Source organism: Ranitomeya variabilis, chromosome 2, assembly GCF_051348905.1.
Source record: "Ranitomeya variabilis isolate aRanVar5 chromosome 2, aRanVar5.hap1, whole genome shotgun sequence".
Taxonomy (NCBI): domain Eukaryota; kingdom Metazoa; phylum Chordata; class Amphibia; order Anura; family Dendrobatidae; genus Ranitomeya; species Ranitomeya variabilis.
In genome coordinates, this window is record NC_135233.1 from 69,655,217 (window position 1) to 69,943,574 (window position 288,358).

Here is a 288,358-nt window from a genome sequence, read left to right on the forward strand (position 1 = left end):
ATAACTATAATAAAGAAAAAAGATTGTGTTTACTTTGTGTTATGACAATAGCATTGTGCTGCCACTAAATCTATATCTGCCATCTCCAGCCCTAATCTATGAATATTTTAACACATGTGTACTCAGTGGGGTGTATTATCATACTGATATAAATAGAATTAATGAGCAGTCAACCTGCCACATGTCCTGACATATGACGGGGCAGCTACAGCGAGGGAGAATTTTTTTTCTGTTTCACATTAAGGTTGGCTTCTAGATCTTGATCATTTTCAAGCTGTAACCCGGCTATTGTTTAAATGTGGAGAACAGTCCTTTTCTCAACCAATTATTTGCAATATTACCATACTAAAACATGGCAAAAATCAGAAAAAGGAAGAAAGAACAAAATCCTGGTGCACTCCTTAAGTCTAAAGGACATGAAGTGTTGGAATTGACAGTATGATGTGTTGCGGCTGTACAGAATGGCAGTGCGCTGTGAATAAAGGGCCGCAGTATGGTTTTCGTTACTCTATCACTAAGGGCCGGTGCATTCGAGGTTTCATTTCAAATTGATGTTTGAAAGACATTCTGAAGCTGCCAGAACATTGCCTGATCTTGCCAAAGAATATAATAGGAAAAATACACTAGGCGTTGCAGAAATGGACATTCAACAAAAAAAAAGTTTTAAAAAGCACCAGAGTGTAATTAAAAAAGTCATGTTTTAATTAATAAAAATGCTTTTTTTTTAGAAGATAGCACCATCTTTGTTGTACGGTTGTGTGTGGTAATGTACAACCCCTGGCAAAAATTATGGAACCACCGGCCTTGGAGAATGTTCATTCAGTTGTTTAATTTTGCAGAAAAAAGCAGATTACAGACATGGCATAAAACTAAAGTCATTTCAAATGGCACTTTTCTGGCTTTAACCCCTTAATGACCGCCGATACGTCTTTTAACGGCGGCCGCTAAGGGTACTTAAACCACAGCGCCGTTAATTAACGGCGCTGTGGAAAAAGTGAATAGCACCCCCCAGAGTCGGATTTTCTCTGGGGTCTCGGTTACCGGGGGTAGCCGAGACCCCAGAGAACATGATTCGGGTTTTTTTTACCGACCCCCGAGTTGCGATCGCCGGTAATTAACCATTTACCGGCAGTCGCAAAAAAAACAAAACGCAATTTCCCATTTAATTTCTCTGTCCTCCGATGTGATCGCACATCAGAGGACAGAGAAATGGGGTCCCCGATCACCCCCGATAGCCCCCCGATACTCACCTGTCTCCCCCGGTGCTCTCCGTGGCGCCCGATGGGCGCCGCCATCTTCTTCCGGCAAAAAAATGGCGGGAGCATGCGCAGTGCGCCCGCCGGCCGGCTCCCGGGAGATCTTTGGGATCTCGGCTGCCGGGGGTAGCCGAGACCCCAAAGAACATGATCAGGGTCGGTTTTTACCGACCCCTGTTTTGCGATCGCCGGTAATTAACTGTTTACCGGCGACCGCAAAAAAAGAAAAAAAAAAAGCGATGTGTAATTCTCTGTCCTCTGATGTGATCGCACATCAGAGGACAGAGAAATAGGGGGGATTCAGGGACTCTATCATACTTACCGGTGTCCCTGGGTCCTCCTGTGTCCTCTTCTGGCCGCCGGCTTCTTCCTTCCGTAAGAAAATGGCAGGCGCATGCGCAGTGCACCCGCCATGATCTGCCGGCCGGCAGCTAGAGGAGTTGGGGCTAAATTTAGGGTTAGGGCTAGGGTTAGGGCTAGGGTTAGGGATGGGGCTAAATTGAGGGTTAGGGTTGGGGCTAAATTTAGGGTTAGGGTTGGGGCTAAATTTAGGGTTAGGGCAGGGGCTAAATTTAGGGTTAGGGCTAGGGTTAGGTTGGGGCTAAAGATAGGGCTAGAGTTAGAGTTGGGGCTAAATTTAGGGTTAGGTGTTATGATCCTAGTGGTAGAGGATCTCAGGAGTTCCAGCTAAGTCCGCAAACACAAAAACCAGCTCATAGGGAAGTGGTAACTTGGCTGACCGCATATCTGATCCTGGCACAACAACTAGAAGTAGCCGGGGAACGTACCTACGTTGATTCTAGACGTCTCGCACCAGCCGGAGAACTAACTAACCCTTTCAGAGAAAATAAGACCTCACTTGCCTCCAGAGAAAAGACCCCAAAGTTATTATACAAGCCCCCAACAAATAATAACGGTGAGGTAAGAAGAAAGGACAAACGTAAGAATGAACTAGATTTAGCAAAGAGAGGCCCACTAATTAATAGCAGAAAATAGGAAGATGACTTATGCGGTCAGCAAAAAACCCTATAAAAATATCCATGCTGAAGATCCAAGAACCCCCGCACCGACTAACGGTGTGGGGGGAGAATATCAGCCCCCTAGAGCTTCCAGCAAAAACAGAAATCACATTTTGAACAAGCTGGAACAAAATAAGAGCAAATGCAAAAGTACAAAAATAAGAAAGCAGAACTTAGCTTATCTTGCAAAACTCAGGGACCAGGAGTCAGGAGGAAAACAGACATAGACTGATTACATCGATTCCAGGCACTAGACTGAGTTTTCAGGAAGTCTAAATAGGAACACCCAAGGCCTAACGAACCAGGTGGGTACCAACCTGGGGAAGGATAATCCAAGTGCCATACCGCTAGTGACCACAAGAGGGAGCCAACAAATATAGTTCACAACAGTACCCCCCCTTTAAGGAGGGGTCACCGAACCCTCACCAAGACCACCAGGGCGATCAGGATGAGCAGCGTGAAAGGCACGAACCAAATCGGCCGCATGAACATCAGAGGCGGCCACCCAGGAATTATCCTCCTGACCATAGCCCTTCCATTTGACCAGATACTGAAGCCTCCGTCTAGAGAGACGAGAATCTAAGATCTTCTCCACCACGTACTCCAACTCGCCCTCAACCAACACCGGAGCAGGAGGCTCAACAGCAGGAACCATAGGCACAACGTACCGCCGCAACAAAGACCTATGGAACACATTGTGAATGGCAAACGACACAGGAAGATCCAAACGAAAAGACACCGGATTAAGGACTTCCAAAATTTTATAAGGACCAATAAAGCGAGGCTTAAACTTAGGAGAGGAAACCTTCAGAGGGACAAACCGAGAAGACAACCAAACCAAATCCCCAACATGAAGTCGGGGACCCACCCCGCGGCAGTGGTTGGCAAAACGCTGAGCCTTCTCCTGTGACTACTTTAAGTTGTCCACCACATGATTCCAAATCCGCTGCAACCTATCCACCACGGAATCCACCCCAGGACAGTCAGAAGGTTCAACATGACCCGAGGAAAAACACGGATGAAAACCAGAGTTGCAGAAAAATGGCGAAACCAAAGTAGCGGAACTAGCCCGATTATTGAGGGCAAACTCAGCCAATGGCAAGAAGGTCACCCAATCATCCTGATCCGCAGAAACAAAACATCTCAAATAAGCCTCCAGCGTCTGATTAGTTCGCTCCGTTTGGCCATTAGTCTGAGGATGAAAGGCAGATGAAAATGACAAATCAATGCCCATCTTAGCACAAAAAGATCGCCAGAATCTGGACACAAACTGGGATCCTCTGTCAGACACGATATTCTCAGGAATGTCGTGCAAACGAACCACATTCTGAAAGAACAAAGGAACCAGATCGGAAGAGGAAGGCAACTTAGGCAAGGGCACCAAATGGACCATCTTGGAAAAACGATCACACACCACCCAGATGACAGACATTCCTTGAGACACCAGAAGATCTGAAATGAAATCCATGGAAATGTGCGTCCAAGGCCTCTTCGGGATGGGCAAGGGCAAAAGCAACCCGCTGGTACGAGAACAGCAAGGCTAAGCCCGAGCACAAATCCCACAGGACTGCACAAAAGAACGCACATCCCGCGACAGGGAAGGCCACCAAAAGGACCTAGCCACCAAATCTCTGGTACCAAAAATCCCAGGATGCCCTGCCAGCACCGAGGAATGAACCTCAGAGATAACTCTGCTGGTCCATTTATCAGGAACAAACAATCTATCAGGTGGGCAAGGGTCAGGTCTACCAGCCTGAAATCTCTGCAACACACGTCGCAAATCAGGAGAAATGGCCGACAAGATTACTCCCTCTTTAAGAATACCAGCTGGCTCTGAGACGCCGGGAGAGTCAGGCACAAAGCTCCTAGAAAGAGCATCAGCCTTCACATTCTTTGAACCAGGCAGGTACGAGACCACAAAGTCAAAATGGGAGAAAAACAACGACCAACGAGCCTGTCTAGGATTCAGGCGCTTAGCAGACTCGAGATACATCAGATTTTTGTGATCAGTCAAGACCACCACACGATGCTTAGCTCCCTCGAGCCAATGACGCCACTCCTCAAATGCCCACTTCATGGCCAATAACTCCCGATTACCAACATCATAGTTCCGCTCAGCAGGCGAAAATTTCCTAGAAAAAAAAGCACATGGTCTCATCACAGAGCAACCAGGGCCTTTCTGCGACAAAACAGCTCCGGCACCGATCTCAGAAGCATCCACTTCAACCTGAAAGGGAAGTGAGACATCAGGCTGGCACAAAACAGGCGCCGAAGTAAACCGGCGCTTCAGCTCCCGAAAAGCCTCCACGGCTGCAGGAGCCCAATTAGCAACATCAGAACCTTTCTTGGTCATATCCGTCAAAGGTTTAACAACGCTAGAAAAATTAGCAATAAAACGACGGTAGAAATTAGCAAAACCCAAGAACTTCTGAAGACTCTTAACAGACGTGGGTTGAGTCCAATCATGAATAGCTCGGACCTTGACTGGGTCCATCTCCACAGTAGAAGGGGAGAAAATAAAACCCAAGAAAGAAACCTTCTGCACTCCCAAGAGACACTTTGAGCCCTTCACAAACAAAGCATTATCACGCAAAACCTGAAACACCATCCTGACCTGCTTTACATGAGAATCCCAATCATCAGAAAAAAACAGAATATCATCCAGATAAACAATCATAAATTTATCTAGATACTTCCGGAAGATGTCATGCATAAAGGACTGAAACACTGAAGGAGCATTAGAGAGCCCAAAAGGCATCACCAAGTACTCAAAATGACCTTCGGGCGTATTGAACGCAGTTTTCCATTCATCTCCCTGCTTAATGCGCACAAGGTTGTACGCACCACGAAGATCTATCTTGGTGAACCAACTGGCACCCTTAATCCGAGCAAACAAGTCCGACAATAGTGGCAAAGGATACTGAAATTTGACAGTGATATTATTCAGAAGCCGATAGTCAATACAAGGTGTCATGGTTCCCAATGGCAAGGGAACGTAAAAAACACATAAGTAACGAACGAGCTCTCGGGTGATGGAAACTCGAGTTGACCGTGAGCTAAATCTACCACACAACTAACAGTAGCCAGGGAGCATACCTACGGCTTCCTATATGCCACGCGCCAGCCGGAGGACTAACTACGCCTGGTAGAGGAAGAAACAGACCTGGCTTACCTCTAGGGAAATCCCCCAAAAGATGATAGCAGCCCCCCACATGTAATAACGGTGAATTAAGAGGAAAAGACATACACAGTATGAAAGTAGATTTAGCAAAGAGAGGTCCACTTACTAGATAGCAGAAGGATACAAAAGAGGACTTCACGGTCAACTGAAAACCCTTTCAAAAACCATCCTGAAATTACTTTAAGACTCCTGTGTCAACTCATGACACAGGAGTGGCAATTTCAGCCCACAAGAGCTTCCAGCTACAGAGAATTACAAAAACTGCAAACTGGACAAAAGGTACAAAACAAAAGGACAAAGTCCACTTAGCTGATCAGCAGACTAGTAGCAGGAACATGCAACAGAAGGCTCTGGTTACAATGATAGGGAAATCAGGGACCACCTTACTTCACTCTCATAATTCATATACATGACTATCAGGAATATGTCTTTACATGTCTAGAGACTTCTACTAAGTCATACCTGCTGACAACGTTATTATTGATTTGACCTGCTGACTGCTAATTAATATTGTTGATTAGGTCTAATAAAGATGAGACTTAGACCTTTAGCTTGTGACATGGCTAAACTCGAGTTACCCCTTATGTAAGACTCACCTGACCAGCAAGATAACCCTATTAGGAATTAGACCTGATATCTTAAGAATGATTTCATATGTAATAAACAGCTGATTGGCGCTCGGACATAATGTATACGCCTACTCAAACGTGTATATAAGTTCATGTCTAATAAACCAGGTTTTATGGCCTGATCAGATACCACATCTGTCTGTGTCCATCACTTTCCGGAAAGGTTCCTCCAATTCGGCAGCCGTCCAATATCCCTGACTGGTCTGACTTGCAGACCACCCCAACATATTTGGCGTCCCTTTGGGTGGGCGGCCACAACAGGAGACCGTCATTATCTGGAAGCCGGCATCCCGCAGCCCTGAGACCAGGACACACAGACAACATCACCGGTGAAGGTAAGAACCATTAGCTTCTTACAAACTCTCTCTGTGTCTCCCATTGTCTCATAAGCTGCACGCCGGCCTCCAAGGTAAATTATAGTTTTGGTCTACCTTACAAGGCCGTCCTTATTGGCAAAGAACCGTAGAATATCCTAGTGATACTTAAAAAGGCATATTGGATTGGTTGATTTTATGTGCTGCTATACCTGTTGTCTGTCTTGTTACTTGTTCAGTATATGACTGAAGATTGCCTGACTGTGTGAATTTGCCCTTGAGGAGACGTCCTCTTGGGACAGGTGTGATAGAGGTACGGTGTAAAAACCGGGCTGAATCGGGTCAGGGTCTTTGCAGTTCCCAACAGCGACTCCAAGTGGGCACTTTGGGTCAGAGGCCAGTATCACGTCCGTCTGTCTGTCTTATGTGTGCATAGATGCTGCCCACCACCTAGATGGTGCTAGTAGATCGAGAAATAGTTTTCATCACATTACTCTGCCTAGCGTTAGTTAGTTATGTTCTCTGGTTAGTATTCAGGGTTTCTGTGTACGTCAGGTTAAGTCAGAGACAGGTGCCCTAAGCTAGAAGGCCTGCGGTGGATTAGTGTGTGACGCTGCGGCGGTCACATCGGCCAAAACACTAATCATTAAAAACCCCCACAAACCTAGTGGCTGAGTTTTCGGCATAGGTTACGAAAGGAGCGGTAAAGGGGGAATTGCGTTTCTACACACCTTACCTGTGAGAAACAGGATAGGTTAGAAAGTGTAGATAGGGTGCTAGCACCATAGAGTAAAGGAGAGGCCGTGAGGAGTGGGCACCTTAAGAGACTACACATGAGTAGAGTAGTTAGTTGTCAGTGTAACCAGAGAACGTAGAGTCTTCGGCAGATAACAGAGAGCAGAGGACAGGTGTAGGCAGATAACAGAGAAGCACTAGCACAGGCTGAAGTGATATCAGGCAGCAAGGAAGGGCAAGTCAGAGTACACCGATAAGGGAAAGATAGTGACAGCCGTTTAGCAGCTGAGTGAATAAATGTGTATGTCAGAGAATGATTGATATATGAGACTCCTTGCTTGTTCTCGCATGATGTGTGTATCCATAAGGATTTACAAATAAGAATCCTGCGTGTATAAGGGAGTCCAAACTAGGTGTGGTCTTTTGGTCAATTGGTACCGAGACAAAACATAGGAACGCTAGTAGTTAAAACACATAGTCACATGTGTATGATGAGCTGAAACCAAATATTTGTTACCTGGCTAACTGATATTTGGGGAGGCTGTAAGTGAACAATTGTGCTGAATGATCTGCAGAGTGTGTTAGAGAATATAGGGTCAAGTTTTTCAGACCAAGTATATATGTGTTAGAAATAGAGCTCATTTCTGAACACATAGGTCCGTATTTAGGTTTTTGATGCTTTTTGTTGTATGGACAATAGTACCCAAGATTGTGGACATCCTTTGAGATACGTTAATTTATATTGTCCTGAAGGTTTTGCTTTTGTTTTTCTGGGACTTTTTGTATTTGTATGGTGTATAGGAATTAGGATTACTTGTAATCTTGTAAAGAACCGACCCCCAGCGCAAATTTTGTGAATGTCTTGCCCTGATTGCAAAGTAGGGATGATGCTGGCTATCTCGCCAGAAGGATGGAGAATTGTAAAAATAGTGGAACCCGGTTATAACCAGGAGTACACTGGGTTCGGACCTCTGTCACATAATTTCCCTGAATTGAAGTGTTTCCGTCTTAACGGTCACGGGGCAATTCTGTTTAGTCCAGGAACCTTGCTGAGTCAAATAGAAGACAATAATCTCTGGTACCCCAATGACGTACCATTCAGGTGTCCCCTGAATAGAGGGCACCCTGAGGATTATGTCCAGGTTGCTAGACACTTTGCTTATCTATGTGGATTTGATGTGGACGAGCTGGTTGTTCCTGTCATGCAGCCAGATCAATAGAGGGTAAAGTCATGTTCATTTAGAAGGAAAAAGCATGTTGATAAGAAGGAACAATTGCAATGATAATCGCAAGTGTGTTTTAGATAAGACCGCCTAGCAAGGTACGAAAACTTGGCATTCTGCCAACTGTCCAAAAATTTGCATGTAGGTTCTATACCCCAAGTATATGCTACCCTATTACCAGATTTTTCTGTTTTTGCTTAGTTCATAAGTTGTTGAAGTTTCAAATTTTTGGCTCCCCGCCAGTTAAACTTTTTCTTTAGTTGAATCCAGCTACTCTCCTGCACTGAGGTAGTGGATTCAAAAGGGGGGGAAGAGTACTAGTAAATTACTGTATTTTCGCTGTTTTCTGTTGATTTTGTAAGATTGTACAGCCCTTATGGCTCAAGAAGTAAATGCAGATTTCTCACATGTCTCGCGTGTACCTCTCAGTAATCCAGATGTTAAGCTTTTTGTAGATGGTGGAAGGAGCATTGGAACGGATGGACGGCTCTACGCTGGGTATACGGTGGTCACACAGCATGAGGTAATAAAATCACAACCACTCCCTCCTCGCATGTCCACAAGAGAGGTGGAGCTGGTGGCACTCATTGAGGCGCTTAGAGGGGCAAAAGGGAAAAGATGCAATGTTTATGTAACGTCAGGATACCTTCTGAGAGTGACCCATGAGTTTGGCCCCACATGGAGGGCAAGAGGCTTTCTTACAGACACAATGACTCCTGTCAAACACTGGTACCTCATTAAGCAGGTGATGGACGCACTATTGCTCCTGAAAGAGGTTGCCATAGTTGAGTTAAGGACACACTGGAGGCTCTCTACCAACAAGGCACGAGGCACGAACAAGAAGAACAAGGCAGCCAAGGAAGCTGCAGGAATGCACAGGCGACACGAGACCTCTGCGGCCGCCCCACTTACTATGGTAAGCACGGAGTATAACCTGTTAACTGTAAGTATCTTGCAGGCTCTGACTTGGGCATTCACCGGGGAGGAGTCGAGGATCTGGTTGCAGAGTGATACCCGTCACCATGCAGGTTTGTGGAAGGTGGAACAGCAGGTGTGTCTGCCAAGGTCTTTGAACTCTGTGGTGGCCCAAGAGGCTCACAAACCGACGCACCGGTCCAAGGATATATGTGCCATGGTAGATGAGAGGGTCACTCACAACTTCATAATGCTCCCTTTTTGGGTTCTGCTCAGGCATGTACCCCATTGCACAACACAGGTAGTATAGGCAATGCACCACATACACATGCCCAAGCCTCTCTTCTCGTCCCAATGACTGCGAACTGACTGCATACAACTACCCTCAGGTAGGAATGTATGTGCCCGTGTGTGTTGATCTCTTCCCAGGGTATCCAGAAGCCTTCCAGATGCCAAAAAAGCTGCGGCAGCAGGGAGGTAATACAAAATGTTGTGTATCTAAGGCCGCATGGGAGAATGTCCACTCTCAGACAACCTTGTAGCCGCGTCTAGAGCCACAAGGAGAGACTGTTGCTTATGCATGAGTAAGTTTTGATTCTGTTCCAGGAGATTGTGTAGTGATCCAAAGACACGCAAGGAAACCACTGGAGCTGGAATCTCACGGTTCTCCCACCACAGCTACACCATTGGAGGGAAGACCCTGCGTGGAATCATGCAAGCCAGTGTATGGTCCGGGAGTGGAAGAGTGATATCCCTGCTCCTGATGATGATGTCAACAGTCTCATCTCAAGAAGGACGGATACCCATGCTAGATGATGATGCCGCCGGGATACCAACAATTTGGTTTGATGCCGTGGGAAAATCTGTGACTTTTAGATTTGACTTTTGTAGGATAGTAAAATGTCAATGGAATCTTAAATTTGGGAAAAAGAGCAGTAATCCCAGTTATAAATTCATAACAACAATTGAAGGGGCGGTGGTATATATCTGTGTGACCAGACCAGGGAATGAGAACTGTGCTTCATGGTCTGATGTAGCTTGGAATACTGGAGACACCTGGGGATATGAGCCAGAGGAGGCTAAGACTCGCCTCAGTGCATCAGGACAGCCCCTCCTTCACAGGGTGAAAATTGTAGCAACAGGGGGCAGATGGGACTGTAAAACAGAGGAGTATGCATGGGGAGCATCCTGCAACCCTATCCTTATGATAATGAATGAACCCTCTCGGGTAGATGAAGGTCTTTATGTGTTAGGACTATTTTCCCCGGGAAAAAGGGCTCAGTTGGGGAAGTTCTGGCTAAAAGCTTACCCACCAGAAGAGAGTGGGAATACAGAAACGGAGCCCCAAGAAACAACGGCAGGAGGAAAGCCAAGATTTAACGTGTTTAAGGAAGTGAGCTACGAAGAGAAAGTTGCCATAGAAACAGGCTATACTGAAAGAAATGAGTGGCTCATGTGGATGAGATTTACAGCAGGACAGCATAACAAGTCTAACTGTATTGCATGTGCTACTGCCAGGCCTCATCTAGGGACAATCCCTGTCAGGTCTTCAGAACCAGACCAAACAGACTTGCAATGCATTATAGCCTTGTATGATGCTACCTATGACCCCTCTGATAATACTTTGTGCCATGCTCTATCAGCTTTGTATCCACCTGTAAAGCTCGATCAGGTACCCCCTAGAGTCTTTGCGTATCCAGGGAACTACACCTGTTTCCAGAGACAAGGGACGGGAGTAGGTAAACCCGTATCAGTAGGAAACCTCACGTCAGAGTTCTGTGACACGGCCATCCCTGTAGACCAAGACACGGGGGGCTTTAAGGCTAAATGGTTCCAAGGACAGGCCACAGCAAGGAGTGATATATGGTGGATATGTGGAGATATGCTACTTAGAGCCAGGTTGCCAGCAGACTGGGTTGGCAGCTGTGCCCTAACACAGATACTTATGCCATTTCAGATAATCTCATCAGAAGAGTTACAAAGGGGTAAACTGAGTGTTGATGCTCTGCGTAGAAATAAGAGATCAGCACCTGCTGGATCCTTTGACCCAAGGATTTACATAGATAGCATAGGAGTTCCTAGAGGTGTACCGGATGAATACAAGGCTAGGAACCAGATTGCAGCAGGGTTTGAATCAGTTTTCTTTTGGTGGGTCACACTTAACAAAAATGTGGACTGGATAAATTATATATATTATAATCAGCAAAGGTTTATAAATTATACAAGAGATGCTATAAAAGGGATAGCAGACCAATTAGGGCCTACTTCATTGATGACGTGGCAGAATAGAATGGCTTTAGACATGTTGCTAGCAGAAAAGGGAGGTGTCTGTAAAATGTTTGGCACTTATTGTTGTACTTTCATTCCTAACAACACAGACCCAGATGGAAGCATCACTAAAGCTCTGGAGGGTCTTACATCACTGTCTGAGGAGCTGGCAGAGAACTCGGGTATCGACAATCCCTTCACAGACTGGCTCGAGTCATGGTTCGGAAAATGGAGCCACCTGGTGTCCAGCCTCCTCATCTCCCTCTCCGTCGTCACGGGAATCCTTGTGATCGCCGGATGCTGCTGCATACCCTGCATCAGAGGGCTCCTCCAGAGACTGATCGATGCGTCCCTTAACAAGACCATGTACATGCAGATGAAACCCCGCAATGATGAATATGAACAAGTGATATGATTGAGATGGGATATGATCTCCCCATCCTATGGGGGATTCGGCAGAAGAATTGACAAGAAAGTCCGACATTGGCACTAGGCCAGTGACAGCACCTATGGGTTAGGGGTAGAATCATATCTAATCTCAAAAGGGGGGACTGATAGGGAAATCAGGGACCACCTTACTTCACTCTCATAATTCATATACATGACTATCAGGAATATGTCTTTACATGTCTAGAGACTTCTACTAAGTCATACCTGCTGACAACGTTATTATTGATTTGACCTGCTGACTGCTAATTAATATTGTTGATTAGGTCTAATAAAGATGAGACTTAGACCTTTAGCTTGTGACATGGCTAAACTCGAGTTACCCCTTATGTAAGACTCACCTGACCAGCAAGATAACCCTATTAGGAATTAGACCTGATATCTTAAGAATGATTTCATATGTAATAAACAGCTGATTGGCGCTCGGACATAATGTATACGCCTACTCAAACGTGTATATAAGTTCATGTCTAATAAACCAGGTTTTATGGCCTGATCAGATACCACATCTGTCTGTGTCCATCACTTTCCGGAAAGGTTCCTCCAATTCGGCAGCCGTCCAATATCCCTGACTGGTCTGACTTGCAGACCACCCCAACAACAATGATGACCGGCAAGGAAGTGACTGGAGAGCGAGGCTAAATAGGAAACTCCCAAACACTGATGGAAGCAGGTGAACAGAAGCAGCAAAGTGCAAACAAGTCACCAGTACCTCCAGCAACCACCAGGGGAGCCCAAAAAGCGGATACACAACAGTACCCTCCCCTTAAGGAGGGGGCACCGAACCCTCACAAGAACCGCCAGGGCGATCTGGATGAGCCCTATGAAAGGCACGAACCAAATCCGAGGCATGAACATCAGAGGCAGTTACCCAAGAATTATCTTCCTGACCATAGCCTTTCCATTTAACCAGATATTGAAGTCTCCGTCTGGAAATACGGGAGTCCAAGATCTTCTCTACGACGTACTCCAATTCACCCTCCACCAGCACAGGAGCAGGAGGTTCAGTAGAAGGAACCACCGGTACCTCATATCTCCGCAACAACGACCGATGGAACACATTATGGATAGCGAAAGATGCCGGGAGGTCCAAACGAAAGGAAACAGGGTTAAGAATCTCCAAAATCCTATAAGGACCGATGAACCGAGGCTTAAATTTGGGAGAAGAAACCCTCATAGGGACAAAACGGGAAGACAACCACACCAAGTCCCCAACGCGAAGGTGGGGACCAACACGACGACGACGGTTAGCAAACTGCTGAGTCCTCTCCTGGGACAATTCCAAATTATCCACCACTTGTCCCCAAATCCGATGCAACCGATCCACCACCGCATCCACTCCAGGACAATCCGAAGATTCAACCTGACCAGATGAAAAACGCGGATGAAACCCTGAATTGCAAAAGAAAGGAGAAACCAAAGTGGCAGAACTAGCCCGATTATTAAGAGCAAACTCCGCCAACGGCAGAAAGGCAACCCAATCATCCTGATCCGCAGACACAAAACACCTCAAATAAGTCTCCAAAGTTTGATTAGTTCGCTCCGTCTGGCCATTGGTCTGAGGATGGAATGCAGACGAAAAGGACAAATCAATGCCCAACCTGGCACAGACTGCCCGCCAAAATCTAGACACGAACTGGGTACCCCTGTCAGAAACGATGTTTTCCGGAATACCATGCAAGCGAACCACATTTTGAAAAAACAGAGGGACCAACTGAGATGAGGAAGGCAACTTAGGCAATGGCACCAAATGAACCATTTTAGAAAAACGGTCACACACCACCCAGATGACAGACATCTTCTGAGAAACAGGGAGATCCGAGATAAAGTCCATAGAGATGTGCGTCCAAGGCCTCTTCGGAATAGGCAAGGGCAACAACAACCCACTAGCCCTAGAACAACAAGGCCAGGCCCGAGCACACACATCGCAAGACTGCACAAAAACACGCACATCTCGAGACAGGGAAGGCCACCAGAAGGATCTAGCCACCAAATCTCTGGTGCCAAAAATTCCCGGATGACCTGCCAGAGTAGAAGAATGAACTTCCGAGATGACTCTAGTGGTCCACTCGTCAGGAACAAACAGTCTACCAGACGGACAACGATCAGGTCTATCCGCCTGAAATTCTTGCAAAGCACGTCGCAAATCTGGAGAGACAGCAGACAAAACCACTCCATCCTTAAGGACACCAGCAGGTTCAGAATTCCCAGGAGAGTCAGGCTCAAAACTCCTAGAAAGAGCATCTGCTTTCACATTCCTAGAACCCGGTAAGTACGAGACCACAAAATTAAACCGGGAAAAGAACAACGACCAACGTGCCTGTCTAGGATTCAGGCGCCTGGCAGACTCCAAATAAATTAAATTCTTGTGATCAGTCAAAACTACCACCTGATGTCTGGCACCCTCAAGCCAATGACGCCACTCCTCAAATGCCCACTTCATGGCCAAAAGCTCCCGATTACCAACATCATAGTTTCGCTCGGCGGCCGAAAATTTTCGCGAAAAGAACGCACAAGATCTCATCACTGAGCAGTCAGAACTTTTCTGCGACAAAACCGCCCCCGCTCCGATCTCGGAAGCATCGACCTCAACCTGAAAAGGAAGAGAAACATCAGGCTGGCGCAACACAGGGGCAGACAAAAAGCGGCGCTTAAGCTCCCGAAAGGCCTCCACGGCAGCAGGGGACCAATTGGCAACATCAGCACCCTTTTTAGTCAAATCCGTCAGAGGTTTAGCAACGCCAGAAAAACCAGCTATAAATCGACGATAAAAATTAGCAAAGCCCAAGAATTTCTGGAGACTCTTCAGAGAAGTAGGCTGCGTCCAGTCGTAAATAGCCCGAACCTTGACAGGGTCCATCTCAATAGAAGAAGGGGAAAAAATATACCCCAAAAATGAAATTTTTTGAACCCCAAAAACACACTTTGAACCCTTTACACACAAAGAATTCTCCCGCAAAACCTGAAAAACCCTCCTGACCTGCTGAACATGAGACTCCCAGTCATCAGAAAAAATCAAAATATCATCCAAATACACAATCATAAATTTATCCAAATATTCAAGGAAAATATCATGCATTAAGGACTGAAAGACAGAAGGTGCATTAGAAAGGCCGAAAGGCATTACCAAATACTCAAAATGGCCCTCAGGCGTATTAAATGCGGTCTTCCACTCATCCCCCTGCTTAATTTGCACCAAATTATACGCCCCACGAAGATCAATCTTAGAGAACCACTTAGCCCCCCTTATGCGAGCAAACAAATCAGTCAGCAAAGGCAACGGATACTGATATTTGACTGTAATTTTATTCAGGAGACGATAATCAATACAAGGCCTCAGAGAGCCATCCTTTTTAGAGACAAAGAAAAAAACGGCTCCTAAAGGTGATGAAGAAGGACGAATGTGTCCCTTTTCCAGGGACTCCTTAATATACTCGCGCATAGCAGCATGTTCAGGTACAGATAGGTTAAACAAACGACCCTTTGGAAATTTACTGCCAGGAATCAGATCTATGGCGCAATCACAATCCCTGTGAGGAGGGAGTGAACCAATCTTAGGCTCTTCAAAAATATCACGATAATCAGACAAATATGCCGGGATCTCAGATGAAATAGATGACGAAATGGACACCATAGGAGTGTCCCCATGAGCCCCCCGACATCCCCAGCTTAACACAGACATAGCCTTCCAGTCAAGGACTGGGTTATGAGACTGTAACCATGGTAATCCAAGCACCAAAACATCATGTAAATTGTACAACACAAGGAAGCGAATCACCTCCTGATGGTCTGGAGTCATACGCATAGTCACTTGCGTCCAGAACTGTGGTTTATTACAAGCCAAAGGCGTAGAATCAATACCCTTCAGAGGTATAGGGACTTCCAGAGGCTCTAAATCAAACCCACAGCGCCTGGCAAAGGACCAGTCCATAAGACTCAGAGCGGCGCCAGAGTCCACATAGGCATCCACGGTAATAACTGATAATGAACAAATCAAGGTTACAGACAAAATAAATTTGGACTGTAAAGTGCCAATTGAAATGGACTTGTCAACCTTCCTAGTACACTTAGAGCATGCCGATATAACATGAGCAGAATCACCACAATAGAAGCATAACCCATTTTTACGCCTATAATTCTGCCGCTCGCTTCTGGACATAACTCTGTCACATTGCATTTTCTCTGGCGTCTCTTCAGAAGATACCGCCAAATGGTGCACGGGTTTGCGCTCCCGCAAACGCCGATCAATCTGAATTGCCATTGTCATGGACTCATTCAGACCTGTAGGCGCAGGGAACCCGACCATAACATCTTTAACGGTATCAGAAAGGCCCTCTCTGAAATTTGCCGCTAAGGCGCACTCATTCCACTGAGTAAGCACAGACCACCTACGAAATTTTTGGCAGTATATCTCCGCTTCATCTTGCCCTTGAGATAGGGCTATCAAAGCTTTTTCAGCTTGAATCTCCAAATTAGGTTCCTCATAAAGCAACCCTAAAGCCAGGAAAAACGCATCCACATTGAGCAACGCAGGATCCCCTGGTGCCAATGAAAATGCCCAATTTTGAGGGTCACCTCGCAGCAAAGAGATTACAATCTTAACCTGCTGGACAGGATCTCCTGAGGAGTGAGGTCTGAGAGAAAGGAATAATTTACAATTATATTTGAAATTCAAAAACCGAGATCTATCTCCGGAAAACACCTCTGGTGTAGGGATTTTAGGTTCAGAAATAGGAGCATGTATAACAAAATCTTGTAAATTTTGAACCTTCGTAGCAAGATTATTTAAACCTGCAGCCAAACTCTGGACATCCATGTTAAACAGCTAAGGTCAGAGCCATTCAAGGGTTAAGAGGAGGTAAGAAGCAGCTAGACAGCAATTAAGGGCTAGGCAGCAAAACTCTGAGGGAAAGAAAAAAAAAATTCCCTTCAACACTTCTTTTTCTCCTGCTTCAGCCCAAACAATTAACACTTTGTAGGCCGGTCATACTGTCATGGTTCCCAATGGCAAGGGAACGTAAAAAACACATAAGTAACGAACGAGCTCTCGGGTGATGGAAACTCCAGTTGACCGTGAGCTAAATCTACCACACAACTAACAGTAGCCAGGGAGCATACCTACGGCTTCCTATATGCCACGCGCCAGCCGGAGGACTAACTACGCCTGGTAGAGGAAGAAACAGACCTGGCTTACCTCTAGGGAAATCCCCCAAAAGATGATAGCAGCCCCCCACATGTAATAACGGTGAATTAAGAGGAAAAGACATACACAGTATGAAAGTAGATTTAGCAAAGAGAGGTCCACTTACTAGATAGCAGAAGGATACAAAAGAGGACTTCACGGTCAACTGAAAACCCTTTCAAAAACCATCCTGAAATTACTTTAAGACTCCTGTGTCAACTCATGACACAGGAGTGGCAATTTCAGCCCGCAAGAGCTTCCAGCTACAGAGAATTACAAAAACTGCAAACTGGACAAAAGGTACAAAACAAAAGGACAAAGTCCACTTAGCTGATCAGCAGACTAGTAGCAGGAACATGCAACCAAAGGCTCTGGTTACAATGATGACTGGCAAGGAAATGACTGGAGAGCGAGGCTAAATAGGAAACTCCCAAACACTGATGGAAGCAGGTGAACAGAAGCAGCAAAGTGCAAACAAGTCACCAGTACCACCAGCAACCACCAGGGGAGCCCAAAAAGCGGATACACAACAACAAGGTCTCAAAGACCCGTCTTTCTTGGCCACAAAAAAGAATCCCGCACCAAGAGGGGAAGAAGATGGACGAATATGTCCCTTCTCCAAAGACTCCTTTATATAAGAACGCATTGCGGCATGCTCAGGTACAGATAGATTAAATAATCGTCCCTTAGGAAATTTACTACCAGGAATCAAATCTATAGCGCAGTCACAGTCCCTATGAGGAGGAAGGGCACTGGACCTGGACTCACTGAATACATCCTGATAGTCCAATAAATACTACGGAACTTCAGAAGGAGTAGAGGAGGCAATAGAGACCGGCGGGGAATCACAATGAATTCCCTGACAACCCCAACTTGACACAGACATAGCCTTCCAATCCAAAACTGGATTATGGGTCTGTAACCATGGCAGACCCAAAACGACCAAATCATGCATTTTATGCAGAACAAGAAAACGAATCACCTCCCGATGTTCAGGAGTCATGCACATGGTCACTTGTGTCCAATACTGCGGTTTATTCTCCGCCAATGGTGTAGCATCAATTCCTCTAAGAGGAATAGGATTTTCCAAAGGCTCCAGGACAAAACCACAGCGCTTGGCAAACGACAAGTCCATAAGACTCAGGGCAGCACCAGAATCCACAAATGCCATAACAGGGTAGGAAGACAATGAGCAAATTAAAGTCACAGACAAAATAAACTTAGGCTGCAAATTACCAATGGCGACAGGACTAACAACCTTTGTTAGGCGTTTAGAGCATGCTGAGATAACATGTGTAGAGTCACCGCAGTAAAAACACAACCCATTCTGACGTCTATGATTTTGTCGTTCAGTTTTAGTCTGAATTCTATCACATTGCATTGAGTCAGGTGTCCGTTCAGACAATACTGCCAGAGAATTAGCAGATTTGCGCTCCCGCAAACGCCGATCAATCTGAATGGCAAGAGTCATAGAATCATTCAGACTTGTAGGGATGGGAAACCCCAACATCACATTCTTAATGGCCTCAGAAAGGCCATCTCTGAAATTTGCGGCCAGAACACACTCATTCCATTGAGTAAGCACGGACCATTTCCGAAATTTTTGGCAATACACTTCAGCTTCATCCTGGCCCTGAGAGATAGCCAGCAACGCTTTTTCTGCCTGAATTTCAAGATTAGGCTCCTCATAAAGCAATCCGAGCGCCAGAAAAAACGCATCAATATTTGCCAATGCAGGATCTCCTGGCGCCAATGAGAAGGCCCAATCCTGAGGGTCGCCACGCAAGAAGGAGATAACGATTTTAACTTGCTGAGCTGAGTCTCCAGATGAACGAGGTCTCAAAGATAGAAACAATTTACAATTATTCCTAAAATTCCTAAATTTAAATCGATCTCCAGAGAACAGCTCAGGAATAGGTATCTTAGGCTCTGACATAGGACTACAAGTAACAAAATCCTGAATGCCCTGCACTCGTGCAGCAAGCTGATCCACACTAGTAATCAGAGTCTGAACATTCATGTCTGCAGCAGGGCTTCAAGCCACTCAGAGAAAAAGGGGAAGGAGAAAAAAACAAAAAAACTCAGAACTTTTTTTTCTTTTAATCCCGCTTCAGCAATGCATTAAATATTCTCTTTTTGGCCTGGAATACTGTTATGATCCTAGTGGTAGAGGATCTCAGGAGTTCCAGCTAAGTCCGCAAACACAAAAACCAGCTCATAGGGAAGTGGTAACTTGGCTGACCGCATATCTGATCCTGGCACAACAACTAGAAGTAGCCGGGGAACGTACCTACGTTGATTCTAGACGTCTCGCACCAGCCGGAGAACTAACTAACCCTTTCAGAGAAAATAAGACCTCACTTGCCTCCAGAGAAAAGACCCTGAAGTTATTATACAAGCCCCCAACAAATAATAACGGTGAGGTAAGAAGAAAGAACAAACGTAAGAATGAACTAGATTTAGCAAAGAGAGGCCAACTAATTAATAGCAGAAAATAGGAAGAGGACTTATGCGGTCAGCAAAAAACCCTATAAAAATATCCATGCTGAAGATCCAAGAACCCCCGCACCGACTAACGGTGTGGGGGGAGAATATCAGCCCCCTAGAGCTTCCAGCAAAAACAGAAATCACATTTTGAACAAGCTGGAACAAAATAAGAGCAAATGCAAAAGGACAAAAATAAGAAAGCAGAACTTAGCTTATCTTGCAAAACTCAGGGACCAGGAGTCAGGAGGAAAACAGACATAGACTGATTACATCGATTCCAGGCACTAGACTGAGTTTCCAGGAAATCTAAATAGGAACACCCAAGGCCTAACGAACCAGGTGGGTACCAACCTGGGGAAGGATAATCCAAGTGCAATACCGCTAGTGACCACAAGAGGGAGCCAACAAATATAGTTCACAACAGTTAGGGTTGGGGCTAAATTTAGGGTTAGGGCTAGGGTTGGGGCTAAAGTTAGGGCTAGGGTTAGAGTTGGGGCTAAATTTAGGGTTAGGGTTGGGGCTAAAGTTAGGGTTAGGGTTGGGGCTAAAGTTAGGGCTAGGGTTGGGGCTAAAGTTAGGACTAGGTTTGCGGCTAAAGTTAGGGTTAGAGTTGGGATTAGGGTTTGGATTAGGGTTGGCATTAGGGTTATGTTTGGGATTAGGGTTAGATTTGGGATTAGGGTTAAGGTTAGGGTTGGGATTAGGGGTGTATTGGGATTAGGGTTAGGTTTGAGGTTAGGGTTGAGATTAGGATTAGGGGTGTGTTGGATTTAGGGTTCTGATTAGGGTTATGGTTGTTTTGGGGTTAGGGTTGCGATTATCCTTAGGGTTGTGATTAGGATTATGGATCGGGTTGGCATTAGGGTTAGGGGTGTGTTGGGGTTAGGGTTGGAGTTAGATTTGGGGGGTTTCCACTGTTTAGGTACATCAGGGGGTCTCTAAATGTCACAGCCAATTTTGCGCTCAAAAAGTCAAATGGTGCTCCCTCCCTTCCGAGCTCTGCCGTGCACCCAAACAGTGGTCCCCCCACACACATGGGGTATCAGTGTACTCAGGACAAATTGGACAACAACCTTTGGGGTCCAATTTCTCTTGTTACCCTTGTCAAAATAAAAATTTGGGGGCTTAAAAATCTTTTTTGTGGAAAAAAAATTGTATTTTTATTTTCACGACTCTGCATTATAAACTTCTGTGAAGCACTTGGGCATTCAAAGTTCTCAACACACATTTAGATAAGTTCCTTGAGGGGTCTAGTTTCCAAAATGGGGTCACTTGTGGGGGGTTTCTACTGTTTAGTTACATCGGGGCTCTGCAAACGCAACATAAAGCCCGCAGACCATTCTATCAAAGTCTGCATTCCAAAACGGCGCTCCTTCCCTTCCGAGCTCTGCCATGCACCCAAACAGTGGTCCCCCACACACATGGGGTATCAGTGTACTCAGGACAAATTGGACAACAACTTTTGGGGTCCAATTTCTCTTGTTACCCTTGTCAAAATAAAAATTTGGGGGCTTAAAAATCTTTTTTGTGGAAAAAGTTTTTTATTTTTATTTTCACGACTCTGCATTATAAACTTCTGTGAAGCACTTGGGCATTCAAAGTTCTCACCACACATCTAGATAAGTTCCTTGGGGGTCTAGTTTCCATAATGGGGTCACTTGTGGGGGGTTTCTACTGTTTAGGTACATTGGGGGCTCTGCAAACGCAACATAATGCCCGCAGACCATTCTATCAAAGTCTGCATTCCAAAACAGCGCTCCCTCCCTTACGAGCTCTGCCATGCGCCCAAACAGTGGTTTACCCCAACATATGGGGTATCAGCCTACTCAGCATAAATTGCACAATAAATTTTGGGGTCCAATTTCTCCTGTTACCCTTGTGGAAGCAAAAATTTTGGGGTGAAAAATCATTTTTGTGGAAAAAAATATGTTTTTTTTTATTTTCATGGCTCTACATTATAAACTTCTGTGAAGCAGTTGGGGGTTCATAGTGCTCATCACACATCTAGATAAGCTCTTTGGGGGGTCTAGTCTCCAAAATGTGGTCACTTGTGTGGGGATTCTACTGTTTAGGTACATCAGGAGCTCTGCAAATGCAACATGACGCCCGCAGACCATCCTATCAAAGTCTGCATTCCAAGCGGCGCTCCTTCCCTTCCGAGCCACGATGGGTGCCCAAACAGTGCCCCCACCCACATATTGGGTATTAGCATACTCAGGACAAACTGGTCAACAGATTTTGGGGTCCAATGTCATCTGTTACCCTTGAGAAAATAAAAAATTGTAGGCTAAAAAATCATTTTTGAGGGAAAAAAAAGGATTTTTTATTTTCACGGCTCTACTTTAAAAATTTCTGTGAAGCACTTGGGGGATTAAAGTGTTCACCACACATCTAGATAAGTTCCTTAAGTGGTCTAGTTTCCAAAATGGGGTCACTTGTGGGGGGTTTCTACTGTTTAGGCACATCAGGGGCTCTCCAAACGCGACATGGCGTCCGATCTCAATTCCAGCCAATTCTACATCGAAAAAGTAAAACGGCACTCCTTCTCTTCCAAGCTCTGCAGTGCGCCCAAACAGTGGTTTACCCTCACATATGGGGTATAGATGTACTCAGGAGAAATTGCACAACAACTTTTGTGGTCTAATTTCTCCTGTTACCCTTGTGAAAATAAAAATTTGTTGACAAAATATCATTTTTGTAGAAAAATTGTGATTTTTTATTTTCACGGCTCTACGTTATAAACTTCTGAGAAGCACCTGGGGGTCTAAAGTGCTCACCACACATCCAGTTAAGTTCCTTAAGGGGTCTAGTTTCCAAAATGGGGTCACTTGTGGGGGGTTTCCACTGTTTAGGCACATCAGGGGCTCTCTAAACATGTCATGGTATCCGATCTCAATTCCAGCCAATTCTGCATTGAAAAAGTCAAACGGGCTCCTTCTCTTCCAAGCTATGCGGTGCGCCCAAACAGTGGTTTACCCCCACATATGGGGTATCGGCGTATTCAGGAGAAATTGCACAACAACATTTATGGTTAGATTTCTGTTTTTACACTTGTGAAAATAAAAAAAATGGTTCTGAAGTAAAATGTTTGCAAAAAAAAGTTAAATGTTCATTTTTGCCTTCCACATTGTTTCAGTTCCTGTGAAGCACGTAAAGGGTTAATAAACTTCTTGAATGTGGTTTTGAGCACCTTGAGGGGTGCAGTTTTTAGAATGGTGTCATACTTGGTTATTTTCTATCATATAGACCCCTCAAAATTACTTCAAATGTGATGTGGTCCCTAAAAAAAAATGGTGTTGTAAAAATGAGAAATTGCTGGTCAACTTTTAACCCTTATAACTCCCTAAGAAAAAAAAATGTTGGTTCCAAAATTGTGCTGATGTAAAGTAGACATGTGGGAAATGTTATTTATTAACTATTTTTTGTGACATATCTCTTTGATTTAAGGGGATAAAAATACAAATTTTGAAAAATTAAATTTTTTTTGCCATATTTCTGTTTTTTTCATAAATAGTCACAAGTAATATCGAAGAAATGTTACCACTATCATGAAGTATAATATGTCACGAAAAAACAATCTCAGAATCAGCAGGATCCATTGAAGCGTTCCAGAGTTATAACCTCATAAAGTGACAGTGGTCAGAATTGTAAAAATTGGCCTGGTCATTAAGTACCAAATTGGCTCTGTCACTATGGGGTTAAGAAACACTAAAAGAAATCAAGAACAAAAAAGTGGTAGTCAGTAATGGTTACTTTTTTAACCAAGCATAGGGGAAAAATTATGGAATCGCTCAATTCTGAGGAAAAACTTAAGGAATCAACCTGTAATTTTTAATTCCCAAAACTAACACCTGCATCAAATTAGATCTGCTCCTTAGTCTGCATCTAAAAAGGAGTGATCACACCTTGGAGAGCTGTTGCACCAAATGGACTGACATGAATCATGGCTCCAACATGAGAGATATCAATTGAAACAAAGGAGAGGATTATCAAACTCTTAAAAGAGGGTAAATGATCACACAATGTTGCAAAATATGTTGGTTGTTCACAGTCAGCTGTTTCTAAAATCTGGACCAAATACAAACAACATGGGAAGGTTGTTGAAGGCAAACATACTGGTAGACCAAGGAAGACATCAAAGCACCAAGACCGGAAACTGAAAGCAATATGTCTTCAAAACAGGAAATGCACAACAAAACAAATGAGGAACAAATGGGTGGAAACTGGAGTCAACGTCTTTGACCGAATTGTAAGAAACCGCCTAAAGGAAATGGGTTTTACATACAGAAAAGCTAAATGAAAGCCATCATTAACACCTAAACAGAAAAAAAAACAAGGTTACAATGGGCTAAGGAAAAGCAATCGTGGACTGTGGATGACTGGATGAAAGTCATATTCAGTGATGAATCACAAATCTGCATTGGGCAAGGTGATGATGCTGGAACTTTTGTTTGGTGCTGTTCCAATGTGATTTATAAATATGACGGCCTGAAGAGAACATGCAAATTTCCACAGTCATTGATGATATGGGGCTGCATGTCAGGTAAAGGCACTGGGGAGATGGCTGTCATTACATCTTCAACAAATACATAAGTTTATGTTGATATTTTGGACACATTTCTTATCCCATCAATTGAAAGGATGTTTGGGGATGACGAAATCATTTTTCAAGATGATAATGCACCCTGCCATAGAGCAAAAACTGTGCAAACATTCCTTGAAAAAAGACATGTAAGGTCAATGTCATGGGCTGCAAATAGTCTGGATCTCAATCCAATTGAAAATCTTTGGTGGAAGTTGAAGAAAATGGTCCATGACAAGGCTCCAACCTGCAAAGCTGATCTGGCAACAGCAATCAGAGAAAGTTGGAGCCAGATTGATGATGCGTACTGTTTGACACTCATTAAGTCCATGCATCAGAGACTGCAAGCTGTAATAAAAGCCACAGGTGGTGCAACAAAATACTAGTGATGTTTTGGAGTGTTTTTTTGTTTTTCATGATTCCATAATTTTTTCCTCTGAATTGAGTGAGTCCAAAATTTTTCCCCTATGTTTGGTTAAAAAAAGTAACCATTACTGACTACCACATTTTTTGTGTCTGATTTTTTTCTACAAAATTAAACAACTGAATGAACATCCTCCAAGGCCGGTGATTCCATAATTTTTTCCAGGGGTTGTATATGTGGCGCCCCTAGGGGTATTTGCCACAAAAATAGTTATTGACACCAAATACAAATATTAAAATAGCAAGACTGCACTACCATCTCCGGCCAGAAGGGGGAGCTCCAGAGACTCCCCTTGATCTATTCTGGTCTGAGAAAAGGATTAGCAGTTGGGTTGAGGAGCTGAAAGTGAGAGGTCATATAACTGAACTCCTAACAGCCCTATGACGGATTATAGGCCTGTAATACCCATAGTAGGAAAAGAGGAATAGAGAAAAAGGACATTGTGAGAACCGGGTAGCAATAACCTCTACCCAGAATAGGCGCAGAGACGGATACCGGATCCGTGGCTATATTCATTAGATATAATACAGCAACCGGAAGGAAGTGAGGTGATATCAGCTTCACCAGGGTAAGACGCAGGAACAGACACAGAGTTCAGCGGTACTCCCAAAGGGGGTAAGCCGACAAAAAAGGACTCGGGTTGTCCGTCGAACCAGAGCACAGAAGAGACAGATTGGGTCGGCAGCCAGTTCACATACAGCAGCAGGGCCATACAGAAACTGCGCATAATAAGAGGTGGAAATCCTGACAGGATCAAAGTAATTCAGAGTTCTTATACAGACTCCGGTGACAGTATTGGTTGCAAATCCCTTTTTGTTAAAGTAAACTGGTTAAACGTTTCAGCGCCTCAGTCTTTCATTTGGACAATAGCCATCGATCCAGGATCGGAGTCATCACAGCTGGGAGGACCTGCTGCTGATCAAGTAAGTGTCTGTTCCTTCATGATATCCCTTGCACTGTGCATCGCCTGAGGCCACAGCACTGGGTCAAGCCACTAGTGACATCCCCCTCAAGAGACGGACCTCATTGATCTGGTGCTGAGTACCTCGGTCTCACAGGCATCACATATATCTGCCCTCTTTATTTTAATGGGGCTGTAATACTTTTTACATTTACATTTCCCCTGAAAATTTGTCATCCACACTTATGCTGGAAGTTTACCTTGCATTATTGCATTTGCACCATTCTTCCAGACTAGGGCCTGAACTGTAACCCACAAAACTACTTAAGAGGGTAGCTATTTGGACAATCCTTACTTGTTAGGGCTCAAGCACATCACTGTATTTTCGATCTCAGTGTGATCTGCTATAACATCGGAATGCACTCGGATCAATGTTATGCTATGGGCCCATGCATATGTCTGATTTTCTTCCTTGGACAGTATCTATCAGAGGAAAAAATCACTGCATGCCCAAGTGCAATATCATATTCATATTGCACTCGCTCATGTAAGTCAATGACTCTGTGGAAAACATTTGACTGCACTCGTTTGACATCTTAGTACAGTCTGATTTCCGCACACTCACAGAATGGAGAAGATGGATTTTTTTTCTCCATCTTCTTCTCATCAAAGAGAATTGAAGCACACTATGATCACACTCTGATCAGAGATTGATCAGGGTGTCATTTTAATAATTCAACTGATTTTCTCAAATGACAAAAAATACGCTCGTCTGCACCTAGCCTTAGAAGGGTCAATTGAAAATAGGCTGATTTTTGAATTGTCTCCCTGCTAGAATGCTCAGCAATCATTTGTAATCTGTGGGAAAATAAGCATTGCATAGTGCTTATTTAAATAATTAGGTATTCTGTATAATGTGGGACAGGACACGTATGTCAGAGAAAGAGGTGCTCCTTGTAACAGCTCTCCTCTTGACCATGAGATGATTAATAAAGGGCTATCAACTCCTTTATTCCTAAAACAGAGTCTACGGATCCTCCTTAAAAGGTTAATGCTGCTCCACTCACTTCTGCATTGAGAGATAAGTGGGGAAGGTGATGACATGTCTACCATACTGTATTTCTCAGTTTGTAGGAAGTGAGTGGGCCAGGACTAGCCCTTATTAGTGTCTGATCGAATGTGAGTCATGAGGTTCCTTTTTTAGCGGGGATGAGCATGTGACTGCTACAGTCCATCCCTGGCCACAGTGATGATGTGTTGGTCACCGTGACCAGTGATTGGCTCCAGCAGTGAAATGATCGTAACACTGAAACAGGATGTACAGAAAACGGCTCTATACATCCTATCCATATGGATATTGTGTTTTTCTTGCTGGGAGAGAAATCTTAGAGACTGGTGGTGAACTTCAGAGCGCTACAGAGAAGTGGTGGGGTATTAGTGAGTATACTTTACTTTTAGACATAGCCACGCTTTATTAAAAAAGTCACATTTCCATTGCAAGATGTGTGAAAATAGTATTTTTTAAAGGGAATCTATCCGTTCGATCAACCCTTCTAAGCAGGCAGGTCATGGAAAGTTTATTAAAATGATACATTTATGTTATAGTTACATAGGTTGAAAAAAGACCACGGTCCATCAAGTTCAACCTTTCTCCACCAATTGTACATTTCGTCACTAATTTAACTATAACCAGCAATGTTATGTGTATCAAGGAAATCGTCCCACTCTTTTTTAAAAGCTGTTACAGTGTCTGTCATTACTACCTCTTGTGGTCGGCATTCCACAGTCCGACTGCTCTAACTGTAAAGAACCCATTCCTATTTAGCTGCCGGAATCACCTTTCTTCCACCCGTGTCCTTCTGATCTCCATTTAATGTATATGTAGCAATAGGATTACTCCATCCTAGGTGCATTACTCTACATTTATCTACATTAACCCCTTCCTGACATCTGACGTACTATCCCGTCGAGGTGGGGTGGGCCCGTATGACCACCGACGGGATAGTACGTCATACGCGATCGGCCGCGCTCACGGGGGGAGCGCGGCCGATCGCGGCCGGGTGTCAGCTGCATATCGCAGCTGACATCCGGCACTATGTGCCAGGAGTGGTCACGGACCGCCCCCGGCACATTAACCCCCGGCACACCGCGATCAAACATGATCGCGCTGTACCGGCGGTATAGGGAAGCATCGCGCAGGGAGGGGGCTACCTGCGGGCTTCCCTGAGACCCCCGGAGCAACGCGATGTGATCGCGTTGCTCCGAGGGTCTCCTACCTCCCTCCTCGCCGCAGGTCCCGGATCCAAGATGGCCGCGGCATCTGGGTCCTGCAGGGAGGGAGGTGGCTTACCGAGTGCCTGCTCAGAGCAGACACTTGGTAAGCCTGCAGCCCTGCACAGCAGATCGCAGATCTGGCAGAGTGCTGTGCACTCTGCCAGATCAATGATCTGTGATGTCCCCCCCTGGGACAAAGTAAAAAAGTTAAAAAAAAATTCCCCACATGTGTAAAAAAATAAATAAATAAAATATCCTAAATAAAGAAAAAAATATATATATTATTCCCATAAATATATTTCTTTTGCTAAATAAAATAAAAATAACAATAAAAGTACACATATTTAGTATCGCCGCGTCCGTAACGGCCCAACCTATAAAACTGCCCCACTAGTTAACCCCTTCAGTAAACACCGTAAGGAAAAAAAAAAAAAACGAGGCAAAAAACAACGCTTTATTATCAAACCGCCGAACAAAAAGTGGAATAACACGCGATCAAAAAGACTGATATAAATAACCATGGTACCGCTGAAAACGTCATCTTGTTCCGCAAAAAACGAGCCGCAATACAGCATCATCAGCAAAAAAATTAAAAAGTTATAGTCCTGAGAATAAAGCGATACCAAAATAATTATTTTTTCTATAAAATAGTTTTTATTGCATAAAAGTGCCAAAACATAAAAAAAATGATATAAATGAGATATCGCTGTAATCGTATTGACCCGACGAATAAAACTGCTTTATCAATTTTACCAAACGCGGAACGGTATAAACGCCTCCCCCAAAAGAATTTCATGAATAGCTGGTTTTTGATCACTCTGCCTCACAAAAATCGGAATAAAAAGTGATCAAAAAATGTCACGTGTCCGAAAATGTTACCAATAAAAACGTCAACTCGTCCCACAAAAAACAAGATCTCACATGACTCTGTGGACTCAAATATGGAAAAATTACAGCTCTCAAAATGTGGTAACGCAAAAAATATTTTTTGCAATGAAAAGCGTCTTTCAGTGTGTGACGGCTGCCAATCATAAAAATCCGCTAAAAAACCCGCTATAAAAGTAAATCAAACCCCCCTTCATCACCCCCTTAGTTAGGGAAAAATTAAAAAATTAAAAAATGTATTTATTTCCATTTTCCCATTAGGGTTAGGGTTAGGGCTAGAGTTAGGACTAGAGTTAGGACTAGAGTTAGGACTAGAGTTAGGGCTAGAGTTAGGGCTAGAGTTAGGGCTAGGGTTAGGGCTAGGGTTAGGGCTAGGGTTAGGGCAAGGGTTAGGGCTAGGGTTAGGGTTGGGGCTAGAGTTGGGGCTAGGGTTAGGGCTAGGGTTGGGGCTAGGGTTAGGGCTAGTGTTAGGGCTAGGGTTATTGCTAGGGTTAGGGCTAGGGTTAGGGCTAGGGTTGGGGCTAGGGTTAGGGCTACAGTTAGGGTTGGGGCTAAAGATAGGGTTAGGGTTTGGATTACATTTACGGTTGGGAATAGGGTTGGGTGTGTCTGGGTTAGAGGAGTGGTTAGGGTTACTGTTGGGATTAGGGTAAGGGGTGTGTTTGGATTAGGGTTTCAGTTATAATTGGGGGTTTCCACTGTTTAGGCACATCAGGGGCTCTCCAAACGGGACATGGCATCCGATCTGAATTCCAGCCAATTCTGCGTTGAAAAAGGAAAACAGTGCTCCTTCCCTTCAGAGCTCTCCCGTGTGCCCAAACAGGGGTTTACCCCAACATATGGGGTATCAGCGTACTCAGAACAAATTGGACATCATCTTTTGGGGTCCAAGTTCTCCTGCTACCCTTGGGAAAATACAAAACTGGGGGCCAAAAAATAAGTTTTGTGGGAAAAAAAAGATTTTTTATTTTCACGGCTCTGCGTTGTAAACTGTAGTGAAACACTTGGGGGTTCAAAGTTCTCACAACACATCTAGATAAGTTCCTTGGGGGGTCTAGTTTCCGATATGGGGTCACTTGTGGGGGGTTTGTACTGTTTGGGTACATCAGGGGCTCTGCAAATGCAACGTGACGCCTGCAGACCAATCCATTTAAGTCTGCATTCCAAATGGCGCTCCTTCCCTTCCGAGCTCTGTCATGCGCCCAAACAGTGGTTCCCCCCACATATGGGGTATCAGCGTACTCAGGACAAATTGGACAACAACGTTTGGGGTCCAATTTATCCTGATACCCTTGTGAAAATACAAAACTGGGGGCTAAAAATCATTTTTGTGAAAAAAAAAAGAATTTTTATTTTCACGGCTCTGCGTTATAAACTGTAGTGAAACACTTGGGGGTTCAAAGCTATCAAAACACATCTAGATAAGTTCCTTAGGGGGTCTACTTTCCAAAATCGTGTCACTTGTGGGGGGTTTTAATGTTTAGGCACATCAGGGGCTCTCCAAACGCAACATGGCATCCCATCTTAATTCCAGTCAATTTTGCATTGAAAAGTAAAATAGCGCTCCTTCCCTTCCGAGCTCTGCTATGCGCCCAAACAGTGGTTTACCCCCACATATGGGGTATCGTCGTACTCAGGACAAATTGCACAACAACTTTTGGGGTCCAATTTCTTCTCTTACCCTTGGGAAAATAAAAAATTGGGGGCAAAAAGATCATTTTTGTGAAAAAATATGATTTTTTATTTTTACGACTCTGCATTATAAACTTCTGTGAAGCACTTGTTGGGTCAAAGTGCTCACCACACATCTAGATAAGATCCTTAGGGGGTCTACTTTCCAAAATGGTGTCACTTGTGGGGGGTTTCAATGTTTAGGCACATCAGGGGCTCTCCAAATGCAACATGGCGTCCCATCTCAATTCCAGTCAATTTTGCATTGAAAAGTCAAATGGCGCTCCTTTCCTTCCGAGCTCTGCCATGCGCCCAAACAGTGGTTTACCCCCACATATGGGGTATCAGCGTACTCAGGACAAATTGTACAACAAATTTTGGGGTCTATTTTCTCCTGTTACCCTTGGTAAAATAAAACAAATTGGAGCTGAAATAAATTTTGTGTGAAAAAAAGTTAAATGTTTATTTTTATTTAAACATTCCAAAAATTCCTGTGAAACACCTGAAGGGTTAATAAACTTTTTGAAAGTGGTTTTGAGTACCTTGAGGGGTGCAGTTTTTAGAATGGTGTCACACTTGGGTATTTTCTATCATATAGACCCCTCAAAATGACTTCAAATGAGATGTGGTCCCTAAAAAAAAATGGTGTTGTAAAAATAAGAAATTGCTGGTCAACTTTTAACCCTTATAACTCCGTCACAAAAAAAAATTTTGGTTCCAAAATTGTGCTGATGTAAAGTAGACATGTGGGAAATGTTACTTATTAAGTATTTTGCGTGACATATGTCTGTGATTTAAGGGCATAAAAATTCAAAGTTGGAAAATTGCGAAATTTTCAAAATTTTCGCCAAATATTCGTTTTTTTCACAAATAAACGCAAGTTATATCGAAGAAATTTTACCACTATCATGAAGTACAATATGTCACGAGAAAACAGTGTCTGAATCGCCAAGATCCGTTGAAGCGTTCCAGAGTTATAACCTCATAAAGGGACAGTGGTCAGAATTGTAAAAATTGGCCCGGTCATTAACGTGCAAACCACCCTTGGGGGTGAAGGGGTTAAATCTCATTTGTCAAGTGTTTGCCCATTCAGTCATCTTATCCCGATCATTTTGCAATATTGCAATGTCAAGGTCAGATTTTAGAGTCGTACATAGTTTGGTGTTGTCAGCAAAGACTGACACTTTACTCTCAATCCCATCCACATGGTCATTAATAAAGAGGTTAAAAATAATCAGTCCTAGCACAGATCCCTGCGGTACCCCACTGCTGACTATATCCCATTTAGAGAACGTACCATTTATGAAGACTCTGTTTCCCGACATTTAGCCAATTCCTTACCCATCTGCATTACATACAGTTTCCCCCAGTCTCTGCTTCTGTATCTTCAGTATAAGGCTGTTATGTGGACCTGTATCAAATGCCTTTGCAAAGTCCAAATAAATCACGTCAGCCGAATTACCAAACACCCAAATGTGAACTTACCTCCTCATAGAAACCTAACATGTTAGTTAGACACGACTTATACTTGATATCTGCTATTCAATATCTTACTGCAGATAAATAAATGTTTTCCTTAATATGTAACTGAGCTGCTAAGATCTATGGGCTGGACATATCTGCCTGAGAATCTGCTTCTAGAGCTTATTGCAAGTGAAAGAGGGAACTGTAACGGTTTCATCACTCTTTGTGGCCTAAGGACACTGTGAGTGACAGCACAGCTGCCCTATAGGATCTGGAGTGTGCTGGACTGTTAGTATTGTTGCATCCCAGTTATCCAATCTGAAGCTGGGGCGTACTGGGCTGTCATCATTTTGATTGACAGCCCTGATGCTCAATCTGGCCTAGCCTGTGGGCTTTCCTGCAGGTGTTTCCAGCCTTGTTAATTTGCTAGCTATTTAGCTGGCTAGCTATGAGGAATCATTGTCAGATGTAGCATTGCTCAGTGATATCTGTGCTTTGCTCTGTCTTATTTCCTGATCTTGTTGCAAAACCTTGGATATGTCTTGAGAATTTTGGTGTGTTATCCCTTTTGCTTTTGACCTCAGGTACCTGACTCTGGACTTGGCTGACTATCCGATTCTCTTATCCCCTTATCTTTTTTTTATTTACCTTTCTGGCATTTGTCTTGACCCTCTGTGATACAAGTGTGGCGCCCCAGGGTCCTGGTCGTCACAGTAGCATTGCTTTCCTCGCGGGGAGAGTGATGTTACATTTGGAAGCAATGAAGGATATCTTTTATCAGGTAATCACCATACACACAACATGTTCACACTCCATGCCACAGGGGGGGAGCTTTTGATCCTATTTCTAGGTGACTCCCCTGCATATGCATATATTTTGTGGTTTTGTAGGGAAAGAGAGAGGAGATTGTTAGAGAGACAGAAGAGAGCAGACCGACATAGAGTGTCAGAATGTCTGTAGGGGCCATGTAGTCTGAAGTACTACAGCTCCTAAAGAAAGAGATATACAGAAGGAAAGGACATTGTTCAGTGAGAGTGAAGGAGAGCGAGGCACAGGCGAGGACACCAGGGGGAGGACAGCAGCGAGCATACTGTCTCCCTGGCAAGGCGCCGATAACCGGTAGCCAGCACACAGCGAGGTTGTAAGGGACTCTAAGACTTACATCAAAAATGCGCAGGACAGCTGAGCTGCAAGTTACCTGTCTGCCACACACACCTGAAGACACAGTAACACATAGAGCCCGGGGCGTGATAGAGTCCCTGTAAAAAGGCTTGAGTTACCTGTCATACAGGTATTGTCCTATCCTATGTGGGGGACAGAGAGAAGAACTGTGAGGACCTTATCTGAAGCCAGAGGCAGTAAGGGACTACAACACCACCGCGCTAGAGGAAGGCTTTTAACTTCCCCTGGTAAAGGGGACTCTGGATTCGCTTTCAAGCTGGCTGGACCCTGCCTGCCCTGTGATTTGGTACCCTGATTTGGCTGCCTGAAGTCTTCAGTAAACCAGGTAAAGAGAGTGTAAACCTGTGTCCTTGTTTCTTACTGCACCGTTCACCATCATCATCCATCTACACACCGGGAGCCCTGGGGATACACTTCACCTGTGGGAAGTTACACCATCTAGAAGCCATAACATCACCCCAGAGGACCCCTTAAAGCAGCGTTGGTCCCCACAGACCGAATACCACAGGTGGCGTCACGAACATAAACTTTATTCAATTTCCATTTTACGTGGGCGACCAGGGCCATGGACCGGGTCACCACCGTGACATCCCCCTGTGAACACCAGACCTGGTGCCGGGTACCCAACGGCTCTGGCGGGAGACTCACAAGCCCTCCCTGACCTCTTACCTCCTGACTACCCTGTTTCATGGCTTGTCCAAGAGCAGTGACTCAGCCTCACAGGGACATTACCAGTGTGAGACATGTAGATATGGAGAACAGACTGTCAGTCATTACATGTATCACAATGTTAACATCCTCTTTCATTTAATAGGTGTGGCAGACATCGGGTCACAGCAAGGAGTTGTCAAAAGCTAACATATTGAAGAACTTTCCTTTAGATCAGTTGGGGTCTGACACACTGCACTCCTACTGGTCATCTGTCTCCTGCTTCAGCAGAGGCTGGATGTGAAAATAGCCAGAACAAAACAGCTTCATCACACTGTTTAGAGGACGCTGTCCAGGGCTGGCTCCAGGTTTTCGTGGGCCCCGAGTGAAAGAGTCTCAGTGGACCTCTTTAAAATATACACCAATCCGACGAACACGGCAACACAAACAATGGTAAAATGAAATACCAGGCATTTAAATATTCACTCAATACAAATATTCACTCACATATAACAGAGGTATGCACCGGGGAGTGGAGGATGGGGAAATAACCAAAGTAAAAGGAGGGAAGGGAATCACACTTACAAACCACGCAACAGTCACAGATAACTCCTCCAAAATTCCTTCTCATATAAACCTCTCCAACAAGCCAAGCAGCAAAAGCTAACTCTGACATGGGTTTGAATCAGGACCCAGATTATAAAGGTGATGGGAGTTGCTAACAGAGCTCAGCTGAGAGCTCAGACTTCTAGAGCTTCCAACATGGCCGATTAACCTCTGTTCTGCCAAAAGAAATAAACAACATTTAAAAAGGTGAAGTGCTTCTTTTTAGCGCAGGAGTAGGAGCAATGAGATGCTACAGCCTTCTGGCTCTTCTCTGAAAGAAAGTACTGAGGGCACTACAGGAGATCTCAAGTACACAGTTCATTCTAGACAGCCCAGGAATTTACAGGAACTGTAGGCTTTTTGCCAAGAAGAGTGGGCAGCTTTACCATCTGAGAAAATAAAGAACCTCATCCACAACTACCACAAAAAACTTCAATTTGTCATTGATGTTAGAGGGGGCAATACACAGTACTAGGAAATGGGGTATGTGAACATTTGATCAGGGTCATTTGGATGTTTTGGGTTGTCATTATGATTTAAAAAGAGAAAACACAGTAGTTTGACAATAAATGGCTTCACCAAATCACTAACCATGAGTGGAGAAACAGTTTTGGTGTTATCATTAATATTCTCTGAAAAAAGGCCAAGAAAGCAAAAATTCTGCCGGGGTATGTAAACTTTTGAGGACAACTGTATATGACTGGAATTTCATAATCCAAATTTGATCGAAAAATATTCTGAGTAACAGAATTTAGGGGCAAAAATGTGGGAAAATTTTCCGCTAACATTGTATTCTGTGATGCATCTCAATGTACATAATTATGACAAGGAAACATATAATAATCACAGTTGGACAAGTTTTTATTTCTTAGGGCAGAAGATCGGATCAAGAAAAGTTTCAATACCTACATTATCTTCAATTTGTATAACTGACAGTATTCTAACACTACAAAACCTATTTCAAACCTTGTGCGCATTTCAAGAGCAGACTCATCTAATTTTACTTTCAATGACAGAACTTTAGAGATAATATATGTCCTTACTTCCCATCAGGAATGTCATTTCATCCAGAAATCTGTGCCAGCTCCCTGGTAGTAATGGTGTCATCTCACATTTTCTAGACATTTAAAATTTACTTATAAAGGATCTTGGCCAAAGTCAAAAACTTTTGATTTTTAAATGACAATAAAGATTAGTTTTAACTGGTGATATAAATGATACAGATAACTGTAACTTGGTTCTGATTGAGTAAATACTGTATGCTTCATTATTCATTATATGCATTTCCTACATATGTGTATTCATAATTTTTCCATCCTTTTCCAGTAAAATTCAGTGAATTTAACAAATAGGGAAAATCCCCAAACTATGCAAACCCAATATGTATGTATGTACTGTGGAGACAAATTATGCAACATCCCTGAGGCCCATAGAGAAAAAATGCAATGGACCACAAGGTAAAGTGGATGTTCGAGTTCGCCTGAATTAGAGTTAAAAGTTTGTATCGGGTCCGAATTTGACCCTGGACCCAAACCCAATCGTAGTTAATGGGGACCCGAACTTTGGTGCTTTCAAATTGCTGTAAAATAGTCATAGTAAAGCAGGGACTTAGCTAGAGTTTTGGTTCAGAGGGTGTGAAGCTTCTGAATGGGCCCCTAACCAGGTAACCTTGAATACAACTCGGTGACACCATCTAACAGTGGAGGAGAACCTCAGCAGATGACCACGCTATTACTGAAGATAATCTCTATATAAAGACCAACATGGATATTACCGCCATATGGTCAGTGGTAGATACCAGCCCTATAGAACATATAAGAGGTCACAGCACAGCAGCCTGCTCGTGGCTGGTCTCCCACTGGTCTCCTCGCCTGTGCTCCTCTCTCCTACACGCTCACTGCAATGTATTCGACTTTCGTATAATCTCTTCCCAGGAGCTGCAGCACTGCAGCTACACAGCTCCGTGCACCTTCTTCTGCCTCAGACTGCTCCAGTCTGCTTCCTGGCACTAACTGTCTAACTTTCCCTACAAACTACTATATATATGTGGAGAGTCACCTAGTAAATAGGATCAAAAGCTCCCCCTGGTGGCCTTGAGTGTGAATATGTTGTGTTAGGGTTTGCGGAACGCACCGAATATATATATCTATTAGAAGAAGTTGGTGCATTCGCAACCCGGGATCCACCGTGCAGGAAAGCACCTGCAGCTAGATATGGCGGTACAATTTAGTAATATAAACAGACTCTGTTACTTCACAGAGTCTGTTAGCAAGGATAACGCTGTGCCCTGTTTGGCTCACAGAGGAAAACAGCTACTTAGTAGAGCAGATGGTGGTCATGCAGTCAAATGCAAACACGCAGCTCCTCGACGGAGGTGCCAGCATTCTAGGGGCTTATTTCAGCAGGGTCCCTGAATACACACACACCAAACTCCTCGCCGGAGGTGCCAGCATTCTAGGGGCTTATTTCAGCCGGGTCCCTGAATACACACACAAACATGACCACACTGGCACTGAGCTCGTACATAAATTGACACTAGCGCATGGCCGTGCGGCCATGTGCACCTCTTATAGCTGCAGCAAGTACAGAACCTTCCTAGAAGGACCAATGAGAGACTGCCACAGACGTTAAACACCTTCAGGACCTTCCTAGAGGACCAATAGGATTTGCTGCAGTACCTGAGCATGTGACCCTTGATCTCCAATGAGAGATCTTACCCTGGGCATGCTCAGAAGAGGAAAAGTAGGACTTAGTCCCAAAGATGTCTGCTCGCTGCTGACCAGTACTGGCCACAATGGCAGAAGCTGGAAGGACAGCAGTAACCCTTCACACAGTGTCAGACTGAGCATGACGCTGAGACCAACGCCTCCGCTGAGCAGGCTCCACTGCGGCAGGAGAAGAATGGGAGACCGCAGTGGAGATGGATTGAGATTCCCCCTGTGCAGAGGCAGGAACTCGACCCCTAACATTACCCCCCCTCCTAGGCCCCCCCCTTGGACCTCGCCACGCTCGAAGGCAACAATGAGCTGCGGAGCCCGAATATTCTCAGCAGGCTCCCAGGACCTGTCCTCAGGACCATAACCCTTCCAGTCCACCAAATAAAATTTTTTGCCACGTACCACCTTGCACCCCAAGAAAGCATTCACCTCATGATCGTCCGTAGATGAACCCGATGTCCCAGCAGATGACTTGTAAAGCCGGGACATGTATACGGGCTTCAATAGGGACACATGAAAGGTGTCGGTGATACCCAGACGTGGCGGAAGGGCCAGACGGTAGACCACTGGGTTAACCTGTTCGAGGACCTTGAAAAGGACCCAGGTAGTGAGGAGAAAACTTAGTGGACTCAACTCGCAGCCTTATGTTACGGGCAGAGAGTCACACTAAGTCGCCAGGAGCAAAGGTCGGAGCGGGCGCTGATGTGCATCGGCGGAGGACCTCATTCTCTCCTTGAAGGCCTGGATGGTATCCTGAGTGCGGTCCCAAATGTCCCACGCCTCCACAGCCCAGTCTGCCACCCTGGAGTCGGCGGAAGACACGGGCATAGGCACAGGTACCCGCGGATGCTGATCATAGTTTAGGAGGCATGGGGTCTGTCCAGTGGAGTCGGCTACGGCGTTATTCAGCGCAAACTCTGCCCACGGTAGCAAGGATGCCCAGTCATCCTGCCTGGCTGAGACAAAATGTCGAAGATATGTGACCAAGGTCTGGTTGGCCCTCTCTACCAACCCATTCGTCTCGGGATGATAAGCTGAAGAGAGATTCAACTCAATGCTGAGTAGACGACAAAGCTCTCTCCAGAAACGAGACGCAAACTGGGGACCCCAGTCACTGACAATTTTGTCCGGCATACCATGTAGGCGAAATATGTGTTTGATAAACAACACCGCCAGAGCCCGTGCAGAAGGTAGCCGTGGAAGAGGCACCAAGTGCACCATTTTGGAAAAATGGTCGGTGATAACCCAAATAATGCAGCTATGAGACTTAGGTAAGCCCACCACAAAATCCATCCCAACCATCTCCCAGGGTCTGTCTGCCACCGGCAGGGGATGAAGCAACCCAGCTGGCCATTGACGAGGAGACTTGTTCCTGGCGCAGGAGACACATGCCCGAACATAGTCTGCGACATCACGGACCATATGCGGCCACCAATATGTCCTCGCCAGGAGCTCAGATGTCCTTTTGGTCCCAAAATGTCCACCCACCCTAAACGAGTGAGCCCAAGAGAGAACTTCCGGATGCAAACTGGATGGTACAAAAATCTTGCCCGGAGGCACAGACTCTAGCGAAACCGGGGCCACAGTTCTCAGGCTCTCGGAAGGGACAATAAGCCGAGGCTCCTCTTCCTCCTCCTCAGATGATACAACGGAGCGAGAGAGAGCGTTGGCACAAATGTTCTTCTCCCCGGAAAGAAAATGGAGGGTGAAATGGAACTGAGAGAAGAACAAGGACCATCTGGCCTGGCGAGAATTTAGCCGCTGGGCGGTCTGTAAATATACCAAATTCTTGTGGTCTGTGAATACTTGGAAGGGAAAACGAGCCCCCTCCAGGAGGTCTCCACTCTGAGAAGGCTAACTTCATTGCTAGCAACTCCCTGTCCCCGATGGAATAATTCCTCTCCGCTGGTGTGAAGGTTTTGGAAAAGAAGCAAGGATGCTTCTGACCTTGAGCATCCTTTTGGAAGAGGACTGCTCCAGCACCAACGGAAGAGGCATCCACCTCCATTATTAACAGCTTATCTACATCGGGGCGATGTAGAATGGGAGCGCTAGCAAAATGAGATTTAATAGAAGTGAAAGCCTTGGAGAACTCCACAGACCACAATTTGGGATTTGCTTCCTTCTTGGTGAGGGCTACTAAGGGAGCTACCAAGGTTGAGAAATGAGGAATGAACTGGAGATAATAGTTAATGAACCCCATAAAGCGCTGCACCGCTTTAAGGGAATGGGGTTCTTGCCAGTCCATCACAGCCTGTAATTTGGCAGGATCCATAGCCAATCCTTGGGTGGAGATGACATAGCCCAGGAAAGGTAAGGACTCCTGCTCAAACACACATTTCTCCAACTTGGCGTAGAGGGAGTTAGTTCGTAAGAGGTCGAAGACTCTGCAAACATCTCTCTGGTGGGAGTCAATATCTGGAGAGTAGATGAGAATATCATCCAGATAGACTACGACCGAGGTGGAGAGCATATCCTGGAAGATATCGTTTACAAAGTCTTGGAAAACGGCTGGGGCATTACAGAGCCCGAAGGGCATCACCAGATATTCATAGTGCCCATCCCTGGTGTTAAAAGCCGTCTTCCATTCGTCCCCCTCACGGATGAGAATCAGGTTGTAAGCACCCCGCAGATCTAGTTTAGTAAACACCCTTGCTCCCTGAAGCCTATCAAAAAGCTCAGATATCAGGGGCAGAGGATATTTATTCTTAACGGTGATGGCGTTAAGACCCCTGTAGTCTATGCAAGGATGCAGTTCTCCACTCTTCTTCTGCACGAAGAAGAACCCAGCCCCTGCGGGTGACACTGACTTTCTAATGAATCCTCTTGCCAGATTTTCCTGGATGTACTGAGACATTGCCTCCATCTCCGGGAGAGATAACAGATAGACTCGACCCCAGGGAGGCTCAGCACCAGGCAAGAGGTCAATAGGACAGTCATAGGGGCGGTGAGGCGGAAGGGTCTCCGCAGCCCTTTTGGAGAACACGTCAGCATAGGACCAATACTGCTTGGGCATAGAGGAAAGATCTGTGGGTACCTCTGTTGTAGCAACCTGAACGCTCTCCCTCTGACATCTACCTCCACAAGATTCACCGCATCCCAAAATTCTGCCTGTGGACCACTCGATATGAGGAGAGTGGTACCGTAGCCAAGGCATCCCTAACAGGACCTCATCAATTCCTTCAGGAATGACGAGCAGAGAAATAATCTCCTGATGAGACGGCGACAAGGACAGAGTGAAAGGGATGGTCTGGTGTGTAATCTGTGAGGGCAGTGTCGACCCATTTACCACACGTACTGTTACTGGTTAAGCTAACATTACCAGGGGAATTGCGTGACGTTGGGCGAAGGCAGAAGACATAAAATTGCCCTCCGCCCCAGAATCCACGGAGAGCTCTACCAAGTGGGTAAATGAGCCTATAGTAATTGTCCCCTTAAAGGACAATTTGGAGGCAAACATCGCCGTGTCTAGTGTACCTCCACCTACTACCACTAGATGCTGATGTTCCCTCGACCGCTGAGGACATCTGGTGGCAAGATGTCCTGACTGCTGGCAAACATGACAAGCCTGGAGTGCACAAGCGGTCCGGGACTTAGATCCCACTCGTGACCCTACCATGGCCTCATGTGACTCAGGGACCAGGACCGGAGATTCCAGAGGTTTGGCAAAGGTGGGAGCCAGCCGAAACCTCTGCCTACACTGGGCTCGCTCTAACCTCCGCTCGTGAAAACGGAGGTCAATACGAGTGGATACAGTTATTAATTCCTCCAGTGTGGCAGGAATCTCCCTAGTGGCCAGAGCGTCCTTCACGTGGTCAGCCAGCCCCCTCCAAAATATCGGAATAAGGGCCTTATCCGCCCACTCCAGCTCTGATGCTTGGGTGTGAAAGTGGACTGCAAAATGGCTGACCAAGGACGAGCCTGAGTCAATGCCAACAGCTGGAGCGCAGTATCATGGGTGACACGAGGTCCTAAAAAGACCTGTTTCAGAGTGCTCAGGAACAACGGAGCACTCTACACCACATGATCGCCAAGCTCCCACAGCGGCGTAGCCCACTCCAACGCCCTGTCCGACAGGAGAGACACAATAAATCACACCTTAGCACTAGTGTTGAGCATTCCGATACTGCAAATATCGGGTATCGGCCGATATTCGCTGTATCGGAATTCCGATACCGAGTTCCGATATTTTTTGTGATATCGGAAATTGGAATCGGAAGTTCCTATAAGTTCCCTGGGGTGTGCGGTGCGTATGGTTCCCAGGGTCTGGAGGAGAGGAGACTCTCCTTCAGGCCCTGGGATCCATATTCATGTAAAAAATAAAGAATAAAAATAAAAAATATGGATATACTCACCCTCGGACGAGCCCTGGCTGTCACCGCTGCAAGCGTCTGCCTCCGTTCCTAAGAATGCAGTGAGTGTAGGACCTGCGATGACGTCACGGCTTGTGATTGGTCGCGTGAGCGGTCACATGAGCGGTCACGCGACCAATCACAAGCCGCGACATCACCGAAGGTCCTTCACTCTGCATTCTTAGGAACGGAGGCTGCCGGTTGCACCGCTAAGGTCCAGGGCCCGTCCGAGGGTGAGTATATCCATATTTTTTTTTTATTCTTTATTTTTTACATGAATATAGATCCCAGGGCCTGAAGGAGAGTTTCCCCTCCTTCAGACCCTGGGAACCATCCAGGATACCTTCCGATATTTGTGTCCCTTTGACTTGTATTGGTATCGGGTATCGGTATCGGCGAGATCCGATATTTTGCCGGTATCAGCCGATCCAATCCGATACCGATACTTTCGAATATTGGAAGGTATCGCTCAACACTAGATATCGGCTGATCCAATCCGATACCGATACTTTTAAATATCGGAAGGTATCGCTCAACACTACTTAGCACGCTTTGTGGGGAAACGTGCGGCCAGAAGCTTGAGATGTATAGAGCACTGGCTCACGAAACCCCTACAAGATTTACTATCACCAGAAAAATTTTCTGGTAGCGGGAGGCGAGATAGAGTCGGAACAGGGGTGGCAGTGGACATGGTTGCTGCAGCCACGCTAGCAGCCTGTACAGCAACTGCGGTTACGTCCACAGCTGAGGTTATGCGCTCGAGAGCCGCCAACCTACCCTGCAGCTGCTGGATGTACCGCATGGATTGCTGTGTGTCCGCCATAACTAGCCAGATCCTGGCTCTAGTGTACTGTTAGGGTTGGCGGAATGCACCGAATATATGTTTATTAGAAGAAGTTGGTGCGTTCGCAACCCGGGATCCACCGTGCAGGAAAGCACCTGCAGCTAGATATGGCGGTACAATTTAGTAATATAAACAGACTCTGTTACTTCACAGAGTCTGTTAGCAAGGATAACGCTGTGCCCTGTTTGGCTCACAGAGGAACACAGCTACTTAGTAGAGCAGATGGTGGTCATGCAGTCAAATGCAAACACGCAGCTCCTCGCCGGAGGTGCCAGCATTCTAGGGGCTTATTTCAGCCGGGTCCCTGAATACACACACAAACATGACCACACTGGCGCTGAGCTCGTACATAAATTGAAACTAGCGCATGGTTGTGCGGTCATGCGCACCTCTTATAGCTTCAGCAAGTACAGGACCTTCCTAGAAGGACCAATGAGAGACTGCCACAGACATTGAACACCTTCAGGACCTTCCTACAGGACCAATAGGTTTTGCTGCAGTACCTGAGCATGTGACCCTTGATCTCCAATGAGAGATCTTACCCTGGGCATGCTCAGAAGAGGACTTAGTCCCAAAGATGTCTGCTCGCTGCTGACCAGTACTGGCCACAATGGCAGAAGCTGGAAGGACAGCAGTAACCCTTCGCACAATGTCAGACTGAGCATGAAGCTGGGACCGGCGCCTCCGCTGAGCAGGCTCCACTGCGGCAGGAGAAGAATGGGAGACCACAGCGGAGATGGATCGAGATTCCCCCTGTGCAGAGGCAGGAACTCGACCCGTAACAATGTTGCATGCTTGTGTTTACCTGGTGACAGTTATACTTTCTTGCCTCCAAATGTAACATCACTCTCCCCGTGAGGAAAGCAATGCTACTGTGATGACCAGGTACCTGGGGAGCCACATGCCAGACGCTGACAGGGGGATGATGGGAGAGGGAGCATAACGCTCCTCCTCTCATCAATGTGGTGAGCTGTATCGGCTAGATCCCAATACAGCTGACCTTGTGATGACAGGCGGGGGGGCCACTGCTGGCACCGAGCCCCCCGCTTGCTCAGGGGCCCCATAGCGGCAGAGCAGGGAGATCGATTCTCCCTGCTCTGCCGCAGAATGTAACTGTATGCAGTTACAGTAGCGTAGCTCCGGGTGGGCCCCCTCAGAGCGCGGGGCCTTGGTTGACCACCTCCTCTGCCCCCCCGGTAGCTATGCTACTGTAGTAAAGGCTAGGGGGCTGCTAAAGGAAAATAAATGGGGGGGGGAAGGACCATTGCCCTGCAAACAAATGTGGATAGGGAAATGACTTCAAATAATATAGAATTAAAAAAATGAAGAATTATAATCTTTAACCAGGAGGCGGAGGTCCAAGTGGAGCAGGAGGCTGAGGGGGAGGTGGAGGTGGTGGTGGAGGTGGAAGGGCTATAGGAGGGGGAGGAATCCAGCACTGTTTGAGCTTTTTTTTTATAGATTTTTTGGAGGGTATTGTGAAAACAGGCAGTATAATAAACTGCTGGCCACACTCTCTCTGTTTGCAGACCATATAATACTTTGCAATTTTTGGGGTTGAAAACAATAAGAGCATCAAATAGGAGTTGTGGCCATGTTGCTGGTGATGGTGATGTACCTGCTGCAGGGAGAGAGGGCATAGCCTATCTGTGTCTGTTACACGTCCAAATGAAGCATCTTCCTCTGGTGCAAGCAGGACGACAGGACATTCTGTGTAATTTCGTAGGCCCGAGTACCGTTTGATGAATGGTGAGGCCAGAAAAGGTGGTTTTAGATTGGTTGACTGAGAGTGCCTTCAGTCCCTTTGCTTTGTCTTCCACTCGGTCCCCTGGTGAAAACTTTTTTTTTTTGCACCTGCAGCCCTTGGGCATCTGTTTTATACCTCACACCCTTGCAAATCAGGCATGCATTCTGAACCCCAAGTCATGTGACAGTCACTTATGCTTTTTGATGACTCTGCTGGCTGTGGTTCTGTGGGCCATCCACCTGACCCTTACCCAGAATTTGAAGAGATAGGGTACGTTCACACAGGACTTTTTTGCTGCTTTTTTTTGCTGCTTTTTTTTATGCTAATTTAGGTGCGTTTTTTTGGTGCGTTTTTGGTGCGTTTTTTGGGTATGTTCACACAGGACTTTTTTGCTGCAGATTTTTGCTGCAGATTTTTGCTGCTTTTTTTATGCCAATTTTCAGCTGCTAGGACACCTCATAATGGCTCTTTACACCTTACTACCAGGAACTCCCTCACAATAGATCACAATCAGGACACCTCACAATGGCTCTTCACACCTCACAATGGCTCACAATGGCTCTTCACACCTCACTACCAGGAACTCCCTCACAATAGATCACAATCAGGACACCTCACAATGGCTCTTCACACCTGACAATGGCTCACAATGGCTCTTCACACCTCACTACCAGGAACTCCCTCACAATAGATCACAATCAGGACACCTCACAATGGCTCTTCACACCTCACAATGGCTCACAATGGCTCTTCACACCTCACTAACCACACCCCTAAGCTCTTGGCTGTGAGATCCCTTCCTGCTGGCCATGATTTTCTGCACAAAAAAAGCAGCAAATAATGCTACATGCGTTTTTTCAGCGTTTTTGCAGCGTTTTTTTCATCACCCATTCAAGTCAATGGGTGAAAAAACGCTGCAAAAACGCTGCAAAAACGCTGAAAGAAGTGACATGCCCTATGTCCAAAAAAAGCAGCAAAGCAGAAAAAACTGATCAAACAAAAAACCAACGTGTGTGCATGAGATTTCTGAAATCTCATAGGCTTTACTGGTACTGTAAAAAGCAGCTGAAAATTAGCATAAAAAAAAGCAGCAAAAAAAAGCAGCAAAAAAGTCCTGTGTGAACGTACCCATAGAGTGCATTGATACCAAACCATTTGGTCTGTTAGAGGAAAATTACGTGGCAGGATAGTACAAATGGTCAGAGGACCAGCTCTGCACATCTCTGACAAAACACAGATGCCAACTGCTGCAGCTTTCTGCTGTGGCTACACCAGTAGGGAAGGCAGGGGTGATGACTGGGTGGAACATCACAAGGGGGATAATTCTTATTATTTATTTTTAGAGCATCATTGATTCCGTGATGCTGTACCTGAAGAGGGGTTACATATAAAACACAAATAGAAATTACTAAGAACAAACTAATAGTGACAGAAAGGTACAGAGAAGAGAGAAACAGACCCTTGCAACCTTATATTCTACAGGATAATGGGGAAGCAGACAGTAGGTTTGGGGGTTGCAACAGCTCTGATGTTTAGGAGGTTGCAACTGGGTCATTGCAGGCTGTAAGGTGTTCTGAATACATGGATTTTCAAGTTTCAATGTTAAGTGGGATTCCATGTAACCTTACAATATGAGAAATAAGCAATCTAGAGATTGTCTCCGCATTAGAAAATCTTGAGGAACAAAATGAACTTGTTTACTGAATCGACTACCATCCAGATATCAGTTTTCCCTACCAGACAGAGGCAAATCTGAAAAGAAATCCATGAACCAATGAGTCCATGGTTTTTCTGGAATCGGAAATGGAGCCAATTCCCCAGCCAGCCAGCTATAACTGACTTTAGCATGTGCGCAGACTTCACAGATGCAAAATCTTTAATATCATTATGCATGGACAGCCACCGAAAAAGTCTAGCAATGGCTTTCCATGTAGCAGTAACCCCAGGATTACCACTCAAGACAGAATCATGAAACACATGTAACAACTACAATATTTAGTAGACGAGCAGAAATAATTTGGACCTTGGGGTAGCGTAAGGAGCCAACGATTGGACTTTACAAATCTCTTCCAATTCTGAGGTTACCATAGAAACCACAATATCCTGATGAGGGTCCAGGTTCTGGAAGAGAAACTAAATGGAAATTATGAGATAATATGCCAGCTTTCATATTCTTAGACCCTGGCCTGCATGTAATTGAAAAATTAAACCTAGAGAAAAACAAGGACCATCTGGCCTGTCTAAGGGTCAGTCTTTTAGCTGATTCAATGCAAGATAGATTCTTGTGATTAGTGACCATCGTGACTGGATGAATTGCCCCCTCCAAAAAATGCCTCCATTCCTCAAAGGCTAATGTGGCAGCAAGTAACTCCTGAATCCCAACATCATAATTTCTTTCTGGTGGTGGAATTTTTTTACAAAGAAAAAGCATATGGATGCAACTTAATCAGAGTTTTGAGCCCCTGCGATTAAACAGCCCCCAATCCGACCTCCGAAGCATCCAGCTCCACAATGAACGGTTCTTGGAGATTAGGTAGGGACATGATGAGCTGTGGGTAAAAAATAACTTTCAGCTCTTCCTGAATACTCTAAACTGGTCTTTCTCTTCCAAAAGTATATCAGGGAGTGATATTACAGGTTTGGGAGAGACCAACTGTACATCAGAGGGTACTGACATCACAGCCACTGCCAGCAATGGAGGGCTATAGGGGTCTTCATCATATTAAATATCTGACCCTGAAACTGTTATTGCGTTGACTCCAAACTCTGACATTCCTTAGCCAGATCTAGAGTGATCTGCATCATACTCACCACCTGGTCACAGAGAGTGTGAATTGGCTCCATACCAGCGAGAAAGAGAAACGTATTGGCCAGACATAATGTGACATGGAGTCACTTCTCACAGCCAAGCCATCAGATAATATTACAAGGTCAGAATACCTGGAGGACAGCATATCAGAACAGAAGCAGTTAAATAGATGGATGGTCAGAATGAGGTCCAAGTCAGGCAACAAAAGATCTACAAACAGAACGAAAGGCACAGAGAGACAAACCACACAGTAGCTGATTGCAAGTCTAGTAGAGGTCTTAGAGAAACATCCCAGTTAAATATCCTGGCAAGCACCTGGGACAATGAACACCTGGAGACAGCCAGCATCATTCTGTCTCCAACTGGATGGCTGAGCTGTCAATCAACACAATGACAGCTCAGTGTGCTTCTTCACCAGATGGAATAGCTGAGCTGTCAATCAAAGTACTGAAAGCTTAAGCATGCCCCTATTCCTGATTAGACTTCTGAGCTGTCAGTAAGTACATCCCAGACATACAAGGGAGTAACTGTGGCAGTTGTACAGTGTAATGCAACAGATAGTGAGTAGGGTAAAAGAGCGTTAAGTCCAGAGTTTAGCCTAGAGAGGGACTATGCAGCAAGATCAGAAATGACTTCCTGGTAGTTAGTCAGAAAGAGTCCTGAGTGTGCAGAGTAAAGACCTTAAGTCTAGTATCGCCAGTGCTACATGCAGTGGGTGTACCTGTGGCAAGAGAGGAACTACCGAAACAGATAGCAAGAGCCTTGAAGAGAACACATAGCAGAGAAGAGAAGTAGCAGTCTGGAATTGAGACACAGAGAGTGAGAGAATATTGAGGCCTGGGACAAGAAGCCTAGCAGGCGCTACAAAGTCTTCATCAGAGAGGTAACAGAAGGCAAAAGTAAAGGGAAGCAAGAGAATACGTATATCATTGTAGCTACTAAGCGTCTACAGTAAAGAAAGTCAAGTGTCGCCATATTGGGACACATCTTTTCCTATGGAGAAATCACAGGACACGTTGCTGCAGGATGAAGTCTATGACTCTTGTGGACTGGAAACTGAGAGTAGCTGTGAGGGGCCATAGTGTGACACCTCGTCCCATGCGGTCCACACAGAGGAAAAGGGGCCGTAGCGTAACATCTCAACCCATACAGTTCCTAAAGAGATCTTCTGACCCCTGAAATAGAAGAGACCACTCGCAGCATGAACTTAATGACATGTTCACCTGCTGTAAGAAAATTAAAAAGCCTGAATTGCCCTTTTTCAGTCACCTCCCACCAATAAATAGAGTAAAAATAAAATGAAAATGTTTACTAAAACACAAATGTTACTGTGTATTGCCCCCTCTAACATCAATGACAGCTTGAAGTTTTTTGTGGTAGTTGTGGATGAGGTTCTTTATTTACTCAGATGGTAAAGCTGCCCACTCTTCTTGATAAAAAGCCTTCAGTTCCTGTAAATTCCTGTGCTTTCTAGCATGAACTGCACGCTTGAGGTCTCCCCAGAGTGACTCTATGATATCAAGGGCAATAGACAAAGATGGCCACTCCAGAACCTTCACTTTGTTTTGCTGTCGCCAATGACAGGTCGACTTGGCCTTGTGTTTTGGATCGTTGTCATGTTGGAACGTCCAAGTACGTCCCATGCGCAGCTTCCGGGCTGATGATTGCAAATTTGCTTCTAGTATTTGCTGATAACATGCTGCATTCATCTTTCCTTCAACTTTGACCAAGTTTCCTGTGCCTTTGTAGCTCAAATCTCCCCGAAACATCAGAAATCCACCTGCGTGCTTTATAGTAGGAATGGTGTTTTTTTCATCATAGGCCTTGTTGACCTCTCTCCAAATGTAACATTTATAGTTGTGGCCAAAAAGTTTAATTTTGGTCTCATAACTCCAAATTACCTTTTTCCAGAAGTTTTGAGGCTTGTCTCTGTGCTGTTTTGTGTATTGAAGGTGAGATACTTTGTGGCATTTGCACAGTAATGGCTTTCTTCTGGCGACTCGACCATGCAGACCATTTTTCTTCAAATGCCTCCTTGTTGTGCACCTTGAAACAGCCACACCGCTAGTTTTCAGAGTATTTCAGCTGATGTTATTTGTGGGTTTCTCTTTGCATCCCATACAGTTTTCCTCACAGTTGTGGGCAAAATTTTTGTTGATCTACCTGGCCTTGGTTTTGTTTTTACAGAGCTGGTTTTCCATTTGTTAATCACAGTTTGAATGCTGCTGACTAACTTTATCAAATCCTTGGATATCTTTTTGTATCCCTTTCCTGTTTTATACAGTTCATCTACCTTTTACCGTAGATCCGTTGACAAGTCTTTTGCTTTCCATATGACTCACAATCCAGAACTGTCAATGGCTGGATGAAAGATGCAAGAGTCTATCTGGATCCCAGAAACTCACTCAGCTTTTATGCATACACACTGATTACAAGCAAACAGGTCACAGTTGAGCATGTTACCTTTAGTAGCCATTCAAACCCATTTGTGTCAACTTCTGTGAATGTTATCAAGACAAAATCACCAGGGTATGTGAACTTGTTATCAGGGTCATTTGGATGTTTTGGGTTGTCATTATGATTTAAAAAGAGAAAACACAGTTTTAGTTTGACAATAAATGACTACCCAACCACTAACCATCAGTGGAGAAAAAGTTTAGGTGGGATCATTCATATTCTCTGAAAAAAGGCCAAGAAAGCAAAACTTCTACGGGGTATGTAAACTTTTGAGCACAAATGTATTAAATTTAGCTGAGACCCCTCTCCCACTTTATTCCATATAAGCCATTTCCAATTTTTTGCAAAAAAAAACCTTCTTACCAGTCTCGTATCATTGTTCCTTTCTACAAAATCTTCCATTTGAACTCTGCTTATTGTCCTTTATTTTTGAGGCAGGAATAAATCCAGGTTCATCCATAAAATCTGCCTCATGGTGAGTGGTCAGATGAAACAATATAATGAAAGTTTATCTCATCAGCTTAAGTTTTAAAACAGCAAAACTCAACTAAGTGAAAAACCTGCAGTGATCAGAAATAATGGAAAGGTGGATCGTCCATGGACATTTCTGATTTATAGACTTTGAATCAGATTTATAGGCACAAGTCTTACAGACAAAGGCTAAAACAGAGATATGTTTACAAGCCTTGGTTATACAGAAACCTACTATTATATTTTACATGGGCCAAACACTGCCACTGTAGAGAAATACAGCACTGCATAAATTACAATGATAAGAAAGAAATGCGAGACCTGGAGAACCCAAAGTAAGACTTTGGAAGAAGTATTTTGGTTATCAGCTTTCTGGAGGTCAAAGAAAAGCCACACACTTTTTATAAATTGTAGAGTTTAGGGATAATATGGAAAGTTTTGTAATATCAGCCTGAACCTGGAAACCACAAACTAACATAAACCTGTAGCACTGCAAGAAAGGTTTGATGGATGATCAGTGGGACCCACATAAGATGTAAAAAAGGAGTGCTGCAGAAAATGCTCACATACTTGGATGACATCCTCAGCACATTCATTTCCATTTCTTACTCAATGACACTTTTTGCTTTTCATTATTATTCTTTATACAGATTCAACCACGCTGATTTTGTGTTGAGCACTTAGGCCCTGATTCATCAATTGAGGGGGGGGGGGTTTAAAGTCATTTTTCTTTTTTTTGTCTTGTATTTATTGCCGCTTTCTGTGCCAATTTTTTTACCAAATGGCACACTTGTTTTTTTAAATTTAAATATGCTCTTTTTCTTGTCTTTAAGCCTTTTTGCAAATTTATAGCTCAAAAAGTTCCACATTTTATAAAGTTTACAATTTATTTTTTTTTTAGCAAAATAAGGGAAGAGTCAGACTTCTAGATAAGCTATATGGACAAGGATTGCAATGCAATGCTCATGCTGGCTATCGGGTCTCCTAACCCGAGATGGAATTTCTATGCAGATGTTGTGCTTGGATCAGAAGAGCCAATGGCCAGTACGAGCATTGCGTTGCGATCCTCATTCGAGTTATATGGCTGTCTGACTCTCTCCTAGCTGGCATATATAAAATCATTCCAGTAAGAAGAACCGGAGTGAATTTGTGAATATTTTTGTGACATTTTAAAAGTTGTAATTGATGAATAAGGTAAGAACCATTTTTTTATTTTATTATCTAGAGCAGTAATGCAATTCAAACTTCATATATTTTATGTTTACATGCTATAGCACTACAGAGTGCCACTTTATTTGTTAGTTATGTATACAGATGGCTACTCTTAGATTGCACCTGTACACATCAGTTTTTCTGTTTCGAAATGATAGTCTTTCGTTTTTTTTGTATATGGGCCTCATTCTACGTCACTCAGTTGCAAGGACATAGTAATAGCTAGAGGTGCCCATGATGCCAACATTCATTTGACTACCAAAGAAGTTCAGACTTTCCATTTGATTAACATGTCCTACTAAACATGGCATCTGGCAAATGTGACATTCATAAGAAAGGGTCCCCAATCTGGCACACTCAACTATAAGCCAAAATCAAGCTCTCCTTTAGATAGGAGTACAATGTAGCACAGTGCCTCAGTGGTTAGCATGTTGACAAAGGGCAGCATCTGCTTGGAGTTAGAATTCCACACATCCCCCATATTTTGATGGGTTTTCTCTGATTTTTCTGATAAACCTTTGATCCCCATTTTCATGCTCCCTTTCAGTAGGAAGGGCAGACAGTGAGGCAGGCAGTGGCGAAATCAGAGTTGGCCCTGCATTTGCACTCTCTACTTTCAAATCTTCTGAGTGCTGCCCAGCCATCAATGTTATAGGAGCTTTCTATATTTGGCAGCATTTTCTTCTACTTAAATACATATATTTTGTACAAATGGGGTTCATTAAGAAATTTGCTCCATTGGTTTTACAGGCTCTTTATGTTTCTACACAATCAATTTTAATGTGTTCTGTGGTCATAAATCAGTTGAGAGAAGCTAAAAATATCATAAATAGATGAAAAAAACCCAGTAGAACGTCTTCTGTCAGAACAAGTTTAGTGACAAATTCTTAGTTCACTCACTCTGCAGCCAGCAATAGACAGTGCAAAATAAAGGCAATACACCGCAAAAAGTGCATACTTTTTTTAAATAAATCACAAAATTAAAAAATGATTTTTAGCCTCAGATGAGTGCCTTTAAGAAAAAAAAAAATAACAGTTGGGGCCAGTCAGTGTGTAACCAATGGCAGGGCAAACTCAAAAGCAAATAGGAGTAAAGAAGCCACTTCTGTTTCTCATTTACCCTGCTGGTCTACTGATGGAGACTTTTGTAGATTTGACCCTTTTACTGTATGCTTACTCGTCTGTCTGACATCTGTACTTGACCAACTGGTTATGCCCCGACAATATCTGTCATTGCCAGGTTTAATTCAACCTATATCCTGAACCTGCGCTACCATCCACCAACTACTATGTGAACACTACCAGGAGGCCTCTGTAGTGAATGCCAGATCCTTGAATAGAGGTTAAAGAGTGTACACAAGAGTATCCTTGGAACCTGCAAAGTGGAGTGTCTTTCATCATGTATTTCTGTGGTAGTGTATGATACACACTTGTCCCGGGTATCTTGTTCTCCACTTCCTTCACCTGGGTCTGCTGCCCTTTGTTGTGCTCTACATCAGGTTTTGCAAGTTTCCCAGCATGGATTAGTGACATTATTTCTCTAAGCAAATTTGAGACCCATTAAGACACACACTTGTGTCTTGGGATTGAGACTCTAGTCCTATGTTTGATGTGCTCAACTATCTGCCTTCCTTCTCCTGAGATTGCTGTGTGTGCCAAGTCCTCGCGTCCTCCTTGCCTTCCTGTTTGAGGCATCATCGTCCAGGATTCGTGTGCCCATCTGGACCAGAAGATTAGAGAATCCATCTCAATAGGTGAGCCTAACTGTCTACTTGAGTTGACAGATTCATAACAGGTACTCTGATTCTTCGTTCTCCAACACTCCAAAAACACACTAAAAATGGTTATGAAACCTGTGCATGACTGGAATTACAATCTGGGTGGCACAGTGGCTCTGTGGTTAACACTATTGCTTTGCAGCGCTTAGGGCCTTAATTCATAACCTACCAAAGACAACAAGTGCAAGGAGTTTGTATGTTTTCCTGTGTTGGTGTGAGTTTCCTCCAGGTACTTGAGATTCCTCCAGGTACTTGAGTTTCCTCCAGTTACTCCGGTTTCCTCCAGGTACTCTACTTTCCTCCAGGTACTTCGGTTTCCTCCAGGTTCTCCGGTTTCTTCCCAGACTCCTAAGACATATTGATAGGAAATTTATATTGTGAGCCCCAATGGGGACAGTGCCGATAATGTCTGTAATGCACTCGGGAATTAATAGCACTATATAAGCGAGTAAAATAAATATTTGTACAGAGATGCGGAATATGTTGGAGCTACATAAGCAACAGGACAAAATTTTGTTTTTGTAAAACTGTGTTACAAAGTGTTGTAATATTTTGTCTAACAGTATTTATGAAAACTATTTACTGCAAGGCAAATCCACTCGATTTCCCTGATTTGTTGGAGCATATAACAGCATGATAGACTGCTAACTATAATTGGTTAGAAAATTGACTTACATTTAATGATAGGGTCTCGGGTTACACTTGACTGTCTCAGAAATGACAGATGAAATATGAAGAGTAATTACAGATAAGGAAACAAGAGGAGGATGCTGAAGGTAGAACGGCTGAGCTTGCAGCAACACAGCTAGGAGGAGGAAGAAATAAGATGGTGACATTGATTAAATATTTCATGACTACAGTCACAATGTATCATAGGGTGCCGAGAGTTCACAACTAAGCAAAGCATGGAAGGAAACTGAGATTCATAGTAGACAGGTTATTAGTGATACAACAGTGACACGGTATCAGCCGATTTAGAAACACACAAATATTAGCAGTATGTGCAGGTAATTGCAGGGGAACATGTTTTACTCTATTTAACTGTTACACTGACAAAAGTTATGTTGGCTTTGGTGATTTCTAGGAATTTTTGAGTTTAAAAATCCAATGTTCAAAAATTAGCAATTATTGTGGAACCAGTCGAGTGGACATACCATTGGTGCATCCTGTGAAGCTGCACAAGGGTCCAGGAGGTAAAGGGACTGATGTCCAAATCTAAAGCAGGTAGAATTGTGCACTATGATGAACTACTGGACTGCAAACAGCCTATATACTCTTGAAGTTCTTGCACAGGGTCACTCTTCTCTCTGTCTCTGCCCCTGGATCCACTTAGACCAGGAAGTTGTATAAATAACAATTCCGTAATATCATGTTATTTTTGTATATGCTCCCTTTAGGTCCATGAGCACAACAATAACAACATACATTTTAGGGGGTTTCTTCCACTGATATCAGGGTTTCAAAAATCCTACTTGTACTACGTCTTACACTCTCAGATGTCCACCATACTTTTCCTTTTATTAATTCCCTGGCTTTTTAACTGCCTCCTCGTTGTCAGAACAGAAGACAAGGCTGAAGTCTTTGTATGGGACAAGATAGGAAGTGGATTATATACATATGGCGGCATTCACTTGACCAACAGTAGATCGACGCCAGGTCATTGCTGCAAGGTAAATAGAAAACCACTTTTTTGATCAAATTAAATCATTACTGTGATTTCTTTAAAAGTACTAGATAACTTCTTCAAGTGGATCTGTAATCAGAATTCACACTTTAAATTGCATACTTGAATAAAGAGATCTCTTAGACTTGATGAAACTGGTGTACATATTTTTAAAATCTAAGCTACAAAGACAGCATAATCCTGATATTAAGATGAACATATTTTACTTCACCTGGAAAGTGAGAGAACTCATGAGTCCAAGTATGTTCAGCCTCCACCCACCCAGACTGACAGCTCATGAGTCCAAGTGTATTCAGTCTCTACCCACCCAGACTGACAGCTCATGAGTCCAAGTGTATTCAGTCTCCACCCACCCAGACTGAAAGCTTATGAGTCCAAATGTATTCAATCTCCACCCACCCAGACTGACAGCTCATGACTCCAAGTATATTCAGTCTCTACCCACCCAGACTGACAGCTCATGAGTCCAAGTGTATTCAGTCTCTACCCACCCAGACTGACAGCTCAGGAGTCCAAGTGTATTCAGTCTCCACCCACCCAGACTGAAAGCTTATGAGTCCAAATGTATTCAATCTCCACCCACCCAGACTGACAGCTCATGACTCCAAGTATATTCAGTCTCCACCCACTCAGACTGAAAGTTTGAATCTAAGTATATTCAGTCTTCACCCACTCAGACTGACAGCTCGATTCTAAGTGTATTCAGTCTACACTCACCCAGACTGACAGCTCATGAGCCCAAGTATATTCAGTCTCCACACACCCAGACTGACAGCTTATGAGTCCAAATGTTTTCAGTCTCCATCCACTCAGACAGACAGCTCGAGTGTGAGTGTATTCAGTCTCCACTCACCCAGACTGACAGCTTATCAGTCCAAGTGTGTTCAGTCTTCACCCACCCAGACTGACAGCTCATGACTCCAAGTATATTCAGTCTCTACCCACCCAGACTGACAGCTCATGAGTCCAAGTGTATTCAGTCTCTACCCACCCAGACTGACAGCTCATGAGTCCAAGTGTATTCAGTCTCCACCCACCCAGACTGAAAGCTTATGAGTCCAAATGTATTCAATCTCCACCCACCCAGACTGACAGCTCATGACTCCAAGTATATTCAGTCTCTACCCATCCAGACTGACGGCTCATGAGTCCAAGTGTATTCTGTCTTCACCCACTAAGACTGACAGCTCATGAGTTCAAGTGTATTCAGTCTCCACCCACTCAGACTGAAAGTTTGAATCTAAGTATATTCAGTCTCCACCCACCCAGACTGACAACTTATGAGTTCAAGTGTATTCAGTTTCCACCCACTAAGACTGACAACTTATGAGTTCAAGTGTATTCAGTTTCCACCCACTCAGACTGACAGCTCGATTCTAAGTGTATTCAGTCTACACTCACCCAGACTGACAGCTCATGAGCCCAAGTATATTCAGTCTCCACACACCCAGACTGACAGCTTATGAGTCCAAATGTTTTCAGTCTCCATCCACTCAGACAGACAGCTCAAGTGTGAGTGTATTCAGTCTCCACTCACCCAGACTGACAGCTTATGAGTCCAAGTGTGTTCAGTCTTCACCCACCCAGACTGACAGCTCATGAGTCCAGGTATATTCAGTCTCCACCTACCCAGACTGAGCTCATGAGTCCAAGTATATTCAGTTTCTGCCCATCCAGCTTGTACTTAGCAGGTTGAAGCTTGTATTGGGCAGTGTGAGATCTTTTTTTAAATGTATGCAGCTTGTATTGTGAAATCTGGTGTGACAGATCTGTTTTCAAAATATGGTGTAAAAAAAGCAGATGAACACTAGTGATGACCGAATATACTCGTTACTCGAGATTGCTCGAGCATGCTCGGGGTCCTCCGAGTATTTTTTAGTGCTCGGAGATTTAGTTTTTCTTGCCGCAGCTGAATGATTTACATCTGTTAGCCAGCATAAGTACATGTAGGGGTTGCCTGGTTGCTAGGGAATCCCCACATGTAATTATGCTGGCTAACAGATGTAAATCATTCAGCTGCGGCAAGAAAAACTAAATCTCCGAGCACTAAAAAATACTCGGGGGACCCCCGAGCATGCTCGAGAAATCTCGAGTAACGAGTATATTCGCTCATCACTAATGAACACCAATATAAACCTTAATGGAAAAATACATTTTCGCAATGCAAGCTGAAAGTTTAGGACATAGAGGGAACACTGTTTTTCTCCATTTTTTTCCAAAAACATTGTGATTATTTTGTTCACAACCTGACAAATAACCAGTGTAAACCATATACTGCTAAACTTTTGCAGTATATGGTTTACACTGGTTATTTGTCAGATGTAATTGGATGCAACAGGAAAATGTGTCCTTTGGTGGCCTTTATCTGACTTGATGCAACTTTCTGGCTGTAAAGAAACATTCAGCAGACATTATAGGGTAGGAGAGATAGATGCCGCTCTATGGATGCCCATCAATCACCAAAACAAGAATCCTGTATCCCTCATTCCATCATGCTGTGGTCAAGAAAGATTTAGGCAAAATGCTAACTAGAGGCGGCAACACCATCCAAAGTCCAAAAAAATCACCTTACTTTTCACATTTCCAACGCTTCGCCTCCACAAACAGATTAGTCTTGACACACAGATAAGTTGAGACGTTGTGGACTCCCTGTCTCTTTGATGTAAGAATAAGGGTATGTGCACACGTCAGGATTTCTTGCAGAAATTTCCTGAAGAAAACCGGAAATTTTCTGCAAGAAACCGGTTTTTACGTACCGGTAATAGGATTTTACAGAGTCCACGACAGCACCCACAACGAGAGAGGGGATCCGCCCACCTTCCGGACAGGAACCTACAGGTTAAAAAGGGGCGGTCCCCCTTGCCCTCCAGTTTGTGTTCCAGAGTACAAGGGATACCGCCAATGAATCAGTACATGACAATATTATCTTAAACACTACTAAATACCACCACCTCTATAGAGTGATCTCTAAGGCACCCCTTCCAACAGAGTGCAGGAATAAGTAACCAAATACGGGGGGGGGGAATGTATGGGTGCTGTCGTGGACTCTGTAAAATCCTATTACCGGTACGTAAAAACCGGTTTTCCTATCGCCACGACAGCACCCACAACGAGAGACTTTCAAAGACTATTTAACTGGGAGGGACCACAGCACTAAGTACTGAACGGCCAAACTGTAAGCTGGAATTTGCAGATAGATCAAGGCGATAGTGTTTATAAAAGGTGGAAGGTGATGACCAAGTTGCCGCCTTACATATCATTTCAATGGGGACATCTGCCTTCTCCGCCCAGGATGATGCCATGGCCCGAGTGGAGTGCGCCCTGTTGCCTTCTGGTGGTGTTATTCCCCTGGCAGAGTAGGCAAGACATATCGCTTCTCTAATTCATCTAGCGATAGAGTTCTTCGTGACACCAGAACCCTTTTTCTGATTCTGGAAAGAAATAAACAGAGCCCTACTCTGTCTCCAGCTTTGTGTCCTATCCAGGTACTCTAATATTGCCCTCCTAACATCTAGGGTATGATATTTCTTCTCCTCTTCTGAACCTGGATTTTCATAAAAAGATGGTAAATAAATCTCCTGACTTCTATGAAATTTAGTTGCTACTTTTGGCAAGTATGCAGGATCAGGTTTTAAGACAATCTTATCCTGGATAATTATTAGATAGGGAGGATCTACTGATAACGCATGTATAGCACTGACCCTCCTGGCAGACGTTAATGCTAAGAGTAGGGCTGTCTTTAAGGTTAAATTTTTTATCGAAATAGAACCTAATGGCTCAAAAGGAGGTTCGGTCAATGCCTCAAGCACCAAATTTAGGTCCCAAGGGGGTACTCTTGTAATATGGATTGGGTTAGAACGCTGACATGCCTTAATAAACCTAGCAACCCATCTATTACCAGCTATATCACTGTTATATAGAGCTCCCAAGGCTGAAACATGAACTCTCAGAGTGTTGACTGCTAAACCCAATTCCCAGCCTTTCTGAAGAAATTCTAAAATAGCTGAAATTGGAGCATTATCTCCTAACGGTTGCTGATAAAACATAAGGAATTTTTTCCAAATTTTTGTATAAATCTTTGTAGTAACCTCCTTCCTGCTTTTCAATAAGGTAGTTATTAAAGCACTAGAGAACCCCCTCTCCATCAGAAGCTCCCTCTCAAGTTCCAAGCCGTTAAGTGAAGAGTCTCCAAATTTGGATGACGAAATGGACCTTGAGAAAGGAGTTCCGGAACCACTGGCAATACCCAGGGATCGGTCACAGACATTGTCCTGAGGAGAGAAAACCAAGGCCTCCTGGGCCAGAAGGGGGCGATTAAAATCACTCTGGCTCTTTCCTCCCGGATCTTCCTGAGAACTATCGGAATTAGACACATAGGGGGAAAGGCGTATGCCAGCTGGAAGTCCCAACGGACACGAAGGGAATCCACTATGAATGGTTGGTCTGCTATGTGTAAGGACGCGAACCTCCTGACCTTCCTGTTCTCCCTGGTGGCAAACAGATCTATTATCGGTAATCCCCACAGATTGACTATTTGATCGAATATGTGTTGGTTTAGGGACCACTCTCCCTGACGAAGGGAATGGCGACTGAGGTAGTCCGCCTCTATATTGAGCTCCCCTTTTATATGAACCGCCGACAGGGATTGTAAGTGATTCTCGGCCAGAGACAATATCTGTGCTGTAGTGATCATTAGGGATCGTGATCTTGTCCCCCCCTGATGATTGATGTAGGCCACCACAGTCATATTGTCTGTTTGTATTTGTACATGTGAATTCCTCAGGGATGGTAGTAAGCAAAGAAGAGCCTGATTGACTGCAGCAAGCTCTCTTAGATTTGAGGAATTCTGGGACTCTTCAATCGACCAACGCCCCTGGGTTAGACTGTCTCCCATATGGGCTCCCCAACCGAACGGACTGGCATCTGTTGTAACTATGTTGTCCGGAGTGATGGTCCAGAGAACTCCTTTTGATAAATGTGCTAGATTGAGCCACCATCTCAGATCGTGAAGAGTGGCGGTTGATAGACTGAACCTTCTGCTCAGAGCACCATGAAGATCTTTTTCTGCCTGAAGAACTTCGTATTGAAGCATTCGGGTATGAGCCTGAGCCCATCTCACCGCCGATATACATGCAGTCAAAGATCCTAGCAGAGACATTGCGTCTCTTAAACTTAAGTTTGGAGCTTTCCTTACGGCCATGACTCTTTGAATGATTTTCTGCTTCTTCTCTTCTGGTAGGAAGGATGACTGATTTTCTGAGTCTAGAAGAACTCCTAGGAACATTTGACGTCTTGTGGGTTCCAGTTTTGACTTTTTCCAGTTGATTATCCATCCGAGTTCCTGTAAGGATGATATTATGGCATTTACCCTAGATGTACACTGAGCAATTGAATTTCCAACTATTAAAAAATCGTCTAGATAGGGCACTACAAGGGTTTCCTTTTCCCTGATATGGGCCATTACTTCCGAAACAACCTTTGTAAAAACTCTAGGAGCCATGGACAGGCCAAAGGGCATTGCTAAAAATTGGAAATGTTTAATCTGATGGTTTACCAATACTGCCATCCTGAGGAATTGCTGGTGATTTCTGTGAACTGGAAGATGGTAGTGCGCATCTTTTAGATCCAAAACCGACATGTAGCACCTAGGAAATAAAAGCTTAGTTGTTGATTTAATGGATTCCATCTTAAAAGCGTGGTACTGAAGATATTTATTCAATTTACGCAAATTTATGATAGTCCTAAAGGACCCATCAGGTTTAGAGATTAAGAATAGAGGAGAATAAAAACCCGTTTTCTCCTGATGTTTTGGTACCTCTTCAATAACTCGCTTTGTAAGCAATTGTTGAATCTCTAATTCTAAGGCCTGTTGTTGGGCCGGAGTGTCCAGCGATGTTACAACAAAATGATTTGGGGGAGTTCTCAAAAATTCTAATTTTAATCCTGACTCGACTACCCCCATTATCCAGGCACTAGAAGTTATCCTTTTCCATTCCGCTGAGAAGAACCTTAGTCTTCCCCCTACTGGTAGATCTGTTTTATTTGTAATTACGTCTACGTCTTGAGAAAGATGAAGGGTTCTTATAGTATCCACCTTTCTTCTTTTGATCCGATGTCTCCCAGTCACGATTATATCCCTGCTGGTCCGACTGGAATTTCCTGAAGGGCATGCGCCTCCGGAAGGCATTCCTAAAAGTGGGATTAAATATTTTAGGAAATCCCTTTTTTCTGTCTTCTGCTTTTGCAAGGATGTCATCCAGCACCGGGCCGAATAGGTACTCACCCCTACACGGAATGGAGCACAATTTGGCTTTTGCCTGAGCATCACCCTTCCAGGTCTTTAGCCAAAGTGCCCGTCGGGCTGCATTCGAGAGACCCGCCGATCTTGCAGCCAATTTCAGGGAATCAATCGAGGCATCCGCAAGACAAGCCGCTCCTTCTCTGACCTGAGACAGGGAGTTTAACAATTTATCCCTGGGTACTTTAGCTTTAAGCTGTTCTTCCAGCTGAGTTACCCAGACCATAACAGATCTCGCCGTACAGGTGCCTGCGATTGCAGGTTTAAAGGCTCCAGATGATGCTTCCCACAACTTTTTAAGAAGCATGTCAGCCTTTCTGTCTGAAGGATCTTTAAGGAGTCCTACATCCTCTAATGGTAGCGAGGCTGTTTTCGAGGTAGAGGCTACTGCCGCATCTACTTTTGGGATCTTCATCCACTGGGATAAGGTGTCATCCTCAAAGGGGTGCCTTCTTTTTGCGGCCGAAGGTAAGAACCCTTTATCCAGCTTGTCCCACTCCCGTTTGACCAGATCCTTAATGGTATCTACCACCGGGAACGTTTTCCGATTTCTCTGGCTGAGCCCTGCGAACATGATCTCTTGGGTTGTTTTCGGTTCTTTACTCTCTGCCATACCCATAGTTGCACGGACAGCCTTAATTAAAGTCTCCATATTGTCGGTGGAAAAGCAAGGCCTTCCCTCCTCATCTGAGGAAGATGGTGATGGGCTCTCCGAGCACTCGCCCTCTTGCAACGAAGGGCTGGAATCGGATACTATTTCCACACTACTCTTCTCATGCCGTCTAGATCTAAGGGACGATTTAATTTCTTCCCTAATTACTTCCCTCAAATCCGATACACGGAGGGGGGCCTCTTCTTCTAACGTATGGCATATACACGTCTGACATAATCTCTTTAAATAGGTGTCAGGTAGTGGTTCTGTGCATAACGCACACTGCTTATGTTTAGACTTTGAGACCTTCTTCCCCTATAACAAAGCATAGTATAGAAGACAGTTGCATCAGTCAATGGTTCAGATTTTAAACTCACCACTGCTGATGACCTTAGAGTACCGGTTTCTGAGGGGGTGAGGTGAGACGTGACGTGCCAGGGTCCTGCTGTCCACGTGCCACATCTCCACTACGAGATCTGCTGCTGCTCCTTTCTCCTAACTGTCGGTGTTCGGCGTCTCCTGTGGAAGACATGTTGCCGCACACCACTCACCAAGCGCTGCCTATTTTCAAAGGTCCTGCGCTCCTCCTCCCGGCCTCCTCCGGAAGTCGTTAGATCACTTCCGGGTCATAAGCGCCGACCTGCTCCCGCAGCGTCGCGCGCGTGGACGACCCGGGGCGGCGCACCTTCCCCGGGGAAAACCACCTCGACCGCTCGGTCCTGCCGCTCCTTGCCAGACGAGGGGGGAAGCTGGAAACAGGACTTCCCCCGACGCTGCTTCCGGGCCCCCGACTCTGCCGTTCTCACCTGGACACCGCACAGAGGCTTGGCGGACCCGGGTAAGTGAACGAAAAAACCTGTAGGCTCCCGCCGTCCGGACAGGAACCCAAACTGGAGGGCGAGGGGGACCGCCCCTTTTTAACCTGTAGGTTCCTGTCTGGAAGGTGGGCGGATCCCCTCTCTCGTTGTGGGTGCTGTCGTGGCGATAGGAAAATCCGCAATTTTTTTTTGCGTTTTTTTCCCGTTTTTTTTCACTTTTTTTTAGCATTTTGCAAGCGAAATTAGCTTGCAGAATGCAAAAGTTTTCCAAGCGATCTGTAGCATCGCTTGGAAAACTGACTGACAGGTTGGTCACACTTGTCAAACATAGTGTTTGACAAGTGTGACCAACTTTTTACTATAGATGCTTGCTTATGCAGCATCAATAGTAAAAGATAGAATGTTTAAAAATAATAAAAAAAGGGTTATACTCACCTGCAGACAGCCGATCTCCTCAGCGGCGTCTGTTCCTATAGATGGTGTGTGTGTGCAGGACCTTCGATGACTTCGCGGTCACGTGAGCGGTCACATGAGCGGTCACACGACCAATCACAAGACTGCGACGTCATCGCAGGTCCTTCACACACACCATCTATAGGAACGGAAGCGGCAGCATGCACCGATGAGAGGCGGGAAGACTCCGGGGCCATCGAAGGTGAGTATATGACTATTTTTTATTTTAATTCTTTTTTTTTACCAATTATATGGTGCCCAGTCCGTGGAGGAGAGTCTCCTCTCCTCCACCCTGGGTACCAACCGCACATGATCTGCTTACTTCCCGCATGGTGGGCACAGCCACATGCAGAAAGTAAGCAAATCAATGCATTCCTAGTTGTGCGGAATCCCCGCAATTCCGCAAATTTAATGGACATGTTGCTTTTTTTTCCGCGATGCGATTTTTTCGCGGAAAAAAATGCAACATTTGCACAAGAAATGCGTAATACACTGTAAATAATAGGAGGCACATGTAAGCGTTTTTTTCTCGTTTTTATCACGTTTTTATAGCGAAAAAAACGCGAAAAAAACGCAAAAAATACTGAACGTGTGCACATGGCCTAAAGGATTTTTTGTACTTTGGATGCTGTCGCTACTTCTATTTACTATTTAGATTACATTGAGGACCAGGGGTCATCCTACTTTTGGCAACTCTGCACACTTGGACATTATAAGTGGATCTGTGATTTGGTTTCCTCCTATTTTTGACTGAAGTGATCTGAGTAGCATGCTCCATGTGCCCTGATTCTCTATTCATTGTCTATCTAGGATCATGACTCTTCAGTCAGTTCTCAGCACAGGAAGCCAAGGACTGTACTCCAATATCTTTCTCAGTCCCACTGAGGGACAGTTCACACATGCAATCATATCGCTTTATTCAATCCTAACTGCAGCAAGAAGAAACAAGGGAGCACAGAACCCCTTGAGTAGTAATCAGTGAGGGATCAAACATTTCTCACCTTTCTCATGACTTTCTTGGCAGATTATTTTCATTACTTTACCTGTGGCTATCTGTGAGAATGCACAGTGAGTGCTGTCAGGATTTGCCCATGGTGGGCAGTCATGTGACCACGAGTATGCAATTTGCATACTTCCAGCCACATTCTGACTACACGTGTCCAGCCTTGCACAATTCACTTGTATTTAGTGAGGCCAAGCATGTTTAGTCGACACGTGACCGCATGTATGCAAATCACATATGTGCAGTCACACTTGCCTGCTCTCATCACGGGCACCAGAGAATCCTAACTGCATGCACACTGAGCGCTGTGAGGATTCACAAGTCTGCAGTCACATAGAGTTACTGTAAACTTGAGCCCCAAACCTGAACAACCCACTTTAATGCCTAATAAGCCTGCCCCAATTGGTTATGAGAAGAAGACAAAACATTTAACATTTTTTTATTTATCGAATTGTACTGTAACGATTTCTCCTCTCAGTATGGTGAGTGGCACCTCACTTGTCCAATCTGAGGCTTGGGCATGCAGAGCTGTCAGTGTGATGACAGTCCAGTCACCCGATTATGGCCTAGATGTGCTGAGCTTCCTACAGGTGTCTCCTTTTCAGAATGATTCCCAGGCTATTTAACTGTCTGTCTGCCTCTCATATCTGCCAGTTGTAGCTCTGCTCAAGTGGTGTGTGAGTTTGCTCTCTGCTTAGAGTTCTAGTATTTTTATTTTTGTTGACAGACCTTGGATTTACCTTTGACTATTTGCCTAGCCCCTACCTTCTTGGAATTCTGATCCTGGACTGTGACCTGACTATGCCTCACCCCTCTGTTTATGATGTACCCTCCTGATTTTTGACCTCCGACTCCTTGACTTCCCCACCTCACGGCGTGTCCATGAGTAGTGACGAGTGTCACATGTACATCCTGAACCAGTAGCAATGGCCTTATTACTCTGCAATAAACTTACAGACTTTGAGTCCTTGATCTTTTGGTTAATATTAAGTCAACGATACAACATACATAAAGAATGAATTTACCGTAACTTTATACTAAATATTATTTTTAATTGTTGTTTTTGAATAATTGCCACTTTATATTTTTAAAGTATTCCTTTGTGCTCCTTTCCCATTAATGCATAATTTATAACCAAACCTGGTAATGATCCGTCAACAAGTAATTAAAATTATTTAATCAGAAACCCATATAAATCATCCAACAGTTAAAACAACCCAAATATTATATATATATATATATATATATATATATATATATATATATATATATATATATATATATATCATACATATTTTAATTCTAAACCAAGCACTTACGGATAAGAAATAAAATGAATAGCCACAAAGTCTGTGTTTTTGTTCAAGACAGTATTAAAATGTTCCATAGACTTTCACAAAATAAATAACTTGCATCTAAAACGTGAAGCATTTATGGCTTTGAGAAGAATAATTTGAGTTCACAGAAAGGTTTTCTCTTCAAAAGGTCAAAAGTAGCATTTCCTTTAAGGTTTCATGTCATCACCTAATGAAATTAACCGTGGCAAACACTATTAAAATTCTATGTGATAATGCAGAGCACACTGACAAAGTGAGCTAGTAAATAAAACCTGTATATTAAAGTTTACCAGCGTTATGCAGTGGAGATGTGAACGATTTTATCTGGTATGATTGGTTTGGGTAAGTCTTACTGACATAGGTCAATAATATATATTAATATACAATATTGTTTGCAGCAATTAATGCAAAGTTTGTTTGTTTTTTAAATGTATATTTTTCTTAAATTAATATGATTGTTTTTTTATTTAAATTTCATGGCATTTTTTATCTAAAGTTGATTTTTGTTTTATTTTATGAAATATTTATGTTTTTATTCTTTGTTATCAATTTCTTTATTATTTTTATTTATTTATATATTCATTTTAGGTAAGATTTGTGGGGTTTTTTGTTTACGTCATGCTATATGATTGGTCAACTATAAGAAGGTTAATTGCATTAATGTATGGCTTTCACCCATATTTAGAAGTTACATTTCACTGACCATCATTATTGAAAGAAAGAAACTCAGTAATCAATGTCAAACACAGTCTGGCACCTTTTATGACCACCTCATAAATTATTTTTCAACATTTTCCAGCCCTTTAACAATACTCGTAAACCGCAACACTTTTTTTTTTATACATTCACATCCCAATAATGTGGTTATTTGGATGGCAAACATATCTGTCTTTTGATTACTGCGTAGATGGCGTGGTTACATAGCCCAACTTTGTACTGTACGCTGTGTACACGGAACGGAATAATTATGCAAGAAAAAAAAAAAAAGATTATAGCATTTCTATTGGGGCGGTTGGCGAACCACAAAAGCCAATATGATATATTTGTGTAAAAAAAATTCGAGAACTGGAGAACATAACATGTGGTATGAATAAGACATGGAGACTTTATAAAGTAAACACACAAAAAAATAAAAGTAAAAAAAGAGGTTAAAAAAGCAATTAAAGGGTTTTACATTAAAAGCCACCATCTTAACATTCGCTACAGTTGACAAATTTGTAAAGATTTGTCAAAGCACATTAGCATTATCAGGATGAGAATTTTTAATTTCACCTATGCAGTTTGTTGGTTTTGGCACATTTTCATATAGGTGTGTTATACTAGTGACAAGGTGCCAGTCATCCAAGCTGTGAGATACCAAACTAGTCTGTTCCTGGCACCAGCAATTTACACTTGGCTGAACACCTTTCATCGGGAAATCACTTGAATACCTGCAGACTTACTAGAAATGAAGTATTACTAGATCTGTTAGTTATGCTTTCAATACCCAGTGTTAAATGCTTATCTTACTTTAGTTCTCTGGTCTCCTCTCACACATCAAAAGCAGAATTTTAAGTTAAAAGGGTTGTACAATAAAAATAATAATAAAAAAAAATAATGTTTAGCCATGGATTGCTCACCTTCCAGCACCTGTGAGGACCCAGCACAGGCTGATCCAGAGGTCTCCATCAACTCTGAAAGTCAAGGTTGAACATTCCAGCAGCACTGCAGCCTGTAATTGTCTGTGGTGGTCTGGTGACTACAACAGCACGTCACCGTATTGACCATCCAGCACCCCAGCGAAGGCCACTTTGGAAGTCTCCATAGGGTCTGAAAACGTCTGACCCATTCGGAAGTCCTAGCATGACGGAAGCCTGTAATTGTTTGGTTGACTATAAGAGCTCTTCAATGGAAGAAGCATTCGGAGCATCCTGCGCTGGATCCACGGGGGTGCTGGAAGGTGAGTATATGTCCCATTTATTATTTTTAATCAATTAAAGGCTAATTTTTGCTTTTACTGTTGGATAACCCATTTTAATTGGACTCCAAAATATGGAATAATGTGTTCACATGACTGAGAAAGAAGCAAAAAAAAAAAGACAGTGCCACATGTCTCAACTTTTCTAGAGTACAGCGAAACCTCTCCAAAAGATCACCTACTTGGGAAGACCAACCCTTTATCCAGGCCAGATTTACGTTGAGAAGTTTTCAGTTCTACTATGCATTGTGCATACTAGTCTACTGGTCTGAGAGGACAATTTTCCTAGAAGACCACTTACTTGTACGTGGTTGGAACTTGTCATACAGTGACAAGCAGATGATTTTCTATAAAAAAAAAAATAAAGTCCTTTGATCTTGTGATTGGGGCTCTCGAACATGGAAACTGAGCTGTACAGCTCTGTCTTGAATGGAACGGAGGTGTGCAAGCTCAGCTCCATTTATGGTCTATGGGATGGCTGGAAATACCTGAGCACTTGGCTTGGCAATACCATAAGCAATAAATAGAGAATAAGTCGAGATTTTTACACTTTACACGTCAACTCCATTTAAGATTGGGCTTAGCAGGTTCTGGGATCATTGGGAGTCTGCACAGCCTAACCCCCACTAATCAAAGTTATTCCCTCTCTTATAGATAAACTCTTTAGGTTCTGAATAGAAAACTATTTAGAATTGAGAGTCCTCAGTGGTTGATACCTTTTAATGGCTAACAGTTAGGCCGGTTTCACACGTCAGTGGCTCCGGTACGTGAGGTGACAGTTTCCTCACGTACTGGAGACACTGACACACGTAGACCCATAAAAATCAATGCATCTGTTCAGATGTCATTGATTTTTTGCGGACCGTGTCTCCGTGTGCCAAACACGGAGACATGTCAGTGTTCGTGGGAGCGCACGTATTACACGGACCCATTAAAGTCAATGGGTCCGTGTAAAACACGGACCTCACAAGGACGTTCTCCGTCTAGGGTCCGTGTGCGTGCAGGAGACAGCACTACAGTAAGCGCTGTCCCCCCCACATGGTGCTGAAGCCGCGATTCAAATGTTCCCTGCAGCAGCGTTTGCTGCAGAGAAAATATGAATAATAGTGTTTAAAATAAAGATCTATGTGTCCCCCGCCCTCCCACCCCCTGTGCGCCCCCCCACCCCCTGTGCGCCCCCCCGCTGTTCAGAAAATACTCACCCACTCCCACGTTGGCTGTCACTCCTTCCTCTCTGCCCCGCGCCTCCTACTGTATGCGGTCACGTGGGGCCGCTCATTTGCAATCATGAATAGTCGGCTCCGCCCCTATGGGAGGTGGAGCCACATATTCATGACTGTAAATGATCGGCCCCACGTGACCGCATACAGGAGAAGATGGGGCCAGACCAGGAAGGAGCGACAGCCAACGAGGGAGCGGGTGAGTATTTTCTGAACAGCGGGGGGGGGCGCACAGGGGGTGGGGGGGCGCACAGGGGGTGGGGGGCGGGGGACACATAGATCTTTATTTTAAACACTATTATTCATATAATGAATGAATGCTGCAGGGAACATATGAATCGCGGCTTCAGCACGATGCAGGGTACCACACGCGTGGGTACCACACGCTCCGTGTGGTACCCACTCGCCATACGGGCGGCACACGTGTGCCGCACGTATGGCCTATGTGAGTTCCCAGGCACACGGACACGGATAACTCCAGTACCGATTTATTCCGGTACCGGAATTATCTGGACATGTGGGACAGCCCTCAGGTTGTAAGCTTGCGAGCAGGGCCCTCATTCCTACTGGTATCTGTTTTGAACTGTGATTTCTGTTATGCTGTAATGTCTATTGTCTGTACAAGTCCCCTCTATAAGTTGTAAAGCGCTGCGGAATATGTTGGCGCTATATAAATAAAAATTATTATTATTATTATTATTATCAACCACTGAGGACTCTCCGTTCTAAATATTTTTCTATCCACTGGCTTAGGCTACGTTCACATTTGCGGCCAGCGCCGCAGCGTCGGGCGCCGCAGCGGCGCCGCATGCGTCATGCGCCCCTATATTTAACATGGGGGCGCATGGACATGCGGCGCACTTGCGTTTTGCGCCGCATGCGTCGCTGCGGCGCCCGCGTCGGGGCGCAGAGGACGCAGCAAGTTGCATTTTTGCTGCGTCCAAATTCAATGAAAAAAACGACGCATGCGGCGCAAAACGCAGCGTTGTGCATGCGTTTTGCTGCGTTTTTGTTTGCGTTGTGCGCTGCGGCGCCGACGCTGCGGCGCACAACGCAAATGTGAACGTAGCCTAACACGGTACCAAGATATACAGTATATCTTTTCTAGGTTCTGAACAAAAACTATCTTTGTACAATGATACTACACAGTGTCCAAACGGAAAAAAAACTGACCAGCACATCCAAACTAGTGTGAACAAGGACAAGCAAGTCAATCAAAGAAAAAATAGCTGCACTCTGAAAAAATAGAAACAATGAATTTAGAAAATTGGGACTGCATTACTGCAATAGAAAATATGTGAATGCTATATTTTGTAAATATGAAATACTGAAAGATAGAACTGCAATATTGCTACAGAAAAAAAATACTACAGAGAAAATGAAGGTACTTAGTACATAAACTGGCCAATTCATGAGAGCCTAAAAGCCATCGACAAGGCGTAACTTATTGTTGGGAACCTATTCTGAATGACACCTCTCCTGGACTAGTTTCTTCTATGTGCTATATGCCCGTCTGATTGTGCCCTTAGGGTCCAACCACAGGCCTGTGAGAGAGGTGCATGGACCCATAGAATGTCATGTGAGCCCATACAGTTCTTTGCACTCAGCTCATACAGGAGCTGTGTAATGCTATGGCAGGCACCCGCGCATAGTGTACTCTTCTCTCTCCATGCAGGGACTCCAGCTTACTCACCTCCTTCTCTCTGCAGTACGCACCGCCGTTTCTGGTGGTGAACCTCTGTAGTACGCACTTGGCCTGATCTGATTTTCTTGGATGTGAAAAAAAAGAGAAAATCTCCATTTACTCTGTCTATAAAAATCCGAATCCGAATGTCATCAGAGTGTGGTCTAATTTTTTCCACAGACCTATATAAATAGATGAGTGTGATCCATTAATTGTGCATGCTGCAATTTTTGTTCAATCGGATATGTGCATGACCCCATTGGATAACATGGGTATGAGTGCTATCCATCAAAACAACAAATAGCACCCATTTGATTTTTATGATCATCTGCACAAGCCCTTAACCTCTTAATGACTGGGCCAAATGTTTGAAGTCTGACCATTGTCACTTTATGTAGTAATAACTCTGGAATGCTTCAGCATATCCCATTGCAGCCGCACTCTCCGCACTGACAGCTGAGTCTAATGCTGAGCTGATGTCAGTCAGTGAAGGGCTGGAGTTACAACCACCGCTCTCTATACAGAGAGTAGTGACTGAACCCGTGTCAGCGCTGCCCCCATGATTGATACCAGGACACTATGGGGAGGAATAAAGTTAATTTCCTTATGTGATCGGTGCTCTAAATGCGGGAGACAGGCAGGTTCTGACAAAAATGCAAAGGCGGTAAAACGCGCGTCGAGGTGTGAGCTAGCAGTCCACACATCCCTTGCATTATGGGTACAGTTAATGGATCAAACATTTTTACTGATGCATGACTTTATGTGCCTCTGAAGTGTTACTTTGATCATGGTATTACTACTACTAAAAGCTTTTTGGTCTTCTACAATCTCTAGATCCATTAATTACCTATGCTGTACCGCAAATAAAGTATACAGACATTGATTGTCTAGATATAGAAATACTTTTATGATATTCAATACTATATTTCTATATTATTCTACATGTGTTAGAATAAATTAGATCATGAAGTGTGTTTCTGCTTGCTAGTTCTTGTTTTCATGTCCCATTGAGATTATAAAAGTTTTAATTTCTGTGCCATTGAATTTATTAGTCATGTTTTATAATATATAAATACAATTTGGTGTATTTTATTATCCCTGATAAGTGGCTCCTTCATAATTGCTATTGGTTCTTAGGTTCAAAATGCTATAAACTGCCAGGGTAATCCCATATCTGCAGTTAAATAGCTTTTTCATTCAACAGGGAGAGAAAATGGATTGTACACAGGTCTCTACTGTTTGGAGAGAGGGAAGAAAACATGTACAGACTCATGGAGGGTTGAGAAAACAGGCTATAGATAAGGAGTAAAGCACATGAAGACAAAGTAGATCCAGGATAGAAGCTGTGGTGATAACGCAGCTAATAAAATTGTAGCTTTCCCTTGTACCATTTTAGGGTACATATGACTGAACACTTTTTATTCCACATTTTTGAGGGAGGGATGAACAAAAAACAGCAATTCTTTCTTTTTTTATAATTTTTTCCACAGTGTTCAACATGTGCAATAATGTTATAGTGTGACAGTATGGGTCAATACAATAATGGTGATGCACGGTTTTTACAATATTTTTATACTTTACTGCAAAAAAATTACTTTTTAAGCAAATATTTTCTTTATTTGGTCATCATATTCTGAAAGTCATCACTTTTTTATTTTTCTGCTTACAGAGCTGTTAGAGTTTGCTTTTTATGCATACAAAGCTGCAGTTTTCATTTGAACCATTGGTATATGTATGACTTTTTGATCCCTTTCATCAAATTTTGTTTTTTTTCATCAAAAGTAGCAATTTAGGCATTGTTTTTTGCATTTTTATTGTACTGGGTTCACATCGTGGGGTCATTAATTATATAATTTTATAATATGGGTCGTTGCCAACACAGAGATGAATGTGTGTCTTTTACAGTTTAATTGTTCAATTTTTCTCATTTTTAATTCGGAAAATTTTGAATGTTTTTAACAGGTGAGAGGGGTTAGTTCCAAACACTTTTAAACAATTTGCTTTTTATTTATTTTTTACAATATTTATTAGCCACCACACAAAGAGACTTAATTCAACCCTGTGAAATGCTAGGTAATATACTACTTATATAGTTCAGTGTGTTGCACATGCCTGTCAGAGCTATAATGACAGGCCACTGACCGAATCTCCTGCAGGATCTAAGAGGCTTAGGTATATGACAAATATGGAGTACAGTGACATTCTGTGATAGCATTGTGGGTTGGGGGCTTTAGTCTGAGAGAGGAAGCGTTCTCCCACTGTCAAATTCTGTAAATGCCACGGTAACTATTGACCGTAGCATCTACGGTGTTATACTGCTAGGATCTGAGCTACTATTAGCAGATGTATTGGGAGCTCTGCTATATATTAAAAGGGATGTGGGAACGTATGCAAAATTTTCAGCAAAAACAAGTTCAAATACACCTACAGTATAATTATAAAGTTATGGCTGCTGTTATGTCATTAGTAAGTTTAAAGGGAACCTGTCACCAGAAATAACACTGTTAACCTGAAGATATGCCGTTAATCTGCAGGTTAATGGTGTTATTATGCTGTCTGGCACCTGCAGTGGGGAGAAACTTAACTTTATTCTCCCTGCCAGAATTCAGTATTCAGCCATGGTGGAGCCGCCGGTGCTGGTTCAGTCACCGTTGTGAGTATACAGAGGGGCTGACAGCCGGCCGCAATGCAGAGCCAATGTCAGTCAGGGCGGGGGGCACGGTTACAGAACTGCTCTGTATGCTCACAACGGTGACTGAACCGGCGCCGCCCCCGCCCCTATGACTGAATACCGAATGTTGGAGGGGAGGATAAAGATCATTTTCTTCCCGCTGCATTCGGCTGCGTGCAGGCGCCATACAGCATTATTAACCCCATATCTGCAGGTTAACAGCGTTATTCCTGGTGACAGGTTTCCTTTAAAGAGAACCTATACCAATTTTTTTCCTCATAAACTGTACATTCATGCATGTAGTAGCAGGTATGTACATAAACATGTTAAATACGGAAGAATGTAACATGGACCAGTAAAAGAGCAACTTAAGTGCGAAATGATCTTTTGAAATCCTTGCTCCTTCAATCACGCTGCTAGCACTATTGCACTTTGTGCCGCTGTCCTAATGGAATGAAAATAAAAATGGACTGATGTACCTTCACAGAGGGCGAATGCTGATTTTCTTCTACTCTTTTGCAAATATACATAATTTTTTTTCTTTTTTTTCTGCACTCCATTGTGGAGATACAGGGCACTGATTGGGGCCTAATATATAATTTTTTCCATTATTCTACAGGGTATTTTTGTTTGTTTAGATCTATGAGCGTGTGCTTTCATCCCGGTAAGACGCTGTCCAATCACGAAAGAGTAAAGACGAAATGTAGGAAAAAAAAGTAGACGGGTTCTGACCTAAATGAAGCAGCCATTAAGGTCAGGATCTGTGCTAATGTGGTCTGCCCCACTGAGGGCATCTCCCTCCCTGGGGGCTCATCATGACTGATTAGATCAGATGAGTGCTATCCGTGGTTTTCATAGATATCACTCGTTCCCATGAGATTCTAAGGGGCTTTCTATCGGAGACACTTCCGATTCTGATCCCAGTGATGGATCAAAATCGGTAATGCAAGTTTATGTTTCCGTGAAAAACATCAGACTACCCTCAGATCGCAATTTTTCACAAACTGAAAGAATGGAGAGAGTGGAAAAACTTTATTTTTCTCTCTTCCTCTGAAAAAAACTGATTATATCCTGATCAGAATAATCTGATGGAGACAAAACCGGCATATGAACGAGCCCTAACATTAAGGCCGGGATCACACTTGCGAGAAACTCGCACGAGTCTTGCATCTCAATACCCGGCACTGCCGCCGGCACTCGGACCAGAGAGCTCAGCTGCATAGAAATACGAGCAGCCGCACACTCCGGTCCCAAGTGCTGGCGGCAATGCCGGGTATTGAGATGCAAGACTTGTGCGAGTTTCTCGCAAGTGTGATCCCGGCCTTATACTTATCCTCGGTCTTCAGCTGCTCCCACGACAATCCTCGCAGCAGCATCAGAGTGTGGGAGCAATCAATGGTATTACCCTTAGAGAGGGAGACGTAGTCAGCATGGTCATGTGAGATGGTGTCGGTACAGTTGCTGATCTCAATGGGGGCTTAATTAAGGTTGGAATTGTGGGTGTCTACTTTTTCCTATTGCCATTTTATGATTGGACAGTGCCATAGTGCTTTGTATTGCCACAACAGAGTGGAAAGAAAATGATAAAAAGCGTTTTTATGTACATTCTTGCTACTATGTTCAGTAATGTACAGTTCATATGGTAAAAATTGGTGAAATGTCTTCTTTAAGAGGGACTGGATGATGGCACTAAACTTCGCCATGATATTTTAGTCCAATAAGATTAGGACAACGTAACCCACCGGAATATAGGTAGATATTACTATAAAATATCCTTCAGATCTATAAATACATTTTCATAGCCTTCTAACGACTTGGTCAAGACTGAGGGAACATAACATCCTCAACGCTGTAATGTCCATGTAGCTTTTCAAGATGTTACTGAACTTAGGAGATGGAGAGCAGACAAGGAAAACTGATTAAAATTGATAAAACCATGCAGGAAACGTATATGACTGACCACAAGCCAGTTTTCATTCCAAGATGCTTTCAGACACCACTTACTGTTCCTCTCGTGTTATTTTTCCACCAATCACAACGGTCATTTTACAGATCTTACAAGTAAAGACATGATAATAGCTGTCTAATGACGGATTAAATATTTCACAAATATAAAAGTAAAAAATCTCAGGCAAATCCAGGCCTGGTTTCTATTCCATAAATTGATCTAAAAATCGTTCTACAAATAGACAACCTGAATAGAATAATATTTTGAGGCAAAAGTTTGTAAAACTGACAAAGAGAAAAGAAGAGAGAAAAAAAAAGAATACATGAAACATATGTTACTGAATGACTTAACTCCCCCATCCAATGGTTTCCTGTGCTTTACTATAAAAGTGGTTTGGAAGCATGCATGCAGCCAGCTGTGGGGTGGAATGCCCGACATATGTTCCTACAGGAAGACTTCGTTATTGTCCGTGTAAATATGAATCAATCCCAAAGAATTGTCTGTCCATCCTTTTGATGAGCTGTCCTTTGACTTTCTTTTTTTTTTCCTTTAGATAAAGCACAGCTGTTCTATGTAGAGGATGATAATGTTAGACCTTAGAAGCCGCGAGGGGTGAAATCCAAATATGAAGATAAAATAAAATACTAAATTTCATGCACATACTAAACAATGAAGTAAAAAAGTTTTTATCACAGGTGTCTGCAGATCCGCAGCGCTCAGCTCTTATTAGGGCTTCTTTCATTTTACCTCAGGACACTTGCATCCAAAGATGTGCCTGAAACAAAAGTCCAATATATGTCGCGTTTTCCTTACATAAAAGACAAGCCACGCAGAGCCCCAGGGTGTGGATTTACAGCCTATACATATTGCGGTTTAGTAACTGTTTTATCAGATTTTGGACCCCGCTACTGAGATTTGGAGCTCTCGTACTTTGGCAAGATATCCCGACTTTGTCAATGGAGAAATGTTCTCAGACTAAGCTATACAGTCAACAGCATTCACCTACTTCCGAGTCTTTTGGCATGAGATCCTGTCAATCTGCAGCTTGTGCCAATATTTTGTTTTTCGAAAACACACAAAGATGCTTGCTGGGAAACGAGTTTGCGGAATCGAAATTGCCAAAATGATGTTCTAAAAGTGGAGGAAAGACAAAAGTGAAATGGAAAAGTCAAAGAAGAAAAGGAGACTGTTTTCTAATAAGGTTACCAGATGGTTTAGGGCCATCAAAGACAGCTGAGCTTGTTCTGCTTCATTAACTTCTATCCTAGCGAATGCTGGAACTTGATGTCCTTCTTGTCTCAGGGAGATAAAGAATGAGGGTTTAAAAGCATGAAAGTTAAAAAGTCAGGGCTGACAAATTCTAAGCTACAGCATCTTATCAATGGAGCACAGGCTAGTTAGCTGGGAGTTTTACTGTTCCAGATGTATGAAAGTGGCATTACACTAATGGTACAGAAATGAGGGGAGTATGGCAAACACATGTGTATATGGGAACGAATACACGTCAGTCTCACTCTATACATTTATATAACACACAACAATGAAGCTTCACTATAGACCTGTATGTCAATAGTAAATGGACATGTTCTGGTGCTTCACACAGAAGGATGATAGGGATCATTGTGGATGGCAATGTATTCAGTGATCCTTGGCCCTGTTATCAGGGACATTTATGGCTAAAAGATCAGTAAGGTTATGTCCACACCTTCTAATGCAGCCACCCAGATTTCCCAGGCTTCAGCAAGAATGTAGGCGGTCGTTTTCCAGAAGTGGCTTTGCTGGCGGTTTTGCTATACTATATATGTGGGGCCATTATATTATGTGCAGGACTATATGTGGAGCCATTATATAATGTGCAGGACTATATGTGGGGCCATTATATTATGTGCAGGACTATATGTGAGGCCATTATATTATGTGCAGGACTATATGTGGGGCCATTATATTATGTGCAGGACTATATGTGGGGTCATTATATTATGTGTAGGACTATATGTAGGGCCATTATATTATGTGTAGGACTATATGTGGGGCCATTATATTATGTGCAGGACCTTATGTGGGGCCATTATATTATGTGCAGGGCTATATGTGGGGCCATTATATTATGTGCAGGACTATATGTGGAGCCATTATATAATGTGCAGGACTATATGTGGGGCCATTATATTATGTGCAGGACTATATGTGGGGCCATTATATTATGTGCAGGACTATATGTGGAGCCATTATATAATGTGCAGGACTATATGTGGGGCCATTATATTATGTGCAGGACTATATGTGGGGCCATTATATTATGTGCAGGACTATATATGGGGCCATTATATTATGTGCAGGACTATATGTGGAGCCATTATATTATGTGCAGGACTATATGTGGGGCCATTATATTATGTGCAGGACTATATGTGGAGCCATTATATAATGTGCAGGACTATATGTGGGGCCATTATATTATGTGCAGGACTATATGTGGGGCCATTATATTATGTGCAGGACTATATGTAGGGTCATTATATTATGTGTAGGACTATATGTAGGGCCATTATATTATGTGTAGGACTATATGTGGGGCCATTATATTATGTGCAGGACTATATGTGGGGTCATTATATTATGTGTAGGACTATATGTGGGGCAATTATATTATGTGCAGGACTATATGTGGGGCCATTATATTATGTGCAGGACTATATGTGGAGCCATTATATAATGTGCAGGACTATATGTGGGGCCATTATATTATGTGTAGGACTGTATGTGGGGCCATTATATTATGTGCAGGACTATATGTGGGGCTATTATATTATGTGCAGGACTATATGTGGGGCCATTATATTATGTGTAGGACTATATGTGGAGCCATTATATAATGTGCAGGACTATATGTGGGGCCATTATATTATGTGCAGGACTATATGTGGGGCCATTATATTATGTGCAGGACTATATGTGGGGCCATTATATTATGTGCAGGACTATATGTGGGGCTATTATATTATGTGCAGGACTATATGTGGGGTCATTATATTATGTGCAGGACTATATGTGGGGCCATTATATTATGTGTAGGACTATATGTGGGGCCATTATATTATGTGCAGGACTGTATATGGGACCATTATATTATGTGCATTACTATATGTGAGATCATTATATTATGTGCAGGACTATATATGGGGCCATTATATTATGTGCAGGACTGTATGTGGGGCCATTATATTATGTGCAGGACTATTTGTGGGGCCATTATATTATGTGCAGGACTATATGTGTGGCCATTATATTATATGCAGGACTATATGTGGAGCCATTATATAATGTGTAGGACTATATGTGGGGCCATTATATTATGTGCAGGACTGTATGTGGGACCATTATATTATGTGCAGGACTATATGTAGGGCCATTATATTATGTGCAGGACTATATGTGGGGCCATTATATTATGTGCAGGACTGTATGTGGGGCCATTATATTATGTGCAGGACTATATGTGGGGCCATTATACTATGTGCAGGACTATATGTGTGGCCATTATATTATGTGTAGGACTATATGTGGGGCCATTATATTATGTTCAGGACTATATGTGGGGCCATTATATTATGTGCAGGACTATATGTGGGGCCATTATATTATGTGCAGGACTATATGTGGGGCCATTATATTATGTGCAGGACTATATGTGGGACCATTATATTATGTGTAGGACTATATGTGTGGCCATTATATTATGTGTAGGACTATATGTGGGGCCATTATATTATGTGCAGGACTATATGTGGGACCATTATATTATGTGCAGGACTATATGTGGGACCATTATATTATGTGTAGGACTATATGTGGGGCCATTATATTATGTGCAGGACTATATGTGGGACCATTATATTATGTGTAGGACTATATGTGGGGCCATTATATTATGTGCAGGACTATATGTGGGGCCATTATATTATGTGCAGGACTGTATGTAGGGCCATTATATTATGTGCAGGACTATATGTGGGGCCATTATATTATGTGCAGGACTATATGTGGGGCCATTATATTATGTGCAGGACTATATGTGGGACCATTATATTATGTGTAGGACTATATGTGGGGCCATTATATTATGTGTAGGACTATATGTGGGGCCATTATATTATGTGCAGGACTATATGTGGGGCCATTATATTATGTGCAGGACTATATGTGGGACCATTATATTATGTGTAGGACTATATGTGGGGCCATTATATTATGTGCAGGACTATATGTGGGGCCATTATATTATGTGCAGGACTATATGTGGGACCATTATATTATGTGCAGGACTATATGTGGGGCCATTATATTATGTGCAGGACTTTATATGGGGCCATTATATTATGTGCAGGACTATATGTGGGGCCATTATATTATGTGCAGGACTATTTGTGGGGCCATTATATTATGTGCAGGACTATATGTGTGGCCATTATATTATATGCAGGACTATATGTAGGGCCATTATATTATGTGTAGGACTATATGTGGGGCCATTATATTATGTGTAGGACTATATGTGGGGCCATTATATTATGTGCAGGACTATATGTGGGGCCATTATATTATGTGCAGGACTATATGTGGGACCATTATATTATGTGTAGGACTATATGTGGGGCCATTATATTATGTGCAGGACTATATGTGGGGCCATTATATTATGTGCAGGACTATATGTGGGACCATTATATTATGTGCAGGACTATATGTGGGGCCATTATATTATGTGTAGGACTATATGTGGGGCCATTTTATTATGTGCAGGACTTTATATGGGGCCATTATATTATGTGCAGGACTGGCCAGGTACTGCTCATTTGGTATCTATTCAAATAAAGGGGCAGATGTGCCGAACCCGGTTGTGGCCAATATATAGTATTATGAACTGTGCTATGCAGTTCAGTAACTGATAAGTTCCCATCGGCACTGAGAACAACTGACCTGCGGTGGTGCCAGGCGTTTCACCAACACCAATCAGACATGATGACCTATCCTAAGGTTAGGTAATCAGTGCTGGACAATCAGTCCCTATATAAGTCAGATCTTCTTGGCCAAATAAGCTCCTGGTGTAAATCTGGCTGGAGGACTGGCCATTTAGGGGGACAACCCCTTTAATTTTTTCTTTATGTGGACTCGTTCACACGATTGATGATTCCCAGAGATCGATTATGGTAACGACTGATCACACTCTGATCCGAGTTTGATCAGTGTCAGTTTACGGTGATCTGATTCTCTCGCATGATATAATAGTATCAAAGGTACGGAGGAGACGGAGAACTTCATTTCTCCATCTTATGCACCCATAGACTTGCATGGATGCGCGTGATCGGAATATAGGAGCCACTCACAGCATGCTGTGATTTTTTCTCTTTTCAAAACCAAAAATGTCAGCAAGGTCATGGGGCATAGGCGCAGTCACACAACACCATATCTCCCAACATTTAAAGACAAGGAAGGACATACATTATCATTCTTCACCTATTTAACTCCATTAGTGTTCTCACCCACAAACTGTACAGAAAAGGCTGCATAGAAAAGATACACTCCTAGTTAATTGATTTGAATGTGGGCTGCTTTGGCTTGTGTGCCAGGGCTGATTTTCAGACCCAGTCTGGCCCCGGAAACACAGGTTAGCTTAGAGGGATTTTCTCCCAAAGTTAATATTAAAACTGATTTTAATCAATACATATTGGAATAATAATAATTTCCACAATTGGATGTGTTTAGATAAAATGTTCCTGTGTTGAGATAATCTTATAAATGTGCCCCTGCTGTGTACTGTGTAATGGCTGTGTCTGACCATACAGGAACATGGTCTGATCATACCACATCTCCTGGGCAGGGGGGAAGCAAAAGAGAATATACAGACAGTGTAGCTCGGGATCACATCTGATTCTTTTTATGAGATAAAGCATTTCCCTGATTTTAAAAAACATTTTACCTCAAAGAAAGAATTTGCTATCCTGTGCAGTAATGTCTGTTTCCTCTCTTTTGCTTCCTCCCCGCCCAGAGGATGATCAGACCATGTCCCTGTACTGTCGGACATAGCCATTACACAGTACACAGAAGGCACATTTATAAGATTGTCTCAGCACAGGAACATTATTTTAAAACACATCCAATTGTAGAAATTATTATTATAGATGTATGGATTAAATGGGGTCTAAGGGGTAACATTTCTCCTTATGGAGAGTGACATACCAGCTGGCTTGTCAAGGTAAGGAGGCTTTTTCGCCGTGCAATGCAATTTGCCTCTTCTGAGAAAAAGAGGACTTAACTCTATATCGCCACCTGTTGGAAGTAGCGATCCTCCAAGTCACAATCAACCCTTTAACGACTCGTGCAATATGACTTAGGATAAAAGCCAAATCAGTATCTCAATTCTCAATTTGATTAAAGTGAACATTTTTCATGGGAAAACCCCTTTAAGTAAAGTGCACAATTTTAGATATTGTCAGATTCAACAAGCAGTGAAGAGTATGAAGGAATCAAATAACTTTCACATCACCTCTCACAGAGGAATGGATTACTTATTGATTGCTTCACATTCCAAAAAATGACAACCTTCTACATAATATACAATATGCCATAATGTAATAAATATATTTATACACTAATGACTGTAGGTTACATGTATAATTTTATCTTTGAGAGTAAGATTAGTGTATGGGGTAAATGTTAGAGTTTATATATATATATATATATATATATATATATACACATATACATAAGTGGGACGTCAATCAGTAAATTCATACATTGACCCAGTTGATCCCATTATTTTCACCAAGCATTATACAGAATGAAGAAGAATGCGGACAATACTTGTAAACTGTGTAAGACACAAGGGCCGATTTGATACATTTATCAGAGGGTATGAAGATATAGGGGGAAACTGGGGACTTAGTTCTCCATTGAGATCAAGTCAACAATATTAAAACTTCTCTTTGGAGCGGAAGAGATGAAATGAGGAAGAAGAGTCATAAGTAGGCGGCTTTATATAGCAAGAGTGGATTTCGTTAGGAAATGGATAAGGAATAATGGAGCATTACAGAATAGAAGAAATTACATAAGAGACTTATAAAATATGACGGGGTGCGGTTTTGCCCCTCATAAAATTTTGAAAATTGGGAGAACAATTGGGAAAAAATGTAGTGGAGAGCATTAAACTCAGGGGAGAGCGATAATCAGCAGCTTAAACATTAGTGGGGGTTTCTTTATTTTTTAATGTTGGTTTATGTGGGGTTATTTATAATTATTTTTTCTGAACAACTGGGAAAAGGTCAGGAGTGAAGTAATTAGGAAGATTGTTGTTTTTATCTGATTTCCTCTTTTTGTATTTGTACAGTATGTTTTGTATAATTAAATAAAGTTGTAAAATACAAAAAACGAGCAACAACTGCAGCATTCTAATGACGTCACAAAGGGCTGGACGATATAGAATGCCCCGTCATCCAGGGTTCCGTTGAGGGTTTGTGGAGAGAGGAGTGTTGTGAGTGACTTGTGCAAATATGATGCCAAGAAAGCGATTTAAGCGTATTATAGTTCTCTCTGACATCGAGGACAACAGTGATGATGACGACTTCAGTCAGGTGAGTATCATTTTATATTCTTAACTAAAATATATTTGGGATAAAAGTTCAAAAGAAGATGGTGGGACAGAAAATATAGCTCCGAGTAGATGGGGTGATAATTGGGATCATGTTTGCAGAGTAAAGGCTGCCCTCACTTGTAATATTGGTGACAATATGTCCATATACAGGATGCATAATAATATTGTATGAGGACACATAAATGTCACCACCGCCCCTATCCATATCCTAACCATTGGTGTCCGGTACCCCCGTCATACTCTGTACAGGAAATAAGCACAGGACAATGGAAACCACATTCATATCGGTGTCTACCTGTAATCAGGGGAATATGGAGTAAGATTATAGATTGGAGATGTTCATGGTTATAGAATCTATCTGACATGTTTGTCATTTTTTCAGTCTCATCCAAGAAAGAGGCCAATTCCAAGGTCTCCAGGCCAAGAAAACATCAGTGGCTTCAATTCGGGCCCGACCCCGAGTTTACCAGGTACTGTACCCCTAATCCAGTAAAGGCTCTGATACATATCGATGGCACATTGTAGTCATTGGGTGCAGATCGCACGTTGTGGTCAGGGCTTGGATTTATGTATATTGTACGCCTACAGTAAATGAGCTCATATTAACCATTTCTTTTCAGCATTTGGTCAGGAATATTTATGCAGGATTTATAAAGTCAGATAGAAATGGGATTTGGGGATTTCTTCTGATGGTGGCCATGTACAGTGCGGGTCACTGTAGCTGAATGTGATTTTTTGCCCCATGTATAGGAAAACACTGGATACTTTATTAGGATTTATTTCTTTTTATATTGAGCCTCAGTCTTTCCTATTACAAATTTCTAATAAGAGATTTATGTTGTGTTTCCCCCACAGATCTGAGTTTACCACCTACAGACCATGGTCCGGACAGTACCAACTGGTAAGACACGTCTTCTCCATTACTAAGTACATGATGGGGAGTAATGATTAATGGTGGCTCATTACCTGTTACATTTATTCCACAGCTCCGATGCCATCATTCTTATTGATGATGATGATGATTTCAATAGGGCAGGAACTTCCACATATAACAGTAAGTTATCATTTCTAGATACCATCCGGGGTTATTGTAGAAAGAACACTGAATTTTCTGTACTGTCACAGATCAGTTTCCAAATGTAGCAATTAAAGGCAAATTATAGAAGGGTCTGTGCATTATTAAATTAAAATTACACTAAAGGGGTAATCCTATTTTAGACAAGCTTTATTGGTGCGGGTCCAATGTCTGGGACATTTCCATATTGGGAGAACAACATTTCTTTTTATCATTTGGTCTAGAACATTATTCATGCAGTTGCTCTGTTGGCGCTATATAAAGAGATTATTATTATTATATTATTATTATTGCTCTTAAGTCAGCCAGAAATGGGATTTGGGGATTGATGATGGCCGTGCACTGGGCAGGTCACTGTAGCTGAATGTGATTATTTGCCCCATATACATATAGGGGTACACTGGATACTTTATTAGAATTTATTTATTTGATATTGAGCCTCAGTCTTTGCTATTACAATAGTCTAATAAGAGATTTATGTTGTGTTGCCCCCACAGATCTGATTTTACCAACTTCAGATGATCCGGACAGTTCCACCTGGTAAGACTTACATCTCCTCCATTACTAGATACATGATGGGGATTAATGATTAATGGTGGCTCATATTCTGTTACATTTATTTCACAGCTCCTATTACAGCACTAATGAAGATGACGATTTCAATAGGGCAGGAACTTCCTCATATACTAGTAAGTTATCATTTCTAGACACAATCCAGGTTTATGTTATTGTAGAAATAACAATGAGTTTTCTGTACTGTCACAGGTCAGTTTCTAAATTGAACAATTACAAGGGCGCTGATCTGGAGTTGGAACAGTGAGCCACCTGGGAAATGTGCTGTAAATGCCACTGTCAGAGAATGACAGCAGCATTTAACAGGTTAACAGAAGCAGGTGGAGCTCCAATCCACTCTCGGCTGTTAGAGGTAGATGATGACTGAATGACACAACCATCATCTGCCATGAAAGAGGTGGGCTAAAATCCTGAGCCCTCTCCATTCATTCTCTACTGATGAGCACTGTACATGGCTGTTAATGGGTTAAATTATAGATACCTTACAGAGGTAATCCTATTTTACACATGCTTGATTGGTGTGGGTCCTATCTTTCGGACAATTCCATATTGGGAGAACAACTCACTGCCATGTTGACTTATGGCCATTGTTGTCCCTATAGAATTTATTACTGATGTGGAATACATTTTCTTGTCTCTTTTTGTTATTCCAATAGACATCAATAGAGAAAGCCCTGCACAAGGAATCCCACATCTCCATTAAAACCAATAGAGGCTACCATGCATCAGCAAATGAGGTGACAGGACCTCTAGTCTTATTTTACATGAAGGCCCCAGAGAATGGACCCCTACCATTTGATGGTCCACCCTCTGGCCATTGAGGACATGTTCACTTCTCATCTTGTACTGACCACATACATCATTAATAAGGATAGATTACCTGAGCAACAGGAGGGATAGACGTCCATGAAAATGTATGGGCCCTGTTGTTGTTGAACCTGATCCCAATGGATGATCCTGTGGATTTCTGGTGGTCTGGTCAGCTATGTGTTCTGCTCTGGTCTGATCCCATATTCATACTCTTATTAGTGCTCTACACTCTATATGTATAGATCTCTCTCTAGTATGGACCTGCATACTAACGTGTGATTTGAGCCGTATAAAAATTATTTTCACTTTTCCATATTTCTTTGTAGAAAAATTACCATCTGGTAGGGAGGAGAGCCCCGATAGAGAGGAGAGGTAAGTTATGGCATCTACCTCTATATAAAGCCATGAACTAGGTAAGATGTTTCCTGTGGGTTTATATATGATTCCTTATCTTTCCAAGGACACTACAATGCAACGACCCCGGCTGTTTCCTGGAAGACATTGTTTCTCCTACTTCCATCTATGTTACCAACTTCCAGGAAAAAAAGAAAGAGCTGGTAGAACGACTATACGATCTGTACAACAGGACAGTCTTCGATAATCAGGTATCACATCTTATCATGGGTTTCTGGGTGATACATAACTTCTCTATTATCTCCCCTTTAAACAATAGATTCCAAGAAAAATGGCTCCAACTTTCTTTAAGGCATCCTAACTAGTGTTGAGCGATACCGTCCGATACTTGAAAGTATCGGTATCGGATAGTATCGGCCGATACCCGAAAAGTATCGGATATCGCTGATACCGATACCCGATACTAATACAAGTCAATGGGACACCAAGTATCGGAAGGTATCCTGATGGTTCCCAGGGTCTGAAGGAGAGGAAACTCTCCTTCAGGCCCTGGGATCCATATTAATGTGTAAAATAAAGAATTAAAATAAAAAATATTGATATACTCACCTCTCCGGAGGCCCCTGCACCATACCGCTGTTAACCGGCAGCCTCCTTTGCTTAAAATGAGCGCATTTAGGGCCTTCCATGACGTCACGGCTTCTGATTGGTCGCGTGCCGCTCATGTGACCTCCACGCGACCAATCACAAGCCGCGACGTCATTCTCAGGTCCTAAATTCCTAGAATGAGGAGTTTAGGGCCTGAGAATGACGTCGTGGCTTGTGAATGGTCGCGTGGCGGTCACATGAGTGGCACGCGACCAATCAGAAGCCGTGACATCATGGAAGGCCCTAAACGCGCTCATTTTAAGCAAAGGAGGCTGCCGGTTAACAGCGGTAAGGTGCAGGGGCCTCCGGAGAGGTGAGTATATCAATATTTTTTATTTTAATTCTTTATTTTACACATTAATATGGATCCGATACCGATTCCCGATACCACAAAAGTATCAGAACTCGGTATCGGAATTCCGATACCGCAAGTATCGGCCGATACCCGATACTTGCGGTATCGGAATGCTCAACACTAATCCTAACCCCTTTGTTATGTGTCTGAAATAGTTATTGAATATTTCAAGTAAATGTCACTTAGTTTGGTAAATGTCATCACCCTCTTATCTGTGGGATGAGTGGAAACCTTAGATGGTCCACCATGCAGAGACAAAAAGATTAGCAACTTTTGGCTTGAAGTTCACAGGATTTTTACAGTATATAAAAACCATTTAGTTGATATTTTTACATTTTAGAATAAGTTTATTTTTATTCTCACATCTTGGACTTCTCGGTAGACCCTATACCCCATACTAGTAGACCGTGCGGTAAATCACAAATGAGAGTTGGGTACTTTGTAAGATTGGGGTAAAAAAAAGTTTACAGATGTAATGGAATTTGTTTCTTCTATTTTAGCTCCCTGTGAAAATGGACATTTTGTGGAGCAAGAGGCTGACATCAGCAGCCGGCCAATGCAACCAAAAGCTGATTGACGACCGCCGCTACTCAGTGATTGAGCTTTCTGAAAAAGTCTGTGATTCTGTCGGTAGGTTTCTCATCACATCCATCCTGCAGCTTTATAAGACAACCTGTATACAGGGCAAAAAACTGCTACTTGTGATGTAGTACATCGTATAACCTCCCTGTACATAATGTCATAAGAAAAACTAAGTACACCCTCTTTGAATTCTAATATTTTACATATCAGGAGAAACTTAAAAAAGCACCTGGTCCATAGAAGGTCCTAAAAGTAGGGAAATACAATCTCAGAAAACAACATGATAAAAATACTACAACACTATTTACTTAACAAGAAGTAGGCCAAAATGCAAGAGCAATGTGTGATAAGTTAAGGACACCATTGATGCAACTTCAAGTTATTGCTGCTAAAGATGATTCTAAAAACTATTGATTCATGGGGTGCACTTATTTTTCACTCTCTGCTTCTGCATTTTGAAGTAGTTTTCAGGAAAATAAATGGCACGGTTGACTTGTCACGTGTTGTTCATCTCAAGATATATTTTGTCCTGATATGTAAAACCAAACAGTTCAATCAGGGTGTACTCAGATTTCCTCATAACTGTGTAAACTCTTATTTTAGACCGAGTACGAGCCATACTTGCGCACGAGATGTGCCATGCCGCTGTTTGGATAATCTGCGGTGAACGCAATGACGACCATGGAACGATGTGGCAGGCTTTCACAAGACGGGTGAAACGTATCCATCCCGAGCTGCCAAAATTGACAAAATATCACAATTATACCATCCACTATTACTACAATTACAAATGCTCCCAGTGTGATAAACAGTAAGTAGATTTTATGATTTATCTCCTCATGAAACACAATCACTGCGGAGACGTCAGTGCGGTTCTGTTGGTATAATGCTTTTATACTTTACTTCTATCAGAGCGGACTGACGTCGGGGGCTGTAGGGTTAATGTTTTATTTCCTGTGCTGGGGCCAGTTCTTTATATATTGATTTCAATTTCTTCTTTCTAATAAAATCCTTGGTATTAATGAACGTTCATTCCAGTCCAGTAACCAATATTCCTCTTATCTTTGCAGAATTGGGCGTTTTAGAAAAATACGTGACAATAAACTTCACTGCCGCAAGTGCGGAGGCCGATTACGTCAACTATCCATCAGCTAAACATGTAACTATCCTTCAGAATATTTAGTCTCTAATTTTGTTTCTTTATAATTTAAAGTTCTCCTGAGTAGCGAGACAATATCTGTGCTCATCACCAGCACAAGTAATTAGCAGCAAAGATTCAGAATCCGTCCTCATAGGTTACCAGATAAACCTGGTTACATTTCCCATAACTTGCTGAATAAGGAATGATTGACAATTCTCAGCAATTATCTACAATGCTTTGGAAAACCTTCTATGATTTTAAGCTTTGTTGGATGTAATTATTTTTCTTTATATTTTCAGGTTCATTATTTGAACATTGAGATTTGTCTGAATATCGTCATCTCATCTACCTGTGATGAAGGTAAGAACGAATCCTCCACTATCGTCAGCAATCAGTAATAAGTGATTTTTACAATATTAAGATTTGGAGTCTCTAATTTAGTCTCTTACTGGAATTTTAGCAAAGTTTAAATACTTTTATATATTTTGCCTTTTTTCACCACGTAGGGACACAATCAGTTGACGTCTTCATCACAAGCAGCTAACAGCAAACATCCAGAATCCACCTATTCTGATTGACACAAAGCTTCCAGCCTGTATTTTCCAGGTAAATATTTCTGTGTTTTTCCTCTATTCATATATGTTCTTCATGTCAATAATAAATCATTGTAAGTAATAATCATTCTTGTTTTAAAGAAGTGCAACAGTGCGGACATGATAATGTAAGCAAGGTGTAATAATAGAAGAAATGCAATATGGTTTTTATTACTGGATTTATTTCTAATAATTATTATTTTTTCTTGCTGAACAATTTATTAATTCTGGTTGAGAAAAGAAGGAAATGATGAAAGTTATTAGCCTACTGCTGTGGAGGAATCGCGAACACACAATCTGAGGGGCGAGATAAGTCCCTCAAACATTACATGTCGTATAGATCTCTTGTGAGTGCTCTCACCAGTCGTATGATTCATGTTGCATTTTTCTATCATTACACTAATATTGGCAACTTCTTATGTTCAATTTGCAAATTGGCCTTTTTTGTAGACAATATACAGTACTCAAAAAATAAAGGGAACACTTACACAACAGAATATAACTCCAAGGAAATCAAACTTCTGTGAAATCAAACTCTCCACTTAGGAAGCAACACTGACAATAAATTTCACATGCTGTTGTGCAAATGGAATAGACAACAGATGGAAATTATTGGCAACTATCAAGACAACCCCTATAAAGGAGCGGTCCTGCTGGTGGGGACCACAGACCACATCTCAGTACCAATGCTTTCTGGCTGATGTTTTGGTCACTATTGAATGTTGGTTGTGCTCTCACACTCGTGACAGCATGAGACGGACTCTACAACCCACACAAGTGGCTCAGGTAGTGCAGCTCATCCAGGATGGCACATCAATTTGAGCTGTGGCAAGATGGTTTGCTGTTTCTGTAAGTGTAGTGTCCAGAGGCTGGAGGTGCTACCAGAAGACAGGCCAGTACACCAAGAGACATGGAGGGGGCAGTAGGAGGGCAACAACACAGCAGCAGGACCACAACCTCAGCCTTTGTGCAAGGAGGAACAGGAGGAACACTGCCAGAGTCCTGTAAAGTAACCTCCAGCAGGCTACAAATGTGCATGTGTCTGCACAAACGGTTAGAAACGACTCCATGACCATGGTCTGAGTGCCCGATGTCCACAGATGGTAGTTGTGCTCACAGCCCAAAACCGTGCAGGACGCTTAGCATTTGCCACAGAACACCAGGATTGGCAAATTCACCACTGGGGCACTATGCTCTTCACAGATGAAAGCAGGTTCACACTGAGCACATGTGACAGATGTGACAGAGTCTGGACATGCCGTGGAGAGCGACATGCTGCCTGCAAAATCCTTCAGCATGACCTGTTTGGCGCAGTGGGTCAGTAATGGTGTGGGGTGGCATTTCTTTGGGCCACACAGCCCTCCATGTGCTCGCCAGAGGTAGCCTGACTGCCATTAGGTACCGAGATGAGATCCTCAGACCCCTTGTGAGACCATATGCTGGTGCGGTTGGTCCTGGGTTCCTCCTAATGCAGGACAATGCCTGACCTCATGTGGCTGGAGTGTGTCAGGAGTTCCTGCAAGATGAAGGCATTGAAGCTATGGACTGACCCGACCTTTCCCCAGACCTGAATCCGACTGAACACATCTGGGACATCATCTAGCTCCATCCACCAATGTCACGTTGCACCAGACTGTGAAGGAGTTGGTGGATGCTTTAGTCCAGGTCTGGGAGGAGATCCCGCAGGAGACCATCCGCTGCCTCATCAGGAGCATGCCCAGGTGTTGTAGGGAGATCATACAGGCACGTGGAGGCCACACACTACTGAGTGTAATTTCCTTGTCTTGAGGCATTTTCACTGAAGTTGGATCAGCCTGTAACTTAACTTTCCAATTTGATTTTGAGCATCATTCCAACTCCAGACCTCTGTGGGATATTGGTTGTGATTTACGTTGATCATTTTTAGGTTTTATTGTTCTGAACACATTCCACTATGTAATGAATAAAGATTTACAACTGGAATATTTCATTCAATGATATCTAGGATGTGGGATTTTAGTGTTCCCTTTATTTTTTTTGAGCAGTGCATAATGCAATATTTCATGTCTATTTCTACTTCACCTGATGACCACAAATATAATGATGAAGTTTACTTTGCAGAGTTTGTTTAATTTGATAACCAGTACATATTGTCAAGTTTATTAAAAACATGTCTTAATTCTTTTCAGGTTAATGAGAAAGGCGACTTTTCGCTTCTATACAGGCATGACACATCTTGGAAGAAAAAGGTGAAAATCTGCACCGACCTGCGCTGAGAACATGATCAGATGCAGTTTCCAAGACCTGGAGAATCTCTACATGTGTTTTTTCAGAGCTGCCCAGCAATGGATATGGCTTTGGACATGTGTACATTAATAGTCATATTGTTTTGTTTCAAATTTTTCTGAGTTAGATATAAATATCAATAAAAATAAATCTATTAATTCTTTATAGTTTTGGATTTTGTTCTGAAGATCGATGGCTGTTGCTAAACATATTACAATCAATGTTGTCTACTTGTGCTATTCAGCCATCATCTGCCTCGAAGAGCGGAGCTCTGTCTGCGGCTGATAAACTGTTAAATGCCACTGTCAATCTGTGACAATATCATTTAATGTGCACCAGCAGGGGGGTCCACCGTTCAATGTGTCCATTGGTGCCCCAGTGAAGTGATCGTGGTCTGCTGATGACCACCCTGCCCGTCATGATGATTCTCCTGTGGATTCCAGCCCGTGCCTGGTGTTCATAGGAGATATAGGTAAATTTGAGTGCAGCCATTGATCTATTTGCTATGTAAGTCTTTTTTCGTTACGCACCAGTTCAGACTAGTTCTCTGTTCAGTCAGTTTACCTATATTTGCTATGTATTATTTTTCCTGACTTGATCTCCCGCTGGTGTGAGATCATGTAATCGTGGCACAACCCCACCGCCTCAGCTGGATCCTCTGCAGTCACGAGTGGTCCCACCACAGCCACCATCGGCGCATAGAAGACCCTACTTTACTGTCAGTTTTCCACAATTAGGCCGGAGTCACACTACAGCGAGATACGGCCGAGTCTCGCAGGTTAAAAACAAGCTCTGGCACCGGCACTGTGGAGCGGAGCGTGTAGCTCCATGTATTGCTATGTAACCGCACGCTCCGCTCTGGAGTGCCGGTGCCAGAGCTTAGTTTTAACCTGCAAGACTTGGCCGTATCTCGCTGTGTGTGATCCCGGCCTTATAATCAGAATATTCAGAGCAGCATTTTGCTTTTTTTTTCCTAAAGGAGTCTCCATTACAGATATGAAAGAAGTGGAAATATGAAAAAAACTAAAATTAACATTTCTGCTAAAAAAAAATAAATCATGCACCACAAAATCAAGAAAAAAAAAGAAACCAAAACCTTGACAAAAACATAAAGGTAAAACACATCCAAGAAAAATAAGCTGCGGTTAAGCTCCTATCCTGCAGAGGTCTGTGCAGACAAGTTACTGGCAAAATGAAAGCACCGCCCGTACTCTGGACCGAAACACACCCCAGTCCGGCACAGGCAGGGTAACCGTCCAGAAGTGGTTTTGCTGGCGGTTTTGCCGTCTTTCTCGCATTGACACCCCCATCGGTGTCTTTTGCTCCATGTCGTGTGGGGCCATTAAACTATGTGCAGGACTATATGTGGGGCCATAATATTATGTGCAGGACTATATGTGGGGCCATTATATTATGTGCAGGACTGTATATGGGGCCATTATATTATGTGCAGGACTGTATATGGGGCCATTATATTATGTGTAGGACTGTATGTGGGGCCATTATATTATGCGCAGGACTATATGTGGGGCCATTATATTATGTGCAGGACTGTATATGGGGCCAATATATTATGTGCAGGACTATATGTGAGGCCATTATATTATGAGCAGGACTATATGTGAGGCCATTATATTATGAGCAGGACTATATGTGGGACCATTATATTACAGTCATATGAACTGTTGGACACAGTAATGTTTCTGCCTTGAAATGAGGTTTATTGTACTAACAGAAAATGTGCAATCTGCATTCAAACAAAATTTGACAGGTGCATAAGTATGGGCACCCTTATCATTTTCTTGTTTTAAATACTCCTACCTACTTTTTACTGACTTACTAAAGCACTTTTTTTGGTTTTGTAACCGCATTGAGCTTTGAACTTCATAGCTAGGTGTATGCAATCATGAGAAAAGCTACTTAAAGTGGCCACTTGCAAGTTGTTCTCCTGTTTGAATCTCCTCCGAAGAGTGGCATCATGGGCTCCTCAAAAAAAACTGTCAAATGATCTGAAAACAAAGATTATTCAACATAGTTGTTCAGGGGAAGGATACAAAAAGCTGTCTCAGAGATTTAACCTGTCAATTTCCACTGTGAGGAACATAGTAAGGAAATGGAAGAACACAGGTACAGTTCTTGTTAAGGCCAGAAGTGGCAGGCCAAGAAAAACATCAGAAAGGCAGAGAAGAAGAATGGTGAGATCAGTCAAGGACAATCCTCAGGCCACCTCCAGAGAGCTGCAGCATCAACTTGCTGCAGATGGTGTCACTGTGCATCGGTCAACTATACAACGCACTTTGCACAAGGAGAAGCTGTATGGGAGAGTGATGCGAAAGAAGCCGTTTCTGCAAGCACGCCACAAACAGAGTCGGTTGAGGTATGCAAAAGCACATTTGGAGAAGCCAATTTCTTTTTGGAAGAAGGTCCTGTGGACTCATGAAACCAAGATTGAGTTGTTTGGTAATACAAAAAGGCTTTATGCATGGCGGCAAAAAAACACAGTGCGTTGTATAGTTGACCGATGCACATTGACACCATCTGCAGCAAGTTGATGCTGTAGCTCTCTGGAGATGGTCTGAGGATTGTCCTTGACTGATCTCACCATTCTTCTTCTCTGCCTTTCTGATGTTTTTCTTGGCCTGCCACTTCTGGCCTTAACAAGAACTGTACCTGTGTTCTTCCATTTCCTTACTATGTTCCTCACAGTGGAAATTGACAGGTTAAATCTCTGAGACAGCTTTTTGTATCCTTCCCCTGAACAACTATGTTGAATAATCTTTGTTTTCAGATCATTTGACAGTTGTTTTGAGGGGCCCATGATGCCACTCTTCGGAGGAGATTCAAACAGGAGAACAACTTGCAAGTGGCCACTTTAAGTAGCTTTTCTCATGATTGCATACAACTGGCTATGAAGTTCAAAACTCAATAAGGTTACAAAACCAAAAAAAAGTGCTTTAGTAAGTCAGTAAAAAGTAGGTAGGAGTATTTAAAACAAGAAAATGATAAGGGTGCCCATACTTATGCACATGTCAAATTTTGTTTGAATGCAGATTGCACATTTTCTGTTAGTACAATAAACCTCATTTCAAGGCAGAAACATTACTGTGTCCAACAGTTATTAGATATATGAAACTGAAATAGCTGTTGCAAAATAAACCATTTTTATAAAACATTAAGCTTAAGATTAATAGGGGTGCCCAAACTTTTTCATATGACTGTATGTGCAGGACTATATGTGGGGCCATTATATTATGTGCAGGACTGTATGTGGGGCCATTATATTATGTGCAGGACTATATGTGGGGCCACTATATTGTGTGCAGGACTGTATGTGGGACCATTATATTATGTGCATGACTATATATGGGGCCATTATATTATGTGCAGGACTATATGTAGGGCCATTATATTATGTGCAGGACTATATGTGGGGCCATTATATTATGTGCAGGACTATATGTGGGGCCAATATATTGTGTGCAGGACTGTATGTGGGACCATTATATTATGTGCATGACTATATATGGGGCCATTATATTATGTGTAGGACTATATGTGGGGCCATTATATTATGTGCAGGACTATATATGGGGCCATTATATTATATGCAGTACTATATGTGAGGCCACTACATTATTTGTAGGACTATATGTGGGGCCATTATATTACGTGTAGGACTATATGTGGGGCCATTATATGTGTAGGACTCTATGTGGGACCATTATATTATGTGCAGGACTATATATGGGGCCATTATATTATGTGTAGGACTATATGTGGGGCCATTATATTATGTGCAGGACTATATATGGGGCCATTATATTATGTGCAGTACTATATGTGGGGCCACTATATTATTTGTAGGACTATATGTAGGGCCATTATATTACGTGTAGGACTATATGTGGGGCCATTATACAGTGGGGAAAAAAAGTATTTAGTCATTCAGCAATAGTGCAAGTTCCACCACTTAAAAAGATGAGAGGCGTCTGTAATTTACATCATAGGTAGACCTCAACTATGGGAGACAAACTGAGAAAAAAAAATCCAGAAAATCACATTGTCTGTTTTTTTATCATTTTATTTGCATATTATGGTGGAAAATAAGTATTTGGTCAGAAACAAACAATCAAGATTTCTGGCTCTCACAGACCTGTAACTTCTTCTTTAAGAGTCTCCTCTTTCCTCCACTCATTACCTGTAGTAATGGCACCTGTTTAAACTTGTTATCAGTATAAAAAGACACCTGTGCACACCCTCAAACAGTCTGACTCCAAACTCCACTATGGTGAAGACCAAAGAGCTGTCAAAGGACACCAGAAACAAAATTGTAGCCCTGCACCAGGCTGGGAAGACTGAATCTGCAATAGCCAACCAGCTTGGAGTGAAGAAATCAACAGTGGGAGCAATAATTAGAAAATGGAAGACATTCAAGACCACTGATAATCTCCCTCGATCTGGGGCTCCACGCAAAATCCCACCCCGTGGGGTCAGAATGATCACAAGAACGGTGAGCAAAAATCCCAGAACCACGCGGGGGGACCTAGTGAATGAACTGCAGAGAGCTGGGACCAATGTAACAAGGCCTACCATAAGTAACACACTATGCCACCATGGACTCAGATCCTGCAGTGCCAGACGTGTCCCACTGCTTAAGCCAGTACATGTCCGGGCCCGTCTGAAGTTTGCTAGAGAGCATTTGGATGATCCAGAGGAGTTTTGGGAGAATGTCCTATGGTCTGATGAAACCAAACTGGAACTGTTTGGTAGAAACACAACTTGTCGTGTTTGGAGGAAAAAGAATACTGAGTTGCATCCATCAAACACCATACCTACTGTAAAGCATGGTGGTGGAAACATCATGCTTTGGGGCTGTTTCTCTGCAAAGGGGCCAGGACGACTGATCCGGGTACATGAAAGAATGAATGGGGCCATGTATCGTGAGATTTTGAGTGCAAACCTCCTTCCATCAGCAAGGGCATTGAAGATGAAACGTGGCTGGGTCTTTCAACATGACAATGATCCAAAGCACACCGCCAGGGCAACGAAGGAGTGGCTTCGTAAGAAGCATTTCAAGGTCCTGGAGTGGCCTAGCCAGTCTCCAGATCTCAACCCTATAGAAAACCTTTGGAGGGAGTTGAAAGTCCGTGTTGCCAAGCGAAAAGCCAAAAACATCACTGCTCTAGAGGAGATCTGCATGGAGGAATGGGCCAACATACCAACAACAGTGTGTGGCAACCTTGTGAAGACTTACAGAAAACGTTTGACCTCTGTCATTGTCAACAAAGGATATATTACAAAGTATTGAGATGAAATTTTGTTTCTGACCAAATACTTATTTTCCACCATAATATGCAAATAAAATGATAAAAAAACAGACAATGTGATTTTCTGGATTTTTTTTTCTCAGTTTGTCTCCCATAGTTGAGGTCTACCTATGATGTAAATTACAGACGCCTCTCATCTTTTTAAGTGGTGGAACTTGCACTATTGCTGACTGACTAAATACTTTTTTGCCCCACTGTATGTGTAGGACTCTATGTGGGACCATTATATTATGTGCAGGACTATATGTGAGGCCATTATATTAGGCTGGTTTCACACTTGCGTTTTGATCTGCAGCGTTTGTAAAAAAACGCAGGTGGTGAAAAAACGCATGTAAACGCGTGCAAACGCTGCATTTTTTAGACGCATGCGTTTTTGCATGCAGAAAAAAAACGCGGCGTTTTGACGCGTTTACATGCGTTTTTTCCTGCGTTTGCGTTTTTGAAACGCATGCTGAGAAGTGTGTGACAGCTGCCAATCATCAAAATCAACTAGAAAAACCACTATTAATAGAATTAGCTAGGGTTAGGGTTAGGGTTAGGGGTAGCTTTTTATTAGAAGAATGTCCTGGTCACCAGGTCAATGATAAGCCACCCCCCACCATCAAGGTGATAAAGGGATCCAAACCCTAACCCTAACCCTAACCCTAGGGATCCAAACCCTAACCCTAACCCTACCCCTAACCATAACCCTAGGGATCCAAACCCTAACCCTAACCCTAACCCTACCCCTAACCCTAACCAAAGGGATCCTAGGGATCCATAGGGACTGGCTATTATGTTGACCTGGAGACCAGGACATTCTTCTAATAAAAAGCTTTGTTCAATGTGGACACCCCAAGATATATGGTATTGCTATAGAGTACTAAAAATATAAACTCGGAGAGTATTCACTGTCATAGTGTTAGGGTTAGGGTTAGGGTTAGGGGTAGGGTTAAAGTTAGGGTTTGGATCCCTAGGGTTAGGGTTAGGGTTAGGATCCCTTTATCACCCTGATAGTGGGGGGTGGCTTATCAGGGTGTATTCTTGTTTTTTTCTATAAAAACGCATGCGTTTAAAATGCAAGCAAATGCATGTACGCAAAAACGCATGCGTTTCCATAGACATCAATGTATTTTTTGACGCAAATCAAACGCAAATGAACGCATGCGTTTTTTTGTGGCAAAAAAAGCCTCTGAATATTACTACATGTTGCATTTCTGCAAAAGAATGCATGCAGCAAAAAAACGCATGCGTCGTAAAACGCGGCCAAACGCGTACAAAAAAACCGCATGCGTTTTTAATGTTAAACATAGGAAAAAAACGCATGCGTTTTTTTCTGTAAAAACGCTGCAGATCAAAACGCAAGTGTGAAACCAGCCTTATGTGTAGGACTATATGTGGGGCCATTATATGTGTAGGACTATATGTGGGGCAATTATATGTGTAGGACTCTATGTGGGACCATTATATTATGTGCAGGACTATATGTGGGGCCATTATATTATGTGTAGGACTATATGTGGGGCCATTATATTATGTACAGGACTATATGTGGGACCATTATATTATGTGCAGGACTCTATGTGGGAACATTATATTATGTGTAGGACTATATGTGGGGCCATTATATTATGTGCAGGACTATATATGGGGCCATTATATTATGTGAAGGACTATATGTGGGACTATTATATTATTTGCAGGACTCTATGTGGGGCCATTATATTATGTGCAGGACTATATGTGGGGCAATTATATTATGTGTAGGACTATATGTGGGGCCATTATATTATGTGCAGGACTGTATGTGAGGCCATTATATTATGTGCAGGACTATATGTGGGACCATTATATTATGTGCAGGACTATATGTGGGGCCATTATATTATGTGCAGGACTATATGTGGGGCCATTATATTATGTGCAGGACTATATGTGGGGCCATTATATTATGTGTAGGACTATATGTGAGGCCATTATATTATGTGCAGGACTATATGTGGGACCATTATATTATGTGCAGGACTATATGTGGGGCCATTATATTATGTGCAGGACTGTATGTGAGGCCATTATATTATGTGCAGGACTATATGTGGGACCATTATATTATGTGCAGGACTATATGTGGGGCCATTATATTATGTGCAGGACTATATGTGGGGCCATTATATTATGTGCAGGACTATATGTGGGGCCATTATATTATGTGTAGGACTATATGTGAGGCCATTATATTATGTGCAGGACTATATGTGGGACCATTATATTATGTGCAGGACTATATGTGGGGCCATTATATTATGTGTAGGACTATATGTGGGGCCATTATATTATGTGCAGGACTATATGTGGGGCCATTATATTATGTGTAGGACTATATGTGGGGCCATTATATTATGTGCAGGACTGTATGTGGGGCTATTATATTATGTGCAGGACTATATGTGGGGTCATTATATTATGTGTAGGACTATATGTGGGGCCATTATATTATGTGCAGGACTATATATGGGGCCATTATATTATGTGCAGGACTATATGTGGGGCCATTATATTATGTGTAGGACTATATGTGAAGCCATTATATTATGTGCAGGACTATATGTGGGACCATTATATTATGTGCAGGACTATATGTGGGGCCATTATATTATGTGTAGGACTATATGTGAGGCCATTATATTATGTGCAGGACTATATGTGAGGCCATTATATTATGTGCAGGACTATATGTGGGGCCATTATATTATGTGCAGGACTATATGTGGGGCCATTATATTATGTGCAGGACTATATGTGGGGCCATTATATTATGTGTAGGACTATATGTGAGGCCATTATATTATGTGCAGGACTATATGTGGGACCATTATATTATGTGCAGGACTATATGTGGGGCCATTATTTTATGTGCAGGACTATATGTGGGGCCATTATATTATGTGTAGGACTATATGTGGGGCCATTATATTATGTGCAGGACTGTATGTGGGGCTATTATATTATGTGCAGGACTATATGTGGGACAATTATATTATGTGCAGGACTATATGTGGGGCCATTATATTATGTGTAGGACTATATGTGAGGCCATTATATTATGTGCAGGACTATATGTGGGGCAATTATATTATGTGTAGGACTATATGTGAGGCCATTATATTATGTGCAGGACTATATGTGGGACCATTATATTATGTGTAGGACTATATGTGAGGCCATTATATTATGTGCAGGACTATATGTGGGACCATTATATTATGTGCAGGACTATATGTGGGGCCATTATATTATGTGTAGGACTATATGTGGGGCCATTATATTATGTGCAGGACTGTATGTGGGGCCATTATATTATGTGTAGGACTATATGTGAGGCCATTATATTATGTGCAGGACTATATGTGGGACCATTATATTATGTGCAGGACTATATGTGGGGCCATTATATTATGTGCAGGACTATACGTGGGGCCATTATATTATGTGTAGGACTATATGTGGGGCCATTATATTATGTGCAGGACTATATGTGGGGCTATTATATTATGTGCAGGACTATATGTGTGTCCATTATATTATGTGCAGGACTATATGTGGGACCATTATATTATGTGTAGGACTATATGTGAGGCCATTATATTATGTGCAGGACTATATGTGAGGTCATTATATTATGTGCAGGACTATATGTGGGGCCATTATATTGAATGCAGGACTATATGTGGGGTTATTATATTATGCGCAGGACTATATGTGGGCCCATTATATTATTTGCAGGACTATATGTTGGGCCATTATATTATGTGCAGGACTATATTTTGGGCCATTATATTATGTGCAGGAGTATATGTGGGCCCATTATATTATTTGCAGGACTATATGTTGGGACATTATATTATGTGCAGGACTATATGTGAGGTCATTATATTATGTGCAGGACTATATGTGGGGCCATTATATTATTTGCAGGACTATATGTGGGGTCATTATATTATGTGCAGGACTATATGTGAGGTCATTATATTATGTGCAGGACTGTATGTGGGGCCATTATGTTATGTGCAGGACTATATGTGGGGCCATTATATTATTTGCAGGACTATATGTTGGGCCATTATATTATGTGCAGAACTATATGTTGGGCCATTATATTATGTGCAGGACTATATGTGGGGCCATTATATTATGTGCAGGACTATATGTGGGGCCATTATATTATGTGCAGGACTATATGTGGGGTCATTATATTATGTGCAGGACTATATGTGGGGCCATTATATTATGTGCAGGACTATATGTGGGGTCATTAATCTTCAGCAATCTGGGTCACTGGATAAGTTAGTGTCTATCTCAACCCAGGGACAAATTTAATACATTTAACCCCTTAGTTACAGAGCCAATTTGGTACTTAATGACCGAGCCAATTTTTACAATTCTGACCACTCTCACTTTTTGAGGTTATAACTCTGGAACGCTTTAACAGATTGTCACGATTCACACCGTGACTGTCACCAATTGTCACGATCCCTTAGCCGTGGCCCGCAGTTTGTCACGAAAATCCACAGGGATTCCTGACCACTTCCACCATTAGGTCACGGATTGGGGTGACTTTAGACCAGCAGACGGCTATCACATGTGCAGGGGGGCTTATCCTCGTTATCCCTCTACTGCCACAATGTGATAAAAAAAACACACACAATGCTATTGACCTCTTAGTTTACAGCAGGGGCTTATTTTAGGTATCCCACTGCTCTTCAATATACCATGAACTGCAGGGATTTGTGTATCCCGCTTACAGTTCCACTTAACACTTGCAGGTCTCTGGCCCCCCCCCCCCTTACTCTCAGGTCAGATTAGGTACTGCACCTAGGGTAATTAGTCGCCAGAAAGGCTGCCTGCTATGTACTGGCTATTGGGCGCGCTGCAGCGACGCGATAACTACTCCCACGCAGGCAGGAACAATAATTATCAAGCTGCAGTCGCTGAAACAACACCCCAAAAGTCTGCACACGGTAAGCTGCCACCAGCTCCGATCAAACGGGTCCGGAGCTAACCCGAAACAGTAGCGTAATTTCCCTTCAAGAGACAGGGTACGTTTTTAGAGCAGGGAGGAAGAACTAGCATTAAATATTATACTCCAGAAAGGTTAGGCAGTGCTTTATCAAAATTATACAAAGATGTTACAAATGAGACAATTGCAAATATGTACAAGGTAATTATGAAAATAAAAGGATTAAAGGAAGAAAAGATAACACATGTTCTTAGTTCATATCAGTTCAGGCAAACACCATGCTAGTGGGAGGGGCTCCCAAAAATCCCAATGCATGAGGTACAGCTCTTCAGGTCAGACCCACATGTTCTTCCAGCAACAGACTCACTGCTGGAGTCCGGCCAAAACAGTTATAGCTTAGCCTGGTGACATCACCAAAAAGGCTGGCTATCCCAGTCCCTCCTCTCTCTGCATTCTGACTAAGTATAAGCTAAATCTTTCTAAGACTTGTAATTCCGCTGCTGAACATATCATAGTCCTGACAAACCCAGCATTCATCTCAGATTACCGTGGGCTTTCTAAGGAGGATCAAATATGTCCTATTATTTACAGAGCAATCCCTACTTCTTTACCCGATGGAGTTAGACGCTGATGCTTAGAGTGATGGGTAGATCCTTCGAGTGTGATTATGACGATATATTTTTGTGTTCGTATTTTAAATCGTTTGCCTAATATCTTACAAAAATGGAACAAAGGACCGCATGGTTCTAGAGACTTAGAATCCAGTTCTTGCTGGAGGAAGCTTCTACCTGGTCGTAAACATTCCTTTAGGCAATAAAACGCTCTTCCCCCATGTACATTGGCAAGGCAAGCTCAACTCTGAAGTAAAAGAGAAGGGGGGTTTCTTAGCCCACATCCTGGGCTGACAAGAGAAACTAAACTTATATGATATTTCATACCATATCGTGACACAGATCCTGCTGATTCTCAGATCGTTTTTTCTCGTGAGATATTGTACTTCATGTTAGTGGTAACATTTCTTCGATATTACTAGCGACTATTTATGAAAAAAATGGAAATATGGCGAAAATTTTTAAAATTTTGCAATTTTCAAATTTTGTATTTTTATGCCCTTAAATCAGAGAGATATGTCACAAAAAATAGTTAATAAATAACATTTCCCACATGTCTACTTTACATCAGCACAATTTTGGAAACAAATTTTTTTTTTTGTTATTGAGTTATAAGGGTTAAAATTGACCAGCAATTTCTCATTTTTACAACACCATTTTTTTTTAGGGACCACATCACATTTGAAGTCATTTTGAGGGGTCTATATGATAGAAAGTAACCAAGTGTGACACCATGCTAAAAACTGCACCCCTCAAGGTGCTCAAAACCACATTCACAAAGTTTATTAACCCTTTATGTGCTTCACAGGAACTGAAACAATGTGGAAAGAAAAAATGAACATTTAACTTTTTTTACTTAACATTTTACTTCAGAACCATTTTTTTTATTTTTACAAGTGTAAAAACTGAAATTTATCCATAAATTTTTTTGTGCAATTTCTCCTGAATGTGACGATACCCCATATGTGGGGGTAAACCACTGTTTGGGCGCACCGCAGAGCTTGGAAGAGAAGGAGCGCCGTTTTACTTTTTCAATGTAGAATTGGCTGGAATTTAGATCGGACGCCATGTCGCGTTTGGAGAGCCCCTGATGTGCCTAAACAGTGGAAACCTCCCACAATTGACACCATTTTGGAAACTAGACCCCTTAAGGAACTTATCTAGATGTGTGGTGAGCACTTTAAACCCCAAGGTGCTTCACGGAAGTTTATAACGTAGAGCCGTGAAAATAAAAAATCGCATCTTTTCTACAAAAATGATCTTTCTGCCCCAAAATTTTTATTTTGACAAGGGTAACAGCAGAAATTAGACCACAAAGGTTGTTGTGCAATTTCTCCTGAGTATGTCAATACCCAATATGTGGGGGTAAACCACTGCTTGGGTGCACCGCAGAGCTTGGAAGAGAAGGAGCGCCGTTTTACTTTTTCAGTGTAGAATTGGCTGGAATTGAGATCGGACACCATGTTGTGTTTGGAGAGCTCCTGATGTGCCTAAACAGGAGAAACCCCCCACAAGTGACCCCTTTTTGGAAACTAGACCCCTAAAGGAACTTATCTAGATGTGTGGTGAGCACTTTAAACCCCCAAGCGCTTGACAGAAATTTATAACGTAGAGCCGTGAAAATAAAAAATCCTTTTTTTTCCCTCAAAAATGATTTTTTAGCCTGCAAAATTTTTATTTTCTCAAGGATAACAGGAGACATTGTACCCCAAAATCTGTTGACCAGTTTGTCCTGAGTACGCTGATACCCCATATGTGAGGGGGGCACTGTTTGGGCACCCATCGGGGCTCGGAAGGGAAGGAGCGCCGCTTGGAATGCAGACTTTGATGGGATGGTCTGCAGGCGTCATGTTGCATTTGCAGAGCTCCTGATTAGTGTTGAGCATTCCGATACCGCAAGTATCGGGTATCGGCCGATATTTGCTGTATCGGAATTCCGATACCGAGATCCGATACTTTTGTGGTATCGGGTATCGGTATCGAAACAACATTAATGTGTAAAATAAAGAATTAAAATAAAAAATATTGCTATACTCACCTCTCCGACGCAGCCTGGACTTCAGCGAGGGAACCGGCAGCGTTGTTTGCTTAAAATTCGCGCTTTAACTTCCTTACTTGAAGTCCCGGCTTGTGATTGGTCGTGTCGCCCATGTGACCGCGACGCAACCAATCACAACGCCGGAACGTAATTTTAAAATCCTGAAGGACCTAAAATTACGTCACGGCTTGCTGTGATTGGTCGCGTCGCGGTCACATGGGCGGCGCGCGACCAATCACAAGCCGGGACTTCAAGTAAGGAAGTTAAAGCGCGAATTTTAAGCAAACAACGCTGCCGGTTCCCTCGCTGAAGTCCAGGCTGCGTCGGAGAGGTGAGTATAGCAATATTTTTTATTTTAATTCTTTATTTTACACATTAATATGGTTCCCAGGGCCTGAAGGAGAGTTTCCTCTCCTTCAGACCCTGGGAACCATCAGGAATACCGTCCGATACATGAGACCCATTGACTTGTATTGGTATCGGGTATCGGTATCGGATTAGATCCGATACTTTGCCGGTATCGGCCGATACTTTCCGATACCGATACTTTCAAGTATCGGACGGTATCGCTCAACACTACTCCTGATGTATCTAAACAGTAGAAACCCCCCACAAGTGAACCCATTTGGGAAACTAGACCCCCCAAAGAGCTTATCTAGATGTGTGGTGAGCACTATGAACCCCCAACTGCTTCACAGAAGTTTATAATGGAGAGCCATGAAAATAAAAAATATTTTTTTTCCACAAAAAAGATTTTTAACCACCAAGTTTTTATTTTCACAAGGGTAACAAGAGAAATTGGACCCCAAAAGTTGTTGTCCAATTTGTCCTGAGTACACTGATACCCCATGGGTGGGGGGGACCACTGTTTGGGTGCACGGCAGAGCTCGGAAGGGAAGGAGCATCGTTTTGGAATGCAAAATTGGATAGAATGGTCTGCGGGCGATATGTAGCGTTTGCAGAGCCCACGATGTACCTAAACAGTAGAAACCCCCCACAAGTGTCCCTATTTTGGAAACTAGACCCCGCAAGGAACTTATCTAGATGTGTTGTGAGAACTTTGAATGCCCAAGTGCTTCACAGAAGTTTATAATGCAAAGTCGTGAACATAAAAATAAAAAAGATTTTCCACAAAAAAGATTTTTTAGCCCCCAAATTTTTATTTTCACAAGGGTAACAAGAGAAATTGGACCCCAAGAGTTGTTGTCCAATATGTCCTGAGTAGGGTTGAACGAAACGGTTTGGACAAATTCAAAAATCGCCGACTTTCGGCAAAGTCGGGTTTCATGAAACCCGACCCGATCCTAGTGTGGGATCGGCCATGAGGTCGCCGATCTGCGCGCAAAAGTCGCGTTTCATATGACGCTTTCAGCGCCTTTTCTCAGCCAATGAAGGTGGACGCAGAGTGTGGGCAGCGTGATGACATAGGTCTCGGTCCCCACCATCTTATCTTAGAGAAGGGCATGACAGTGATTGGCTTGCTTTCTGCGGCGTCACAGGGGCTATAAAGGGGCGTGCACGCTGACCGCCATCTTACTTCTGCCGATCTTAGCATAGGGAGAGGTTGCTACAGCTTCGTCAGAAGAAGGGATATAGTTAGGGAGGGAAGATTAACCCCAAAACTGCTTGTGCTGTAGCGATTTCCACTGTCCAACACCACCTTTTTTTTGCAGGGACAGTGGAGGGTATATTTTTGTACATCAGCTCTGTAGCTCATTAGGCTGCCTCATAAGGCAGAAATTGAGGTCTAGCGTGCCACGAGGCAGGACAACGGCAGCTGCTCAGGTAATATGTATTGAGCAGATTACATGTCCATGTGTAGGCTCTGTGCATTACAAGTTAGGTGCTGATTTTAGGAGGCCGGTGGGAAGTGCAATAGTTCTATGGTTATTGTCTGGGACAGTAGGTGCCGGCGAGGCTGGGGTGATTTTCTTTCTCCCTATATATATTTGTGATATTACGCCTAATGTTCTTATGTGATCACCCAAGATGGGCAATTGCCCGGTTTATCTGAGCAATGGAGTGTCAGTGACCGATACTTGGCTTACTTTATAATGATTGAAAATATCATGCTTGAATGCTTCCCTTCTGATCAATGTGGTAATGAGTACTCCGTATTTTCACCTTGTCTAGTAATGTTCATAGTGCCTATTGACATAAGTAGGAAAGGAAATTATTTCTTTCCCTGACACCTGCTGTTTCCTTTGCTGGCCTGTATTAATATGATTCTGGTTTTGAGGCACTATTTTAAATGTCTGTATTTTATGTGAATAAAGGTTATTTTAAATGTTAAAACACTTCATGACTGGGTATTGTTTAATAATCCTTACGGTCAATATGTGTATGCCTTATAAGGCTCCCTGATAGCTGCATTGCTGTTTGCGCGCTGCTGTGCAAACCAACTGTTTTTTTAAAAGCAAAAATCGTGTTGCTCCTTTCTGCACAGTTCTCTTGTTTATTTGTCCACACTTTTGTGTGCAGCAGTCCTTTTTATTGCTGCCATACTTGTCCTGAGATCATTGTAGGGAGATTGAAATTGTACTACAGTCCTTGGATTTTTTCACATATTTTTCATATAGCCACTTAATGCCACTTACATTGCGTTGTTATATACACTGGGAATGAGTTTTGGTTCAGTCTCCCCCCCAAAAAAGTTAGTTTCAAATTCTCACAAAGTGGATATACTTCAGTCCTGTTAGTTTGTCGTATATCAGCCAGCCACTTTCTGCCACTTACATTGTGTTGTTTTATGCACAGGGCCTGAGTTTTGGTTCAGTCTCCCCAAAAAAAGGGAGATTTAAATTCTCAACAAGTTTATATACAGCTTCTACCTTGTTTTACAGTACCATACAGGGGCGTAGCTAGGCTTTCAACTTAGGGGGGGGCGAAACATCTGAGTGGGCCCCTAACCATCTAACCCTGATTACAGCTACGGTTGCGCACTCTAATTGTGAATATATTGGAACCTCAGAATATGTCCCTACTGTTATTGAAAATAAATCTATATACAAAAACGAACATTGACTTTACTGCCATATTGTGACCATATGCAACTTTGATGGTCACAATACTCTGAGTGCCCCTATAACAATACAGTAATGCTTAAGTGCCCACTTAACATTTAATAATGTCCCCTAAGTTCCCCCATGTACTGCTCCATTATACACAGTATGGTGAGCTTAAAGCTTCCCTATACACAGTATGATGGGCTCGCAGCTCCCTTATACACAGTATGGTGGGCCCGCAGATCCCTTATACACTGTCTGATGGGCCCGCAGCTCCCTAATACACAGTATGATGGGCCCCAAGCTCCCTTATACACAGTATGATGAGCCCGCAGCTCCCTTATACACAGTATGATGGCCCCGCAGCTCCTTTATACACAGTATAATTGGCCCCCAGCTCCCTTATACACAGTATGATGGGCCCGCAGCTCCCTTATACACAGTATGATGGCCCACAGCTCCCATGTACATAGTATGATGGGCCCACAGCTCCCTTATACACAGTATGATGGCCCACAGCTCCCATATACATAGTATGATGGGCCCACAGCTCCCTTATACACAGTATGATGGGCCCGCAGCTCCCTTATACACAGTATGATGGGCCCACAGCTCCCTTATACACAGTATGATGGGCCCACAGCTCCCTTATACACAGTATGATGGGCCCGCAGCTCCCTTATACACTGTGTGATGGACCCGCAGCTCCCTTATACACAGTATGATGGACTCACAGCTTCCTTATATATAGTATGATAGGCCCGCAGCTCCCGTATACACAGTATGATTGTATACGGGAGCTGCAGGTCAATCATACTGTGTATACGGGAGCTGCAGGCCACAGTGTGATAGGCCCGCAGCTCCCGTATACACAGTATGATGGGCCCGCAGCTCCCATATACACAGTATGATGGGCCCACAGCTCCCTTATACACAGTATGATGGACCCGCAGCTCCCCTGTACGCAGTATGATGGGCCCACAGCTCCCTTATACACAGTGTGATGGGCACGCAGCTCCCTTATACACTGTATGATGGGCCCACAGCTCCCGTATACACAGTTACACAGTGTGATGGGCACGCAGCTCCCTTATACACAGTATGATGGACCCGCAGCTCCCTTATACACAGTATGATGGGCCCACAGCTCCCTTACACACAGTATGATGGACCCGCAGCTCCCCTGTACGCAGTATGATGGGCCCGCAGCTCCCTTATACACTGTCTGATGGACCCGCAGCTCCCTTATACACAGTATGATGGACTCACAGCTTCCTTATATATAGTATGATGGGCCCGCAGCTCCCTTATACACAGTATGATGGGCCCGCAGCTCCCTTATACACAGTATGATTGGCCCAAAGCTTCCTTATGCACAGTATGATGGGTCCGCAGCTCCCTTATACACAGTATGATTGGCCCACAGCTTCCTTATGCACAGTATGATGGGTCCGCAGCTCCCGTATACACAGTATGATTGACCTGCAGCTCCCTTATACACAGTATGATGGGCCCGCAGCTCCATTATACACAGTATGATGGGTCCACAGCTCCCTTATACACAGAATGATGGGCTCGCAGCTCCCTTATACACAGTATGATGGGCTCGCAGATCCCTTATACACTGTCTGATGGGCCCGCAGCTCCCTTATACACAGAATGATTGGCCCGCAGCTCCCGTACAAACAGTATGATGGGTCCGCAGCTCCCGTATACACAGTATGATGGGCCCGCAGCTCCTTTATACACAGTATGATGGACTCGCAGCTCCCTTATACACAGTATGATGAGCCCGCAGCTCCCTTATACACAGTATGATGGCCCCGCAGCTCCTTTATACACAGTATAATTGGCCCCCAGCTCCCTTATACACAGTATGATGGGCCAGCAGCTCCCTTATACACAGTATGATGGCCCACAGCTCCCATATACATAGTATGATGGGCCCAGAGCTCCCTTATACACAGTATGATGGCCCACAGCTCCCATATACATAGTATGATGGGCCCACAGCTCCCTTATACACAGTATGATGGGCCCACAGCTCCCTTATACACAGTATGATGGGCCCGCAGCTCCCTTATACACTGTGTGATGGACCCGCAGCTCCCTTATACACAGTATGATAGACTCACAGCTTCCTTATATATAGTATGATAGGCCCGCAGCTCCCGTATACACAGTATGATTGTATACGGGAGCTGCAGGTCAATCATACTGTGTATACGGGAGCTGCAGGCCACAGTGTGATAGGCCCGCAGCTCCCGTATACACAGTATGATGGGCCCGCAGCTCCCGTATACACAGTATGATGGGCCCACAGCTCCCTTATACACAGTATGATGGACCCGCAGCTCCCCTGTACGCAGTATGATGGGCCCACAGCTCCCTTATACACAGTGTGATGGGCACGCAGCTCCCTTATACACTGTATGATGGGCCCACAGCTCCCGTATACACAGTGTGATGGGCACGCAGCTCCCTTATACACAGTATGATGGACCCGCAGCTCCCTTATACACAGTATGATGGGCCCACAGCTCCCTTACACACAGTATGATGGACCCGCAGCTCCCCTGTACGCAGTATGATGGGCCCGCAGCTCCCTTATACACTGTCTGATGGACCCGCAGCTCCCTTATACACAGTATGATGGACTCACAGCTTCCTTATATATAGTATGATGGGCCCGCAGCTCCCTTATACACAGTATGATGGGCCCGCAGCTCCCTTATACACAGTATGATTGGCCCAAAGCTTCCTTATGCACAGTATGATGGGTCCGCAGCTCCCTTATACACAGTATGATTGGCCCACAGCTTCCTTATGCACAGTATGATGGGTCCGCAGCTCCCGTATACACAGTATGATTGACCTGCAGCTCCCTTATACACAGTATGATGGGCCCGCAGCTCCATTATACACAGTATGATGGGTCCACAGCTCCCTTATACACAGAATGATGGGCTCGCAGCTCCCTTATACACAGTATGATGGGCCCGCAGATCCCTTATACACTGTCTGATGGGCCCGCAGCTCCCTTATACACAGAATGATTGGCCCGCAGCTCCCGTACAAACAGTATGATGGGTCCGCAGCTCCCGTATACACAGTATGATGGGCCCGCAGCTCCTTTATACACAGTATGATGGACTCGCAGCTCCCTTATACACAGTATGATGAGCCCGCAGATCCCTTATACACTGTCTGATGGGCCCGCAGCTCCCTTATACACAGAATGATTGGCCAGCAGCTCCCGTACAAACAGTATGATGGGTCCGCAGCTCCCGTATGCACAGTATGATGGACCCGCAGCTCCCTTATACACAGTATGATGGACCCGCAGCTCCCATATACACAGTATGATGGACTCACAGCTCCCGTATACACAGTATGATGGGCCCGCAGCTCCCGTATACACAATATGATGGACCCGCAGCTCCCTTATACACAGAATGATGGACTCACAGCTCCCTTATACACAGTATGATGGGTCCGCAGCTCCCTTATACACAGTATGATGGGCCCGCAGCTCCCTTATACACAGTATGATGGGTCCGCAGCTTCCTTATACACAGTATGATGTGGCTACAGCTTCCTTATACACAGTATGATGGGCCCGCAGCTCCCTTATACACAGTATGATGGGCCCGCAGCTCCCTTATACACAGTATGATGGGCCCGCAGCTCCCTTATACACAGTATGATGGGCCCGCAGCTCCCGTATACACAGTATGATGGACTCAAAGCTCCCTTATACACAGTATGATGGGTCCGCAGCTCCCTTATACACAGTATGATGGGCCCACAGCTCCCCTATACACAGTATGATGGACTCACAGCTCCTGTATACACAGTGTGATGGGCCCGCAGCTCCCGTATACACAGTATGATGGACCCGCAGCTCCCGTATACACAGTATGATGGGATTGCAGCTCCCGTATACACAGTATGATGGGCCCGCAGCTCCCTTATACACAGTATGATGGACCCGCAGCTCCCGTATACACAGTATGATGGACTCACAGCTCCCTTATACACAGTATGATGGGCCTGCAGCTCTCTTATACACAGTATGATGGGCCCGCAGCTCCCTTATACACAGTATGATGAGCCCGCAGATCCCTTATACACTGTCTGATGGGCCCGCAGCTCCCTTATACACAGAATGATTGGCCAGCAGCTCCCGTACAAACAGTATGATGGGTCCGCAGCTCCCGTATGCACAGTATGATGGACCCGCAGCTCCCTTATACACAGTATGATGGACCCGCAGCTCCCATATACACAGTATGATGGACTCACAGCTCCCGTATACACAGTATGATGGGCCCGCAGCTCCCGTATACACAATATGATGGACCCGCAGCTCCCTTATACACAGAATGATGGACTCACAGCTCCCTTATACACAGTATGATGGGTCCGCAGCTCCCTTATACACAGTATGATGGGCCCGCAGCTCCCTTATACACAGTATGATGGGTCCGCAGCTTCCTTATACACAGTATGATGTGGCTACAGCTTCCTTATACACAGTATGATGGGCCCGCAGCTCCCCTATACACAGTATGATGGACTCACAGCTCCTGTATACACAGTGTGATGGGCCCGCAGCTCCCTTATACACAGTATGATGGGCCCACAGCTCCCCTATACACAGTATGATGGACTCACAGCTCCTGTATACACAGTGTGATGGGCCCGCAGCTCCCGTATACACAGTATGATGGACCCGCAGCTCCCGTATACACAGTATGATGGGATTGCAGCTCCCGTATACACAGTATGATGGGCCCACAGCTCCCTTATACACAGTATGATGGACCCGCAGCTCCCGTATACACAGTATGATGGACTCACAGCTCCCTTATACACAGTATGATGGGCCTGCAGCTCTCTTATACACAGTATGATGGGCCCGCAGCTCCCTTATACACAGTATGATGGACCCGCAGCTCCCTTATACACAGTATGATGGACCCGCAGCTCCCTTATACACAGTATGATGGACCCGCAGCTCCCTTATACACAGTATGATGGACCTGCAGCTCCCGTATACACAGTATGATGGGCCCGCAGCTCCCTTATACACAGTATGATGGGCCCGCAGCTCTCTTATACACAGTATGATGGGCCCGCAGCAGCCTTATACACAGTATGATGGGCCCGCAGCTCCCTTATACACAGTATGATGGGCCCGCAGCTCCCATATACACAGTATGATGGGCCCGCAGCTCCCTTATACACAGTATGATGGGCCCGCAGCTCCCTTATACACAGTATGATGGGTCCACTGCTCCCCTATACACAGTATGATGGGCCCGCAGCTCCCTTATACACAGTATGATGGGCCCACAGCTCCCTTAGGGTATGTGCACACGTTGCGGATTTGCTGTGGATCCGCAGCGTTTTTTGAGGTGCAGAAACGCTGCAGATCCGCAATTGATTTACAATACAATGTAAATTAATGAAAAAAAATAATGCTGTGCACACTTTGCGGAAAATCTGCTGCGGAAACGCTGCGGTTTAAAAGAAATAGCATGTCAATTCTTTTTTGTGAATCTGCAGCGTTTTTGTACCCACTCCATTATAGAAAACCGCAGGGGTAAAAACCGCAGCAAATCCGCAAGAAAACCGCAGCAAAATCGCTCAAAAAAACGCTGCAGAACCGCACAAAAAAACCCAGGTGCGTTTTCTGCCAAGAGAGACAGAATCCGCACCAGAAATTCCTAAGCCTAATCCGCAACGTGTGCACATAGCCTTATACACAATATGATGGGCCCGCAGCTCCCTTATATATAGTATGATGGACTCGCAGCTCCCGTATACGCAGTATGATGGGCCCGCAGCTCCCGTATACGCAGTATGATGGGCCCGCAGCTCCCTTATACACAGTATGATGGGCCCGCAGCTCCCTTATACACAGTATGATTGGCCTGCAGTTCCCTTATACACAGTATGATTGGCCCGCAGCTCCAGTATACACAGTATGATTGGCCCGCAGCTCCCTTATACGCAGTATGATGGGCCTGCAGCTCCCTTATACACAGTATGATGGGCCCGCAGCTCCCTTATACACAGTATGATGGGCCCGCAGCTCCCTTATACACAGTATGATGGCCCACAGCTCCCATATACATAGTATGATGGGCCCGCAGCTCCCCTATACGCAGTATGATGGGCCCGCAGCTCCCTTATACACTGTGTGATGGACCCGCAGCTCCCTTATACACAGTATGGTGGACTCACAGCTTCCTTATATATAGTATGATAGGCCCGCAGCTCCCGTATACACAGTATGATTGTATACGGGAGCTGCAGGCCAATCATACTGTGTATACGGGAGCTGCAGGTCAATCATACTGTGTATACGGGAGCTGCAGGCCACAGTGTGATGGGCCCGCAGCTCCCGTATACACAGTATGATGGGCCCACAGCTCCCTTATACACAGTATGATGGGCCCACAGCTCCCTTATACACAGTATGATGGACCCGCAGCTCCCCTGTACGCAGTATGATGGGCCCGCAGCTCCCGTATACACAGTATGATGGGCCCGCAGCTCCCTTATACACAGTATGATGGGCCCGTAGCTCCCTTATACACAGTATGATTGGCCCACAGCTTCCTTATGCACAGTATGATGGGCCCGCAGCTCCCTTATACACAGTATGATTGGCCCACAGCTTCCTTATGCACAGTATGATGGGCCCGCAGCTCCCCTGTACGCAGTATGATGGGCCCGCAGCTCCCGTATACACAGTGTGATGGGCACGCAGCTCCCTTATGCACAGTATGATGGGCCCGCAGCTCCCTTATACACAGTATGATGGGCCCACAGCTCCCTTATACACAGTCTGATGGACCCGCAGCTCCCTTATACACAGTATGATGGACTCACAGCTTCCTTATATATAGTATGATGGACCCGTAGCTCCCGTATACACAGTATGATTGTATACGGGAGCTGCAGGCCAATCATACTGTGTATACGGGAGCTGCAGGCCACAGTGTGATAGGCCCGCAGCTCCCGTATACACAGTATGATGGGCCCGCAGCTCCCTTATACACAGTATGATGGGCCCGCAGCTCCCTTATACACAGTATGATGGGCCCGTAGCTCCCTTATACACAGTATGATGGGCCCGCAGCTCCCTTATACACAGTATGATTGGCCCACAGCTTCCTTATGCACAGTATGATGGGCCCGTAGCTCCCTTATACACAGTATGATGGGTCCACAGCTCCCTTATACACAGTATGATGGGCTCGCAGCTCCCTTATACACAGTATGATGGGCCCGCAGATCCCTTATACACTGTCTGATGGGCCCGCAGCTCCCTTATACACAGAATGATTGGCCCGCAGCTCCCGTACAAACAGTATGATGGGTCCGCAGCTCCCGTATACACAGTATGATTGGCCTGCAGCTCCCGTATGCACAGTATGATGGGCCCGCAGCTCCTTTATACACAGTATGATGGGCTTGCAGCTCCCTTATACACAGTATGATGGACTCGCAGCTCCCTTATACACAGTATGATGAGCCCGCAGATCCCTTATACACTGTCTGATGGGCCCGCAGCTCCCTTATACACAGTATGATGGGTCCGCAGCTCCCATACAAACAGTATGATGGGTCCGCAGCTCCCGTATACACAGTATGATTGGCCTGCAGCTCCCTTATACACAGTATGATGGGTCCACAGCTCCCGTATACACAGTATGATGGGCCCACAGCTCCCTTATACACAGAATGATGGACCCACAGCTCCCCTGTACGCAGTATGATGGGCCCTCAGCTCCCCTGTACGCAGTATGATGGGCCCGCAGCTCCCTTATACACTGTCTGATGGACCCGCAGCTCCCTTATTTATAGTATGATGGACCCGTAGCTCCCGTATACACAGTATGATTGTATACGGGAGCTGCAGGCCAATCATACTGTGTATACGGGAGCTGCAGGTCAATCATACTGTGTATACGGGAGCTGCAGGCCACAGTGTGATAGGCCCGCAGCTCCCGTATACACAGTATGATGGGCCCGCAGCTCCCTTATACACAGTATGATGGGCCCGTAGCTCCCTTATACACAGTATGATGGGCCCGCAGCTCCCTTATACACAGTATGATTGGCCCACAGCTTCCATATGCACAGTATGATGGGCCCGCAGCTCCCCTGTACGCAGTATGATGGGCCCGCAGCTCCCGTATACACAGTGTGATGGGCACGCAGCTCCCTTATACACAGTATGATGGGCCCGCAGCTCCCTTATACACAGTATGATGGGCCCACAGCTCCCTTATACACAGTATGATGGACCCGCAGCTCCCCTGTACGCAGTATGATGGGCCCGCAGCTCCCTTATACACTGTCTGATGGACCCGCAGCTCCCTTATACACAGTATGATGGACTCACAGCTTCCTTATATATAGTATGATGGACCCGTAGCTCCCATATACACAGTATGATTGTATACGGGAGCTTCAGGCCAATCATACTGTGTATACGGGAGCTGCAGGTCAATCATACTGTGTATACGGGAGCTGCAGACCACAGTGTGATAGGCCCGCAGCTCCCGTATACACAGTATGATGGGCCCGCAGCTCCCTTATACACAGTATGATGGGCCCGCAGCTCCCTTATACACAGTATGATGGGCCCGCAGCTCCCTTATACACAGTATGATGGGCCGTAGCTCCCTTATACACAGTATGATGGGCCCGCAGCTCCCTTATACACAGTATGATTGGCCCACAGCTTCCTTATGCACAGTATGATGGGCCCGTAGCTCCCTTATACACAGTATGATGGGTCCACAGCTCCCTTATACACAGTATGATGGGCTCGCAGCTCCCTTATACACAGTATGATGGGCCCGCAGATCCCTTATACACTGTCTGACGGGCCCGCAGCTCCCTTATACACAGTATGATTGGCCTGCAGCTCCCGTATGCACAGTATGATGGGCCCGCAGCTCCTTTATACACAGTATGATGGGCTCGCAGCTCCCTTATACACAGTATGATGGACTCGCAGCTCCCTTATACACAGTATGATGAGCCCGCAGATCCCTTATACACTGTCTGATGGGCCCGCAGCTCCCTTATACACAGAATGATTGGCCAGCAGCTCCCATACAAACAGTATGATGGGCCCGTAGCTCCCTTATACACAGTATGATGGGTCCACAGCTCCCTTATACACAGTATGATGGGCTCGCAGCTCCCTTATACACAGTATGATGGGCCCGCAGATCCCTTATACACTGTCTGACGGGCCCGCAGCTCCCTTATACACAGTATGATTGGCCTGCAGCTCCCGTATGCACAGTATGATGGGCCCGCAGCTCCTTTATACACAGTATGATGGGCTCGCAGCTCCCTTATACACAGTATGATGGACTCGCAGCTCCCTTATACACAGTATGATGAGCCCGCAGATCCCTTATACACTGTCTGATGGGCCCGCAGCTCCCTTATACACAGAATGATTGGCCAGCAGCTCCCATGCAAACAGTATGATGGGTCCGCAGCTCCCGTATGCACAGTATGATGGACCCGCAGCTCCCTTATACACAGTATGATGGACCCGCAGCTCCCATATACACAGTATGATGGACTCACAGCTCCCGTATACACAGTATGATGGGCCCGCAGCTCCCGTATACACAATATGATGGACCCGCAGCTCCCGTATACACAGTATGATGGGCCTGCAGCTCCCGTATACACAGTATGATGGGCCCGCAGCTCCCTTATACACAGAATGATTGGCCCGAAGCTCCGGTATACACAGTATGATGGGCCCGCAGCTCCCTTATACACAGTATGATGGACTCACAGCTCCCTTATACACAGTATGATGTGCCCGCAGCTCCCTTATACACAGTATGATGGGCCCGCAGCTCCCTTATACACAGTATGATGGGCCCGCAGTTCCCTTATACACAGTATGATGTGCCCGCAGCTCCCTTATACACAGTATGATGCACTCACAGCTCCTGTATACACAGTGTGATGGGCCCGCAGCTCCCGTATACACAGTATGATGGACCCGCAGCTCCCGTATACACAGTATGATGAGATTGCAGCTCCCGTATACACAGTATGATGGGCTCGTAGCTCCCTTATACACAGTATGATGGACCCGCAGCTCCCGTATACACAGTATGATGGACTCACAGCTCCCTTATACACAGTATGATGGGCCCGCAGCTCTCTTATACACAGTATGATGGGCCCGCAGCTCCCTTATACACAGTATGATGGGCCCGCAGCTCCCGTATACACAGTATGATGGGCCCGCAGCTCCCTTATACACAGTATGATGGGCCCGCAGCTCCCTTATACACAGTATGATGGGTCCACTGCTCCCCTTTACACAGTATGATGGGCCCGCAGCTCCCTTATACACAGTATGATGGGCCCACAGCTCCCTTAGGGTATGTGCACACGTTGCGGATTTGCTGTGGATCCGCAGCGTTTTTTGAGGTGCAGAAACGCTGCAGATCCGCAATTGATTTACAATACAATGTAAATTAATGAAAAAAAATAATGCTGTGCACACTTTGCGGAAAATCTGCTGCGGAAACGCTGCGGTTTAAAAGAAATAGCATGTCAATTCTTTTTTGTGAATCTGCAGCGTTTTTGTACCCACTCCATTATAGAAAACCGCAGGGGTAAAAGCCGCAGCAAATCCGCAAGAAAACCGCAGCAAAAACGCTCAAAAAAACGCTGCAGAACCGCACAAAAAAACCCAGGTGCGTTTTCTGCCAGGAGAGACAGAATCCGCACCAGAAATTCCTAAGCCTAATCCGCAACGTGTGCACATAGCCTTATACACAATATGATGGGCCCGCAGCTCCCTTATATATAGTATGATGGGCCCGCAGCTCCCTTACACATAGTATGATGGGCCCGCAGCTCCCTTACATATAGTATGATGGACCCGCAGCTCCCGTATACGCAGTATGATGGGCCCGCAGCTCCCGTATACGCAGTATGATTGGCCTGCAGCTCCCTTATACACAGTATGATGGGCTCACAGCTCCCTTATACACAGTATGATGGGCCCGCAGCTCCCTTATACACAGTATGATGGGCCCACAGCTCCCTTATACACAGTATGATGGGCCCACAGCTCCCTTATACACAGTATGATGGGCATGCAGCTCCCTTATACACAGTATGATGGACCCACAGCTCCCTTATACACAGTATGATGGACCCGCAGCTCCCTTATACACAGTATGATGGGCCCACAGCTCCCGTATACAAAGTATGATGGGACCGCAGCTCCCTTATACACAGTATGATGGGCCCACAGCTCCCTTATACACAGTATGATTGGCCTGCAGCTCCCTTATACACAGTATGATGGGCCCGCAGCTCCCTTATCACAGTATGATGGGCCCGCAGCTCCCTTATACACAGTATGATGGGCATGCAGCTCCCTTATACACAGTATGATGGACTCACAGCTCCCTTATACACAGTATGATGGACCCGCAGCTCCCTTATACACAGTATGATGGGCCCACAGCTCCCGTATACACAGAATGATGGGACCGCAGCTCCCTTATACACAGTATGATGGGTCCACAGCTCCCTTATACACAGTATGATGGACCCGCAGCTCCCTTATACACAGTATGATGGGTCCACAGCTCCCGTATACACAGTATGATGGACCCGCAGCTCCCATATACATAGTATGATTGGCCTGCAGCTCCCGTATACACAGTATGATGGACCCGCAGCTCCTCTATACACAGTATGATGGGCCCGCAGCTCCCTTATACAGTATGATGGGCCCGCAGCTCCCTTATACACAGTATGATTGACCTGCAGCTCCCTTATACATAGTATGATTGGCCGCAGCTCCCATATACACAGTATGATGGACTCACAGCTCCCTGTCATGGTTTGGATGCCCCGGTCATTTACTCATCCTCCGGCGTATTCACTATTTTGTAGCACTGCTGCAGTGCCACTGCTCAAACTTGTGAGCGCAGCTTCTGACAGGCCAGAAGTTAGAAGCTATGTCACAAGCGCTCAATGTGAGGCTATGTGCACTTGTTGCAGATTTACCGCAGATTTCCTGTGTTTTTTGTGCAGATTTCACCTGCATTTTACCACCTGCGGATTCCTATACAGGAGCAGGTGTAAAACGCTGCGGAATCCGCACAAAGAATTGACATGCTATGGAAAATGCAACGCAGTGTTTCTGCACGGTATTTACACACCATGGGCACTGCGGATTTGATTTTCCATAGGTTTACATGGCACTGTAAACCAGATGGAAAACTGCTGTGAATCCGCACCGTGAGCACATAGCCTGAGAGTGAGAAAGAGGCCAGAACGAGGCTCCCATAGACTCACACTGATTAGTGACCTCTGCGCCGCTCCATGAAACACTGGAGCCTCGGACAGGTCACAAACTGCAGGAGACGGAGCCGAGCGGAGACAAAAACAGATGAGAACGCCAGAAAGTGAGTATGAGACAGAGGACGTGGATTTTCAGCTCCGCTCCAGCAGTGAAATAAAAAATAATGCTGGAGTGGTGCTGTAAATGTGATGCAGCTCTTGGTTACTGTATGGGAGCTTCGTATACTAATACTCATAAAAGACCCAGGTGGTACGTATCAAAAGCCCCCCCCCCCATCTCCAGCCTCCCCAGACAGCAAATATTACATGTGATGGAGTACATATAATATCATAACAAAACATTATAGTATTCAGCCCCCAGTGCCCTGCCCCTCCTCCCCCACTTCAGCCCCAATACCCTCATCTCACATCCACCCCCTCAGTGCCCTGTCCCACCTCACCCACCTTCTGCCCTCACAACACCCAAATGGTCTCACATTCACCCCTCAGTACCCTGTCTCCCCTCCCCCACAATACCCCCATGGTCTCACATTCACCCCCCAGTACCCTGTCCCCCCTCACTCACTTTCAGCCCCCACAATACCCCAGCGGTCTCACAGTGACATACCTGAATTTAATAAATGTAATAAGTTCCATCCCCAGCACTTACTGATAAAGCTTCCACTGCAGACAGGACCAGGAAGTAAGTGAAATGCAAGGTGGGCACTAGGACCCAGCGTGCCTGAGCCAATCCCAGCATGCACAGAGTGAAGAAAACTGCAGCCAGGAAAAGCTTCATGATCAGGTCAGAGGGGCGGAACCATTCACTGCAGCCACCACTGTGCTAGCAGCGTGCAGAGTCTCCGTCAGATGGGAGCAGACATTATACTGCTCTGCTCCTATGCGGTGTTCTGCCTCGTCACAGAGGTGGCCCTGGCTCCGAGTGGGCCCCTTCATGTGACAGGGCCCGGGGCGATGGCCCCCTCTGCCCCCCCAGTAGCTACGCTACTGGTACCATATAATGGCTGACTCCCCCCACAGGGCCGTGGTCACCACCTGGCGCAAGCACCCGTGTGAGTGCCGTTTGCCTGGACAGGTGGGTGGGCCCACTCTTGGGCGATGGCACTGGCACAGGGTCCCTCATAGTACAATGAAGTGTCTCTGACGGTGGTGGTGCACAACCAACGTCAAACACACCGTCGTAATATGAGGGGCCCTGTGCCAGTACCGCCGCCCACGAGAGAGTGTTCCCCCCAGCTCAAACAGTGCTCTACCACTTGCAATACTTACCTCTCCCTGCTCCACCACTGTGTAGTCTGTGCTGCTAAATCCTTCAATGGCACTGCCAATACAAATTTGTTGAAATGATAGATGATAGTTAAAATTTACAGGGGCCCTGGCCTCCATTTACACCAGTTAATACTTTGCGCCTACTACCACTGTCTGCTACTCAGCAGAGGAGCCCACCCCTGTACCTAGCTATGCCACATGTTTATTTATGAACAATTTTTTGGCAGACATTTAGCCCACTTTATTATTTGGGCCTACTAACTTAGTCTGCTACTCATTACAATTTTCCGACACTGAGCAAAGCAATGTCGCCTGTTTATTTATGAACAATTTTTTGGCAGACATTTAGCCCACTTTATTATTTGGGCCTACTAACTGTATCTGTCACTCATTACAGTTTTCCTCCACTGAACAAAGCAATGACGCCATTTAAGTCCTGTTCCACATTTGAACTGCATTTAGACCACTTTATTATTTGGGCCTACTAACTGTGTCTGTTACTCATTACAGTTTTCCTCCACTGAACAAAGCAATGCTGCCTGTTTAGTCCTGTTACCACATTTGAACTGCATTTAGCCCACTTTATTATTTGGGCCTACTAACTGTGTCTGCCACTCATTACAGTTTTCCTCCACTGAACAAAGCAATGCCGCCTGTTTAGTCCTGTTACCACATTTGAACTGCATTTAGCCTACTTTATTATTTGGGCCTACTAACTGTGTCTGCCACTCATTACAGTTTTCCTCCACTGAACAAAGCAATGCCACCTGTTTAGTCCTGTTACCACATTTGAACTGCATTTAGCCTACTTTATTATTTGGGCCTATATCTGTGCTTCCTCCTTATCCTGCCCATTGCCCAGCCACTGCTAGATGAGTCTGCTGGTACATTGACCCAGACCACTACATTCCCCTTGCACTCTACACAGCCAGAATCCCCTTACCGCATACTATACCACCTTACACGGGGACAAAGAGGAAGGTGCAGATGAAAGTGCAGGTTCCTTCATCAGGTGGGGGGCATACTCTTGGCGACGTCACTGGCACAGGGCCCCTCATAGTACGCAAAAGTGTCTCTGCCAGTGGGAAGCGCCACCCGCCGTCAAACACACCGCCGTACTATGAGGGGCCTTGTGCCAGTGCCAATGCGAACGAGTGGGCCCCCCCTGGTTGCTCAGGATCACAGCACTTACAAAGTTGAAATACTTACCTCTCCCTGCTCCACCGCCGTGACGTATTCCGCATTTCCTGGACCCACGAAAATCTTGAGCCAGCCCTACTCCCCCACAACTTTAGCCAAATGACCCCTAGTTTTAAATTCCTAACTATGATTATAAAGTAAATTAAGATTGACAAGCTTAAGTAATAAGAATTGATATTTTTGGCATTAAAATGGGCACTGTAGGTGTTTTCCTATCCTCCACTCACTGCCGACTTTGATTCCCCACTGACTTGCATTGGGTTTCGTGTTTCAGTCGGCCCCCGACTTTTCGCAATAATCGGCTGATTTCACCCGACCCGACTTTTGACAAAGTCGGGTTTCGCGAAAACCGACTCGATCCGAAAAAAGTAAAAGTCGCTCAACTCTAGTCCTGAGTACACTGATATTCCCCATGTGTGGGGGGACCACTGTTTGGGTGCATGGCAGAGCTTGGAAGGGAAGGATCACCGTTTTGGAATGCAGACTTTGATAGAATGGTCTGCAGGCATTATGTTGCGTTTGCAGAGCCCCTCATGTATCTAAACAGAAGAAACCCCCCACAAGTGACCCCATTTTGGAAACTAGACCCCCAAAGGAACTTATCTAGATGTGTGGTGAGAACTTTGAATGCCAAAGTGCTTCACAGAAGTTTATAATGCAGAGTCGTGAAAATAAAAAATATTTTTTTTCCACAAAAAAGATTATTTAGCCACCAAGTTTTTATTTTCACAAGAGTAACAGGAGAAATTGGACCCCAAAAGTTGTTGTCCAATTTATCCCAAGTACTCTGATGCCCCATATGTGGGGGTAAACCACTGTTTGGGCGCACGGCAGAGCTCAGAAGGGAGGGAGCACCATTTGACTTTTTGAGTGCAAAATTGGCTGTGGTGTTTAGAGACCCCCTGATGTACCTAAACAGTGGAAACCCCCCAATTCTAACTCCAACCCTAACCCCAACACACCCCTAACCCTAATCCCAACCCGATCCAAAATCCTAATCACAACCCTAACGATAATCACAACCCTAACCCCAAAATAACCCTAACCCTAATCAGAACCCTAAATCCAACTCACCCCTAATCCTAATCTCAACCCTAACCTCAAACCTAACCCTAATCCCAATACACCCCTAACCATAATCCTAACCCTAACCTTAACAATAATCCCAAACCTAACCCTAATCCCAAACGTAACCCTAATGCCAATCCTAATCCAAACCCTAACCCTAATCCCAACTCTAACCCTAACTTTAGCCGCAACCCTAGTCCTAACTTTAGCCCCAACCCTAGCCCTAACTTTAGCCCCAACCCTAACCCTAACCCTAAATTTAGCCCCAACCCTAACCCTAACTTTAGCCCCAACCCTAAACCTAACCCTAAATTTAGCCCCAACCCTAACCCTAAATTTAGCCCCAACCTTAAACCTAACCCTAAATTTAACCCTAACCCTACATTTTGCCCCAACCCTAACCCTAAATTTAGCCCCAACCCTAACCCTAATTTTAGCCCCAACCCTAACCCTAACCCTAAATTTAGCCCCAACTCCTCTAGCTGCCAGCCGGAAGATCATGGCGGGCGCACTGCGCATGCTCCCTCCATTTTCTTACCGGAGGAAGAAGCCGGCGGCCAGGAGGGGAAACAGGAGGACCCAGGGACACCGGTAAGTATAACAGGGTCCCCAAATCCCCCTATTTCTGTCCTCTGATGTGCGATCACATCAGAGGACAGAGAATTACACATCGCTTTTTTTTTTTTTGCGGTCGCCGGTAAACAGTTAATTACCGCTTTATTAGGACATATATCCAAACAGCAGGGAGGGATGTGGAGAGTAAAAGGACGACGGCCGTTTCGTGCCCACGGCACTTCAATGGGTCCTGACGCCCACGGGAAGCAAGGAGGATCTTTTAACCACAAATTACAATAAGCTCCTCCCCCAGCCCGGCGTCACAGTGCAATACAAAACACTACATCAGAATATAAGTATACAAAATACATAAAACACACGACGTATATAATAAAATCATTCCAGCAAAGGTACCAATAACACAATCTCCTTACCCTGTGAAAGCGGGGACCTACATCGGCGTCTGCTACAAAGAGAAGCGAGGTGGATACTTCACGCAGACGCACTAGGGCCTCTTGGACTTAACGAGAGAATTGACATGTCGGTCTTTTTCTAAAACATAAGTAGCATTTTAGAGCTCATTGTGTTATTGGTACCTTTGTTGGAATGATTTTATTATACACGTCGTGTGTTTTATGTATTTTGCATACTTATATTCTGATGCAGTGTTTTGTATTGCACTGTGACGCCGGGTTGGGGGAGGAGCTTATTGTAATTTGTGGTTAAAAGATCCTCCTTGCTTTCCGTGGGCATCAGGACCCGTTGAAGTGCTGTGGGCACGAAACGGCCGTCGTCCTTTTACTCTCCACATCCCTCCCTGCTGTTTGGATATATGTCCTAATAAAGTGGTGACTTTTTTACCTTGGTAAGTGCGCTCCATTCCTTTACATTTTTCTATCTGGATTGTGGATTTTTTTCATGGATGCAGCACCCTGTTTTTTGTGTCATCACAACGCAATGTAAGTAGCAGAAAGTGGCTGGCTGATATACGACAAACTAACAGGACTGAAATATATCCACTTTGTGAGAATTTGAATCTCCCTTTTTTGGGGGGAGACGGAACCAAAACTCAGGCCCAGTGTATAAAACAACGCCATCTAAGTGGCAGAAAGTGGCTGGCTGACATACGACAAACTAACAGGACTGAAATATATCCACTTTGTGAGAATTTGAATCTCACTTTTCTTTTTTTGGAGACTGAACCAAAACTCAGGCCCAGTGTATAAAGCAACACAATGTAAGTGGCAGAAAGTGGCAGGAAGATATATGGAAAAAATACAAGGACTGTAGTACAATTTCAATCTCCCTACAATGATCTCAGGACAAGTATGGCAGCAATAAAAAGGACTGCTGCACACAAGTGTGGACATATAAACAAGATAACTGTGCAGAAAGGAGCAACAGGATTTTTGCTTTTAAAAAAGCAGTTGGTTTGCACAGCAGCGTGCAAACAGCAATGCAGCTATCAGGGAGCCTTATAAGGCAGCCTAATAAGCTACAGAGCTGATGTACAAAAATATAGCCTCCACTGTCCCTGCAAAAAAAAGGTGGTGTTGGACAGTGGAAATCGCTACAGCACAAGCAGTTTTGGGGTTAATCTTCCCTCCCTAATTATATCCCTTCTTCTGATGAAGCTGCAGCAATCTCTCCCTATGCTAAGATCGGCAGAAGTAAGATGGTGGTTGGCGTGCACGCCCCTTTATAGCCCCGCAGAAAGCAAGCCAATCACTGTCATGCCCTTCCCTAAGATGGTGGGGACCGAGACCTATGTCACCACGCTGCCCACACTCTGCGTCCTCCTTCATTGGCTGAAAAATGGCGCTGAAAGCGTCATATGAAACGCGACTTTGGAGCTCAGATCGCCGACCGCATGGCCGATCCCACACTAGGATCGGGTCGGGTTTCATGAAACCCGACTTTGCCGAAAGTCGGTGATTTTTGAATTTGTCCGATCCGTTTTGCTCAACCCTACTCAGGACAAATTGGACAACTATTGGAGTTCAATTTCTCTTTTTACCCTTGCTAAAATAAAAATTGGGGGGGCTAAAAATCATGTGGGAAAAAAGATTTTTCATTTTCACGGCTCTGCGTTATAAACTGTAGTGAAACACTCGGGGGTTCAAAGTTCTCATAACACATCTAGTTAAGTTCCTTGGGGGGTCTAGTTTCCAATATGGGGTCACTTCTGGGGGGTTTCTACCGTTTAGGTACATCAGGGGCTCTGCAAATGAAACGTGACGCCTGCAGACCAATCCATCTAAGTCTGCATTCCAAACGGCGCTCCTTCCCTTCCGAGCTCTGTCATGTGCCCAAACGGTGGTTCCCCCCACATATGGGGTATCAGCGTACTCAGGACAAATTGGACAACTATTTTTGGGGTCCAAATTCTCCTGTTAACCTTGGGAAAATACAAAACCGGGGGCTAAAAAATAATTTTTTGTGGAAAAAAAAAAGGCTTTTATTTTCACAGCTCTGTTATAAACTGTAGTGAAACACTTGGGGGTTCAAAGTTCTCACAACACATCTGGATAGGTTCCTTGGGGGGTCTAGTTTCCAATATGAAGTCACTTGTGGGGGGGTTTCTACTGTTTAGGTATAACAGGGGCTCTGCGAATGCAATGTGACGCCTTCAGACCAATCCATCTAAGTCTGCATTCCAAACGGCGCTCCTTCCCTTCCGAGCTCTGCCATGCGACCAAACAGTGGTTCCCCCCCAGTGGGGTATCAGCGTACTCAGGACAAATTGGACAACAACTTTTGGGGTCCAATTTCTCCTGTTACCCTTGGGAAAACACAAAACTGGGGGATAAAAAATAATTTTTATGGAAGAAAATATTTTTTATTTTCACGGCTCTGCGTTATAAACTGTAGTGAAACACTTGGGGGTTCAAAGTTCTCACCACACATCTAGATAAATTCCATAGGGGGTCTACTTTCCAAAATGGTGTCACTTGTGGGGGTTTCAATGTTTAGACACATCAAGGGCTCTCCAAACGCGACATGGCATCCCATCTCAATTCCAGTCAATTTTGCATTGAAAAGTCAAACGGCGCTCCTTCCCTTCCGAGCTCTGCCATGCGCCCAAACAGTTGTTTACCCCCACATATGGGGTATCGGCGTACTCAGGACAAATTGCACAACAACTTTTGTGGTCTAATTTCTTCTGTTACCCCTAAGAAAATAAAAAATTCTGTGAAGCACTTGGTGGGTCAAAGTGCTCACCACACATCTAGATAAGTTCCTTAGGGGGTCATATTTCCAAAATGGTGTCATTTGTTGAGGGTTTTAATGTTTATGCTCATCAAGGGCTTTCCAAACGCGATATGGTGTTCTATCTCAATTCCAGTCAATTTTGCATTGAAAAGTCAAATGGCGCTCCTTCCCTTCCTAGCTCTGCCATGCGCCCAAACAGTGGTTTACCCCACACATGGGGTATCAGCGTACTCAGGACATATTGTACAACTTTTGGGGTCCAATTTCTCCTGTTACCCTTGGTAAAATAAAACAAACTGGAGCTGAAATAATTTTTTTGTGAATGTTAATTTTTTTTAAATATTCCAATAATTCCTGTGAAACACCTGAAGGGTTAATAAACTTCTTGAATGTGGTTTTGAGCACCTTGAGGGGTGCAGTTTTTAGAATGGTGTCACACTTAGATATCATATAGACCCCTCAAAGTGACTTCAAATGTGATATAGTCCCTAAAAAAATGGTGTTGTAAAAATGAGAAATTGCTGGTCAACTTTTAACCCTTATAACTCCCTAACAAATAAAAATTTGGTTCCAAAATTGTGATGATGTAAAGTCGACATGTGGGAAATATTACTTGTTAAGTATTTTGTGTGACATATCTCTGTGATTTAAGGGTATACAAATTCCAAGTTGGAAAATTGCAAAATTTTCAAAATTTTCACCAAATTTCCATTTTTTTCACAAATAAACTCAGGTAATATCAAAGAAATATTACCACTATCATGAAGTACAATATGTCACAAGAAAACCATGCCAGAATCATCAGGATCCGTTGAAGCGTTCCAGAGTTATAATAACCTCATAAAGGGACAGTGGTCAGAATTGTAAAAATTTACCCGGTCATTAACGTGCAAACCACCCTTGGGGGTTAAGGGGTTAAGAAACACTAAAAGAAATCAAGAACAAAAAATGTGGTAGTCAGTAATGGTTACTTTTTTCAACCAAGCATAGGGGAAAAATTATGGATTCACTCAATTCTGAGGAAAAAATTATGCAATCACCCTGTAAATTTTCATACCCAAAAATAACACCTGCACTAAATTAGATCTGCTCATTAGTCCTACAAAGGAGTGATCACACCTTGGAGAGCTGTTGCACCAAGTGGACTGGCATGAATCATGGCTCTAACAGGAGAGATGCCAATTGAAACAAAGGAGAGGATTTTCAAACTCTTAAAAGAGGGCAAATCATCACGCAATGTTGCAAAAGATGTTGGTTGTCCACAGTCAGCTGTGTCTAAAATCTGGACCAAATACAAACAACATGGGAAGGTTGTTAAAGGTAAACATACTGGTAGACCAAGGAAGACATCAAAGCCTCAAGACCGGAAACTTCAAGCAATATGTCTCCAAAACAGGAAATGCACAACAAAACAAATGAGCACCGAAAGGGTGGAAACTGGAGTCAACGTCTTTGACCGAATTGTAAGAAACCGCCTAAAGGAAATGGGATTTACATACAGAAAAGCTAAATTAAAGCCATCATTAACACCTAAACAGAAAAAACAAGGTTACAATGGGCTAAGGAAAAGCAATCGTGGATTGTGGATGCGAATCTTGAAAGACGTGGATACTCCAGCTCCAGTAAAATGGTAAATTTCTTTATTAATCCAAAAAAGTCATAACAGGATAATCCTTACAGATGGTGGACAATACAGGCTGGAGTATCCACGTCTTTCAAGATTTGCTGCTGCTTGGCGTCCGGGTCAGGACGAACTCCCATGCTCTGTGTTATGATCCTGGTGGCAAGGATCGCAAACTGACCTGCTAAGTAACAGAAATCCTTAGGACAAGCTCTGGGGATGTGGGAGCTATACTGACCGCAACCCTGATTCTATCAATACACACTATAGGCAGCCGTGGAGCGTTACCTAAAATCCTAGACGCCTCGTCACAGCCTGAGAAACTAGCTACCCCTAGAGAGAAAGCAAGCCTCACTTGCCTCAGAGAAATCACCCCAAAGTTTTAGACAGCCCCCCACAAATAATAACGGTGAGTTAAGGGGAAAACACAAACGTAGAAATGAAAACAGGTTTTTAGCAAATGAGGCCCGCTAACACTAAATAGTAAGAAGACAGCAAGGGATCTGTGCGGTCAGTATAAAATGCTATAAAAAATAATCCACGCAGAGATTACAAGAACCCCCACACCGACTCACGATGTGAGAGGCGCAACTCTGCACCCCAGAACTTCCAGCAAGCGAAAATATTCCATATAAGCAAGCTGGACAGAACTCATCCATATACAGAGAAACATTTTCAAGGAAATAATGAGCAAACATAAACTAGCAAGACTTAGCTTCTCTGGAGGAGACAGGTAACAAGGAAAGTCCAGAGAGATCAGAACCAGTACTGAATACAACGACAGCAGGCAAAAAGTGAAGGTCCAGGTGGAGTTAAATAGAGGCCAGACTAGCAGAAAACGAGGCAGCTGGATTCCAGCTACAGACCCGCAGTAAGCACTAAAGGCCACCACAGGGAGCCCAAGAACAGAACTCACACAATACCACTCATGACCACAGGAGGGAGCCCGAGAACGGAATTCACAACAGCTCTGTGCCTGGTGGTCTGGTTGGTGAGCTGGCGATTTTTTCTTGTTTGTGGATTGTGGATGCCTGGATGAAAGTCATATTCAGTGATGAATCGCGAATCTGTATTGGGCAAGGTCATAATGCTGAAACTATTGTTTGGTGCCGTTCCAATGAGATTTATAAAGATGACTGCCTGAAGAGAACATGCAAATTTCCACAGTCATTGATGATATGGGGCTCGATGTCAGGTAAAGGCACTGGGGAGATGTCTGTCATTACATCTTCAATAAATGCACAAGTTTATGTTGATATTTTGGACACTTTTCTTATCCCATCAATTGAAAGGATGTTTGGGGATGATGAAATCATTTTTCAAGATGATAATGCCTCCTGCCATAGAGCAAAAACTGTGAAAACATTCCATGAAAAAAGACACATTAGGTCAATGTCATGGCCTGCAAATAGTCCGGATCTCAATCCAATTGAAAATATTTGGTGGAAGTTGAAGAAAATGGTCCATGACAAGGCTCCAACCTGCAAAGCTGATCTGGCAACAGCAATCAGAGAAAGTTGGAGCCAGATTGATGAAGAGTACTGTTTGACCCTCATTAAGTCCATGCCTCAGAGACTACAAGCTGTTATAAAAGTCAGAGGTGGTGCAACAAAATACTAGTGATGTTTTTGAGTGTTTTTTTGTTTGTTTTTCATGATTCCATAATTTTTTCCTCAGAATTGAGTGATTCCATAATTTTTCCCCTATGCTTGGTTAAAAAAAGTAACCATTACTGATTACCACATTTTTTGTTCTTGATTTCTTTTAGTGTTTCTTAAAGCCAGAAAGTTGCCATTTGAAATTACTTTAGTTTTGTGCCATCTCAGTGATGTGCTTTTTTTCTACAAAATTAAACAACTGAATGAACATCCTCCAAGGCCGGTGATTCCATAATTTTTGCAAGGGGTTGTATAAGTGCTGGACAATCAGTCCCTATATAAGTCAGATCTTCTTGGCCAAACAAGGTCCTGGTGTAAATCTGGCTGGAGGACTGGCCATTTAGGGGGACAACCCCCTTATTTTTTTCTTTATGTGGACTCGTTCACACGATTGATGATTCCCAGAGATCGATTATGGTAACAACTGATCACACTCTGATCCGAGTTTGATTAGTGTCAGTTTACGGTGATCTGATTCTCTCGCATGATATAATAGTATCAAAGGTACGGAGGAGACGGAGAACTTCATTCTTCACCTATTTAACTCCATTAGTGTTCTCACCCATAAACTGTACAAAAAAGGCTGCATAGAAAAGATACACTCCTATTTAATTGATTTGAATGTGGGCTGCTTTGGCTTGTGTGCCAGGGCTGATTTTCAGACCCAGTCTGGCCCCGGAAACACAGGTTAGCTTAGAGGGATTTTCTCCCAAACAAAGTTAATTTTAAAACTGATTTTAATCAATACATCTTGGAATAATAACTTCCACAATTGGATGTGTTTAGATAAAATGTTCCTGTGTTGAGATAATCTTATAAATGTGCCCCTGCTGTGTACTGTGTAATGGCCGTGTCTGACCATACAAGAACATGGTCTGATCATACCACATCTCCTGGGCAGGGAGGAAGCAAAAGAGAATATACAGACAGTAATAATAATATTAATAATCTTTATTTATATAGCGCCAACATATTCCGCAGCGCTTTACAGTTTAACAGTTTCAAACACAACAGTCATAGGTAACAATGTTAACAATACAGTAATAAAGCAAAATAAGACAAAATAAGACAACCCTGCTCGTGAGAGCTTACAATCTACAATGAGGTGGGGAGATACAAAGTACAGGTGTGTATTTACAATGATGTATTTACAATGATGGTCCAGCCATCTTCAGGGGGTGGGGGGTAGATGGAGATAGTGAATGGGCTACACACACACACAAACATAAAATGACTGATTAGGGAACGTGATAGGCCGCTCTGAACAAATGAGTTTTGAGCGAGCGCCTAAAACTATGCAAGTTGTGGATGGTCCTAATATCTTGGGGTAGAGCATTCCAGAGGATTGGCGCAGCACGGGAGAAGTCTTGGAGTCGGGAGTGGGAGGTACGGATTAGTGCAGAGGTTAGTCGAAAGTCGTTTGCAGAGCGCAGCGGTCAGCTAGGCCGATAGACAGAAATGAGGGAGGAGATGTAAGGGGGTGCCGCACTGTGGAGAGCTTTGTGGGTGAGAACAAGTACTTTGAATTGTATCCTGTAATGAATGGGCAGCCAGTGTAACGACTGGCGAAGAGCGGACACGTCCGAGTAACGATTAGTCAGATGTATGACCCTGGCTGCTGCATTAAGGATAGACTGGAGAGGGTAAAGTCGCGTGAGGGGGAGGCCAATTAATAGAGAGTTGCAGTAGTCCAGACGGGAGTGGATTAGGGCGACAGTGAGAGTTTTTGTTGTCTCCATGGTGAGAAAAGGGAGGATTCTAGAGATGTTCTTTAGGTGTAACGGCATGAGCGGGCAAGAGATTGTATATGGGATGTGAAGGAGAGATCTGAGTCAAACATAACACACAGACAGCGTGCCTGCTGCCTAGGCGTTATTATGGTGCCACCCACGGAGAGGGAAATGTCAGATTTAGGGAGGCTAGTAGAAGGCGGGAGCAGAAGAAGTTCAGTTTTGGAGAGGTTGAGTTTCAGATAGAGAGCGGACATGATGTTAGAGACTGCAGACAGACAGTCAGTGGCGTTCTGTAGTACAGCGGGGGTAAGGTCAGGGGCTGACGTGTATAGTTGTGTGTCATCAGCATAAAGATGGTACTGAAAGCCAAATCTGCTGATGGTCTGTCCAATTGGGGCCGTGTAGAGGGAGAACAGAAGGGGGCCAAGGACTGAACCCTGAGGTACCCCGACAGTGAGAGGAAGAGAAGATGAAGTGGAGCCGGAGAACAGAACACTGAAGGAGCGTTCAGAAAGATAGGAAGAGAACCAGGAGAGAGCAGTGTCCTTAATGCCTAGTGACTGGAGCCTAGAGAGTAGGAGAGGGTGGTCAACAGTGTTGAAGGCTGCAGAAAGATTGAGGAGAATGAGCAGAGAGTGGTCACCATTACATTTTGCTGTCAGAAGGTCATTGGTCACCTTGATGAGTGCAGTTTCCGTTGAATGTAGGATGCGGAACCCAGACTGTAAAGGGTCTAGGAGGGAAAGAGTGGAGAGGTAACGGGTAAGGCGGGAGTAGACTAGGCGCTCCAGGAGTTTTGAGATGAAGGGGAGATTGGAGACCGGTCTGTAGTTGTTTGCGCATGATGGGTCAAGGGTAGGTTTTTTTAGTAATGGAGTAATGATAGAGTGTTTGAAGGAGGAGGGGAAAATGCCTGAGCAGAGGGAGAGATTAAAGATTGTAGTTAGGTGAGTTGTGACGACTGGAGAGAGAGACTGGAGGAGGTGTGAGGGAATGGGGTCGGTGGTGCATGTAGTAGGACGACTACAGTCGTCCGACTACATACTGTCCACCTACTACTGTAGTCGGACAGTATAGCTCGGGATCACCTCTGATTCTTTTTATGAGATAAAGCATTTCCCTGCTTTTAAAAAATGTTTTACCTCAAAGAAAGAATTTGCTATCCTGTGCAGTAATATCTATTTCCTCTCTTTTGCTTCCTCCCCGCCCAGAAGATGATCAGACCATGTCCCTGTACTGTCGGACATAGCCATTACACAGTACACAGAAGGCACATTTATAAGATTATCTCAGCACAGGAACATTATTTTAAAACGCATCCAATTGTAGAAATTATTACTATAGATGTATGGATTAAAATGAACATTGTGCATGGGATAACCCCTTTAATCCCTTAACCCCCAAGGGTGGTTTGCACGTTAATGACCAGGCCAATTTTTACAATTCTGACCACTGTCCCTTTATGAGGTTATAACTCTGGAACGCTTCAACAGATTCTGATGATTGTGACGTGGTTTTTGTCGTGACATATTGTACTTCATGATAGTGTTAAACGTTAAACTTTCTTTGATATTACCTGAGTTTATTTGTGAAAAAACTGGAAATTTGGCAAAAATTTTAAACATTTCGCAATTTTCCAACTTTGAATTTTTATGCCGTTAAATCACAGAGATATGTGACACAAAATACTTAATAAATAACATTTCCCACATGTCTACTTTACATCAGCACAATTTTTTGTTAGGGAGTTATAAGGGTTAAAATTTGACCAGCAATTTCTCATTTTTACAACACCATTTTTTTTAGGGACCACATCACATTTGAAGTCATTTTGAGGGTCTATATGAAAATACCCAAGTGTGACCCCATTCTAAAAACTGCACCCCTCAAGATGCCCAAAACCACATTCAAGAAGTTTATTAACTCTTCAGGTGTTTCACAGGAATTTTTGGAATGTTTAAAAAAATATGAACATTTAACTTTTTTCACAAAAAATTTACTTCAGCTCTAATTTGTTTTATTTTACCAAGGGTAACAGGAGAAATTGGACCCCAAAAGTTGTTGTCCAGTTTGTCCTGCGTATGCTGATAGCTCATATGTGGGGGCAAACCACTGTTTGGGTGCATGGCAAAGCTTGGAAGGGAAGGAGCGCCGTTTGACTTTTCAATGCAAAATTGACTGGAATTGAGATAGAACGCCATGTCGCATTTGGAGAGCCCCTGATGTGCCTAAACATTGAAACCCACCACAATGACACCATTTTGGAAAGTAGACCCCCTAAAGAACTTATGTAGATGTGTGGTGAGCACTTTTACCCATCAAGTGTTCACAGAAATTTATAATGCAGAGCCGTAAAAATAAAAAATCATATTTATGAACAGAAGTGATCTTTTCGCCCCCAATTTTTTATTTTACCAAGGGTAACAGAGGAAATTGGAACACAAAAATTGTTGTGCAATTTGTCCTGAGTATGCTAATACCCCATATGTGGATGTAAACCACTGTTTGGGCGCATGGAGAGCTCGGAAGGGAAGGAGCGCCGTTTGATCTTTCAATGCAAAATTGACTGGAATTGAGATGGGACGCCATGTCGACTTTGGTGAGCTCCTAATGTGGCTAAACATTGAAACCCCCCCACAAGTGACAAAATTTTGGAAAGTAGACCCCCTAAGGAACTTATCTATACGTGTGGTGAGCACTTTGACCCACCAAGTGCTTCACAGAAGTTTATAATGTAGAGCCGTAAAAATAAAAATTCTTTTATTTCTACAAAAATAATTTTTTTCGCCCCCAATTTTTTATTTTCCTAAGGGTTACAGAAGAAATTGGACCCCATAAGTTGTTGTGCAATTTGTCCTGAGTATGCAGATTCCACATGAGGGGGTAAATCACTGTTTGGGCGCATGGCAGAGCTCGAAAGGGAATGAGCGCCGTTTGACTTTTCAATGCAAAATTTACTGTAATTGAGATGGGACGCCATGTTGCGTTTTGAGAGCCCCTGATGTGCCTAAACATTGAAACCCCCCACAAGTGACACCATTTTGGAAAGTAGACCCCATAAGGAACTTATCTAGATGTGTTGTAAGAACTTTGAACCCCAAGTGTTTCACTACAGTTTATGACGCAGAGCCATGAAAATAAAAATCCTTTTTTTCTACAAAAATAATTTTTAGCCCCCAGTTTTGTATTTTCCCAAGGGTAACAGGAGAAATTGGACCCCAAACGTTGTTGTCCAATTTGTCCAGAGTACGCTGATACCCCATATTTGGGGGGGAACCACCGTTTGGGCGCATGGCAGAGCTCGGAAGGGAAGGAGCGCCATTTGGAATGCATACTTAGATGGATTGGTCTGCAGGCGTCACATTGCATTTGCAGAGCCCCTGACGTACCTAAACAGTAGAAATCCCCGACAATTGACACCATATCAGAAACTAGACCCTCAAAGGAACTTATCTAGATGTGTTGAGAGAACTTTGAACCCCCAAGTGTTTCACTACAGTTTATAACACAGAGCCGTGAAAATAAAAAAATCATTTTTTTTCCACAAAAATTATTTTTTGGCCCCCGGGTTTATATTTTTCCAAGGGTAACAGGAGAAATTGGACCCAAAAACTTGTTGTCCAATTTGTCTTGAGTGTGCTCATACCCAAAATGTTGGGTTAAACCCCTGTTTCGGTGCACGGGAGAGCTCGGAAGGGACGGAGAACTTTTACTTTTTCAACCCAGAATTGGCTGGAATTGAGATCGAACGCCATGTCGAGTTTGGAGAGCCTCTGATGTGCCTAAACAGTGGAAACCCCCCAATTCTAACTGAAACCCTAACCCAAACACACCCCTAACCCTAATCCCAACCCTTGCCATAACCACACCCCTAACCCCCACATGCCCCTAACCCTAATCCCAACAACACCTCTAGCCCCAACCCCAACACACCCCTAACCCCAACCCCCCTAACCCCAACACACCCCTAACCCTAATCCCAACCCTAACCACAACCCTAACTCCAACACACCCCTAACCCTAATCCCAACCATAACCCTAACTACATCACTTACCCTGACACACCCCTAACCCTAAACCCAAACCTAATCCCAACCGTAAATGTAATCCAAACCCTAACCCTAACTTTAGCCCCAATCCTAACCCAAACTTTAGCCCCAACCCTAACCCTAACTTTAGTCCCAACCCTAACTGTAGCCCCAACCCTAACTTTAGCCCTAACCCTAACTTTAGCCCCAACCCTAACCCTAACTTTAGTCCCAACCCTAACTGTAGCCCCAACCCTAACTGTAGCCCTAACGCTAACTTTAACCCCAACCCTAACCCTAACTTTAGTTCCAATCCTAACTGTATCCCCAACCCTAACTGTAGCCCTAACGCTAACTTTAGCCCCAACCCTAACCCTAACTTTAGCCCCAACCCTAACTTTAGCCCCAACCCTAACTGTAGCCCTAACCCTAACTTTAGCCCGAACCCAAACCCTAACTTTAGTCCCAACCCTAACTGTAGCCCTAACGCTAACTTTAGCCCTAACCCTAACTTTAGCCCCAACCCTAACTGTAGCCCCTACCCTAACTGTAGCCCTAATGCTAACTTTAGCCCCAACCCTAACTTTAGCCCCAACCCTAACTGTAGCCCTAACCCTAACTTTAGCCCCAACCCTAACCCTAATGGGAAAATGGAAATAAATACATTTTTTAAAATTTTATTATTTTTCAGTAACTAAGGGGGTGATGAAGGGGGGTTTGATTTACTATTTATAGCAGATTTTTTTAGCAGATTTTTATGATTGGCAGGTGTCACACACTAAAAGACACTTTTTATTACAAAAATAGTTTTTGCATCTCCACATTTTGAGAGCTATATTTTTTCCAGATTTTCGTCCACAGAGTCATGTGAGGTCTTTTTTTTGTGGGATGAGTTGACATTTCTATTGGTACCATTTACGGGCACGTGACATTTTTTGATCGCTTTTTATTCCGATTTTTGTGAGAAAGAATGACCAAAAACCAGCTATTCATGAATTTCATTTTGGGGGGGCGTTTATACCATTCCACGTTTGGTTAAATTGATAAAGCAGTTTTATTCTTCGGGTCAGTACGATTACAGCGATACCTCATTTATATCATTATTTTATGTTTTGGCGCTTTTATACGATAAAAACTATTTTATATAAAAAATAATTATTTTTGCATCGCTTTATTCTGAGCACTATAATTTTATTACTTTTTCGCTAATAATGCTGTATTGCGGCTCGATTTTTTCTATGGAACAAGATGACGTTTTCAGCGATACCATGGTTATTTATATCCGTCTTTTTAATCGTGTGTTATTCCACTTTTTGTTCGGCGGTATGATAATAAAGCGTTTGTTTTTTTTTGCCTCGTTTTTTTTACGGTGTTTACTGAAGGGGTTAAGTAGTGGGAGTTTTATAGGTTGGGTTGTTACGACGATGCGATACTAAATATGTGTACTTTTATTGTCTTTTTATTTAGATAAAGAAATGTACTTATTGGAACAATATTTTCTTTATTTACTTAGGATTTTTTTTTTTTTTTTACACATGTAAATATTTTTTTTTTTACTTTTTTACTTTGCCCCAGTGTAGGACATCACAGTATCATGTCAGATCGCTGATCTGACACTTTGCAATGCACTGTCTCAGATCGGTGATCTGACAGGCAGTGCTGCAGGCTTGAGGGCGCTTTGTCTGAGCAGGTGCTTGCAAGCCACCTCCCTGCAGGACCCGGAAGGAGCCCCGCGTCCATTTTGGATCCGTGGCCTGCAGGGAGGAGACGCTCGAAACAACGTGATCACACTGCGTTGTTCCGAGGGTTTCAGGGAAGCACGCAGGGAGCCCCCTCCTTGTGCGATGCTTCCCTATGCCGCCGGAACGCTGTGATCATGTTTGATCACAGTGTTTCGGGGGTTAATGTGCCAGGAGTGGTCCGAGACCGCTTCTGCCACATAGTGCCGGATGTCAGCTGTAATAATTAGCTGACACCGTGGCGATCGGCCACGCTCCCCCTGTGAGTGCGGCCGATCACCTATGACGTACTAGCCCGTCCCTGGGAATTAAGTCCCAGGTCACCTCGATGGGATAGTATGTCATATGGGATTAAGGGGTTATGTAAAGTGCACAATTTTAGATATTATCAGATTCAACAAGCGGTGAATTGTATGAAAAAATCAAATAACTTTCACATCACCTTCTTTCATACTCTATCAAGAACTGCCATCCCGCTCAGGTCACCCCCACTTTACACACTTATAGAAACATACAGGCCATTAACACCCACAAACTTATGAAGAACTTGCAGTCCTCATTGGCCCCAATCTCCTCCATCTCATGTCCTGATTCTGCTCTGAAGCATTACAATGAAACCCTGCAAAGTGCCCTGGATGAAGCTGCACCTCCTATACATAGAACAACTCAGCACAGACGGCGACAACCGTGGCACACGCTGCAAACATGTTTCCTGCAGTGGTGCTCCAGGTGCGCCGAACGTCTGTGGAGAAAATCTAATCTACCCGAAGATTTCATCCATTATAAGTTCATGCTAAAAACATACAACTCTGCCCTTCACCTCTCCAAACAAACCTATTTCAACACCCTCATCACCTCACTGTCAAATAACCCTAAACGTCTTTGACACTTTCCAGTCCCTTCTCAACCCAAGAGAGCAGGCCCCAACCACGGATCTCCGCGATGACGATCTGGCCAATTACTTCAAAGAAAAAATTTACCACATTCGACAGGAAATCATCTCCCAATCTCTTCATACCATGCACTGTCCTCCCTCCCCCACTGCATCTAGTTCACTCTCTGACTTTGAACCAGTTACAGAAGAAGAAGTAATCAGGCTCCTTGCATCTTCTCGCCCGACCACTTGCACCAGTGACCCCATTCCGTCACACCTCCTCCAGTCCCTTTCCCTGGCTGTCACCTCTCACCTAACAAAAATATTCAACCTTTCTCTCACTTCTGGTATTTTTCCCTCCTCATTTAAGCATGCCATCAAACATCCATTACTTAAAAAACCTTCCCTCGACCAAAACTGTGCCACTAATTATAGACCTGTCTCTAACCTTCCCTTCATCTCCAAACTCCTCGAACGCCTAGTCCACTCCCGTCTTACCCGCTATCTCTCAGATAACTCTCTTCTCGACCCTCTTCAATCTGGCTTCCGCTCTTTACACTCTACTGACACTGCCCTCATTAAAGTCTCTAATGACCTACTAACAGCTAAATCTAATGGTCATTACTCCATGCAAATTTTCTTGGATCTCTCCACAGCATTTGATACTGTGGATCATCAGCTCCTCCTCACTATGCTCCGCTCCATCGGCCTCAAGGACACCGTTCTCTCCTGGTTCTCCTCCTATCTCTCTGACTGATCCTTCACTGTATGTTTTGCTGGTTCCTCCTCCTCTCACCTTCCCCTTACTATTGGGGTTCCTCAAGGATCAGTCCTAGGCCCCCTCCTCTTCTCTTTGTATACCGCCCCTATTGGACAAACAATCAGTAGATTTAGTTTCCAGTACCATCTCTGTTGTGAAATTGGATTCTGGGCTCCCCCGGTGGCCACTTGTGGAATTTAACTTGTGTGCATCATCCCCTCTGTTCATCTGCTCCTATCAGGATGTGGGAGTCGCTATATAACCTTGCTCCTCTGTCAGTTTCATGCCGGTCAACAATGTAATCAGTAGCCTTTCTGTGCATGTTCCTGCTACTAGACAACTCCCAGCTAAGTTGGACTTTTGTCCTTGTGTGTTTTTGCATTTTGTTCCTGTTCACAGCTGCTGTTTCGTTACTGTGTCTGGAAAGCTCTTGTGAGCGGAAATTGCCACTCTGGTGTTATGAGTTAATGCTAGAGTCTTAAAGTAATTTCTGGATGGTGTTTTGATAGGGTTTTCTGCTGACCATGAAAGTGCCCTTTCTGTCTTCATGCTATCTAGTAAGCGGACCTCGATTTTGCTAAACCTATTTTCATACTACGTTTGTCATTTCATCTTAAATCACCGCCAATATATGTGGCGGCCTCTGTCTGCCTTTTGGGAAAATTTCTCTAGAGGTGAGCCAGGACTGTCTTTTCCTCTGCTAGGATTAGGTAGTTCTCCGGCTGGCGCTGGGCATCTAGGGATAAAAAAACGTAGGCATGCTACCCGGCCACTTCTAGTTGTGCGGCAGGTTTAGTTCATGGTCAGTATAGTTTCCATCTTCCAAGAGCTAGTTCTCATATATGCTGGGCTATGTTCTCTCGCCATTGAGAATCATGACAGTTTGACCGGCCCAAAAAAGGGTTAAATTACTGGCTGAGAAAGGAGAGAAAAAAGAAGTCTGCTACAATTTTTTTTTTTTTTTTTCCCTCTAGTTCTGAGTGTGCTCTTAATTGAATCACTTGCTAGTCTGCCTATACTGCAGCCTTCCTCTCTTCCTCTCCTTCTAATCCTTGAATGGCTCTGTGTTCACCTGTTTCAAATGGATCTTCAGAGTGTAGCTACAGGTTTGAATAATCTCGCCACAAAGGTACAAAATTTGCAAGATTTTGTTGTTCATGCACCTATGTCTGAGCCTAGAATTCCTTTGCCTGAATTCTTCTCGGGGAATAGATCTCACTTTCAAAATTTTAAAAATAATTGCAAATTGTTTTTGTCCCTGAAGTCTCGCTCTGCCGGAGACCCTGCACAGCAGGTCAGGATTGTAATTTCCTTGCTCCGGGGCGACCCTCAAGACTGGGCTTTTGCATTGGCACCAGGGGATCCTGCGTGGCTCAATGTGGATGCGTTTTTTCTGGCCTTGGGGTTGCTTTATGAGGAACCTCATTTAGAGCTTCAGGCGGAAAAGGCCTTGATGTCCTTGTCTCAGGGGCAAGATGAAGCTGAAATATACTGCCAAAAATTCCGCAAATGGTCTGTGCTTACTCAGTGGAATGAGTGCGCCCTGGCGGCGATTTTCAGAGAAGGTCTCTCTGATGCCATTAAGGATGTTAAGGTGGGGTTCCCTGTGCCTGCGAGTCTGAATGAGTCCATGACGATGGCTATTCAGATCGATAGGCGTCTGCGGGAGCGCAAACCTGTGCACCATTTGGCGGTGTCTACTGAGAAAACGCCAGAAAATATGCAATGTGATAGAATTCTGTCCAGAAGCGAGCGGCAGAATTTTAGACGAAAAAATGGGTTGTGCTTCTATTGTGGTGATTCAACTCATGTTATATCAGCATGCTTTAAGCGTACTAAGAAGCCTGACAAGTCTGTTTCAATTAGCACTTTACAGTCTAAGTTTATTCTATCTGTGACCCTGATTTGTTCTTTGTCATCTATTACCGCGGACGCCTATGTCGACTCTGGCGCTGCTTTGAGTCTTATGGATTGGTCCTTTGCCAAACGCTGTGGGTATGATTTGGAGCCATTGGAGGCTCCGATACCTCTGAAAGGGATTGACTCCACCCCATTGGCTAGTAATAAACTACAATACTGGACACAAGTGACTATGCGTGTTAATCCGGATCACCAGGAGGTTATTCGCTTTCTGGTGCTGTATAATCTACATGATGTTTTGGTGCTGGGATTGCCATGGCTGCAATCTCATAACCCAGTCCTCGACTGGAGAGCTATGTCTGTGTTAAGCTGGGGATGTAAAGGAACTCATGGGGACGTACCTTTGGTTTCCATTTCATCATCTATTCCCTCTGAGATTCCTGAATTCTTGTCTGACTTTCGTGACGTTTTTGAAGAACCCAAGGTTGGTTCACTACCTCCGCACCGGGAGTGCGATTGTGCCATAGACTTGATCCCGGGTAGTAAATACCCTAAGGGTCGTTTATTTAATCTGTCTGTGCCTGAACACGCTGCTATGCGAGAATAAATAAAGGAGTCCTTGGAAAAGGGACATATTCGTCCTTCGTCATCTCCCTTAGGAGCCGGTTTTTTCTTTGTGTCTAAGAAAGACGGCTCTTTGAGGCCGTGTATTGATTATCGACTTTTGAATAAAATCACGGTTAAATATCAATATCCGTTACCACTGCTTACTGATTTGTTTGCTCGTATAAAGGGGGCCAAGTGGTTCTCTAAGATTGATCTCCGTGGGGCGTATAATTTGGTGCGAATCAAGCAGGGGGATGAGTGGAAAACCGCATTTAATACGCCCGAGGGCCATTTTGAGTATTTGGTGATGCCTTTTGGTCTTTCAAATGCCCCTTCAGTCTTCCAGTCCTTTATGCATGACATTTTCCGCGATTATTTGGATAAATTTATGATTGTGTATCTGGATGATATTCTGATTTTTTCGGATGACTGGGACTCTCATGTCCAGCAGGTCAGGAGGGTTTTTCAGGTTTTGCGGTCTAATTCCTTGTGTGTGAAGGGTTCTAAGTGTGTTTTTGGGGTTCAGAAGATTTCCTTCTTGGGATACATTTTTTCCCCCTCTTCCATCGAGATGGATCCTGTCAAGGTTCAGGCTATTGGTGATTGGACGCAACCCTCTTCTCTTAAGAGTCTTCAGAAATTTTTGGGCTTTGCTAACTTTTATCGTCGATTTATTGCTGGTTTTTCTGATGTTGTAAAACCATTGACTGATTTGACTAAGAAGGGTGCTGATGTTGCTGATTGGTCCCCTGATGCTGTGGAGGCCTTTCGGGAGCTCAAGCGCCGCTTTTCTTCCGCCCCAGTGTTGCGTCAGCCTGATGTTGCTCTTCCTTTTCAGGTTGAGGTCGACGCTTCTGAAATCGGAGCTGGGGCGGTGTTGTCGCAGAGAAGTTCCGACTGCTCCGTGATGAGACCTTGTGCTTTTTTTTCCCGTAAATTTTCGCCCGCCGAGCGGAATTATGATATTGGGAATCGGGAGCTTTTGGCCATGAAGTGGGCTTTTGAGGAGTGGCGTCACTGGCTTGAGGGGGCCAGACATCAGGTGGTGGTATTGACTGACCACAAAAATTTAATTTACCTTGAGTCTGCCAGGCGCCTGAATCCTAGACAAGCGCGCTGGTCGTTGTTTTTCTCTCGGTTTAATTTTGTGGTGTCTTACCTACCGGGTTCTAAGAATGTTAAGGCGGATGCCCTTTCTAGGAGTTTTGAGCCTGACTCCCCTGGTAATTCTGAGCCCACAGGTATCCTTAAAGATGGAGTGATATTGTCTGCCGTTTCTCCAGACCTGCGGCGGGCCTTGCAGGAGTTTCAGGCGGATAGACCTGATCGTTGCCCACCTGGTAGACTGTTTGTTCCTGATGATTGGACCAGTAGAGTCATCTCTGAGGTTCATTCTTCTGCGTTGGCAGGTCATCCTGGAATCTTTGGTACCAGGGATTTGGTGGCAAGGTCCTTCTGGTGGCCTTCCCTGTCACGAGATGTGCGAGGCTTTGTGCAGTCTTGTGACGTTTGTGCTCGGGCCAAGCCTTGTTGTTCTCGGGCTAGTGGATTGTTGTTACCCTTGCCTATCCCGAAGAGGCCTTGGACGCACATCTCGATGGATTTTATTTCGGATCTGCCTGTTTCTCAGAAGATGTCTGTCATCTGGGTGGTGTGTGACCGTTTCTCTAAGATGGTCCATCTGGTTCCCTTGCCTAAGTTGCCTTCTTCTTCCGAGTTGGTTCCTCTGTTTTTTCAAAATGTTGTTCGTTTGCATGGTATTCCGGAGAATATCGTTTCTGACAGAGGGACCCAATTCGTGTCTAGATTTTGGCGGGCATTCTGTGCTAGGATGGGCATAGATTTGTCTTTTTCGTCTGCTTTCCATCCTCAGACTAATGGCCAGACCGAGCGGACTAATCAGACCTTGGAGACATATTTGAGGTGTTTTGTGTCCGCGGATCAGGATGATTGGGTTGCTTTTTTGCCTTTGGCGGAGTTCGCCCTCAATAATCGGGCCAGCTCTGCCACCTTGGTGTCCCCGTTTTTCTGTAATTCGGGGTTTCATCCTCGATTTTCCTCCGGTCAAGTGGAATCTTCGGATTGTCCTGGAGTGGATGCTGTGGTGGAGAGGTTGCATCAGATTTGGGGGCAGGTGGTGGACAATTTGAAGTTGTCCCAGGAGAAGACTCAGCTTTTTGCCAACCGCCGTCGTCGTGTTGGTCCTCGGCTTTGTGTTGGGGACTTGGTGTGGTTGTCTTCTCGTTTTGTCCCTATGAGGGTTTCTTCTCCTAAGTTTAAGCCTCGGTTCATCGGCCCGTACAAGATATTGGAGATTCTTAACCCTGTGTCCTTCCGTTTGGACCTCCCTGCATCCTTTTCGATTCATAATGTTTTTCATCGGTCATTGTTGCGCAGGTATGAGGTACCAGCTGTGCCTTCCGTTGAGCCTCCTGCTCCGGTGTTGGTTGAGGGTGAGTTGGAGTACGTTGTGGAAAAGATCTTGGACTCTCGTGTTTCCAGACGGAAACTCCAGTATCTGGTCAAATGGAAGGGATACGGTCAGGAGGATAATTCTTGGGTCACTGCCTCTGATGTTCATGCCTCCGATCTTGTCCGTGCCTTTCATAGGGCTCATCCTGATCGCCCTGGTGGTTCTGGTGAGGGTTCGGTGCCCCCTCCTTGAGGGGGGGGTACTGTTGTGAAATTGGATTCTGGGCTCCCCCGGTGGCCACTTGTGGAATTTAACTTGTGTGCATCATCCCCTCTGTTCACCTGCTCCTATCAGGATGTGGGAGTCGCTATATAACCTTGCTCCTCTGTCAGTTTCATGCCGGTCAACAATGTAATCAGTAGCCTTTCTGTGCATGTTCCTGCTACAAGACAACTCCCAGCTAAGTTGGACTTTTGTCCTTGTGTGTTTTTGCATTTTGTTCCTGTTCACAGCTGCTGTTTCGTTACTGTGTCTGGAAAGCTCTTGTGAGCTGAAATTGCCACTCTGGTGTTATGAGTTAATGCTAGAGTCTTAAAGTAATTTCTGGATGGTGTTTTGATAGGGTTTTCTGCTGACCATGAAAGTGCCCTTTCTGTCTTCATGCTATCTAGTAAGCGGACCTCGATTTTGCTAAACCTATTTTCATACTACGTTTGTCATTTCATCTTAAATCACCGCCAATATATGTGGGGGCCTCTGTCTGCCTTTTGGGAAAATTTCTCTAGAGGTGAGCCAGGACTGTCTTTTCCTCTGCTAGGATTAGGTAGTTCTCCGGCTGGCGCTGGGCATCTAGGGATAAAAAAACGTAGGCATGCTACCCGGCCACTTCTAGTTGTGCGGCAGGTTTAGTTCATGGTCAGTATAGTTTCCATCTTCCAAGAGCTAGTTCTCATATATGCTGGGCTATGTTCTCTCGCCATTGAGAATCATGACACATCTCTATGCTGACGACACCCAATTATACACCTCTTCTCCTGTTATCACACCGACCTTTTTAGAAAACACTAGTGATTGTCTTACCGCTGTCTCTAACATCATGTCCTCCCTCTATCTGAAACTGAACCTGTCAAAAACTGAACTCCTCGTGTTTTCTCCCTCTACTAACCTACCTTTGCCTGACATTGCCATCTCCGTGTGCGGTTCCACCATTACTCCAAAGCAACATGCCCACTGCCTTGGGGTCATCCTTGATTCCGAGCTTTCATTCACAGCCCACATCCGATCACTGGCTCGCTCTTCTTATCGGCATCTCAAAAACATTTCTAGAATTCGCCCTTTTCTTACTTTCGACTCTGCAAAAACTCTTACTGTTTCACTTATTCATTCTCGTCTGGACTATTGTAACTCTGTACTAATCGGCCTCCCTCTTACCAAACTCTCCCCGCTCCAATCTGTCCTGAATGCTGCAGCCAGGATCATATTCCTCACCAACCGTTACACCGATGCCTCTACCTTGTGCCAGTCATTACACTGGCTACCCATCCACTCCAGAATCCAGTACAAAACTACTACCCTCATCCACAAAGCACACCATGGCTCAGCACCACCCTACATTTCCTCTCTGGTCTCAGTCTACCACCCTACCCGTGCCCTCCACTCCGCTAATGACCTCAGGTTAGCATCCTCAATAATCAGAACCTCCCACTCCCATCTGCAAGACTTTACACGTGCTGCGCCGATTCTTTGGAATGCACTACTGTCATGATCTCAATGGCAAGAGATCATAGCATCAGCATATATAGGAACTAGCTCTTGGAAGATGGAAACTGAGCTGACCATGAACTAAACCTAACGCACAACTAGCAGTGGCCGGGTAGCATGCCTACGTTGATTCTAGATGCCCAGCACCAGCCGGAGGACTAAATAAAGCTAGCAGAGGAAAATATTAGTCCTAGCTCACCTCTAGAGAAATACCCCGAAAGGAGACAGAGGCCCCCCACATGTATTGGCGGTGAATCAAGATGAAATAACAAACGTAGTATGAAAATAGGTTTAGCAAATTTGAGGTCCACTTACTACATAGCAGAAGACAGAAAGGACACTTTCATGGTCAGCTGAAAACCCTATCAAAACACCATCCAGAAATTACTTTAAAACTCTGGCATTAACTCATAACACCAGAGTGGCAATTCCTGTTCACAAGAGCTTTCCAGACACAGTAACGAAACTACAGCTGTGAACTGGAACAAAAATGCAAAAACAAACATGGACAAGAGTCCAACTTATCTAGTAGTTGTCTAGGAGCAGGAACAAGCACAGAGAGGCTTCTGATAACATTGTTGACCGGCAAGCAACTAACAGAGCAGCAAGGTTATATAGCGACTCCCACATCTTGATGGGAACAGGTGAACAGAGAAGATGAAGACACCAGTTCAATTCCACCAGTAGCCACCGGGGGAGCCCAGAATCCAAATTCACAACAGTACCCCCCCCTCAAGGAGGGGGCACCGAACCCTCACCAGAACCACCAGGGCGATCAGGATGGGCCCTATGAAAGGCACGAACCAGATCAGAGGCATGAACATCAGATGCATTCACCCAAGAATTATCCTCCTGGCCGTATCCCTTCCACTTGACCAGATACTGGAGTCTCCGTCTGGAAACACGAGAGTCCAAGATTTTCTCCACAACGTACTCCAACTCACCCTCAACCAACACCGGAGCAGGAGGCTCAACGGAAGGCACAACCGGTACCTCATACCTGCGCAATAATGACCGATGAAAAACGTTATGAATAGAAAAGGATGCAGGGAGGTCCAAACGGAAGGAAACAGGGTTAAGAATCTCCAATATCTTATACGGGCCGATGAACCGAGGCTTAAACTTAGGAGAAGAGACCCTCATAGGGACAAAACGAGAAGACAACCACACCAAGTCCCCAACACGAAGACGAGGACCAACACGACGACGGCGGTTAGCAAAAAGCTGAGTCTTCTCCTGGGACAACCTCAAATTGTCCACCACCTGCCCCCAGATCTGATGCAATCTCTCCACCACAGCATCCACTCCAGGACAATCCGAAGATTCCACCTGACCAGAGGAAAATCGAGGATGAAACCCCGAATTACAGAAAAACGGGGACACCAAAGTGGCAGAGCTGGCCCGATTATTGAGAGCGAACTCCGCCAATGGCAAAAAAGCAACCCAATCATCCTGGTCAGCAGACACAAAACACCTCAGATATGTCTCCAGGGTCTGATTAATCCGCTCAGTCTGGCCATTCGTCTGAGGATGGAAAGCGGACGAAAAAGATAAATCTATGCCCATCCTAGCACAGAATGCCCGCCAAAATCTAGACACGAATTGGGTCCCTCTGTCAGAAACGATATTCTCAGGAATACCATGCAAACGAACAACATTTTGAAAAAACAGAGGAACCAACTCGGAAGAAGAAGGCAACTTGGGCAGAGGAACCAAATGGACCATCTTAGAGAAACGGTCACACACCACCCAGATGACAGACATCTTCTGAGAAACAGGCAGATCTGAAATAAAATCCATCGAGATGTGCGTCCAAGGCCTCTTAGGAATAGGCAAGGGCAACAACAATCCACTAGCCCGAGAACAACAAGGCTTGGCCCGAGCACAAACGTCACAAGACTGCACAAAGCCTCGCACATCTCGTGACAGGGAAGGCCACCAGAAGGACCTTGCCACCAAATCCCTGGTACCAAAAATGCCAGGATGACCTGCCAACGCAGAAGAATGAACCTCAGAGATGACTCTACTGGTCCAATCATCAGGAACAAACAGTTTATCAGGTGGGCAACGATCAGGTCTCTCCGCCTGAAACTCCTGCAAGGCCCGCCGCAGGTCTGGAGAAACGGCTGACAATACCACTCCATCCTTAAGGATACCTGTGGGCTCAGAGTTACCAGGCGAGTCAGGCTCAAAACTCCTAGAAAGGGCATCCGCCTTAACATTCTTAGAACCCGGTAGGTATGACACCACAAAATTAAACCGAGAGAAAAATAATGACCAGCGCGCCTGTCTAGGATTCAGGCGCCTGGCGGTCTCAAGATAAATCAAATTTTTGTGGTCAGTCAATACCACCACCTGATGTCTGGCCCCCTCAAGCCAATGGCGCCACTCCTCAAAAGCCCACTTCATGGCCAAAAGCTCCCGATTCCCAACATCATAATTCCGCTCAGCGGGCGAAAATTTACGGGAAAAGAAGGCACAAGGCCTCATCACGGAGCAGTCAGAACTTTTCTGCGACAACACTGCCCCAGCTCCGATCTCAGAAGCGTCGACCTCAACCTGAAAAGGTAGAGCAACATCAGGCTGACGCAACACAGGGGCAGAGGAAAAACGGCGCTTAAGCTCCCGAAAGGCCTCCACAGCATCAGGGGACCAATCAGCAACATCAGCACCCTTCTTAGTCAAATCGGTCAATGGCTTAGCAATATCCGAAAAACCAGCAATAAATCGACGATAAAAGTTAGCAAAGCCCAAAAATTTCTGAAGACTCTTAAGAGAAGAGGGCTGCGTCCAATCACAAATAGCTTGAACCTTGACAGGATCCATTTCAATGGAAGAGGGGGAAAAAATATATCCCAAAAAGGAAATCCTCTGTACCCCAAAAACACACTTAGAACCCTTCACACACAAAGAATTAGACCGCAAAACCTGAAAAACCCTCCTGACTTGCTGGACATGAGAGTCCCAGTCATCCGAAAAAATCAGAATATCATCCAGATACACAATCATAAATTTATCCAAATAATCGCGAAAAATATCATGCATAAAGGACTGGAAAACTGACGGAGCATTTGAAAGACCAAAAGGCATCACTAAATACTCAAAGTGGCCCTCGGGCGTATTAAATGCGGTTTTCCACTCATCCCCCTGCCTGATTCGCACCAAATTATACGCCCCACGAAGGTCAATCTTAGAGAACCACTTGGCCCCCTTTATGCGAGCAAACAAATCAGTCAGCAACGGCAATGGGTATTGATATTTAACAGTGATTTTATTCAAAAGCCGATAATCAATACATGGTCTCAAAGAGCCGTCTTTTTTTGACACAAAGAAAAAACCGGCTCCTAAGGGATATGACGATGGACGAATATGTCCCTTTTCCAAGGACTCCTTTATATATTCACGCATAGCAGCATGTTCAGGCACAGACAGATTAAATAAACGACCCTTTGGGTATTTACTACCCGGGATTAAATCTATGGCACAATCGCACTCTCGGTGCGGAGGTAACGAACCAAGCTTGGATTCTTCAAAGACGTCACGATAGTCAGACAGGAACTCAGGAATTTCAGAGGGAATAGATGATGAAATGGAAACCACAGGTACATCCCCATGAGCCCCCTTACATCCCCAGCTCAACACAGACATAGCTTTCCAGTCGAGGACTGGGTTGTGAGATTGCAGCCAAGGCAATCCTAGCACCAAATCATCATGTAGATTATACAGCACCAGAAAGCGAATAATCTCCTGGTGATCCGGATTAATACGCATAGTTACTTGTGTCCAGTATTGTGGTTTATTATTAGCCAATGGGGTGGAGTCAATCCCCTTCAGAGGAATAGGAGTCTCCAAAGGCTCTAAATCATACCCACAGCGTTTGGCAAAGGACCAATCCATAAGACTCAAAGCGGCGCCAGAGTCGACATAGGCGTCCGTGGTAATAGATGACAAAGAGCAAATCAGGGTCACAGATAGAATAAACTTAGACGGTAAGGTGCAAATGGAAACAGATTTACCAAGCTTTTTAGTGCGCTTAGAGCATGCTGATATAACATGAGTAGAATCACCACAATAGAAACACAACCCATTTTTCCGTCTAAAATTCTGCCGCTCGCTTCGGGACAGAATTCTATCACACTGCATACTCTCTGGCGATTTCTCAGTGGACACCGCCAGATGGTGCACTGGTTTGCGCTCCCGCAAACGCCTATCGATCTGAATAGCCATTGTCATGGACTCATTCAGACCCGCAGGCACAGGGAACCCCACCATAACATCCTTAATGGCATCAGAGAGACCCTCTCTGAAAGTCGCCGCCAGGGCGCACTCATTCCACTGAGTAAGCACAGACCATTTACGGAATCTTTGGCAGTAAATTTCCGCTTCATCTTGCCCCTGAGATAGGGACATCAAAGTTTTTTCTGCCTGAAGCTCCAAATGAGGTTCGTCATAAAGCAACCCCAAGGCCAGAAAAAACGCATCCACATTGAGCAACACAGGATCCCCTGGTGTCAATGAAAAAGCCCAGTCTTGAGGGTCGCCCCGGAGCAAGGAAATCACAATCCTGACCTGCTGTGCAGGGTCTCCGGCAGAGCGAGACTTCAGGGACAAAAATAATTTGCAATTATTTCGAAAATTCTGAAACCCAGATCTATTCCCCGAGAAAAATTCCGGCAAAGGAATTCTCGGCTCAGATACAGGTGCATGACAAACAAAATCTTGCAAATTTTGTACCTTCGTGGCGAGATTATTCAAACCTGCAGTTACACTCTGAAGATCCATTGCAAACAGGTGAACACAGAGCCATTCAAAGGAGAGAAAAAAAAAAAATTTCAGCAGACTACTTATTTCTCTCCTTTCTCAGCCAAGGATTTTAACCCTTTAGTGGGCCGGTCAAACTGTCATGATCTCAATGGCAAGAGATCATAGCATCAGCATATATAGGAACTAGCTCTTGGAAGATGGAAACTGAGCTGACCATGAACTAAACCTAACGCACAACTAGCAGTGGCCGGGTAGCATGCCTACGTTGATTCTAGATGCCCAGCACCAGCCGGAGGACTAAATAAAGCTAGCAGAGGAAAATATTAGTCCTAGCTCACCTCTAGAGAAATACCCCGAAAGGAGACAGAGGCCCCCCACATGTATTGGCGGTGAATCAAGATGAAATAACAAACGTAGTATGAAAATAGGTTTAGCAAATTTGAGGTCCACTTACTACATAGCAGAAGACAGAAAGGACACTTTCATGGTCAGCTGAAAACCCTATCAAAACACCATCCAGAAATTACTTTAAAACTCTGGCATTAACTCATAACACCAGAGTGGCAATTCCTGTTCACAAGAGCTTTCCAGACACAGTAACGAAACTACAGCTGTGAACTGGAACAAAAATGCAAAAACAAACATGGACAAGAGTCCAACTTATCTAGTAGTTGTCTAGGAGCAGGAACAAGCACAGAGAGGCTTCTGATAACATTGTTGACCGGCAAGCAACTAACAGAGCAGCAAGGTTATATAGCGACTCCCACATCTTGATGGGAACAGGTGAACAGAGAAGATGAAGACACCAGTTCAATTCCACCAGTAGCCACCGGGGGAGCCCAGAATCCAAATTCACAACACACTACCCAGGTTAATACGATTAATCCCCAATCCCCACAGTTTTAAGCGTGCCCTAAAAACTCATTTGTTCAGATTGGCCTACCGCCTCAACGCATTAACCTAACTATCCCTGTGTGGCCTATTAAAAAAAAATAAAAATAAATAAATAAATAAAAATAAATAAATAAAATAAAGCATAATCAGGTTCCTTGCATCATGTTCTCATTCACTTTATGCAGTTAATAGCACTCTGTGTCTGTACTGCTACATACTTAGGCAGTTAACTGGTTCATGGAGCTTTACATGAACACCCGAGCCTTACACTATGGCTGGTCCAAATAACTAAAGCAATTGTTACCATCCACCTCTCGTGTCTCCCCTTTTCCTCATAGTTTGTAAGCTTGCGAGCAGGGCCCTCATTCCTCCTGGTATCTATTTTGAACTGTGATTTATGTTATGCTGTAATGTCTAATGTCTATCGTCCAGTAGACGGGCATGGCACCAGGAGATGGAACAGGATCCTTGATGCGAACAACTGGCTAAGACGATGGTGCAGACAACAAGGATTCGGACCACGGTGTGAATTACTTGTACGATGGACTCCTCGCCAGAGACGGACTTCACCTCAACAAACCTGGGAAACACACATTCGCCAGAAGACTCGCTACACTCATCAGGAGGGCGTTAAACTAGAAGAAGAGGGGACGGGAAGAAAAGCATTAGACTCGAACAAAGAAGACCCAGGAAAACATACTCAGAAGAGAGGTAAGAACATTTCTAAAACAATCCACAGCGAGGAGATTGGAACAAAACAAAATCCTCTAAACTGCATGCTCGCAAATGCCAGAAGCCTGACAAACAAGATGGAAGAACTAGAAGCAGAAATATCTACAGGTAACTTTGACATAGTGGGAATAACCGAGACATGCTTAGATGAAAGCTATGACTGGGCAGTTAACTTACAGGGTTACAGTCTGTTTAGAAAGGATCGTAAAAATCGGAGAGGAGGAGGGGTTTGTCTCTATGTAAAGTCTTGTCTAAAGTCCACTTTAAGGGAGGATATTAGCGAAGGGAATGAGGATGTCGAGTCCATATGGGTCGAAATTCATGGAGGGAAAAATGGTAACAAAATTCTCATTGGGGTCTGTTACAAACCCCCAAATATAACAGAAATCATGGAAAGTCTACTTCTAAAGCAGATAGATGAAGCTGCAACCCATAATGAGGTCCTGGTTATGGGGGACTTTAACTACCCGGATATTAACTGGGAAACAGAAACCTGTGAAACCCATAAAGGCAACAGGTTTCTGCTAATAACCAAGAAAAATTATCTTTCACAATTGGTGCAGAATCCAACCAGAGGAGCAGCACTTTTAGACCTAATACTATCTAATAGACCTGACAGAATAACAAATCTGCAGGTGGTCGGGCATCTAGGAAATAGCGACCACAATATTGTACAGTTTCACCTGTCTTTCACTAGGGGGACTTGTCAGGGAGTCACAAAAACACTGAACTTTAGGAAGGCAAAGTTTGACCAGCTTAGAGATGCCCTTAATCTGGTAGACTGGGACAATATCCTCAGAAATAAGAATACAGATAATAAATGGAAAATGTTTAAGAACATCCTAAATAGGCACTGTAAGCGGTTTATACCTTGTGGGAATAAAAGGACTAGAAATGGGAAAAACCCAATGTGGCTAAACAAAGAAGTAAGACAGGCAATTAACAGTAAAAAGAAAGCATTTGCACTACTAAAGCAGGATGGCACCATTGAAGCTCTAAAAAACTATAGGGAGAAAAATACTTTATCTAAAAAGCTAATTAAAGCTGCCAAAAAGGAAATAGAGAAGCACATTGCTAAGGAGAGTAAAACTAATCCCAAACTGTTCTTCAACTATATCAATAGTAAAAGAATAAAAACTGAAAATGTAGGCCCCTTAAAAAATAGTGAGGAAAGAATGGTTGTAGATGATGAGGAAAAGGCTAACATATTAAACACCTTCTTCTCCACGGTATTCACGGTGGAAAATGAAATGCTAGGTGAAATCCCAAGAAACAATGAAAACCCTATATTAAGGGTCACCAATCTAACCCAAGAAGAGGTGCGAAACCGGCTAAATAAGATTAAAATAGATAAATCTCCGGGTCCGGATGGCATACACCCACGAGTACTAAGAGAACTAAGTAATGTAATAGATAAACCATTATTTCTTATTTTTAGGGACTCTATAGCGACGGGGTCTGTTCCGCAGGACTGGCGCATAGCAAATGTGGTGCCAATATTCAAAAAGGGCTCTAAAAGTGAACCTGGAAATTATAGGCCAGTAAGTCTAACCTCTACTGTTGGTAAAATATTTGAAGGGTTTCTGAAGGATGTTATTCTGGATTATCTCAATGAGAATAACTGTTTAACTCCATATCAGCATGGGTTTATGAGAAATCGCTCATGTCAAACCAATCTAATCAGTTTTTATGAAGAGGTAAGCTATAGGCTGGACCGCGGTGAGTCATTGGACGTGGTATATCTCGATTTTTCCAAAGCGTTTGATACCGTGCCGCACAAGAGGTTGGTACACAAAATGAGAATGCTTGGTCTGGGGGAAAATGTGTGTAAATGGGTTAGTAACTGGCTTAGTGATAGAAAGCAGAGGGTGGTTATAAATGGTATAGTCTCTAACTGGGTCGCTGTGACCAGTGGGGTACCGCAGGGGTCGGTATTGGGACCTGTTCTCTTCAACATATTCATTAATGATCTGGTAGAAGGTTTACACAGTAAAATATTGATATTTGCAGATGATACAAAACTATGTAAAGCAGTTAATACAAGAGAAGATAGTATTCTGCTACAGATGGATCTGGATAAGTTGGAAACTTGGGCTGAAAGGTGGCAGATGAGGTTTAACAATGATAAATGTAAGGTTATACACATGGGAAGAAGGAATCAATATCACCATTACACACTGAACGGGAAACCACTGGGTAAATCTGACAGGGAGAAGGACTTGGGGATCCTAGTTAATGATAAACTTACCTGGAGCAGCCAGTGCCAGGCAGCAGCTGCCAAGGCAAACAGGATCATGGGGTGCATTAAAAGAGGTCTGGATACACATGATGAGAGCATCATACTGCCTCTGTCCAAATCCCTAGTTAGACCGCACATGGAATACTGTGTCCAGTTTTGGGCACCGGTGCTCAGGAAGGATATAATGGAACTAGAGAGAGTACAAAGGAGGGCAACAAAATTAATAAAGGGGATGGGAGAACTACAATACCCAGATAGATTAGCGAAATTAGGATTATTTAGTCTAGAAAAAAGACGACTGAGGGGCGATCTAATAACCATGTATAAGTATATAAGGGGACAATACAAATATCTCACTGAGGATCTGTTTATACCAAGGAAGGTGACGGGCACAAGGGGGCATTCTTTGCGTCTGGAGGAGAGAAGGTTTTTCCACCAACATAGAAGAGGATTCTTTACTGTTAGGGCAGTGAGAATCTGGAATTGCTTGCCTGAGGAGGTGGTGATGGCAAACTCAGTCGAGGGGTTCAAGAGAGGCCTGGATGTCTTCCTGGAGCAGAACAATATTGTATCATACAATTATTAGGTTCTGTAGAAGGACGTAGATCTGGGGATTTATTATGATGGAATATAGGCTGAAATGGATGGACAAATGTCTTTTTTCGGCCTTACTAACTATGTTACTATGTTACTATGTTACTATGTCTGTACAAGTCCCCTCTATAAGTTGTAAAGCGCTGCGGAATATGTTGGCGCTATATGAATAAAAATTATTATTATTATTATTATGACCTCTCACAAAGTAATGGATTACTTATTGATTGCTTCACATTCCAAAAAATGACAAGCTTGTACATAATATACAATATGCTATAATGTAATAAATATATTTATACACTAATGACTGTAGGTTACATGTATAATTTTATGTTTGAGAGTAAGATTTGTGTATGGGGTAAATATTAGAGTCACTATATATATATATATGATTACCACCACCTGCAAGGTCAATGGGAGGAGTGCAAGATCAGTCTGGATGCAGCCACATCCAATAAGTAAATAGAGAAAAAAAGCCAACCAGCACTCCTAATGTGAACACGTGCAAAGCTGCAAACTGCATCATATAGATTAAAAAAAAACACAGCATGACATGTACATGAATCTAGGCCATGTGAAAACACAGACAAATATTCAATATGAATTATACTTCTCAAAAATATTTTTTTCATAATTTTTTTCAAAATTTTTTTTTTCATAAAACTCATTGGAGTTATTGGATGTGGCTGCATCCAGACTGATCTTGCACTCCTCCCATTGACCTTGCAGGTGGCGGTAATCAACTCTACCTGCCCATAAATTGTAGGTTTAGCCCAGAGTGACATGTTTTGTCCATAGTTGTAGGCTGGTGGCCCAAGGGTGGCATGTACGGTAGAGTAGGACGCATCAGAGGGAGATCACCTTGCCGTGGTTGATGGGCACACATGAATTGGCCAATTTATACACTAAGAATCTTCATTTCATCTATTACTGTAAGTTTTATGAAAAAAAAAGTACCGTATTTGAAAAAATTTGTGAAAAAAATATTTTTGAGAAGTATAATTCATATTGAATATTTGTCTGTGTTTTCACATGGCCTAGATTCATGTACATGTGCTGCTGTGTTTTTTTAATCTATATATATATATACACACACTTATAGATAAGTGGGATGTCAATTAGTGATGAGCGAGTATACTCGTTACTTGAGCACGCTCGGGTGTCCTCCGAGTATTTTTTAGTGCTCGGAGATTTAGTTTTCATCGCCGCAGCTGAATGATTTACATCTGTTAGCCAGCTTGATTACATGTACGGATTTCCTAGCAATCAGGCAACCCCCACATGTACTTATGCTGGCTAACAGCTGTAAATCTTTCAGCTGCAGCGATGAAAACGAAATCTCCGAGCACTAAAAAATACTCGGAGGTCACCCAACCGTGCTCGAGAAATCTCGAGTAATGAGTATATTCGCTCATCACTAATGTCAATCAATAAATTCATACATTGACCCAGTTGATCCCATTATTTTCACCAAGCATTATACAGAATGAAGAAGAATGCGGACAATACTTGTAAACTGTGTAAGACACAAGGGCCGATTTGATACATTTATCAGAGGGTATGAAGATATAGGGGGAAACTGGGGACTTAGTTCTAAATTGAGATCAAGTCAACAATATTAAAACTGCTCTTTGGAGCGGAAGAGATGAAATGAGGAAGAAGAGTCATAAGTAGGCGGCTTTATATAGCAAGAGTGGATTTCGTTAGGAAATGGATAAAGAAAAATGGAGCATTACAGAATAGAAGAAATTACATAAGAGACTTATAAAATATGATGGGGTGCGGTTTTGCGCCTCATAAAATTTTGAAAATTGGAAGAACAATTGGAAAAAATGTAGTGGAGAGCATTAAACTCAGGGGAGAGCGATAATCAGCAGCTTAAACATTAGTGGGGGTTTCTTTATTTTTTTTAAAGTTGGTTTATGTGGGTTTTTTTTATAATTTTTTTCTAAACAATTGGAAAAAGGTCGGGAGTGAAGTAATTAGGAAGATTGTTGTTTGTATCTGATTTCCACTTTTTGTATTTGTACAGTATGTTTGGTATAATTAAATAAAGTTGGAAAATACAAAAAACGAGCAACAATTGCAGCATTCTAATGATGTCACAAAGGGCTGACGCTATATAATGCCCCGTCATCCAGGGTTCCGTTGAGGGTTTTAGTAGGCGTTTGTGGAGAGAGGAGTGTTGTGAGTGACTTGTGCAAATATGATGCCAAGAAAGCGATTTAAGAGTATTATAGATTTCTCTGACATCGAGGACAGCAGTGATGATGACGACTTCAGTCAGGTGAGTATCATTTTATATTCTTAACTAAAATATATTTGGGATAAAAGTTCAAGAAAAAGATGGTGGGACAGAAAATATAGCTCCGAGTAGATGGGGTGATAATTGGGATCATGTTTGCAGAGTAAAGGCTGCCCTGACTTGTAATATTGGTGACAATATTTCCATGTACAGTAGTATACACCATATGGAGGGCACCATGGAAAGGACTAGAGTCCAACAATACGCTGTTACATACATACAATACAGAGTATATTTTGTAATTGTGTGTTTTTTAAGTGTTTTTATAAGTAATGTAGGTCTGTGTGCACTCTTCAATATATGTCCATTTACAGGATACATAATAATATTGTATGAGGACACATAAATGTCACCACCGCCCCTATCCATATCCTAACCATTGGTGTCCGGTACCCCCGTCATACTCTGTACAGGAAATAAGCACAGGCCGATGGAAACCACATTCATATCGGTGTCTACCTGTAATCAGGGGAATATGGAGTAAGATTATAGATTGTAGATGTTCATGGTTATAGAATCTATCTGACACGTTTGTCATTTTTTCCAGTCTCATCCAAGAAAGAGGCCAATTCCAAGGTCTCCAGGCCAAGAAAACATCAGTGGCTTCAATTCGGGCCCGACCCCGAGTTTACCAGGTACTGTACCCCTAATCCAGTAAAGGCTCTGATACATATCGATGGCACATTGTAGTCATTGGGTGCAGATCACATGTTGTGGTCAGGGCTAGGATTTATGTATATTGTACGCCTACAGTAAATGAGCTCATATTTACCATTTCTTTTCAGCATTTGGTCAGGAATATTTATGCAGGATTTATAAAGCCTGATAGAAATGGGATTTGGGGATTTCTTCTGATGGTGGCCATGTACAGTGCGGGTCACTGTAGCTGAATGTGATTTTTTGCCCTATGTATAGGAAAACACTGGAAACTTTATTAGGATTTATTTCTTTTTATATTGAGCCTCAGTCTTTCCTATTACAAAATTCTAATAAGAGATTTATGTTGTTTCCCCCACAGATCTGAGTTTACCACCTACAGACCATGGTCCGGACAGTACCAACTGGTAAGACACGTCTTCTCCATTACTAAGTACATGATGGGGAGTAATGATTAATGGTGGCTCATTACCTGTTACATTTATTCCACAGCTCCGATGCCATCATTCTTATTGATGATGATAATGATTCCTATAGGGCAGGAACTTCCACATATAACAGTAAGTTATCATTTCTAGATACCATCCGGGGTTATTGTAGAAAGAACACTGAATTTTCTGTACTGTCACAGATCAGTTTCCAAATGTAGCAATTAAAGGCAAATTATAGAAGGGTCTGTGCATTATTAAATTAAAATTACACTAAAGGGGTAATCTTATTTTAGACAAGCTTTATTGGTGCGGGTCCAATGTCTGGGACATTTCCATATTGGGAGAACAACATTTCTTTTTATCATTTGGTCAAGAACGTTATTCATACATTTGCTCTGTTGGCGCTATATAAAGAGATTATTATTATTATATTATTATTATTGCTCTTAAGTCAACCAGAAATGAGATTAGGGGATTGATGATGGCCGTGCACTGGGCAGGTCACTGTAGCTGAATGTGATTATTTGCCCCATATACATATAGGGGTGCACAAGATACTTTATTAGAATTTATTTATTTGATATTGAGCCTCAGTCTTTGCTATTACAATAGTCTAATAAGAGATTTATGTTGTGTTGCCCCCACAGATCTGATTTTACCAACTTCAGATGATCCGGACAGTTCCACCTGGTAAGACTTACATCTCCTCCATTACTAGATACATGATGGGGATTAATGATTAATGGTGGCTCATATTCTGTTACATTTATTTCACAGCTCCTATTACAGCACTAATGAAGATGACGATTTCAATAGGGCAGGAACTTCCTCATATACTAGTAAGTTATCATTTCTAGACACAATCCAGGTTTATATTATTGTAGAAATAACAATGAGTTTTCTGTACTGTCACAGGTCAGTTTCTAAATTGAACAATTACAAGGGCGCTGATCAGGAGTTGGAACAGTGAGCCACCTGGGAAATGTGCTGTAAATGCCACCGTCAGAAAATGACAGCAGCATTTAACAGGTTAACAGAAGCAGGTGGAGCTCCAATCCACTCTCGGCTGTTAGAGGTAGATGATGACTGAATGACACAACCATCATCTGCCATGAAAGAGGTGGGCTAAAATCCTGAGCCCACTCCATTCATTCTCTACTGATGAGCACTGTACATGGCTGTTAATGGGTTAAATTATAGATACCTTACAGAGGTAATCCTATTTTACACATGCTTGATTGGTGTGGGTCCTATCTTTCGGACAATTCCATATTGGGAGAACAACTCACTGCCATGTTGACTTATGGCCATTGTTGTCCCTATAGAATTTATTACTGATGTGGAATACATTTTCTTGTCTCTTTTCGTAATTCCAATAGACATCAATAGAGAAAGCCCTGCACAAGGAATCCCACATCTCCATTAAAACCATTAAAACCAATAGAGACTACCATGCATCAGCAAATGAGGTGACAGGACCTCTAGTCTTATTTTACATGAAGGCCCCAGAGAATGGACCCCTACCATTTGATGGTCCACCCTCCGGCCATTGAGGACATGTTCACTTCTCATCTTGTACTGACCACATACATCATTAATAAGGATAGATTACCTGAGCAACAGGAGGGATAGACGTCCATGAAAATGTATGGGCCCTGTTGTTGTTGAACCTGATCCCAATGGACGATCCTGTGGATTTCTGGTGGTCTGGTCAGCTATGTGTTCTGCTCTTGTCTGATCCCATATTCATAGTCTTATTAGTGCTCTACACTCTATATGTATAGATCTCTCTCTAGTATGGACCTGCATACTAACGTGTGATTTGAGCCTTATAAAAAGTATTTTCACTTTTCCATATTTCTTTGTAGAAAAATTACCATCTGGTAGGGAGGAGAGCCCCGATAGAGAGGAGAGGTAAGTTATGGCATCTACCTCTATATAAAGCCATGAACTAGGTAAGATGTTTCCTGTGGGTTTATATATGATTCCTTATCTTTCCAAGGACACTACAATGCAACGACCCCGGCTGTTTCCTGGAAGACATTGTTTCTCCTACTTCCATCTATGTTACCAACTTCCAGGAAAAAAAGAAAGAGCTGGTAGAACGACTATACGATCTGTACAACAGGACAGTCTTCGATAATCAGGTATCACATCTTATCATGGGTTTCTGGGTGATACACAACTTCTCTATTATCTCCCCTTTAAACAATAGATTCCAAGAAAAATGGCTCCAACTTTCTTTAAGGCATCCTAACTAGTGTTGAGCGATACTGTCCGATACTTGAAAGTATCGGTATCGGATAGTATCGGCCGATACCCGAAAAGTATCGGATATCGCTGATACCGATACCCGATACTAATACAAGTCAATGGGACACCAAGTATCGGAAGGTATCCTGATGGTTCCCAGGGTCTGAAGGAGAGGAAACTCTCCTTCAGGCCCTGGGATTTATATTAATGTGTAAAATAAAGAATTAAAATAAAAAATATTGATATACTCACCTCTCCGGAGGCCCCTGCACCTTACCGCTGTTAACCGGCAGCCTCCTTTGCTTAAAATGAGCGCGTTTAGGGCCTTCCATGACGTCATGGCTTCTGATTGGTCGCGTGCCGCTCATGTGACCGCCACGCGACCAATCACAAGCCGCGACGTCATTCTCAGGTCCTAAATTCCTAGAATGAGGAGTTTAGGGCCTGAGAATGATGTCGTGGCTTGTGAATGGTCGCGTGGCGGTCACATGAGTGGCACGCGACCAATCAGAAGCCGTGACGTCATGGAAGGCCCTAAACGCGCTCATTTTAAGCAAAGGAGGCTGCCGGTTAACAGCGGTAAGGTGCAGGGGCCTCCGGAGAGGTGAGTATATCAATATTTTTTATTTTAATTCTTTATATTACACATTAATATGGATCCGATACCGATTCCCGATACCACAAAAGTATCGGAACTCGGTATCGGAATTCCAATACCGCAAGTATCGGCCGATACCCGATACTTGCGGTATCGGAATGCTCAACACTAATCCTAACCCCTTTGTTATGTGTCTGAAATAGTTATTGAATATTTCAAGTAAATGTCACTTAGTTTGGTAAATGTCATCACCCTCTTATCTGTGGGATGAGTGGAAACCTTAGATGTTCCACCATGCAGAGACAAAAAGATTAGCAACTTTTGGCTTGAAGTTCACAGGATTTTTACAGTATATAAAAACCATTTAGTTGATATTTTTACATTTTAGAATAAGTTTATTTTTATTCTCACATCTTGGACTTCTCGGTAGACCCTATACCCCATACTAGTAGACCGTGCGGTAAATCACAAATGAGAGTTGGGTACTTTGTAAGATTGGGGTAAAAAAAAGTTTACAGATGTAATGGAATTTGTTTCTTCTATTTTAGCTCCCTGTGAAAATGGACATTTTGTGGAGCAAGAGGCTGACATCAGCAGCCGGCCAATGCAACCAAAAGCTGATTGACGGCCGCCGCTACTCAGTGATTGAGCTTTCTGAAAAAGTCTGTGATTCTGTCGGTAGGTTTCTCATCACATCCATCCTGCAGCTTTATAAGACAACCTGTATACAGGGCAAAAAACTGCTACTTGTGATGTAGTACATCGTATAACCTCCCTGTACATAATGTCATAAGAAAAACTAAGTACACCCTCTTTGAATTCTAATATTTTACATATCAGGAGAAACTTAAAAAAGCACCTGGTCCATAGAAGGTCCTAAAAGTAGGGAAATACAATCTCAGAAAACAACATGATAAAAATACTACAACACTATTTATTTAACAAGAAGTAGGCCAAAATGCAAGAGCAATGTGTGATAAATTAAGGACACCATTGATGCAACTTCAAGTTATTGCAGCTAAAGACGATTCTAAAAACTATTGATTCATGGGGTGCACTTATTTTTCACTCTCTGCTTCTGCATTTTGAAGTAGTTTTCAGGAAAATAAATGGCACGGTTGACTTGTCACGTGTTGTTCATCTCAAGATATATTTTGTCCTGATATGTAAAACCAAACAGTTCAATCAGGGTGTACTCAGATTTCCTCATAACTGTGTAAACTCTTATTTTAGACCGAGTACGAGCCATACTTGCGCACGAGATGTGCCATGCCGCTGTTTGGATAATCTGCGGTGAACGCAATGACGACCATGGAACGATGTGGCAGGCTTTCACAAGACGGGTGAAACGTATCCATCCCGAGCTGCCAAAATTGACAAAATATCACAATTATACCATCCACTATTACTACAATTACAAATGCTCCCAGTGTGATAAACAGTAAGTAGATTTTATGATTTATCTCCTCATGAAACACAATCACTGCGGAGACGTCAGTGCGGTTCTGTTGGTATAATGCTTTTATACTTTACTTCTATCAGAGCGGACTGACGTCGGGGGGCTGTAGGGTTAATGTTATATTTCCTGTGCTGGGGCCAGTTTTTTATATATTGATTTCAATTTCTTCTTTCTAATATAATCCTTGGTATTAGTGAACGTTCATTCCAGTCCAGTAACCAATATTCCTCTTATCTTTGCAGAATTGGGCGTTTTAGAAAAATACGTGACAATAAACTTCACTGCCGCAAGTGCGGAGGCCGATTACGTCAACTATCCATCAGCTAAACATGTAACTATCCTTCAGAATATTTAGTCTCTAATTTTGTTTCTTTATAATTTAAAGTTCAGACCCTTATACATATTTTCTCCTGAGTAGCGAGACAATATCTGTGCTCATGACCAGCACAAGTAATTAGCAGCAAAGATTCAGAATCCGTCCTCATAGGTTACCAGATAAGCCTGGTTACATTTCCCATAACTTGCTGAATAAGGAGTGATTGACAATTCTCAGCAATTATCTGCAATGCTTTGGAAAACCTTCTATGATTTTAAGCTTTGTTGGATGTAATTATTTTTCTTTATATTTTCAGGTTCATTATTTGAACATTGAGATTTGTCTGAATATCATCATCTCATCTACCTGTGATGAAGGTAAGAACGAATCCTCCACTATCGTCAGCAATCAGTAATAAGTGATTTTTACAATATTAAGATTTGGAGTCTCTGATTTAGTCTCTTACTGGAATTTTAGCAAAGTTTAAATACTTTTATATATTTTGCCTTTTTTCACCACGTAGGGACACAATCAGTTGACGTCTTCATCACAAGCAGCTAACAGCAAACATCCAGAATCCACCTATTCTGATTGACACAAAGCTTCCAGCCTGTATTTTCCAGGTAAATATTTCTGTGTTTTTCCTCTATTCATATATGTTCTTCATGTCAATAATAAATCATTGTAAGTAATAATCATTCTTGTTTTAAAGAAGTGCAACAGTGCGGACATGATAATGTAAGCAAGGTGTAATAATAGAGGAAATGCAATATGATTTTTATTACTGGATTTATTTCTAATAATTATTATTTTTTCTTGCTGAACAATTTATTAATTCTGGTTGAGAAAAGAAGGAAATGATGAAAGTTATCAGCCTACTGCTGTGGAGGAATCGCGAACACACAATCTGAGGGGCGAGATAAGTCCCTCAAACATTACATGTCGTATAGATCTCTTGTGAGTGCTCTCACCAGTCGTATGATTCATGTTGCATTTTTCTATCATTACACTAATATTGGCAACTTCTTATGTTCAATTTCCAAATTGGCCTTTTTTGTAGAAAATATGCAGTACTCAAAAAATAAAGGGAACACTTAAACAACAGAATATAACTCCAAGGAAATCAAAATTCTGTAAAATCAAACGGTCCACTTAGGAAGCAACACTGTTTGACAATAAATTTCACATGCTGTTGTGCAAATGAAATAGACAACAGATGGAAATTATTGGCAACTATCAAGACACCCCCTATAACGGAGCGGTTCTGCAGGTGGGGACCACAGACCACATCTCAGTACCAATGCTTTCTGGCTGATGTTTTGGTCTCTTTTGAATGTTGGTAGTGCTTTCACACTCGTGACAGCATGAAACAGACTCTACAACCCACACAAGTGGCTCAGGTATTGCAGCTCATCCAGGATGGCACATCAATTCAAGCTGTGGCAAGAAGGTTTGCTGTTTATGTCAGTGTAGTGTCTAGAGGCTGGAGGTGCTACCAGGAGACAGGCCAGTACACCAAGAGACATGGAGGGGGCAGTAGGAGGGCAACAACACAGCAGCAGGACCACAACCTCAGCATTTGTGCAAGGAGGAACAGGAGGAACACTGCCAGAGTCCTGTAAAATAACCTCCAGCAGGCTACAAATGTGCATGTGTCTGCACAAATGGTTAGAAACGACTCCATGAGGATGGTCTGAGTGCCCGACGTCCACAGATTGTAGTTGTGCTCACAGCCCAAAACCGTGCAGGACGCTTGGCATTTGCCACAGAACACCAGGATTGGCAAATTCACCACTGGCGCCCTGTGCTCTTCACAGATGAAAGCAGGTTCACACTGAGCACATGTGACAGATGTGACAGAGTCTGGACCTGCCATGGAGAGCGACATGCTGCCTGCAACATCCTTCAGAATGGCGGTTTGGCGCAGTGGGTCAGTAATGGTGTGGGGTGGCATTTCTTTGGAGGGCCGCACAGCCCTCCATGTGCTCGCCAGAGGTAGCCTGACTGCCATTAGGTACCGAGATGAGATCCTCAGACCCCTTGTGAGACCATATGCTGGTGCGGTCGGCCCTGGGTTCCTCCTAATGCAGGACAATGCCAGACCTCATGTGGCTGGAGTGTGTCAGCAGTTCCTGCAAGATGAAGGCATTGAAGCTATGGACTGGCCCACCCGTTCCCCAGACCTGAATCCGACTGAACACATCTGGGACATCATCTAGCTCCATCCACCAATGTCACGTTGCACCAGACTGTGAAGGAGTTGGTGGATGCTTTAGTCCAGGTCTGGGAGGAGATCCCGCAGGAGACCATCCGCTGCCTCATCAGGAGCATGCCCAGGCGTTGTAGGGAGGTCATACAGGCATGTGGAGGCCACACACACTACTGAGTGTAATTTCCTTGTCTTGAGGCATTTTCACTGAAGTTGGATCAGCCTGTAACTTAACTTTCCAATTTGATTTTGAGCATCATTCCAACTCCAGACCTCCGTGGGATATTGGTTGTGATTTACGTTGATCATTTTTAGGTTTTATTGTTCTGAACACATTCCACTATGTAATGAATAAAGATTTACAACTGGAATATTTCATTCAATGATATCTAGGATGTGGGATTTTAGTGTTCCCTTTATTTTTTTGAGCAGTGCATAATGCAATATTTCATGTCTATTTCTACTTCACCTGATGACCAAAAATATAATGATGAAGTTTCCTTTGCTGAGTTTGTTTCATTTGATAACCAGTACATATTGTCAAGTTTATTAAAAACATGTCTTAATTGTTTTCAGGTTAATGAGAAAGGCGACTTTTCGCTTCTATACAGGTATAACACATCTTGGAAGAAAAAGCTGAATATCTGCACAGACCTGCGCTGAGAACATGATCAGATGCAGTTTCCAAGACCTGGAGAATCTCTACATGTGTTTTTTCAGAGCTGCCCAGCAATGGATATGGCTTTGGACATGTGAACATTAATAGTCACATTGTTTTGCTTAAAATTTTTCTGAGTTAGATATAAATATCAATAAAAATAAATGTATTAATTCTTTATAGTTTTGGATTTTTGTTCTGAAGATCGATGGCTGTTGCTAAACATATTACAATCAATGTTGTCTACTTGTGTTATTCAGCCATCATCTGCCTCGAAGAGCGGAGCTCTGTCTGCGGCTGATAAACTGTTAAATGCCACTGTCAATCTGTGACAATATCATTTAATGTGCACCAGCAGAGGGGTTCACCGTTCAATGTGTCCATTGGTGCTCCAGTGAAGTGATCGTGGTCTGCTGATGACCACCGTGCCCGTCATGATGATTCTCCTGTGGATACCAGCCCCTGCCTGGTGTTCATAGGAGATATAGGTAAATTTGAGTGCAGCCATTGATCTGTTTGCTATGTAAGTCTTTTTTCGTTACGCACCAGTTCAGACTAGTTCTCTGTTCAGTCAGTTTACCTATATTTGCTATGTATTATTTTTCCTGACTTGATCTCCCGCTGGTGTGAGATCATGTAATCGTGGCACAACCCCACCGCCTCAGCTGGATCCTCTGCAGTCACGAGTGGTCCCACCACAGCCACCATCGGCGCATAGGAGACCCTACTTTACTGTCAGTTTTCCACAATTAGGCCGGAGTCACACTACAGCGAGATACGGCCGAGTCTCGCAGGTTAAAAACAAGCTCTGGCACCGGCACTGTGGAGCGGAGCGTGTAGCTCCATGTATTGCTATGTGGCCGCACGCTCCGCTCTGGAGTGCCGGTGCCAGAGCTTAGTTTTAACCTGCAAGACTTGGCCGTATCTCGCTGTGTGTGATCCCGGCCTTATAATCAGAATATTCAGAGCAGCGTTTTGCATTTTTTTTCCTAAAGGAGTCTCCATTACAGATATGAAAGAAGTGGAGATATGAAAAAAACTAAAATTAACATTTCTGCTAAAAAAAAAATAAATCGTGCACCACAAAATCAAGAAAAAAAAAAAAGAAACCAAAACCTTGACAAAAACATAAAGGTAAAACACATCCAAGAAAAATAAGCTGCGGTTAAGCTCCTATCCTGCAGAGGTCTGTGCAGACAAGTTACTGGCAAAATGAAAGCACCGCCCGTACTCTGGACGGAAACACACCCCAGTCCGGCACAGGCAGGGTAACCTTCAGGCAGCGGCAGGGTAACCGTCCAGAAGTGGTTTTGCCGTCTTTCTCGCATTGACACCCCCATCTGTGTCTTTTGCTCCATGTCGTGTGGGGCCATTATATTATGTGCAGGACTATATGTGGGGCCATTATATTATGTGCAGGACTATATGTGGGGTCATTATATTATGTGTAAGACTATATGTGGGACCATTATATTGTGTGCAGGACTATATGTGGGGCCATTATATTATGTGTAGGACTATATGTGGGGTCATTATATTATGTGCAGGACCTTATGTGGGGTCATTATATTGTGTGCAGGACTATATGAGGGGCCATTATATTATGTGCAGGACTATATGTGGGCCCATTATATTATGTCTAGGACTATATGTGGGGTCATTATATTATGTGTAGGACTATATGTTGGGCCATTATATTATGTGCAGGACTATATGTGGGGTCATTATATTATGTGTAAGACTATATGTGGGACCATTATATTGTGTGCAGGACTATATGTTGGGCCATTATATTATGTGCAGGACTATATGTGGGGTCATTATATTATGTGCAGGATCTTATGTGGGGTCATTATATTATGTGCAGGAAAATATGAGGGGCCATTATATTATGTGCAGGACTATATGTAAGACCATTATATTATGTGCAGGACTATATGTGGGGTCATTATATTATGTGCAGGACTATATGTGGGGTCATTATATTATGTGCAGGACTATATGTGGGACATTATATTATGTGCAGGACTATATGTGGGGCCATTATATTATGTGTAGGACTGTATGTGGGGTCAGACTGCAGAGACCAGTGTGTCGTAAGCAGTGCCTTCCCCCTTCATATCAATCCCGTAATGAAACACTGACAGGCCTGGATGGGTTGAACAGGTCAGTCACAGTTTATTAATTTGATAAGCAGAGAAGGGCAATTACATGTCATAACGGGCTCATCACTGAAGGCCCCGTCTGTGACCGCTATGAAAGCAAACCGATGAGTAGTTGCAAACCTTTGCCCCTCTCTACACTGCCACTGTGATGTAATAACAACAAAATAATTATTTTTTTTTTTACATTTTAACAATAGTAGTGCAGCACATTCACAAGTATATAAGGGAGGGAGGGTGGGACAACAGCTTCCAAGGGCCAGCAGGGGAGAAAGAGGAGGGCACTGACCACAGGCACCTGAATTTAACCCCCAAGGGTGTGGCCAGACGCTCCTTCCTCTTTCTTCCCGTTGGTCAGCTGGGTGTCCCAATTATGGCGTCACCTGGGGGAGTAGTGGGAGGGGGATTTGGACAATGAACAGAGTTTACTTCTAGCTTTAACCCTATGTGCTCAGAGGCACATTCCTTAATCAGTACCGTGCCTACCAGACTGCAGAGACCAGCGTGTGGTAAGCAGTGTCTTCCCCCTTCCCAACAATCCCGTAATGAAACACCGACAGGCCTGGATGGGTTGAACACAGTTTATTAATTTGATAAGCAGAGAAGGGCAATTACATGTTGTCACGGGGTCCTTCTCCAGTACCACGCAATCAACAGAGCAAAAGAATAGTGAGCAACTCCAAGACCTTTATTTAGGCAAAAATACGAAAGGTCCAGATACGATCCACCACACAAAGGATACAATAGTCCAGAATCCGAATGCAGTTCAGTAATAGGATAAAAGTCCAACAATCCAGCAGACAGAGGATCAAGTAGTCCATATACTCTTCGTTCTCTCTGAGATGCTGTGAACACATCATCATTACACACAAGACTGATGTGTCTCACCACCTTGATATTTTAAGTATCCCTCCTTATTTACAGGTCAGGAGGGGAAAGGTCTCAGGGGCTCATTGTTTCAACAAGCTGGGTCAATATGTCATAAGCATGAAACAAAAACAATACAGTGCTGTGGGGGGCTAATATCAGATGGCAGCAAGAGCCATTCATCAATTAGCAAATAACTCCTTCTACAAGAGAACACCATGAAAATAAGTAAGATAGAAATATACACAAAAATGATACCCACATAGCATATCACACCATCACTGTGGGGTCATTATATCATGTGCAGGACTGTATGTGGGGCCATTATATTATGTGCAGGGCTGTATGGGGGGTCATTATATTATGTGCAGGGCTATATGTGGAGCCATTATATTATGTGCAGGACTATATGTGGGGTCACTATATTATGTGTAGGACTATATGTGGGGCCATTATAGTATGTGCAGGACTATAGGTAGGGCCATTATATTATGTGCAGGGCTATATGTGAGGCCATTATATTATGTGCAGGACTATGTGTGGGGCCATTATATTATGTGCAGGACTATATGTTGGGCCATTATATTATGTGCAGGACTATATGTAGGGCCATTATATTATGTGCAGGACTATATGTGATATCATTATATTATGTGCAGGACTATATGTTGGGCCATTATATTATGTGCAGGACTATATGTGAGATCAGACTATATGTGGGTCCATTATATTATGAGCAGGACTATATGTTGGGCCATTATATTATGTGCAGGACTTTATGTGGGGCCATTATATTATGTGCAGGACTATATGTGGAGCCATTATATTATGTGTAGGACTATATGTGGGGCCATTATATTGTGTGCAGGACTATATGTGGGGCAATTATATTATGTGCAGAACTATATGTGGGGCCATTATATTATGTGCAAGACTATATGTGGGGCCATTATATTATGTGTAGGACTATATGTTGGGCCAATATATTATGTGCAGGGCTATATGTGGGGCCATTATATTATGTGCAGGACTATAAGTGGGGTCATTATATTATGTGTAGGACTATATGTGGGGCCATTATATTGTGTGCAAGACTATATGTGGGGCAATTATATTATCTGAAGGACTATATGTGGGGCCATTATATAATGTGCAGGACTATATGTGGGGCCATTATATTATGTGCAGGACTATATATGGGGCCATTATATTATGTGCAGGACTATATGTGAGGCCATTATATTATGTGCAGGACTATATGTGAGGCCATTATATTATGTGCAGGACTATATGTAGGGCCTTTATATTATGTGCAGGACTATATGTGAGGCCATTAAATTATGTGCAGGACTATATATGGGGCCATTATATTATGTCCAGGACTATATGTGAGGCCATTATATTATGTGCAGGACTATATATGGGGCCATTATATAATGTGCAGGACTATATGTGGGGTCATTATATTATGTGCAGGACTATATGTTAGGCCATTATATTATGTGCAGGACTATATATGGGGCCATTATATTATGTGCAGGACTATATGTGTGGCCATTATATTATGTGCAGGACTATATGTGGGGCCATTATATTATGTGTAGGACTATATGTGGGGCCATTATATCATGTGCAGGACTATATGTGGGACCATTATATTATGTGTAGGACTATATGTGGGGCCATTATATTATGTGCAGGTCTATATGTGAGGCCATTATATTATGTGCAGGACTATATGTGAGGCCAATATATTATGTGTAGGACTATATGTGGGGCCATTATATTATGTGTAGGACTATATGTGAGGCCATTATATTATGTGCAGGACTATATGTGGGGCCATTATATGTGTAGGACTCTATGTGAGGCCATTATATTATGTGTAGGACTATATGTGAGGCCATTATATTATGTGCAGGACTATATGTGGGGCCATTATATTATGTGTAGGACTATATGTGAGGCCATTATATTATGTGCAGGACTATATGTGAAGCCAATATATTATGTGCAGGACTATATGTGGGGCCATTATATTATGTGTAGGACTATATGTGGGGCCATTATATTATGTGCAGGACTATATGTGGGACCATTATATTATGTGCAGGACTATATGTTGGGCCATTATATTATGTGCAGGACTATATGTGGGGCCATTATATTATGTGTAGGACTATATGTGGGGCCATTATATTATGTGCAGGACTATATGTGGAGCCATTATATTATGTGCAGGACTGTATGTGGGGCCATTATATTATGTGCAGGACTATACGTGGGGCCATTATATTATGTGCAGGACTATACAGTATGTGGGGGCATTATATCATGTGCAGGACTATATGTGGGGCCATTATATTATATGCAGGACTATATGTGGGGCCATTATATTATGTGCAGGACTATATGTGGGGCCATTATATTATGTGCAGGACTATATGTGGGACCATTATATTATGTGCAGGACTATATGTGGAGCCATTATATTATGTGAAGGACTGTATGTGGGGCCATTATATTATGTGCAGGACTATATGTGGGGTCATTATATTATGTGCAGGACTATATGTGGGGCCATTATATTATGTGCAGGACTATATGTGGGGCCATTATATTATGTGCAGGACTATATGTGGGACCATTATATTATGTGCAGGACTATATGTGGAGCCATTATATTATGTGAAGGACTGTATGTGGGGCCATTATATCATGTGCAGGACTATATGTGGGGCCATTATATTATGTGCAGGACTATATGTGGGGCCATTATATTATGTGCAGGACTATATGTGAGGCCATTATATTATGTGCAGGACTATATGTGGGGCCATTATATTATGTGCAGGACTATATGTGGGGCCATTATATTATGTGCAGGACTATATGTGGGGCCATTATATTATGTGCAGGACTATATGTGAGGCCATTATATTATGTGTAGGACTATATGTGGGGCCATTATATTATGTGCAGGACTATGTGTGTGGCCATTATATTATGTGCAGGACTATATGTGAGGCCATTATATTATGTGCAGGACTATGTGTGGGACCATTATATTATGTGCAGGACTATATGTGGGGCCATTATATTATGTGCAGGACTATATGTGGGACCATTATATTATGTGCAGGACTATATATGGGGCCATTATATTATGTGCAGGACTATATGTGGGGCCATTATATTATGTGCAGGACTATATGTGGAGCCATTTTATTATGTGCAGGACTTTATATGGGGCCATTATATTATGTGCAGGACTATATGTGAGGCCATTATATTATGTGCAGGACTATGTGTGGGACCATTATATTATGTGCAGGACTATATGTGGGGCCATTATATTATGTGCAGGACTATATGTGGGACCATTATATTATGTGCAGGACTATATATGGGGCCATTATATTATGTGCAGGACTATATGTGGGGCCATTATATTATGTGTAGGACTATATGTGGAGCCATTTTATTATGTGCAGGACTTTATATGGGGCCATTATATTATGTGCAGGACTGGCCAGGTACTGCTCATTTGGCATCTATTCAAATAAAGGGGCAGATGTGCCGAACCCGGTTGTGGCCAATATATAGTATTATGAACTGTGCTATGCAGTTCAGTAACTGATAAGTTCCCATCGGCACTGAGAACATCTGACCTGCGGTGGTGCCAGGTGTTTCACCAACACCAATCAGACATGGTGACCTATCCTAAGGTTAGGTAATCAGTGCTGGACAATCAGTCCCTATATAAGTCAGATCTTCTTGGCCAAATAAGCTCCTGGTGTAAATCTGGCTGGAGGACTGGCCATTTAGGGGGACAACCCCTTTAATTTTTTCTTTATGTGGACTCGTTCACACGATTGATGATTCCCAGAGATCGATTATGGTAACGACTGATCACACTCTGATCCGAGTTTGATCAGTGTCAGTTTACGGTGATCTGATTCTCTCGCATGATATAATAGTATCAAAGGTACGGAGGAGACGGAGAACTTCATTTCTCCATCTTATGCACCCATAGACTTGCATGGATGCGCGTGATTGGAATATAGGAGCCACTCGCAGCATGCTGTGATTTTTTTTCTTTTCAAAACCAAAAATGTCAGCAAGGTCATGGGGCATAGGCGCAGTCACACAACACCATATCTCCCAACATTTAAAGACAAGGAAGGACATACATTATCATTCTTCACCTATTTAACTCCATTAGTGTTCTCACCCACAAACTGTACAGAAAAGGCTGCATAGAAAAGATACACTCCTAGTTAATTGATTTGAATGTGGGCTGCTTTGGCTTGTGTGCCAGGGCTGATTTTCAGACCCAGTCTGGCCCCGGAAACACAGGTTAGCTTAGAGGGATTTTCTCCCAAAGTTAATATTAAAACTGATTTTAATCAATACATCTTGGAATAATAACTTCCACAATTGGATGTGTTTAGATAAAATGTTCCTGTGTTGAGATAATCTTATAAATGTGCCCCTGCTGTGTACTGTGTAATGGCCGTGTCTGACCATACAAGAACATGGTCTGATCATACCACATCTCCTGGGCAGGGGGGAAGCAAAAGAGAATATACAGACAGTATAGCTCGGGATCACATCTGATTCTTTTTTGAGATAAAGCATTTCCCTGATTTTAAAAAATGTTTTACCTCAAAGAAAGAATTTGCTATCCTGTGCAGTAATGTCTATTTCCTCTCTTTTGCTTCCTCCCCGCCCAGAGGATGATCAGACCATGTCCCTGTACTGTCGGACATAGCCATTACACAGTACACAGCAGGGGCACAATTATAAGATTATCTCAGCACAGGAACATTATTTTAAAACACATCCAATTGTAGAAATTATTATTATAGATGTATGGATTAAATGGGGTCTAAGGGGTAACATTTCTCCTTATGGAGAGTGACATACCAGCTGCCTTGTCAAGGTAAGGAGGCTTTTTTGCCGTGCAATGCAATTTGCCTCTTCTGAGAAAAAGAGGACTTAAACTCTATAGCGCCACCTGTTGGAAGTAGCGATCCTCCAAGTCACAATCAACCCTTTAACGAGTCGTGCAATATGACTTAGGATAAAAGCCAAATCAATATCTCAATTCTCAATTTGATTAAAGTAAACATTTTTCATGGGAAAACCCCTTTAAGTAAAGTGCACAATTTTAGATATTGTCAGATTCAACAAGCAGTGAAGAGTATGGCCGGCGTCACACTCAGCGTATGTAAATACGGTCCGTTTTTTACGGCCGTAATATGCAGAAAAGTCCAAAAAATAGTGATCCGTATGTGATCCATAGGCAGGGTGTGGCAGCGTATTTTGCGCATGTAATGTTGCGTAAGTAATCCGTATGACAACCGTAATGCGTATTTTTCACGCAACATGACAAAATAGACATTTAACGGTTTTTGAGGCTGTAATTGATTTAAATCACCATCATAAACCCTATTTAAGGCCTCGACAACAGGTGCCACCCTCCCATATGGCCATTTGGTGCATGTGCATTTGTTGGTGTGTTGTGTAAACCTTTGCACCATGTCTGACCTAATTCACTTCACCCCAACGCAGCGGGTTTTGTATAACTGGCTCTTGTCACGTTGCTTTGGCCAGCCATATCCAGTTATTGCTGATCCGTGAAGGAGAACAAAATGTGGGTGCATCCTCTTCTCACTAAACGCCTCACTAAAGGCCATTTCAAGAGGCTCTATACAGCTCTGCGGGCACATCCCGACAAATTCTATCTATACTGTCGCATGACCATCACAACATTTGATAGATTGTTGGAGATTGTACATCCCGGTATATCCTATCAGGACACAAGGCTGCGCAAAGCCATATCCGCAGAGGAGCGTCTTCTGCTAACCTTACGGTATGTATTCACCATCCTCACATACTGGTTTGTTTTTGTAAAAACAGTTGTTATTTATCAGTTCTTTACAGGTATATGTGTACAGTAGGTCACAGACATACTGTATATATAATATTTTGTTAAATTTAATATTGAAGTTGCCTAAGTAAATATTTGGTTTTAAAGACCTTATCCTGTTTTACAGGAAACCAACAAAAATTGTGCCTATTCATGTTTTGTGTGTACTGTTTTAACCTGGCTAATATATTTTTTTGTAATTTTCAGCTTCCTGACAACTGGATTGTCATATGCGGGACTTCACCTTGAGTTTTTGCTTGGTCGCTCAACAATTTCGGGCATTGTGCGTTTAACCTGTCGCCAAATATGGGAGAAACTGAAGGACCTTGTTATGCCTGAGCCAAAGCAGGCTGATTGGCTACAAATAGCCCGTGGTTACCAGCAAAATTGTGACTTCCCTAACTGCATTGGAGCCGTAGATGGGAAACATATCAGGGGAAGTAAGCCGCCGAACTCTGGCTCCCAATTCTATAATTATAAGCAGTTTTTCTCTGTAGTTCTGTTAGCTGTAGTTGACAGTAACTACAGGATTATAATTGTAGACATTGGGGCCTATGGGCGAACTGGAGACTCTAGGGTCTTCAATTCATCCATTATGGGTCGGCGGCTACGTGACAACCTGTTAGATCTCCCACCGTTACAACAACTCCCAGGCTCCAGTGCGGAAGCAGTGCCTTTTGTTTTTGTTGGAGATGAGGCGTTCCAACTGACCAGACATGAGGCCTTATCCACGGCGCAACCTCGACCACCGGAGGAAAATATTTAATTTACGACTTTCTAGGGCGCGGAGACTGGTGGAGTGTGCCTTTGGAATTCTGGTCGCCAAATGGCGTGTTCTCCAGTCTGCCATTCAGCTCAGTGAAACTTCTGTGAACGAAGTGATCAAAGCGTGTGTAATTTTGCACAATTACACCCGCATACATGATTGCTCATCAGATGCTATTGGTGAACACATGTTGAGCAATGTGATTAGGCCTACACCACATGGCCCTCCTACGCGCCGTCCCCTTTCTGGCATAAAAGTTAGGGATGTTTTCAGCAATTATTTTGTCTCTCCTCCTGGTGCCACTCCCTGGCAAGATTATGCTGTGTCTCAGTTGTGATGTCATTTTTTGCCACTTATATTTGTAAAATACAATTTATTAGGCCATTTTAAACGGTAACGTGTGTGTTTGTTTTCCTTAATTACCAGATTTTGAGCAGACCATATGTGTATGTTGTTTAAATGATTAGTCCACAAACATCATTTTGTTTTTGGTCTTTTTTTTTTTAAACGGACAAAAAATTTTGGGCAAAACTTGCCACCATATTCTTTTTTTTTGTTTGTTTTGGGTTAAACAACAAACAAAATAAACAAACCAGACACTACCAACCAACAACAGCCATGGTTTGGCTTAACATATATGGACCTCCCCCCAAAAAACAAAAACATTACAGATCCCTGTAAGTAGGCGGGGGAGATAGCGGCAGCTCTGGGTCCTGTTCAGGGGGCCTTTGTTGGCCCAATTGTCCTTGATCCTGTGAGGATGCTGTTGGTTGCGGAGCGGAACTCTGCCCTTGTCCATATTGGGCATTTGGTTGTTGGCCATAAATAAATTCTCTCTGCAACTCCTGCTGACGCAGATATTGGGTGTAGTCATACCCCATCCCAAAATGGCCATGTTGTCCAAACCCAGGTTGGGACCAGCCTACATCACTGGGTCGGGAAAAGTGGCCATATTGGGAATGGGGGTTGTAGGCTGCCATTTGCTGCAGTGCTGGCCTTTGCAGATTTTGGGGTGGGATGGGCTGAGTTGGAGGCATACGTGGAGTAGGTGGTGCAAATCCTGATTGATCCTGCACCTGTTGAGGAAATTGAAGGCGCAAGAGGTTTGTTTGGGAAAGCTGACTTCTCTCAATGAATTCAAATACCTCATAGGGGTTATTTGGAGGGGTGCTTAAATCAATCAGGATTTGCATGCACCCTCTCACACGTAGCCTCACCTCACGGGGAAGGGGGCGAAGGTAATGTGCAAGCCTGCGAGAAAAGGCCTCCTCTCCATCATCCGTAGCTGCCCTGGACAAATAATTGAGGACGCCTGCGTCCACATCCCTCCTTGTGGCTTGCACCTCTCTCCTTCGGCGCCCTCTGGGTAAAGGCACAGCTGCCTGTGGGGAGGCCACCGGTGGGCCAGTAGGACTGCTGCTCTGGGCTTGCTCCTCGCTTCCAGGTTCATGTGCTGCTGAGGGTGGTGGTGCTGGATCTTCCACACTTGGTGCTGTGTCTTGTGATGCTGTAGCAGTTGCTCTCGGAATGATGGAGGGACAAGATGAAGAAGATGGGCCTGCCACCTCTTCATCCACACCAACCGGATCTATTACTGCTTCCGAAACCGACACGGTCTCCCTCTCTGTGAGGTTGGACTGTGTTCTGTCATTAAACAATAAAGACAACAAGAAATAAGTAAATAGGTTAATATTTTTGGACATTATTTTCTCACACATCTGTGACCTCATCTCATTAAAAATATGTCAAGAAAACATCAGATCCTCAATAGATCTTATTCCAAAAAAAAATCTTATCTACTAATCACACAATGGGATCCAAGATTTATCCCGTGAATCACCCAAACTGAGTAAACGACTACAACAATACATCATTCTGTCGCCTACCATTCAAAATCTACACAAACAGAGTGAAGACCCACCTCTTCCAACAATCACATAACCTGCAGTAAACACATATGACCACTAAAAAAAAAAAACAGCTGGACCCACGCTTACTGTATTGTCACCCATCCCTTGTTGGAGCTTGTGAGGCTTGGCGGCCAGGGTCCTTTCTCATCCTGGCCCATATTTATAAAAATTGGTTAGCCGTTTTGATTTTGCATAGGTTTACCACTACTTACATCCAAAGTGGCATGGAATAACCATAAAAACAAAACAGAATAACTTTCATTTTTGGTGAAAAAAGTGTTGTGTGGTTTATCACTTACTGCCTTAAATCCATACTGCCATCCAAAAACGAAAGACGGTCATAATAGATATATTTTCGTTTTTTTGGTGGTGCTGCTGACCCACTTCTTGCACGCATCTGACGTTCCCGCCGGTACTGGTGCCGGATGCTGCACCATCTTCTCATAACATCATCCACTGCAATGACATGGTCAAACATTTTGTTATTACCAATCCCTCATTCTGCACATTGCTTAAAACAGTTGACATTGCTAGATAAATAATAATTATTATTTGCTTAGCTAGCAACATTAATTCCATGGTGCTGGACATGTGAAAGGGGTTACATTCGGGGTTCTAGATATCCTTTACAGTAAACAAGTTTACAGTGACAGACTGGTACTGAGGGGAGAATGCCCTGTCCTTACGGAGTGACATTTGTGGATAAGTTCAAGACGATACTTCAAAAGCATTATGAAATTATCCTAAAGTACGACCTCAATTTGGACTGAATAAAAGAACATGGTCCACAACCCTCTGTACTAGTTTTGTGCTTACAAAAATAGGACCCAACGCAACATCAAGATTACGTATGTCCGTTACCACTATATCATGTTAATCATCTTTGCTTTGTGACAAAAAGATGACATAATATCATAATAAAAAGTTAAAAAGTTAAATTTTTGGTAAAAAAAGGTCAGTCAAGCCTTTTTTAAGGATACATAATGAAAAGAAAATATTGTACTTACAAAGTTGGGTCTGCTCCGCATGTGGCCTTTGTGCATAATCAGGGAATAAGATCCCACATATCGCCCGCCATGCTGCCTCTTTCCTGGCCCTGTTGGAATAATTTGCATCCTGCTGGTCCCAGATTTCTGGCCTTTCTTGGACCAGGATGAGGAGCATATCGACGTTTATGAAGGTGGACATGCTGCTTGCAACTCCATGGAGGCGAGAACCAGACTTCCGGGATGTGTGTGGCGCGTTTTCAGCTAATTAGCATGTCTGAGCTTCATGATTGAGTGTTTGTCACAATTCCTTGCACCTGGCGATGTCTGGAGATGTCTGGCGTATTTCTCGCAAGTCACACTGCTGGTCCGTGTATAATCCATATTTTTCTCGCCCCCATAGACTTTCATTGGCAAATTTTTTGCGCAATACGGTGACAAACGCAGCATGCTGCGATTTTGTATGGCCGTAGAAGACCGTATAATACGGATCAGTAAAATACGGCTGATAGGAGCTGGGCCATAGAGAATCATTGGGCCGTGTGTAGGGTTGAGCGACTTTCATTTTTTTAAGATCGAGTCGGGTTTTGCGAAACCCGACTTTGTCCAAAGTCGAGTCGAGTGAAGTCGGCCGATTATCGCGAAAAGTCGGGGATCGACCAAAACATGAAACCCAATGCAAGTCAATGGGGAAGCATAGTCGGCAGTGAGTGGAGGCCAGGAAAACACCTACAGTGCCCATTTTAATGCCAAAAACATCCATTCTTGTTTCTGAAGCTTGTCAATCTTAATTAACTTTATAATAATAATTGGGCGTTGGAAATTTGGGGTCATTTGGCAAAAGTTGTGGGGGGTAGGGCTGGTTCAAGGTTTTAGTGGGCCCAGGAAACATGGACTACATCACGGCGGTGGAGCAGTGAGACGTAAGTATTTCAACTTTGCAAGTGCTGTGATCCTGAGCAAGCAGGGAGGCCCACTCGTTCGCATTGGCACTGGCACAGGTCCCCTCAAAATACGGCGGTGTGTTTGCACGGCGGGGGCGCCTCCCACCGGCAGCGACACTTTTGCGTACTCTGAGGGGCCCTGTGCCTGTGACATCGCCAACGAGTATGCCCCCCTACCTGTTGAAGAAACCTGCACTTTCATCTGCACCTTCCTCTTTGTCCCTGTGTAAGGTGGTATAGTATGCGGGAAGGGGAACCTGACTTTCAGCAGGGTCAGATTGTGGCTGTGTAGCGTGCAAGGGGAATGTAGTGGTCTGGGTCAAAGCACCACAAGACTCATCTAGCACCGGCTGGGCAATGGGCAGGATGAGGAGGAAACACTGATATAGGCCCAAATAATAAAGTGGGTAAAATGCAGTTCAAAATTGGTAACAGGACTAACCAAGTGGCATTGCTTAGTTCAGTGGAGTAGAAAACCCAGGAGCGGCAGACACCGTTAGTAGGGCCGAACCACACTAGTAGGCCCTATGCAGTTTAATATTACAAATGAAGGCAGAAAGCCTGAAGATTAAAGGTCAGGAAAATAACACAGGACAACACCAAGGTGCGGCACACACCGTTACTAGGCCCAAACAAAGTAGTAGGCCAACTGCAGTTTAATTATTTAAAATGTAAGCCGAAAGCCTGAACATTGAAGGTCGGGACAACAAAACAGGAGAAAACCAATAGCGTCAGACACCGTTTTAAAGGCCCAACCACACATTTTAAAAACAACTACTTAACGAGAGCCTGAAGGTTGAAGCTCAGCTTTATACAGTGGAGGACAACACCAGGGAGCGGCACACACCGTTAGTAGGCCCCAAACACCAATTTTTAAAAACAACTACTTAATGAGAGCCTGAAGGTTGAAGCTCAGACACGGAAACTTGGAGGAGAACACCGAGGAGGAGGACAACACCCAGGAGGAGGAGAACACCGATGAGCGACAGAGACCGTTAGTAGGCCCCAACCACCAATTTTTAAAAACAACAACTTAATGAGAGCCTGAAGGTTGTAGCTCAGCTTTATACAGTGGAGGACAACACCCAGGAGCGACAGACACCGTTAGTAGGCCCCAACCACCAATTTTTAAAAACAACAACTTAATGAGAGCCTGACGGTTGAAGCTCAGACAAGGAAACCTGGAGGAGAACACCCAGGAGGAGGAGAACACCCAGGAGCGTCAGACACCGTTAGTAGGCTCCAACCACCAATTTTTAAAAACAACAACTTAATGAGAGCCTGAAGGTTGAAGCTCAGACAAGGAAACCTGGAGGAGAACACCCAGGAGGAGGAGAACACCCAGGAGCGTCAGACACCGTTAGTAGGCCCCAACCACCAATTTTTAAAAAAAACAACATAATGAGAGCCTGAAGGTTGAAGCTCAGACAAGGAAACCTGGAGGAGAACACCCAGGAGGAGGAGAACACCCATGAGCGACAGACACCGTTAGTAGGCCCCAACCACCAATTTTTAAAAACAACAACTTAATGAGAGCCTGAAGGTTGAAGCTCAGACAAGGAAACCTGGAGGAGAACACCCAGGAGGAGGAGAACACCCAGGAGCGTCAGACACCGTTAGTAGGCCCCAACCACCAATTTTTAAAAACAACAACTTAATGAGAGCCTGAAGGTTGAAGCTCAGACAAGGAAACCTGGAGGAGAACACCCAGGAGGAGGAGAACACCCAGGAGCGTCAGACACCGTTAGTAGGCCCCAAACACCAATTTTTAAAAACAATAACTTAATGAGAGCCTGAAGGTTGAAGCTCAGACAAGGATACCTGGAGGAGAACACCCAGGAGGAGGAGAACACCCATGAGCGACAGACACCGTTATTAGGCCCCAACCACCAATTTTTAAAAACAACAACTTAATGAGAGCATGAAGGCTGAAGTTCAGACAAGGAAACCTGGAGGAGAACACCCAGGAGGAGGAGAACACCCAGGAGGAGGAGAACACCCAGGAGCATCAGACACCGTTAGTAGGCCCCAACCACCAATTTTTAAAAACAACAACTTAATGAGAGCCTGAAGGTTGAAGCTCAGACAAGGAAACCTGGGGGAGAACACCCAGGAGGAGAACATCCAGGAGGAGGAGAACACCCAAGAGCGTCAGACACCGTTAGTAGGCCCCAACCACCAATTTTTAAAAACAACAACTTAATGAGAGCCTGAAGGTTGAAGCTCAGACAAGGAAACCTGGAGGAGAACACCCAGGAGGAGGAAAACACCCATGAGCGACAGACACCGTTAGTAGGCCCCAACCACCAATTTTTAAAAACAACAACTTAATGAGAGCCTGAAGGTTGAAGCTCAGACAAGGAAACCTGGAGGAGAACACCCAGGAGGAGGAGAACACCCAGAAGGAGGAGGACACCCAGGAGCGTCAGACACCGTTAGTAATAATAATAATAATAATAATAATTTTTATTTATATAGCGCCAACATATTCCGCAGCGCTTTACAACTTATAGAGGGGACTTGTACAGACAATAGACATTACAGCATAACAGAAATCACAGTTCAAAACAGATACCAGGAGGAATGAGGGCCCTGCTCGCAAGCTTACAAACTATGAGGAAAAGGGGAGACACGAGAGGTAGATGGTAACAATTGCTTTAGTTATTTGGACCAGCCATAGTGTAAGGCCCGGGTGTTCATGTAAAGCTGCATGAACCAGTTAACAGCCTAAGTATGTAGCAGTACAGACACAGAGGGCTATTAACTGCATAAAGTGTATGAGAACACGATGCAAGGAACCTGATTATGTGTTTTGGTTTTTTTCTATTTTTAATAGGCCACACAGGGATAGTTAGGTTAATGCGTTGAGGCGGTAGGCCAGTCTGAACAAATGCGTTTTTAGGGCACGCTTAAAACTGTGGGGATTGGGGATTAATCGTATTAACCTAGGTAGTGCATTCCAAAGAATCGGCGCAGCACGTGTAAAGTCTTGGAGACGGGAGTGGGAGGTTCTGATTATTGAGGATGCTAACCTGAGGTCATTAGCGGAGCGGAGGGCACGGGTAGGGTGGTAGACTGAGACCAGAGAGGAGATGTAGGGTGGTGCTGAGCCATGGAGTGCTTTGTGGATGAGGGTAGTAGTTTTGTACTGGATTCTGGAGCGGATGGGTAGCCAGTGTAATGACTGGCACAAGGTAGAGGCATCGGTGTAACGGTTGGTGAGGAATATGATCCTGGCAGCAGCATTCAGGACAGATTGGAGCAGGGAGAGTTTGGTAAGAGGGAGGCCGATTAGTAGAGAGTTACAATAGTCAAGACGGGAATGAATAAGAGAAACAGTAAGAGTTTTTGCAGAGTCGAAAGTAAGAAAAGGGCGAATTCTAGAAATGTTTTTGAGATGCAGATAAGAAGAGCGAGCCAGTGATCGGATGTGGGGGGTGAATGAAAGCTCGGAATCAAGGATGACCCCAAGGCAGCGGGCATGTTGCTTTGGAGTAATGATTGAACCGCACACGGAGATGGCAATGTCAGGCAAAGGTAGGTTAGTAGAGGGAGAGAACACGAGGAGTTCAGTTTTTGACAGGTTCAGTTTCAGATAGAGGGAGGACATGATGTTAGAGACAGCGGTAAGACAATCACTGGTGTTTTCTAAGAAGGTCGGAGTGAAAGCAGGAGAAGAGGTGTATAATTGGGTGTCATCAGCATAGAGATGGTACTGGAACCCAAATCTACTGATTGTTTGTCCAATAGGGGCAGTATACAAAGAGAAGAGGAGGGGGCCTAGGACTGATCCTTGAGGAACCCCAACAGTAAGGGGAAGGTGAGAGGAGGAGGAACCAGCAAAACATACAGTGAAGGATCGGTCAGAGAGATAGGAGGAGAACCAAGAGAGAACGGTGTCCTTGATGCCAATGGAGCGGAGCATAGTGAGGAGGAGCTGATGATCCACAGTGTCGAATGCTGCGGAAAGATCCAATAGAATTAGCATGGAGTAGTGACCATTAGATTTAGCTGTTAGTAGGTCATTAGAGACTTTAGTGAGGGCAGTTTCAGTAGAGTGTAAAGAGCGGAAGCCAGATTGAAGAGGGTCGAGAAGAGAGTTATCTGAGAGATAGCGGGTAAGACGGGAGTGGACCAGGCGTTCCAGGAGTTTAGAGATGAAGGGAAGATTAGAGACAGGTCTATAATTAGCGGCACAGTTTTGGTCGAGGGAGGGTTTTTTAAGTAATGGATGTATGATGGCATGCTTAAATGAGGAGGGAAAAATACCGGAAGTGAGGGAAAGGTTGAATATTTTTGTTAGGCGAGAGGTGACAGCCGGGGAAAGGGACTGGAGGAAATGTGACGGAATGGGGTCACTGGTGCAAGTGGTCGGGCGAGAAGATGCAAGGAGCCTGCTTACTTCTTCTTCCGTAACTGGTTCAAAGTCAGAGAGTGAACTAGATGCAGTGAAGGAGGGAGGACAGTGCCTGGTATGAAGAGATTGGGAGATGATTTCCTGTCGAATGTGGTCAATTTTTTCTTTGAAGTAATTGGCCAGATCGTCAGCGCGGAGATCTGTGGTTGGGGCCTGCTCTCTTGGGTTGAGTAGGGACAGGAAGGTGTCGAAGAGACGTTTAGGGTTATTGGACAGTGAGGTGATGAGGGTGTTGAAATAGGTTTGTTTGGAGAGGTGAAGGGCAGAGTTGTATGTTTTTAGCATGAACTTATAATGGGTGAAATCTTCGGGTAGATTAGATTTTCTCCACAGACGTTCGGCGCACCTGGAGCATCGCTGCAGGAAGCGTGTTTGCAGCGTGTGCCACGGTTGTCGCCGTCTGTGTCGAGTTGCTCTATGTATAGGAGGAGCAGCTTCATCCAGGGCACTTTGCAGGGTTTCATTGTAATGTTTCAGAGCAGAATCAGGACATGAGATGGAGGAGATTGGGGCCAATGAGGAATGCAAGTTCTTCATAAGTTTCTGGGTGTTAATGGCCTGTATGTTTCTATAAGTGTGGAAAGTAGGGGTGACCTGAGCGGGATGGCAGTTCTTGATAGAGAATGAAAGAAGGTTGTGGTCAGAGAGCGGGAGAGGGGTGTTTGTGAAATCATCCACTGAGCAGAGTCGGGAGAAGACCAAGTCAAGGGAGTTTCCATCTTCATGCGTTGGAGAGTTAGTATGCTGCGAGAGGCCGAAAGAGGAGGTTAGAGATAAAAGGTGAGAAGCAGACGAGGAAAGGGGAGAAGCAATGGGGATGTTGAAATCACCCATGATAAGGGTGATAAAATTGGTGGTTAGTAGGCCCCAACCACCAATTTTTAAAAACAACAACTTAATGAGAGCCTGAAGGTTGAAGCTCAGACAAGGAAACCTGGAGGAGAACACCCAGGAGGAGGATAACACCCATGAGCGTCAGACACCGTTAGTAGGCCCCAACCACCAATTTTTAAAAACAACAACTTAATGAGAGCCTGAAGGTTGAAGCTCAGACAAGGAAACCTGGAGGAGAACACCCAGGAGGAGGAGAACACCCAGGAGCGTCAGACACCGTTAGTAGGCCCCAAACACCAATTTTTAAAAACAATAACTTAATGAGAGCCTGAAGGTTGAAGCTCAGACAAGGAAACCTGGAGGAGAACACCCAGGAGGAGGAGAACACCCATGAGCGACAGACACCGTTATTAGGCCCCAACCACCAATTTTTAAAAACAACAACTTAATGAGAGCATGAAGGCTGAAGTTCAGACAAGGAAACCTGGAGGAGAACACCCAGGAGGAGGAGAACACCCAGGAGGAGGAGAACACCCAGGAGCATCAGACACCGTTAGTAGGCCCCAACCACCAATTTTTAAAAACAACAACTTAATGAGAGCCTGAAGGTTGAAGCTCAGACAAGGAAACCTGGGGGAGAACACCCAGGAGGAGGAGAACATCCAGGAGGAGGAGAACACCCAGGAGCGTCAGACACCGTTAGTAGGCCCCAACCACCAATTTTTAAAAACAACAACTTAATGAGAGCCTGAAGGTTGAAGCTCAGACAAGGAAACCTGGAGGAGAACACCCAGGAGGAGGAAAACACCCATGAGCGACAGACACCGTTAGTAGGCCCCAACCACCAATTTTTAAAAACAACAACTTAATGAGAGCCTGAAGGTTGAAGCTCAGACAAGGAAACCTGGAGGAGAACACCCAGGAGGAGGAGAACACCCAGAAGGAGGAGGACACCCAGGAGCGTCAGACACCGTTAGTAATAATAATAATAATAATAATTTTTATTTATATAGCGCCAACATATTCCGCAGCGCTTTACAACTTATAGAGGGGACTTGTACAGACAATAGACATTACAGCATAACAGAAATCACAGTTCAAAACAGATACCAGGAGGAATGAGGGCCCTGCTCGCAAGCTTACAAACTATGAGGAAAAGGGGAGACACGAGAGGTAGATGGTAACAATTGCTTTAGTTATTTGGACCAGCCATAGTGTAAGGCCCGGGTGTTCATGTAAAGCTGCATGAACCAGTTAACAGCCTAAGTATGTAGCAGTACAGACACAGAGGGCTATTAACTGCATAAAGCGTATGAGAAAACGATGCAAGGAACCTGATTATGTGTTTTGTTTTTTTTCTATTTTTAATAGGCCACACAGGGATAGTTAGGTTAATGCGTTGAGGCGGTAGGCCAGTCTGAACAAATGCGTTGTTAGGGCACGCTTAAAACTGTGGGGATTGGGGATTAATCGTATTAACCTAGGTAGTGCATTCCAAAGAATCGGCGCAGCACGTGTAAAGTCTTGGAGACGGGAGTGGGAGGTTCTGATTATTGAGGATGCTAACCTGAGGTCATTAGCGGAGCGGAGGGCACGGGTAGGGTGGTAGACTGAGACCAGAGAGGAGATGTAGGGTGGTGCTGAGCCATGGAGTGCTTTGTGGATGAGGGTAGTAGTTTTGTACTGGATTCTGGAGCGGATGGGTAGCCAGTGTAATGACTGGCACAAGGTAGAGGCATCGGTGTAACGGTTGGTGAGGAATATGATCCTGGCAGCAGCATTCAGGACAGATTGGAGCAGGGAGAGTTTGGTAAGAGGGAGGCCGATTAGTAGAGAGTTACAATAGTCAAGACGGGAATGAATAAGAGAAACAGTAAGAGTTTTTGCAGAGTCGAAAGTAAGAAAAGGGCGAATTCTAGAAATGTTTTTGAGATGCAGATAAGAAGAGCGAGCCAGTGATCGGATGTGGGGGGTGAATGAAAGCTCGGAATCAAGGATGACCCCAAGGCAGCGGGCATGTTGCTTTGGAGTAATGATTGAACCGCACACGGAGATGGCAATGTCAGGCAAAGGTAGGTTAGTAGAGGGAGAGAACACGAGGAGTTCAGTTTTTGACAGGTTCAGTTTCAGATAGAGGGAGGACATGATGTTAGAGACAGCAGTAAGACAATCACTGGTGTTTTCTAAGAAGGTCGGAGTGAAAGCAGGAGAAGAGGTGTATAATTGGGTGTCATCAGCATAGAGATGGTACTGGAACCCAAATCTACTGATTGTTTGTCCAATAAGGGCAGTATACAAAGAGAAGAGGAGGGGGCCTAGGACTGATCCTTGAGGAACCCCAACAGTAAGGGGAAGGTGAGAGGAGGAGGAACCAGCAAAACATACAGTGAAGGATCGGTCAGAGAGATAGGAGGAGAACCAAGAGAGAACGGTGTCCTTGATGCCAATGGAGCGGAGCATAGTGAGGAGGAGCTGATGATCCACAGTGTCGAATGCTGCGGAAAGATCCAATAGAATTAGCATGGAGTAGTGACCATTAGATTTAGCTGTTAGTAGGTCATTAGAGACTTTAGTGAGGGCAGTTTCAGTAGAGTGTAAAGAGCGGAAGCCAGATTGAAGAGGGTCGAGAAGAGAGTTATCTGAGAGATAGCGGGTAAGACGGGAGTGGACCAGGCGTTCCAGGAGTTTAGAGATGAAGGGAAGATTAGAGACAGGTCTATAATTAGCGGCACAGTTTTGGTCGAGGGAGGGTTTTTTAAGTAATGGATGTATGATGGCATGCTTAAATGAGGAGGGAAAAATACCGGAAGTGAGGGAAAGGTTGAATATTTTTGTTAGGCGAGAGGTGACAGCCGGGGAAAGGGACTGGAGGAGATGTGACGGAATGGGGTCACTGGTGCAAGTGGTCGGGCGAGAAGATGCAAGGAGCCTGCTTACTTCTTCTTCCGTAACTGGTTCAAAGTCAGAGAGTGAACTAGATGCAGTGAAGGAGGGAGGACAGTGCCTGGTATGAAGAGATTGGGAGATGATTTCCTGTCGAATGTGGTCAATTTTTTCTTTGAAGTAATTGGCCAGATCGTCAGCGCGGAGATCTGTGGTTGGGGCCTGCTCTCTTGGGTTGAGTAGGGACAGGAAAGTGTCGAAGAGACGTTTAGGGTTATTGGACAGTGAGGTGATGAGGGTGTTGAAATAGGTTTGTTTGGAGAGGTGAAGGGCAGAGTTGTATGTTTTTAGCATGAACTTATAATGGATGAAATCTTCGGGTAGATTAGATTTTCTCCACAGACGTTCGGCGCACCTGGAGCATCGCTGCAGGAAGCGTGTTTGCAGCGTGTGCCACGGTTGTCGCCGTCTGTGTCGAGTTGCTCTCTGTATAGGAGGAGCAGCTTCATCCAGGGCACTTTGCAGGGTTTCATTGTAATGTTTCAGAGCAGAATCAGGACATGAGATGGAGGAGATTGGGGCCAATGAGGAATGCAAGTTCTTCATAAGTTTCTGGGTGTTAATGGCCTGTATGTTTCTATAAGTGTGGAAAGTGGGGGTGACCTGAGCGGGATGGCAGTTCTTGATAGAGAATGAAAGAAGGTTGTGGTCAGAGAGCGGGAGAGGGGTGTTTGTGAAATCATCCACTGAGCAGAGTCGGGAGAAGACCAAGTCAAGGGAGTTTCCATCTTCATGCGTTGGAGAGTTAGTATGCTGCGAGAGGCCGAAAGAGGAGGTTAGAGATAAAAGGTGAGAAGCAGACGAGGAAAGGGGAGAAGCAATGGGGATGTTGAAATCACCCATGATTAGGGTGATAAAATTGGTGGTTAGTAGGCCCCAACCACCAATTTTTAAAAACAACAACTTAATAAGAGCCTGAAGGTTGAAGCTCAGACAAGGAAACCTGGAGGAGAACACCCAGGAGGAGGGAAACACCCATGAGCGACAGACACCGTTAGTAGGCCCCAACCACCAATTTTTAAAAACAACAACTTAATGAGAGCCTGAAGGTTGAAGCTCAGACAAGGAAACCTGGAGGAGAACACCCAGGAGGAGGAGAACACCCAGGAGGAGGAGAACACCCAGGAGCGTCAGACACCGTTAGTAGGCCCCAACCACCAATTTTTAAAAACAACAACTTAATGAGAGCCTGAAGGTTGAAGCTCAGCTTTATACAGTGGAGGACAACACCCAGGAGCGACACACACCGTTAGTAGGCCCCAACCACCAATTTTTAAAAACAACAACTTAATGAGAGCCTGAAGGTTGAAGCTCAGACAAGGAAACCTGGAGGAGAACACCCAGGAGGAGGAGAACACCCATGAGCGACAGACACCGTTATTAGGCCCCAACCACCAATTTTTAAAAACAACAACTTAATGAGAGCATGAAGGTTGAAGCTCAGACAAGGAAACCTGGAGGAGAACACCCAGGAGAAGAACACCCAGGAGGAGGAGAACACCCAGGAGCGTCAGACACCGTTAGTAGGCCCCAACCACCAATTTTTTAAAACAACAACTTAATGAGAGCCTGAAGGTTGAAGCTCAGACAAGGAAACCTGGAAGAGAACACCCAGGAGGAGGAAAACACCCATGAGCGACAGACACCGTTAGTAGGCCCCAACCACCAATTTTTTAAAACAACAACTTAATGAGAGCCTGAAGGTTGAAGCTCAGACAAGGAAACCTGGAGGAGAACACCCAGGAGGAGGGAAACACCCATGAGCGACAGACACCGTTAGTAGGCCCCAACCACCAATTTTTAAAAACAACAACTTAATGAGAGCCTGAAGGTTGAAGCTCAGACAAGGAAACCTGGAGGAGAACACCCAGGAGGAGGAGAACACCCAGGAGGAGGAGAACACCCAGGAGCGTCAGACACCGTTAGTAGGCCCCAACCACCAATTTTTTAAAACAACAACTTAATGAGAGGCTGAAGGTTGAAGCTCAGACAAGGAAACCTGGAGGAGAACACCCAGGAGGAGGAAAACACCCATGAGCGACATACACCGTTAGTAGGCCCCAACCACCAATTTTTAAAAACAACAACTTAATGAGAGCCTGAAGGTTGAAGCTCAGACAAGGAAACCTGGAGGAGAACACCCAGGAGGAGGAGAACACCAAGGAGCGTCAGACACCGTTAGTAGGCCCCAACCACCAATTTTTAAAAACAACAACTTAATTAGAGCCTGAGGGTTGAAGCTCAGACAAGGAAACCTGGAGGAGAACACCCAGGAGGAGGAGAACACCCATGAGCGACAGACACCGTTAGTAGGCCCCAACCACCAATTTTTAAAAACAACAACTTAATGAGAGCCTGAAGGTTGAAGCTCAGACAAGGAAACCTGGAGGAGAACACCCAGGAGGAGGAGAACATCCAGGAGGAGGAGAACACCCAGGAGCGTCAGACACCGTTAGTAGGCCCCAACCACCAATTTTTAAAAACAACTTAATGAGAGCCTGAAGGTTGAAGCTCAGACAAGGAAACCTGGAGGAGAACACCCAGGAGGAGGAAAACACCCATGAGCGACAGACACCGTTAGTAGGCCCCAACCACCAATTTTTAAAAACAACTTAATGAGAGCCTGAAGGTTGAAGCTCAGACAAGGAAACCTGGAGGAGAACACCCAGGAGGAGGGAAACACCCATGAGCGACAGACACCGTTAGTAGGCCCCAACCACCAATTTTTAAAAACAACAACTTAATGAGAGCCTGAAGGTTGAAGCTCAGACAAGGAAACCTGGAGGAGAACACCCAGGAGGAGGAGAACACCCAGGAGCGTCAGACACCGTTAGTAGGCCCCAACCACCAATTTTTAAAAACAACAACTTAATGAGAGCCTGAAGGTTGAAGCTCAGACAAGGAAACCTGGAGGAGAACACCCAGGAGGAGGAGAACACCCAGGAGGAGGAGAACACCCAGGAGCGTCAGACACCGTTAGTTGGCCCCAACCACCAATTTTTAAAAACAACAACTTAATGAGAGCCTGAAGGTTGAAGCTCAGCTTTATACAGTGGAGGATAACACCCAGGAGCGACACACACCGTTAGTAGGCCCCAACCACCAATTTTTAAAAACAACTTAATGAGAGCCTGAAGGTTGAAGCTCAGACAAGGAAACCTGGAGGAGAACACGCAGGAGGAGGAGAACACCCATGAGCGACAGACACCGTTATTAGGCCCCAACCACCAATTTTTAAAAACAACAACTTAATGAGAGCATGAAGGTTGAAGCTCAGACAAGGAAACCTGGAGGAGAACACCCAGGAGAAGAACACCCAGGAGGAGGAGAACACCCAGGAGCGTCAGACACCATTAGTAGGCCCCAATCACCAATTTTTTAAAACAACAACTTAATGAGAGCCTGAAGGTTGAAGCTCAGACAAGGAAACCTGGAGGAGAACACCCAGGAGGAGGAAAACACCCATGAGCGACAAACACCGTTAGTAGATCCCAACCACCAATTTTTTAAAACAACAACTTAATGAGAGCCTGAAGGTTGAAGCTCAGACAAGGAAACCTGGAGGAGAACACGCAGGAGGAGGAGAACACCCATGAGCGACAGACACCGTTATTAGGCCCCAACCACCAATTTTTAAAAACAACAACTTAATGAGAGCATGAAGGTTGAAGCTCAGACAAGGAAACCTGGAGGAGAACACCCAGGAGAAGAACACCCAGGAGGAGGAGAACACCCAGGAGCGTCAGACACCATTAGTAGGCCCCAATCACCAATTTTTTAAAACAACAACTTAATGAGAGCCTGAAGGTTGAAGCTCAGACAAGGAAACCTGGAGGAGAACACCCAGGAGGAGGAAAACACCCATGAGCGACAAACACCGTTAGTAGATCCCAACCACCAATTTTTTAAAACAACAACTTAATGAGAGCCTGAAGGTTGAAGCTCAGACAAGGAAACCTGGAGGAGAACACCCAGGAGGAGGAGAACACCCAGGAGGAGGAGAACACCCAGAAGCGTCAGACACCGTTAGTAGGCCCCAACCACCAATTTTTAAAAACAACAACTTAATGAGAGCCTGAAGGTTGAAGCTCAGACAAGGAAACCTGGAGGAGAACACCAAGGAGGAGGAGAACACCAATGAGCAACAGACACCGTTAGTAGGCCCCAACCACAAATTTTTAAAAGCAACAACTTAATGAGAGCCTGAAGGTTGAAGCTCAGACAAGGAAACCTGGAGGAGAACATCCAGGAGGAGGAGAACACCCAGGAGCGTCAGACACTGTTAGTAGGCCCCAACCACCAATTTTTAAAAAAACAACATAATGAGAGCCTGAAGGTTGAAGCTCAGACAAGGAAACCTGGAGGAGAACACCCAGGAGGAGGAGAACACCCATGAACGACAGACACCGTTAGTAGGCCCCAACCACCAATTTTTAAAAACAACAACTTAATGAGAGCCTGAAGGTTGAAGCTCAGACAAGGAAACCTGGAGGAGAACACCAAGGAGGAGGAGAACACCAATGAGCAACAGACACCGTTAGTAGGCCCCAACCACCAATTTTTAAAAACAACAACTTAATGAGAGCCTGAAGGTTGAAGCTCAGACAAGGAAACCTGGAGGAGAACACCAAGGAGGAGGAGAACACCAATGAGCAACAGAGACCGTTAGTAGGCCCCAACCACCAATTTTTAAAAACAACAACTTAATGAGAGCCTGAAGGTTGAAGCTCAGACAAGGAAACCTGGAGGAGAACACCCAGGAGGAGGAGAACACCCAGGAGCGTTAGACACCGTTAGTAGGCCCCAACCACCAATTTTTAAAAACAACAACTTAATGAGAGCCTGAAGGTTGAAGCTCAGACAAGGAAGCCTGGAGGAGAACACCCAGGAGGAGGAGAACACCCATGAGCGACAGACACCAATAGTAGGCCCCAACCACCAATTTTTAAATACAACAACTTAATGAGAGCCTGAAGGTTGAAGCTCAGACAAGGAAACCTGGAGGAGAACACCCAGGAGGAGGAGAACACCCATGAGCGACAGACACCGTTAGTAGGCCCCAACCACCCATTTTTAAAAACAACAACTTAATGAGAGCCTGAAGGTTGAAGCTCAGACAAGGAAACCTGGAGGAGAACACCCAGGAGGAGGAGAACACCCAGGAGGAGGAGAACACCCAGGAGCGTCAGACACCGTTAGTAGGCCCCAACCACCAATTTTTAAAAACAACAACTTAATGAGAGCCTGAAGGTTGAAGCTCAGACAAGGAAACCTGGAGGAGAACACCCAGGAGGAGGAGAACACCCATGAGCGACAGACACCGTTAGTAGGCCCCAACCACCAATTTTTAAAAACAACAACTTAATGAGAGCCTAAAGGTTGAAGCTCAGACAAGGAAACCTGGAGGAGAACACCCAGGAGGAGGAGAACACCCAGGAGCGTCAGACACCGTTAGTAGGCCCCAACCACCAATTTTTAAAAACAACAACTTAATGAGAGCCTGAAGGTTGAAGCTCAGACAAGGAAACCTGGAGGAGAACACCCAGGAGGAGGAGAACACCCAGGAGGAGGAGAACACCCAGGAGCGTCAGACACCGTTAGTAGGCCCCAACCACCAATTTTTAAAAACAACAACTTAATGAGAGCCTGAAGGTTGAAGCTCAGCTTTATACAGTGGAGGACAACACCCAGGAGCGACACACACCGTTAGTAGGCCCCAACCACCAATTTTTAAAAACAACAACTTAATGAGAGCCTGAAGGTTGAAGCTCAGACAAGGAAACCTGGAGGAGAACACCCAGGAGGAGGAGAACACCCAGGAGGAGGAGAACACCCAGGAGCGTCAGACACCATTAGTAGGTCCCAACCACCAATTTTTAAAAACAACAACTTAATGAGAGCCTGAAGGTTGAAGCTCAGACAAGGAAACCTGGAGGAGAACACCCAGGAGGAGGAGAACACCCATGAGCGACAGACACCGTTATTAGGCCCCAACCACCAATTTTTAAAAACAACAACTTAATGAGAGCATGAAGGTTGAAGCTCAGACAAGGAAACCTGGAGGAGAACACCCAGGAGAAGAACACCCAGGAGGAGGAGAACACCCAGGAGCGTCAGACACCGTTAGTAGGCCCCAACCACCAATTTTTTAAAACAACAACTTAATGAGAGCCTGAAGGTTGAAGCTCAGACAAGGAAACCTGGAAGAGAACACCCAGGAGGAGGAAAACACCCATGAGCGACAGACACCGTTAGTAGGCCCCAACCACCAATTTTTTAAAACAACAACTTAATGAGAGCCTGAAGGTTGAAGCTCAGACAAGGAAACCTGGAGGAGAACACCCAGGAGGAGGAGAACACCCAGGAGGAGGAGAACACCCAGGAGCGTCAGACACCGTTAGTAGGCCCCAACCACCAATTTTTAAAAACAACAACTTAATGAGAGCCTGAAGGTTGAAGCTCAGACAAGGAAACCTGGAGGAGAACACCCAGGAGGAGGAGAACACCCAGGAGGAGGAGAACACCCAGGAGCGTCAGACACCGTTAGTTGGCCCCAACCACCAATTTTTAAAAACAACAACTTAATGAGAGCCTGAAGGTTGAAGCTCAGCTTTATACAGTGGAGGATAACACCCAGGAGCGACACACACCGTTAGTAGGCCCCAACCACCAATTTTTAAAAACAACAACTTAATGAGAGCCTGAAGGTTGAAGCTCAGACAAGGAAACCTGGAGGAGAACACCCAGGAGGAGGAGAACACCCAGGAGGAGGAGAACACCCAGGAGCGTCAGACACCGTTAGTAGGCCCCAACCACCAATTTTTTAAAACAACAACTTAATGAGAGGCTGAAGGTTGAAGCTCAGACAAGGAAACCTGGAGGAGAACACCCAGGAGGAGGAAAACACCCATGAGCGACATACACCGTTAGTAGGCCCCAACCACCAATTTTTAAAAACAACAACTTAATGAGAGCCTGAAGGTTGAAGCTCAGACAAGGAAACCTGGAGGAGAAAACCCAGGAGGAGGAGAACACCCAGGAGGAGGAGAACACCCAGGAGCGTCAGACACCGTTAGTAGGCCCCAACCACCAATTTTTGAAAACAACAACTTAATGAGAGCCTGAAGGTTGAAGCTCAGACAAGGAAACCTGGAGGAGAACACCCAGGAGGAGGAGAACACCCAGGAGCGTCAGACACCGTTAGTAGGTCCCAACCACCAATTTTTAAAAACAACAACTTAATGAGAGCCTGAAGGTTGAAGCTCAGACAAGGAAACCTGGAGGAGAACACCCAGGAGGAGGAGAACACCCATGAGCGACAGACACCGTTATTAGGCCCCAACCACCAATTTTTAAAAACAACAACTTAATGAGAGCATGAAGGTTGAAGCTCAGACAAGGAAACCTGGAGGAGAACACCCAGGAGAAGAACACCCAGGAGGAGGAGAACACCCAGGAGCGTCAGACACCGTTAGTAGGCCCCAACCACCAATTTTTTAAAACAACAACTTAATGAGAGCCTGAAGGTTGAAGCTCAGACAAGGAAACCTGGAAGAGAACACCCAGGAGGAGGAAAACACCCATGAGCGACAGACACCGTTAGTAGGCCCCAACCACCAATTTTTTAAAACAACAACTTAATGAGAGCCTGAAGGTTGAAGCTCAGACAAGGAAACCTGGAGGAGAACACCCAGGAGGAGGGAAACACCCATGAGCGACAGACACCGTTAGTAGGCCCCAACCACCAATTTTTAAAAACAACAACTTAATGAGAGCCTGAAGGTTGAAGCTCAGACAAGGAAACCTGGAGGAGAACACCCAGGAGGAGGAGAACACCCAGGAGGAGGAGAACACCCAGGAGCGTCAGACACCGTTAGTAGGCCCCAACCACCAATTTTTAAAAACAACAACTTAATGAGAGCCTGAAGGTTGAAGCTCAGACAAGGAAACCTGGAGGAGAACACCCAGGAGGAGGAGAACACCCAGGAGGAGGAGAACACCCAGGAGCGTCAGACACCGTTAGTTGGCCCCAACCACCAATTTTTAAAAACAACAACTTAATGAGAGCCTGAAGGTTGAAGCTCAGCTTTATACAGTGGAGGATAACACCCAGGAGCGACACACACCGTTAGTAGGCCCCAACCACCAATTTTTAAAAACAACAACTTAATGAGAGCCTGAAGGTTGAAGCTCAGACAAGGAAACCTGGAGGAGAACACGCAGGAGGAGGAGAACACCCATGAGCGACAGACACCGTTATTAGGCCCCAACCACCAATTTTTAAAAACAACAACTTAATGAGAGCATGAAGGTTGAAGCTCAGACAAGGAAACCTGGAGGAGAACACCCAGGAGAAGAACACCCAGGAGGAGGAGAACACCCAGGAGCGTCAGACACCGTTAGTAGGCCCCAACCACCAATTTTTTAAAACAACAACTTAATGAGAGCCTGAAGGTTGAAGCTCAGACAAGGAAACCTGGAGGAGAACACCCAGGAGGAGGAAAACACCCATGAGCGACAGACACCGTTAGTAGACCCCAACCACCTATTTTTTAAAACAACAACTTAATGAGAGCCTGAAGGTTGAAGCTCAGACAAGGAAACCTGGAGGAGAACACCCAGGAGGAGGAGAACACCCAGGAGGAGGAGAACACCCAGGAGCGTCAGACACCGTTAGTAGGCCCCAACCACCAATTTTTAAAAACAACAACTTAATGAGAGCCTGAAGGTTGAAGCTCAGACAAGGAAACCTGGAGGAGAACACCAAGGAGGAGGAGAACACCAATGAGCAACAGACACCGTTAGTAGGCCCCAACCACCAATTTTTAAAAGCAACAACTTAATGAGAGCCTGAAGGTTGAAGCTCAGACAAGGAAACCTGGAGGAGAACATCCAGGAGGAGGAGAACACCCAGGAGCGTCAGACACCGTTAGTAGGCCCCAACCACCAATTTTTAAAAAAACAACATAATGAGAGTCTGAAGGTTGAAGCTCAGACAAGGAAACCTGGAGGAGAACACCCAGGAGGAGGAGAACACCCATGAACGACAGACACCGTTAGTAGGCCCCAACCACCAATTTTTAAAAACAACAACTTAATGAGAGCCTGAAGGTTGAAGCTCAGACAAGGAAACCTGGAGGAGAACACCCAGGAGGAGGAGAACACCCAGGAGGAGGAGAACACCCAGGAGCGTCAGACACCGTTAGTAGGCCCCAACCACCAATTTTTTAAAACAACAACTTAATGAGAGGCTGAAGGTTGAAGCTCAGACAAGGAAACCTGGAGGAGAACACCCAGGAGGAGGAAAACACCCATGAGCGACATACACCGTTAGTAGGCCCCAACCACCAATTTTTAAAAACAACAACTTAATGAGAGCCTGAAGGTTGAAGCTCAGACAAGGAAACCTGGAGGAGAACACCCAGGAGGAGGAGAACACCCATGAGCGACAGACACCGTTAGTAGGCCCCAACCACCAATTTTTAAAAACAACAACTTAATGAGAGCCTGAAGGTTGAAGCTCAGACAAGGAAACCTGGAGGAGAACACCCAGGAGGAGGAGAACACCCATGAGCGACAGACACCGTTAGTAGGCCCCAACCACCAATTTTTAAAAACAACAACTTAATGAGAGCCTGAAGGTTAAAGCTCAGACAAGGAAACCTGGAGGAGAACACACAGGAGGAGGAGAACACCCATGAGCGACAGACACCGTTAGTAGGCCCCAACCACCGATTTTTAAAAACAAAACAACTTAATGAGAGCCTGAAGGTTGAAGCTCAGACAAGGAAACCTGGAGGAGAACACCCAGGAGGAGGAGAACACCCAGGAGGAGGAGAACACCCAGGAGCGTCAGACACCGTTAGTAGGCCCCAACCACCAATTTTTAAAAACAACAACTTAATGAGAGCCTGAAGGTTGAAGCTCAGACAAGGAAACCTGGAGGAGAACACCCAGGAGGAGGAGAACACCCATGAGCGACAGACACCGTTAGTAGGCCCCAACCACCAATTTTTAAAAACAACTTAATGAGAGCCTGAAGGTTGAAGCTCAGACAAGGAAACCTGGAGGAGAACACCCAGGAGGAGGAAAACACCCATGAGCGACATACACCGTTAGTAGGCCCCAACCACCAATTTTTAAAAACAACAACTTAATGAGAGCCTGAAGGTTGAAGCTCAGACAAGGAAACCTGGAGGAGAACACCCAGGAGGAGGAGAACACCCAGGAGGAGGAGAACACCCAGGAGCGTCAGACTCCGTTAGTAGGCCCCAACCACCAATTTTTAAAAACAACAAATTAATGAGAGCCTGAAGGCTGAAGCTCAGACAAGGAAACCTGGAGGAGAACACCCAGGAGGAGGAGAACACCCAGGAGCGTTAGACACCGTTAGTAGGCCCCAACCACCAATTTTTAAAAACAACAACTTAATGAGAGCCTGAAGGTTAAAGCTCAGACAAGGAAACCTGGAGGAGAACACACAGGAGGAGGAGAACACCCATGAGCGACAGACACCGTTAGTAGGCCCCAACCACCGATTTTTAAAAACAAAACAACTTAATGAGAGCCTGAAGGTTGAAGCTCAGACAAGGAAACCTGGAGGAGAACACCCAGGAGGAGGAGAACACCCAGGAGGAGGAGAACACCCAGGAGCGTCAGACACCGTTAGTAGGCCGCAACCACCAATTTTTAAAAACAACAACTTAATGAGAGCCTGAAGGTTGAAGCTCAGACAAGGAAACCTGGAGGAGAACACCCAGGAGGAGGAGAACACCCATGAGCGACAGACACCGTTAGTAGGCCCCAACCACCAATTTTTAAAAACAACAACTTAATGAGAGCCTGAAGGTTGAAGCTCAGACAAGGAAACCTGGAGGAGAACACCCAGGAGGAGGAGAACACCCATGAGCGACAGACACCGTTAGTAGGCCCCAACCACCAATTTTTAAATACAACAACTTAATGAGAGCCTGAAGGTTGAAGCTCAGACAAGGAAACCTGGAGGAGAACACCCAGGAGGAGGAGAACACCCAGGAGGAGGAGAACACCCAGGAGCGTCAGACACCGTTAGTAGGCCCCAACCACCAATTTTTAAAAACAACAACTTAATGAGAGCCTGAAGGTTGAAGCTCAGACAAGGAAACCTGGAGGAGAAAACCCAGGAGGAGGAGAACACCCATGAGCGACAGACACCGTTAGTAGGCCCCAACCACCAATTTTTAAAAACAACAACTTAATGAGAGCCTGAAGGTTGAAGCTCAGACAAATACAGTGGAGGACAGCTTTATTGAGTGTCGCAGACAGACACAGGTAGTAGGCCTTAAACAAAAAAGTTGGCTCAATGCAGTTTAAAAAAGGTTACAGGGGTACACAGGCAGCATTTGTGTGGTCAGCGGAGGACAAGTTGAATTAGGGACTGCAGACAGACTTAGTAGGCCTAAAATAAAAAAAGGAGGCTTTATGCACTTTAAAATAGGTTCCAGGGGTACATGGGCAGCATTGGTGTGGTCAGTGGAGGATAATTTGAATTAGGGACTGCAGACAGACTTAGTAGGCTGTCCCCTGTGGACCATGCATCCACCACATTAACCCATTGTGCCATAATGGACACGTAACATTCCGTGACCATGCCTACAGGTCTATGCGTCTGTTGTCGGGTGCACCTTTGTACTTACAGTTTGCCAGAGTGCATGGACAATGCGGTCTTTTACATGCTGGTGGAGGGCTGGGATGGCTTTTCTCGCAAAAGAAGTGTCGACTGGGTAGCTCGTAGCGTGGTACAACGTAGTCCATCATGGCTTTATTAATATTAAATAAAATAAATAAATAGGCTCTATGAACTTTTAAATAGGTTCCAGGGGTACACGGGCAGCATTGGTGTGGTCAGTGGAGGACTATTGGAAGGAGGGACCGCAGACAGACTTAGTACGCCTACAATTAAAAAAAAGTGGCTATATGCACTTTAAAATAGGTTCCAGGGGTACACGGGCAGCATTGGTGTGGTCAGCGGAGGAGGATTGCAAGGAGGGACCGCAGACAGGCTTACTAGGCCTAAAATAAATAAAAATAGGCTCAAGGCACTTAGAGTTATCTCGCAGGGGTACACAGGCAGCATTGGTGTGGTCAGCGGAGGAGGATTGCAAGGAGGGACCGCAGACAGGCTTACTAGGCCTAAAATAAATAAAAATAGGCTCAAGGCACTTAGAGTTATTTCACAGGGGTACACAGGCAGCATTGATGTGGTCAGCGGAGGAGGATTGCAAGGAGGGACCGCAGACAGGCTTATTAGGCCTAAAATAAATAAAAATAGGCTCAAGGCACTTAGAGTTATCTCGTAGGGGTACACAGGCAGCATTGGTGTGGTCAGCGGAGGACGATTGCAAGGAGTGTCTGACACAGTTAGTACTCCCAAAAAATAAATAGATGTTAATGTCTCGCAAAACAACAAAACAAAAAAACAAAAGTGTGGCATACTTAGGTACAGGGGTGGGCTCCTCTGCTGAGTTTCAGACATAGTAATTTGGCACTAAGTATTTACTGGTGTCAATATAGGACACTGACCCTGACTATTTTAACTAGCATCATAGATGTCAACAAATTGGTATTGTCAGTGCCAGGCATTGAAGGATGTCAGCGCATAGACTAAACATTGTTGGAGCTGTGAGAGATAATTTTGCACGTGGTAGAGCACAGTTTGAGCTGGGGGGGGTGAACTCTCTTGTGGCCGGCGGTACCGTCCCAGGGCCCCTCATGTTACAACGGTGTGTCTGACATTGGGTGCGCGCCACCACCGCCAGAGACACTTTATTGTACTATGAGGGACCCAGTGGCAGTGCCGTCGACCAAAAGCGGGCACACCCACCTCTTCAGACAAACGGCACTCTAACGGGTGCTTGCGCCAAGTGGCGAGACCACGGCCCCGTGGGGGGAGTTTTCCCATTTAGGGAGGTGTAAACATGTCGTATGCTGGACAAACAGCTGCTGCAAAGTAAGAGATTGGAACACTCAGTAAGACCAGTCCACAAGCAAGACCTTTTTATAGGAAAGCTAGGTGTCAGCCGGGAAAGGTGGGGCAAAATAATTTGAAATCCAGGAGTGGTTCATTTTAATGAAGGTTAGATCATCAACATTTTGGGTAGCCAGACGAGTCCTTTTTTCGGTTAATATTGAACCAGCAGCACTGAATACTCTTTCTGATAGCACACTAGCTGCTGGGCAAGCAAGCTCCTGCAATGCATATTCTGCCAATTCAGGCCAGGTGTCTAATTTGGATGCCCAGTAATCAAATGGGAATGACGGTTGAGGGAGAACATCGATAAGGGATGAAAAATAGTTAGTAACCATACTGGACAAATGTTGTCTCCTGTCACTTTGAATAGATGCTGCAGTACCTGTCCTGTCTGCGGTCATTGCAAAATCACTCCACAACCTGGTCAGAAAACCCCTCTGTCCAACGCCACTTCTGATTTGTGCACCTCTAACACCTCTGCCCTGTAGCCCCCCGCAGCTCGTGTGAGAACCATCACCGGCGCTGTGTGCTGGGATTGCCTGAATCAAACGGTCTACAAGAGTTGCTTGTTTGGTTGCTAATATTTGTTCGAGGTTCTCATGTGGCATAATATTTTGCAATTTGCCTTTATAGCGAGGGTCAAGGATGCAGGCCAACCAGTAATCGTCATCAGTCATCATTTTAATTATGCGTGGGTCCCTTTTGAGGATACGTAAGGCATAATCCGCCATGTGGGCCAAAGTTCCAGTTGTCAAATCTGCGGTTGTGCTGGTTTGAGGGGCAGTTACAGACAAATCTACGTCACTTGTCTCCCTCAAAAAACCAGAACCCAGCCTTGCAACGCCACTAAATTCTGTTGGCCCAGGAGAAGCTTCCTCATTAAAAAAGTACTCATCCTCCTCATCCTCCTCCTCCTCTTCGCCCGCTACCGCGTCCTCTACACGGCCCTGACCAGACAATGGCTGACTGTCATCAAGGCTTTCCTCTTCCTCGGCTGCAGACGCCTGCTCCTTTATGTGTGTCAAACTTTGCATCAGCAGACGCATTAGGGGGATGCTCATGCTTATTATAGCGTTGTCTGCACTAACCAACCGTGTGCATTCCTCAAAACACTGAAGGACTTGACACAGGTCTTGTAGCTTCGACCACTGCACACCTGACAACTCCATGTCTGCCCTCCAACTGCCTGCCCGTGTATGTGTATCCTCCCACAAATACATAACAGCACGCCTCTGTTCGCACAGTCTCTGAAGCATGTGCAGTGTGGAGTTCCACCTTGTTGCAATGTCGATGATTAGGCGATGCTGGGGAAGGTTCAAAGACCGCTGATAGTTCTGCATACGGCTGGAGTGTACAGGCGAACGGCGGATATGCGAGCAAAGTCTGCGCACTTTGAGGAGCAGGTCGGGTAACCCCGGATAACTTTTCAGGAAGCACTGCACCACCAGGTTTAAGGTGTGAGCCAGGCAAGGAATGTGTTTCAGTTGGGAAAGGGCTATGGCAGCCATGAAATTCCTTCCGTTATCACTCACTACCTTGCCTGCCTCAAGATGTACAGTGCCCAGCCATGACTGAGTTTCTTTCTGCAAGAACTCGGACAGAACTTCCGCGGTGTGTCTGTTGTCGCCCAAACACTTCATTGCCAATACAGCCTGCTGACGCTTGCCACTAGCTGTCCCATAATGGGACACCAGGTGTGCAACAGGGGCAGCTGCGGATGGACTGATTGTGCGAGTGCGGTCTGTGGACGAGCTATCGCTTCTGCAGGAGGACGAAAAGGAGGATGAGGAGGGGGGGCGAACGCCAACAGCCAACTGTTTCCTAGACTGTGGGCTAGGCAGAAGTGTCCCAATATTGCTGTCCCCTGTGGACCCTGCATCCATCACATTAACCCAGTGTGCCGTGATGGACACGTAACGTCCCTGGCCATGCCTACTGGTCCATGCATCTGTTGTCAGGTGCACCTTTGTACTCACAGAGTGTCTGAGTGCATGGACGATGCGGTCTTTAACATGCTGTTGGAGGGCTGGGATGGCTTTTCTAGAAAAGAAGTGTTGACTGGGTAGCGCGTAGCGTGGTACAGCGTAGTCCATCAGCGCTTTGAAAGCTTTGCTTTCAACTAACCGGTAGGGCATCATCTCTAATGAGATTAGTCTAGCAATGTGGGCGTTCAAACCCTGTGTACGCGGATGCGAGGATGAGTACTTCCTTTTCCTAACAAGAGTCTCATGTAGGGTGAGCTGGATTGGAGAGCTGGAGATCGTGGAACTAGCGGTGGTGCCGGTGGACATGGCAGACTGAGAGAGGGTTGGAGATGGTATTCTTGCCGGTGCCCTACATGCAGTGTTTCCTACTACGAACCTGGTGATTCCCTGACTGCTTTGGCCTGGCGACGAAAGCTGCACAGATACTGCAGGTGGTGCGGGAAATGGTGGGCTTACAGTGAGGGAAGGGATGTAGCGTTGCTGACTAGCTTCATTGGCCGAGGGTGCTGCAACCTTTAGGGACTTTTGGTAGTTAGTCCAGGCTTGCAAATGCATGGTGGTTAAATATCTATGCATGCAACTTGTATTTAAACTTTTAAGATTCTGACCTCTGCTTAAGGTAGTTGAACATTTTTGACAGATGACTTTGCGCTGATCATTTGGATGTTGTTCAAAAAAATGCCAGACTGCACTCTTTCTACTATCGGATACCTTTTCAGGCATTGCAGACTGAGCTTCTTTAACCGGATGGCCACGCTGTCCTCCAACTGGTTTTGCCATGCGTTTTTGGCCAGATACGGGCCCGGCAGATGGAACCTGTTGTGATGTTGATGCCTGCTGCGGCTCCTCCTCCTCCTCCTCCACTTCAGAACTACTGCCGCCTGCACCTTGTTCCCCCAATGGCTGCCAATCGGGGTCAACAACTGGGTCATCTATGACCTCCTCTTCTATCTCGTGTGCAACTTCGTCTGTGTCACCGTGTAAGCCGGTGGTATAGCGTTCGTGACGGGGCACCATAGTCTCAGCTGGGTTTGATTCTGGCTCAGTACACTGCGAGGGCAATGTTCTTGTCTGAGTCAAAGGAACAGCATAGTAATCTGGCTGTGGCTGTGCATCAGTGCACTCCATGTCCGATTCAACTTCTAATGGGCATGGCCTGTTAACTGTTTCACTGTCTAACCCAGGAACAGTATGTGTAAAGAGCTCCATGGAGTAACCCGTTGTGTCGCCTGACGCATCCTTCTCTCTTGTTCTGGGTGAAGAAGACAAGGAAGCGACTTGTCCCTGACCGTGAACATCCACTAACGACGCGCTGCTTTTACATTTAGCACTTTCAGAAGAGGAGGCAAAAGAGCTAGAGGCTGAATCAGCAAGGAAAGCCAAAACTTGTTCTTGCTGCTCCGGCTTTAAAAGCGGTTTTCCTACTCCCAGAAAAGGGAGCGTTCGAGGCCTTGTGTAGCCAGACGACGAACCTGGCTCAACAACTCTAGACATAGGTGCTGTATTGCTTTTACCACGACCACCTGATGCTCCACCACCACTACCATCATTACCAGCTGACAATGACCGCCCATGGCCACGACCTCTTCCACCAGACTTCCTCATTGTTTGCAAAACGTAACCAAAGTAACGGTATCTGTTACTGTAAAACAACTTATAAGGTGAACTCAAACTTCTGTAGGATTTATATATACCTTTATAGGTGGCTGACAATGAAAGGAAAATCAGGCCCAATGTTACACACTAGGTTTTATGTGCCCTAATAATTTGAGACAGATGGCACACACAGGACCGGCACTCAAGCACAAATGCCAATCTTAATCTCCCACTATGTTTTTTTGGTCAGGGAGAATTTAAAAAAAAATTAAAAAATTCCCAGTATGACACACTAGGTTTTATGTGCCCCAATTATTTGAGACAGATGGCACACACAGGACAGGCACTCAAGCACAAATGCCAATCTTAATCTCCCACTATGTTTTTTTGGTCAGGGAGAATTTAAACAAAAATAAAAAAATTCCCAGTATGACACACTAGGTTTTATGTGCCCCAATTATTTGAGACAGATGGCACACACAAGACCGGCACTCAAGCACAAATGCCAATCTTAATCTCCCACTATGTTTTTTTTTTCAGGGAGAATTAAAAAAAAAAAATCCCAGTATGACACACTAGGTTTTATGTGCCCCAATAATTTGAGACAGATGGCACACACAAGACCGGCACTCAAGCACAAATGCCAATCTTAATCTCCCACTATGTTTTTTTTTCAGGGAGAATTAAAAAAAAAAAAAAAAAGGGACTGTCCTACAATTACTATCTCCCTGCATGTGCAAATTGCCTCTTCTGAGAAAAAGAGGACTTTACTCTATAGCGCCACCTATTGGAAGTAGCGATCCTACAAGTCACAATCAACCCTTTAACGAGTCGTGCAATATGACTTAGGATAAAAGCCAAATCAGTATCTCAATTCGCAGACACGGTGTTTCGGGCTATTGGCCCTCGTCAGTGCGAAGCATGAGAACTGATTTGGCTAGGTGAGAGGCTCTGGACTGGGGTCTAAGGGGTAACGTTTCTCCTTATGGAGAGTGACATACCATCTCTGGCTTGTCAAGGTAAGGAGGCTTATTCGCCGTGCAATGCTCCTCTGGGAATTTAAATATGCAAATTGCCTCTTCTGAGAAAAAGAGGACTTTACTCTATAGCGCCACCTATTGGAAGTAGCGATCCTACAAGTCACAATCAACCCTTTAACGAGTCGTGCAATATGACTTAGGATAAAAGCCAAATCAGTATCTCAATTCGCAGACACGGTGTTTCGGGCTGTTGGCCCTTGTCAGTGCGAAGCATGAGAACTGATTCACTCTCCATAAGGAGAAACGTTACCCCTTAGACCCCACTCCAGAGCCTCTCACCTAGCCATATCAGTTCTCATGCTTCGCACTGACGAGGGCCAATAGCCCGAAACACCGTGTCTGCGAATTGAGATACTGATTTGGCTTTTATCCTAAGTCATATTGCAAGACTCGATAAAAGGGTTGATTGTGACTTGTAGGATCGCTACTTCCAATAGGTGGCGCTATAGAGTAAAGTCCTCTTTTTCTCAGAAGAGGCAATTTGCATATTTAAATTCCCAGAGGAGCATTGCACGGCAAATAAGCCTCCTTACCTTGACAAGCCAGAGATGGTATGTCACTCTCCATAAGGAGAAACGTTACCCCTTAGACCTATCTCCCTGCAGTAATCTCAGCAAGGTATGGCATGCAGCAATAACAAGGAGTGGACAGCTGCACAAAAAAAAACAAAAGTGTGGACAAACACACAAGATAGCTGTGCAGAAAGGAAGGAACAACAGGATTTGTGCTTTGAAAAAAGCAGTTGGTTTGCACAGCGGCGTACACACAAAGCAACGCAGCTATCAGGGAGCCTTCTAGTGCAGCCCAATGAGCTACAGCGCTGAGGAAAAAAAAATGTAGCTTCCACTGTCCCTGCAAACAAAAGGTGGTGTTGGACAGTGGAAATCGCTACAGCACAAGCAGTTTGGGGGTGAATGTACCCTGCCTAACACTATCCCTGCTTCTGACGAAGCGGCACCTCTCCCTACGCTCAGATCAGCAGCAGTAAGATGGCGGTCGGCGGGAACGCCCCTTTATAGCCCCTGTGACGCCGCAGAAAGCAAGCCAATCACTGCAATGCCCTTCTCTAAGATGGTGGGGACTGAGATCTATGTCATCACGCTGCCCACACTCTGCGTCCACCTTCATTGGCTGAGAAATGGCGCTTTTGGCGTCATTGAAACGCGACTTTAGCGCGAAAGTCGCGTACCGCATGGCAGACCCCACACAGGGATCGGGTCGGGTTTCATGAAACCGGACTTTGCCAAAAGTCGGCGACTTATGAAAATGACCGATCCGTTTCGCTCAACCCTAGCCGTGTGTAATGCGTATTTTACGGGTGTATTTTCTGCGCTCATACGTCTGTAAAACTCGCCAGTGTGACGCCGGCCTATGAAGGAATCAAATAACTTTCACATCACCTCTCACAGAGGAATGGATTACTTATTGATTGCTTCACATTCCAAAAAATGACAACCTCCTACATAATATACAATATGCCATAATGTAATAAATATATGTATACACTAATGACTGTAGGTTACATGTATAATTTTTTCTTTGAGAGTAAGATTAGTGTATGGGGTAAATGTTAGAGTTTATATATATATATACACACATATACAAAAGTGGGATGTCAATCAATGAATTCATACATTGACCCAGTTGATCCCATTATTTTCACCAAGCATTATACAGAATGAAGAAGAATGCGGACAATACTTGTAAACTGTGTAAGGCCATGTTCACACAGTGCGTTTTTTACCGCGGAACCGCGGCGGTTTTGCCGCTGCGGTTCCGCAGCTGTTTTCCATGCAGGGTACAGTACACTGTACCCTATGGAAAACAGGACACACTGTGCACATGGTCCGGAAATTTAAAAAAAAAGCCGTGCTGAATAGCTCCCGGAAAAAAGAAGGAGCATGTCAATTCTTCTTCCTGAACCGCAGCGGTTCTGCACCCATAGACCTCCATTGTGAGGTCAAAATCGCAGTAAAACACGCAGATCAAAAATATATCTGCGGGTTTTACTGCGGTTTGATGTGCAGAACCGCTGCTGCAGGAAGTGCGGGGAAGCGGGCGGAAGTGCGGGGCCGGAAGTGCGTGGGCGGAGAGACATGGAGGCATAGCGTCGCATGGGGATCGTGTCGGCCGTTTGATTGATTTGGTATGTGTGTGTGTGTGTCTGTGTGTGTGTGTGTCTGTGTGTGTGTGTGTGTGTCTGTGTGTGTGTGTCTGTGTGTGTGTGTGTGTGTGTGTGTGTGTGTGTGTGTGTGTGTGTGTCCCCATGCGACGATAGTGCCTCCATTGTGCTAAGTCGCCGTATGGGACTACTACTCCCATCCGGTATTAGGATGGGAGAGTTGTCCCTGTGTCCGGCGACTTAGCACAATAGTAAAGTTTACACCAAACACCTACACACAATACACATACATGACACACAGTACAGTACATACAACACATAACACAGAGTATATACTCACCAACAGCACACTGGTAGGCGAAGCCCTCGATCCTCCAGGAAAAAATCCAAAAATAATAAACCAAATTCATACTCCCTGTCCGCAGAATCCATAAAACGAGTGTCCCACGCCGATCGGCTGCTCTCCGGCGATACACTGCCAGAAGCGAAGCTCCTAGCAGTGTATCGCGTACTGTTCCGGAGTTCAATGACTCCGGCGTCTCGGTTAACAGCAGTACAGCTGCGTTGAACTTTCCCACGCAGCACTGCCGTTAAGCGAGAGTGCCGGGGTCAATGACCGCCGGTAAACTCGCTCGCGCATGCGCAGTGACACACCGACAGGAACTATGGCTCCTGTCAGTGTGTTGCTGCATCCATGGAGAGCAGACATATCTCTGGATGTGTCTGTTCTCCATGGAAAATCTTCGTGGGATACGTGGATACTTAAATACGTGACACGTGTCACTTAAATACGTGATACGTGTCACTTAAATACGTGGCACGTGGCACTTAAATACGTGGCACTTAAATACGTGATACGTGGCACTGAAATACGTGGCACGTGGCACTTAAATACGTGGCACGTGGCACTGAAATACGTGGCACTTAAATACGTGGCACGTGGCACTGAAATACGTGGCACGTGGCACTTAAATACGTGATACGTGGCACTGAAATACGTGGCACGTGGCACTTAAATACGTGGCACGTGGCACTGAAATACGTGGCACGTGGCACTTAAATACGTGATACGTGGCACTGAAATACGTGGCACGTGGCACTTAAATACGTGGCACGTGGCACTGAAATACGTGGCACTTAAATACGTGGCACGTGGCACTGAAATACGTGGCACGTGGCACTTAAATACGTGATACGTGGCACTGAAATACGTGGCACGTGGCACTTAAATACGTGGCACGTGGCACTGAAATACGTGGCACGTGGCACTGAAATACGTGGCACTTAGGCTATGTTCACATTTGCGTTGTGCGCCGCAGCGTCGGCGCCGCAACACACAACGCAAAGTAAAACGCAGCAAAACGCATGCACAACGCTGTGTTTTGCGCCGCATGCGTCCTTTTTTTGATTGATTTTGGACGCAGCAAAAATGCAACTTGCTGCGTCCTCTGCGCCCGGATGCGTGCGCTGCAGTGACGCATGCGGCGCAAAACGCGGAGCGCTGTCATTCAAAACACGTCCACTCATTTTGGTGTTTAGTCCCAAAATGGAGGATGGAAGAAGAAAAGGGTTGGACAAGGAAATGACATCATTTTTTTTTTTTTTTTCCCCCCCACTGCAGTAAACTTTATTTCTGTCAAACACAGACAATCTGCAGACAAAACTGCATCAAAAAACGCACTAAAAAACGCACTAAAAAACGCACTAAAAACGCACCAAAAACGCACCAAAAACGCACCAAAAAACGCACCTGCGTTTTCTGCAGAGACCTGCAGTTTCAGTCAGGAAAAAAAAAGGATGGAAATCCTGAACGTGTGAACATAGCCTTAGACACAAGGGCCGATTTGATACATTTATCAGAGGGTATGAAGATATAGGGGGAAAACGGGGGACTCAGATCTCCATTGTGAACAAGTTAACAATATTAAAACTTCTCTTTGGAGCGGAAGAGATGAAATGAGGAAGAAGAGTCTTAAGTAGGCGGCTTTATATAGCAAGAGTGGATTTCGTTAGGAAATGGATAAGGTAAAATGGAGCATTACAGAATAGAAGAAATTACATAAGAGACTTATAAAATATGACAGGGTCTGGTTTTGTGCCTCATAAAATTTTGAAAATTGGGAGAACAATTGGAAAAAATGTAGTGGAGAGCATTAAACTCAGGGGCGAGCGATAATCAGCAGCTTAAACATTAGTGGGGTTTCTTTATTTTTTTAATGTTGGTTTATGTGGGGTTTTTTATTATTTTTTTCTGAACAATTGGAAAATGGTCGGGAGTGAAGTAATTAGGAAGATTGTTGTTTGTATCTGATTTCCTTTTTTTGTATTTGTACAGTATGTTTTGTATAATTAAATAAAGTTGTAAAATACAAAAAACGAGCAACAATTGCAGCATTCTAATGATGTCACAAAGGGCTGACGATATATAATGCCCCGTCACCCAGGGTTCCGTTGAGGGTTTTAGTAGGCGTTTGTGGAGAGAGGAGTGTTGTGAGTGACTTGTGCAAATATGATGCCAAGAAAGCGATTTAAGAGTATTATAGATTTCTCTAACATCGAGGACAACAGTGATGATGACGACTTCAGTCAGGTGAGTATCATTTTATATTCTTAACTAAAATATATTTGGGATAAAAGTTCAAGAAAAAGATGGTGGGACAGAAAATATAGCTCCGAGTAGATGGGGTGATAATTTGGATCATGTTTGCAGAGTAAAGGCTGCCCTGACTTGTAATATTGGTGACAATATGTCCATATACAGGATGCATAATAATATTGTATGAGGACATAAATGTCACCACCGCCCCGATCCATATCCTAATCATTGGTGGCCGGTAACCCCATCATACTCTGTACATGAAAGAAGCACAGGCCGATGGAAACCACATTTATATCGGTAACATTCATATCTATAACTCTGTATGTAACCCCTTCTCATGTACAGCACCATGGAATCAATGGTGCTATATAAATAAATAATAATAATAATATCGGTGTCTGCCTGTAATCAGGGGAATATGGAGTAAGATTATAGATTGTAGATGTTCATGGTTATAGAATCTATCTGACATGTTTGTCATTTTTTCCAGTCTCATCCAAGAAAGAGGCCAATTCCAAGGTCTCCAGGCCAAGAAAACATCAGTGGCTTCAATTCGGGCCCGACCCCGAGTTTACCAGGTACTGTACCCCTAATCCAGTAAAGGCTCTGATACATATCGATGGCACATTGTAGTCATTGGGTGCAGATCGCATGTTGTGGTCAGGGCTTGGATTTATGTATATTGTACGCCTACAGTAAATGAGCTCATATTTACCATTTCTTTTCAGCATTTGGTCAGGAATGTTCATGCAGGATTTATAAAGTCAGATAGAAATGGGATTTGGGGATTTCTTCTGATGGTGGCCATGTACAGTGCGGGTCACTGTAGCTGAATGTGATTTTTTGCCCCATGTATAGGAAAACACTGGATACTTTATTAGGAATAATTTATTTGATATTGAGCCTCAGTCTTTGCTATTACAAAATTCTAACAAGAGCTTTATGTTGTGTTTCCCCCACAGATCTGAGTTTACCACCTACAGACCATGGTCCGGACAGTACCAACTGGTAAGACACGTCTTCTCCATTACTAAGTACATGATGGGGAGTAATGATTAATGGTGGCTCATTACCTGTTACATTTATTCCACAGCTCCGATGCCATCATTCTTATTGATGATGATGATGATTTCAATAGGGCAGGAACTTCCACATATAACAGTAAGTTATCATTTCTAGATACCATCCGGGGTTATTGTAGAAAGATCATTGAATTTTCTGTGCTGTCACAGATCAGTTTCCAAATGTAGCAATTAAAGGCAAATACTTTATTGTAATTTATTTATTTGATATTGAGCCTCAGTCTTTGCTATTACAATAGTCTAATAAGACATTTATGTTGTGTTGCCCCCACAGATCTGATTTTACCAACTTCAGATGATCCGGACAGTTCCACCTGGTAAGACTTACATCTCCTCCATTACTAGATACATGATCGGGATTAATGATTAATGGTGGCTCATATTCTGTTACATTTATTTCACAGCTCCTATTACAGCACTAATGAAGATGACAATTTCAATAGGGCAGGAACTTCCTCATATACTAGTAAGTTATCATTTCTAGACACAATCCAGGTTTATGTTATTGTAGAAATAACAATGAGTTTTCTGTACTGTCACAGGTCAGTTTCTAAATTGAACAATTACAAGGGCGCTGATCAGGAGTTGGAACAGTGAGCCACCTGGGAAATGTGCTGTAAATGTCACTGTCAGAGAATGACAGCAGCATTTAACAGGTTAACAGAAGCAGGCAGAGCTCCAATCCACTCTTGGCTGTTAGAGGTAGATGATGGCTGAATGACACAGCCATCATCTGCCATGAAAGAGGCGGGCTCAACTCCTGAGCCCTCTCCATTCATTCTCTACTGATGAGCGCTGTACATGGCTGTTAATGGGTTAAATTATAGATACCTTACAGAGGTAATCCTATTTTACACATGCTTGATTGGTGTGGGTCCTATGTTTCAGGCATTTCCATATTGGGAGAACAATTCATCGCCATGTTGACTTATGGCCATTGTTGTCCCTATAGAATTTATTACAGATGTGGAATACATTTTCTTGTGTCTTTTCGTAAATCCAATAGACATCAATAGAGAAAGCCCTGCACAAGCAATCCCACATCTCCATTAAAACCACTAGAGGCTACCATGAATCAGCAAATGAGGTGACAGGACCTCTAGTTTTATTTTACATGAAGGCCCCAGAGAATGGACCCCTACCATTTGATGGTCCACCCTCTGGCCATTGAGGACATGTTCACTTCTCACCTTGTACTGACCACATACATCATTAATAAGGATAGATTACCTGAGCAACAGGAGGGATAGACGTCCGTGAAAATGTATGGGCCCTGTTGTTGTTGAACCTCATAATTTCAGAACCTGATCCCAATGGAGGATCCATCTCTGGTCTGGTCAACTATGTGTTCTGCTCTGGTCTGATCCCATATTCATAGTCTTATTAGTGCCCTACACTCTATATGTATAGACCTCTCTCTAGTATGGACCTGCATACTAACATGTGTGATTTGAGCCTTATAAAAAGTATTTTCACTTTTCCATATTTCTGTACAGATAAGTTACCATCTGATAGCGAGGAGAGCTCCACTACAGAGGAGAGGTAAGTTATGGCAGATGCATCTACCTCTATATAAAGCCATGAACTAGGTAAGATGTTTCCTGTGGGTTTATATATGATTCTTTATCTTTCCCAGGACACCACTATGTAATATCCCCGGCTGTTTCCTGGAAGACATTATTTCTCCTACTTCCATCTATGTTACCAACTTCCAGGAAAATAAGGAGGAGCTGGTAGAACGACTATACAATCTGTACAACAGGACAGTCTTCGATAATAAGGTATCACATCTTATCATGGGTTTCTGGGTGATACATGACTTCTTTATTATCTCCCCCTTTAAACAATAAATTCACAAAAAAAATGGCTCCAGCTTTCTGAAAGGCATCCTAACCCCTTTGTCATGTGTCTGAAATAGTTATTGAATATCTCAAGTAAATGTCACTTAGTTTGGTAAATGTCATCACCCTCTTATCTGTGGGATGCGTGGAAACCTTAGATGATCCACCATGCAGAGACAAAAAGATTAGCAACTTTTGGCTTGAAGTTTGCAGAATTTTTACAGTATATAAAAATCATTTACCGTATATACTCGAGTATAAGCCGAGACTTTCAGCCCACTTTTTTGGGCTGAAAGTAACCCTCTCGGCTCATACTCGAGTCATACCCAGGAGTCGGCAGGGGAGGGGGGCGCAGCTGTGTAATAATACTCACCCGCTCCTGGCGCGTCCCTTCACGTCTGTTCCCCAGCACCGGCAGCTTCTTCCTGTAGTGAGCAGTCACATGGTACCGCTCATTACTGTTATGAATATGGACCCGACTCCACTCCCATAGGGGTGGAGCCGCATATTCATTACTGTAATGAGCGGTACCATGTGACCTCTCACTACAGGAATAAGCTGCCGGGGAACAGACGTGAAGGGACGCGCCAGGAGCAAGTGAGTATGGCGGGGGCAGTGCGCGATATTCACCTGCTCCCCGTTCCACCGTCGATGCTGCTGCATCTTCCGCGTCATCTGCAGTGATTCGCAGGTCAGAGGACGCGATGACGCATCAGTGCGTGACGATCTCTGCCTGAAAGTTAGTGCAGAGGACTGGGAAGACACAGTGGAACAGGAAAGGTGAGTATAGCAAGTGCCGGGGGCCTGAGAGGTGAATATGTAAGTTTTTATTTTTTTAATCGTAGCAACAGCATATGGGGCAAATATCTCTATGGAGCATCTTATGGGGCCATGTGCAGCGTTATATGGGGCAATTATCTGTATGGAGCATCTTATAGGGCCATGTGCAGCGTTATATGGGGGCAATTATCTGTATGGAGCATCTTATGGGGCAATTATCTGCATGGAGCAACTTCTGGGGCCATGTTCAGCGTTATATGGGGCAATTATCTGTATGGAGAATCTTATGGGGCCATGTGCAGAATTATATGGGACAATCATCTGTATGGAGCATCTTATGGGGCCATGTGCAGCGTTATATGGGGCAATTATCTGTATGGAGCATCTTATGGGGCCATGTGCAGCATTATATGGGGCAAATATCTGTATGGAGCATGTTATGGGGCCATGTGCAGCGTTATATGGGGCAAATATCTGTATGGGGCCATGTGCAGCATTATATGGGGCAAATATCTGTATGGAGCATTTTATGGGGCTATTTGCAGCATTATATGGGGCAATTATCTGTATGGAGCATCTTATGGGGCCATAATCAACATTTGTGCAGCATTATATGGGGCATATTTTAATATGGAGCATCTTATGGAGCCCATCATAAACTGTATGGAGCATTATATGGGGCGTATTTTGTATGGAGCATCTTATGGGGCCATCATGAACTGTATGGAGCATTATATGGGGCCCCTGATTCAATATGGATATTCAAAAACATTTAAACTACTAATGTCTCAATTAATTTTACTTTTATTGGTATCTATTTTTATTTTTGACATTTACCAGTAGCTGCTGCATTTTCCACCCTAGGCTTATACTCGAGTCATTAAGTTTTCCCAGTTTTTGTGGCAAAAATAGGGGGGTCAGCTTACACTCGGGTCGGCTTATACTCGAGTATATATGATAGTTGATATTTGGACATTTTAGAATACGTTTATTTTTATTCTCACATCTTGGACTTCTCGGTAGACCCTATACCTCATACAAGTAGACCAGTGCGGTAAATCACAAGTGAGAGTTGGGTACTTTGTAAGATTGAGGTCAAAGAGTTTACAGATGTAATGGAATTTGTTTCCTCTATTTTAGCTCCCTGTGAAAATGGACATTTTGTGGAGCACGAAGCTGGGAACAACATCCGGGTTATGCAGGACAAAGCTGATTAACAAGCGCCGCTGCGCAGTGATTGAGCTCAGGGAAAAAGTCTGTGATTCTGCCGGTAGGTTTCTCATCACATCCATCCTGCAGCTTTATAAGTCAACCTGTATACAGGGCAAAAAACTGCTACTTGTGATGTAGTACATCTTATAACCTCACTCTACATACTGTCATAAGAAAAACTAAGTACACCCTCTTTGAATTCTAATATTTTACATATCAGGAGAAAATTAAAAAAGCACCTGGTCCTTAGAAGGTCCTAAAAGTAGGGAAATACAATCTCAGAAAACAACATGATAAAAATACTACAACACTATTTATTTAACAAAAAGTAGGCCAGAATGCAAGAGCAATGTGTGATAAATTAAGGACACCATTGATGCAACTTCAAGTTATTGCTGCTAAAGATGATTCTAAAAACTATTGATTCATGGGGTGTACTTATTTTTCACTCTCTGCTTCTGCATTTTGAAGTAGTTTTCAGGAAAATAAATAATGGCACGGTTGACTTGTCACGTGTTGTTCATCTCAGGATATATTTTGTTCTGATATGTAAAACCAAAGAGTTCAATCAGGGTGTACTCAGATTTCCTCATAACTGTGTAAACTCTTATTTTAGTGCGAGTACGATCCACACTTGCGCACGAGATGTGCCATGCCGCTTGTTGGATAATCTACGATGTACGTAAAGACGACCATGGCCCAATATGGCAGGCTCTCACAAGACGGGTGAATCGTATTCATCCCGAGCTGCCAGAAGTGAAAAAATATCACAATTATACCATCAACTATGACTACAATTACAAATGCTCCCAGTGTAATAAACGGTAAGTAGATTTTTTGATTTATCTCCTCATGAAACACAATCACTGCGGAGACGTCAGTGCGGTTCTGTTGGTATAATGCTTTTATACTTTACTTCTATCAGAGCGGACTGACGTCGGGGGCTGTAGGGTTAATGTTCTATTTCATGTGCTGGGGCCAGTTCTTTATATATTGATTTCAGTTTGTTCTTTTTAATATAATCCTTGGTATTAGTGAACGTTCATTCCAGTCCAGTAACCAATATTCCTCTTATCTTTGCAGAATTGGGCGTTTTAGAAAAATACGTGACTATAAATGCCCCCAGTGCGGAGGCCGATTACTTCAACTATCCGTCAGCTAAACATGTAACTATCCTTCAGAATATTTAGTCTCTAATTTTGTTTCTTTATAATTTAAAGTTCAGACACTTTTACATATTTTCTCCTGAGTAGCGAGACAATATCTATGTTCATCACCAGCACAAGTAATTAGCAGCAAAGATTCAGAATCCGTCCTCATAGGTTACCAGATAAACCCTGGTTACATTTCCCATAACTTGCTGAATAAGGAATGATTGACAATTCTCAGCAATTATCTACAATGCTTTGGAAAACCTTCTATGATTTTAAGCTTTGTTGGATGTAATTATTTTTCTTTATATTTTCAGGTTCATTATTTGAACATTGAGATTTGTCTGAATATCGTCATCTCATCTACCTGTGATGAAGGTAAGAACGAATCCTCCACTATCGTCAGCAATCAGTAATAAGTGATTTTTACAATATTAAGATTTGGAGTCTCTAATTTAGTCTCTTACTGGAATTTTAGCATTTAAAGTTTAAATTCTTTTATATATTTTGCCTTTTTTTCACCACGTAGGGAGACAATCAGTTGACGTCTTCATCACAAGCAGCTAACAGCAAACATCCAGAATCCACCTATTCTGATTGACACAAAGCTTCCAGCCTGTATTTTCCAGGTAAATATTTCTGTGTTTTTCCTCTATTCATATATGTTCTTCATGTCAATAATAAATCATTGTAAGTAATAATCATTCTTGTTTTAAAGAAGTGCAACAGTGCGGACATGATAACGTAAGCAAGGTGTAATAATAGAGGAAATGCAATATGATTTTTATTACTGGATTTAGTTCTAATAATTATTATTTCTTCTTGCTGTAAAATTTTTTAATTCTGGTTAAGAAAAGAAGGAAATGATGAAAGTTATTAGCCTACTGCAGTGGAGGAATCGCGAACACACAATCTGAGGGGGGCGAGATAAGTCCCTCAAACATTACATGCCGTATAGATCTATTGTGAGTGCTCTCACCAGTCGTATGATTCATGTTGCATTTTTCTATCATTACACTAATATTGGCAACTTCTTATGTTCAATTTCCAAATTGGACTTTTTTTTAGAGAATAAACACTACTCAAAAAATAAAGGGAACACTTAAACAACAGAATATAACTCCAAGGAAATCAAACTTCTGTGAAATCAAACTCTCCACTTAGGAAGCAACACTGTTTGACAATAAATTTCACATGCTGTTGTGCAAATGAAATAGACAACAGATGGAAATTATTGGCAACTATCAAGACACCCTCAATAAAGGAGTGATTCTGCAGGTGGGGACCACAGACCACATCTCAGTACCAATGCTTTCTGGCTGATGATTCGTCACTTTTGAATGTTGGTTGTGCTTTCACACTTGTGGTAGCATGAGACGGACTCTACAACCCAACTAGTGGCTCAGGTAGTGCAGCTCATCCAGGATGGCACATCAATTCCAGCTGTGGCAAGGTTTGCTGTTTCTGTCAGCGTAGTGTCCAGAGGCTGGAGGCGCTACCAGGAGACAGGCCAGTACACCAGGAGACGTGGAGGGGGCCATAGGAGAGCAACAACCCAGCAGCAGGACAGCTACTTCAGCCTTTGTGCAAGGAGAAACAGGAGGAGCACTGCCAGAGCCCTGCAAAATGACCTCCAGAAGGCCACAAATGTGCATGTGTCTGCACAAATGGTTAGAAACTGACTCCATGAGGATAGTCTGAGAGCCCTGCGTCCACAGATGGTGGTTGTACTCACAGCCCAAAACCGTGCAGGATGCTTGGCATTTGTCACAGAACACCAGGATTGGCACATTCGCCACTGGCGCCCTGTGCTCATCACAGATGAAAGCAGGTTTACACTGAGCACATGTGACAGATGTGAAAGAGTCTGGAGATGCTGTGGAGAGCGACCTGCTGCCTGCAACATCCTTCAGCATGACCCGTTTGACAGTGGGTGAGTAATGGTGTGGCATTTCTTTGGAGGGCCACACAGCCCTCCATGTGCTCGCCAGAGGTAGCCTGACTGCCATTAGGTACCGAGATGAGATCCTCAGACCCCTTGTGAGACCATATGCTGGTGCGGTTGGTCCTGGGTTCCTCCTAATGCAGGACAATGCCAGACCTCATGTGGCTTGAGTGTGCCAGCAGTTCCTGCAAGATGAAGGCATTGAAGCTATGGACTAGTCCGCCCTTTCCCCAGACCTGAATCTGACTGAACACATCTGCGACATCATGTAGCTCCATCCACCAACATCATGTTGCACCAGACTGTCGAGGAGTTGGCGGATGCTTTAGTCCATGTCTGGGAGGAGATCCCTCAAGAGACTATCCGCCGCCTCATCAGGAGCATGCCCAGGCATTGTAGGGAGGTCATACAGGCACGTGGAGGCCACACACACTACTGAGCGTAATTTCCTTGTCTTGAGACATTTCCACTGAAGTTGGATCAGCCTGTAACTTAATTTTCCACTTTGATTTTGAGCATCATTCCAACTCCAGACCTCTGTGGGATATTGGTTGTGATTTACATTGATCGTTTTTAGATTTAATTGTTCTGATCACATTCCACTATGTAATGAATAAAGATTTACAACTAGAATATTTCATTCAATGATATCTAGGATGTGGGATTTTAGTGTTCCCTTTATTTTTTTGAGCAGTGCATAATGCAATATTTCATGTCTATTTCTACTTCACCTGATGACCAATAATATAATGGTGAAGTTTCCTTTGCTGAGTTTGTTTCATTTGATAACCAGTACATATTGTCAAGTTTATTAAAAACATGTCTTAATTCTTTTCAGGTTAATGAGAAAGGCGACTTTTCGCTTCTATACAGGCATGACACATCTTGGAAGAAAAAGGTGAAAATCTGCACAGACCTGCGCTGAGAACATGATCAGATGCAGTTTCCAAGACCTGAAGAATCTCTACATGTGTTTTTTCAGACATGCCCAGCAATGGATATGGCGTTGGATATGTGAACATTAATAGTCATATTGTTTTGTTTCAAATTTTTCTGAGTTAGATATAAATATCAATAAAAATAAATCAATTAATTCTTTGTAGTTTTGGACTTTTGTTCTGAAGATCGATGGCTGTTGCTAAACATATTACAATCAATGTTGTCTACTTGTGTTATTCAGCCATCATCTGCCTCGAAGAGCGGAGCTCTGTCTGCGGCTGATAAACTGTTAAATGCCACTGTCAATCTGTGACAATATCATTTAATGTGCACCAGCAGGGGGGTCCACCGTTCTATGTGTCTATTGGTGCCCCAGTGAAGTGATCGTGGTCTGCTGATGACCACCCTGCCCGTGATGATGATTCTCCTGTGGATACCAGCCCCTGCCTGGTGTTCATATGAGACCATGATTTTTGCTACACAGGTGGTCAAAATTGCTGGTACCCCTCATTTAATGACAGAAAAACCCACAATGGTCACAGAAATAACTTAAGTCTGACAAAAGTAATAAATAAAAGATCTATGAAAATGAACAAACAAAAGTCAGACATTGCTTTTTCAACCATGTTTCCACAGAATTTAAAAAAATAAAACTCATGAAATTGGCCTGGACAGAAATGATGATGCCCTTAAATTAACATTTGGTTGCACAACCTTTTGAGGCAATCACTTCAATCAAACGATTCCTGTAACTGTCAATGAGACTTCTGCAGCTCTCCGCAGGTATTTTGACCCACTCCTCAAGAGAAGTTGCTCCAGTTGTCTCGAGTTTGAAGGTTGCCTTTTCCAGATGGCATATTTCAGCTCTTTCCAAAGATGCTCAATAGGATTTAGGTCAGGGCTCATAGAAGGCCACTTCGGAATAGTCCAATGTTTTCCTCTTAACCATTCTTGGGTGTTTTTAGCTGTGTGTTTTGGGTCATTATCCTGTTGCAAGACCCATGACCTGTGACTGAGACTAAGCTTTCTGACACTGGGCAGCACATTTCTCTCTAGAATCCCTTGATAGTCTTGAGAATTCATTGTACCCTGCACAGATTCTAGACACCGTGTGCCAGATGCAGCAAAGCAGCCCCAGAACATAACAGAGCCTCCTCCATGATTCACAGTAGGGACAGTGTTCTTTTCTTGATATGCTTCATTTTCCCTTCTGTGAACATAGACCTGATCTGCCTTGCCAAAAAGTTCCATTTTTGTCTCATGTGTCCATAGGACATTCTCTCAGAAGCTTTGTGGCTTGTCAACATGTAGTTTGGCAAATTCCAATCTGGCTTTTATGATTTTTTTTTTTCAACAATGGTTTTCTCCTTGGTCATTTCCGTTGAAGTCCACTTAGGCTCATACAACGATGGATGGTGCGATCTGACACTGATGTTCCTTGAGCTTGAAGTTCACCTTTAATCTGTTTAGAAGTTTTTCTGGGCTCTTTTGTTACCTTTCGTATTATCCGTCTCTTTGATTTGTCATCAATTTTCCTCTTGCGGCCACGTCCAGGGAGGGTGGCTATAGTCCCATGGATCTTACATTTCTAAATAATATGTGCAACTGTAGACACAGGAACATCAAGCTGCTTGGAGATGGTCTTATAACTTTTACCTTTAACGCTTGTCTCTAATTTTCTTTCTAATCTCCTGAGACAACTCTTTCCTTTGCTTTCTCTGGTCCATGTTAGGCTACTTTCACATTAGCGTCGTGCACTGCACGTCGCTATGCGTCGTTCTGTAGAAAAAACGCATCCTGCAAAATTGCTTGCAGAATGCGTTTTTTCTCCATAGACTTGAATTAGCGACGCAGTGCGACGGTTGCGTCCTGTTGTGTCGGACCGTCGGCACAAAAAAAGTTGCATGTAACGTTTTTTGTGCGTCGATAGCGTCTTTTCCGACCGCACATGCGTGGCTGGAACTCCGCCCCCTCCTCCCCGCACATCACAATGGGGCAGCGGATGCGATGTAAAACAGCATCTGCTGCCCCCGTTGTGCGGTGCTTCCACACTATGCATCGGTGCGCTGCAACGTCACATAGCGACATGCGGTGCACGACGCTAGTGTGAAAGTAGCCTTAAGTGTGATACACACCATGTCACCAAACAGCACAGTGAGTATCTGTAGCCCTATATACAGGCCCACTCTCTGATTCCAAGCTTGTAGACACCTGTGATGCTAGTTAGTGGAAACACCGCGATTTAACATGTCCCTTTAGCCACATTATTTTCAGGGGTACCATCATTTCTGTCCATGCCTATTTCGTGAGTTTTAGTTTATTTTAATTCTGTGGAAACATGGCTGAAAAGCAGTGTGTGATTTTTCATTTGTTTATTTTCATAGATCTTTTATTATTACTTTTGTGAGATTCAAGTTATTTCTGTGACGACTGTGGGTTTTCCTGTCATTAAACGAGGGGTAAAAACTATTTTGACGACGTGTGTATATACAGCAATGCTGTGACATTGCTGTGCACACCACAAGCGATCAGATGATCTCACGTTTGGTAGTACACACATAGTATGGTGGTCTGGCCCCAGGCCTGGACCATTAAGCAAAGACTGCACACTGATGGCATACATGTGACGTCAGCGGTTTCCACAGATCCGTAACATTGTAGGGGTCATTTTCATCTGTGACTCCCATCGAAAATGGACACGTCTGATTTTTTGCAAAGAACCACAGACACGTGACCATAGATGACAACGGGCACGTGCTGTCTGTGAAATCCACCGGTAACTCCTGTGCGTGACTCCCGCTGGTGTGAGATCATGTAATGGTGGCACAACCCCACCGCCTCAGCTGGATCCTCTGCAGTCACGAGTGGTCCCACCACAGCCATCATCGGCGCATACAAGACCCTACTAACTTTACTGTCAGTTTTCCACAATTATGATCAAAATATTCAGAGCAGCATTTTGCATTTTTTTTCCTAAAGGAGTCTCCATTACAGATATGAAAGAAGTGGAAATATGAAAAAAACTAAAATTAACATTTGTGCTAAAAAAAATAAATGATGCACCACAAAATCAAGAAAAAAAAAAAAAGAAACCAAAACCTTGACATAAAACAGTTAAAAAAGTGGTGGGTCTAAAAAAACACCCAAGAAAAATAAGCTGCGGTATCCTGCAGAGGTCTGTGCAGACAACTGCGCACCGTCCGCACACTGGACCGAAAGACAGCCCAGTCCGGCACTGGCAGGGTTACAGTCCGGCACAGGCAGGGTTACAGTCCGGCACAGGCAGGGTTACAGTCCGGCACCGGCAGGGTTACAGTCCGGCACCGGCAGGGTTACAGTCCGGCACAGGCAGGGTTACAGTCCGGCACAGGCAGGGTTACAGTCCGGCACCGGCAGGGTTACAGTCCGGCACAGGCAGGGTTACAGTCCGGCACAGGCAGGGTTACAGTCCGGCACCGGCAGGGTTACAGTCCGGCACCGGCAGGGTTACAGTCCGGCACAGGCAGGGTTACAGTCCGGCACCGGCAGGGTTACAGTCCGGCACAGGCAGGGTTACAGTCCGGCACAGGCAGGGTTACAGTCCGGCACAGGCAGGGTTACAGTCCGGCACAGGCAGGGTTACAGTCCGGCACCGGCAGGGTTACAGTCCGGCACAGGCAGGGTTACAGTCCGGCACAGGCAGGGTTACAGTCCGGCACTGGCAGGGTTACAGTCCGGCACAGGCAGGGTTACAGTCCGGCACAGGCAGGGTTACAGTCCGGCACAGGCAGGGTTACAGTCCGGCACAGGCAGGGTTACAGTCCGGCAGGCAGGTTACCGTGAGCGGTGTGATTGCGCTGAGCTCTATGCGAGCTATTCACCACAGCGCCAGGTCACATGACCGAGCTGTCCAGTCAGAGCCGTCTCCAGTCCAACCAATCAGCGCTCCGTTCCAGGCAAGATGGCGGCGCCGTTGTAGCAGGCCTCGGTTTTTTCCCCGTAATTATTACATTAACCGACAGCCCCGAATTACCAGCATCCCGGGGACATGACGAGCCGGCGGAGGCAGCTCAGGGATAGGTCCCGGCATATATGTGAGGAGGATGGGGACCTCGGTGAACGGAGAGTCGCCAAAGACCGGGGGAGCGACTGCGACAGGGAGACTCCTCAGAAGTCCGGCAAGAAGCTGCTCCGCACTACTAAGGCCGGAGCCGCCCGCCTGTCCACTCAGACCTCCGTGTCTGTGGCTGCTGGGAGCGAGAGAGAAGAGGGTAAACTCCGTGTGAGCAACTGTGGGGGAGGGGAAGAAAGGGGCGTCACCGGTCACGTGTGAACAACCAGTGTACCACCAGTGTGTATGTACCCAGCATAATAGCAGTGTGTACCCAGTATACCACCAGTGTAACCAGTATACCACCAGTGTGTACCCAGTATACCACCAGTGTGTATGTACCCAGCATAATAGCAGTGTGCACCCAGCATAATAGCAGTGTGTACCCAGTATACCACCAGTGTACCCATCATAACACGTGTGTACCCAGTATACCACCAGTGTACCCAGTATACCACCAGTGTAACCAGTATACCACCAGTGTACCCAGTATACCACCAGTGTACCCAGTATACCACCAGTGTACCCATCATAACACGTGTGTACCCAGTATACCACCAGTGTAACCAGTATACCACCAGTGTGTACCCAGTATACCACCAGTGTAACCAGTATACCACCAGTGTACCCAGTATACCACCAGTGTACCCATCATAACACGTGTGTACCCAGTATACCACCAGTGTACCCATCATAACACGTGTGTACCCAGTATACCACCAGTGTACCCAGCATAAAACGTGTACCCAGTATACCACCAGTGTACCCAGCATAAAACGTGTGTACCCAGTATACCACCAGTGTACCCATCATAACACGTGTGTACCCAGTATACCACCAGTGTACCCAGCATAACACGTGCGTGCCCAGTATACCACCAGTGTACCCAGTATACCACCAGTGTACCCATCATAACACGTGTGTACCCAGTATACCACCAGTGTACCCATCATAACACGTGTGTACCCAGTATACCACCAGTGTACCCAGCATAACACGTGCGTACCCAATATAACACCAGTGTACCCAGCATAAAACGTGTGTACCCAGTATACCACCAGTGTACCCATCATAACACGTGTGTACCCAGTATACCACCAGTGTACCCAGCATAACACGTGTGTACCCAGTATACCACCAGTGTACCCAATATAACACCAGTATACCATTGATGTACCCAGCATAACACGTGCGTACCCAGTATACCACCAGTGTACCCAGCATAACAGCAGTGTGTAAACAGCATAACACGTGCGTAGCCAGTATAACACCAGTGTACCCATATCCACATACACAACGAAAAGATGATACCAAGTCAATAGTATACAAAAATATAACAAATTTTATTAATAATAATATAAACACAGGTGCAAGGGAATAAACATACAGGACACCACTGCCACATGTGTGACGTGCAAGCGCGCAGCTCCAAGGTTATTACCAGCAATAATGAAATTGATAGTACCACGCCATCCCCCCTAGCTATGTGATCAAAGCAAAATAATTGTATAACATATCAAAATAAATGGCAAGAGGAGATAGTCACATACTGAAGCCTAACCCACAACCCCCACTACTCCATAATAAATCCAAACCCCGTACAATCATGTCTGAGGGAGTTCCATCAAAGGGTAAAAAATATATAACCATAGTCCTTACGGGCAGCAGGGTGTAGGCTAGGTAACCAGAAGGCGCGCGCCCACCCCAACGCTTCGTCAGGGAGCGTGTACCCAGTATACCACCAGTGTGTACCCATCATAACACCAGTGTGTACCCAGTGTAACACCAGTGTACCCAGTATAACTTAGAAAAAAGAAATATAAGCCAGCTCACCCGTGATGCATAAACCAATCTTCAGGAGCACGGACCCCCTGTGTTCAAGTGTACAAAGTCCAAAAAAGAAGAGAATGTCCAGCTTCACCGAATCCGTAAAAACGAGTTTTCTTTATTCACAATCTTTAAACATAGAGGATACAGACTTCAGCACGAACCATATGGGTAAGAATCTCAATGCGTTTCTGGAGACTAAGCTCCCTTAATCATTCGTGCTGAAGTCTGTATCCTCTATGTTTAAAGTTTTGTACCCAGTATAACACTAGTGTATCCAGTATACCATCAGTGTACCCAGTATAACACCAGTGTGTAGCCAGTATACCACCAGTGTGTAGCCAGTATACCACCAGTGTGTAGCCAGTATACCACCAGTGTGTACCCAGTATACCACCAGTGTGTACCCAGTATAACACCAGTGTACCCAGTATAACACCAGTGTACCCAGTATAACACCAGTGTACCCAGCATAACAACAGTGTACTCAGTATACCATTTGTGTGTACCCAGTATACCATCAGTCTGTACTATCAGTGTACCCAGTATAGCACCAATATGCCACCAGTGTATCCAGCATGCCACCAGTGTGTATCCAGCATCAGTGTGTACCCAGTATACCTCCAGTTTTTACCACCAGTGTGTACCCAGCATACCACCAGTGTATCCAGTACACCCCCAGTATACCATCAGTGTATCCAGTACACCCCCAGTATACCATCAGTCTGCACCACCAGTGTGTACCCAGTATACCACATGTACCCAGCATACCACCAGTATACCATAAATGTGTACCCAGTATAATAACAGTAAGCCACCAATGAACCCATTATACCATCAGTGTACCCAGTATACCATCAGTCTTTACCACCAGTGTGTACCTAGTACACCACCAGTGTATACCCAGTATACCATCAGTCTACCCCACCAGCGTGTACCCAGTATACCACATGTACCTAGCATACCATCAGTGTGAACCCAGCATACCACCAACGTCATCAGCCTACCACCAGTGTGTACCCAGTATACCATCAGTCTGTACCACCAGTGTGTACCCAGTATACCATCAGTCTGTGCCACCAGTGTGTACCCAGTATACCATCAGTCTGTACCACCAGTGTGTACCCAGTATACCATCAGTCTGTACCACCAGTGTGTACCGAATACCACCAGTGTGTACCCATTATACCACCAGTGTACTCAGTATACCACCAGTGTAAACCCAGTCCAACCCTTAATGTAAACTCAGTGTACCCCCAGTATACACTCTGTAAACTTAGTACAGCCCCAGTATAATGCTCATGTACATGTCTGCTGTGTAAAATCAAAGACCCTAGAATGATGTATTACCTCCTAGTTGTTCTTTCTGAGAAAGCTGGGTGCCCGCTAATGTGGAGACCTTTACAGCTTTCGTCAGGTTTGTCTCCCCAGCTTTCCCAGACTCCTGACGGATACAGATATCTGCACACAGGTTGAATATGCAGCAGATTTATTGTAATTTCTAGGCAGATGGTCGTGTTATTGTCGTTTTGTTTTTTTCCATTTGGGACAGAAAGTAACGTCTGGGTGACGTCTCAGGGAATGATGAATACAGCAGGAGGAAGTTTATGTAATTTTTGTTGTGGATTTCTATCAGATCTGCAGCAAAATTCACTGATCCTGCTCTGATTGCTCTAGAGGTTCTGTGTGTGAGTACTTTGCAGCCAGGCTGACCCGTATGGACTAAAACTGGAAATACTCAGAAGATAACTGTTAGCCGTTCCTTAGACAGACCACTCTCTGTCCTGAGTCTCCCACACAGATAAGCGGTACAGCCCAGCGTTCATGTGACAGGAAAGAATGGCACTGTGCACAATAAATAGGTAATTAGAAACTATACTTTAACCCCTTCACCTCCAAAGCCAGTTTTCACGTTCATGACCAGGTTCAATTTTACAATTCTGACCAATGTCACTTTTGGGGATTCCCTAACTAACTACCTTTGCACTGTGTCTCAAAAGTAGTTTTCGACCAAGTATGGGGTATCGGTGTACTCAGCATAAATTGTCTGGTCCCTTTTGCTCCTGTTATCCTTGTGAAAGCTAAAAAAAACATTTTTGTATATCTTGGGCGAGCTCGCAGATTGTTTGTACCCTCCCCCAGCTGTTGAACAATCTGAACACATGCAGGGGTTGCCTGTTTGTTAGGGAACCCCCAATGTATTCAGGCTGTGTAGCAGTCGCAAATCATGCAGCTGCGGAGACACAAACATAATCTACAAGCACACCCAAGATACTCAGAGAACACCTGAGCATGCTCGGAAATCTCAAGTAATGAGCACACTGGCTCATCACTACTGCTTAGCCATCCGGGGAGACTCGAGAGGGACGGAGCACTATTTGCCTCCTGGAGCGCAGATTTTCCTAGAATAGTTTGTGAACTCCATATACAGGGCCTCTAAGTGCTAGAAAGCAGAGCAGAATCCCACCTAAAGTGACCTCATTTTGTAAATGGTACCCCTTTGGGAATTTTTCTACAGGTGTGATGATTTTACTCCATGGGTGTTTTTCAGAAACAATCAGCAGTGGATGTTGCTAAGTGATAATTGCAAATCTGCTATTGTAGTGACCATAACGTTATGACCAGGTCATTCTTTCTGCAGACACGCACCCCTAAAGTAGGCGGGCTCTCATCGATAGAGAAATTACAAACATGTGGACCCTATGTGGTTTAGGCACACTGTGGAGTTCAGAAGGGAGGGGCCACTTGGATTTGGGAGTGCAGAATACCCAGTATTTCTTTTGCGTGGGGCCAGGAGCCATTTCGCTTTTCCAGAGCCTTTGTACTACCAGTAACATGGAAGCGACCTATATTTCCGTTAACAGATGACGGACCTGAGTGGGGCTTTTTTTGTCGATTGAATTGAAGCTTTTTTTGGAAACATTTTACATAACGTTTGGGATCACATTTATCTGGCGCGCTTTGCTGAGCACTTAATTGGGGCTTTCATCTAAATCTCTGAATAATGTGATTCTAATGAAACCCCGGAGGGATCCATTCACTATAGTGAGGCAGCAGAGTTACTATGGACTCTGTCTGGCCTCTGCTCAGTGGTGTCTTTCTTTTCAGAAGCGCACAATACAGTGGTGGACAGCGCTTTTATGTATGCCTAAAAAGATGGATACCGCCAGATCACAGGCCAGACGACATCCACAGTGCCTCCATCTGCCTCTTTATAGGGAATCTTTTGCCGGAGGTTCTGTCTGAATCACGTATTTCAGAGATTTACACGAAAACTCCAGTATAAGCACTCAGCGTAGAGTGCAGGATAAATGTGAGCCGAGCTTTTGTGATCTTTGGGAGGTAGAATGAACAAATAATTGGTTTTATTTATTTTTTATGCCATTCCTCAGGCGGTAGAAGTTATTAGACAACTTTATTCTTCGGGTCGGTGCAATTACAGCGATACCAGATTTATTGGTTGGCTGCTGTCACACACCAAAAAGAATTTTTTTTTTTGCAAAAACTAGTTTTTGCATCTCCTTAGGCTATGTGCACACATTGCCGATTTTCCTGCGGATTTTTCTGCACTAAATCCGCAGCTCTTGGCAAAAAACACAGGTGTGTTTTTGGTGCGGTTTTTGATGCGGTTTTTAGTGCGTTTTTCCCTGCAGATTGTCTGTGTTTTTGACACAATGCTTGAACTGGAGTGGGAAAAAAAAGAACACATGATGTTATTTCCTTGTCCAACCCCTTCTTCTTCCATCCTCCATATTTGGTTAAAATACCCCTGGCTGTTCCCAGGCTAGGAATATTAGCCAACAGCTGTCTGCGTAGCCTTTCTGGCTGTAAAATATAGGGGGGGCCCGAAAAGAAATTGCGTAGGGTCCCCCTATATTTTTAGGCCAGAAAGGCTAGGCAGACAGCCGTGGGCCAATATTTGTGGCCTGGGAAGGGGTTAAAATACCCCTAGCTGTTCCCAGGCTAGGAATTAGCCCACAGCTGTCTGCGTAGCCTTTCTGGCTGTAAAATATTGGGGGCCCGAAAACAAATTGTGTAGGGTCCCCCTATATTTTTAGGCCAGAAAGGCTACGCAGACAGCTGTGGGCCAATATTTGTGGCCTGGGAAGGGGTTAAAATACCCCTGGCTGTTCCCAGGCCATGAATATTAAGCCCACAGCTGTCTGCGAAGCCTTTCTGGCTCTCTAATATAGGCAGAGCCCCCCCAAAAAAGTGTTGGAGTCCCCCTATATTTTTAGGCCAGAAAGGCTACGCAGACAGCTGTGGGCTTATATTCATAGCCTAGGAAAGGGGCCATGGATATTTGTCCCCCCCCCCAGCTACAAATAGAAGCCCGCAGCCGCCCAAGAAAAGGCGCATCAAAAAGATGCGCCAATTCCGGCACTTAGTCCCTCTCTTCCCACTCCTGTGTAGCGGTGGGATATGGGGTAATGAGGGGTTAATGCCACCTTGCTATTGTAAGGTGGCATTAAGCCCGGTTAATAATGGAGAGGCGTCAATAAGACGCCTATCCATTATTAATCCTATTAAAGGGGTAAAAAAAAACACAGACACTAGAAAAAAATATTTTAATGAAATAAACACCCACTTTTTGACAAACCCTTTATTATACGCTCAATCCACCTGAAGACCCTCGACCTGAAAAAGAAATAAAAAAACAAACCAAATTCATACTCCCTGGCCCTGTCCGCAGAAATCCAACAAGGGTCCCACGACGATCTGCCATGGAGAACAGACACATCCGGAGATGTGTCTGCTCTCCATGGCTGCAGCAACACACTGACAGGAGCTATGGCTCCTGTCGGTGTGTAACTGCGCATGCGCGAGAGTTTACCGACGTTCATTGACCCCGGTACTCTCGCTTTACGGCAGTGCTGCGTGGGAAAGTTCACACGCAGCTCTAATGCCGTAAATAGAGACACCGGAGCCGCTGAACTCCGGTAAAGTACGCGATACACTGCTAGGAGCTTCGCGCAGAGCAAGCGATCGGCGTGGGACACTCGTTGGGATATCTGCGGACAGGGAGTATGGATTTTGTTTATTTTTTTTGGATTTTTTCCTAGGGGACCGAGGGCTTTGCGTACCAGTGTGCTGTATGGTGAGTATATACTCTATGTTATATGTTGTATGTACTGTGTGTCATATATGTTACGTTTATTGTATGTGTTTTGTGTTTTACTGACAATTGTGCTAAGTCGCCGGACACCGGGACAACTCTCCCATCCTAATATTGGATGGGAGTAGTAATCCCATACGGCGACTTAGCACAATTGGGTGGCACTATGGTCACATGGGGACGATATGCCTCCATGCTGACGGTCACACTCCGCCCACGCACTTCCGCCCACGCACTTCCTCCCGCTTCCACGCACTTCCTCCCGCTTCCCCGCACTTCCTGCTGCAGCGGTTTCTACACCCAAACCGCAGAAAACCCGCAGATAGTTTTTCATCTGCGGGTTTTACCCTCACAATGGAGGTCTATGGGTGCAGAACCGCTGCAGTTCCACACAAAGAAGTGACATGCTGCGGAATGTAAACCGCTGCGTTTCTGCGCGGTTTTTCCCGCAGCATGTGCACAGCGGTTTGCGGTTTCCATAGGTTTAGGCTACGTTCACATTTGCGTTGTTGGGCGTTGCGTCGGCGACGCAACGCACAACGCATGCAAAAACGCATTGTTTTGTGACGCATGCGTCTATTTTTGGCTTGATTTTGGACGCAAAAAAAATGCAACATACTGCGTCCTGTGTGCCCTGATGCTTGCGCCAAAAATGACGCATGCATCACAAAACGCAAGACAACGCATGTCCATGCGCCCCCATGTTAAATATAGGGGCGCATGACGCATGCGTCGCCGAACCTGCGCCTGACGCAACGCAAATGTGAACGTAGCCTTACATGTTACTGTAAACGCAGTGGAAACTGCAGCGGACCCGCAGCGGCAAAATCGCAAAGTGTGAACATGGCCTTATTTAGACAGCTATAATGTTTCTATATTTCGTCCGACAGTCATGTGACAGCTCCTTTTTTGCGGGACAAGTTGATCTTTTTAGTAGTACCATTTTCGGGCTTCATGACATTTTTTTTTATCACTTTCTATTCCAGTTTTTGGAAGGCAGAATGAACAATTGTTTTTTTTTTCTATGACATTCCTCCTGTGGTAAAATTGATAAGGCAGCTCTATTCTTTGGGTCAGTACGATTACAGCGATACCACATTTACTTAATTTTTTTTGTTTTGTTGCTTTTTCACAATAAAAAACTATTGTATAGAAAAAATATTTTTGCATCGCTGTATTCTGAGGCCCATGACTTCTGTTTTTACACTGATGGAGCTGTATGCCGGCTGATGTTCTCAGTGATACCATTTTTATTTACATTTGTGTTTTTGATTGCGTTTTATTCCACTTTTTGTTCATCAGTATGATGGAAAAGCATAATTTGTTGCCTTGTTTTTTTTTTTACAGTGTTCACTGAAGAGGTTAACTAGTGTGACCATTTTATAGGTCGGGTCGTTTCGGTCGCGACAATACCAAATGTGTCTCTTTTTTACATTAAAATTCTTTTTATTTTTTTATTTTGTGATTTAAAAAAAATGTTTTTACTTTTTTTTTATTTTTTGTACCCTAGTCTCACTATGGGACTTACCCTTTCAGCAGTCTGATCGCTGTTGTTAAGCATTGTAGTGCACCAGCATTGCAATGCTTTGTAAACTGTCAGTCTGCTCTCACACAAGCTTCTTAGACCATGCTCTGAGCATTGTCTAAATAGCTTTCTAGAGCCTGGTGATCTGGATGTCATCATGACTGCCTCAAGTTATCACGGCAATGATCGGGCACTCACGATGATGTCGCAGGGGGCACCGATCGGAGAAGGAGCCCCCTCCTCCTTCCTGCCTTCTAAATTCTGCCATCGATATCGTTCACAGCATTTAGGGGGTTAAATTGTCGAGCAATGCGGGTACCCCTCCTGGCAGTGAGAGCTGGGTGTCAGGTGGGTGCAATGTTAGTTGAGCATCCAATGGCAATCATGCTCACAGCTTCTGTGCGTGCAAAAGCGCAATGACGTATCCATACGTCATAGGTTGGGAACTCTTTCCCTTCCATTACGTATAGATATGTCTTAGGTCATGAGAGATTTAAAGGGAACCTATCACCCCGTTTTTTAAAGATTAGATAAAAATAGTGTGAAATAGGGGCAGAGCTGGGCTTTACATTAGTGCCTTTTTGGTGCCTTTACACCCCCGTTAGGCTGCCGAAATACCTTTGTGAAGTGGCCGTTTTGTCCTGTCACTCAAGTTGGTCAGGTCGGATGGGCGTGGTCACAGCGCTGTTTCTCCCCCAGATCAGGCTCATCATTACGTTGGTGGCGTAGTGGTGTGTGCATGTCCAAAGAGAAGATCCACTGCCCAGGAGATTCAAAACAGCGCGGTCTACGCTATTCGCCGTTTACCGGTGGGCGCGGCCATCTTTCCTGTGGCCGCGCGTGCGCAGATGGAGCGCTCTGCTGCCCGGGGCTTCATGAAAATGGCCGCAGGATTCCGCGCGTGCGCAGATGGAGATCGCGGCGGCCATTTTCCTGAAGCCCCGGGCAGCAGAGCGCTCCATCTGCGCACGCGCGGCCACAGGAAAGATGGCCGCGCCCACCGGTAAACGGCGAATAGCGTAGACCGCGCTGTTTTGAATCTCCTGGGCAGTGGATCTTCTCTTTGGACATGCGCACACCACTACGCCACCAACGTAATGATGAGCCTGATCTGGGGGAGAAACAGCGCTGTGACCACGCCCATCCGACCTGACCAACTTGAGTGACAGGACAAAACGGCCACTTCACAAAGGTATTTCGGCAGCCTAACGGGGGTGTAAAGGCACCAAAAAGGCACTAATGTAAAGCCCAGCTCTGCCCCTATTTCACACTATTTTTATCTAATTTTTAAAAAACGGGGTGATAGGTTCCCTTTAAAGAGTAAGCAACATTTTATTTTTTTTATTGCATAATCCAATAATATATGTGTAAATAAGAAACTTTGTAATGTATTTTATCAGAGAAATCTCCCGTATTTTTCCAACTATAAGACACACCGGACCATAAGACGCACCTAGGTTTTAGAGGAGGAGAATAGAAACAAAATTGAAGCTGTAAATGTGGTCCTGACACACTGTTATGGGGAGTGGAGATCTGCAGTTGAGACTTACAGGGGTAATGTCCCCCAATTCAGTACTAATATCCCCCATCCTGGTATATTTATGTTCTCATCCTTGTAGATATGCCCCGTCCTCATACAGGAATATATGATCCCCACCCTGGTATGTCCCCATCCAGGTATGCATGTCCCCCCCCCCCCCCCATCCTGGTATACATGGTCCCCCCCATCCAGGTATACACGGTCCCCTCCTATCGTGGTATTCACTGTCCCCTATCCTGGTATACACTGGCCCCCCATCCTGGTATACACTGGCCCCCCCATCCTGGTATACACTGGCCCCCATATCCTGGTATACACTGGCCCCCACATCCTGGTATACACTGGCCCCCACATCCTGGTATACACTGGCCCCCACATCCTGGTATACACTGGCCCCCACATCCTGGTATACACTGGCCCCCACATCCTGGTATACACTGGCCCCCACATTCTGGTATACACTGGCACCCCCCATCCTGGTATACATGGCTTCCTCATCCCCACCCTGGTATACTTGTCCTCCCCATGCCCATCCTGGTATACATTGACCCCCTATCCCCATCCTGGTATATTTTGCCCCCCACTGTGTTGCACAGATGAAAAAATAAACAATTCTACACTCCTTCCCTCTGCTCTCTCGCAGCGCATGGCGTCCTGTTCTGATGTCAGCAGCTGATTTCAACGTGTAAGCATCGCATGGCGTCACTGTCGTGCGCCCCCACACTCCGAGGTCAGCTGCTGGAATATTCACTGCTCCCCATGCCCGAGACTATGGGAGAGGGGAGCAGTGAATATTCATTTTCTTTAATAGCAGACAACTGTTAGCTGCAACCGCCGACTTTTGCAGCTGCGGGGTGATCATGTGTGCCTGCTATTAAAGAGAATGAATATTCACTGCTCTCCACTCCCATAGCCCTGCCCACCTCGACGCCGGCTTCAGTACATAAAGGTGTGAGGACCAGTGAATATTCATTCTCTTTAACAGCGGTCACACATGTTGGCTGCAGCCGTCGACTCCTGACTCCTGTGACCCGCTTCTCTGCCGCTGCAGCTCTCCCCTTCCCACCCATCCACAGCTATATAAGGTACAAGCAGACTATAAGATGCCCCCCTTCCACTTTCCTCCAAAAGTTTGGAGAAATAAAGTGCATCTTATAGTCTGAAATATACGGTACTTCTTTCTCCTGAACAGATCATTTAGTTTCAAAATTCTCACTTTCTGGGTAAAAACATTGAATAGAGAAATAGCACTTTAAGAATAGGCACAAAACTACTAAATGTTTTTGAATGCTTTTCATTTCTACCCTCATATCTAAAATAATAAAAAAGTTATTACACCGCAGAGTGAAGTATAGCAATGGTTCGGGCAATGTCCCCTTTGTCAGGGTTAAATAGGATATGTGTGATCAACTCACCTTTTGTCTATTGCGAATTTCTGGATAAAATCCGTATTGAGTGAAGACAGATTTTTAAATTACTGAGACGTTCTTATCAGTAGCAAGTAGAAGTGTCAACTTCTTTTTAGAAGGGCGGGGGAGGAGGAAGGAGTAATTCAAAGTTGGGATCCTGTCCCTTTATCCCCCCCCTCCATCATCTGTAATCTGTATAGAACCTCATCAGTAGCAGCTGCCATCTCCTACCTTAGGCTACTTTCACACTAGCGTCAGGCTCGGCCCGTCACAGTGCGTCGGGCCGAGGTCACCGACGCTAGCGTTGTCTCCGCCGCACAACGGGGGCAGCGGATGCATTTTTCCAGAGCATCCGCTGCCCCATTGTGAGGTGCGGGGAGGTGGGGGCGGAGTTCCGGTCGCGCATGCGCGGTCGGAAAAAGCGGACCGTCGGGAGCAAAAAACGTTACACACGTTGCGACGTGTGTCAATGCGTCGCAAATGCGTCGCCAGTGTTAGTGAATGCAGAAAAACGCATCCTGCAAGCACTTTTGCAGGATGCGTTTTTTCGGCAAAACAACGCATTGCGACGTATTGCAGTTAACGCTAGTGTGAAAGTAGCCTTAGTAATGTAATAATCTGTCTTCACTGAATACAGATTTTACCTATGAATTGTGCATTTTGAAAATAAAAAAATCAGTTCTGGCAGTGATAGAAGCAGATTTCTCTGATAAGATATACAGTAGTACAAAGTTTCTTATTTTCACTTGTACTATTGATTTATGAAATAATAATTAAAATGGTTACTCTCTAAGCATTGACACGCCTATATGATACGGACCGTGCTTGGATGGCAATGCTTATCAATCCGCCTCATTGATATTTACCGTATATACTCGAGTATAAGCCGACCCGAGTATAAGCCGACCCCCCTAATTTTGCCACAAAAAACTGGGAAAACTTATTGACTCGAGTATAAGCCTAGGGTGGAAAATGCAGCAGCTACCGGTGAATTTCAAAAATAAAAATAGATGCTCCATACCGTTCATTATGGCCCCATAGATGCTCCACATAAAGCTGTGCCATATATAATGCTCTGCACCGTTCATTATGGCCCCATAGATGCTCCATATAAAGCTGTGCCACATATATAATGCTCTGCACCGTTCATTATGGCCCCATAGATGCTCCATATATACGGTATCTGTGCAATATATAATGCTGCTGCAATAAAAAAAAAAATGACATACTCCCCTCTCTTCCTGCCTGCAGCTCCTCAGCGTCCCGTCTCTCCGCACTGACTGATCAGGCAGAGGGCGGCGCGCAGATTAGTACGTCATCGCGCCCTCTGACCTGAACAGTCAGAGCAAGAGGACGCGGAAGACAGAGCGGCGCCCGGCGTGTGGAACGCGGACAGGTAACTATGACATACTTACCTGCTCCCGGCGTCCCTGGCTCCTTCTCCTGGACAGATGGTCTCCGGGTGCCGCAGCCTCTTCCTCTGTCAGGGGTCACCGTTACCGCTGATTAGAGGAATGAATATGCGGCTCCACCCCTATGGGAGTGGAGTCCATATTCATAACTTTAATGAGCGGTCCCACGTGACCGCTGAACAGGGGATGAGCTGCGGCACCGAAGACCGTGGGACAGGTAGGGGGAGCGCCGGGACTAGGTGAGTATGCAACAGACCTCTCTCCCCCTCACCGGCCGACCCCACCGCCCATCATGACTCGAGTATAAGCCGAGAGGGGCAATTTCAGCCCAAAAATTTGGGCTGAAAATCTCAGCCTATACTCGAGTATATACGGTATGTGCTCCGGTGGCACTGAGTGATGCGAAGGTCTCTTAATAAATTTGCACATCTTGGGGCTCATTCACACGTCAGTTTTCATATATGAATTCTAGCTGTGTTTTTTACAGATAGAACTCATGCTTAATGTAGTCTATAGTCACATGTCTCTGCGAATTTGAGCAGACCAATTGGACATGTCCGATATTGATCTGATCAAAATTGACAATTCTAGTCTATGGAGGCGTAAAATAATCGGGCAACACTCGAATGCGACCCAGGTGCTGACCGTTTTGTCATGATTTGCTAGTTAGGAGAAAGTACAGAAACTTTTTTTATTTTGCTCATGCTGGAAAAACAGATGAAACTCCGACCAAACTCTGATGACACTGAAGAAAATCACTGACGGAACTAGGACCATTTTTCCTCTACGTGAAAATAAAAAAGGTATCCTTACTCTGACTTATTCTTCATCAAGACTGGTGTACAAAATGCTTGATTATCTGGGCCATTATATTATTGTTGTATAATAGGTAGGATGCTGGCTCAGTGGTTAGCACTGAGGCCTTGCAGCGCTGGGGTCCTGGGTACAAATCCCACCAAGAACAACATCTGCAAGGAGTTTGTATGTTCTCCCCGTGTTGGCGTGGGTTTCCTCCGGGTTCTCCGGTTTCCTCCCACATTCCAAAGACATACTGATAGGGAATTTAGATTGTGAGCCCCAATGGAGACAGTGATGATCATGTGTGTACAGCCCTGCTGAATATGATGGCGCTATATAAGGAAGTATAATAAATAATAGGCTTTGGATACTAGATTTCTGAAGATGCAATTTGTTCTGATTGGTATAACTGAACTTGGGAAGGGATTCACCCTCTGTTTAGCATCTGCCTTAATAATTTGTAACCAACCTGTGTCCTTTTTTTTTTTTTTCAACCTAATCCGCTCTGCAGCCCATATTTCACTTTTCTTCATATTCATTCATCTACTTTTTAATCCTTCAGAACCAGGTACAAACAAGAAGACTCCCCAGCGATTCCCCAAATGTAAGCCGTGGAGTTCCTCCATTAATTCTCCATCGAATGATACTGATCAGCAGCAGGACATTTTCTGGGACCCTCATTCACCAACAACTTTTAAATTAGGTAACAGGAGTTGTAGCATAACTAATACACCCTGCGTAAAAATCCATGCAGGAAATTGACCTGCGGTGCAGATTTTTTAAATTCACACTTTGGATATTCACCGGAGATTTCACCCCTGAAATCCGTAAAAAAGTCTGCAACAAATCCACATGTAACGCATGTATCTCTTAGAGTTTGTTCTTTATACACTGTAGGCAGTTTAGTCAGACAGGGTTTGGTCAGATTTGTCACAATGTGAATAGAGCCTTAAGGCTGTGTGTACACGTTCCGGATTATTCACGGATTTTTTGCGTTTTTGCTCGTTTTTTCGCAACCAAAACGCTTTAAAAATGCTTAAAAAACGCATACATATGTATCCCATCATTGATAATGGTTTCCGCAATTTTTGTTTACATGTTGCGTATTTTTCAGCGAAAATACGCATGCGAAAAATACGCAGCATGTTCATTAATTTTGTGGATTTTAAGCGGATTTCCCACTATATTATTGCATTGGGAACCTCCGGAAAAAAATGTGAAAAATCCGCAAAAAAAACCGCGCAAAATACACTATAAAAACGCGTGCAAAATTCCTGCGGAAAACCTCAGCATTTTCTTAGGAAATTTTTGCATACTTGCCGGACGTGTGCACTTACCCTAAAAGAGGAAAGCTCCTTAGTATTCTCTGCCATAAACTGCAGTCAGCACTGATTCTAGTGGACAAGATTATACGACAGAAAGCAGAGTTCCTACTGATTTCCATCCATAGTAGTAGAAATGCGGCCAAGACAGCAAGATCGCAAAGGCATAGATGTACTTTTATTAGTAAGAAGACACTTCTGTGATTGTCCTTATATTGGAAAAGGATACGAGCGTCATAATTTGTACAATTTAATTCTTTTTTTTTTTTTGCAGAAACTGGAAGGAAGAAACTGGCTGCAAATAAATGTACGGTTGACATATCGGATATAGTTAATAGAATTGCCCCAAAGGTAACTGATAGTTTAGTTTTACAGTTTTTTTAAGGTCAAAGGTATTCTTAAAGGGGTATTCCCATCTCCAAGATCCTGTCCCAATATATGTGGTAGGTGTAGATATAATGATAATATTAGGAAATACCTCCAATTAGAAATGTAGTCTAGTTTTCCTGATTCGCCATGTCTTTTTTTTTTCCTCATGTACAGGCACTGCAGGACCTTAGGTATCTATGGTTACTACCACTAGCAACTAGCTAAGTAACTGTCACTATGTCAATGGTCGTAACCATGAGCACCCAAGGTCCTGCAATGCCTGCACATGAGGAAAGAGTAATAGCGAATTTGAAAAACTAGACTACATTTCTAGTTGATGGTATTTGCTAATATTATTATTATTACACCTACTACATATTGGAATAGGATCCTAGAGATGGGAAATACACCTTTAAGTCCATCAAGTTTAACCTATAACCTAACGTTGATCCAGAGAAAGGCAAAAATGTCACGAAGCAGATGCTGATTGCACCATAATAGTGGAAAAATTCCCTCCAAACTCCACATATGGCAGTCGGACTAGTTCCCTGGATCAACACCACATCACAGAATCTAGTGCCCATAACCTGTAATAGTATACTCTTCAAGACAGGCATCCAGATCTTTGTACTTTAGTAGCGAATCAACCATACCAGCATTACGGAGCATAGTTTCATAGTGTCACTGCTCTTACAGTAAAGAATCTACATCTGTGATTATGATTAAGTCTTCATTCCTCTAGATGTAGAGGATGCCCCCTTGTCATTGTTGCAGGCAGGTCCTACATAAAGTGCAGCACAGATTCATCTCCGCTACGACTCCACAGCACTGGTCACTACTGAGCATGTACTGTACATAAAGTGCAATACAGATTCATTTCAACTGAAAGCCCAGTTCCTTAGATAAGGAATAGAACAGACATTTATAGGACATTTCATAACTTTCCCAAATTCTTATGAAAAAAACTTACAGCACATCCTGCACTGTACTGTGTTAAAAGATCCCTGTACTTTCTCTTCATATATTTGAAGGCTTTCTTTTTCCAAGCTGAATAACCCCAAGTTTGATAACTTGTTTTTTTCTAAATTTCTAAACAATTTTCTTAAAATTATCTGGTAGCAAATGTATATGGCAGATTTATCATCACTATTATACGATAATTTCAGCACTAGCTCTGGCACAATGATTTTGGACACATTTATGAATCAGTTGTGTCAAAAAGAACAGATGTTGTCACCTTGCTAAATATTTTGCAGAAGTGTCTAGATTAGAGGCTTTGACTTTGATGATGTGTAATATGTGAAAAATGAATGATGTGGCCACTTTTCAAGCACAAATTCTGGTCTAATGTACCTTATTTTTCGCTTTGTTAGGCTACTTTCAGACATAGCGCATTTTTGAGCGCTATTTTGCGGGCGCTTTTCAAAAATGCGCAATGTCATTTTCGTCTGCCGGCAAAGTGAATGAGAAATTCACTTTGCCGTTCAGACACACCGCAAAAAAACGCGGCGCTTTTGTCTGCAAACACGCCGGCGTAAAAAGAATTGACATGTCAATTCTTTACGCAGCGGCGTGTCTGCGTATCCCCCTAGGGCCCCATCTTACCGTCCACACACAGCGCCTTTGTCCTGGGTGTCGGCGTCTTTGTACGGAGGGGTTGACACCCAGGACCGGACGTGACGTCGGACAGGAAGAGGGAAGCCCCCGCCCCCCAGTGAAGCAGCGTGTGTGTGTGTGTGTGTGTGTGTGTGTGTGTGTGTGTGTGTGTGTGTGTGTGTAGCAGCGTGTGTGTGTGTGTGTGTGTGTGTGTGTGTGTGTGTGTAGCGACGCTGCAGCGATAGCGACGATGCCGATCGCTGCAGCGTCGCTGTTTGATCGCTGGAGAGCTGTCACACAGACCGCTCTCCAGCGACCAAGGATGCCGAGGCCCCCGGGTAACCAGAGTAAACATCGGGTTACTAAGCGCAGGGCCGCGCTTAGTAACCCGATGTTTACCCTGGTTACCAGCGTAAAAGTAAAAAAAACAAACAGTACATGCTCACCTGCGCGTCCCCCAGCCTCTGCTTCCTGACACTGACTGAGCTCCGGCCTTAACAGCACAGCGGTGACGTCACCGCTCTGCTTTCACTTTCACTTTAGGGCCGGCGCTCAGTCACTTTGATACGTGGCACTTTGATACGTGGCACGTGGCACTGAAATATGTGGCACTGAAATATGTGGCACTTTGATACGTGGCACGTGTCACTTAAATACGTGGCACGTGGCACTTTGATACGTGGCACTTTGATACGTGGCACGTGTCACTTAAATACGTGGCACGTGGCACTTTGATACGTGGCACTTTGATACGTGGCACTGAAATATGTGGCACGTGGCACTTTGATACGTGGCACGTGGCACTTTGATACGTGGCACTGAAATACGTGGCACTGAAATATGTGGCACGTGGCACTTTGATACGTGGCACGTGGCACTTTGATACGTGGCACTGAAATATGTGGCACGTGGCACTTTGATACGTGGCACGTGGCACTTTGATACGTGGCACTGAAATACGTGGCACTGAAATATGTGGCACGTGGCACTTTGATACGTGGCACGTGGCACTTTGATACGTGGCACTTTGATACGTGGCACTTTGATACGTGGCACTTTGATACGTGGCACTTTGATACGTGACACTGAAATATGTGGCACGTGGCACTTTGATACGTGGCACGTGGCACTTTGATACGTGGCACTGAAATACGTGGCACTGAAATACGTGATACGTGGCACTTAAATACGTGGCACGTGGCACTTAAATACGTGGCATGTGGCACTGAAATACGTGGCACTGAAATACGTGGCACGTGGCACTGAAATACGTGGCACGTGGCACTGAAATACGTGGCACGTGGCACTGAAATACGTGGCACTGAAATACGTGGCACTTAAATACGTGGCACTGAAATACGTGGCACTTAAATACGTGGCACTTAAATACGTGGCACTTAAATACGTGGCACTTAAATACGTGGCACTTAAATACGTGGCACTTAGGCTATGTTCACATTTGCGTTGTGCGCCGCATGCGTCCTTTTTTTGATTGATTTTGGACGCAGCAAAAATGCAACTTGCTGCGTCCTCTGCGGCCGGATGCGTGCGCTGCAGTGACGCATGCGGCCGGCGCAAAACGCAAGTGCGACGCATGTCCATGCGCCCCCATGTTAAATATAGGGGCGCATGACGCATGCGGCGCCCGACGCTGCGGCGCAGACCGCAAATGTGAACGTAGACTTAAATAGCTAGATAGAGCTGGATCCGCGGGCTGTGATCTGGCCTACGCTCAGCACTCTGCGGAGCGCTGTCATTCAAAACACGTCCACTCATTTTGGTGTTTAGTCCCAAAATGGAGGATGGAAGAAGAAAAGGGTTGGACAAGGAAATGACATCATTTCTTTTTTTTTTCCCCCACTGCAGTTAAAGCTTTATTTGTGTCAAACACAGACAATCTGCAGAGAAAACTGCATAAAAAACCGCACTAAAAACCGCATCAAAAACCGCACCAAAAACGCACCAAAAACGCACCTGCGTTTTCTGCCAAGAGCTGCGGTTTTTGTCCTGAAAAAAAAGGATTGAAATCAGGATCGTGTGAACATACCCTTACCGTACAGGGTTACGAGGGGGGGCGTCTGACTGACGCCTGCCCTAGTAACCTGGGGTTAGTGACAGTGGGGTTAGTAAACCCCAGCTGATGTCTGTTCCGCTTGCTGAGGCGTCTTTGGCTCAAGGCCATTGCAGCTGGCAGAATCGACATGATGTTAACTCCAGTGTGTATTGTATTCTGAGTCATAAAGACAGGAAATGACCTCAATGACTCTTTTTTTTTTCCCCTTTTTTTTTTTTTTTCAAACAAACTTTATTTTCAGTACACAATGCTGAAAAAAACGCAGCTGCAAAAAACGCAGCAAAAAACGCTGTGTGTGAAAGCAGCTGCGTTTTTTGCCTGCGTAAAAAAACGCAGGTAAAGCAGCAGCAAAATACGCGCGCGTAAAAATACGCAGCAAATATGCTGTGTGTGAAAGTAGCCTAAGACGCACTTTTTTCCCCCCCAAATTTTGGGAAATGGGGGTGCGTCTTACAATGCGGATATACCGCATACAAGTCCTGTTGCAGGCTGGGATGAGGGGGTGTCTGCCGCTGCCCAGGGTGTCTGCCGCTGCCCAGGGTGTCTGCCGCTGCCCAGGGGGGTGTCCGCCGCTGCGGGGGGGGGGGCTCTGCTGACATTTCGTGAAAGGCCAGGGCCCCCCGGCAGGTCCGTGGTTTCCTCCTGTGCGGTGGACTTTGGGAAAATGGCCACCGGGAGGCGGCGCATGCGCAGATGGAGATATCGGGACCAAGATCTCGAGAGATGAGATCTCAGCGCTGAAATCTCATCTCCCGAGATCTTGGTGCTGAGATCTCCATCTGCACATGCGCCGCCTCCCGTCGGCCATTTTCCCAAAAGTCCACTGCTCAGGAAAGCATGGATGAACTCCCTGGGGGCTCTGGCCTTTCACAAAATGTCAGCAGAGCCCCCCCTGCAGCATTACTGGAGATACCTCCACAGCACAGAAGCCCCCTGCAGCACAGGACACCTGCACACCCCCTCATCCCAGCCTGCGTCCTGCAGCAACACTCTTGCCCTCTCCAGCAGTGACCCTGGGACCTTGCCTCACCGCAGCCACCACCCCCGTTAAGCAATAAGACGCATGGATTAGAAGAAGCACCACCATTTTATTAAAAAAAAGTTTTTTTCCTATTTTTCTCCTCAAAATTTGGGGTGCTTTTTACCTGGTGCGTCTTGCAAAGCGAAAAATACGGTACATCACACAAGAGGTGGTATTCTATAGGAAGCTAAATAACGTCAAATCTTTATTGTGAACCAACGTGATCATCTGATTGATCTACAAGCTGGGAAATGTCCTCATTTTTATTATATAGACAATACATAAAGATTTGGAAATCACTGAAGGATATATGTGTGAGATAGTTGTTAAAGGGCCAGAACTGTTATCACTAAATTATACAGTTCATATTCATTTTGTTAATTCTGTACATTTAAAATAGGTGTTTTTTGGTCTCCCTTTACTTCATACAGTTTACTCTAACTTTTTTTAAGTTAGAGTAAATGAGTGTGTACTTGATGTATCGGTGGTAAACCCGTGGGTCTTGGTGTACACTGGGCAGTTAGGGCAGAAACGTTCAATTTGTTTGTGTCCATCAGTGAAGTCCAACATAACCATATTTAATTTCCTTGTTGTATGAACATGTGACATGAGTTAATATGTAAAAAATATCTTTTGAGCCTTGTAGTTTTCCACTAGTGTCTTGCAAATAATCTAATTTTGTTTAGGTATCCATCCATTAAAGAATATTGTTGTTGTCTTTTAGAATGAAAAACCTTCATGCTCTGAATCACCATACCTTGGTATTTGGATTGGAGAGGATGCTATACCATGTACCCCAGTAGTAGCCCGAAGTAGAACTAGAATGCCCAGGTATATATGAAGAGATTTTGTTCACATGAGTACCATGGTTTAATAGAGCAGACATTGGTCCACACATTCAGGATGTAGACTTGGAGTCGGCCTCATCTGATCTGCTGATTATTGCATTAGTGTATATATCATCCACATGTCTGGAAAAAAAATAAAAAATCTGTTCAGATTTTTGTTGGAGCTGAAAAAAAAATCATCTGTGAGAAATTGTTAATGTGCATTCTTCTCATGGATTCTGCACAGAATGATTTCTATTCCTCTTGTGGAACCGTGTCAGAAATCCCAGGGTCACGTGGTTGCAGGGCGCCAATGGGCTGTCATGACAGCTGGGGGTCTGCATAAGAACCCTGTGCCTGTCATACAGAGAAGATCTTGAATTTTTGCTAGATCGCAGCTTCAGGTCTCGTAAGGAGACTATTGAAGTCTGTAAAAAGTAAAACCCAAAGGTTTTAAAAATATAAAAAAAAACCACGAATTAAAATCACCTCCTTTTACCACCTTTGTAAATAAACCAAACAAACATAAAAGATACACATATTTGGTATAGCTGCAATTAGAAATTTCCGGTCTATCAAAAATATAAAGTAAAATATTCCGAACAGTAAATGGCGGAATGAGAATAAAATTGTAACAACAGAATTACGGTTTTTTTGGCCGCCACAACATTGCAATAAAATGCAATAAGAGGTGAATAAAATACCCCAAAATGGTATCAATAAAATTGGCAGATCATGGTGCAAAAAATAAATCCTCACCCAGCCCCAGATCCCGAAAAAGGGAGATACTACGGGTCTCAGAAAATGGCGAGATTAGAGAAGAAAATTTTTATTACATTTTTTTTTTCCAACACTGAAATAAATTTAAAAAAAGCTATACGTGTTCGGTATCTGCGTACTCGTACTAACCTGGGAAATCATATTGCCACGTCTGTTTTACCATTTAGTGAACATGGTAAATTAAAAACCCCAAAAAACTATTTTGGAATTGCACTTTTTTTTTTTTTCAATTGGAAGTTTTTTTCCCGTTTTCCATTACACTATGTGGTAAAAATCAATGGTGTCATTCACAAGTGCATCTTGTCCTACAAAAAAAAACAAGCCCTCACATGGCCATGTTGACGGAAAAATAAAAAGGTTTGGAAGAAAAAATGAAAAAAATAAGAGTGCAAAAACGGAAAAAATTGCAATGTGGTGAAAGGGTTAATACAACATGGAAGGTGCAGTGGCATAGGGATCAGAGAGGTGTGTCTAAATCACTTTAGCCCTTCATGTGTTGAGGGATGGACCCAGTGCTTATTACGCTGCCACGCTTTCCATCCCTCAACACACAGGACAGGGGAGGCCCTCTCCATGCCACCGCAGCAGCCATGTTGGACTGAAGAGCATTAGAACACCAGGAGCAGAGGAAGAGACAGCAGAAGAACAGAAGTGTTCAGGAAAAGTGACCAGACATGCACAGCAGGGATAGGGTGGACTGTAGCTTTAAGAGGGTCCAATTTTGAGGACAGTCCCCTCTCTGTCCTGAGAACTCCCACATAGTAAATTTTAAACACAGGATGTCCTCTTCTGTTTAGCAGGAGGTTCTTGTCCTCTTTCACCCACCAATTGGACATCTGTGGCAGGCTTGTGCCAGCTTATAATATTTCATAATATGTACATATGAATTTTTAAGCATTTTGGTCTCCTTGCTATAGGTCAAAGATTTTACAAACCGAAGAAAAACTCATGAGATTGGCAAAGCAATTGGACAGTAATCTGGTGAAACAGAAAGATCAAAGCGAGGCACATTCGGCAAATTCAGAGGATGAAATGGTCAGTGAATGCAACGCTGTTAATGAAGACAACTCCTTCCTGGAGGACTTCCCTGGAGAAGATGATGTTACCGCAGGGCTGAAATCTGTTAGCCAGAGATCCCCGGCGCCACAGAGGAGCAGTCAGAAGTCTGTGGACCAGGATGCAGAAGATGCTTTTATTGATCTGTTTGATTCATCGACGCAGAAATACAGCGGCTGCTTAAGCCAAGGTTTATCAGATGTTTCTTCTCTCAGTGGGAAGGACTCTGCAGTAAATGTAAGAAGAAATATCCATGAAGAAATAAAGCAAACCAAGATGGAACCATGTTCTGAAAAATCTAAAAGACCAGAGCCGTCTAATGTAACATCAGAAATCTCCGCAAACGCAGATCAAGGTGTAAGAAAATGTCCGGAGCTGAACAATGGTAAAGAGAAAGAAACCGTCCAGTCACTGCCAGGAAGCCAAGATGACTTTGAGGATGACTGGGGCAATGATCTCCTTGAAGATGATTCTTTTGTCATGCAGGTTACTCAAAATCCCGAACTAATTTCTACTCCTAAAAGCAATATGTCACCTAATATACCTGATCGCACCAGTGCTCATCGTGCTGGAGAGGGGGTTAAAGTCGCAGCTATTTCGACTACTTTCAGTAAGACAAATAATTTTAAATTTGTGCCAAGGAAAGCAAATGGCGGATCTGAAGGAAAACCCAGTAAGTTATGTAGCACAGAAATAACGGGTGTCAATGCATTTCAAGATAAAGTAAATAATTCAAAAGCCTTTTCTACTTCTCGAACTCAAATGCCTTTCCGACCTCTGACAAATAAAGGAGGTCAAATGTCAAAAAGTAATGTTCACAGCCTGGCACCTAGTACAAATAGCACTTTGATGAAATCCTCACAGAAATCATGTGTCCAAGCTGTGCCACAGACCAGGGCAACGAACATTAAAGACTCCGTCCTGCACGATGAGTGGGATGATCTAAAGTTCTCCGATGAAGTCCTTGATATGTTTTGTGAGTCCGATAGTCCATGGGAAGAGAAGGAAGATGATGATGACCTACTGTATCAAGTTTGTGATGATGTGGAAAGGTTAACTCAAGCTCAGGAATTCAATGAAGGAAATCGTAAGGAGGAAACTCCTCAGTTGCCAAATTGTACACGCCAAATGCTTGCCAAACAACCAACCAGTCATCAAAGCAAGAATGGAAGTCCTATGATTGCAAGCTCCTCCTTGGGGTCAAATAAGTCAAATAATAGAGGGGTCTCTCCTACATCTTTCAGTGGAAATTGCTCAAATGCTTATCAGAACGGTTCTTTGCAAGTGGCCAACCAGGCTTCTAGCAGGTGCAAATCTGTACCGTCAGGAGGGGAGTGTAAAAATGTCATTCTTACCAGCACTCAGAATCCAGGAAAGCCTCTGGCTGTGACATGTAGTGGAGCAAACCAAGCAGCACCTTCTAAGTATTCATTTACCAGAATAAAACCATCGCAGGCCTCCTCTATCCTCACAGCTCAGTCAGCTGGAAACTGGAGCACTTACAATGATCTGCAGAGCTTTGGTGACCGATTGCACAAGAGCGTTCCTGTTTTTCCTACTAACTCAGTCAGTGGAAGCAAACCTCAGGCATCCTCAATAAAAAGGCATATTTCTGAGTCCACCATACAGTCCTCAAAAGGTATGTGGGGAAAAAAGGAGTCTAAGAGGGGCCAATATTGTATATTATAATATATATTATATTTTGTGAATGCATATATGAAAATATGCAGCTTGTGATTTCTAAAGTTACCATATTTCAAAACTGATTACATGTACAGTATTGTGCAAAAGTTTTAGACATTTGGGGAAAAATGCTGCAAAATAAGCATACTTTAAAAAAATAGAATTTTTAATAGACTTAACTAATTAACAAATTGCAAACTAAATAAATAAACAAAAGAGAAAACTAAATCAAATCAATTATTGGTTTGTCCACCCTTTCGCCCCCAAAACAGCATCAATTCTTGTACGTACACTTGCAAAAAGTCAGGGATTTTGTAGGATTATAGTTAGGTGTATTATACCAAATAGATGATAATGGTCATTTTCATATGTAGATTGAAAGAACGTTGTTAACTAAAACAGTATTAAATATGGAGTGCACACACTTGTTAAATATGAGGTGCAAGTGGAATAGCAGTAGAGTTCTGAGTAATAATAAGAGGAGTATCGCCTGCACCCTGTTTGTTAGGCAGTCACTGCATGTGTTACGGCTGTCGAACAGCAGCGAGACATGTAGGTGCGGAGACTCGAACATATTTTTCTAGCATGCCGAAGACACTCGGTTAGCACAAGAGCATGCTCAGATAACACCTTATTTGAGCATGTGCTCTCATCACTATTCTATTTCTGAGATGGTGATTTCACTTTTCTGTATATGAGGAAAGAGGCCTTGGCCAATTGGGCGTGGTCCCCAAGAAGGAGCTTGCAGAGAATAGTTGATGACCAGGCCCACTTGTCTAGTAAGATTAGAGTTACATACAGGGTAGAAGGGGGCTATATCTTAGGAGCAGAAACAAAAGAATAATAATGCTCTATATGAGAGAATAGCAACATTTACACCTGTTAAAAAAATGCATATCTCCAGCAAGCATAAAAGGATAAAAACTACAGAAAACATGAAATCATGAACATGATTAAAATGTATTTTTTTTTTGTTCCCACCCTTTGGGGGAAAAAAAAATGCACTTACTAGGTTTCCACACAACAGTAGAAGCACAAATATTTCATTTAATAGGTGTATAAGGGTGAAGAGAAAACAGTACAAGAACACAAGTTTTTTTTTTGCAAAAATCATTGCCAAAAATTCCTTCATAAATATAGTGTATATATAAGTATGTATGTGTGTATATTCAGCTCTGGCAAAAATTTAGAGACCACTGCAAAATCTTCAGTGTGTCTGATTTTTCTCTTTATAGGTATATTTTTGAGTAAAATGTAAATTGTTCTTTTATTCTATAAACTACTAACAAGATTTCTCTGAAGTTCCAAGCAATACATTTTGTATTTTCTGAAAATGAGAAATGGTCAAAATAACAAAAAAATACATTACTTGCAGACCTCAAATAATGCAAAAAAAAAACAAGTTCATAATCATTTAGAAACAACAATACTAATTTTTTAACTCGGGAAGTGTTCAGAAATCAATATCACTGGCCAACAGTGAAAATGTTTCTGAAATGAAAATAGCTGGTTTGTAATAATTTTAGCATCCTAAAAACGAATATGTTACTTAAAAATCATTATTAGCTCTTGTTGCTGAGATACAGGTCATTTAAGATTATTATGCAGGAAAATAGGGAAATTTTGAATTTTCAACAAATGTGTATTGGTAAACCTGATTACAGACCTGTTGAACCAATGTCAGCCATTTTATAAATTGTGTCTGCATAGTTTGTACTAATTGAAGTCTCTTTCTCTTGTTGCAGTAATTTTGTGGAGAGAATTTACACTTTGAAAATGCCTCGTAAATGTGCAAATATTGTTAACAATTTTTGTTACGTGTGTGGTTATGTGACATTTGCCAACCAAAGAAGACCAATTACTCCACTTGTGAAGACTGCTTACCATCATTACTTTGCTTATACGTGGCACTTAAATACGTGGCACTTATACGTGGCACTTAAATACGTGGCACTTATATACGTGGCATTTTGAGACCTATAATTTTTCCACATTTTGGTCCACAGAGTCATGTGAGGTCTTGTTTTTTGCGGGACGAGTTGACGTTTTTATTGGTAACATTTTCGGACACGTGACCATTTTTTATCACTTTTTATTCCGTTTTTTGTGAGGCAGAATAACCAAAAACCAGCTATTCATGAATTTCTTTATACCGTTCTGCGTTTGGTAAAATTGATAAAGCAGTTTTATTCGTCGGGTCAGTACGATTACAGCGATACCTCATTTATATCATTTTTTAATGTTTTGGCGCTTTTATACGATAAAAACTATTTTATAGAAAAAATAATTATTTTGGCATCGCTTTATTCTGAGGACTATAACTTTTTTATTTTTTTGCTGATGATGCTGTATGGCGGCTTGTTTTTTGCGGGACAAGATGACGTTTTCAGCGGTACCATGGTTATTTATATCCATCTTTTTGATCGCGTGTTATTCCACTTTTTGTTCGGCGGTATGGTAATAAAGCGTTGTTTTTTGCCTCGTTTTTTTTTTTTTTTCTTACGGTGTTTACTGAAGGGGTTAACTAGTGGGACAGTTTTATAGGTTGGGTCGTTACGGACGCGGCGATACTAAATATGTGTACTGTACTGTGCAATTTATACTCTTGTAATGAATTCTTCTCGCTACCTACAGCACATACTTCCATGGCGTGTATCTAAAAAACGAGAGCTAATTAAACAATTCTGTGGGTATATTTGAGTTTCTCGACCCAAAATTAGTAATATTTGCCTATTTTCATCAAAGAAACATAAAAAAAGTTGTTTTTTGTTGGCCTGTGTATTTTGTGGAATAACCATGATTTTTAATCACAGCTTTCATGCGTCTTGGCATGCTTTCCACCAGTCTTTTACACTGCTTTTGGGTGACCTTATGCCACTCATTGTGCAAAAATGTAAGCAGTTCTTCTTTGTTTGCTGGCTTGCGACTATCCATCTTCCTCTTGATTACATTCCAGAGGTTTTCAATGGGGTTCAGGTCTGGAGATTGGGCTGGCCATGACGGGAATTTGATGTGGTGGTCTTTCATCCACACATTGATTGACCTAGCTATGTGGCATGGCGCATTGTCCTGTTGGAAAAACCAGTCCTCAGAGTTGGGGAACATTGCCTGAGCAGAAGGAATCAACTGTTTTTCCAGGATAACCTTGTATGCGGCTTGATTCATACGTCCTTTGCAAAGAACAACCTGCCCAATTCCAGCCTTGCTGAGTGACATTCGAATAAGATGACGGTCATCCCGATTAATGGAGAGTCGTTTTCGCCCTCTGCCGGTCTGTAGCTTTGTTGTCCCCAATGTCTTCTGCTTGACTTTGTTGTAATGGTCAACCGTCTTAGAAATTTGATGCTCATTGTGTCCCGTTGCTAGTAAAGCCAGAATTGAGCCCTTTTTTCCCTCACTTGACGTTTCCTTTCAACTCCTTTGGCATGGTTAAAAGTTATTTTTTCATTCCTATTACTTTTGGCATATTACTAGCTCTTGTTTTGCCATCCAGCTTGTCCTATTGCAAGAGGATTGTGAACACCACAGCAGTGTTTTTTATACTTTCCTTCGTTAAATAAGACTTGATTCAGGTGATCACCTAATCAGAAGCACAAGTAGAATGAGGTGTATTCTGCTTGGAATTCAACTGACACTGGAATGGAATGGCTGTCAGACATGTAGAGAAGCGGATTTTTATAAAACTGTGCAGTGGTCTCTTCATTTTTGCCACAGCTCTATATAATATATATATATATATATATATATATATATATATATATATATATATATATATATATATATATATATATGAAAAAATTTCAAAGAAATGCATTTAGAAAAATTAAGCCTAATGATGAGGAAATTAAGAAATGTTTAATTTAAAGTTTGTTCTTTTTCCTTTATATGCAATTTCAGTGCTTATATCTGAAAATCAACAGAAGAAATGTTCCATGGAAGAGATTGAGAGGAAAAAGCAGGAAGCTTTGGCCAGGAGGAAAATGAAAGCGCGAGCGTGTTCCAGTGACACTGCACTAACTTAGTCTTCTTATTTCACTGTTGTATTTGATATCTTCTTTAGAGCGGTCTTATAATTTCTCTGTGAGAAATTCCATGTAGAATTCACAGCAAACACTATTTTATTATAGTATGTTCTGTAATGTTTACAGTGGTAAACTTTATCTTTCCATTAATGTATAATAAAGCGGCCTGTTATGTTCAGGAATAAACCGTGCGGATTTGTGTTTATCATCTGCTCATCAAACACTCCTACAAGACACGTTGTTCTGTTATGGAAACCTATGTGTTAATTAGAACTTTTGTGTAAATAAAATACATTTTCAAGTTCCTGATTTTACATTCATCAAATATATTAATTTACTGACCTTGCTGTGCAGATATTCTCTTAATCTCTTAGAAAATGATTTCCAAGGGAAGCTCAAGAGGATTCCTCATTATCGAGCTACGGTAACATACAAAATAGGTGAAAGACAGAGATGTTCTTAGCAACTCCGGTCTGGTTCTAGAGAGGAGTCATAAATCAGGCACTGCTTTCTAATGAGCCTTATGGAATGGGTTCTTTGTTAAAGGGAACCAGTCAGCGAATTGATGCTGCCCTAATCACAGTCTGACTGGCTCCATCATGAAAATGAACTGTATTTCAGAGCAAACAAAAAGGGGGGAGGTTCATCGTTCCCTCTACCAGTTTTTTTACTTTCAAAAAGTCGCAATATCTGACGCAGAGGGTATTTGTACAAAAGGGTTGGGGCTTTCATAAAAATAGATTGACCTTAGTAAAACAAACAAACCACAGTGCAATACATTTCAGAGAATCATAGAATGTTAGAGTTGGAAGGGACCTCCGGGGTCATCGTGTCCAATCCCCTGCTCAATGCAGGATTCACTAAACCATCTCAGACGTCTGTCCAGCCTCTGTTTGATGACTTCCATTTAAGGAGAACTCACCACCTCTCGTGACAGCCTGTTTGATCACCCTCACTGTCAAAACAAATTTTTTTAATATCTAATCTGTGTCTTCTCCCTTTGTTTCATTTCGTTCTATAATGTATCACAGAGCTGGCATAATTTAATTTTTTTTTTTTACGCACAAACAGCCCAAAAGATATGCCAAATTTACTTAGAGGTGTGTACCTCTTAATAAATTTACCAAACTTCAGCAGGCTTAGGGTGCATATAAAATAGGTCTGAAAAGAGCCAGACATAGAAGGTTCTGCTGTTTCTTCTCCCAGCTCGTCTTTGTTGAAGTTCTTGGTTATACACAGTTCTCCAGTTTCAAGGTGATCTGTCACCAGATTTGATATAACAAAATCCATATATTATTAAATAGATTTCTTTAATTTTCATATTTATCAGAATGGCTGTATAATCTATCTAAATTAATTTTCCGACCACCTAGTTTTATTGACAGCTCCTCACTGTCACCCTTTCCTCCATGCCCACTACAAGCTGCAGCTCTCAGGCTGAGTGGGAAAAGACTAAATGAACTTGAAATGATGAACCCTCTCACTCTATGCTGAACTCAGGATGAGTGATGAGCGAGGGTACTTGGGTTTTCAGAGCATGCTCGGGTTGTGTCCGAGTATTTTGGGCGTGCTCAGAGATTATGTTTGAGTCATCGCAGCTGCATGATTTGCCGCTGCTAGACAACCTGAACACATGCAGGGGATTCCCTAACAGGCAAACCACACATGTATTCAGGCTGTCTAGCAGCCACAAATCGTGCAGCTGCGTCGACTCAAACATAATCTTCGAGCATGCCCAAAATACTCGGAGAACACCCGAGCATACTCGGAAAACCTGAGTATACTCGCCCATCACTACTCAGGATATACAGCCATTCTAACATGGATTGTCAAAATAAGTACATCAACCTAATCAGATCTAAGATTCGTGAATTAATATAAGCAGATTGTATTGTGAAATCTGGTGACCCCACTGTTGAGGGCAACATTTAGACAGCGTTATTTTGGTCAGTTGTTTCCTTTGTTAATTATAAGTCAAAACCAGGAGTGCATTCATAGCACAGGAGGCTCTAATCTTTCTTTGATCTCTTTTCTGTGTATTTGTTCCACTGCTTTTAATTGGTTTGAAAAATGATGCAAAATATTGCCGTGTCCACAAAGCCTAAAAAGGGGTTCTAGTTCTTATAGCCACACACATGTGGCTTTTTATTCGCTTGTGTAGAAGTTCTGAAAATTGAAGTAACCAGAATATCCTGTATCTGTGCAAGCCATAACCGCATTGATTAAGCAAAAGTGAGGACAGCAGAGACAGGTGGGTGTGTGCTATATTCAATATATATCAATTGATTGCCACCATGTTTCATTGTATGAACTGGGATATTTCCACCTTTATTGTTTAGACTGCAAAAGTGGGCAGCGAAGGGCCTTTATTTGTTCAGTGTAGGTAAGATATGATGGTGCTTATGAATTTCCTAGCTAGGCCTCAAAGTTTGTGTTTCCCAATTCTTGTCTGTAAAGTGGACAATTCCTTTAAGTTGTCCTTGCTTTAACTCCTACTGGTTTGGTGTGGTCACTTTCATTGAGGCTAATATACTCTGCTCTCGTGGAATATACAATTTAGGAAACCTAACAAATGTCATAATGAAAACTTTGGGAGCCTATAAGTACTAGCTAAAACTCAAATGAAATGGCCAAGTTCGACTGTAATGAGCAATTGGAATCATTCAAAATACTGACTGGACATGTTGACATTTTTAGACTGATGATAACCACTGACTGAATCATCAGGCCAAAAAAACCCCAAATATTGTCCAATGTAGTTTGAGACATTACATATTACATAGTTATTGAGGTTGAAGGAAGACTTTAAGTCCATCTAGTTCAACCCATAGCCTAACCTAACATGCCCTAACATGTTGATCCAGAGGAAGGCAAAAAAAACCCATGTGGCAAAGAGTAACTCCACCATGGGGAAAAAAATTCCTTCCCGACTCCACATACGGCAATCAGACTAGTTCCCTGGATCAACGCCTTATCAAGGAATCTAGTGTATATACCCTGTAATATTATACTTTTCCAGAAAGGTATCCAGTCCCCTCTTAAATTTAATTAATGAATCACTCATTACAACATCATACGGCAGAGAGTTCCATAGTCTCACTGCTCTTACAGTAAAGAATCATTGAGTGATCTTCGTTGGCCCATGTTCAGCCAATATGTATATGAAGATCTTTACAAATGGAAACATCCAATGTGTGTCAATATCGCACAAAAACTATAAAAAGTCACTCTCTAACGCCAGTCTTAGTGGATCGACGTCAATGTATACCACTGCATACTTTTACAGTGACAAGTGTTAGAAAAAAAAGAATGGAGTCCTAGCAGATGTGTATAGTTTTTCCAGACACTATAGTGTATTGTTGAAGAATTTTTATCAGTTTATGACTGTAGTTAATTCAGTCTCTTTTACTAAGACGTATATGTATTGTCGATAAACCATGACCAAGTAGCGCAGTGTTGCCTTTAGGAAATATCCTATTCAGACAACGATTATGATGAATAGTTTAGTAATCCTTTAAAGAATGCGTAAATTTGATTTGCCAAGGACGATCCTTTAAGAGGTGTCTTTATTCAGCCACCTTCAACAGGAACGAACAGTCTAGAGCACCGCGTGACTGTGTAATCTGTTTCGGCGCAGTGTATTTCTTGTAATTACTAGTCATGCATATTACATTTTGTAAAGTAATGGTTTTGAATTTTATCTACAAAGCTGGCATAATTTCTCTAACATCAAAAGCCCTGGCTGTAATAATATAGGACAGTATATCACAGAGAATACGAATTAAGAGGAATTTTCAGGCCTCTTTGTTCTTTCATTGTAGGTTGTTCTCTAATATACCGCAACTTGAGCACAAATGATCTATCACCGTTTGAAAGATTAAAAATTATGTAGAGCAAAATACTCACAAGTCATTCAAAGCCCGGCTGGGGAAAAAATTCTGCTAATTGCATGGCTTTTCACCTACAAACGCTGCCTTTCCTTTAACGATAAGTGTTATCGACTGTACTGAAGGGAAAAGTCTGTGCACTTAGAAATAACTTTGGAGATTAAGTCCTGCTCTATGAATGGGAATGCTAGGGTCACAGTGGTGCAGTTGAGGGCCTCATTATTATAAGGTCTCATGGGCACAGTTTTATAACCAACCCGTATCACAACACATTGGGAGGCACAAAAGGAAGGGTATAGGGCAATGAACGTATAGAGGGAATTGTGGACTGTCCTTGTTTTTGAACCCTAGGGCCTTAACAGCCCCCAGTGGGATTTATAGGGCTTGTGTTGGGATGCTTATTGTTGATCTGGAGGACTATAGTTCTGTTGGGAACATAATCCACTCCAAACTCTGCTCGAATAAATGGATGAGTTTTCCTTTTTTCCACTTACTTTGTGTTCTACTTTAACGTTAGATGTGGTCAAGGGCGTTGATATGATTTGGTGATGTCTGACCACTATCAATACCACCATATTTAATTGAAAAATGTTGACGTCTCATTCTCTGCTTTATATTATGATCTAGGTTTGAGACATCACTTTGACTGATCCACAAATTAGAAGTATAAATGATAAATTACGTGGGTATACTGTAGTCTTGGAGTTGATTACTCAGTATATGAAGGGTCTACACCTGTATGAGAAGGTCACACATATTTCTTTATTTGAAGTGAAGAACCCTCACTTTTATTTCTGGTGTAACAGATGAACCTTAATACTTTTACAGTTATCTGTTCACCTGTTCTTTAAATGTATTGTGGCTTTTTGACTTAATTGTACTTTTAGTAAAAGTAATGTTTTTTGATTCGCACGGTTGCTACTTTTCACCTCGAGTAATCCAAGGATATCTTGAATAGAGTGGAGATTCTCGTGCGCAATTTCAGCTCCATTTATTGTCCCTGGAACTGCTTTAGAAAGCGGAGTTCAGCATTCTGCTTTTTCCATCCGTCCGGTAGACATTAAATGATGTAGAGGTTCAACAAGTGCTTTTCTGCTCCATTCAAGACAGGGCTCTGCAAAGCTCTATTTTCGGGGTTTAGACACTTCTCCATCCAACTCCATATTAACTTTTAAAGGCTGCTAAAATCCATTTTAAGAGATGAGAAAGACTTTTAGCTCACTGAGGGATCATGTTACATGCAGCTCAATGACGTCTATGAGGATGGAAGTTATTTATATAGTTGGAAAGCTTATCTCATGCCTTCCTGCCTATTGAAGTTGCTCCCCACATCACTGGTTTCAAGTGGAAAGGAAACCTAACGATTTTACAGGTACATCAAATGATGAGACTTTTCTCATAATTAATGGAAAAAATAAAGATGTCAAGATTTTAACAAGTGCTTGACTGTGATTGGATTTATTCCGATTTATTTATTCCTATTTTTCCAATGGGAAGGGAAAGGAGAAGGTGCAATCGGCTGCAGAAAGAGACAGTAAGACACAGACTGTGCCATTCAGCACTGTATTAAACTGTCATCTTTGTGTTGCTGCTTTTCAGGGTGTATTACCGAGAGATAGCAGCAGGATCTCCTGTTCTTTTGGCCTGTTGTGTATCAGACTTAAAAGCAGCTAGGCTCTAACCACAAGCTCAGAGACAACTGAAATTAGAGATCAAGCCTGCAGAGGGAAAAATTGGCACACAACACAATTCAGATTACTATGAAAAGTCATCTGAAATAAGGTGCACGTTAAAGTTCCTGCAGATTGATCCTTTCACTCTATCTCATTTGACATATATTAACCAAAAAATTGTGTTGATAGATGCAAATGCGCAAATTAACCCCATTTCCGACATGTGACGTACATCTACATTTATCGGAGAAAGTGTTGGCAACCTTGCAATTGTTCCAGAAAATAAAGTACTTCTCCCATAAAATTATTGCAGTTACCGTATTTTTCGGACTAGAAGACACACCTATGTTTTATAGGAGGAAATTAGAAAAAAAATTGAAAAATATGTGGTCAATTCTCTACTAATATGCCCAATCCAGGTATACATGGTTCCCTCATCCCCATCCTGTTATTCATGGTCCCCTCAACCTCATCCTGGTATGCATGGCCTCATCATTCCTATCCTGGTAGGCATGGTCCCTTCATTCCTATCCTAGTAGCCATGGTCCCCTTCATCCCTATCCTGGTAGGCATGGTCCCTTCATTCCTATCCTGGTAGCCATGGTCCCCTTCATCCCTATCCTGGTAGGCATGGTCCCCTCATCCCTATCCTGGTAGTCATGGTCCCCCACATCCCTATCCTGGTAGGCATGGTCCCCCTCATCCCTATCCTGGTAGACATGTCCCCACATCCCTATCCTTGTAGGCATGGTCCCCCATCCCTATCCTGGTAGGCATGGTCCTCCTCATCCCTATCCTGGTAGGCATGGTCCCCAAATCCCTATCCTGGTAGGCATGGTCCCCCTCATCCCTATCCTGGTAGGCATGGTTCCCTCATCCGTATCCTGGTAGCCATGGTCCCCCTCATCCCTATCCTAGTAGTCATGGTCCCCCACATCCCTATCCTGATAGGCATGGTCCCCCTCATCCCTATCCTGGTAGACATGTTCCCCACATCCTTATCCTTGTAGGCATGATCCCCACATCCCTATCCTGGTAGGCATGGTCCCCCTCATCCCTATCCTGGTAGACATGTCCCCCACATCCCTATCCTGGTAGGCATGGTCCCCCTCATCCCTATCCTGGTAGGCATGGTCCCCCTCATCCCTATCCTGGTAGACATGTCCCCCACATCCCTATCCTTGTAGGCATGGTCCCCACATCCCTATCCTGGTAGGCATGGTCCCCCACATCCCTATCCTGGTAGGCATGGTCCGCCTCATCCCTATCCTGGTAGGCATGGTCCCCCTCATCCCTATCCTGGTAGGCATGGTCCCCCTCATCCCTATCCTGGTAGACATGTCCCCCACATCCCTATCCTGGTATGCAGTGCCCCCATCTCCATCCTGTTATGCATAGTCCCATCCCCATCCTGGTATGAATGGCCCTCATCAGAAAAACATAAAAAACAAACCATTATACTTACATTCCCTGCGCAGTGTTCTGTTCCAATGCCAGCAGCTGATTTATGCTTGTAAGCCGCGCATGGTGGTGACGTCATACGCTGCTTGCAAGCAGAGCGCTGCCACAGCTTGAATTTCTTTGGAAATTTTCTCTGCTGTCCATGTCCAGGGTGATTAGATAGAGTGCCATGGGCTGTAAACTTCTTTATTACGTATGTTTTGCACCGTAAGCAAAGGAACATCAAAATCTCTGGAGATGGACTTGTAACCCTGAAATTGTTGATATTTTTCAACAATTTAGATTTTCAAGTATTCAGACAGTTCTTTTCTCCTCTTTCCGTTCTCCATGTTTTGTGTCACACACACACGATGCAAAGATTTTGTCAAATTTTCCCCTTTTTACCTGATTTCAAGTGTGATTTTCATATTGCCCACACCTGTTACCTGCCTGAAACAAAGTTTGTTTAAACTTTTTTTTGAAAGATGGCAATTTTTTCTGGCTCATTTTTTAGGTTTTGTGTGAAATTATGTCCAATTTGCCTTTTTTTTTTTTCTTTTTTTTTTGTGGTGTTCCAATACATGCAAATGAAATGTGTATACCAAAACGTGTGTAATTGCAATAATTTTCTGATAGAAATGCTTCACTTTCTGGAACATTTTCAAGGGCGCCAACACTTAAGGCCATGACTGTATGTCATGTCCTATACGAGTATCTGAAGTCCACTGCAGAGACAGTGGCTGCTGGCTATATTACATACTTTGCAGAAAGTTCTGATCACTACTGTTTTACCACTGATAAATACTGCTGTTGTTAATGGACAGTGGTATAAGTGGTTAGATTCTGGGGCAAGGTCTTTTAAATCACCATTCGTCTTTACCTCCTATCGTCCAATTCTGGGATACCAATGGGTTGGTAAATTTAACAATCATCACAGATGGTTAATTTTGCCATATACTGCAATACTAAAGATTACAGACTCAAGTTTCCTAGGAGGTTGAGAAAAAATATTTCGAAAAATCTTTCATAAATACGAGAGTGGTCTAGAAGCCAGGTCAGAACCAGGAGGCCAGTGTAGGTGCAAAATCGTAAAGAAGAGTAATAGTCAAAAACAAGCTACCGTAGGTCAAAATCGGGCACTAATAAAAATGTCAGACCAGCTCTTTCGTTCAACAGTAGTGTCTGACCTCACCAATGCTCTTCTGGATGACTGGGTAAAAATTCCCAAAGAGCCTTCGAAGAAGAATGAAAGTTGTGCAAGCTAAAAAAGGGGAGCCAACTCCATATTAATGCCTACATATTTAGAATGTGAAGTCATAGAATCTTCTGTAGGGGTCACGACAAATTTGACCATATATTAAGAAACTAATTAACACAAAATTTATGACTTAAAAATGCCGTCATGATAAAAGGTAGAGATTCACTTTAAGACTTTCAAAGTCCCTTACGTTTACATATTGTGAATGTGGCCGGACCTTTAAAGGGAACCTGTCACCACGTTTTTGGAAGATGGGATAAAAATAGCGTTAAATAGGGGCAGAGGTGGGCATTACATTAGTGTGTTTGTTATGCGTTTATTACCCACCTAAGTTGCCGAAATACCTTTGCAAAGTCTCCGTTTTCGCCTGTCAATCAGGCTGGTCTGGTCAAAAGGGCGTTGTCTTCCCCCAGATTTTGCGTAGTTTTCCGTTGGTGGCGTAGTGGTGTGCGCATGCCCAAGATCCCGAATCCTCTGCCAGGGGATTTAAAAGAGCGCGCTGTTCGTTATTTCATTGGTGATCGGTGGGCGCGGCCATCTACCTTTGGCCGCGCGTGCGCAGAAGCGGCGCTCTGCTGGCCGCGGCTTCAGGAAAATGGCCGTCGCGATATCCATCTGCGCACGCGCGGCATCCCGCGGCCATTTTCCTGAAGCCGCGGGATGAACATTGAGTGTTCATTTTTTAAAAGCTATTTAACAATCGCTATTTCTCCCTTTGAATACAGTAGACTTTAAATGAGGAAAAGAAACCTTGAAACGCCATCAAAGCAAATGGCCTGTGAATGTTGTTTCAAAGCTTATCATTAGTTGCCTGGATATTGTGCCACTGAGCTTGTTAAAAAAAAAAAAATCTGAAAGGGAAGGTACGACAAAATGCAGTTCTTGGCACAATGAAATATGATGAAATTGAAAGGCACATTAATTCTTGCTTGATACATAGAATTAATTACAGGATTAACATCCGCTATGAAATTTTGCCAAAGATTTTTTTTTTCCTTTACCAGGAATAGACCCCGGGCCTTTTTCCTTTTTTTTTTTTTTTTTGTACACTAATGAAATTGCAAATTGAGTTCTGTTCAAATGATGCTTGACTAAAATGAACAATTAAAAATGTATTGGTCTCAATGAGATAGATCAACTGATCATTTCAAGGATTAATTAGTCTCAAGAATCATCTTCATTATGTGGCATCCATGAAACAAAACACTTACCAGCGCCTTGTTTTTCTAATTATCTGTTTTTACATTAAAGTGGAACAAAGCAGAAAAGATTAAAGAATGTAAATCAAACCTTCGGATTGGAATATTAAATTAGCCGTTTAAAGGAATTTTCCACCTTCAAATGACTTTTAAGAGAACTGCAATTTGGGTTTTTATGGACTAATTGAGGAACATAAACTCTGTATCTTTTTTTTTCCATTCATGAGTATAACTTTTAGGGTGAGATCACATAAAAAACATATTCATTGCTGAATTTATGTTTAGTGAAATCCAAATCAAATGTTTCTTTTTTTATTATTTTGTAGATTTTGTTGCACATATTGTTGTAAAAATGCTGTAGATTTTCCACAGCTATCACCTTGCTATAGTAAAAATCTATTTTCTATGCATAAACTTCCCTGTTAGCCTGGAATAAACTTGTGTTTATTCCCATCAGCCAATCACACGATGCAGAGCTGCAAATCAAATTAGCCTGATCCAATGATGAGATAGGAGGTGTGTCTTAGACTCCCTATAGGCACAGCTGCGAAAATGTAGTCAAATATCACAGCTCTGCACTACAGGAGTTGAGCTCAAAAACAGACATTAAACGGTTTGTCCCGCAAGCAAAGTATATTTAATTAATATCGGAATAATAGTAAGTTCCACAATTGGATATATTAAAAAAATATTCCTGAGACAATCTTATAAATGTGACTCTGCAATGTACTGTCTTGCTGTGTTCATCCATGCAAAGCTGCTCCAGTTCATGGTTGGTGCATATCAGAGCTCCTGGCCAGAGGAGGAAGCATACGAGTGTACCGTATATACTTGTGTATAAGTCGACCCGGGTATTAGCCGAAGCACCTAATTTTGCCTCGAAAAACTGGGAAAACGTATTGACTCGCGTATAAGCCAGGTATGCATTGTCCCCTATCCTGGTATGTATGGCTTCCCATCCCTGTCCTTGTATGTATGGCTCCCTGACCCTATATGCCTGACTCCTTGTTCCCGTCCTTGTATGCATGGCTACTTATCCCCTATCCTTGTGTGCATGGCTCCCCATCCCTGTCCTTGTATGAATGGTTCCTATAAAAAAAAATCCTACTTACCTTCCCTGCACACCCTGGCTGCATCTTGTTCCGGTGCTAGCAGTTCTTTTGGCTGAGCGATTGTGTGTCCCTGCTCATTAAGGTAATGAATATTCACTCCACGCCTATGGGAGTGGAGAGAGGTGAATATTCATTACCTTAATGAGCGGGGAACATGATCGCTCAGCAGGAAGAGCTGCTGGTGCTGGAACGAGATGCAGCAAGTGCACACAGGGAAGGTAAGTAGGATGTGTGCTGGAAGTAGACTGCTGCAGCTGTAATTGTGTGTACTATAAGAGAAATTAATATTCATTGCCAGCGCAGTGAATATTCATTTCTCTCTAGCAGCAGCCACAAGCTTTTTCCGCAGCCGCCGGCTCCTGCCTCTGTGACCCACTGCTCCCCCTTCCCCGTCATCTTTCTGGGACAATGACTTGTGTGAGCCAAGGGGGCGGTTTCAGCACAAAAAAAATGTGCTGAAAACTCGGCTTATACACTAGTATATACGGTATACAGATAACACAGCAGGGACTCGCAGATTCTTATTTCTGTGAGGTAACAGATTTCCATCCCTGTTTTACCATAGCAGCAAGTGTTTCATCATCCCTCCGAGCTCATCATAAAACAAGTCACTGACATAGGAGCTCCGTCGTGCTCCTATGTTATCGACTTGATATATGATGAGCTCACAGGACTGGTGACTAGGTAGAAACAATCCCATGATAAGACAGGCAGGGAAATCCGCTACCTCACAGGAAGAAGCAGCTGTAAGTACCTGCTGCGTTGTTTATATACTCTCTTATGCTTCCTCCTCTTGCCAGTAGCTCTGGTATGCACCGACCATGAACTGGAGCAGCTCTGCATGGTCAAGCACAGCCATTACACAGTACATAGCTAGGTCACAGTTATAAGATTATCTCAACACAGGAACATTTTTTTAACACATCCACTTGTGGGACATATTATTATGTTATTATTCTAAGATCTATTAAATAAAATGTACTTTGTTCATGTAAAAAACCATTAGGAATGGAAGTCATAATACTAGTGTGAGCAAAACCTTATTTAGTCATTTTCACGAATACACTAGCATGGATAAGGCATCAGTAACTGCATTTAAACATGATGGAACAATGATATGCTAAGTAAGAAGCCAAGGAAAGATACTGAGATTTTTCTGAAGGGAATTCTACATTTATCATAGTAATCTCCTATGAAGAAAATGTCTATAATTATTTTTCTTTACTTTCATTCATTAATATGGCTTACACTTGTTGTTTGACTACCTAACAAATTCCACTTGCCCTCCGGTACACGATGAGAACTAACTACATAATTGGGAATTCCATGGTCATGTCTCTGGCCGTCCATATTTTCCTACACCTGTGGATTAGTTTGGAATTTTTCCTCCAGCAAAACCCTGCTGGGATTTTATGTGAAATTCAAAGAGGAAATGTATACAGTGACACGTAAGCAGATCTGAGATCACCTATCATTGATCTTGTGTAGTCTTTGGAGTATAACCAGTAAATCAATAAGAAAATATTAAAGAAAACAACAAAACCCTTTGCTGCCATATTACAAGTTCTATATGGATTCTCTGTTGCTTTTTGGTATTTTTTTTTTTTGCTATATCGATCCTAGTGTGTGTTTCCAAAGAGTATACATAATAGATCTCAGAAATAGTTGAGAAATACATGTACAATAGTAGGTTTTTATTACCTTGACTTAACACTAGTGGATTTTTTAAAATTCTTTTTAGTACAACTATTTTATTCATAAGTGCACTTTTACCATTTTCTTGAATTTGGTTAGAGACCTCCAATATCTCCCAAGCAAATATAAAACATTTTTGTGCTATTCTTCTAGTATCTAAAGGGTAATGGATCTCCTTATGGAGAGTGACATGCCTGGCATGCCAGTGTAAGGAGACTTACATATAACGCTGGAATGGCGCCAGCACGGGAGGTGAGTATAGGGTTTTTTATTTTATCGGGGCGAAACATTTAGATCAACAAGGGGTTGTCCTAGTAGTGGATAACGCTCTTCCACGCTTGTTTTCTTTCTGCAAGATTTTTAAAGGATTGCTAGTTTCTGGAGGATTCTGCAGAAGATTCTTCAGATTCAAAAGCAGTGAGTTTAATTTATACACTGAGTTATGGCTTTAATGTTACTTTAAGGCCGTTGCTTTGAAAGTGTTGGCACTCATCAGGTCAGATGACCCCAGTGTATGTGCTGAGAAAGGGCCACCATGAGACGTACTGAAGCAATGACGCACAGTTGCATGCTATTGCATCGCAAAACTTGTAGCTTTAGCCACCTTCGTAAAATTAGTGAATTCCCAGATATGGCAACATTACTGTTTTTCTTACTTAAAGGGGTATTCTTATCTCCAAAATCATATCCCAATATGTTGGTGTAATAATAATAATAATATTAGCAAATACCTCCAATTAGAAATGTAGTATAGTTCTATGTCGCTTACCCCATGTGCAGGCATTGCAGTAGCTTAGGCATCCATCATTACGACCACTCATAGTGACAGTTCGTTGCTAGTGGTCGTAACCGTGGATACCTAAGCTACTGCAATGCCTGCCCATGGGGTAAGCGACATAGCGAAACAGAAGAACTATACTACATTTCTAATTGGAGGTGTCTGCTAATATTATTATTACACCTACTACATATGGGGATAGGACCTTGGAGATGGGAATACCCTTTATATTAGTGTTTTTTTAGATGCCTCTTAATTCCCATGCAGCAAAACCAAAAGTAAATGGCTACTGACTTGTGCTGTCAAAATGTGGTATTGTGTTGAAACTGATAATGACCCCTGTAATGATGAACTGCTGCGGGCATGGCCCCTTCTCCAAAGGCACAAAGTGTTGTAAGTAGTGAAATAAATCCCCGGATTCGCTGGAATATACAGTCGCCGCTTTCCCCACAAACCACATATCTCCAGCCAAAGACATTTGTGAAACTTCTGTCTAAGCATGTTAAATCGCCTTGCAAATCAGCACATTTACTATTTCAGGGTTTTGGCTTCTGTCACTTTCAACCTCCATTTCTGGGAATCCTTTGAATTTGAGGCAAAATTCAAACACAGGAATGCAAAGCTACAGCTCTGATTCCTAACCCACAAAACCACACACCTAAAGCACATATGTGCACACGCTAGTCACTGTATAGATACAGTGCTGTGCAAAAGTTTTAGGCAAAGTAAGGATGCTCTCAAACATAGAAGTGTTAATAGTTTATGTTTATCAATTAGCAAAATGCAAAGTGTCTGAACAAAAGCACAATCTGTAATGAAATCAGTATTTGGCACGACCTCCCTTTGACTTCAAATCAGCATCAATTTTTTCTAGATACACTTGCATGCAGTTTTTGAAGGTATTTTGCTGAAAGATATTCCAAACATCTCGGAGAACTAACCAGTAACCACAGATCCTCCGAGGATTTTGGCTTGAGGATATCCTATGCTGCAATTTTTCTGCACCTTTCCTATGTTTTTATGCATAGTTGAGTCGTGTTTCCATGTTGAAGGTGTTTATTTTTGGCCACAATTCTTCCATGAATACCACTTCTGGCTAGATTCTCCAAACAGTATATGGTGTAGCTGGGTCCCACTGGTTGCTGCCCGTTCTGAACTGATGAGACTGCTGGACATCATCTGATTTCAAAAGGAAGTAAGCATGATATGTCTTTCCTCTTCTTCGCTATGTTTCCTTGGCTAACCACTGTGTCTACAATCCTCAGTATTCCTGATTTCTTAGTGCTTTTTCAAAAGAGCTTGAACAGCGCACCTTGAAACCTAAGTCTGCGTTGGAATCTTTCTCTGGGTTCGACCTTACTGATGTAGTATACCTACCTTGTGTCTCTTTTGCTGTGCTCGGTCTTGCCATGGTGTATGACCTGTAATATGAAACAGTCTTCCACAACCGTACTTTTGTAGCAGAATTTGGCGGTTCCTCACCCAGTTTCAAGCCTCCTACACAGCTGTTTCTGTTTCAGCTAATGACTTTATTTTAGTCTTTGTATGAAAATGATGATAGCTATCACCTATTTGGTATAATTGGTAACTCATACATCTTACTATTGTCTTACATACTCCGTGACTTCAAGTGTAGAAGAGTTGATACTAATTTTACTCTTATGTTCATTCAGTTTATATTTTTTTAATTGATAAAAATAAATACCACTTATTTTCACAGTACTGAATATATATATATATATACACACAGGGTGGGCCATTTATATGGATACTGTTCTGTCCTCACTAAATGAGGCAGGCTCATGTAGCTATCCAGTCAGCTAAACCGCTATACCGGGTCCAATAAGGAGACTGTGGTTGAGTCTGTGCTTTATTAAACGTATTGGTATATTGATGCGGTGAAACTGTGAACAATGATATACATGGAATCAGTACATGGTATAGAACGATACATACTACACATGATAAACATTATGCATTACATTTAGAAGGCTAGTAACTGAACTAGGAGTGCAACTGGTTAAGCTAGGCTAATATAGAGCAGAAATATCTAGAGAAAAAACATAAAGACATACCGGCAATGCAATCGCAAGGGGAATGAAGTGTAAGCATCTTCCCTGGAAGGCAAACTAGAGGAAGTGAATGAAAACTGGAGGGAAATGTGGGCTGAGCTACCATAATGCATTGCAAAGGAGGATCAGACATAAAAAATACATAGCAGAAAAATAGAACAGTCAACATATCTCTGACCGCTAGAGGGAGCCAAAGCACTACAGATGAATAAAGGCATGAATATATCAATACTGTATACTGAGAAACTGCGATTATGCAAACAAATAATTGGAGGCAACAAATTAGATGGCGGAGACAGAACACTCCCCGTCTGACATCAACGGATGTCACTACTCCTTTCTTCCGAAGGCAACAATAGGACCAGTTCAGATACCGGTCTGGAAAATGTCTTAGGTTCATTCCCTTTGGTCATCCTTAGTTCAACTTTGCGGACATTGCCATCCTTGCTGGGGAACGTTGCGGTAACTAGACCAAGTGGCCACTGGTTCCGGTGAATTTGACAGTCCTTCACAAGAACAAGGTCACCTACGTTCAAATTAGGTTTAGCAGATTGCCAGTTCGTACGTGGCTGCAGGGTAGACAAATATTGTTTGCGCCACCTGTCCCAGAAAGTATTTGTAAGACTTTGTAACTGTCTCCATTGGCGCTTGACCAGATTGTGGTAATGTTGTACAATTAGGTAGGCAACATGACATTTACCGGGAAGTATAAGAGGGAATTTCTCCACAAACTCCATCTCAGCTTCTTTGAGTCGGCCTCCTACTCTCAGTAGGCCGCTGTTGTCGATGAATGGGTCGAGTTTTCTCAGTACGCTGTTCACTGGTATTGGAGCTTTGTTAATAAGACATTGGATTTCTCCAAAGTAGGTTTCTCTTTGAACAGTGAGGATGATGTGATTTCTAGAGAACTCTAAGTCAGAGGTAACATAGGTATTTTTACAAAGATGCCAACCTTTACATTTTTCTGTGCCACAAGTTCTGGTGGTCCTGAATGAGCGAGCTATATGAGTCAGGCAGGTAATGGCTCGAGTAAGTGACTTCCAACTTGAGAATCTGTCGAACCTGCAAGATCCAAGCTGGATAACAGAGGTCATTGTATGAAGTGTAGACACCTGAGGGCGGATTTCAGCATCTGAGTCCTCTCCTACTAGTTCAAAGGTGTCTGGAAAACATTCCTCAATGTACAATAGTTTTGGTCCTGAGAGCCACGTTGTGCTTCCTAGTCGACTTGCGTCAACTGCTCTAGTTGCATGATCTGCGGGATTCTGGTCCGTGGGTATGTAATGCCACTGCTTTGGATGAACTGATCTCCTGATTCGTAGCACTCTGTTATTGACATAAATGTAGAATCGCCTGGTTTCGTTGTGGATATATCCCAGGACTACTTTGCTGTCCGAGTAGAACTTGGCCTGTGTCAGGTCGATATCCATTTCGGATGTGATGAACTCTGCTAACTCAATGGCTAGGACTGCGGCACAAAGCTCTAACCTGGGTATAGTGTGCTCTGGTTGTGGTGCGAGTTTGGCCTTTCCCATAATGAAACCAATGTGGCACTGACCTTTGGAGTCTACAGTTCTCAGGTAGGCAACAGCGGCAATCGCTTTGACAGAAGCATCTGCAAATACGTACAGTCTTTGGCTTTGTATTTCAGTAGATGGCACAGGGGCGTATGGTCTTGGCACATTCAGGTTGGAGAGTGCCGCTAACGAGTTCTTCCACTCTTCCCACTGGATCCTCTTATCAGGTGGCAGAGGTGCATCCCAGTCAGATGTTTCCCTAGTTAAGTCTCTTAGTAGGGCCTTGCCTTGTATAGTAACAGGAGCTGCGAAACCCAAGGGATCGTACAGACTGTTGATGGTAGACAGGACGCCTCTACGTGTGAAAGGCCTTTCTTCCTGGTTGACCTGAAAGGTGAAAGTGTCTGACTGTAGATTCCAGAGAAGCCCAAGGCTGCGTTGCATTGGTGCGGGGTCTGACCCCAGGTCCAGGTCTCTGAGACCATTACATAGGTCCTGAGAAGGGAACGCTTCCATGAGTTCTTGGCTGTTTGAGGCTATTTTATGAAGCCTAAGGTTCGAGCAGGCAAGCATGTCCTGGGCTCTCCTGAGAAGACTGATGGCAGTCTCAATTGAAGGCATTGCTTTGAGACAGTCGTCGACATAAAAGTCCTTTTCTATGAATCTTCTGACATCTTCTCCGTATTCTGCTTCTCCTTCCTGAGCTGACCTTTTGAGTCCGTAAATGGCGACGGCAGGGGAAGGACTGTTGCCGAAGATGTGCACTCTCATGCGGTACTCTGTGACTTCTTTAGTAGGATCATTGTCTCTGTACCAGAAGAATCTTAGGAAGTTCCTGTCTCTCTCTCTCACAAGGAAACAATGGAACATTTGCTGGATGTCAGCGATGAAGGCAATGGAATCCTTACGGAAGCGCATAAGTACTCCCAGCAGTTTGTTATTGAGGTCTGGTCCTGTTAGTAGAACGTCATTTAGGGAGACATCATTAAATTTGGCACTGGAATCGAACACGACTCTAATCTGGCCTGGTTTCTTAGGGTGGTATACTCCGAACATGGGTAGGAACCAGCATTCTTCAGAGTCTTTGAGAGTGGGAGCTAGTTCTGCATGACAGTTTTCAAAAATCTTTGACATGAAGGAGAAAAAGTGATCTTTCATCTCTGGTTTCTTTTGCAGATTACGTTTGAGAGAGGAGAAACGTTGTAATGCCTGATTTTTGTTGTTCGGTAGACGTGGTCTGTGGGTTTTGAAGGGAAGAGGTGCGACCCAGCTGTTGGTCTCATCTTTAACGAGTCCCTTGTCCATTACCTCTAAGAACAACTTGTCCTCTACCGACATTGCCACTTGGTTGTCCTGTTTAGTTCTCTGGAAGACTGTGCACCCTAACTGATCCTCATAGCTTCCCGACACTATACTGCTGTCGTGAGTAAAGTCTATTAAATGATTGGGCAGTTGGATGCTGTGTGGCAGTTCCCTGACATGGAACTCATTGTTACAAGGTTGAAACAGAGATGGTCGTCCTTTCTCCAATGTATTTGTCAGCATGCTTGTCACAGAAGATGGGGCGTGCATGTGTCCCAAGCATACGTTGCCAATTATGACCCATCCTAGGTCTAGCTTTTGGGCATAGGGAGCATTGTGGAGTCCATTGATATGACGTCTCACTTTATGAACCTGCAGGATATCTCTCCCCAACAGCAGAATTATCTGGGCCTGATGGTCGAGTTCTGGTATAAGGTGTGCTATTTGCTTTAAGTGAGCGTGATGGATTGCTACATCTGGCGTAGGGATTTCAGATCTGTTGTCTGGGATCTGGTTACATTCGATGATCGTAGGTAGTGGTAGGCAGAATTGTCCGTCTAATGACTCGATTTGGTAGTCTGTAGCTTTCCTGCCTGCTGTTGTCACAGTACCTGCACATGTCTTTAATGAGTAGGGAGTGCTTGGCCCTTTGATGTTGAATAGGTCAAAGAAAGTTGATCTAGCCAAGGATCGATTACTTTGATCATCCAAGATAGCATACAGTCTTACAGCCTGGTCTCTATGGCCTTTTGGGTATACTCTGACAAGGCATATTTTTGAACAGGACCTACTGTCTATTGTCCCTTTGCAGACCTCGGTACATTGTGAAGTGATCTCTGGCGTAGCTGTATCAGTGTTCCTTTCCTCCCCGCCATGCTCACTGTCAGCTGGCGTGTTTTGTGCACTCCATGGAGCTGGGCCTGGGTGTAGAGCAGTGTTATGGTCTGTGGTGCCACATTCTGTGCATTTTACACTGACCTTGCAGTCCTTGGCGAGATGAGTTGTGGACGAGCAGCACTTGTAGCAGATACCGTTCTCTTTCAGGAAGCTTCTGCGGTCTGGCATAGATTTTCCTCTGAAGGCTCTGCATTTCAGGAGAAGATGAGGCTTCTGATGAAGTGGGCACTGCTTGTCAGGGTCCTGCACCTTTGTCTCTGATTGGGAGCAGCCAGCAGACCTGTAATTAGAACCTGGAGAAGAAACATAAGTTTTGTGTACTGCCACAGATGTTCTGCGTGGATTTGCAGGTGGTGACGGTGTGGCATATGGCATTGCAAAGTCAAAGCTGGGATCGTTTCTAATTCTCGCTTGTTGGTGTATAAAGTCTACAAAAACGGAGAAGGGGGGAAATGGAACACTGTGTTTGTATTTGTACGTGGAACCATGTGTGAGCCACCTCTCCTGTAGATTGTAGGGCAACTTCTGGACTATAGGGTTAACACCTCTGGCTGTGTCGAGAAATGCAAGTCCCTGTAGGTCGTCCTCGTATTTGGCAACTTGGACTTCCTTTAGTAGGTCGCTTAGCTCTCTAAGTTTCTGGAGACCTTTGTTAGAAATTTTAGGAAAGTCATCGATTCTTTTGAACAAGGCTCTTTCTATTACTTCTGCTGAGCCGTAACACTCATCCAGCCTCTTCCAGATCTCTTTGAGGCCGGTCTCAGGGCGGTTTATATTAATGTCTCTGATCCTTACTGCGTGTTTGACTGACTCTCCTCCCAGGTATTTGACTAACAGGTCTATCTCTTCCCTGTGTTGTAGCCCCAAGTCTCTAATGACATTTTGGAAGGAAGCTTTCCAAGCTCTGTAACCTTCAGCTTGGTCAGTGAATTTCATGAGTCCCTTGGCAACCAGTTCACGTCGTGTGAAGAACTTGGCAAATTCTGTTGTGAACCGGTTGTCGGTGGAGTACACTGGTGATGGATCGCCCTGATAGTGATGTGAGGTGCGTTCATACCTGTTAGTGTCCTCAGGGTGGCGCCAGCCGGTGTCGTATTGCTTCGGTCTGACGTACAGTGTGTCAGCAGGGTGATCCACGTTGGTTACCTGGTGAGGGGCAAGGTAGTCATTAGCAGAGTCGTTTTGTCTCACGTTTTCGAGTTTGTTTCTGTCCTGGAGCTGAGCCTCGTGGTGACTCTCGCTCACTTCGCTGGAGACGTCGTATTCTCGTTCTGGTGCTGGTTCAGGGTTATAGTTTGGATCAGGAAGTTCATTAACATACTGAGATGTGCGTTGTGGTGTGTCTTGTAGTGGAAACTCCAGACTTGACGTACTGCTTTGGCTATGCAGCTTGGGGCTTTGCGCGGCTTCTAGCGATTCCGCTTCAGCGAGGGCTGCGGCAGCTTCCCTTTTTGCTGCTAGGCTTTCTAAGGCGGCATCCACACGTGCCTTTTCTAACTGCATCCTTCTCTCTTGATCGGCTCTCTCATGATCTATGCGTGCTCTCTCTAAGCGTGACCTTCTCTCTTCATCATCTAGGCGTGCTTTTTCTAATTTAAGTTGCATCTCTTGGTCAGCAAAGCTCGCTCGTATTTTGGCGGCTTCAGCATTTGCGCGGGCAATGGCAACCGCGCTGGTGATGGATGTTGTCTTTGAGGAAACGGAAGTAACAGATCTTGTTCTATGCGATTTGTGAGACATGGTGTCTTGGGAAAGTGCTTGGCTGTGCAGAGATTGCTGTAGCTGTATTTAGTCTCTCTGTAGCCGGTGACTTGAATCCCACTAGTTGGATGGCTGCCGTTTCACTGTTCTGTCCTCACTAAATGAGGCAGGCTCATGTAGCTATCCAGTCAGCTAAACCGCTATACCGGGTCCAATAAGGAGACTGTGGTTGAGTCTGTGCTTTATTAAACGTATTGGTATATTGATGCGGTGAAACTGTGAACAATGATATACATGGAATCAGTACATGGTATAGAACGATACATACTACACATGATAAACATTATGCATTACATTTAGAAGGCTAGTAACTGAACTAGGAGTGCAACTGGTTAAGCTAGGCTAATATAGAGCAGAAATATCTAGAGAAAAAACATAAAGACATACCGGCAATGCAATCGCAAGGGGAATGAAGTGTAAGCGTCTTCCCTGGAAGGCAAACTAGAGGAAGTGAATGAAAACTGGAGGGAAATGTGGGCTGAGCTACCATAATGCATTGCAAAGGAGGATCAGACATAAAAAATACATAGCAGAAAAATAGAACAGTCAACATATCTCTGACCGCTAGAGGGAGCCAAAGCACTACAGATGAATAAAGGCATGAATATATCAATACTGTATACTGAGAAACTGCGATTATGCAAACAAATAATTGGAGGCAACAAATTAGATGGCGGAGACAGAACAGATACACCTAAATAAAATGGGAATGGTTGGTGATATCAACTTCCTGTTTGTGGCACATTAGTATATGGGAGGGAGAAAACTTTACAAGAGAAGCATGTTTGATAAATATTAGCGTTTAGGGTCCCATCAAAGAAACTGACCTTGTCGTTTCTGGTGAGCTCACATGAATTAGTCAATTTGTTTACTAAGTACCTTAATTTTATAAGTACATCCTATAAAGCAGTAATGCAGTCCGGATTTTATATATTCAATGTTTGCATACATCTTAGCACTTAAGGTACCGTTACACTAAACGACTTTCCTACGATCACGACCAGCGATACGACCTGGCTGTGATCGTTGGTAAGTCGCTGTGTGGTCGCTGGGGAGCTGTCACACAGACAGCTCTCTCCAGCGACCAATGATCAGGGGAACGACTTCGGCATCATTGAAACTGTCTTCAACAATGCCGAAGTCCCCCTGCAGCACCCGGGTAACCAGGGTAAACATCGGGTTACTAAGTGCAGGGCCGCGCTTAGTAACCCAATATTTACCCTGGTTACCATTGTAAAAGTAAAAAAAAAAACAGTACATACTCACATTCTGATGTCTGTCACGTCCCCCGGCGTCCACAGGGTTAAACCTGCTTTCGGCAGGAGCGCTGATAATGCACGCGCTGCTGCAGAGAGCTTCCCTGCACTGAATGTGTCAGCGCCGGCTGTAAAGCAGAGCACAGCGGTGATGTCACCGCTGTGCTCTGCTTTACGGCCGGCGCTGACACAGTCAACCCTGTGGACGCCGGGGGACGTGACAGACATCAGAATGTGAGTATGTAGTGTTTTTTTTTTAACTTTTACAATGGTAACCAGGGTAAATATCGGGTTACTAAGCGCGGCCCTGCACTTAGTAACCTGATATTTACCCTGGTTACAAATGAACACATCGCTGGATCGGCGTCACACACGCCGATCCAGCAATGACAGCGGGTGATCAGCGACCAAAAAAGGTCCTGATCATTCCCATCGACCAACGATCTCCCAGCAGGGGCCTGATCGTTGGTCGCTGTCACACATAACGAGATCGTTAGCGGGATAGTTGCTTACGTCACCAAAAGCGTGACGCTGCAACGATATCGTTATGTGTGACTCAGCCTTTACACAGAGTGCTGCTGTATTCTTTTGTTTGTACATAGATAGGTGATTAATAGATAGGTAGATAAATTGATGAAAGAGAAGTAATGGCACTTGGACCTGTTGAAGCATTGTTACAAGAAATGGCTGTCATCCTGTCTGTCTCTCGCTGTATTCCTCTGTAACCTGCACACCTTGTCTTTGTCCATGTCCGGGATCATGGAATAAAGAACTTCCATGATCCACCGAATTGGTGACTGCTGCATATTCTTTATATCTTCAACTGATATATTTTTTTGATTATTGATTGATTATAGATAAATAACATAGAGAAAAAGAGAAAGATAGATGATAGATATATAGATAGATAATAGATAGATAGATAGATAGATAGATGATAGATCTATAGATAGATGATAGATAGATACATACATACATACATAGATAGATAGATAATAGATACATAGATAGATAGATAGTTAGATAGATACACAGATGATAGATAGATGATAGAAAGATAGATAGAGTTGGAGCGGCCCCAGACGCAGGACGACGGGGTACTCGGATCCGGGGCTCTCGGTTCTGAGGATGTCATGGTGGCCTGACCCGGTCCGTGGTCCAATAAAAGGTGTAGGTGGTGGTGTATATCGCAGTAAATTACGAGGACACACGGTTGCAGTCTCTTTACCTCTTTACTGAAGGGTTCGGCATCCGCAATCCAGAGCACTGCTAACAGGGCTGGCTGAGACCGGCCGGTCCGAAGGCACATCCAGAGTTCCCTTTGCAGGTGGAAATCAGTGCCTACCAACTAGCGCCTGGGTGTTGTAGTACTTCCCTGCTGAGCACCACGGGATAGTCCTCACAACTTTCGTGTATGTTTCTGTTCTTTCTCTCCATCCCCCAGATGATATGGATAGGACGCACCCGTATGACGGGGTAGGCCTGGAGTTATTTTATAGGGACCCTAGAGACGCCCCTCTCCCACAGTTGCCCCCTATGTCTGCTTAGGTGATTAAGGTGAGGCAGCCAACCTAAAATTAACTGCCCTGCCGTTGGTTTGAAGTAATGCATAGAGCCAAATACTTTGTCGGCGTTCCAGCCACCGGCTACGCGCCTCAGTAGGATGTTGCCGATCTCGGGGCACGACTCCTTCTGGTTCTATCGCCTTTGTGCTGTGATCTCGTTTCTCACTTCTCCACAATATACTTCGCTTCTTGTGCTTTCTTAAGATGCCGCCGCAATGAGGTGCAGGCGCGGCTCCGTAACGATCTGTTCTTTCGCTAGGCCTCTGTCAGGATCCCACCCCTGACAGGGACCCCCCTGAATCTTCCCAAGTAACGCTCTTCTCTCACTAGATGTTACCTGGGCAAAACCCAGTCAGCTTCTTCCTAACTTCCTATCCAACCCCCAGTTTTACCAGAGCGTGAGGAGTGGCCTAATACATAAAACCCTTTTGCTCCCCCTGGCGGCCGGAGTGTGAAGTGTAGTGTGTGTCTGTGATACCTACAAGGTGAACTCTTTTAGTGCAATCAGACGTACCATCACTCCCCCTGGTGGAAGAGCGACGTTACTGCAACGACCAGACTCTGGGGCGCTGCACTCACATAGATAGATACAGTAAATAGATGATATATAGATAGATGATAGATAATAGATAGATAGATAGACTGAGAGATAGATAGATAGAAGATAGATAATAGATAGATAGATAGATAGATAGATAGATAGACTGAGAGATAGATAGATAGATAGAAGATAGATAGATCATAGATTATAATTGGATAACTAATAGATAAACATATTGTGTGGGAGACTTTGAGGTCATCATACTGTTTGAGAGCATCATCCTGTGTGGGGAATATTAGGGGGATCATATTGTGTGGGGGGCTTTAGAGACATCATACTATGTGTGGAGGCCTCTAGCATCATCCTACTTTGTGGGGATTGGTTTTGGCAGCATTATACTCTTTGTGGGACTGTAGAGGGCATTATAATGTGGGAAGACTGTGAACATCATACAGTGGGAAATCATACTGTGGTGGTGGACACTGGGGGCATCATAATTTAACCCCTTTCTGCCAGCTGACGGAATAGTACATCAGCTGGCAGATCCCCTGCTTTAAGGTAGGCTCCGGCGCTGAGCCCACCTTAAAGCCGTGACATGTCAGCTGTTTTGTACAGCTGACATGTGCGCGCAATGAGGACGAGTGGAATCGCGATCCGCCCGCGCCTATTAACTAGTTAAATGCCGACGTCAAGCGCTGACAGCGGCATTTAACTAGCGCTCCCGGCCGCGCGGCCGGATGTGCTCGCACCGCTGACCCCCGTCACATGATCGGGGGTCAGCAGTACATTGCCATAACAACCAGAGGTCTCCTTGAGACCTCTATGGTTGTTGATGGCCGATTGCTTTGATCGCCACCCTGTGGTCGACGCTCAAAGTACACCTGCATTTCTGCTACATAGAGGTGATCTTTGCTTCACCTCTATGTAGCAGAGGCGATCATGCTGTGCCTGCTTCTAGCCTCCTATGGAGGCTATTGAAGCATGCCAAAATTAAAAAAAAAAAGTGTTTAAAAATATAAAAAAAATAAAAAATATATAAAAGTTCAAATCACCCCACTTTCGCCCCAATCAAAATAAAACAATAAAAAAAAATTAAACCTACACATATTTGGTATCGCCGCGTTCAGAATCACCCAATCTATCAATAAAAACAAAGGATTAGCCTGACCACTAAATGGCGTAGCGAGAAAAAAAATCAAAACGCCAAAATTACGTTTTTTTGGTCGCTGCGACATTGCATTAAAATGCAATAACCGGTGATCAAAAGAATGTATCTACACCAAAATAGTATCATTAAAAACGCCAGCTCGGCACGCAAAAAATAAGCCCTCACCCGACCCCAGATCATGAAAATTGGAGATGCTACGGGTATCGGAAATTTTTTTTTTTTTTTTTCTTTTTTTAGCAAACTTTGGAATTTGTTTTCACCACTTAGATAAAAAATAACCTAGACATGTTAGATGTCTATGAACTCGTAATTACCTGGAGAATCATAATGGCAGGTTACTTTTAGCATTTGGTGAACCTAGCAAAAAAGCCAAACAAAAAACTAGTGTGAAATTGCACTTTTTTTGCAATTTCATCACACTTGGAATTTTTTTCCCGTTTTCTGTTACACGGCATGGTAAAACCAGTGGTATTGTTCAAAAGTACATCTCGTCCCGCAAAAAATAAGCCCTCACATGGCCATATTGACGGAAAAGTAAAAAAGTTATGGCTCTGGGAAGGAGGGGAGTGAAAAACGAAAACGAAAAAACGGAAAAAGCTCTGGGGGTGAAGGGGTTAAGGAGGAACTATCTGGGGTACCATAATATCACTCTGGGGGTCATCATTCAGTGGGGGTCTGTTGTCGGGTTGTCATACTGTGGGAGCAACTTGCTTGGTGGTATTTACTGTGGGGTATCACGCTGTGCTTGGGGGCATCATACCGTATGTGGGGTATCATAATGAGTGATAGCACTAAGGGTCTTGGTCTTCAGTAGGGGCACTACTTGATCTGTGTTTGTGCCCTCACCAGTATTTAAAAGTGACTGGGTCCTATGTGATGGGATCGCGCCTACTGCACCAAATCTCCTATTTTGGGTCATTTTCCACCATCGACATCAGGTAGAACTCTATAGTCATCAAGAATGCATAAAAAACATAAAAGGTAACGTGAAATCAATATACATTCTCCCAAAGTATTATAAACCATTTTCCCTAAACAAACATATTGAGGTAAATCACGTGTCCCATCAGACTTCCACCACAGATGAGGCTTTTGTCACGTCTTCCATTAATATCTGAGGTTACGAGGTTAATATCTGAAACTTGATTGATCTGTTCGGCATATTTTAAAGATTTTTGCTGGGCATATGAAACCTTTCCTAATATTCTTGCCTGGAATATTATATTTTACTTGTAAAGCATTTATGGTGAATAATGAAGCCTTGCTTGTAAAGCCGTAGCGGTGATTATTCCGTGTATTAATGCTTTCATTGTATTCAGTCCAATGTTGAGTATTCGGCATTGTGCCGTAGTCGTGTTTTGATTAATTTCTTGTATAACTCAGGTTGGGAACTTTTATTAAAGTCGTTGGATGCTTTACAAATTAGCTATGTCTATGTCATTGCTCAGTAAACTATAAACGAACTCCATTTCTTCAAAGTTTTGATAGCCCTGCTGCCAGGAATGCATCCCTGCAGTGATGGGGGTGTGAGCGGATAGATTGGGTCTGAAAACCCAGAGGTACTAAGTGCCTTAATAAATAACTACATGGAAGTTGTTCCCCAGGATATTATATTTCCTCCCAGCAGAAATAGTCATTTTGATGAATTTAGCAATATTGTTTACTAATTTACACATTTATACTGAGCTTTAGCTTTATGTGCTTTATTGTGGAGAACTGGAGGACTAGTTATAGCCATGTATAACATGGTTGATAAAGGTCATATGTCAGTAGGATCAACCCCCTAAGCTGTCTATATGGACAAGTAGGGACAAGTTGGTCATAAGAAGCTAAATAAAATGATACCTTGATATCTGCAATCCGATGTCTTATTCCAGAGTAATCCATGAGGTTTTTTTAATGTAAATAAGCTGTGAAAAATCTAGGGGCCGGAAACTGATTTTACTGAGAATCTGCTTCCAGAGCTTATATTAAATGAAAGGGAGAGTGTGATACATATAGATCAGGGAAGCTGACTATCAGTCATTACATGTCTCACACTCATAACGCCCCTTCTCATTACAAATAAGCTCTGGAGGCAGATTCTCAGGGAGATCTATGCCCGGCCCATAGATCTTAACTGCTCATTTGCATATTAAGAAAAATGTGGATTTCTCTGGAATAAGACATCAAGGTATCATTTTATCCATCTTCCTGTAACCTACTTACCCAGGTAGATGGTTTAGGAGGGTTGATCCTACTCACAGATTCCCATTAATTGGATTATATGGCCAAGAAGCATGTTGCTTATTAATATCATGTATCAGTAGCCAGATCCATGGTGGTCAACTGATTATTGACTTTTCTTTTTTCATGATACAACACTTTTAAAGAGGTATTTCTAAGATATACAATCACTGTATGATCAGTGGGGTTCTAGCTTCTTGGACTCCCAGAATATAGAGCTAGTAAATTTGGTCAATTGCTGTTCTCCGCACATGTGGCCAGGAGCAATTGATAATGTGATAAATAAGCTGGCTGCAAATCACTTTATTTAAAGATTATGTTGTCTTAACCCTCTCCTCCCCATAAAAAACACTTGAAGCGCTGGCCATTAGGTGTCTCCCTTCTTGATGTCCTTTAACGTTAGCCTAGTGTAATCCATTTCCTGGATCAGAGAAGCCATTGTGAAAGTAGGGGTGGGTGTTTGTTTTTCTGCTCCTGCTCTCCTTTCTATTAAATTGCATATGTGCAACAGAAAGCTGAGTTTCCACTTCAGGGCAGGCAAGTTATTGGACATTGGCAGGAATAATTCATGCTGACAAACGAGGAATAGTCAGTTCCAGCACCTATAGTACTGGTGGAATACTGAAGAACTTAAGAAGGGTCAATAGCAGGTTCTGTAGTTTAATAATCAGGACAGTTCCCATACATATTATTACACTGGTATGGGCATCAGAAGCAGTTTTTACTTTTTCTGTGTGGGAATAAGGCAGCAAAACCATACTTTTCTAAATGTTTTTTATGAAAAAAACAGGCATGTAAAATATTTTACAAAACTTTAAAACTGTATCCCAGCTATCACCCAAAATACACACTTCAAATCCATACTTCTTAGGTTAGGCAGAGATGCTGTAGAAAAGTCGAAGACAGCCGATCAGTATACTGGCTGAATTACTTGGAGCAAATCATTCATGCCGCAAATCTTTGCCATACAAAACCTTAGCTTTAATTTTCTTTTCAGCTGTTCATGTAATTAAATCTATAAATAATGTGTTTTCTTGAGAGGCTGCATCCAGCTTTTACCTCGACAATGCCTGAGCTCTGATCCCTCACTATCTACAGTACAGAATACATTCTAAAATTAATTATCCGTCAATAAAATATACTCTCACCCTCATTAATTTCCCGCCGCTTAATGTGCATTGTTCCATAATCCCAGGCCAATATAAATATCCTCCACTCTTTTTTGTGGCTCCAAACTTTATTATTTTCAGTCTTCTCATTTTCTTTTTTTTTCTCATCTGGCACAACCTTCCTGCTAAAGAATATAATTGTCTGTTTTATTTTCCAGTGTCTAGTCATATTTTACGTCTTCATTTTGCCTTTCTCGACTGTATCCTTTTCCCATTATGTTGCTTCCAAGGTTTCAACCAGTATCCCTTGTGGGACTCCGTATCATACTCGCACTAATTCTTTTATTCTGTTTCCTATTGCAATTTTCTCTTGTTGAATTATTACATTTGACTTCTTTTACCAAACAAATCTTGAACCTGGAGAGGATCACTGTATGTTAACGCGAGGTTTCCATATTGTTTTTCTTGGGCTCGTTAACCTTTAATCCATGGGACTTCAGCACCTTCTTTATACACACCTCTGAGGACGGAGCTGGAAATGAAGCAGAGAGGTGTGAAGACTGGCCTTTACATTGTACTCACTTTAATTTCGTACAGATTAACAATTGTACTACCTCAAGGAACCACTAAGTCATCAGACGTCTTTTTAGGAAATTTCCTTTACTTTTAATATCGATTTATTATTAATGCAGAGAAAAATACACAGTGACATTGAAAAGAAGAAGTTTTGAAATAAAGGCTTAACTAATTGCTACGAAATAATTAAATATTAATTTACAGTTAAACCTACAGCTCTGGCAAAAATTAAGAGACCGCCACATCAAAACCCTGTCATGGGCAGCCCAATCTCCAGACCTGAACCCCATTGAAAACCTCTGGAATGTAATCAAGAGGATGATGGATATCACAAGCCATCAAACAAAGAAGAACTGCTTATATTTTTGCGCCAGACGTAGTGTGAAACACTGGTGGAAAGCATGCCGAGACGCATGAAAGCTGTGATTAAAAATCATGGTTATTCCACAAAATATTGATTTCTGAACTCTTCCTGAGTTAAAACATTAGCATTGGTGCTTCTATATGATTATGAACTTGTTTTCTTAGCATTATTTGTAGTCTGAGTTTTTTTAATTTTGACCATTTTTCTATGTCAGAAAAAAAATGGAAAAATTATTGCTTGGAAATTCGGAGATATGTTGTCAGAAGTTTATAGAATAAAAGAACAATTTACATTTTACTCAAAAATATACCTATAAAAAATAGAAAAATAAAAAAAACTGTACATTTTGCAGTGGTCGCTAAATTTTTGCCAGAGCTGTATATTCTCCCTTAATCATAATGTTAGGCGTGGCTTAAGAGATGTATTTTGTCTTTTTTTTCTTTCTCCCTCCCGATTTTCTCTGCAATGAATCTGAAGGAACACTTCAGGGAATAATGATACAGCGTGTTATATCTAATAATAATAATCTTTATTTTTATATAGCGCTAACATATTCCGCAGCGCTTTACATTTTTGCACATATTATCATCGTTGTCCCCGATGGGGCTCACAATCTAAATTCCCTATCAGTATGTCTTTGGAATGTGGGAGGAAACCCACGCAAACACGGGAAGAACATACAAACTCCTTGCGGATGTTGCCCAGCGCTGCAAGGCTGCAGTGCTATCCACTGAGCCACCGTGCTGCCCGGTATATCTGGTATAAGACGTCAAAGGGGACATCACATGATATGGGAATCTCTCTTTGATGTTTTACTTGGAATGTCATTCACCACCCCTTGGGCCCTATAGCCATAAAACAGATTACTCTGGAGTTTACCTTCAAAGACTGATGTCTACAGCTAATGGCCACAGACCACGCTACAAATCTGTAAAATGGCACTTTAAAAAACCCAAAGGTATGAACTTGGATATAAACTGGTGTAAGCACACGTTCACACTGGCCACTGAACAGAAATAAACAAGGACAGAAACATAATGATTAAATACCCTGCAGTAAATAAATAGCACAGAGAATGAAAATAATATACGGTATTTAGCTAACATGTTTTTTGCTTTTAAAAAAATGCGAAAGCCATGCCGCCTCATCACGGTGACTGTAATTGGGATGGTCCTAACTCCAAAATTAACAACCTTACCGTTTGTCAAGTGACATGTACAGTAGATAAGGGCTGGGCCTTTGGGGTTTTTTTCTGTCTGTTTGCATCATGTGCAGATAACGGTGTGGCCTTTCTCTTGAACTGGGCATTATTTATGTGGTCTCCCTCGACTGTGTTTCCACTACTTGGGTCCAGTCCATCTCAATTTTTACTTATATGTTCAGAGAATTTCCTGCCATTTTTCTACACCCTATGTTTTTGTGCGTAGTTGCGTTGCTTGTTTCCATTCTTTATTTTGCTTTTTGGCCTCAATACTTCTATGAAGATCACTTCTAGACAGACCTCTCCGAACAGAAGATGGATATAGCTCAGTCACACTGGTTGCCGCCAGTTCTGAGCTATGACACTGCTCGACATCTTCAGATTTCAAGGGGAAGTAAGCATGATGTGACTTTCATCTGCTAAATATCATTGGCCAACCACTGCATCTACGATCCTCAATGTTGCCCATTTTTTGATGTTGCTTCAAAATAGTTTGAGCAGCACAGCATGAAGCCCTATCCTGCTTTAAAATATTTGCCTTGGAAAGGCCTTGTTAATCCAATGTAACTATATTGAGTTTGGTTGCTGTGCTTAGTCTTGCCATGGTGTATGACCTGTGACATGAAACTGTCTTCCACAACCTCACCTTTCTGGCAGAATTTAGCTGTTCGTCATATAGTTTTATACCTTTTACACAGATAATGTTTCATGTTGTGAAATTGGATTTTGGGCTCCCCCGGTGGCCACTGGTGGAATTGAACTGGTGTGCATCATCCCCTCTGTTCACCTGTTTCCATCAGGATGTGGGAGTCGCTATTTAACCTTGCTCCTCTGTCACTTCCATGCCGGTCAACATTGTAATCAGAAGCCTTTCTGTGCATGTTCCTGCTGCTAGACAACTCCCAGCTAAGTTGGACTTTAGTCCTCGTTTGTTTTTGCATTTTGTTCCAGTTCACAGCTGTAGTTTCGTTTCTGTGTCTGGAAAGCTCTTGTGATCTGAAATTGCCACTCTGATGTTATGAGTTAATACTAGAGTCTTAAAGTAATTTCAGGATGGCGTTTTGATAGGGTTTTCAGCTGACCATGAAAGTGCCCTTTCTGTCTTCCTGCTATCTAGTAAGCGGACCTCAATTTTGCTAAACCTATTTTCATACTACGTTTGTCATTTCATCTAAAATCACCGCCAATATATGTGGGGGCCTCTGTCTGCCTATCGGGGAAATTTCTCTAGAGGTGAGCCAGGACTATATTTTCCTCTGCCAGGATTAGTTAGTCCTCCGGCCGGCGCTGGGCGTCTAGGGATAAAAAACGTAGGCAACGCTACCCGGCTACTGTTAGTTGTGCGGCAGGTTTAGTTCATGGTCAGTTTAGTTTCCATCCTTCCAAGAGCTAGTACTTATGTTTGCTGGGCTATGTTCTCTTGCCATTGAGAACCATAACAGTTTGACCGGCCCCCAAAAAGGGTTAAATTAATTGACAGAGAAAGGAGAGATAAGAGAAGTCTGCTGAAGATTTTTTTTTTTTTTTTTTCCCTTCCCTTCCCTTCAGTTCTGAGTGTGCTTGTAATTTAATCTCTTGCAAGTCTGCCTATATTGCAGCCTTTCTCTCTCTCTCTCTCTCCTTCTAATCCTGGAATGGCTCTGTGTTCACCTGTTTAAAATGGATATTCAGAGTTTGGCTGCAGGTTTGAATAATCTCACCACGAAAGTTCAAAATTTACAAGATTTTGTTGTTCATGTTCCTATATCTGAACCTAGAATTCCTTTGCCTGAATTTTTCTCGGGGAATAGATCTTGCTTTCAAGATTTCAAAAATAATTGCAAGTTGTTTTTGTCCCTGAAATCTCGCTCTGCTGGAGATCCTGCTCAGCAGGTCAGGATTGTGATTTCCTTGCTCCGGGGCGACCCTCAGGATTGGGCTTTTGCATTGGCTCCAGGGGATCCTGCGTTGCTCAATGTGGATGCGTTTTTTCTGGCCTTGGGGTTGCTTTATGAGGAACCTCAGTTAGAGCTTCAGGCGGAAAAGGCCTTGATGTCCCTATCTCAGGGGCAAGACGAAGCTGAAATATACTGCCAGAAATTCCGTAAATGGGCTGTGCTTACTCAGTGGAATGAGTGCGCCCTGGCGGCGAATTTCAGAGAGGGTCTCTCTGATGCCATTAAGGATGTTATGGTGGGGTTCCCTGTGCCTGCGGGTCTGAATGAGTCCATGACAATGGCTATCCAGATCGATAGGCGTCTGCGGGAGCGCAAACCTGTGCACCATTTGGCGGTGTCTACTGAGAAGACGCCAGAGAATATGCAATGTGATAGAATTCTGTCCAGAAGTGAACGGCAGAATTTAAGACGAAAAAATGGGTTGTGCTTCTATTGCGGTGATTCAACTCATGTTATATCAGCATGCTCTAAGCGTACTAAGAAGCTTGATAAGTCTGTTTCAATTGGCACTTTACAGTCTAAGTTTATTCTATCTGTGACCCTGATTTGTTCTTTATCATCTATTACCGCGGATGCCTATGTCGACTCTGGCGCCGCTTTGAGTCTTATGGATTGGTCCTTTGCCAAACGCTGTGGGTATGATTTGGAGCCTCTTGAAACTCCTATACCCATGAAGGGGATTGACTCCACCCCATTGGCTAGTAATAAACCACAATACTGGACACAAGTAACTATGCGGATTAATCCGGATCATCAGGAGATTATTCGCTTTCTTGTGCTGTATAACCTACATGATGTGTTGGTGCTTGGATTGCCATGGCTGCAATCTCATAACCCAGTCCTTGACTGGAAAGCTATGTCTGTGTTAAGCTGGGGATGTAAGGGGACGCATGGGGACGTACCTGTGGTTTCCATTTCATCATCTATTCCCTCTGAGATTCCTGAATTCTTGACTGAATATCGTGACGTTTTTGAAGAACCTAAGCTTGGTTCATTACCTCCGCACCGGGAGTGCGATTGTGCCATAGATTTGATTCCGGGTAGTAAATACCCTAAGGGTCGTTTATTTAATCTGTCTGTGCCTGAACATGCTGCTATGCGAGAATATATAAAGGAGTCCTTGGAAAAGGGACATATTCGTCCTTCGTCATCTCCCTTAGGAGCCGGTTTTTTCTTTGTGGCTAAGAAAGATGGCTCTTTGAGGCCGTGTATTGATTATCGGCTTTTGAATAAAATCACGGTTAAATATCAATATCCGTTGCCACTGCTGACTGATTTGTTTGCTCGCATAAAGGGGGCCAAGTGGTTCTCTAAGATAGATCTCCGTGGGGCGTATAATTTGGTGCGAATTAAGCAGGGGGATGAGTGGAAGACCGCATTTAATACGCCCGAGGGCCACTTTGAGTATTTGGTGATGCCTTTTGGTCTTTCAAATGCCCCTTCAGTCTTTCAGTCCTTTATGCATGACATTTTCCGTGATTATTTGGATAAATTTATGATTGTGTATCTGGATGATATTTTGATTTTTTCGGATGACTGGGACTCTCATGTCCAGCAGGTCAGGAGGGTTTTTCAGGTTTTGCGGTCTAATTCCTTGTGTGTGAAGGGTTCTAAGTGCGTTTTTGGGGTTCAAAAGATTTCCTTTTTGGGATATATTTTTTCCCCCTCTTCCATCGAGATGGATCCTGTCAAGGTTCAGGCTATTTGTGATTGGACGCAACCTTCTTCTCTTAAGAGTCTTCAGAAATTTTTGGGCTTTGCTAACTTTTATCGTCGATTTATTGCTGGTTTTTCTGATGTTGTTAAACCATTGACTGATTTGACTAAGAAGGGTGCTGATGTTGCTGATTGGTCCCCTGCTGCTGTGGAGGCCTTTCGGGAGCTTAAGCGCCGCTTTTCTTCCGCCCCTGTGTTGCGTCAGCCTGATGTTGCTCTTCCTTTTCAGGTTGAGGTCGACGCTTCTGAAATCGGAGCTGGGGCGGTTTTGTCGCAGAGAAGTTCCGATTGTTCCGTGATGAGACCTTGTGCCTTTTTCTCGCGTAAATTTTCGCCCGCCGAGCGGAATTATGATGTTGGGAATCGGGAGCTTTTGGCCATGAAGTGGGCTTTTGAGGAGTGGCGTCATTGGCTTGAGGGGGCTAGACATCAGGTGGTGGTATTGACTGACCACAAAAATCTAATTTATCTTGAGTCCGCCAGACGCCTGAATCCTAGACAGGCGCGCTGGTCGTTGTTTTTCTCTCGGTTTAATTTTGTGGTGTCCTACCTGCCGGGTTCTAAGAATGTTAAGGCGGATGCCCTTTCTAGGAGTTTTGAGCCTGACTCCCCTGGTAACTCTGAACCTACAGGTATCCTTAAGGATGGAGTGATATTGTCTGCCGTTTCTCCAGACCTGCGGCGGGCCTTGCAGGAGTTTCAGGCGGATAGACCTGATCGTTGCCCACCTGGTAGACTGTTTGTTCCTGATGATTGGACCAGTAAAGTCATTTCTGAGGTTCATTCTTCTGCGTTGACAGGTCATCCTGGAATCTTTGGTACCAGGGATTTGGTGGCAAGGTCCTTCTGGTGGCCTTCCCTGTCTCGAGATGTGCGAGGCTTTGTGCAGTCTTGTGACGTTTGTGCTCGGGCCAAGCCTTGTTGTTCTCGGGCTAGTGGATTGTTGTTGCCCTTGCCTATCCCGAAGAGGCCCTGGACGCACATCTCGATGGATTTTATTTCGGATCTTCCTGTTTCTCAGAAGATGTCTGTCATCTGGGTGGTGTGTGACCGTTTCTCTAAGATGGTCCATTTGGTTCCCCTGCCTAAGTTGCCTTCTTCTTCCGAGTTGGTTCCTCTGTTTTTTCAAAATGTGGTCCGTTTGCATGGTATTCCGGAGAATATCGTTTCTGACAGAGGAACCCAATTCGTGTCTAGATTTTGGCGAGCATTCTGTGCTAGGATGGGCATAGATTTGTCTTTCTCGTCTGCTTTCCATCCTCAGACTAATGGCCAGACCGAGCGGACGAATCAGACCTTGGAGACATATTTGAGGTGTTTTGTGTCTGCAGATCAGGATGATTGGGTTGCTTTTTTGCCTTTAGCGGAGTTTGCCCTCAATAATCGGGCCAGCTCTGCCACCTTGGTGTCTCCTTTTTTCTGTAATTCGGGGTTTCATCCTCGATTTTCTTCTGGTCAGGTGGAATCTTCGGATTGTCCTGGAGTGGATGCTGTGGTGGAGAGGTTGCATCAGATGTGGGGGCAGGTAGTGGACAATTTGAAGTTGTCCCAGGAGAAGACTCAGCTTTTTGCCAACCGCCGGCGTCGGGTTGGTCCTCGGCTTTGTGTTGGGGACTTGGTGTGGTTGTCTTCTCGTTTTGTCCCTATGAGGGTTTCTTCTCCTAAGTTTAAGCCTCGGTTCATCGGCCCGTACAAGATATTGGAGATTCTTAACCCTGTGTCCTTCCGTTTGGACCTCCCTGCATCTTTTTCTATTCATAATGTTTTTCATCGGTCATTGTTGCGCAGGTATGAGGTACCGGTTGTGCCTTCCGTTGAGCCTCCTGCTCCGGTGTTGGTTGAGGGCGAGTTGGAGTACGTTGTGGAAAAAATCTTGGACTCCCGGGTTTCCAGACGGAAACTCCAGTATCTTGTCAAATGGAAGGGATACGGTCAGAAGGATAATTCTTGGGTGATTGCCTCTGATGTTCATGCCTCCGATCTGGTCCGTGCCTTTCATAGGGCTCATCCTGATCGCCCTGGTGGTTCTGGTGAGGGTTCGGTGCCCCCTCCTTGAGGGGGGGGTACTGTTGTGAAATTGGATTTTGGGCTCCCCCGGTGGCCACTGGTGGAATTGAACTGGTGTGCATCATCCCCTCTGTTCACCTGTTTCCATCAGGATGTGGGAGTCGCTATTTAACCTTGCTCCTCTGTCACTTCCATGCCGGTCAACATTGTAATCAGAAGCCTTTCTGTGCATGTTCCTGCTGCTAGACAACTCCCAGCTAAGTTGGACTTTAGTCCTCGTTTGTTTTTGCATTTTGTTCCAGTTCACAGCTGTAGTTTCGTTTCTGTGTCTGGAAAGCTCTTGTGATCTGAAATTGCCACTCTGATGTTATGAGTTATACTAGAGTCTTAAAGTAATTTCAGGATGGCGTTTTGATAGGGTTTTCAGCTGACCATGAAAGTGCCCTTTCTGTCTTCCTGCTATCTAGTAAGCGGACCTCAATTTTGCTAAACCTATTTTCATACTACGTTTGTCATTTCATCTAAAATCACCGCCAATATATGTGGGGGCCTCTGTCTGCCTATTGGGGAAATTTCTCTAGAGGTGAGCCAGGACTATATTTTCCTCTGCCAGGATTAGTTAGTCCTCCGGCCGGCGCTGGGCGTCTAGGGATAAAAAACGTAGGCAACACTACCCGGCTACTGTTAGTTGTGCGGCAGGTTTAGTTCATGGTCAGTTTAGTTTCCATCCTTCCAAGAGCTAGTACTTATGTTTGCTGGGCTATGTTCTCTTGCCATTGAGAACCATAACAGTTTCAGTTACTGACTGTGTTTCAACCCACATAGGAAAATGATGATCATCATCACCTATTTGTTATAATTGGTTAAGCATACCACTGACTACAAAATTCCCTACAATGACCTATAATGACCCTACAATGACCCTATAATGACCTACAAAATTCCCGAATTTGTGCAAGTGTACCCAGAAGAAGTGATGCTATTTTAAAGTCAAAGGGTGGTCATGCGAAATATTGATTTGATTTAAAAAGTTCTTTTGTAGATTCACTTTTCAATGTAATGAATACAAATAACACGTACAGTGGGCGAAATAAGTATTGATCTTGTCACCAATTTTCTAAATAATTACATTTCTAAAGGTGCTATTGACATGAAATTCTCACCAGATGTAGGTCACAACCCATCCAATCCACACCAGGAAATAAATCAAACCATAGATGTCTATAAATTAACTTATATGTAATAATGACACATGGAAAAAGTATTGAACACTTGAA

At 43.8% G+C, this 288,358-nt stretch overlaps 2 protein-coding genes across 5 annotated transcripts; both read left to right on the plus strand.

The window, feature by feature from the left end:
* The first annotated feature begins 81,904 nt into the window (after positions 1 to 81,904).
* On the plus strand, positions 81,905 to 218,916 carry LOC143809096 (germ cell nuclear acidic protein-like). 4 transcript variants are annotated; one of them, XM_077292253.1, is made up of 18 exons: positions 81,905 to 82,036; positions 82,439 to 82,526; positions 82,912 to 82,957; positions 83,043 to 83,110; positions 83,629 to 83,671; positions 83,759 to 83,820; positions 158,447 to 158,489; positions 158,577 to 158,638; positions 210,764 to 210,806; positions 210,894 to 210,955; positions 211,986 to 212,031; positions 212,126 to 212,270; positions 214,251 to 214,380; positions 214,939 to 215,146; positions 215,406 to 215,488; positions 215,791 to 215,851; positions 216,003 to 216,102; positions 218,257 to 218,916. In XM_077292253.1, exons 1-15 carry the CDS (start codon positions 81,956 to 81,958, stop codon positions 215,482 to 215,484), a joined length of 1,206 nt encoding a protein of 401 aa, XP_077148368.1. In that variant the 5' UTR covers positions 81,905 to 81,955; the 3' UTR covers positions 215,485 to 215,488; positions 215,791 to 215,851; positions 216,003 to 216,102; positions 218,257 to 218,916. The 4 variants fall into 4 exon arrangements, with proteins under 4 accessions (XP_077148368.1, XP_077148370.1, XP_077148369.1 ...); XM_077292255.1 differs by lacking the exons at positions 158,447 to 158,489; positions 158,577 to 158,638; positions 210,764 to 210,806; ... (7 more) ...; positions 216,003 to 216,102; positions 218,257 to 218,916 and adding exons at positions 84,841 to 84,886; positions 84,975 to 85,119; positions 86,372 to 86,501; ... (3 more) ...; positions 88,101 to 88,200; positions 90,356 to 90,610; XM_077292254.1 differs by lacking the exons at positions 81,905 to 82,036; positions 82,439 to 82,526; positions 82,912 to 82,957; ... (11 more) ...; positions 216,003 to 216,102; positions 218,257 to 218,916 and adding exons at positions 156,044 to 156,693; positions 157,259 to 157,346; positions 157,730 to 157,775; ... (7 more) ...; positions 162,949 to 163,048; positions 165,211 to 165,434.
* A 1,826-nt stretch (positions 218,917 to 220,742) lies between these two features.
* On the plus strand, positions 220,743 to 251,165 carry ETAA1 (ETAA1 activator of ATR kinase). The gene is made up of 6 exons (XM_077282534.1): positions 220,743 to 222,607; positions 236,637 to 236,777; positions 237,671 to 237,747; positions 243,181 to 243,287; positions 244,981 to 246,758; positions 250,700 to 251,165. The coding sequence occupies exons 1-6, from the start codon at positions 222,385 to 222,387 to the stop codon at positions 250,822 to 250,824; spliced, it is 2,451 nt and encodes an 816-aa protein (XP_077138649.1). The 5' UTR covers positions 220,743 to 222,384; the 3' UTR covers positions 250,825 to 251,165.
* The last annotated feature ends 37,193 nt before the right edge of the window (positions 251,166 to 288,358 follow it).

Excerpts from the sequence above, each read along its gene's own strand:
- LOC143809096 (XM_077292253.1), top strand. The coding sequence starts at position 81,956 with ATGATGCCAAGAAAGCGATTTAAGCGTATTATAGTTCTCTCTGACATC. Across the intron at positions 210,956-211,985 it reads AGGAACTTCCTCATATACTA|ATAAGTTACCATCTGATAGC; the intron begins GTAAGTTATCAT and ends ATTTCTGTACAG. Across the intron at positions 214,381-214,938 it reads AAAAGTCTGTGATTCTGCCG|TGCGAGTACGATCCACACTT; the intron begins GTAGGTTTCTCA and ends CTCTTATTTTAG.
- ETAA1 (XM_077282534.1), top strand. The coding sequence starts at position 222,385 with ATGACGAGCCGGCGGAGGCAGCTCAGGGATAGGTCCCGGCATATATGT. Across the intron at positions 222,608-236,636 it reads TGGGAGCGAGAGAGAAGAGG|AACCAGGTACAAACAAGAAG; the intron begins GTAAACTCCGTG and ends TTAATCCTTCAG. Across the intron at positions 243,288-244,980 it reads AGTAGAACTAGAATGCCCAG|GTCAAAGATTTTACAAACCG; the intron begins GTATATATGAAG and ends TCCTTGCTATAG.